Source organism: Cyrtonyx montezumae, unplaced genomic scaffold (assembly GCF_038088225.1).
Source record: "Cyrtonyx montezumae isolate F1298 unplaced genomic scaffold, pur_monq_1.0 scaffold_0, whole genome shotgun sequence".
In the NCBI taxonomy this organism is placed as follows: Eukaryota; Metazoa; Chordata; class Aves; order Galliformes; family Odontophoridae; genus Cyrtonyx; species Cyrtonyx montezumae.
Genome location: NW_027071824.1, coordinates 48,363,352 through 48,651,709, shown reverse-complemented (window position 1 = coordinate 48,651,709; position 288,358 = coordinate 48,363,352). Strand labels below are relative to the sequence as shown.

General features: G+C 39.9%; 6 protein-coding genes across 10 annotated transcripts; 4 read left to right on the top strand and 2 right to left on the bottom strand.

Annotated features, from left to right (window-relative positions):
• The first annotated feature begins 68,438 nt into the window (after positions 1-68,438).
• VGLL2 (vestigial like family member 2) lies at positions 68,439-74,139 on the top strand. 3 transcript variants are annotated; one of them, XM_065734507.1, is made up of 5 exons: positions 68,439-68,558; positions 70,136-70,427; positions 71,631-72,131; positions 72,293-72,345; positions 72,969-74,139. In XM_065734507.1, exons 1-5 carry the CDS (start codon positions 68,478-68,480, stop codon positions 73,050-73,052), a joined length of 1,011 nt encoding a protein of 336 aa, XP_065590579.1. In that variant the 5' UTR covers positions 68,439-68,477; the 3' UTR covers positions 73,053-74,139. The 3 variants fall into 3 exon arrangements, with proteins under 3 accessions (XP_065590579.1, XP_065590572.1, XP_065590563.1); XM_065734500.1 differs by lacking the exon at positions 72,293-72,345 and having other exon boundaries at positions 73,130-74,139; XM_065734491.1 differs by lacking the exon at positions 72,293-72,345.
• A 10,009-nt stretch (positions 74,140-84,148) lies between these two features.
• On the bottom strand, positions 84,149-154,908 carry ROS1 (ROS proto-oncogene 1, receptor tyrosine kinase). Its single transcript, XM_065734844.1, has 44 exons — positions 154,631-154,908; positions 152,863-152,916; positions 151,701-151,760; positions 151,133-151,159; positions 148,018-148,078; positions 147,201-147,349; positions 145,300-145,438; positions 143,609-143,810; positions 142,933-143,009; positions 140,866-140,988; positions 139,664-139,848; positions 138,436-138,533; positions 137,375-137,886; positions 136,327-136,539; positions 135,364-135,474; positions 134,712-134,893; positions 133,571-133,762; positions 128,901-129,001; positions 127,131-127,345; positions 126,639-126,802; positions 125,961-126,123; positions 124,865-125,127; positions 124,115-124,178; positions 123,239-123,441; positions 121,710-121,921; positions 120,928-121,214; positions 119,825-120,001; positions 117,234-117,451; positions 116,524-116,665; positions 112,689-112,921; positions 111,963-112,139; positions 110,790-110,964; positions 110,232-110,349; positions 108,018-108,205; positions 107,315-107,404; positions 106,439-106,574; positions 105,869-106,031; positions 105,554-105,618; positions 102,850-102,979; positions 101,825-101,922; positions 101,109-101,312; positions 99,842-99,976; positions 94,773-94,936; positions 84,149-85,584 (listed from the first exon to the last, which is right to left on the bottom strand). Exons 1-44 carry the CDS (start codon positions 154,751-154,753, stop codon positions 85,439-85,441), a joined length of 6,939 nt encoding a protein of 2,312 aa, XP_065590916.1. The 5' UTR covers positions 154,754-154,908; the 3' UTR covers positions 84,149-85,438.
• Positions 154,909-172,023: 17,115 nt separating this feature from the next.
• Positions 172,024-217,728, top strand: DCBLD1 (discoidin, CUB and LCCL domain containing 1). 2 transcript variants are annotated; one of them, XM_065734617.1, is made up of 15 exons: positions 172,024-172,375; positions 187,381-187,593; positions 196,803-196,940; positions 197,474-197,525; positions 198,249-198,321; positions 199,809-199,942; positions 204,965-205,005; positions 206,266-206,481; positions 206,920-207,050; positions 208,717-208,864; positions 208,954-209,070; positions 210,500-210,590; positions 211,583-211,632; positions 213,941-214,060; positions 216,257-217,728. In XM_065734617.1, exons 1-15 carry the CDS (start codon positions 172,024-172,026, stop codon positions 216,772-216,774), a joined length of 2,394 nt encoding a protein of 797 aa, XP_065590689.1. In that variant the 3' UTR covers positions 216,775-217,728. The 2 variants fall into 2 exon arrangements, with proteins under 2 accessions (XP_065590689.1, XP_065590698.1); XM_065734626.1 differs by lacking the exon at positions 210,500-210,590 and having other exon boundaries at positions 172,110-172,375; positions 216,257-216,344.
• A 10,261-nt stretch (positions 217,729-227,989) lies between these two features.
• On the bottom strand, positions 227,990-253,438 carry GOPC (golgi associated PDZ and coiled-coil motif containing). Its single transcript, XM_065734478.1, is given in 10 exon segments — positions 227,990-228,634; positions 229,139-229,319; positions 229,749-229,913; positions 230,360-230,455; positions 231,817-231,982; positions 233,592-233,767; positions 236,806-236,829; positions 239,324-239,488; positions 253,003-253,309; positions 253,311-253,438. Coding segments are annotated over 10 exon segments (1,527 nt in total). The 3' UTR covers positions 227,990-228,515.
• On the top strand, positions 253,437-271,013 carry LOC136048342 (nephrocan-like). Its single transcript, XM_065735981.1, has 5 exons — positions 253,437-253,626; positions 253,691-253,808; positions 261,480-261,624; positions 266,672-267,573; positions 270,566-271,013. The coding sequence occupies exons 1-5, from the start codon at positions 253,437-253,439 to the stop codon at positions 271,011-271,013; spliced, it is 1,803 nt and encodes a 600-aa protein (XP_065592053.1).
• A 1,669-nt stretch (positions 271,014-272,682) lies between these two features.
• On the top strand, positions 272,683-286,666 carry NUS1 (NUS1 dehydrodolichyl diphosphate synthase subunit). 2 transcript variants are annotated; one of them, XM_065734456.1, is made up of 5 exons: positions 272,698-273,228; positions 280,074-280,196; positions 281,578-281,730; positions 285,655-285,754; positions 286,434-286,666. In XM_065734456.1, exons 1-5 carry the CDS (start codon positions 272,856-272,858, stop codon positions 286,522-286,524), a joined length of 840 nt encoding a protein of 279 aa, XP_065590528.1. In that variant the 5' UTR covers positions 272,698-272,855; the 3' UTR covers positions 286,525-286,666. The 2 variants fall into 2 exon arrangements, with proteins under 2 accessions (XP_065590538.1, XP_065590528.1); XM_065734466.1 differs by lacking the exons at positions 285,655-285,754; positions 286,434-286,666 and adding an exon at positions 283,874-285,238 and having other exon boundaries at positions 272,683-273,228.
• The last annotated feature ends 1,692 nt before the right edge of the window (positions 286,667-288,358 follow it).

Sequence of the window (288,358 nt, the reverse complement as noted above, 5' to 3'; positions counted from 1 at the left end):
AAGTAAGACAGCATACAAAGAAGGTAATCCAGTAGTGTTTTAGAGATTCAAGAGTATTCAGCAATGCGTAGATTTTATTTATTAAAAAGTCCGTTCTGTGGTTTCATAACAAATCTACTCAACACACAACTGTTTTACTTATTTAAAAATTACAAACAGCAAGCCAAAGCCATGTATTCCAGCTGACCAGTCTTATGGGAAATTAATTCTAGGATCTAGTGCTAACAATACAGTAGTAGATGTCACTGCCAGAGGTTTCAGGTGACGGAGGCCTGCTAGAAACACTAAAGATGAAAAAAAATCTCTTAAAATTGCCTGTTTCCTTCCAACATTTTCTAGACTGTACTTGACTAGTGACTGGTCTATCTGAAATAACCCATTAGAAAGGTCTGACTGTGAAGGCTATTCCAGAGACTAACAGATGTACTTTTCCATAAACTTTATTTTTTCCAGTCAAGACTTTCCTGTGTTGGTTTTTTTTTTTGTTTGGTTGTTGGTTTTTTTTAGTTCCTCCAAACTATACCAAAATGCCAGAGAAAACAACAGCAGAAGCTCTGTACAATGTAGAAAGAAGGACTAAACAAATGGACACAGACAGAATGAAATCATACTGCATTGCACATGGGACTAAGTAAAGGAAAAGATTATTTGATGAAAGCAGCAGCAAAGTGTGCCATACTTACCTTTCTGTCACCTTTTCTCTGAGAGTCATGAGTTGTTTTCTTCCCAGAGCTTCATTTCATTTACTCAACAGTTAGAATGAGCACAATATCTGGGATACTTTGACTCCGAGAGCAGTGACAAGAGTTGAACAGCCTCACTGTGTCTTGTGTGCTTGAACACCAGTCCCAGGAAACAGCTTATTCTTATTCCAGATTCTTTATTTTTTTCAAAATTCATTTTAAGCCCTTAAAATTTTATAAGACTATGAACACAGAAGTAGCAAAGGCAGGACAAGTAATTTATTTATGTGCTACAATACCACAAATCACTTGGATGAGCTCAATGCATGGTGAGATGTTCTGTCAGTTGTGCTTATACCTACAGCTCACATACAATTATTTCAGGGCACTTTCTGATTCACTGTCTTCATTTTTAGCTCACTAAACAATCCTACCTATTGTTTATTGTTTATACAATGACTTCCAAAATGAGCAGTCAGGGCAAAAGCCTAAATATTGTGATAGAATATGTATAATTCCTTAGACTTAAAAAATTAGTACCAAAAGTGAATGAAATGATTGTGATCTGCAGGAAGTTGGCCTCACTACCTTGGCTGACAGGGTCTGAGTGTGATGAGAGTTTATGAGTTGCCTCCAAAACCATGAAATATAGCCCTGTCCGTGAATGAACTCAAAGGTGTATTTCAGCCTACAGTAAGCCAAGCTTCAAGCACCACTGTTCTTCAGGGTCTCTGTTCAGATCCAAAAGAGAAACTTTTCACCTTTTGACCCTACTGTTGAATTTCACCAGCATCTAAGTCTTCCCACTGTTCAGTTCTGAGCTTTCCCCAGCAAATTTACCAGCATACATATTTCCTTGGTGAAAAACGACGAGGAGAGAGAAAAGTAAATCCCTACATTGTTACAAACTCTCTCCTGAGAATTTGAAAGGGAATGACAGAGAATTCAGATTTTTGCAACCCCTCTTTTTCCTCTTTGAAATACCCACTATTTTGTTCAATCTGTTTTTCAAAATGACTAACAAAAGATAGATCTCTATGAGAAACAGGAAGTTGCAAAGCTAGAAGAGAGAAGAAAAAAACTGCTTAAATCTAGGAATCTCTGCATTCTTCAGAGAGTGAGAAAGCAAATCAGTGCTCTGAACGGAAAATAAAACGCATGGTCAGACTCTTTATTGGACATGAACAATTTAGAGATTAGCAGGGTATATGTGCAGATCTCTGCATCCACTTCAGACTCACTAACAGTAGATGGGGTTCAGTCTCCCTCTGCCCAGCAACTGCTCCTCGTTTCCTTAGTGAAGAATGCCAACTTTTCAGGAGGATCATCAAACAAGATGGTATGCAGTAAGGGTCTGTTTTCATCAGCAATGTAACTTCCATACTAAAATGGTGTCTAAGGGATTTTGTCAGTAAAAAAAAAAAAAAAAAAGCCAACAAATAAATATAGCCTGACAAGCGCACTGAGGCAAAATATCTTCTTATTGTTTTCTGCTCAAAAATAACTGTAATTCTTCCATTTGAACATTAATACGAACTTCTGGCTGGGTGTCTCTTTCATTCAGACACATCCCATATACCAAAGACACATGGATTCTCAGTGTGCTGAGGACAATGTATATGCTGGCTCTCCCCTAAAAGGACAGTTTTTTCTGTCTCTGATCCCCAGTCCGTATGTCTTGCCCTAACCCATGTGTCATTTTAGCTAGGCGCTTCACTTCATCTATTGACCACTTCACTCTTCTTCTGAGGACAATGTATATGCTGGCTCTCCCCTAAAAGGACAGTTTTTTCTGTCTCTGATCCCCAGTCCGTGTGTCTTGCCCTAACCCATGTGTCATTTTAGCTAGGCGCTTCACTTCATCTATTGACCACTTCACTCTTCTTCCCTACCGGTTTCTTGCTTGAGTGGCCAGTAGAGGTGATCTGGTAATGCAATAGTTAGGTAGTCAACAAAGGCAAGGGCACACAGCTTGGACCAGAGCAGAAGAGACTGTACAGTAACTGTACCTTGTAGAAAGCATTCTCAACAAGACTGACATATTTCCACATTTGAACATCATCAACACATTTGAAGATCTTGTGCACACTCACATCATAAACACAGTCGGTGTCAGTGCATTGAATGTGCAAGATTTACAGACTACACTCAAAATTTCATCCTGTCCATTTTTTAAAATGGGAAGTGGTGGCTGCATAAACACTGTAACTATATATTACAAAAACTGTCTCATCTTTGATATAACATGATTATAGTTCAGGTAGGTATAGTTAAGCTACGTATTGTGCACTAAGAAAGATCTTCCAAATCTTTCATTATTCAAAGATGACTAATATTTGAGACTGGCGAAGTATTGTTAATCACATACTTCTGTGTGTGTGTGAAGATACAGAATTAAATGCGATTTCTGTCCAACCATGTTTTGATATACAACACACAGATTGAACTTTCAGCCTTCAACTCAATCTTTTTCCCAATAGTCATCTGAAAAATGTGAAAGCATTGAACCTGGCCACCTTTGAACCACCAATGTTACTGTGGCAATTCAGGTTTTCCTTTGAAAATGCTGAAAGAAGATCACACCACAGCAGGAGAAAGATAGTACTCAGTATTTTTCCTGTCAGTCTTCTTAGCACTCTCATATTTGTTTCTGTATTGGTAGTGATTCATATCACAAATGCCTTTGTCCATTTTTCTCCTCCTGCTACAATAGCCCAAGTAATTAACTAAGTGAAGAGGCTGTCAATTAAATACTGATACTAATCTGGGCATAAAAGCTCCCTTAAGAAACACTGATTTGGAACATATTTTACAGCTTCACGACTGCCTTCATTCAGCTCACTTCTCAGACAATTAAGTGCTCCAAATGTCTGAGTGTCATCCAGGCAACATTAGGAGCATGAACGACCCGTGCTATAGATACAGTCCCTGCAAAGAATGCCTAGAGAATACAATGCCTATTGTGCCGACAAAGCTCATTTTGTCAAGCAAAGGATATTATATAGTTAATTAATGCCAAGATCTTTAATGATAAGATTGTCAAGGACAATTAAGAACATGATTATAAGTGTCCTTGGTAACAAGAATGCAATACTGATTTTAGCTTACTTTCACTAAGTGTGTCTCAAAGGTCAGTTTCTCTGAAGTGTGAATACTTAAGCATTCCTTGGATAGATGTCATTATACATTAATCTTGGCAGAAAAACACACTTTTGTAATCTATCCATGCAGTAAATGAACATTAATGTGAAACTCTTGCTAAGAAATTAAGGTAACATACTTAAATGAGAAACATCTAACCAGTTGAGATGAAGTCAATGGAAAGATGCTCTGACTTCAGCCTGCCTAGTTCATGACCTTGACCATGCAACTGGTGGTCAAACAGACCCTCCTAGATCAGCCCATCCATGCTTAGTAACTTTCCCATTTCTCACCCATCCAGTATTGGAAGCAGTTTTACTGTGTCTTTCACTATGCCTTGCTTCTGCATCAAAACTGAGCTCAAATAGCATTTAGTATAAATTACTTCTATGAAATGGACAAGCTCAGTCCACAGAGTCTTGGGTTTTCCCCACATATCTGAAACAGTATCAAATGTCCCATTGAGTTTAAAATGCTAGTTCAGTCTGAACAGGAAACCCATTCTGTTTGCAGAGAGACTGGTTTTGATGGGTTGGACTGTCTGGCCCTTACCATAACACAGAGCAGAATAAAACAGCAGCATGTGACTTTAAAAGCTGATTACATTCAACCTTTCTTGATCACTCCAGAAAAAGTAAAATCTATTTTAAAGCCTTTTCCAGAGGAATCAAGATCTGGCACTTCCTTTTGACATGAAAATGCATTTCATTTGTTTAGAAGACCTGGATAAAGAATGCATTTCTGCCGCGTAGTAATTTCACATAAAATATGTGTCATCTCACATCCAGTTTTCTCCACTTCATCTGAGAAAACTGCTTTCCAGAAATCTACACCATAAACACTTTCACTACAGCACACTTGTCAGTCCCTGAGCTGCTACATGCCATGATGTTGTTTCTGCACCTATTTTTATATTGCAGTGATGCCTTGTCACGTACTTGGAGCATCATGGAAGGAGAGAGCTCATCCTATTCTCCCCGGGCCTTTGCCAGCAATTCACACATCCCCATGCCTGCATCCCACGATTACAAGTTGGTTGCTTTTCAGAAGGATGTGAAAGGCTGGAATACACCAAAGTGCTCTGTACTTGCCACATCCTCCACTTCACTGTCTCCTTTTCCCACTTTTTCCTTTTACTCTCTCAGATAGCAGACTCACCTCACCCCTGTCAGGTCCTAAGCTGGGCAGGAAGCTGTGCTATAAAAATGTGTTTTAGATAAACTCTGTCTTGACACCTGGGGACAGAAACAGAACTATGAAGTGTTAGAAATCAAAATCAGGATCATAATGCTGCTACATACCCATCACAGTTGCCTCCACTTTTGTTTCCTTCTCCCCACTCCAGTCATCATTTCCATTTGTTCTGATCTTTTGTCTGCTCCTTACACTATCTACTTACCAGAAGCTATGTGTACATCTGCAGCTTCAGCACCCACCCTTCAATCTGCTCTGCACATTAGGAAAACAGGGTGGGTTTTTTTTTTTACACATAAAAATATTTTGAGGCAAGATCAGTAGAAGAAAAAGACTGCTGCTTTTCTCTATACAGAAATAAATATTTTGCAGGGAGTTGGATTACATATTTAAGGTAAAAAATAAGTGAACAAAGTAAAAATCATCAGGTTTCTGCACAGCACTTTTTAAATTCCAAATCCAAGTTATTTTGCTATCCAGGATATACTGACATATGCAGCAGCTGCTGTTCAGCAAATCTGTTACTCTTAGCTACCTCATATTTTTTTTCATGATTAATTAATCACATTTTATGCAAGGAAGTTGTGATTCTGATTGACCACCGACTCAGATGAGTTTTATTCACAGGCTGCCTTCTGTTAAGCAGTGGATTGCTTTTGCTGGCTCAGAAACTCGAACATGCAGCCTTTCTGATGCTGACAGATTCCATCTGCTCCCCTTTAATTAACATCTAATATGTAAACCATCTAATACATGTAACACTGAATAACAAGGGATTAAGAAATAGAAGGTAACCCTTCATCACAAAGCTGTATCATCCCTTAGGATCTCATTACCAATGCTAAATAGTACCAAAACTAAATGAGAACTGCACACGAGCACAAACAGCAACATGCAGGTGCTCTCACCATCACAAGTTAAAACATATATCGATATAGAGACAGAATCAAGTGGAAGCTGTAACAGCTTTCATCAATGGATTCACATAGATACTGCTCTAGCTCAGGCATCGGCTGATTTAATTCAATTACAGGCGAGCATAGAAATTGCTAATTTATGTTCCCAGATATTACTAGTTGGATAAGAAGCATTTTCTATAAGACTCTGTTGTAATCCATTAAACCCATTAAAAATGCTAATTAGCTAATACTTCACAAATGAAAGCATCTGGGTTGCACTCTCTTGTCCTGCAAACACCCCAAACTGGGGCTGACAATACACAAAGAACACTTTCCAGGAAAGCCTTGTAACCAAATTAAGACATCAAACGTAAGGGAGATAAAATGCCCTTCTGCATCACAGCAGCTGATGTAACAGGCATGAAATTTATGTGGCGGGGGGACAGGGTTTGCCACCATTCATGGTGAACTGAGCTATGTGAAAGGTCAAGGCTGCTATGTCTTTCTGATAACATCTAAGCAGAACACAAGCATTTGGAGAGTCTCATCCACACCTATACCCAGTGAGATAGTTAAAACTTATGCAGAACAGCTGCAATGCTCAACAAAGGGCAGAAAGATTAGAGACCAAAATAATAAGACATGAAAGTCCCTAATGGCAAAAGGAGAAAGGAAACTATGCCTGTTAACCCCCAGTAATGAGAAAAAATCATTTGAAACTTAGAAATGACTTACTGAGAGGAGTACGGAGAAAACAACAGTGTGTCAATACCTCCTGGAAGGGTTGGGCTTTGTTTCTCTGTAGAATGTGAGTTGTGGTCTTGTGGTACAAATCTTGAGTTGATAATATTGTTTTCAGTCATACCAATTGTTCTCCATGCACTCAAAGTGCATCTGGAAGAGTAGCCCACCTAAAGCACACTCATGTGTTACACACTGCTGGCAGAGCAACTCTCTGACAGCAGGGAGGAAGAACTGTTTGTGGGGCATATTTGCATTTATTTGCATTTCTCTCTTCCCTGCTTCCAGGAAGCACATAATCAAATGCCTCGCTCTGACCCTACAAGAGGCAGCACAGAACATATCATACAGGTTATCTTTGGCAGAACCTGGTCAAGGTCAAAAGCTTGAGAGGAGGAACAAGGTTCACAATGGGATCTATTCCATCCCAGGACTGATTTTTCAAAAAAAATATACTGTACTAAAGTCAGTGCAAATCCACATCCACTGATCATGTGTTTCCATTACTACACATATTTAAGAAGCAATTAAAAACTTCATAAAGATCACAGACAAATAGCAATGAACTGACTCACAAGAGATGTGTTAACACTACCAACCCTCCAGACTGCTATCTGTGATCCACACCCACTGCTAAAAGGAAGACACTGCAGTTTTAGCATGTAAGAAGCACTCAGTAAATAGCTCACAAAGGTCAAAAAGGTTTTCATCTTTGGTTTGTTGCCTGTCCACCTTCCTCAACTTTTCACTTTACACCACTCTATTTCTTGAATATGTACCTCTGTGAGGACTGTATGATCATGACATACTTGCTCTGTTCTCATCACTCCATGGTGGATGGTAATGTTTACACTGTCCCTGCTTGCTGTATGATAGCCTCCTTAATGAAACACTTATAGCAATCCTACAAAATAGCTCAGGTCTTGCATGCCTGAGTTATGTGATTGAGCTATCTGCAAGTTAGTTGAGAAGTTGAGAAGAAGCTTAAAGGGGAAGTATAAAATCTGGATGATATTCACTTCTTCGTTAAATGTTTGCTTTTGTTGTTGTTTTGCTTTGTTTGTTTATTTGTTTCCAGATAGATTATTTTCTGACTGTGGTTTCCTCTGGCTATTTTTGAAGAGAATTAATCTTTTAATCAATTAACTTGTGAGCTGGGATTTGCTTTGTATGTGTTTTAATATCAAACTTGTATTTCTTTTCTTTTTCTTTTATTTTTCACAGGCTAAATGCTTTAGACAGACACCTGATCATCCATTGGCCATTGAATCTTCATTTTGAGAGGAAACTCTGTAGTGAAAGTTTCATTCTTACTCCTCTGATGGGAAGCAGAGATAAGTAATGCAGTCCTGCTACAGTAATACTGCCTCAAAGCCTTCCACCACCACTGCCTTCTTCAGAAGAAAGGATATCCTTCTCTCTGCACTTGTGTGGCATGCCAAGATCCCACTAAACCAAGCACTGATTATCTGGCTAATCTCTGTGTTTGCTCTCCTGGGAGTAATAAGTCTTACACTAAGCAAGCTAGAGAGCAGATTTCCTATGACGAAACTTGTTTCAGGCAACATCCCTGACAAAACAGTGCAATTTCTGGGTTTAAAGACATGCTGTTTATAGGAGGAAGCCTTCATTTGCAGTCAGGATGCACCTCAGTAAGGCTGGGGAGGGCAGTAAAAGCTAAAGGAGGCCTTTCATACCAATGAACCCAGTGCAACAGCCTGATGCTACAGACTAGGTAGTTTTCTGACAATCTTGTAATTTGTCACCACTTTTCCTAGTACCCCGATTATAAGCCCTTGAAATCTCCCATACATTTGACTTACTCAGTTTCAAAGAGGCGTAACGGTAGATGCCAGCCTCACTTCAAGACAGAGCTCCAGGAGCAGGAAGCCAGCAGCTCCGTGCCTGGTAGCATGGGAAAGACTGCCTTGGGGCCACAGCTTGCCATGAACCATGCAGATGAATGAATATGCTTAGTGAGTATGGCGGCAATGGGTTGATAGTTGGACTAGGTGATCTTAGTGGCCTTTTCCAACTGTAACAATTCTATGAAGAGGAGAGAATCGATGGGAACAGCCTCCTGTGTTTCCTTTGGTCAGGCCAGCACATGAGTGGCACCCCATGAAGCGAGGACAACCATTAGAGTTCAGGAGTGTGAATATGTTGAGTACCTAATGTGAAACCCCACAGGTTAGAGGTTACCCAGTGATGTTGTGAAGTTTCTCTCTTCGAAGGTATTCAAAGCCTCTCTGGGCACAATTTTAGACTGCCAGAACTAGGTGATCATGACTTGAGCAGGGTGTTGGAATGGATGATCTTCAGATGGAACTTCCCACCTCAGCTGTCCTACAATTCTGTGAAAGACAATGAGGTTCTTGCAGAGTGCAGCTTGTAGCCATGTTACTTAGTGGCACCTGACATCTTCACCATCAGCAAGAGAAATGTTAGGAGAATCTTACTGTCCATGAGTTTTTAATAATTAACCAACTTTTTTTTTTTTACCATTAGATTCAACCTCATTAGAACGAAGGAAGTTATAGGAATAGGTTATTTCCATTGCATGTAGCTAAACTCATACCTCTAGCAATTTATTTTTTTTCTCTGAAGCTAGTGAAAAACTCTTCAGGCTTCTACCGTGCAACACTAGATCCTTCTCAAGCAGCTCACTTGGAACTGCCATGTATTAAATTAATAGAAAATTACTGACCAAATTTGCAAATCATTCTTTAGTCTAGTCCTCTCTTTTCAGAACTGTCATAGTTTTATGATTTTTTGTTATCAGTATTCCAAATCATAACATCATGTAGTGCACTGGGAGCTAAAGAGTTAATTCTCCAATTCCATGGAGCAATAGTCAATAGTTCCTGGTATACATGTCTCCGAAGTGAAGAAGAACTACATACTCCAGGGGACTGTTCACTGTTCTGATTCCATTTTCCATTCATGGAGAAAGATAAAACCATATAAATGTCATGAGCTGCCCCTTTTTCTCTTTCTGCTGGTTTGCAGTGTGTGCTCCATAGACATCTTGCTTTTAGCATTAGAGTAAGGCCTTCCATTTTCAGACATTCTCTCTCTCATTTTATTTGATTTATTAGCTTCTATTACAATTATATTGTGTTAACTTGCATTCCTGTATTATATTTAGTAAATTAGCTTTCCTCCTCAGATTGCTGCCACTGTTTTGTTTTTAGGCCTTATCCTTTCCCCCTTTCCAGAGTATGGGTCTGTGGGTCCCCCTGCTCCATTAGTCATGGAACAGAGATGAACCAGCTCGTAAACTGTTGACAAGAACAACAACAACAAAAAAAAATACTATTTAGCTGTTTTGACATTGACTATCCTGTTCAGACTTTCAGTATCATTTGGAAAACACTGCTAAGAAAACTACCAAAATATGCAGCGTATTTCTTAGAGCTGTTGTATTATAGACTCCATGCTGTTCGCTGTATCTTTTTATACCACGTTATAGTAAAGCCTCTCCTTTTTGTTACACGGATTTGTAGTCTCATTCTACCGTCATACAGAAACATTTAGTTTTCTATTCCTTTTGGATGTGGACTGAATAATGACACTTTTTGTTTACGAACATATATTTTGAATTTCAACGATAGAACACAAGGACAAACCCAATGAACAGCTCTATTATACTTCAGAAATTGAGTTTCTATTCATAAAGACCTGAGTAGCTCCTGTTAGATGGTCTGCCATACAAAAAACACTGAATACCTCCAAATGAGGCTGACTATATCAAAACACTAAAACATGAATAGCATTTATTCTCAAAGGAAAGAATGAATCAAAGTACAACTATACTGGTATATCTTCTAATACAGCTACTTACAATTTAAAAAGTACCTTTACCTTGGCTTAGAATCACTTTGATTTCCGCTATAATGTTTTTCTTATATACACTGTATTATGCAGAGGAAGGACTTCTATAAACAACATAAAAGACACATTTACAGACTAGTTCTTCTGAACAGAATATGATGTTCCCCCATGAAAAAATATACTTGTTATTTTTCAGCTATAGAACATCTCAACTTTGTGTTTATATTTTTAATTATTTGCTACTACTTTTGAAAACATGCACATGAACAAAAGCGACTGTTATCATCTTTGAGAAACATTTTTCAAAAGCCATTCAGGAAAAGAGAAAATCGTAATTCTATGGCTCAGTGACAAAAAACAATATCTTGAGTGGCAAATCTTAACAAAACAAGAGAAAATAAAAAGGAGCCCATATTTCACTTCAACTGCATAGAAGCTCTACACAACCTTTGTAAGTTGTGTATCAGGTAACAAATGAAGTCCTCGTAGAAATTTTCAGAGGCAGGCATGTGCAAGCATATATAACTGTATATACTATGTGGAAGATATTTTCCTGAAGAGAATTTTATCATTTGCAAGGAACACACAAAATAAGGTTTACATGGTAGTACTTAATATCCTTTCTGTTTAGTTTAAAATGCAATGCTGTGCACAGAAAAATGGAAGCCTCTTAGTCAGCAGTTGTAGCAAACCTTTGCTGAGGGTCAAGAAGGTATTCCTAGTTCATAGCTCTGTTCTGAGAGTCTCCTTACGCCCAAAAGGCAGGAAGCCACATCTGGCCTGATGTATCCAGAAATGGCAGAAAGACAGCTGATAATTCTCCTGAATTTTCCAAAAGCGAGGCCACATTAACCAATCCACTTAGAAACATCTGACAGAACACACACCAAAGAATGGGATCCCTACTTCAGTTTTAAGCATAAATGAGTGACGTATACTTCAGTGCAAAGTGAATAGAAGCCCAGAAGAAGGAACGAGATCCCTTTTCATCTCCAGCCTAAAGTCTAAATCATCTGTGATGCCACCAACATCTGAAAGTTTCTGCCTAAAATGTTTAAGTTCAAGGAGATGTTATTCTTATAATGTTGACTTGGGTTTTTGGTTGGTTTTTTTTTCCATTTTTCATGTTTTAAAAGATCTAAAACACTTAAGCACAGTGTCCATGTGTTTCAACAGGAAAGCCACTTAAAAACAGCAGCATTTCTGCTAATGGAAGCACAGTTCAAAGAAAGAACACTGGAACTAAGTTTTTGCTCATAGCCAGCATTTGATAGAAGTAAAGAGACATTGACCTCTGGCTTGTAGCAGATAAATGTTACATTACATTTAGTAAGCCCAAATCTAAAATGCTTTCTATGTTGCTTTTTAGTTAATGGCATCTTCTCTCTGTTCTGACAGAGGCTGTTTATTGTTCCTTCTACTCTAAAAACAAGTATTTTGATCACAAAACAGATTCAGAAAGTCTACTCACAGTGGAAGCATCCTACAGCGTATATCTGGGTGTCCAAATGTTTCGCCTCAGTAATGAGGGTTATCTTCACTTATGTAGATTATTTAAAGCAGTTTATTTGTGATGAAGCTGTACAAGCTATTGTTACAGAGTGGCTGTGATCAGTTACAGATAGATAGGAGGGGGGTTGTTACTTGCTGTTCAAAAGTGATGAGAAGTTGCCATTGACCCAGCAAGCCCTTGCTATGGTCTGCGTAAATTTTGCTTAGTACCCCTGTGGATTGCATTACCTTTGGTGTAATTCCTTCCCTATGCTTACTCTCCTTGGAAGAAAGGGCAGAGCAGGACTGGAGAGCTAGGTTTTGGCCGTGGGAGACCTTAAATTAGGCCCTTTACGTCAATTCTCACAGATGTTTCTTGAAGTCAGTATTGTAAGTTGATTACAGCCATAGAAGTGCAGTTCACATGCCCCATGAAACCCAGTTTGGTGGCTGAGAGCAGAAAAATGCCATGCTTATGAGCAAAGGCATCTATGAAATTCTGCTGCTGTATCTTGCTTAAGTGCTTTCTCACTGCCAGAACTTTCATTGCCTACCCCTTCTACCAGGAGGTAGCACTTTTTGGGTGGGATTTGATGACTTGCTCTCCAGAAAAACACCACATTGAGCTAGGGAATGAGAGGCCCTTAAGAAGGTTTGAACACTCCATATCTAGCCTGTGGACTCTGAAAGAGAGCATCTGGGCTCCACTATCCTTGAGGGACTGTGACACTGCTCAGCCTCCAACTTAACAGGTGAGCCAGACCAAGGTCATGCAGGCGGGATAGTGAATCCATAACCAAAGAAGTACATTCACTGAAGATCAAAGTAGAATAGGAGAGAAATCTGCTCTGACATACAGTTCCTACCATCGACACCTAATGAAAGTAAGATCTGCACTTCAAGGCCAGAGTACAGGGCCATCTCTACCTATGGAGGGACTCCCTGACCAGATTACTAGGCAAGAGCTTGTTTTTTCTCTGACCCCATTAACCTGATAGTCCTTACTGAACAGTGGCAGAGCCTCAGTGAGAATATGAAGAGTACTTCTGACCCCTTGGTCTCTCTGAGATGATGCTTAATGGCTTACTTTTCCTTCTCTCCAGGTGCTTTTATGGATCTGGGCTAGAATATTCACGTTATTCAGCTGTCCCTCTTATACTGAGAAAATAAGCATGCCAACATTACAAGCTGCACCATGAGAACCATAAAAATAGCAGGATAGCTGCAACATGTCCACTCAGCACAGAAAGCAGTTGTCAGCTGCATACATAAACATCAGGTCAAAAGACTCACAAAAGGAAAACAAGTCAAAGTTTTTACAAAAAGATAGATTTGTAATACAAATATATTTAACAAAGTCACGTCTCACTAAATAAAATGAAAACTGAAAAATGAAAAATAAAAAAGACTTCATTACTTGCTTCAGCACCTTCTAAGTTTTCACATTGACCTTATTAGTCATAATCCACATGGCTTAGTCCTAAAATTACTATGCTGAAATATTCAGAAAACTGCAGGCATAAGGTATAATTTGCACAAAGTAAACACCACTTCCACTTCCTACACACTTCCTAATACGAAGTAACATTTTCAAGCATGCATTTCTCAATCACAGGTGCAGCCATCGCTATGATGACATGATACAGATTTGTATTCCTCTCAGGATTCCCTAAATCAACATCAGTAAGCAATTCAAAATGTGATTTTACATGTACTTAAGCTGACTGAACCTGACATTCCTTCCAAGTAGAACCTAGAAACCCTGCAATTCACTCATCTAAAACTGATAAGGCATTCTAAGATATTGATAAAACAGAGATAACCAATATTTCAGTCTCTTCTAACTAACCTCAAATATTTTTAACAGGTCATGAAAAAATTACTCACCGACAGATGATCTCTGAACAGATAATGATACATAGGTCAGGTTAAAACAAGCGAACAGACGAAAAGCCCCCAACACCCTCTGCTTCTCTACTTCTGTGGCCAATTGGAAACAGCTGCTTCCAATTTCACTTAAACTGCCCTGAGCCATAAAAAGCATTTGCCATACATTGCTATTTGTTACTCTTTTGAAGCAGGTCTTTTCTCACTGACTATCCCACCCACTTAGAATTTTTTAAAAACAGTTTTCTGAAATGACAGAAGTTCACTAACGCACTACAGACCAGGCATGCTAAGATTCCAGAGTTTTCTACAAGACTGTATCTGTTCTGTTACTACCTAGCTTCGGTCTGCTTAGGTTTCTGTTGTGACAATAAGGCTGTTTTGTTCAGACTGCTGAAATTCATTGGCAGGCTGATTGTAAGTAAATAGAGAACTTGAACAATTTTGAAAGATAAACTGATGTAGACAGCCTAGTGCTGCAGGACCACTCGCCAATACAAACTTTAAAGGAAAATAGGAGGTCTTACAGGAGACATGCTCCTGAATGTGTGCTGATTTTAACTGCTTCATGTTAATTATACTTGAAATATTTCAGAGTTATCATATAAGTTAATGGTGGTTAATGGCTGACATTAACCAGGTCTTGAGTATTCCTTTGATTACAAGTGTCATTACTTCACAGAACTCTTAAATACACTCGGAGAAAAGAAACATACATGCTCATCCCAGTACGTACTGGTTAAGTACACTTGAGTAGATTCATGAATTTTCTCTTTTCTTTAGGAGAAAGAAATCCATCTCACCATCTAGCAAAGTACATGTTGTTACCCTGTGGTCCTCATCCATCTTTCACCCATTCCAGAGGGATATTATTTTCCCACTCACTCCCCAGCAGAGGGATCCAGGATGTTTCCTTACCACAGAGTAATCCTATAAGCCAGGAGATTTTAGCATTGAACTATTTACTTCTTTCTTACTCAACACTGCATTGGAAGGATTAGGGTGAATTTAAACACAAGTGCAAAGTGACAGAATGAGTCTCTAGTTTCTGAGATTGCAGCTCAGTCTCAGCACACACAGTGCAGTTCCTTGGTTGCTTTTTTTTTAATTTTTCATTTGCTGTTGTGATGGTGGTGCTGGTAGGTTTGTCTGCTTGTTCATTTTTTCTTCATTTGCACATAGTAAAGAATTTTGAGAAATCATAGAATGTCAACATCAGCACCTTTCATCCTTCCCATACAGGGAAGGATTTTCGAATCTCCCCTTCCTATTCTGCCTGGATTAGCCACAGGTCAACAAAAGCAATGGATTTTCATTAAGGTCTAACACACAGCCTAAAGCAGAGCTATGTGACATACAAGACAGGCCAGCTTAATATTTTGTCTACCAATGTCTTGCCAGTGATACAACCATATCTTCAAAAGCACTGTGTCATTCAGCTGTCCCTCAGAGGGCTCAGTGCTCCAAGAAATGCTGTATGGGTAGTTTTAAGTAAAAATAAGTCCATATTGACAAAGGCACTATTTGTTTCACAACGGCCTCATTCACCACTCTCTCCAATTCAAGGACACATTACTATTTTGTGCCATATGACTCTTTCCCCGGAAGCACTTCTCACAGACTTCCTTTGGAAACCTTTCTGTGTTCAGGTTCCATTCACCCTCCTCTGCAGAAGTGCATAATCACAGCTAGCAGCAACTTTTCCATATTGCATCTTTAGTTTAGCTGGGAATTGAACATACTCAAAAATATGCTAGAGCAACAGTTTACAGCCTCAGTGACCACTACAAATCAGTAATGAATTTCCAGCTCTCATTTATATTACAGCAAGCTGATCAGCTTTCATATTTTAATACAAATAACACAGGGCCTTTGGGTATTATCATGATTATTAGCAGTTGGCCTTCAGCTTGCATGTGTTCAGCAGCTTCTTCATAGATGCGTCAGGGCACAAGGGTTTGATCCAACAAGGAGAGCATGTGTGCCTCTGATTTCCAAAAGCTCAAACTAACTGTACCACTTGAAAATAATACCATAAAAGCTATGCTGAAGTCACAGAAACTGTCTTAGAGCTGAGAAATCACTCCTTGGCATGTCTGCAAGCTGCAGTCAAAACACAAAAGCATTTGTTTCAAGCAAATAGAATACTCTGGATGAGTTCAGAAGCAGATAGCATCGTGGGTAAATTATTTTGGAGAAATCAAACATGATGTTGGAAGCACTAGACTAGTGGAGTGTTTTCTGTATGCCTTGTACTGTTGGCATCTGCATGCGAATCCCTAGTAACACCAGACAAAAACTCCCAGCTTGTTTACTTTAAGACAGCATCCCAGAAGTGCTACTGCACGAAGATATCTGAGAACAGAATTTAGGACATTTAAGACAGCATTTTACTCCTTTATCCTTTACTTAACTTTCATATGAAGCAACCACTTTTAGGACAATTACACCAAAGTTTCTCTTAGCCAATTGCATTACATTTGTATCACATACCCTTTACCTCAGCTATCATGACCCACAGAAACAATGAGTAAGCCTTTGAAAAGATTTTAAATAAGAGCCATGTTTTTTCCTGTGGAAAACAGCATTACAATTGTCCAGTAAAATAGTTTTTCATTATGGTACAAAGGTAGGAAAAGAGAAAACATTATTTTACATACCAGATTAAATACACAGACAAACTCAGCACATAGTTATATCTGTGTGTGTATTTGCACAAGTTACAAACATAGAAATGCAGGAAAGCTTTAAAAATAGCAAGTACTTCAAAAGCAAAAGCAAAAGTGCATGAAAAATTTGTTTTTTCCATTTCATAGTTAAAACTCGTAAATGTATCCCCGTAAAACACCATTAATAATCATATTAGTAGGTAGTTAATAAGGCACACATTCTTTAAACTGAATGAAAAACTTTTTCCTCATTCCTAGAAGACTTTACATCAAGATGCTTAAATGGTGACTTATGTTAAGCTTCTGTCTTCTGATCAGCTGTATATGTGTGAATTATTACAATATGCGGAAGAACAAAACTGTGTTTGTCTGACTGCATCAACACAAGACATTTGGGAATGTGCTTTTTTTGCTTTTTGTTTGTCTAATTGACTATAAGCAAGAGTTTTGTAGCTTTTTAAGCACTTGGCCAGTGGAAGTTATGAAGTTTAGGAAACTACATCAGTAAAATACAGCAATGAAAGAGAGGGCTCATAAACATATCTTTGGAAATCTGTGAGTAATTGATTTCTAAGTTTTCTCCATGTAGAACATCTTCCAAATTTAGAGAATATCTGTACTATCAGCATATCAAGGTCTGTGCTCAGCAATCTGCCTTTGCAGGGGTCAGTCCTTTTGCAATAATGTTGAAGAAGGTATCCAAAAGAAGCAAGATTTTTAATTGACAATGCTAAGGGTAGAAACCAAGTCACTTCAGGTTGTGTGGATTGCAACATATTCTCCAAGACCCACCTCATTCAGGAGGGGAGGCATTTATCTTCACTTAGCTTGGTTTCACTTTACCATAAGCTGTAGCTCAGTGGTGACATAAACTAGAAAAATGTCTACATTTGTTGGTAGATGTCAGTTGATTGCAAATACAAATCACAATATGCCATATTTTATTGGATTGTGAACATGATTCAGAAAATCACAGGCCTGCTACTGTTATTATTATTATTATTATTTTTTTTTTGCAAAACTAATTCCTACAATGGTATTTTGTGAAACAGCTTTCCAACAAGCTAACTCTTGCTGTTAGTGCACCAGAGGCAGATTTGTTTTGATGTACGAATATTAGCCATCTGCTTAATCACACAGCTGTCAGAGACAGGTCACCAGACAAGGCAGATCTTGGTCTTCGCCAAGTATGGCTGATCAAACTTGCAGCAGTATTGAAAGGAACTCAGACATGAAACAACTTCCCCAAGTCACATGGCACGAAAACAAATAACATGAAGAAAGACAACTTATCCAATTGTTATTTGTGAGGGAGCAAGGAGCAGAGGAAAGAACCGTAACATGGAGAAGGGGCAAGTGAAAAGCCATTGCTTCCTTCAGGATGCACAGCAATGTTTTCTGTGGGGGCAGGAACCAAATTCTTCTTCTTATAATCAGCATAATCCACCAGAAATAATATATAATTCCTTGTAACTGAACGGCTGTCTCACAGATGGATGGTGTAATGTGTCCCCTGATTCCCTCACTCCCCCTCTTCCTTTCTTACCCTCTCTGGAAGTTCCTGTAATTGTCACTTTGTAATGTATATTCCAGCACATGGACATGCAGAATGAACACTGCGTGCTCATTTTGCACTATAAATGATGTGTACTGCCTTGTGTCACAAACAGTAAATCCTTTATACCAAAAGTCTGCTCATTTTCACACCATTCACTTGTTCAGTAACAGTTGTCCATATTTTTTAATTCAGCTTCTTACACTAATCCAGCAACTGCTGGTCTTAGACAGGTGCAGGGATCAAACAGGCTCAATAAACTGAAACATCTGGCCTGGAAATGATAATAGACCCTTTTACTCTCCAAAGCAGAAGAGGAATGCAAAGTTTTCAAATGTTAAATCATGTGATTAGCCCCTGTATTTATTTATTTTTTAATGAAAGAGTAGTGTTTTCTATTCAAGCTTTCATTCATTGCTTTGTTCTCTATTCTGATCTGTACTGAAGGAGATGAGAAAAGATGCAAATCATCATCTGAAAAAAGAAAACCTCACTTCCTTCACAATAGTAATTCTCAGGCATTCCATGAGACCTGGCTATGCATTAAGTTAAAAAATAATTCTGAAGAAAGTTTTGGGAGTGCTTATGCTCAGAAAGTGGGAAGTCCACAAAACAGTTTTGTGAAGCCAAGCCACCTTCAGACACAGGTGGCAGGGCTGAGCTAGTAGTAAATGGTCACCCAATTATCTGGATGACAAAAAGGAGAACTTGTTCTCACATTTCCTCCAGTGCACGGACTGGAGCCAGAAAAAGCATTTAAAGATCTGAAAATGGTTTGAGAAGTGTTTCTTCTTGTGGTTGCCGAGGTCTGGAGAAGCTTTCAGCACACTCGCTGTGCCTGCATTTGGTTAGGCTGAGCCCAGGGCTGGAGGCCTCATCATGCTCTCCTTTGGGCATTGCTACCAAGAGCTACTGCTCCTCACCCTGACTTCTGTGTGGCTGTCACTTCAGACCAAACTCAAGACCCTCTACAGAAAAGGAACACTGTCAGAAGATTTTATGCCTACAGCTAAAGGGATGTTGCATTCTGACAGTCCAAGTGCTAGTTCTAGTAGAAGGGACAGGTATGTTCCTATGACTGCATTAGAAATGAAGTTTCCATCTCTTATTCAGAAAGTTCTTCGTCCTGATGAAAATGTTTTAGCTTTAACTAAATAAATCCTGTTAAAAAAAACTTCAAACATGCTTCACCTTGACTACTGGCAGTCATTAAATCACATGAGAAGAGTTGATGTTTTTGTCCAGCATCCTTGCCAAACTAGAGTCTTGGTAAATCTGCATTGACCAAGTTTTCCTTTACGCTTGCAGCTGAACACAGCATGCTTCTCTTGAGTAAACAGGAATGTTCCTCTTGGGCCAGAGAAACCTGGAAATGAAGCTTGGATCCCACTCCAAACTTTGCCTCAAGTTTCCTGTGAGCCTGGTTACACTCTCCTTGTTACATCTGGGACCAGACTTCCAAAGGTATGCTCAGTTCTTCTTACTGACCATCCAGCCCAGAAACCTCTCTTTATGGACTGTATTCACCTCTGAATGGACTTCTCCTGAAAATAATATTTCTTACGATTTTAGCTTGAGAAAAATTGGAATTGTAACATTAGCAGCCCTGAGAAACAATGTCTCTTGGTCAGTGTCATGCACAGAGAAAGCAAAAGACATTACCTCTGAGCAGAGCTCTGAAATGCTAAGTTCTCCTTGCATAATTGTCCTTGCATTAAACAAAGGGATTCACTGGAGAGATAGAAGCGCCGTGCAAATTGGAGAAGTTCTGTATGCTCCTGGAAACATGCTGGACTTTACATAAAGTAGTTGGCATGTCTCTGTGCTATCTTTTCTCCTGGAAAACAAGAAAATCCTTATGATTTTTGAAGGAATTATGCAACTAAGAGCAAAAATCTGCTTTACTACTTATATAGATGATCTTTCAAAAGATTGTTAACTATAGATTTGCCAATTACATTTGTAATAGCTTCTGAAGTTGCATTCACATTTACGTTTGTAATGATTTGCTTCAGAAGGATACACAGATTAAGAAGTCAGGGTTGTGTATAGTTTTAATCTCATGATTTTTCATATTTCAGCTTTACAGGCAGGCAAAAAAAAATATTTAACTTGTGACAAACCAAGTCATTACTTTTATTACAGGGAAATGAAACTCCTCAACACATGTTGGTCTCTCAGATCAACTTGCAAGTCATATGCTTTCTTCAAATACGTTCAGTATTCAAAATCAACAACCTATGGCCAAATTTAAATTCTCTGTGAAGGAAATTTACATCTCAGTGATGTTAGTAGTGGAGATAAGGTCAAAGAAAAGTGCAGCAGAACAGTATGGAAGATGCCCGTACAAAAGCCTGTGTGAGAGGAAGAAATGCATTTTTTAAGTTATAGGTGAGAAAGTAGTTGCTCGGCTTCTCTATCTGGTTATTTGGAAATAGCAGGGTCAAGGAAATTTATCAAAGCTGTAACAGTGTTCAGACATTACTGACGAAGAGAGAGAAAGCAATCTCTGCAAACAAACACAAATAAAATCCTCTTTTTCTCCCAGAAAACAGATACCAGACCTTGATTCTCTAACATGTGGCTCCTTGGCAGGCACTACTAGCCCCACCCCCAGTCCCATAATCTGCAGCAGGAACAGGGCCTGCACACTGAAGAGTCAATTGACTTCACTCTATTTATCCACGAGTGCCAAAAGCCACTTGACATAACTTGAAAGTTCATGTCTGCATGTAATATTGACTACTAAGACTAGGTGAAAAACAAAATCAATCCAACGATGCTTTCTTACTATAGGGGAAAAAAAAGCCAAACAAACATAATTTTGTGTTCTCAGTATTCCTTTATATATCTTAGATACTCTAGTTTATTATCAAATCATGATGTCCTTACAAGTCTTCAGTTCAAATACTCACTGCTAGTACACTAAATCCATCCTATATGTCCGTTATAAATAGGTTACTGCACATACAGCAATTGCAGCCCTCACTATCCACCCTTGAATGATCACTTTAAATAGCACACATATTCTCATGCTATATTTAGTGTTACATCCACAGTAACATATCACCACATCATTACATACAAAATGGCTTCATAAAAACAAACGTCGGAGCAGAGAAACAAGTTTCTTTAGCCCACAATGAAGCCTGCCAAATAATAATTAAAAAAATCTTCCTGGCCTGAAAGTTTTATTTTATCTAGATTAATTCCATTAACATTAATTTTAAAGTCATAGTTTATAAAACTCCAAGGCAAATTCAAATCCCAGTATTTTTTAACTTAGCAGAGATGTCCTACTAGGTATTTTTTAGTACTTGGTTTACCAAGTTGTACCCAGATTTTTAAAACATTCCAGATTTCTTTGGGAACGTATGCATAAATGGACAAATATTCAAAAGCATTTGGAAAATCAGGCCATAAGCCACATCAAACATCATGGAAATGTTTTCAAAGACCTGGCTCCAGCTGCAGATATGGGACTTTTGGATATCATCTCCTGCATTCCTATTGAAAATCTGTCTCTCAGCTTCACCCATGGAACAGTGAAACTCCTGGTGTCTTCATGCATTTCCTCCTTTCTTTTTCTTTTTATTTTTTACATTTATTTTCACACTTTTGGACATAGCTTATAAGTTTTTGATTGTGACAAACAATGTTGTAATGAATGACATTTATGACATGTCCTCTAATGCTACTCCTACATTTTATTATAACATGAACAAGCATGAAATAATTCTTACTGATGCTTATTATCTTCTTTTTAGGACTATACCAATCAACGTGATGATAATTTGCATGCCCCATAGTTGCTAATATAAAGATGGAGTAGTTATTAAAGATAGAATAGTAGATTCCTTCCTTCTTTCCCATCTGCATGAGAAATCTGAACTGGGATGCTGCATTAGGTATTACAGCAAGATAAAAGTGTATTAAGCTATTAGCATGAGAAAGAATACAGTAAGACAGTGTTCACTGAGGCACCAGTCTACAGCCTGAGAGCACCAACTATTTGTTCTCTTTATTATTCTTTTCCTCGTGTAGGTATCAGTGCCCTAAGGAGTCTTGAGGGGTATTGGGGAGGATAATAGCTTAGATACATGGAAGCTTCCTGTCATTTGTAACTGCATGGGCAAGAGCATCTTGAAACAGCATATGATGGGAGATGGCAGTATGGCTCAAAAAGAGAATAAATTTGATATTTTGAGAGTGATTATGAATTGCTGAATAAGGATGAAAAAGATCAGGCAGAGCCCTGAGTATAAAGTATTTAATGCAGCAGAAAAAGGGAAAGATGATCAAGTATGCTTAGGGAAGGGCTGAGTGGAGCATGTTCCAAAACAGTATTTGCAGCAACACTGATATGATAGGATGGTGTTTCAAGACCAAAGGAGATAATTTTGCAGTAATAAAAGCTGCATGGTGAACAGGAAAAGCCACATTTTGGAGAAATTTTACAGAAAATGGTTCTTTTTTGTGCCTGTTTAACTCAACATATAGTCTATTCTTTTTCATATCAAATCCATGAAACTACACTACAGCTCATGAAACCTCACTGTGACGTTTTTCAGGAAACTGATCCAACCAAAAACTAAATCTTCCAAAAATACCAGGTTTGCCCTGAGGCAGCACAGCTCCCTGAACTGTCTCATATGCTCACACCAAAGCACAAAATTGTAAGAAAGGAAAGAATATGATGAAACAATGGTCAGAGTGTGCATGAAAGCCTGAGGAAGCTTAGGGTAAGATCCCCCACATGAATTTCTCTGCAAAAAGGTGGGAGGGATGTAAGGCCATGCACAATCCCAGCCACAGGATGATATTCTGGTACAGGGTAGGGAAAACAAAACATAGAAAGGGAAAACAAAGATTAATGTTTTAGCTAGATAAATCCTACAGTGATGATAAACATCTACAAGGTGTTATAGAAGAGAGAAGACTTGAACTTGAGAAGGAGGAGACAGTTTGGGAATTAAAAGGTATACTGGTAAAATATTGATGTTTTAAAATCCTGTTTAAAATAATTAATCTCCAAATGCGACTCTTTTTTTAACTGTTACAGTGAATCCAACAGTTAGAAAGATGGATCTCTTTGCTTCTACATGCAGTCCTTTGTCTTTATAGCCATGATATCATATTACTTCATGTACCATTACTAATATTTTCTTAAAAGCCTATTGCGAAGGACTGGTTGAAAACCCAAATTTCCTGTTATTATTGCTGTAATTTCTCACCTTTGGTTATTGCAAGAAGATTGTTTTTAAAATGTTTTCATCTGCTCCAAAACCAACCTATACTGGGCTTAAACTCATTCTTTCTGGTCATTAATTCCACTCAGAAGCTTCATCCAGTCAAGTTTTTCCTTAGCTACAAGGAGTTTTATTAGGCACCATTAGCTTTGTTGGCTCTATAAAAGCCTTGGTCCAGCTGAGAGTTTCCAAAATGCTTGAGATTTTTCATGGAGGCTGAGATGAGAGCTTTAAATTGGCTTCAGAAACAAGCGAGCAAGTAGTTTTGTGAAACAAGCACATACTGTGGTCCCACCAAGATGCCAAGTTGCTGACTGTGGTGCAGATCATTATTTTGAAAATAAAATCTCAAGTAACTCTCAAATTAATCTCCCCAAAACTAAAACCAGGTAAAGAAGAGAAGGCACGAAGAAGTGTAGCTATCAGATATAAGGAACATTGTCTTGAATTGTGTATGATTTAATCATGATAAATAATTTCCATAAACTACATTAAATTAAGATAAATGCATAGGCCTCAAGATATTCTTTCCACATTGTGGCCAAAAATGTTTTTGCAATCTTAAATTAAAGCAAGGAAAGAAAACAGAAGTTTTGTAAGTACAATACTGGGATGTATGCAGTTTACATATCAGTATAATGATTTAGAGAGGATAGGGATTTTTTTATAAGACAATAACTAATAGGAGAAATGAGTGGTTGGATACTGTGGGTAAGCAAAGTGTGGGTAAGCAAAGTGTTATCAAGGTACTTTTCAAATATTCTCCCTGATTCAAGACCAAATCCTATTCCTCTTGCTGTTTATGCAGTCCTTTAACAATGCAATCCCACTGATTTCCCAATTGGGGTTTTCATTTCTGCTTCTGCCTCATTATTGTTATCAGGATGTCCTTCATTCGGTGTGAAAAATTTCAGTCTCATTAATTCTACTTAATCATGTTGAATAGCTTTGTGTTTGTGAAAAACTAAGAAGTATCTCAAATAAAACATGAACTTCTGCACTGTCACAAGCTTTACTTGGAAGAAACCCATCCAGTTTATCTATGCATGAAGAACAACAGAGATATTGCTCAGTGAGTAAAGTGAGCCAAAGTTGTTCCTTAGAGAAGCAAATCTTCCTTTCACGTCACTCAGATGGTACTGCATGTTGTATAGGTTAGTGCAGCAGATGGATTTAGAAGTAGCTAACCCCTGGAAGGCTTTCTATAGACAGGACTGGAAGATGTAGTTTTATAGCTTCACAAGGTGCTTGAGTTGGGAACTGAGGCTTTTGATGGGATTTTTTTTACCCTGTTTTACAAGATACTTTACAAGTATTCTATAGGTGTGTAGTTAGAAATGACCACACTACAGATAAGGACAAAGTAATTGAGTCTTCAGCTGTAGCTCAAGGAAGCATTAAGTCCCAATCTGTGACTTAATGAATGTAAACTTGACAAAAGAAATGTAGCACATGGTGTTGCTACAAGCTCTGTGACTTTTCTTTTCACCAAGTCTTATTCTTTCTGGAAATGCAATGATACCCTATCATTTTACGGGCACAGTTTATAAAGTTTAAACAAGCAGCTTGATCCACTCTACCACATAACCTTGAGCCAGGAACTTGTTGAACTGTCAAGCATATTCAGTTCTTCTTTCTCCTCTCCTGCACGTAGAAAGCAAGTTAGCATACCTAAAGCATTCTACTACTACTATCTTTCAGGCAAGTGAGAAAAATGGGAGGTCATTAAAGAAGGGAGCTCTAGACTTTCTTCTCACATGCAGATTTTTCAATGCTCAACTGCATAACCTTACTCTGAGTAACCAACTCTTACAGGTTGCCCAGGAAAGTGGTGTAGTCACCATTCCTGGAGGTGTTTAAGGGAAGAATAGATGCAGTACTTAGGGATATGATTTAATGAGCAATATTGTTGGTAGCTGGATAATAGATTCATAGATACATTAGGTTGGAAAGGACCTACAAGATCATCTAGTCCAACCATCTTCCTATCACCATCTCTACCCACTGAACTACTAAATCAAATCCCTTAGCACCTCATCTAAATGCTTCTTGAACAGCGCTAGGGATGGTGCCTCAACCACCTCCCTAGGCAGGCCATTCCAGTGCCTGACCACTCTTCCAGAGAAAAAATGTTTCCTCAAATCTAATCTAAATCTTCCCCGGCTCAACTTGTGGCCATTCCCTCTCGTCCTGTCATTAGTTGTCTAGGAGAAGAGGCCAACTCCCTCCTTACCACAACCCCCCTTCAGGAAGTCTTAGAGGTCTTTTTTGACCTTAATGTTTCTATGATTCCATAATAAAAGCCACAAATACTGAATAAGGTGCTTTTCAAACTAACATTTCACAGTATATAATAGCAATAATTTATTGGTGATCTGTGCTGTGCATTCATTTTCAAAAGGTATTTTTCTTTTGAAGTGCTGTTTGATACTGCTTTGCCTTCTAACTGCTAAAAATTGCATTTATTTTAAATCTGACACTGGAGCTGTAACTAATCCCAGTAGGAGACTTTTGTTGGAATAATCCCTGATGCATATACAGACTGGGAGAAGAACTCCTTGAGAGTAGTAGTCCTTTGGAGGAGGACCAGGAGATCCTGGTGGATGAAAAAACAAACATGAGCTAATAGTGTGCTCAGAAAGCCAATGGTATCCTGGGCTCCATCAGAAGAGGGGTGGGCAGCAGGGACAGAGAGGTGATTGTCCCTCTCTACTCTGCCCTCATGAGGCCCAATCTTGAGTACTGTGTCCAGGTCTGGGGCCCCCAATACAGGAAATTGAGGTGTTCAATACTGGAGGTGTTCAAGACCAGGTTGGATGGTCTCGTACCAGATCTGGAGGTTGGTGGCCCTGCCTGTGGCAGAGGGGTTGGAACTCGATGATCCTTGGAGTTCCTTCCAACCAAACTATTCAGTGATTCTATGATTCTATGAGACAGGGTATTTAAATTATCCATTTTGCATGTACTGCCATAGCACCAATTATAGTGACATTATAGGCCAGTATAATAAAATAAGAGGCATTACATGTGGAGCAGCCCTGGTATTTCCACTGGGATATGGCAAAGGGATTGTGAAGAGCTGGGCAGTCAGGTCTATCTGCACATCTGACTGACTCTTCTCGGCTGGAAGAATACTTCTGCCTCTGCAATCTCTGCACTGGGATGTCTGAGGATAGCTGCAGCAACTTTGGTGAAGTCACTCTACCTGTATCCCTCAGTTGCCCCATCTACATAACTCATACCCCATCTACATAGAGCTACAAATGTAAGTCACTGTTAATTAAAGACAGATGATATTACAGATCTCCAGAAGGAAGGAGGTGAAGGATTCAAATCAGACTGTTATTACTGCAGAGTCAACATCTCATATTCAGTGATGAAAGCCTCTCAGAGGAGTAATGCAAACCTATTGCTGGAATTAACACTCCCGCTCAAATTTGATAGTGCCCTTTATACAGGATTTTCATTTGTATTCACAGAAAAACGTAAATAAGTGCTCAGACTGGCAATTCTATTTCCTCTGTAACTGGCAGCATTCACAGTCACTTTATTGTATGAAATAATGTCTTGTTTTTTCTTCCTTTATCTTGCTTGTGCCTGACCTTCCATTAAAAGTTGCCTGGAAACTGCTTAGAGAATAGTCAGCAGTTCTTCTTATTGATATCTTCCCTTTGTGGTTTCTTCGCTATTCTACCTTTTTTTATTCCTTTCCAGAAGCTTTTTAAGCTAGAAGAAGATGAAAAGAAACCAGAGAATCAAAGGCTAATATTTTTCTGTTTAAAAGGAACAGGAAAAACATCCTCCCTATATACACTGACATGTTATAGAAGAAAGAAATAATCTTCTAATAAATGCTCCAGCAGGTCTTTAATGTGTGTCATTATCAACTATTTTAGATACTCTCTTTAGCACCTTGGTAATTAAAAGCAAGAGATACAAAGTGAATTGTGTCCCTAAACACACTTCACTGTTGCTGTTGTATAGAAATGGTGGAAAATGGGCACTGCTGTGACACCCATGTTAACAGAGAGGCTTTGTCAGGCCAGTTTGTACCATATCCTCAGAGAAGGATGGAGAAATGGCTAAGAGTACAACAGTTATTATGGTGGAGAGCAAGAATTTATTTATGTAGTATAATGAACGATGAGATTATTTCTAGCTCCTCTGCTCTTCCGGGGTCATACATGGAGCTCTGTTAGGGTGCAGGGCACAGTGATATCTTCCCCTGGTGGACCTTGCAACCATGGCTGTCCTAACACCGAGACTAGGAGCAGGGCAGATGGGATCAGCCATGGAGTAGTCCCAGTCTTGGGCAGAGGGCATCTCCCGGGGGACAGGGAAAAAACATCACCCTGGCTATTCTGCTGTCCCCATCGTGCTGTCTGGCAGCACTTGCCTGCAGTACCCAGCAGGAAGCTGGCCCAGAGCCCCAGCTCTAGCCCCATCCACCCAGGAGGGAGGATGCACTCAAGTCCCTGACATCAATGTCCAGTTTTGCACCTATTTGTCATTGTAAAAGGATGTGTTCAGTCTGGGGTAAGTCTAGCAAAGGATCATCAAAATTGTGGGGAGTATCAAGAACACAGTATTAAAGGAGAGACTAAGGGACAAGGATTTGTCTGGCATACAGAAGAGAAATCAAGAAAATGAATCTAGGATTAGCCTTAAGATATCTACAGGGAAATACAGAGATGATAGAGCCAGAGATCTAAATGAATGGACAAGAAGCCATGGTCCAAAAAAAAAAAAAAAAAAAGTAGAACATGCAGAAAATAACTGTGGTTGAGCACTGAAACATATGTCAGAGAGCTGGAAAATCTCCATCCTTAAAAGGCTGTATTGGCAAAGCTCTGAGCAACTTTAAAGATAGAGCTTACCTGAGCAGGACAATCTTTACACAAATACAGTTCATTTCATGAAGCTATAGTTCTGTCGTTTGAGAGAAATATGTTTACTGTGATAAGTTAAATTCAGCTGCAGCTCTGAGTGGATGGTTTGTGGTGGGAAGACTACCAGGCATATCTTTAGAGTGACAGGTCAGGAGATTCATTTCATTTGAAGATATTTTATCCATATCAGTAGATCTTACTGAGTTTCAGCCTTCAGCTTTAGGTCATGTTCTTGCCCTACACTCCTGTTTTTGAATGCTAAAACTTCTCCACACAGACGTGAAGGCCTACATAGATCTCATCTACAAACATTTTGCCTTTATTCACACTGAACTACCTCACTACTCTAATTCAGTTTCCTCTTACGATTTATGAATGTTAAGAACAGTAGCTCTGTACTGGAGGCATAACTAAGGCTGTGTCTGGCTTTATTAACATTTATGGCAAAACATCATTTTTTGGCTCAACAAGACTGTACAAATTCCTTGTATAAATAATAGAGGCTCAGTAGAAAGGAAGAGACTAACAAAAATATCTAAGCTTTCAAATAAAGAGAAAGCACACATTCTTCAAACTTTGTTATAACTTTCTTTGAAAATGATGGTAATATGGTATATGGTAAATATATATTAGAGGTATATTTTACAAAACCACAGTCTTAAAATGTCTTTGATCCTGTCAATATTATCACTTTTTTTTTTTTATTTAATGCACTAAATATGTCATTTCCTAGGACAGCATGAAAAGTATGGCATATTTGTAAAGAAGACTAACATTTTTACATATTCATAATTCTTGAAAATGTAGGTGTTTCTTTCATGAAGGCTCATGACAAGTATATACATTTTAATATGAACTAATATGTAGAAATAAGACAGTAAACCTGATCAGGAAGTTCTTCTGTGAGAAAGTTTTGATCTATGAAGAACTGAAGTGCTTTTATTCATTTATTTGTTGGGGGTTTTTTCCTCAAATTTAATTCTTATTTTTGAGACCTGTTTTAAGTGCTTCTGAACATGATTCTTCACTGATCAGAGTCTGATCATCTTTCAAGCAAAAGGTCACATCAATTCACAGATGTCAACATGTAGCTCTTATCTGTTTCAATCCAGAAATTCCAGGAAATTATCACATGGAGTTTTTGGCATGCCCTCTCAGAGTACTATCTTTCAGGCTAATCTTTAATACATTTATTTAAGTGTTTATTTCTCAAGAGAGAAGTGCTTGACCCCTAGAAAATTAAATTTTATTTTATGAATTATTCTAGTTTTGCTCTCATGTTTTCCCAAATTTCTCTATAGCTTGCTGAATTAGTTCAGAATTATTTTAATGTATGGCCACATTGCTGCCAGAATTTCTTATGATCAAAAATGTGGTTCAACTCTGACTTGAGCCTGAAGGTTCAAAAAACTGCATGATACTGCTCTGAAAACACAAGCAGTAGTGCTTTACTGTTTGTATGTTTGCAGAATATCCTTTCACTTTTATAATAACTTCAAGCATTATTTACTGAATACGTCTTCTCAAGGAGATCCTAGATCTACTCTTCTGCACCCAACTGACCATCTTTTCTTTCTAATAAAAACAAAGAACTATTGTAAGTGAAGAGCACTGAGTGCTATGAGGAATGCATATTTTGATATTTATCTTAGGAAATGTAAACTTTGTTAACTTTTCATGCCTTGGAAATAAATAGTTTATTTATTTGTTTGTTTGCTTGTTTGTTTGTTTCCTGTCTTATATTTTACATCATTCCTAGGTGCATCTCACCTTGTTCACCACATTGGCTAATCTCAGATCACCACAGCTAGAGCAGGACTGACAGATAACATAGAGGAAAAGGAGCCACGTCAGCAGAAGCAATTGACCTTCTCCTTTCTGGGGCAAAAGTATGACAGGAAATTCAGATACAGGCTGATTTGTGCTGCCTAAGCCAACAAGGGCCTCACCAAGCCAAGGGAACAATCTCTGCTCCCTAGGCTTCTTTTTCTTGGCTTGTACAAGGTGTTTTTTGAACTTCAAATTTAGGCATCCCTCCTAATTAATGATCCTTTCACACTGCCTTCAAAAGCCATTCGGTTTTGATTAGCCAACAAACAAAGATGGCTTCATTTTCTTCTCTAGCCACATATTTCCCGTCTCCTTGACACTTAATTGAGTCGGTGAATAATAGTGCGTTCATTCTATCAGGCTGCATTGGAAGGGCAATACCAGCCTGGTCACCAAGAGAACTTCACCATCATTAAACACTTAGCTAATCTGATCACCAAAAGGGAGAGTGAAGCTGCATCAGTACATCCTGCACCATGGTACAGCTGGTGCCCTGACAGCATGGCATGCAGCCTTTCTTTGTGGTAGACATGTCAGCTTGCTCTTTCTCCGAGACCTGTAACAGGGAAACAATATGTTATTCTCTCACCTAACTAAAGGTAAAATATTCACCTTCTGAGACATTTTGGTCAACTCCACCAAAGATACGCTACTGGCTGCAGTGCAACTTCAGGACAGAAGTCTGTGAACTGATTAGATACCCTTCTTTTTATCATCTCTATGAAGATGTGTATTCCAACAGCACTCCAGAAAAAAAAACAAAGGCAGATATTCTGCTATTCTCAGTACAGTGGTTAGGGATGTGTGTAGAATCAGTGAATGAATATGTGAATCCCCTCATTGCACAGACCCGATAAAGTATAGCATGTGAAATCAACTAGGCGTTAAATATGTAATGAAGACATCAAGAGGAAGTGCTAAATAACCTTCAGAGCATCTTGATTGATATTACCGGCCCTTATTAAAATATTCCTAGGGTAGAAAACATACTGTTATGCTTTCTAATGAGGTGCTAAGTTCAGAGAAATAAGCTGAGGGAAGAAAAGCTTTCAACAAGTACTGCTTTTGAATTCTTTTGGCCTTGGAATGTACTAAAGCATTGTACGTCCTAAGTGTAAACAGATACACCTACATACAACAAAATTGACATCAAGAGGTGCTGAACTTGCTTCCACAGCACTTAAAGCAGCCCTTCAGCCTTCATAAGGATGAAAGGTGTTTTTATCACTAGCTTCAGGCAAGGTCTGAATACCAGACTCTTTGAACATGGTGGCTTAATGTCATTTCAAAGTTCATAGCAAAACCTGAACAGTTTTCAACCAAAAAAGTACACACATGTTCTCAAACACATTCTGTAATTTTATTTTTCAGTTCAGTTTGTTGAATTGTAACAGAAAATGTGTGAAGCTTCAGGGGAGCTCAGTGACTGGAAGATTGCTTTGTTGATGGTGACAGTTGCATATCACTTCAAATATATTAAAATACCAGTAACAAAATACTGTGACACATCTCTTCAGGAAGCTTAATGGTCTTGTATTATTTCTGTTAACATGTCCCACATTACTCTGTCTGCTTTCTTGCTCAGGAACATGAGTGAATGCCTGACATTGCTTTTCTATTGCCAGCAGAAGGACTGTTGGCAGGCTTCAGGAGAAGCCATGTATCTACTCACCATAAAATGATGTGCAGCATTAGATAATGCTGACTCTAAGAAGGTAATTACATAATAAAAATAAAACATAATAAGACATAATAAAAATAACAATTAGAATGAAAAAATAATATTTATAAAATAAAGCTTATGTATGGGTATCCTGACAGAAGTTGATTGATCTAATTTGTGACTGCTAAGAGAGTCAGAATAGTGATCAAAGAGATTCTGAAATGTTGTGTAGCCCCAGGGTAGAAAACAAAGTCAGTGACATTCACCTGCAGAGGAACAAGATAACTGATCTTTTATGTGTAGAACACTCCCTTAGATTTTTTCACATGCAAATATATGAATTGTCAGACTATAAATACAGACATTTTGAGTTCATTTCAGCACATTGTTTCATATTCACTGTGACAGGACAAGGAGGAATGGCTTTAATCTAAAAGACAGAAACTTTAGGAGAGAGCTAGGAGGTAATTCTTCACTCAGAAGGTGGTGGGGTGCTGGCACAGGCTGCCCAGAGAATCTGTGGATACCCCATTCCTGAAGGTACTCAAGGCCAGGTTAGATAGGGACTTGGGTAGCCTGATTTAGTGAGTGGCAGCCTTGCCCATGGCAGAAGGGTTGAAACTAGATGATCTTTAAGGTCCCTTCCAACTCCAGTAATTATTCTGTAATACAGTATGCTTGGGAAGATAAATTACAGGCAGGAACTGCAGAAGCCAAGTTAACAAACTTAGAGCAAATTATCTCTGAGCCTCACTCATCCACTTACTATTTAAGAACTAATTTGGGACCCCAAAAATGAGATATGCAGCCTTCACAAAACAAAACAAAAAAATCTGTTTTGCAGTCTACTTCCCATTCCCAGATCAGCATTTTCATGGGGAATCAATAGTCATAATATTCAGAAGCACAGCTGAAAGGAAGTACAGTTTGTTTTTACATGAATCTAAAGTCAAAAGTAAGGAAGAAAAGTGGTGCACGTTTACAGACAGCTCTCTTTGGCACCCACTCGACCTCCTCCCCAGTCATCAAAAGTAAGTTACAAGATGCACATTAGCTAGAAGAAATTGAGAATGTAGTCTCTGTTAAAGTAGAACTCTTGCATCATTTAAAAATGCGTTTTAAAAATAAATAAATCAAGATTTCAGTTTGTAGCAGTTTATTCAACCAGCTAAGCATCTCATACCAACAGGACAACAGATTTTATTTACATCTCTGGGGGCAGCATACAGGTGGGTTGAAAAGGATGCATACTCAGCCTTTACATAGTACAGTGCCTGTATTGCTTTTCCATGCCAGAAGCCTGTGTGCCAGGCATGCACAGCATGCCAGTCCATAAGAGATCACATTAGCAGTTGTGTCTGGTGCAAGCATCTAGGGATCTGGGAGAGGACTGCGGTGCTGCAGTGTAACAGGTGCTGCTAGCCATGGGTCTTAGGACAGAAAGGCAAGCACACATCTGGGGCATGAGCAGACAGATCAGGGCAGCAGTGTTGCAGTTGGTACTGAAGTTTGTCTGATTTAGTCATTGCACAGAGGGTGGAGGTAACCTGTATGCTGAGGACAGTGAGAACATGTTGAATTGACCAGCTGGGAAGGGACACAGGGACCACCCAGGTGCATTACTGAATTCAGACTTAAGGGCTACAATGGGCTGCAGAGTGTGTGTATACTGGCTGGGTGTCCACAGTACACACTAGAAGAAGGAAAATGTGTCACTGAGTGCTGTGGACAGTTATAACCCAGAGCTGTAACTGAAGAGCAGGAGGTGACAAAGGATAGTGAAAAGCTTGTGGAGAACTGCCCATTCAAACCTCCTCTGTGCCAGCACAGTTCACTGAGCACACATAAAAACCAGAGCAGTCCCTTGCTAGCTGCTTGGTCTCTCCCTCCTCTTCCACGGGGGATGATTGCTACCTGGGGAGGGCACAGGCACATGCCTGCTAGCACCACGTGTGCTGCCCGTGATGGGATTCAGGCTGCGGCATGGCAGGCCCCCCACTGCTGTGTCCTGCTGCCTTCTGCTCAGCTGTCTCATCCAGCAGCTCCAGGGCTAGGGTTACAGGACAGTTTCTAACTTTGTGCCTGTCCCAAGGCAGCAGGACAGAGGCACATGATTTGTAATTTATGAGGACACCCATAGAGCTGTCACTTGCAGGGCAGGTGTTGAGAAACTGGCAAGCAGCCCGAGCAAAGAAAAAGACTGACCTCACCCCGAAATAATGGTGGCCAACATGGTCACAGGACAGAGAGCATTGACATAAGTAGGCTTTAAAAATAACTAGGTCATCCTGCTAGACTAGCTCACTGTCTTATACAAAGAAGCCATGAGGTACCAATTTATAGTAGAAGCAGGATCGTAAACAGCTATTCAAGGGATTGACTAACGTGTAGCATTTTGAGTCATCATTTTATTTAGCTTTTTAGATTCTCTTATCCAAATCAAATTTTAGGTTGTATCACCAAGCATACCATTAGATTAAGAGGCAATCTTTCAGCGTCTGTGCTAAAAATGTAGCAAAGGCCACAAATGTGCAGAGGAAAGTTGCTGAATGTGTGTAATAGAGCCCAGACTTAGGAGAAAGAGGAGAGGAAATCCAGAAAGGAAATGACTATTTTTCTACCTAATCCAAACTTTGGAAAAAAATCTTAAAAGAGACTGTTCTCCATTCAGATCTAAGACAAGGCCGAGTGCTTTCAAACAAATGCTGTTTTACGAAAGATGCTTCATACCTCCTAACATCCAAATATTTTGCAGCAATTCATAAGAGGAGAGAAACAGGATTTGGCTTAGCCAGGAAAATCAAATATCTTCAATAGTCATGATAGTTATTAGAGGCCAATAATGACTTAAGTTGTGACATCCACATCCATCACATACCTATTCCTGGATTTATGGCACCTAGTCAGTTCCACACACAGTTCAATAGTACATACTGTTGATCCTATCTTCTTCAACTTGGTCTCTTTAGAAAGAGAAAAGGTGATTTTGCTATATAAATCTCTTAAAAAATAAGTCTTTCATACCATTTATATGTGCAGAGGGAAAGGATAAGAATCATAGAATCATAGAATGATAGAATTCTTAGAGTTGGAAGGGACTTTTAAAAGTTGTTTAGTCCAGCTCCCCTGGAATGAACAGGGACATACACATCCAGATGAAGTTGCCCAGGGCCTGATCCAGCCTCACTTTGGAAGTCTCCAGAAATGGGGCGTCCACCACACCTCTGGACAACCTGTTCCAGTGTCTCACCATCCTCATTGTTAAAAGACCTTTTCTTCATATCCAACTTGAATCTACCTTCTTTAAGCTTGAAGCCATTTTCCTTTGTTCTGTCACCACAGAACTTGCTGAAGACTCTGACCCCTTCTTTCCCCTCTACTTCCCCTTTTGATACTGAAAGGCTGCTACCACGTCACCTTGTAGCCTTCTCTTCTCCAGGCTGAGCAGCCCCAGCTTTCTCAGTCTGTACTCATAGGAGAGGTGTTCCAATCCTTGGATCATTTTTGTGGCCCTCCGCTGGACTACTTACTGGCTACTGCACTCTGTGCATGCTTAGGAATACAAGAATTAAATTCACATATTGGTTAACACTACTTTTTTTTTTTTTTTTAACTGTGTATGTTTACAGCAAAATCTTCAGTTTTTGCTTCCTAAGGAAAAATTGGCCCCAGCAAGAGAATACAGCACCCTTGCATTTTGTAGAAGGGCTTTTCACAGGCCAGAAAACAAATGCAAATAATCACAGAAAACACTTGCTTTTGCTTTCACCCAAAGTTTCTTTGAGGAAGTTGTTATTGTTTTGTCACACGGTGACTACTCCTCATCTGAGTAACTAGTGAATTACCACAAAAAATCCACTACTGCTTTCATTAAGTTGTTTGTCAAGCTTGTACAGCAGTTACCTAAACCAAGAAATCAAGTTACCATGGGTCAATAGCTTCCTACTTCATGCTTGCTTACTGCCATGCTGCCCTTAAAACATACTTACTAGTTGTACAGTTTTTAAGCTAATCCTCAATGATGTAAAAAAATGTTCCAGTGGGGAACCTATTCTGCTACTTCAGATTTTCAGTTTCAGAGAGCAACATCACAACCCATGTATTATGTTCAATTCGCATTTATTTTTTCCATTGCTACTTTCATAATGAGTTTAATGCCTACCCTTTTAGTTCTGGATGACTTCAGTAGTTCAATTCCTGGAGGCATTACAGTTAATAGCAAGAACATTTAAAACAAACTAGCAGAGTAACAATCAATATATACTATAATGCTTTCACAGTCAAAAATAAGAGAGAAATGTTTTCTCAATTTATTTTGTAAGCCACTGAAAACAGGCTGTAAGCAGTTTGCAGCATTTAAAGACAAATTGTAATTGACAGGCCAATTAAAGATGAAAAACCCTCACCAAAGCAGATTCTGTGAGCCCAAACATCTTATTAAAGTAACAGACCAACTAATTAGCTTCAAATGGAATTAGGAGCTTGCTCTCTCTTTCTTTTCCAGTAATATGTCCATCCTAGTTATCCATATCCTACTTTATTCATTTTGACTGTAAACACCCTTCCAAGGCAATAAATAGAACCCTTCTTAATCACTGTACTATGGAATACCTTTGTGGAAGCCATTTGTGGAAGTGTCTTTGCAGTTGTTCTAAGTTGGTTCAATGCCTGCAGCTGTTTTCCTTGCTACCAACTTGACTCAGAATTATAGTGACCAGCTTAATGAATCTGATTTTCAGAGAGATATCTAGGAAAAAAAATGACCCTGGCAAAATGTCTTACCCAGATGTGTCAAAGATTTACTGTAGGCTGCCATAGAACAATATCAAAGTTTTCAACTTTGATATTGGTACCCATATCAGCTATAAAATACCTGCAATTTGCCAATTTAGCCCAGTCATTACTTATTTTGCACAATATCTCTCCCCAAAAGACTTTTCTTTTAAATGGTTTTTGTCTTTGTTTTAGTTTCCTGTTCTGTGTATGTTACATTCAGAAAATTGAAACTAAGTGGATTTTGATTGCTCATTTGAATTAAGTCCAGGTGGTGTTGACCATGGGGCAAGAAACAAAATTAAACAAGACATACCAAGAATAGTACAAATGTGGTCGCATCTCTGTCTCCAAATTATTGACTTGTTTGGTGATTATGAGAGTTTAGGCACTGGAGGATCAAATCCTGTGCATACTTCCTACCAGTCCAATACTTCATGACAATCTTTTACCAGTCACAAATGACTTCACCAAGATACTATTCAACTGCCTGTTGAGCATCTACCTTGTCCAGTGTTACACTTAAAAATGTAAGATATAAGTAAAGTTGTGAATGGTTATTTTAAAATCTGATTATTGGGCTTACAGCTAGTAAGATGGAAGCACAAGTCTCCTTGACCTTCTCTAAACTGGTGCTTCTAAGTTATGTAGCATAAGATGAAACTCACTATTCAGAATCTTGTAAATACAGAATATTTGACATCTTGTTGAAAAATTACAAGGAAAGAGTCATTTAACTTGTCCTCACAAAACTGATCCATATCCTGGAAAACTATCCACAGATACCTCTTGGTACAGTAAACACACAGAGGAATCTCTCCAAGCATACCTCCTTACTTTACCAGTTGAGTTGTTAATCAGAACAGGACTGAACTCAGTGCTTCCAGTGCTCTGTGATCTGAGCCCTTGTTTATTGTGTGTCCAGAGAGTGAGATAGTGGAGGAGTGAGATTTGATTTGAACTACTTCCTTAAGTAGATTAAAATTAGTTCTGATTAGATTAACTAAAAAACAAAACAACAACAACAACATACAGATGGTAGCTCATTTCTGTGTAACTTTATCACAGTTGTTTATCAACAGTGAATTATCTAGCATCACATCTTGGAGTTCTTCATCAGAATAGATAAATATAAATAATATCCAATCAATAGCCAGAGTTGCTGGGAAGCTATATGAAGCGTTACAGATATCCTCATTATGTTACAGGTTAAGTAGGTTACATGTTTGAAGGTAACCTAACAGCAGATATCTTGATTAGATATTTTCAGGCTGACATCACCCATGCATTTCAGTTCTTGGTAACTAATTCCATGCAGCATGTGTATTATTGGCAACCCATAAAAGCTTTTCTTATGATCCTGACACCCTTCTTAAGATTGCACTAAATTTTGCACGAAAGAAGGGATTTCTCCTCTTTGTATTTTTAGAAATAACACGCATTTTCCACTCAAAGAGCAAGAGCTTTAATTTTGCAAGGGTACTGTGATTTCTAGCATATGTGCTTGAGGAAATAAGATATTGTTTGTTGGAAACACTAGTGTAATTTAATGACTATGTCAGGCAGAAGAATATCTGAATTATTTCATGGCTGTATGCCATTTTCTAACTATATACTGATATAATATTTGTATACTGTGGGAATATTGATTAATGCTTGTTGTACAAGAGCGAATATTTACAGTATATGATACTTACTCTTCTGCTCCATTTCTAATTTGCTGAGCTGGTTCATGGAGAGCCAAGAACAGTTCTACTTCTGATCTCAAGAAAATTCCCTTCTTGTTTTTTTTCAAGACCTTTTCTTGCTATAAATTTAGCCAATGAAATGCAAATGCTATTTTTTATCCAAATGTATTTTACAAGTGTTCTTAGCATGACAGCTACAAACGTCCAACCTTCCCAGCAGAGCACACAGTGCCCACAGTTTACAGATACAAATTCTGAGTGCAGTTAGTCCTCTAACTGCTCTTGTAATCACTGACACTGCTTAGCCACTAGTGAACAATCTTGTGGAAGTGCTTTTCATCAAGAAAATTCACCTGACAATCAATAATAGCTCTTTCCTACATTTTCTTTTTCCTTAATCCTTGCAATTGGAATTATTTTCAAGGTGCTGTACATCAAACTAGACCTAGGATATTTTTTCAGTACCACGTGAGCTGTCTTCCAGCCAGCTGGGTGGTCAAGAAAATAATAAATTTGATCCACATAGAGCAGTTGGCTTGCCATGCCTCATTACCCAGAGGCGCACACGGGATCCAATTGACTAAATCCTCCTGGCATTCCAGAAGACCACACTTTGCCTTCATCTTTATTCAGCAATGTCTGCACTTCATGGCTGCATCAATAGACTGACTTTTCTCCCTACTCCTTCTTCTTTCCCTCCACCATTCCAAAATGAAAAGATCTTCTTTATGCCAGCCAGGAGAATTTCTGCATCCTGTCTACTTTCTGAACTACTTTGTAGAAGTTTCCCCTTTCAGCATATTCACAGTTCTTTTTGTCCAGGTCTGCAGAGTACTCAGCAACCTGGATTAGGCTGTCACTGTTGCAGTAGGTGCTCATACTGTGCTCCAGGAAAAGTTACTCTGGTACTGGCAAGGTAATGAAGCATGTTTTTAATTATTAAAGATAGATGATTGCATCTGGCTTAAAATTTTAGTTTTGATTAGGAAGAATATGCTGAAGGACTCAATTTCTGCAATACATGAAATGTTCATTTGTTGGATTACCAGATTCATTATTTCATTGAAAGACTCATCAGCAATAATCCATATACTCTTCTACTATAGAGACCTCTGCCTACAATACCATTATTCTGCTAACACTTGCTATATCCCTAAGAATTGTGTAACGGTAAATTGCTACAAATTATAACAAAACAAATTTGTATTCTTAAAGCTCATTTAATTGAGGAAACATAAAAAAATGTGGTTTTGTTTTCTGTGATAATTAAATCACATTCAGAGGCCCATTCTTGTATGTTGAGTACAAGCACACAGGACTCAACATGCTACCTCAGAAATCCAGGAGCCTAAAGTACTCATGGAAACACTCTATTTGGAATGAAAATTTCTTGAGTTTCTGGAAATATCTTAAGAAAGAAATCACTGTGACACTGTTCATATTTATAAATATTCAAACTGATTTAAAGAAAGAGCCCAAATTCTCTGAGAAGTAAGGCCTGGGAGGAGAAAGTGGAATGGATATCTTTCCGTGGAGATCTTGCAGTCTCACGTTTCACAGTCCTGTCTGTCCCCATTAGTTCCAGTTACAAGAGGATTTTAATGTTCTTCCCATTAAATGTTACATTTAGCTCTTTCCCCCACACCTTTCACCCAAACCTGCTCCTTTAAGAACAAGTTGATCTGAAGCAAGTATGAACTGTGTAGATGAACATGATTTGGTATGTCCACATAAAGGATTTTTTGAGTTCTCTTGATGAGAACAAGAATCCACAAAATAAGACCATCCATAAGATAAATAAACAAACATGTAAACATTACTTAATTTGAATAATAAATATGATATATATTTTTAAACAAGAACGCTATATGGCTGTGAGATAGCATTTACTGGAATTACTTATTTCTATTAATGATAGAATAATTGACATTTTATTTAACAAAATGTATTTTAAGCATTAGGAGCACAAAGATATAAGTTTCTTGGCTTTGTGTACCATAGTCTCCATTACTAGAAGCATTTAATTGTTTAGATCCCCACTTATTCAAGAAAGTCCTTCCTTAGGTGGAGAAAAATATAGGGACACTTAAGTATGTGGTTAGGTACTACTCCTACTCTCAATTCCAATTTAATGTTTTAAACCTAAAAATCTGCACATTTTCCGCAGAAATAATTATCAGTCATCACTTCTCATGACCTAAAAAGCAGAGGAGGTGGAGTTTAGTTTGGTTTACCAAAAACAAATAAACAAAACCAGAAAAATCTATTGACAACGATCAAGTTGGCAAGGTCTGGTAAGTAATTAAAAGTTCTGTCTGAGCAATTCTCAGCAAGTCTTTCATCTGTAATTCCTTTATGTGAGCAAGGCCAGACTCCACAGCGCTCAGCAGTTGCTGCCTCTCGTGTCTGCAACCCAATAGGGAAAATGAGTTGGGGGTCTCAAACTAGGTAACTAGGTGTCTGTGCAAGGCAAAAATCCCTGGCAGTAAGTGACATCCGTGATGGTAGAAGCCATGACAAAAAGAACCAGGACCAAAATAAGCAGAGAAATACGTCAGTGAGCCCAGGATTCTACTTTCCTCTGAATGAGAGGTGAGAAGGGTAAGGTTTCTGGAGCAAGTTATACAGTTGAGTCTTTGTGGTAGGAATCCATGATGGTGTCCAGATTTGGACAGATAGAGGAGTCAACTTCACAAATTAAACCTTTTAAGATGAGGTAAAATTTTGCACAAAGAAGAAAGAAGCAGAACAACATATGCTATACAGGCAGACTAGAGGTATCAAAATGCCTAACTAATTCTGAGATAGTAGCTCCAAAAAAAAAAAATCATCCTGTATTCCCATGGGACAAATTCTCATTTACTAGCAACTTGACTTGCCCCTAAGTCAGCTAGAAATTATTCATCACAAATTAAAGCAAAATCTACAAAAACTTATTCTGTACCCCGTCCCATTTTCTTGCAGTCTTGTTAATGAAATGAAAAGTACAATAAAAATTATTTTTAAAAATCACTAGATGGAAAAGATGAAGAAGGAAGAGGAAGCAGCAATTTTCCCTTCCCCACCATCTAAGGAAAAACTGGACACAAAATTTTTATGGCTGATAATGCAAGGACAGTCAAAAAATGTGAAACATCAGCCGTTAGGTAACACTACAGCTCCTTTGATCTAGCTGAAGCACATAGCCTCACACTGTCTTCTGCACATTCTCAGGCACCACTGATTCATTACTTGCAGACTTGCTTGTTTTCCATAAAACTGACAGATGCTGGTACTATAACGGGGATCTGTCCAGATGAGTCCCACCACTGACCCAGCCTCTGCCTGGCCAGCTCTGTGAGAAGCTGGGAGGCATGATGAGTTAAGCCTAAGATTCTCAGGATTCCCCACAACATAACAGCAATGCTTAGGAGAGTTTCTGCAGCTTGTTATGGGGGATGCCACACATGGTTCCTAGAGTGTATATTTTCATTTAGTCTGAATACTTGGCACACTTGGACAGTAAACAGAAGCCTAGGTAGAAATAGATGGAATTATTTACTTACACTCACAGTGCTGAAAATGATTAGTCAATTAACTTCACTAATATACAGTATCTTGTGAGAAGATAAGATCTCAATAAGCAAAGCTCCAGCTTGTGTCAAAAAGAAGAAGCCTACTGGCATTTAGGCTGATTTATGGTGTACTATGACAAGTATGCAGATTATGAGAGTTCCCTTTTATGTTTACATTTGTGCATTTTTCTTTGTCTATTTCTGATGATAGGCAGATTAGTGTGGCTACTTATAATTCAATCTCATTGACAGAAATGCATTCGTCTTGGAAAGACTTTCTGCTTCCCCAACTTCCTATTACTATAACAGACTGTTGTACCGTGTTGGTAAATAGCTTCAAGGGGAAAATGGCAGCTAAAATTAGCCGTGATGATATTACAGGCATCACTGAAAAAAAGCCCAGATGAAAAAAGTTTATAACATGAGACAGGTTCAATTAGCTATTCAGTTCATTTAAGTAGTTCAGTTGGACAATTATAGACAGCTACCGATTCCATTACATAATCATAAAGCAATGTCCTCATGAACTTCTATTTGTGCATCACTGTATCCGTCCAGGATCTCTAAATCTCTTTGCAGTCCACTTGTCAAGTCTATAGCTCCTCTTGTGTAGGATTCCCTCATTCCTTGTCTGTAACCTAGCATATGTTACCCATGCTACATAGCACAATTTGTCCATTCCTCAAACAATGTAGGTGTTTCAGGCTTTCTTCAGATCATGTACCAAATGTGGTTCAATCATTGATGGCCTGGAACAGAGGTTTCCACTCATTTTATGTAAATATCACTTCATTCTCTGTGTACTTTCATTCTCATGGGAGACTTTTCTCTCCCTCTGCTCATCTGCTTCTCTGTTTTGAAGAGTGTGGAGAGCTGTAGCCTATGGTCAAGCAAAGGGGTTCAAACATGTGCTGTTCTGTAAGGTATCATTATCCACTTTTTTTTTCTTGTGTGTTGCATTTTAACCCACCAAAAATCTAAACACCACACAGATTTTTGCTCACATACTAGAACACATAGCTTGAGATACAAAAAAATGTTGACAATAAAGGAAAAGAAATATAACAGTAATCATAATGGTATATAGATATGTACTTATATACAAAACAAGAGATTCACAAAGCAATTGCTCACCACCCACAAACCAACCAGTCCTCAAGCAACAGCTGCCCGCCCCAGCCAACTCCCCTCAGTTTTATATTTCTTTCACATGATGTCATATGGTATGGAATATCCCTTTGGCCAGTTTAGGTCAGCAATCCTGGTTCTGCCCCCTCCCAGCTCCTTGTGCTCCCCAGTCCCCCCCCGGCAGAACAATATGAGAAGTGGAAGAGTCAAAATGTCCTTGGCTCTGTATAGCACTGCTCAGCAACAACTAAAACATTGGTGTTTTATCAACATTGTTTTCCTTGTAAAGCCAAAACAGCATCACACCAGATAATACGAAGAAAATCAACACTGTCACAGATGAAACCAGGGTATGGCAAAAGTTGGTAACCCTCTCCTTACCAAGATTTATAATAAACAAATAAATTAATAAAATTGGAGTTTATCTGTATAGTAGTTTGGTTGGGTATGAGCAAAATAGCTGTTGACTTGAAAGGTCATTGCATCAGGAGGAAATATTAAATTTTCCACTGCAAGTCCACATAAATTATTTGGAAGACCCTTTCTTGAAATTAAATAATGCTCAGCCTTACATCACTAACCACTGCTGTGATGTTCCTAAAAAAATGCTGAAAGACAGTTCAAAGGGCAGCCTACCCTTGTACCAACAGAAATGTCAAATTCAGTGTAACTTTCTCCAGCAAATATAATGTTCCAAGATGACCTACCAAACTGCACAGTCACCGGTGTTCCTAGATACCAGTCTGGGCTCATGGAGTTAGAAAATGCAAGATTGTCACAAGAAAGCACCCCAGCTCCTTCGTTTCCAGCCCCTTCCCATTCCTACTGAGATGACATGGGTTCTTCCTTCGGCTCTAGCCAACATCTGCAATGAAACCTGCCGGCAGCCCCAGAGGGTGCTTCCCTCTGACACAGTTTCCGCCCAGGGATGTTTCCAGCCCCTGCAGACCCACACCACCAAGCAAGAGCTGGACACTGGAAGTTTTCCAGGCAGTAAGCCAGGGAAAGGAGAGATGGGAAGTTCTCACCTACATTTGAGTTGCTGGAGGGGAATTTCAGCCCAAGGAAGAGGATGGGAGTCCCCAAGGGCACATATGGCCATCATTCATTCACTTATCTGCCAGATAGACTGCTTCAAAACACAAGGAACAGCCCAAGCCACTATGGCCACATATAATTAGTTGCCACAGGTCACCAAATGACAGCAAAGTCTTTGCTGGTGGACCCATGCCCTTTATCTCAGTCATTCATTCATGGGCAAGATGTTCATATATGTTCTTTTTGAACATGGGTTTTTCCCATTTAACAGAAAGATGCTACTACTAATTACAACTGTTAATAATATAGAGGAAAATTAAAACACCTCAACTTCGAGTTGTCAAGCAATGTTTTAGTAGTCAGCTCTTTGCAAAAGAATGTCCTGAGTAACAAGATTACTTAGATCCAGCCTGAACCTCTGGTATATCTCTAAAAATGTTAAAGGGAACATTTCCTATAGAAGAGAATGAAGTAGGACCAAATGGTGAGAGAACTTCTAGTGTATATTCTTAAAAGACATAACTCCTGAACATCAAGCAGTCAATTTTCCCTCCATAAACATTAAGACTTTCACAGAATGTTACTTCACTGAAAAGACTGCAGTTTTTTGTTACTAAAATTTCTCTGTTCTTCAGGTTAAATGACTAAATATTGTGAAGTGTTAACAGTACAAAAATATCTCCAAATACATTTTCATGGAGTAAAGAAGAATATTAGCTACTACCTCTTTACTATTCAAACCTGATGAATATATATATAAAATTCTTAGGAATGCATGGTGTATTTTACTGGGCAATCAGATAAAAGAGATTACTTCTCACAAGATTTGTACCCCTTCTGTTTGTAAATCACTCAGCACTGAGAACTAGTAGTAGTACCATTCTCAGTATATACATGCATATGTTTTTCTAACTAAACAGTAAAACTCATATTATTAAAGTTATCAACATTTAGTTTTGATAACAAGTACATTGCTCAAGCTGAATTTTCAAAGCTAAGTTACTAGAAAATAAAAGAAAACCTGAGAAATCCTGGGAACTCATGCATCTTCCTAGAGCTTCAAAACTTCCAGAAATTCTGCATTTCTACCTCTGACTAGAAGCCAGCAGAACTTATTTTTGGAATAAAAAATGCATTATGTATTGTTCTTAACACATAAACTCTTCTGAGCATTTGGTTGAATCATGTCATGGTTCAGTCTCACAATATTAGAACATATTTGATTCACACAGGAGAGGTATATGCCTGATGATATTAAGCATAAACTATTTCAGAAGTTGAAAGGAAAGGGGAATCAAATATTGATCCTATCATGAAAAAAATAAGGCACTGTCAGGATGATATAATTTACGTATCTCACTCTTTTTCTTAATAGAAAGATAGAGCACATGACCAAAATCACTGACAGTCCCTAGCTACCCTCATGATTCTCTACACAAGTCACTTCACGGCATTATGTCTGCAGGTCCCTGTGCCCCTGCGTTCCTACATCTTGTAAAACAAAAATCATATTAAATGAAAATGTGAGTTTGTCATAATGAACTTATCAGGCCCTAAGAAAGTAGCATGGAATGGGAGCAAAGGCTGGGAAGTATCCATCATTGATTACTGCTTAAAATGAATAGTCATGAGCTGTTTGCTTGACTTCATTTTATTTTTAACTTGCAGATGGCAGAATTGCATGAAGAGCAGCATTTTGTTAAGCTTTCAAAATACTTAGGTAATATCATTTGATTAAGCTGTCCATCAGTGTCTTTCTCTAAGACAACTTGTATGTAGAAGTTTCCCTAGCATGTTGTATCTGTTGCATATGTAGATAGATGGTCTGTGTAACATTTTGTCCTGCTCTTTGCTGCAGCACAGAAATGGATACTGATGAGGTGGTACAAGATACAGGCACACCTCAGAGCTCTGTGCTAAGGGTACATTTAGGAGGAATGTTGCTCAGAAAGAACTCATTTCCCTTATAATCCTGCCTGGTGAGGACACCATCAGCTTTCAAAGATGGCTTTTTATGTTTCAGTGTCAACTGGTTGAGTTTTAACCTCATTTCCACAGACCTAGCCAAAAACTCAGATAATTCTGCCTGCTCATCTACAGTAGCAATAATACTTGTAGCCATAGACATAAGACTCTGAGGACCTGCTGATTTTACTGTCTGTGCTAGGTTCTCAAGCACGTCTGAAACTCAGGTTGCTGAAGCAACAAACTCATAGCCTTTAAACCAAAACGGGGTCTAACTAAATGTCCTGTTCATAGCTTATCTATGCATAAGTTGAAATGAGGCAGACAGTCAGAACCTTCAAGAGTCAATAAGAGTTTTTTCTTAAAATCAGGCTATTGCTTTAAAAAAATAAGAGTTGAAATGTTTGGGGGAAGACCATGAAGCTCCAGGACTCAGCCTTTAAATACAGTAAGATTTTCAGCAATAAGAGGAGCTAGGTCTTCCACAGGAGCCTACTTGCACAACTGCAGAGCAACTTCACTCAGTAACCATGAACCAATGCCAAGTGACATACAGAAATAACTACTAATACACAGCCATTTCTTATATACTTGACCATTCAGTAGTACATCCCTCTGTGCATGCACACATGATTCTGAGTTATAAAAACAAAAGACATCAAAAGATTTCTGATGCATGTAACACTTTCGGAGGAGGATAACAGAAAACTACTGTGTGTTGTTAGTTACATCATACAAAGCAGTACTTTAAGATATCTGGGTAGTCTAATGATGAGCATAGTAAGTAAATAAATGGGGAGTAGAACCAAATTTTGCATAGTATCTGTGAACTGGAATTTGTGTATTCAAACTCTGTAAACCATGTCTAGACTTGCTTGCTGCTAATAATAGCACCAATCTGAACGTAAACTAGCTTAATTTCTGTGTGCACGTTAGTTGAGATGGTGTTCACTCTTGGCCTTCTGAAAGGAAATTTTCTTCATTGTAGATACAGCTTAGCAAAACATCTTTAAACACCTCTGAATAGGTGTTCGCTGAATCCAGGCCTGGCATGGTGAGTGCATGAAATGAGAGAGTTTCAGAAGCACAAGACAGACGTTCCTATAAGGCTGCAGTCTTGCAGGACAGCAACAGGCAGCTCTCCACTTACTCACACAGCTGCTGCAGAAATACTCCCTTGTTTACTGTCGGCAGTGAGAGCACAAGAAGCGTGACTCCATTCCCGCGCTGCAATTCAAAGGCACACGTAACAAGGGAGTGCGTGCCTGCTGAAACCTCCTGTCAGCAAATCTCCTCAGTTTTCGCCTCTTCTTCACTACTTTACAAACTCTCAGCTATTTTTTCCCAAGCTCTAAGACAGGGACTCGTGGGGATTGTTGCCATTCCCCCCCTGCCTGTCATACACCTTGTTTCCAAGTATGGTCACTATGAGGAGACTGTCGCTTGGAGCCTTTGTGGAAAATTAATGGCAGACAGGAAAGGGCAAAAAAGACAGGACAGATGGCTCTGTCACCACCAGCAGCCTGATGCCATGAGAGAGCTTCAGTGCCTTTGCAAATGCCACTCTGTTCCACAGACTTATTCTGAAGTTGATCCGATTGCACCCTTGGCAGCTGTCTTTCTTATTTTTCATAAGATATTTATTTGTCCTTCTGCTTACCTTCTGCTTATCCAAATGACAAATGCAAAAAGTCAGTTTTCAAGTCAGTGACCGGGCACTGATTACCTGAAATACTGTTTAACTGCAGGCATATGGAATCTTGCTAGAAGTGGTGTTGAACAGTGTTGTTAGTGGGACTTGTTTACTTGCTGGTTAAAATCCAGATCAGGTCAGCTGAGACATGAAGGGGAATGAGTAAACTTCTAATTTAGTAATCGAACAGAATGATGTCACCTCTCTTTATTCTTTGAACAGCATTCTGTCTAGTTTCACTTTCACAGGGAAACATTCACACATTTAATACATTGAGTGCACACTGGTAGCCTGAAGGGATGTGTTTTCTTGTGTGAGCAGAGCCAGACAAACAGTGACTCACTTTATGTTCACACTCATGTAAAAGTATTATTAGGATTTTAGGTGTTTAAAATACAATGAACTTCACTAGGGCTATTAAACTGTGGTGTGACACTCAACTGTGCAAACAGAGTCTACAATGAGAAAGCTAATACCCTGTCCTCAGAAGAAGTAGCACTATAATCTCTAGTTCTGTAGTTTCAGCCCATGCAATTGTAATTGTAGGAGAAGTTCTGCACTGCATACATCTCAGACTGCACAAGAAAGTTTGCAGTTAGGGAAAGAGTAAATTATGCTTGCAAAGGCTTTGATATTTGTAAAAACTTGATAATTTAATGCAAGATTGAATTTTTTCCATTTTCACCTCTTTTGATTTTGTAGAAATGCATTTCCAGGGCTGAACAAAATTATAAAGCTGGAGAAACAGACTGTTGTCCATAAGAGCTGATAACTGTGGTAAAATTTGGCAAGAATCTGTTTGTACAGATGTGAAAGTGTGTCACTATCTCAAGTCTACAGATAGGAGTTGACTGTGACCACTCCATCTGAAGAAATATCAGAGAACCTGCACATTCCTGAGTACATGAATGGGAATTCTGAGACAGAAGTATAACAGACTGTTCATCACTAGGAATTCTTGCAGTTTCTGACTCTCACCCACCTATAGCCTCTACTCAGTGTCATCTTTTCAAATGATGGCTTTGCAACAAACACCAACACTATGGAATACTGGAAAGCACTTTGCTGGAAATAGCTACAGATTGTTTGCAGAAAGACAGCTGACATCCCAGCTTTTAGAAGGGAAAGAACCTTTTCTATTGCTGTGAAGAGGGTTATTTTTGCTGTAATACCACCATATCACCAAGCAAATGATATCATTTCTTACAGAGAAGCCCTCTATTGCAGGTGCTCTAACAGGCTGTGTTTACCTAATCAAGCTGATTTTCAAGCTTAATTCAAAGAAAAGTTACAATATTCAAGTTCTAAAATCAGATGACTTAGGCAAAAAATGTTTGTCATGTAGTGATGAGTTCCAACTTTGCCAGATTAGGATAGGGTAGGATAGGGTAGGATAGGGTAGGATAGGGTAGGATAGGATGGGATAGGATGGGATAGGATAGTTCAGTCGGAAATGACCTTCAAAGATCATTCAGACCAACTGTCTGATCAATTCAGGGCTAAATAAATGTTAAAGGACATTATTGAGGACATTATGCATCCAGGCCTGGGACTTTCAGCATAAGAAAGATGTAGAGCTCTTGGAACAGGTCCAGAGGAGAGCCACTAATATGATCAGAGGGCTGAAGCACCTCTCCTATGAAGAAAGGTTGAGGGAACTGGGTTTGTTTAGCTTGGAGAAGAATAGGCTCTGGGGAGACCTCATTGTGGCCTTCCAGTACTTGAAGGGATTGTCTAAACAGGAGGGGGGACAAACTGTTAACATGGGTTGATAGTGACAGGACAAGGAGGAATGGTTTTAAACTAAGGCAGGAGATTTAGGTTAGATATTAGGAGGAAGTTTTTCACTCAGGGTGATGGTACTCAGAGGTTGTGGATGCCTCATCTATGGAGTCATTCAAGGCAGGGCTGTATGTGGCTTTGTGCAGCCTGGTCCAGTGACTGGCAACCCTGTCCACAGCAATGGTGTTGAAAGTAGATGATCATTAAGGTCCTTTTCAACCCAGGGCATTCTACATGTCTATGATTATAAAAACAACTTTTGAACACTGGCAGGCACTTGGCGTCAACTACCTCTCTAGAAAACCTGTTTAAGTATTTGACCACCTCCACAGTAAGTAATTTTTTCCTAATATCTAGTCTCTCCAAGAGAGGATCACTTGGTGATAATCTGCTGCAGGTATAATTTCTGAATTTGTGAGAATGGAAGCAGAGCAAACTTTGTAGCAAAAATTTTGGGAATATCCATGGTGCTTCCTATCACAAAGCATAATTTTGTGTTTGGGATTTATAGAGCAAGATGGTAAGAAGTGGCAGTGTCACTTACTAAGTTAAACAGGGAGAGATGTAAGCCTCCAGATGCTGATATATCTGCATAAGAAAATGGTGGCCTAACTTTTATTTGACCTCCACTGATATATCAGTACCCAGGTCATGAGCAATAAACACACAGCTCAGTTTCAAAGACTACTGTAGACATCACTGTTCAACCTACTGCAATCAAAACAAACACCCAGCGCGTCCAGGCCTGGAAATATCTGATTGCATATTTTTCACACTTTTGTAACTTTCTCTGGGGCTAAAAGCAAAAAAGAGAGATGAGAATGTTGTAAAAATTTAAATACAGTCTAATATCCATTCTTGTTACTGGGCAAGCTGTGTATGTGAGGTGCTGTGCTGCACTCCCTGTGTAGGAACTTTGATTGAACTGGTAGATGCAATTTTGGGTCTCAATTCCACAGACCACTTTCACACTCATTAAATTCAATCAAGTTCATTTTCTTTACATTTTCCAAGATGAACCATAAATATCAGCCTTCCTTTCCAGATATTTTTGCCTCATGATCTCCTTTCCTCTCCATTTTCATCTGTCTTGAAACTTTTCCTAACACATTACACTTATTCCCCCCATTAAACTGTATTTAGTATTCTGTTCTTTGCCCAGAGGGAAGACTTGGCTTTCTCAACCCTGACCTAGATGGGACATTACTTGTTGTCCTTGCAGAATATAAAAAATAAAGGGTTGTCAATAGAAGACAAGTACAGAACTTCTGTTTTTGCAGGTGGAAGATTTTGTTCATGTTTCCACCTGCTCGATATCACTTAGACGTATCAAAATGCGTCAGATAATTTCCTACTATTACATTTCATTGTCAACAAATGCTATAATCCCTGCAGGAAAGTTATGTCATGATGAATGGGAAGGAAGTGTTCCCCATAATCTCCACATAAGGACAGGTATTGCAGCACTCCTTCACTTTTCTGTCATATCACAGAGGCATAGCTGCCTTGGCTATGTCCAGCTCCTGTTCTGTGTCCCCACTTTATATGTCTCTAAGCATATGTCACTGCCATGAGATCTCCCTAGGATGGTTGCAGAGGGAGTTTAGGAATATCAGGTTCTTAGGCAATCCACAAAGCCTAACATGAGGTTACTTTTTCCAGGCTGCAAGCCTGAGTCAGGTGCTCAATGGAGAGTAACTAAATAATATCTGCCAGCTTAGAGCACATGTTTGAAAAACAAGGTGTTGTTAGAGTAAACTTGGAGTTATGTGTGCAACTTGAACTGTAATTCCTCTCCTTGGCAGTAAGCCCTGGTGCTTTCAAGAGTCTCCATGAGTCCCAATGAAGAAGCAGGGTTGAAGTCACAGTACTTGTGAGTTTAGTTACTGCATTTACCAGATAGATGAGGAAATAACATTTTTTCCAGAGTCTCAAAGAGGCTATATCACAAGATGGAATTGTCATGGTAAGTCCTCAGCAACCACGTACAGAGGATTAGCAAGACTTTTAGGAATGGGAAAACTCTCTGCAAATGGGGAGATGAAGGTCCACAACTTTGCAGGCTCAGAGGGAAACACCGGATGGGCACCCTGGATGGCAGGTAAGAAAAGAGTGTTGTCTGGAGGTGCAGACACAGTAGACCAAGAAAGGCTCCAAAAAATAGCTGTGGAAAGACACTTCATATCTCCCCATCAGCCACCTCTCCTATTTTCTCCTTTTTCCTGCCTCATTCAGCCTTTTGAAATAACAACTAAAGTGCTGCTGGTTTTGTTGCAAAAGAAAAGGAGGAGGAGTTTAACAAGCAGACAAAGTCTCTTCATATCTACTCCAAAAATTAAAAGCATTGCTGATGAGGTACTGTTAGATGCAGGAGAGATAGGTAATTCCTTCCTCCCACTTTTGTCTAACAAGAAGACTATTGATAAGCAATGATTAACAGTGTTCTTCCACTAAGTGCGGAAGTTCTGTGGACTAGAAGTGTTGTAGAGGCACTGACAGTCACATCACAGTGACAGTGGACCTATTTATGTCCATTTCTAAAAGACATAAAATTGCCTTCTATTCATTGCCATCTGGGGAATGCAGAAAGACACAAGTTACTCAAGATACTGTTTCCTGAGCTTCTTATCAGACTACATTGTGGGCCTGAGAATACAAAGGTCATGTGCCATGATTCAGGAGTCAGTGTCAATGTAAGCAATCAGTACAGAGGAGGGGGCAAGAATGGGAATGCTGCACGGGTCTGGTGGAGAAAACATTAGAAGTCAGGACTATATGAACGTGACATGCACATGGTCTTAGTTATACAGAATACGTAGAATGGACAGGATGCCTAGGAGGACACAAATAAGTTATTAAATGTCAATGAATAAAATTGTGACCTAAACTGTGTCAGGTGAGTGCTACTTAATTATGTATGTGTCAACAAGATGAGTAAGCACTTACAATTTATCTAAAAGAGTATATCTCTATCATCTGAACATTGAGGATAAGGGACGGCGTTTGCCCTACGTAGTGGTTGCCATGCCATTCCCTATGAGTGACAGACAAGTTAAAACACAGATACTATCACTGGAATTGTAGAATAGATCAGAATATTGACTTGTATGACTTCTGCAGCAGAGGAAAATGAATTAAAAAGTAAAGCTAACGTGAAATGTAGTGTATGTGGGTTCATGGGCAGTGAGTAACCTGAGGGACAAGAGTTGAAGAAACACTGTAAACCCTCATAGAAAATATAGCCATGGACATGATCTTCTCCAGTGCTAACCTTCCTACTTACCAGAATTTGGAACTTCCTTTTCTTCATTCATCTTCATTTTCTCTCTAGCATGCATTGCTCTACTATTCCTTGAGGAAGTCTATGTAACCCTGCTAAGATACTTCAAATCTCTTTCTCTATAAATGATTATTGTTTTCCCAAAAGATGGGGAAAGCCTTCCCCTCTGATGGGGAAGCCTGCTGGGCCTCTTTTTGTTTCATCAGTTCAGAAATACTTCCTAACTACCTATCTCTGAATTTGGTTTTGGAACAACTGAAGAATCAAAAAAGTGATGCTGAAAAGAGACTGGAAAAAGAACCAGAGAAGGGTTCACCAACAGATCACAGAGAGGAAACTCCTCTGGTGAAACTGAACTGGGAATAGTTTCTGGTTGAGTAGGCAAGGCAAGGATGGATTAGGAAGATCCAGCCTCCAAAAAGATTTAGACAGAATGTGAACTGTGGTAGCAACTCACAACAGTCTGAAAGATGCAAAATCAGGCCTCTTGATTTTATTTTCTCCCTTCCACCAGTTCTATCTGTTAGGAAGAGTGTAGTGAAGTGCTGTTTTCTGGGAGCAGTACTATCAGTGTGTACAGAAGCAAACGTAGCAAAAGAGCACATTTTGGGAACATTGTCTCCCTGATATGCGAAAAGGAAGCTCTATCAAACCAACAGAAATAGTTCTTTCATATTTCCAAGAGCCCTGGGAGTTCAAAGTGTCACTTAACCATCATTATTTCACCTGACTCTTAAAGTTTTGGCAATTAGTTGATATACACATTCAGAAACAACCATCAATAATGTCAGCCAAACTGATACGTGAGTAGCTTCTGTATATAGATGACATTTGTTACTACTGGGGAGACTGAGATGAATAGCTGTGTGTGACCAGGCACTGATCACAGGCTCTTCGTGTCTGAAAAAGATCTCCTTAATGACAATTCAGCCAGCTACACTAATATATATTTTTAAACTTTTTCAGAAAGTCGCAATCAACATGCTGTTTCCTTCACTGACATCAAAGGTGAGTTTAATACTCTCTTTATAGAAAAGGAAGAATAAGCAACTCAGAAGTGGCAGTTGGACCAACATTGCTCAGTTGGCAATAGCATGTGGGGAAGTTCAGAGTTCAAAGAAAATAAATGATAATGTGTGTTTCAAGGTACTCAAAGAACGGTTTAGACCCTGTAACTTTTAAATAAAGGTGTTACTAGTAAAGATGCATTTTTACACACTTTCTGAAACTCTGGATTCTGCTATTAAGGCATTTAATACAACTTTACTGAAAGATGTTAAACAGAAGATTTAAATCTTAAGGGTTAACATCTTGCTAATGAGGATGTACATATAATCATTAACTGGGTCTAAAATGGGCAGCTTCTCTCACCCCAATACCCTTGGTCACAGTCCTCTTGCCAGTTGGACAGGTCGGCTCTGCCTTGCCTGGAATTTTCTTGATCTTCTCTCTTGAGTGGCAGCTGCTGGCACTCTGTGACTACGGGGAATGTGCTGGCATATTGCAGGGCAGGCATAGCATATGACTGAACGCAGCAAAAAAAACAGCTGAGAGCCTGCTAGCAGGGGGCAAAAAGCACTGAAAGGAGGAAGGAAAAGGAGGAGTTTGTTGCACCAGATCTGATCTACTAGTGATTTTTTTGTTTGTTTCTGTCCAAACAACTACCAAGACCATGTGCTATTTTCTGCCTGCACTATATTGATAGACTTATTGGCAATGGCAGTGTGCTGACACCAATACATGCACATTTACACACGTGCCCCATGACTGACAGTTAGGGCTCAGAATGCTGTGCTGAAGCATTTGATGTCTGAGGATCTTCCTCAGCTTCTTCTGATCCAAGGGGCAGATACTGCATTTTGTTGCACCTGAGTTGGCACTTGGTGTTTCTCTGCTTCTGCAGCATCACGCACACCCACAAAGAGTTATCAGCCCACAAGTATCAGATGTATTTCCTTTGGCTTCAAAGCTTTCATTAGACTGGAAGCATTTAAAATACCAGACTGTTAATGCTGGCAGTCATTTACTAAAGCATATCATGCACATTTCTTATCACTCTTTTGTTTAGTAAGTGTAATTCTCATTAAATTCAAGAATGTTGCTTTGTACTGTAATTGAAGACTTCTTGGAAATTTCTGTTAGAACAACATATCTCAGGCTGCCTCCTTTGCAGGACTTCTCTGCAATGAATGTGCTGTTCCAGCCTATGTTACTTACCACATTTTTCTCTGTCTAAAACATAAGTTTTGTTTTTACCATGCATGTTTAGGCACCTTGTGGACTAGTGAGTTGTTTCTTTACATGATCAGCAGACATCAGGTGAGGCATTCCCTGTCTTTATCTCCCCTGATGCTGGAGGCCAGGAAAGCAATCCCAACCATTTGTGATTGGAGAGGTTCTTGTGCTACTCCTCACCAGCATAGCTGGCAGGAACCACGCTGCAACTCTCAGGATGTCAAGACAATTATAAAGTCTAAAGTTCACAAAGACGGGAGACAAGAGGATATACTAAAATCATACTCATTTTTATAAGGCTTTAAACTGTCATAAGGTTTAGGAGACTGACTGGAACAGGTGGTTGTGTGATGCAATAGCTCATGATAAGAGATCAGTTTGATCTTCACACCACCTCTCAGTTTAGAGTCATTAGTTATAACACACAGGTTAGTAGTGATAAGAAAGGGTGCAGAGTCTACATGGAAATGCATGTTCACTTCTTGAAGTTGTTGTAATTAAATAAAAGATCTACAAGAGTTAGCTTACCCAGCCTGATATTCTCTAGCTGATTTCTTAGGTAAATTTCAACATATAGAAAAGGCTTAGGAAAGGGTTTAAAGGACAGACAATGGTCTTTCATGACTAGATTCAAGGAGGGAATTTTAAGCTATTGAAGTATGATAAAGTCCAGAAAGCTGTGTGGAACTTTGCCATACAGACTGTCATGGCCCATGTCACTGGCCAAGCAAATGGAGGTAGATGTGATACAAGAGGAATGATACAAGTGCAGTCGCCAAAATGGTGCATCTAATAAACTAGTCTGTATGTCCACAGTTTGACTCATTTGGTTTTGATAAATGGAATTTTCTGATTACTAAGCGAACCAAAATGTCTACTTTCCAACCAGTTAGTCTGCTGCTGTTTACATTTTAAATAAACTTCCTCAGTTAAAGTACAGCCATGTAGAAACCAGATGTCCTGGTACTTCATGCTCAGGTCAGGAGAATTTGTCCATTATATGACTAAATCATGACAGGGTAAGAACCCAAGACAATGGATTTCTACCATGAAAAACCTAACGACATATCCTTGTCTTAGGCAATTATTATAGGAAATCTTCAGTCAGAAGAGAGGCAAAAAAGCTTGAAAAGTCCTTTCCATGAAGTGGATCAGCTGCTATTTGCATTATAGGAGTCCAAACTTGAATTATACACCATGCTGACATTAAATCTTGGTGCATCTTACTCTTTTTTGGTTTTAAATATGTCTACCCTCTGTTGGAGAGTCAGCATGTGTAGTCAGAGCTCGGCTGCCTAATTTTAACCACTAATGGGGCTTGCTTATCCCTAGGATCCAGATTTGGGCCAGAAATAGGAAGCCGAGTGATGGTCATGTGTTTGACAAGGAGCTAGGCATTGGGCCAAAACACATTTGAGCTGGATGGAATTTCTTGCCCCTGTGAAAATGCAGTGCTAAATCTTCCTCCCCCACTCGCCTCTTTACACACAAGTGGATGTCTCTAGTACAGTGAACTGTCACCCGAAACTAACAAGGAGGATGTGTCTCCCGGCAATCTGAGCTTCGGTCAAAAGTTCACCACTTGCCAGCCCTATGCCAACTTGGACCCAGATTTCTGGAATGGTTAGAAAAATATTTTAATGTAATTCACCTTGCTGTGCTATTTCATTAATAACCCCTAAAAATGCAAAGAGTGCGGCCTTAAAATTCCTTGACATCCTCAGCATATGACTAATAATAATGAAACTTTTTCACTGTCAGTGGAGCCACTCTATGAATACTCCGTTTTCCCTGGAGTTTCATGGAGTCTTAAGCAAATGCAGTACATTTGCCGTGTCCGTTTCTTACAGCCCAGTAACTTTTGTTCAGCCAAGCTCATATGAGCTGTCTCTTTGTCCACCCCACTCTATTGTGCTTTCCCTTTTCCCTGCACCATGCTATTTTTCTCACAAAATATTTTGTCCAGGCGTAATTTGGACGTGCGTGAAATACTCCTTTACACATTACATCTTCCGTATTTTCTCTATATTTGTTTTGAATCCAGACTCTCAATGTCTTCCAAAATATGTTGTCCACGAGAAGAATGGAGTTGTTACCAGTTGAGGATTGTGTGTTCTCTGTACTGTGTTGAGTGAAAAGGGCTCAGCCCTCGGATGGAGCCAGAGCATGTCTGACATGCCATTATATAACATGAAACCAATGTATACAAGATCACTTTTAAAAGAAGATTTTACAGAATCCCTATTTGTATATCTTGCTTTAAGCATTTCTTTTTAAAGTCTCTCTAAGTCTTTTGGGAGTCAATGGATGAGATTCTGATTGCTCAGTGTAAATCCAGCACCACAGAATTTTTTTTCCTTGCTGTCTGGATACAGACTGCTAGAACCGGGAGTTTATAAACCACTGGATAGTATCTGGGGTTAAATTAACAGTCTCAGTGGCAAAAAAACAACAAAGCAAATAGTCAAAATGTTTGGTTCTCAACACCTCCAAAACTTGACCACCACACTTTTTAGATAAAATTTAATTCACAACTGTCTTTTGACAAAGCTGGTAATAAAGAATTTCTCTCATCCTCAGGTTCTTTAAAGCATATTACAGTGCCTGGTTATGACCCACATCATGTACTTCCTGTCTTTGACATATCAAAGATCGGTCTCTCTCCACTACACACCCAAATCTAACGGGATCTGCATCTGACATGCAAATGCTAGCCATTATAGTTTGTTGGATCACACCATTTTTCAACCAAAGACTCCTTTGTGACTGGAAGATTTGCCAAAATGGAGGGGGCAATTTTCCCACCATAAGAAGTGCTTGAGATCAAATAAAAAATGTTACTATATATAAATCATGAGATTTTAACACAAAGATGCTCTCTCTAGTGAACATAGCCACTGGAACCTTTCTCTGAGGGTCATCCTATAGAGTGCATGAAACCCCATCTGCCCCATTTTGCAGTGGGGATCAGTTGATACAGGAAGATATAAACTGGAAGATCCAGAAGAGCATGGAAGGGGGAAATGGCTTTGAACTATTTTTATAACCCAAGGAGTATCCACTGCATTCATTCTAAATCATCTCTTTCCTAATTAAACACATTTTTCCTAACCATTCCCTGTCCCTGCCTCAACATACTTTTAGAATAAATTCTGATATCCATAAGTTATCTTATATGCACAATGAATGTTTTTCTGAGAACTTCACTCGCTAACACACGCAATTTAGTACAGGTGAGTTTTAGCAGTGAAAGAATTTTCCAGAGGTCAAACGAAGATGAAATATTTTTTCCAAAATATTTCCACGTTTGCTCAGTATTTTCCAGTATGTTCGCAAATTGCGCCCAAGGAAAAATCACAACATTCTAACCTGCTACAGAAGTAAGCTTACAGAAGTAAGCAAATACCAGGGGAAAAGAAACAAAAATTTATATAGTTTTATAATACATTGAAGTCCAGAATATCCACAGAACTGCAAACATTCTGAGCCCCAGTCCATGTGGATTTTTACTGTGGGTTTGAGAGTGTTGTTTTGGTGATATTGGCATTTGATTTACATAAAATGGAAACAAGCATTCCTCCAAAGTATGGACAATTTTTATTCTTATACCAAACATGGATATATGAATACTATTTTTTGTTGATTCTTTGTTGGCGTTCTTTTTTTTTTCACCACATGTTTGGCCAGTGTTTCCAGTAACCATTTATAAACCTGGGGTGCACGGTAATGCTTCTAAAGTGAGGGAGAAAGCAGCCTTTTGGAGAGAACCTCTGGAAAAAGGTTATTTCCATGATCTCCAGAAGGGATGTGTTTCTGGTCTGATTTCAGAGAAGCATCAGTTACTTGCCTGGCTATATGCTAGATGTTGAGCCAGTTCTTCAATTAGCTTTTGCTTTTTTTTTTTGCTTTTGCTTTTTTATTCCAAATAAAAGTTTTTTTCTTCCAGTTTTTTTCTTCCAGAACAATCTATTGTTGATAGTTTTAATCTCCAAACTTTCATTATGATTGCCAGAGAGTGGAAAGTAATGTGTAAATCTGTATTATATGTGTGTATATATGTGTATGTGTGCATATATATTTGCATGTGCATATATGCATAGACTTTTTAACCACTTTTACTATCTTATTCATAATAAACAATTCTATTCACTGTACATTTGTCACATTATGCTAGAATGTATTTTTCTGGGAGCACATCCCAAGTGACCAGTATATCAGTGGTGCTTCATTCTGAACAGTCATAAACTCCATTTAATTAGTAAAGCCGGACGTACATGTATTAATGTAAAGTAGAAACCAGCCAATGCATAGAAATTAACTGAGAAAATACTTTTTGGAAAAAGCTAGGTCTATAATATTTCCACAGGCTCAGTCTCACTACACTTACTGTTGCCCATATTGGCAATACTCAGCATGTTCCAGAAAACTTCTGTTCTTCCTCCACACCTTTTCTTTTCCCTTTCCTAAAGGCCTCACTTTTAGCAAGCCATTTTCTTGTTTATCCAGTTGTTGTTCACTCTAGGTCAGCAAGCAGGCGGAGCGGGAAAACCCAGTGCAGGAGGGAGTAGTCTATCAGGTGCATTTTTTGTACATCAACAAGATCTGCTCTGGGAAGGCTTACAGAGCAGAGTGTCAAGGAAAGCTGCAACAGCCAGCTGGCCATCCCCACTGGAAATGCTGCTTACACTGGCAGGGCTGATATGAGGATGCAAGTCTCAAGGAAAATGTCCCAGCACAAACCAGATCAATGAGGGGTGGACACTGACGGTACACACAGGAAGATCTCACCAAAAACTGATGGAACACTACTGGGTTCCATCAAGACAAAAGACTGGAGGTGAATCTTGCTGATGAATTTCCTAAACCCCGAGAAGCCAAAGTGCTCTTTACAACCATTGTTTTAGGAGTTCTCCTGTCATACATTTCTGATCTGAAGGATGGACTTCTAGATATTAAGAGGTCAGCCTTCAATTTCCATGAAATTCCTTTCAAATTGTCTTTACTTAAGTGTTTGATAATTTTAAGAATATTAGTATGATAGGCTATTAGGCAGATAAGAAGTTCAGTGGATAGATAGGTAGGTAAATAGGCAGATATTTAGGTAGGTAGATGACTATGTAGGTAAATAATATTGGTGGGAACGATTGAGCAGACGTGCAACCTACAACTTCCAGAACATCTGGTGCTCTTCAGTGTGAAAGAAAATGCGTAGTTTTTGTGTATGTTTTCACATCTATTATAAATAATTTGTATTCTCTCTGAAAAGCAAAAAGATTGACTCTATATTGACAAATTTAGAATTGATCTATATCTGGTACAGAAAAATGGCTGGTGAATACAAAGAAGCATTGCTGAAGAAAAAATGGATTGGCTTAAAAATAGTTGCTTTTCTACTAAATTAATGAGAACATATAATATTTTTTTTCTCCTTACTGCCTTTTGAATCTAGACTCAATTCAGCACCATGTAATTGCCTAAATGCAGAAGAAAGCACAGTTCTGACAAAAGCACATGTAACTACTCGGATGAAAACATGCCGTCTCAGGATGCCCTGAATACCCCTTGGAAAGTTTATTTTACCCCTGTGCCAGGTTTCTCTCATCTATGTAAAAGCCGTGAGGCAGCATCACTGATTTAGGAGATTAACACTGATACAATTCATGGAGTGAGAGTCATCTTGCTTTTCTCAAATAACAGAAGCATAGAATGGTGTCATGTGGCAGTCTGTTAGGATGCTGCTGGGAATGAAGGAAAAGTTTCAGAGAGCTTCAGGAGAAGTCCCAGAATAGGGCAAACTAGATAGTGCTGAATACATGAATGCTGCCCTGTTTTTATGAGGTGACACCCTGTCAGGTTAATGCACAAATGTAACATGAAAAAAGATTCACGGCCAACTTCTGAAACTCTGATGGAGAGCATGGGGGGATGTTCGTTTAGAAAGGAACACAGTACCCCTTAATCTGCACTAGGTTTTCCCTGAAGTGTGTCAGAAAGCTGTGCTCCCGACTGCAAGAGGTAAGAGCGGGGTGTCCAGTGCTGCGGGAATGTGAGGACTGTGGAGTTTGCATGGTGCTGGAAGGCGAGAGACTGAAGTATGGCTTGGCACGCACATGCTGGAAAGACACAGCATACTGAAAGACATGCTTCTGTCCTCGGGTGTGCAGGAGGCTGGAACGCAGCACAGGGCATGCGGGAAAGGAAGGAGATTCCTGGGACTCCTGCTCTTCCTCTCAAGAAGAGGATTGTGGAGCTGGTGGCAGACATTTCTCACCAGCTTTTTCTTGCCCATTTCTGATTTCTCTGGAAACCACCCCCTGCTGCCTTGTAGAGCATCCCCTCAGTGTGAAACAGCACCTCCCATGGTAATGGCAGTCTGGGAATAGAGTGACACACCAAGACAAGAGCCATGTCAATTGTAATATTTCTCCCCCGTGATCAAGAGTGTAACAAAAAGTAATGCCATAATGGAGGGCAAGCCAGTTTACCTAATGTAGCAGTTGTACTATCTTGACAGCCATGGATACAAATAGTTCAGAATTCGTTCTCTCCTGTACAGTATGCCATTCCTATCCAGTCAGTGAACTGTCTGTGAGTTATAAAAAACTTCTTAAAACACTGGTCAAAAAGTTATGTCAAATTCAGCGCCTAAACAAAGCTCTGCCTATCTGCTTCTTGTGAAGCAGGAACTCCAAGAATGTTATCCTGTGTGTTTGGCTCTTACCAGCTTATCCCAGCAGTTTTAAAAGATTTCCCAAACTGGAATAACTCTCTGAATTATCTGGTCTCTGTTTTTTATCTCTGTTATCCACTCTAAAAATAATTTTTTTTAGAGCTCTGTTTATAAACTGAATCTGCATCTCAAAAACTCAATTTGTGAGGATGCCATCTCCACAAGTTTCACTCTATGGACCAGAAGTATTTCAATCCATCTTCAGAGGATTTCAGAAGGAAGTATTATCACAAGGAAGCATAACCATTGGAGAAGTATGAAACAGCATAGAGTCTATAAATTGCTGGCTCTTACCTACTCTGCCAGCCCACTGGTTGAATTATGCATACTTGTAAAACACTTTGCAATTCAGGAAAGTGCCTACCTCAGCATAAGAGATGATCCTTTTTGAAAATGTATAGCCATTCCATGTAATCATCCTGGCACATGAAACCTGGTATGCACACTTCCTTTTGCTGGTGTGCAATAAATATTACTTGGGGTTTATAATTTTGTCCTTGTTCCAGAATTATTTTGTACAAGCAGGAAGATGAGGTACAAGCTATATATCTGGTAGATAATTACTTATTATAAATAATTTCTTCCATACTATTTTCTTATCCTTCCATATTAAGTGAGATAAATCTACATCAGTACAAATAGAAAATCATGGCACAGACTCCAGTTGGGCTACAAGATGCTTGCTTCCAGTTGGTTGGGCTTCAATAGTAGGTATTATTAAGAAAATCAAATAACATTTTATTTTGTCTCATTCCAGTCTCCCTCGTGTGGGCTGGGTGTATATCTGCTGTGGCAATACCTTCCCTTCTTACTGTCTTCCACACTCTTTCCTGTTTGCTTTTCCAAGTTTACTTCCAAAGATGGGATTATCTTTTGCAACCATTAGGATTAAGAACTTCATAAAGTGTGGTAATAAAAGAGTTTAAATGATGGTTTTGTTCGGTTTAAGAAAGTCATTATATTTTCCAGCTTCTGAAATCACACCTATCTGCACTCAGCCCAGGAGCTACATTATCTGGGGCAATTCCAGGGGATGAGAACACAATTCCCTGTACCATGGCTCCACCTCCAGTATTTTGCTGAGAATTTTCTTTTTACTCTTTTACACTTATTTTGTTTTTAAAATATTCTTAACATTCTTCCAGTGACATTTTCTCGAGGCTTAGCCAAATATACACTGAAGAAAACTGAAGTCAACCACTGAGCCCCTCCAGTACAATTGAGTGTTGCCCATTCTGAACCACAGATGATCTCACTCATTAGAGGCTTACTCATGGAAGAAGATGGTAATCTTTCTTTTTCCCATCCTAACTTTGTGTTGTCATTATTACGCAAAAGTCAGAGAAGACAAAAATAACCTGTTTATGCTCAACTAACAATCTGACAGTCTTCTTGTTTCCTTGCATTTAGCCACTAGCTTTCTCAAGCTGCAGTCTTTCTCTGCCACCTACCTCCCTCTGTCTGAAACTTTATCTACAAAGGTAAAAAGGAGAACATTTCTAAAATGAAAACAATTATAGAAATAAAGGTCTTCCCATTATAGCACTTATAAGCAAAACATGCAGGTGTATGTCTGTGTTCCATTAAAATAGCAGAGTATGGATATTGCAAAGCAGTTAAGTGGCTATATTGTGTTAATAAGTCTATGCTAAAGCAATTTCTATGAGGCTTGAACACTGCCTGTTGTTACTTCACAGAATCACATAATTTTAGGGGTTGGAAGGGACCTCTAGAGATCATCGAGTCCAACCCCCTGCCAAAACAGATTCCCTACACCAGGTGGCTTTTACCATATAGTAATGAAAATATGCATAACAAACCATAAAAAAATTCTTTTCTGTGATTGGGGATCATTGTTAATGAACATTTTCCCTGATATTGTCTCTGTGTCATGAGCACAGGTAAGAAAATTCTATGTATTATATATAATACATATATATACAAAAAAAAAAAAAACTACTAAAAGATCCTGGCGAATGCATATCAGAACAAGCCCGGTTTGGTGGCTTGGTGACTTGGGTGGTTTGGTGCCTATGAGGCAGAAGCATGCAGTGATTCAGCTCAGATCCCAGTGTGCTGAGGCACATGCATCACAAAAGATACCTGTGCCTTTGAGGACCAGACCGAGCCTGTTCCCATGCCAGTTCATTACAAAGCTTCCATGAGCCTTAACACTGCAAAAGCAAGCCCCACATTCAATGTGCCCAGTGTCTTCTCACACATGTTAATCTATTCCCTCATGACAGCTTCCCTTCCAGCCCAGCACAATGATCTCTTCATCTGCCACAATCAGCAGAGCAGAGACAGGTGATGCCACGGGCTGATGGGCAGAGAGGATTGGGCCAAAGGAATGAGTGACACACACCAGATGCAGACCCGGCCCCACTGCAGCTCCTTGAAATGCATCAGTGAGGGGAAATCGCACTTGCTCCAGCTGCTGTGGAACCCATGGCTGGAGCAGGCACATTAGACAAACCTTCACTCAGTAGTAGCTGTGCATGTGACGAAAAAACAACCACGAGTCAGTTTGGAGAGTGACAGGGAGGGGAAAAATAAATAAATAAAGGAAAAGAGAAAAGTGGAAAAAAAAGCACTCCTTCAAAGAAAGATCAAAATTAACTACAAAATGTTTTGAGATTGAAACTTAAATGTGAAACAAAACTGAGTTCCTCAAGACTGTGAAGGAGAAAATGTCAATGATACATGTCCTTACCATGCTGATGTTTATCTTTAAGCTTCATGAATTCAGTGCCCACAAATGCAATCAAACCAGCAATTTCTGAGCCTGAAATCTTCACCCACCTGGACTCAGGGACACATCACTGGGAAAACCATGGTAACAGTTGCCAAGTCCTAAGAAGAAACAAAGAGCTTTTAGGAAGACTGAACACAGGGACTACAAGGATAAGGAAGAAAAACAGAGGTGTTGATCTTCATTTATTTCAGCCAGATTTCACCAATGAAAACACACAAATCATGTGTCCAACTTCAAGTTAGGTATGTGCTGAATCCTTCAGGCATTTGAGAATAAAATAAGAGCACAGAAATGGGAAGCCTGTTGAAACCAAAATGGTTGTCTCATAGAGGAGGCACTGCACACAAAAATGAAGCACATACCAAATGGATAAAAACACACAGAACTGGGGCAGCAGAAAATGTTTATTATAGGAGTATTTATATTAGATATCCTGTGAACTGTTCAAGATACTCACTGAAAATTTTAAAATTGATATAAAACCTCACCAATAAATTGTGTAGGTAACGTACTGGCAAGAAGTACTGGTGAGTAGGATGGGAAATGGGACGTGTGGAAAGATCTGAGCCTGCTGGAAAGCTAGCGGGCACTTTCAAGCAAAGAGCGTGTGAACAGAGCCAGTAGCAGTGCTGCATGTCTAGGAACACAGCAGGTGGGCAGTGGAAAGGGTCCTGGAAAGAATGACTCTATGGGCAGCACGAGCAGGTGTCATATGATTGCACGGCATCGCCAAAGCTTTGAGTTGGTTTCATGCAGTCTCAGTCAGCTACATGACAGCTCAGAAGAAACATCAGAAATAGCCCCCTACCATCTGTCCTCATCACGATGTAGTCCATAGTTTGGACTCCTAATAGTGAAAATATGTAGAGCACTCAGTGGGAAAGCAGGAAAGTGTGCCCTCCTTGTCTTTAAAGAAGACAAGAAACAAATAAATACAGATTAAAAAAAAAGAAGGAAAAAAAAAAGAAGAAATATATGTAATCCTCAAGCATAAACAGAAGTTGCTAAGAAGGCACTGCACTTCATACATACCTCTAGCAAGAGAAGTGTTAAGAGCAGTAACAAGTTCTTGTTTCAACATTTTTAAACCATTGAAAAATTGTACCGAGTACAAGCAAAAAAAAAAGGTATAAAAAGTGTGCAGAAAATTAAGGAGCTGTATCTGTCTCTTCTTTAAGGAAATAAGAAAAAAAAAGATGGAATAAAAAAGGTTTCAGAAAATATTATGTCTGAAACGACACTTTAGCTACGTGCAATAAGTCACTACATGAAGCAACAGCTGGAAACTGGAGCCAGATCTACTCCAAGTGGAAGTGGGAAGCACTGAAGGCTGTTCAGCACAGTGACAAACTGCTAAGGTAGGGGCAGAACTCCCCATGCAGCCCGTGGTCAGTCAGCAGAATGTGCCTCTCTGGAGTCAGCAGAAGTTTCCTTGAGCTTCTTAAAAACATTATTATCAACTGTGTAAGATATACATTTGTGCTGATTCAAAACTAGGAGAATCTCTACTGACCAATAAATGCTTAATTGCAGAATCATCTGCTGGCTGGGCAGACTGCTGTGCACAGGATGCAGTGCTGGATGCAATGTTCACAGGGATGGTGAGCAGCACATGCCGTCAGCCCTGTCACATTTCCCTTGCCTTTTTGTCCCCATCTTTCTGAATGTTAATGCTTTGGTTGATGGGGTGTTTGCTTGTCCAGAGAACTGTTCACTGTAATACCCCATTCTTTTGTGAAAGATTACAGCTTAATTAGACGATAACTTTGAATTGTGTTACAGGAATGTGCCTAAGGCATGTTGCGAGGTCTGCAACTTGCTGTTTGTCAGATCCCACCGTTCTTCAGCCCTAGCAAGAAGCTGCAAAACAAGATTTCCTTTTCACGTTACTGCTGTGAGACATTACCAGTCTATGAACACAGGCTGAGGCCCATGCCAGTGTTTTAATGGTACATAGCCAGCTCTAATCCATATCCTTTCTAGAAGTGTTCCTCCCCTCATTGCTATCATTACTTTCTCTGTAGGATTACTCAGCTCGTTTTCTTTCAAGCCTTTGTTGTTCCTTATGTGAGTCAACTCACCTAAAGTCCTTTAGTTAGGACCAAGAAAAACCATTTATATATAATTATACTTAAGCAGTGAGGTCATTTTTGAATATAATGATGACCCAAGAGTTCCAGGATCATTTCCTATAGAGACTGATTTCAGAGAGTGCCAAAACAATGCCAACACTTTTTCATGAATGTTCACGCTGCTCTGCCTTAAAGTGCAACAGTTTGCTTGTGTCTTATATTAGATAGTTTTACAGTCGAATAGCTGTTATAAAAGAAGCTGTGTACACACCAAGCCACATCAGTGCCACTTCCAGTAACATGTACTTGGGGGTGAGGTAAACCCACTCAATTCAGCCCTCAGAGAGAGATTCTCCAGGGGACAAAGCCTGGACTCAGCCACGTTGTTGCACACAGTCACATGTGGCTGCTGAACTTTGCTTTTTCTCCTTGTGCAAAGCACATGCTCAGCCATGGCAAGAGTCGGGTGTTACCTTTGCTATTGGAGAAGAGCTTGTGCAACCAACAGGGATGTGTACTGTGCCTTCAGAGCACATGTTCCAAGTGTACTCACTTGTAAAAGTGTCAACCAGCAGACTGCTACCTTTGAGGCAAGCTCCGAGCTCCTCGGGATAGGGATGCTGCCTGCTGGGGACACCAGACGGGGAGTGAGGCCCCATGGTCCCAGTGAGGACCCTCAGGCTCCTGATGCAAGGAGCACTCCTCCACTGAGTGCAGCATTATAGATGCCAGCCATGGAGCGAGTCTTTCCCATTGCTGTGGATATTTGCTTCCTGAACAGGAGAAATGAAGCCAGAGAGTGTTAGATACATTTATTTTTTGGTACCTACAGTCCTTCCCCTTACCATCCCAGCCACGGGCACACAATTAATCTGGGTTGGAAGCATGGAGAGCAGTGCTGGAGTTGAGCTGTACAGCCAGGGCCCTGATTTGCAATGTACAGAAGTACAGAAGTACAGAAAACAAATTTACTGAATTAGGAGAGGGAGAGGAAAAAAAAAAAAGAGAGAGAGAGAGCAAAACAAATTAAACTTTTGCTCATTAAGCAATTACATAGAGTTTTTTGTTTGTTTGTTTGTTTGTTTTCCCCACAACGGATGAGCATTCACAACAGTTCCTAAAATCTGGATTATAAAAATTGTATTTTTGATAAACAAAATAGAGATAAATACAATTTTTTTTTAAATCAAGATTTTCCTCTAAAATGTGATTAAAGAATTCCAGGCCTTCAAAGTTCATTCTTTTCAGTTTTCCCCCGTATTTGTTGAAAATCAAGTAACATTCTTTCATTTTTTTTCCTCGTATTTTTGTCTTCATTTCAAAAGCTTTAAAACTAAGTTCAGTCAGGCCCCTTTCCTCAGTGGCTGTGAGCCGTGCCATGGATGCTTCAAGGGCTGGCACTGACGTGAGAGCTTCCATCACCGTGTTACACTCCGAGCTCTCCTGTGCACTGCTGTCGAAGCGCTCACCTGCCCTCGTACGTGCGCTCAGCGGGAAGCCGTGGAGTAAACCGCTTTGTCTTCCCGACAGGTTGTTTTTACCGCAGGAACCTTGCACAAGCATCCTCATTCATTCCCGGCATTTCCCATCGTACGTTTCTGGGAAGGTTCTTCCCGGCGAGATAACTTTTCTCCCGCTCCGACTGATCCCGGAGCTCCGGTGGCAGCGCTCCCAGGCGCATGCTGGGTCTGGGGGGGGCATTACCTTACCTGCAGGACGGACCCCGCTTCGTCCGGGGAAACCCGCCCCTGCACAGCGGACGGAAGGGAAGGGGCAGGAGCGAGCTGCGGCTGCAGGGGGCTCTACCCGCCCTGCCCTGGGCTGAGCCCCCGACCGCGGAGCCGCAGAGCGGTTGCGGTCGCCGGGAGGGAGCTGCGCTGCGTCGGGGGAAGGCAAAGCCGGGGGGGACCTCAGCGCGGCGCGGTCTCCCCCCCCAATCACTCCTCCCACAGTGAGCTGTGCCTCTTAACCCCCGGGATCCTCCCTCCCGCCGAGCACTGCTCCGCTCCGGAGAACGCGAGTTGATGACCGAAAAACGAATTAGCGGCAGCGGACAGCCATGAGCTGTCTGGATGTTATGTACCAAGTGTATGGTCCCCCCCAGCCGTACTTCGCCGCAGCCTACAGCCCCTACCCGCAGGTACGTGGGGTGGGAGGGGTGGAGTAGGGAGGGTGGCCCCCGGGCCTCACCAAAAGCAAAAAGGGAAAAGGAGAGAGTGAAGGGGGTGGGGTAGGGGAGAAGAGCCGGAGTCTGCGATGGTGAGCGAAGCGGGGCTGCATCCCACCCTGGTGCGGGGCTCGGCACGGTACGTACCGCCGGGTCTGAGAGACAGAACGGGGATTTCAGACCAGAGATGGCAATTAAGGGATTTTTTTTACCTTTTTTTGATTTTTTTTTCTTTCCTGGGACGAGCTCCATCCGAGCTCGGCTGCTGCGGGAAGCGATGCTACAGGGTTGCAGAGGGCGATCGGGGAGGGAGGGCTGCCCGGGGTGCGTCCCGTCCGCCGCCGTGGGAGAAGCAGTGCACCACTCCTCGCGGGGTTACCGGGGATGCTCCCGCTCCAGCCCCGCTCGGCGGCGGGACCCCGCGGGCCGCCCTCGGATTACGCGTGTGCCGCGTGGTGAGATCGGTAAGGGGATGTCTGTGCGTGTGCAGCCCGGGCTGTATGCTGAGCCCCGCGTTCCTGTCGCTGCGGCAGCACCTGCCGCCACCTCTGGGCTTCACGTGTTTCTTTGGAGGTGTTTTTCTTCCTTTTTTTTTTTTTTTAATTATTATTATTTTTCTCCCCTTATCCCTTCGGAATAGGAAAGCGGCATTCCCCAGCAAACGAAAAAAAGGAGTGGTAGAGGCGGAAGCGCCCCGGCCCGCGGGCGGCAGCAGCCCCGGGCGTGCGGGGTCGGGGCGGATGGGCACGGTCCGTTCCGCTCCCTCTCCGCGCAGTCCCGGCGTGGCGGCTCGCGGGACACCTCCAGCCCTGGCAGCGAGGCCGGCATACCTGTTACAAATAGCAAATGATGTCTTCCCCCACCTTGTCCCCCCCCCCTCCCCCCCTTTCCGCCCGTCCGCACGCGGGTGACATTATTTAGGGGTCTAATTATTAGCTCAATAGTTGGCCGAGCCGGCAGCCAAGTGGAAAGGCGGCAGTCACGGAGCGACGCTATTAAATAGTCCGCTCGGCTCGGCTGAGGGCTCCCGGTTCTTCCTCCGGCCCGGTCCGCGTCCCAGGCTCATCTTAAGGAACTCCCGGCGGCTGCGGGCACAGAGACCTCGAGAAACATCCGGCGAACTTCTGAGCGCCCTCTCTTTATTTCCCCCCGCGGGATCCAGTAAAAACAGTGCAGTCTTGTAGGAAATACCTGAGGCTTCCCGCTGCACTGAGACGTATTTGAGGCGGACAGGCTTTGATTTTTTTTTTCCCCTCTTCCTCCCGTTTTCTGCTTTATTTTGTAGGTCGCTCTTCTGCCTTTCCCCCGGTGCCGGGATCCGGCCCGCAAAGCCGGGACTTAGTGCCGGGAGCTAAGTCCCGTGCGTCACCCGCTCCCGTCCGTGCCCGGCTCGGGAGCCCCAGGGGTGCAGCTCCCGCATTCTCCCGCATGGAGCTCGGAGCGCGCCCGGGCGCTGCATCCCGCCTGGCACGGGGACGCAGAGCCGGGACGGGAGCCAGAGCGCCTCGTTGCTCTGTTTCCCGTCCTCCCTTTCTTCTGTCTCCCTCCAGAAACTCGCCTTGTACTCCAAAATGCAAGAAGCCCCGGAGAGCGGCAGCAGCTCCGGCGCCACCAGCTCCTTCCCCAGCCACGCCGCCGCCAGCATCAAGGAGGAGGAGTGCAGCCCCGAGAAGGAGAGGCCCCCCGAGGCCGAGTACATCAGCTCCCGGTGCGTCCTCTTCACCTACTTCCAGGGAGACATCAGCGCCGTAGTGGACGAGCACTTCAGCCGGGCGCTCAGCCAGCCCAGCAGCTTCTCGCTGGGCAGCGCCAAGGCGGCGCGGAACGCCGGCTCCTGGCGGGGTGAGCACCGAGGAGGGGTGCGGGTGTGCAAGGGGTGTGGGGGTGCAGGGCCAGGAGTCACGGCAGGGATCCCCCTCCCTTGGCTTTGAGTCTAGGACTGTGGTGAGCAAAGGTGGGAGCAATATGAGCCGTGGATGCAGGCACAAATCTGTTGTATCTGTGCACAATTTTACACCTCATAGGCTCATGGGGTACCCGGGGTGGCAGGGAACACCTGAACTCAGGCATTGCTATAGAGCAGCTTCAGGGACCATCCCTCATCCTCCACCCGCCTGACTGAGAGCTGATTGCTCACTCTCTCCTTGAACTCCCATCAGTGGTTTCTAAGAGTGAAATACTGGCTAAAGTATTTCACAAGTGGAAGATTCTCAGCACCAAAAGCTGGAAGATTTCTTAGCTCCTCGGGAACTGCTTCCCTTTCTCCTGAGTAACATCAGAAGGTGCAGAGCTGACAAACCTCCCTGGCAAACGTTTGTCTCAGCAACACTGTTCACAATCAGTAGTGCACAGCATCTACTTCTTCACTGTTAGTTATCTATATTCCACTTCACATCGGACAAGAAAAGCACAGAGTCCTTGTCCTTTGCCCTGTCAATCCTCAAAGAACTGCAGAATGCTTCCCAAACATTCTAACAAGAGCCCCAAGAAACAGGCACAAGTGCAGTGCAATAGATAGGGAAATTCCCCACAGATAGATTTATCACATTTAAGCTGATTGCACATCTCACACTGCTCCTGACTGCTGTGAAGCTACACTGAGGCAGCACTGCTTTCCTGTCAGGGTTGGGCATCCTCTAAGGTGTTAAGTCCTCTACTGTGTCAAGTAAATACGTGTTAAGTAAAAGAGGGAGATTAGTACAAAAAAAAAAAAAAAGAAAGAAATCCAACCTTGACAATTGCTGTTGTTCATAATGGTTCTGACTCTCCCTTCTAAGCCTACTCAGTTTCCAGACTGAGAGAAAAAGGTGTTTCCCTCACCTTAGATAACAATCTTTTCCCTAAAGAAGTACTAAGAGAAGCCTGGAGCAAATTACTCCAGCCTTGGGCTAATTGTACTGAATGATGGGCTCGGGAGGGCTGCTGGGGAGCAGTTTCATGTGCTTGGTGGTTGTTTGGAAGATAACTGCAGCAGGAGAGTGAAGCAGAGCCCTAGGGATTGATGCCAGGGCAGAGTGCTCATCCGCCTCTCCTTTCTGCATCTAGATGGCTCCTTCCCAATGAGCCAGCGCAGCTTCCCCCCGTCCTTCTGGAACAGCACCTACCAGCCCTCTTCGGTCCCCGTCACCCTCAGCAGCACCCTGGCCGCCCACAGTGAGCTACCCTTCACCGCTGCCGACCCTTATGCTCCAGCCTCCTCCCTGCACGGCCACCTGCACCAGGGCGGTCCTGAGGCCTGGCATCACGCCCACCACCACCACCATCACCATCCTTACCTCGGGACGCAGAGCACAGCCTACCCCCGCCCCACCGCCATGCACGAGGTCTACGGCCCTCACTTTGACCCTCGCTATGGCTCCCTGCTGGTGCCCACCGCCTCCGTCCGCCCACACCGCCTCACCCCTGCTGCCGTGCCCACACCGGTCAGTCCGCCCTGCGAGCTGGGCAAGGGTGAGGCGGGCCCTGCTGCTGCCTGGACGACGCCGGGACCCTTCCCTAATGCAGCGGGAGATGTGGCACAGAGTCTCGGCCTCAACGTGGACGCAGGTGAAGAGAGGCCCCTGGCCCCTCGGTTCTCCCCAGCTCAGGGCTATCCCTGCCCTGAGGTGGTGGGAGGGGAGGGTTCTGTGTGGAGGGCAGCTAGGGGAAACATACGGGTGTGTGAGCTCCCAACCCATTGTGTGTCCTTCTTTGCACTCCTTGGCCAGGCAAGCAAGGGCAGTGTGTCACCCACTCCACATTTCTGGCTTCCAAGACTGAGGTACTGCTTGCTTTGGGCTTTGCTCTGTGCTGGAAGCCTGATGGAGCCCCGAGGGCTGTGGCTGGGTCCTGCCACAAGGCAGTCACGCAACTCTGTGAATTTCTGCAGCTTTCTAAATGGATTCCTATGCTTATTTTCTTTTTTTCTCCCAATTTTCAAGAAATACTTTTGTATCTGCTGAGTGTGAAAGGGCAACAGTTATCCCTGTGACAAGGGAGGCTACTGCTGGGATGCCTGCCCTACCCCTGGTCAGGTGCTGGGATGTAGGGCTGCATGTCCTCAGTGGTGCTGCAGAGGGGACAGTCACGGCCAGCAGTGCAAGCTGCTTGGGTGGTGTCTGTGGATGCAAGGAAAGCCTCTCAGCTGCTTGGGTTCCTCGTGAAGGAGCCTGGTGACAGCAGTCACTGGTGGTGCAGCTTCACTTCAGGTTAAAAAGGGACGCGTGCCTGTCCTCGTTGCAGCTAGGGCTCTTCTCGCTTTACTGCCTACTTCTAGCCCTGGGGAGCCCAGACTTCAGGCTCAGCCTCTGATCTCATGTGGCAGAAATGGAGTTTGTCTTTCTCTTTCCTTAAATGCCTGTACCTATTTTTTCTTCTTCCCTTTTTTCTTCTCTCCATTCTCAGGTTTGCAGCCTCAGGACAAAAGCAAGGATCTGTACTGGTTTTAGAGCTGTCCTTCATTCTTCCTCCCCTGGCTCTCCCCTGTAGATCTCTGCCTCTAGGCGTGGTGGCATTCAGAGCTGAAGTCGGGTCAGTTTGTAACAGCTTCTGGTCTTGGTTTGCAGCTCGGCGTTACTCCTTCTGTGGCGGATCTCTTCTGAGCTGACGAGCTGACTCAGAGCCTCCCAGACCCCCCTTGCCCTTTTCCAAGCCTACCACAGCCCTGCAGCTCGAGGACAGACAACGGGACTTAAAATGACCTGGCTTTGCAAGGACGATCCTTTAGACTTATTTTGGAGAGGAAAACCCTTCTGTTGAGAGGAGAGCCAAAGACCATGAAATATTTAAACAAACTCCACAGCGAGAACTGCAGTTGGACTATTTTAATAGAGTCAAATGATGTCACAAATGGTGATGCAAAACCACTGGCTTTCTTACAAGGGACGAAGGAAATTGTGATTATTTCAGTGGTGTGAATATTTTTTTATCGCAGTGAAAATTATTTCTCGACTTCAACGTGGGAAGAACTATTATGCAGTTTTGAACTGGATTTTTACTTTACATTGAAGAAAAGTAAAAGGAGAAGAAACTGGAACTCACTAACATTTTTGGACTACTGAGGAGCTAGTCAGATTTTGCAGTATAGTGGTTATGAGTGGCAAGTGTCTAGCTTGGGCCACCTGCCTTGGGCTTACAGAAATGCAGCTGTTCCACAGACAACTGTTCAAACTCCAGAAATATGAAAACCAAGGTGGCACTTCTCAGAATTTGACATAACATTTGCATTGAGTATGTAATGGTTGTTTGTTTTCTTTCTTTCTTTTTTTTTTTTTTTTTTTTTTTTTTACAAGAAACATTTTATGGTGAAAAAAACCCTCTTAAAGAAGGGGGAGAAAGGAAACCCAGGATAAACTGCTGGCCCTCAACCTGATGGCCTTTAAGGGGAACACCAGAAGGCACACGTGGGACAATATGTCTGGGTTGCCTTTAACGCTTCCCTTTGTCTATACTTGTTGCTGTCATTTTGTCACTTTAATAATTGTCTTGTTTTGATTTGAAAAGGGGAATAAGGTATCTATTTAATAGGAGGAAAGCTGCATTAAAGGTATTCCTTCTTTCACCCTGTGTGCTTTTACAGGGAATCAAAACCGAAAAAGAGAAACGAGGCAGATTAGAATCTTCAGGATGTAAAAGGAAGAAATAAATACCTGTAGTGTGGCTGGAGTGAGTTATTTTATTAGTTTGCATTAAAGCTAACTAGAAATCCCAGCAGTTGAAAATATTTTCTTAATGAGTAGAAAATATGTTGAAATACAAAATGTAATGTGGGAGTGCTGCCGTTTAGTGTAGGGTGTCTCTGTAGGATGGGCTGCACCAAGGGTAGCACCCCATATTAAGAGATGTTTCTTCATAAAGTTGATAGAAGAGGGGACTATATTTTGCACTGTGCTATTTTGCACTGGTATATTAAAATGTTATTACAAAGGGTCGAATGACTAATTAAACAGTGCAGAAATAGCAAGTTCACCCTATGCTTGCAAGCTGATGCTTTTACAGGCAAAGCATCAGATCCCAACACTGAAAACAGTGTTTTGTTTTGTTCTGTCTTTTCTTAATGCAACATCTTCAAAGGTTGGCAAAGTTCAGTGCATGTGAGAGGAGAGTCCTGACATCACCCCTCTGGCATCATTCCCTCAGGAGAAGCGGTAGGAAACACTTTTGTGTTGTGATAGGAGATGTTACAATATGAGACTGGCAAAATGTTTGCTGTGCTGGAAATTGAGAACTTGTTGCTCCTCAGTTCCATCTCACCTAGAATTACTTTTACAGGAAAGAACAGGAACTTTAACAGCAAGAAAACAAAAAAGCAGTGAGAATAAATACTGTGAAAAGCTGGCAAGGAGATGTTTTGAAATAAAAGTGGGCAAAACAACCCTGGCCAGAGTGGGCAAAGGGCAGGAGGCGGCTTGTTGTGGTGCTTCAGTCAGACAAGCCCATAGGCATGTTGTCACAGCCCTTGGCTAGTTGGCAGCCTGGAAAGGGCAACCAAACAGCTCCAGATTTTGTAGCGCTCGTTGAGCTACAAATGTTCAAGTCTTCAGTCAAGGAGGAAGGCAGCAGCACTTTGCAGGAGAAAAAATAACTAAAAATTGCATTTAACTTTATTGCTGTAAAGGCTTGAAGACAACAAGGTCATTCTGTGAACAGTAGCCTGCATTTTCTTTAGGCAGTTTTTAAAGTTTTTTTTAATGTCCTTTTCTTCTTTATTTTTTAAGTTTAATTTGGCTCTAATGTTGATTGTGCTTCAGTGCAACTGTTTCCCTTTTCTTTCATTTTTCTCCCTCCTCTCTTAATGAGGAGGACTGGGCAATATAACCCAGATATGTCTGGATACATTCTTGTACTCAGTCATTTTCTGTACTGAAATTTACCACTCATTTTGAATGGGAGCATTTCCAACCATGAGGATTTATGCAATGATATATGCTATTGATATTTGCTCTCCAGATAATCTATTTTTATTGTTGTACTGCGGAAGTACCCAAACATGAAAGTCAAGGGTTTGGCTTACAGTGTTAGGTGCTATGCAAACAGGTTTTAAAAATGCTCCCACTTCAGGTGCTCTGAGGGTGTTTTGGTGAAACCCTGCAGCAGTGTTTTTCTCTGACTGGAGAGACTGCTCACAAGCACCACCTTTGAGGTTTGAGAGTGAAGCTGTGCAGGGCTGGGGCTGCAGTTCTTGTTGCCAGAGCAGAAACTTCATCCTGAGCATTAGGCCGCCCTGCTTAGGGTGGGTGGGTCTCATAATACAGAAGCAGTGTAAATAAAACCTCGGTGCTATTTCATAAATCTGTTTTATTCCTCTTTGCATCATAGCATACTTGCTTAATCAGGAATATGCACAAGAAATCTGTAAATGCAAAAGATATGCTTTCTCGACATTACATGCATCTTGCATGCCATACGCAGACCCCCAGACTCTCTCCTCTGACAGCATTTTTGTACTGACCACTATTGTGGTCATACCCAGGCAAAAAAGATTGTTTTGGTGGTGACATACAAACAGACGTAACTTGTGACAGTTCATACAGGCTCTGGGGGAGGACACAAAGGGCTCAGATTTGTTGAATAGCAGTGTTGAACAAGCCACATTGTCTGCTTAATTTTAACATGGACTTCTCTCTGATATAGCTGCAGTTGCAAGGATGAAGTTCAGGGCCCCCAGGGGAGGGGAAAGGAGGAGAGGAGGGGAGGAGAGAGCCTGAAATCTCCGTACCTTCCTTGGCCCCTGCCCTGCTCGTCCTCAGGGAAATGGATCTGCCTGTCTCCTTGGGTCAGAAGCAGTCCCTCCTCACTTTTCCTTTGATGTCCTATTAAGGTTCACAACAAGCTCTAGCAAGAGCTTAAAGGTTGGTCCCTTTCTAAAAGGGAAGCAAATGCTGTGGATGGCTTTAGATGCACCAAGGCCTCTGACTGGCAGTTCTCGTGCATCTTTTTCTAGGCCAGGGGTGTAATTAAGATGCCCTTTTGATTACAGAAAAGCGAGTCAGCTCCTTGGGGGGTTGTGGTGTCCTGGCTGGCTTCCCTGGCCTGCCACCCAGAGGAGCAGTTGCAGAAGGGGAAAGAGGGAGGCAAGGTGAGATTATTTGGAGCAGTGAGATGCTTGTTTTGGGGGCTAGGCAATGCTGTGTAAGGAAGTGGGAATGAAAGATGGGGAAAGAAGAGAAAAGGGAAAAAAAAGGGAAAAAGAAAAAGAAGGAGAAAGAAAAAAAAACTTTCATTTAAGATCTGGAGCTGCAACCCTGGGAACTGAGTTATTGTTTCCCTCCTACCACAGTCAGCTCACTTTCTGAACTGACCACCCTGAGGAGCAACTCAGACCAGAAGAGTCCCACTGTTTGTGTCTGTCTCTAATTATACCTAAGGAGTTAACTTTGCATCACACTTTCTACTGCTTCCATGACCGTGGACAACACATGAACGCTGGGCAGCAATCCTGTGGGCACTACCTGCAGTGATGAGGCCTGTGCCCTCTCCTCCTGCCTGAGCTCCCTGGGTGCAGTGCCACCTGACCACTGCATTCCTGTTTTGCCTGGCATGGTGAGGCTTCTAGGTGCCTCCTCAATCAGCTTCCCTATTTCTCCTTCTCTGGCTCCATCCACTGACCCCTGCCCCTAGTTCTCCCTGCTCACCCAACCCTTTCTCTACTGCACCTACCACCAGTCCCGTGCTGCAGCCTCAAGGAGCAAAAGGGTGCCTTGATGAGGCACATGAGCTTTGTCATTAGCACCTCTTGCCTGTGGTTGAAGCATCAGTATTTGTACAAGAATCATAACTGAACCAGAAGAGCCAGCACATTGATTTCCAGACCTGCACCCACTCAGGGTCTGAGTCCCTGTTCCAGTGAAATAAACTTTTTTTTCACAAGAAGAATCCTAAAGGGCTGTGACAGCCCCAGTTGCACACAGACACAAATGATTATTTTCTCTTGACAGACCTGCACAGCTCCCTCTGTGTATTTAACTGCGGTCACAGTGAGCTGGATCAGGAAAGGGACACTTGATATCTGCTGTTTCCGTGGTTGAAATATTTGTGAAGTTAGCGCATAATCTGAAAGCAGAAGCTAATAAATTATAGGGTGCTAATTGGGGCCGGAGTGGAGCTGTCAATCATATTATCCTAAACACACAGAGACCCTCATTACCTAAAAAGGCAAGAGAGGCTCCAGGAACAGCTCCCAGTTGTCACTAGCCATGACCTCCACTTCAGTGAGAGCACAGGGAGCCGAGGCAGAGAGTTTGTTCTGCTAAGAAAATGCAAATCCTACCGTCATGAGGGCACTTGTATGTGTTTTTGTTTACCTTCTACAGCAGTGCATTTCCCACGGCACTTGGTTATTTTGCTTTGCTGCCTAATGTGTTGCTCCCATGATTTAAAAAAACATGCATAACTGAAAAGAGTTTGCAATGCTTATATTCACATAGTCCTCAGAGTAACAGGAACAAACTTCTAGTCATGGCCCAACCCCACTGCATACAAGCCTGTCTTCTAGAAATTACTTTATTGCCCACATTTCCTTTTTCTGTTTCTCAGGCCCTGGAAGCATATATGCTTCTGGGAGGCTGTAGGAGCCTATGATCCGACTCAAAACACGACTGTGCAAACATAGCAATAGAGCACCTGCAGTCATTTTGTCACTTGTTTCTTGTTTTCATCAGGATCTATGTGCATAAAATTGAATCAAAGACTGATGAAGAGGATTTCCCACATCACGTTTCCCACAGAAGAATCATGCCTGTATTAGGACAAGAGGCATTTCAGAAAGGCTTGCACTGAGAAAGGGTCTTGAAAAAGATTAGAGGCAACCCAAAAGTGGGAAACCTTGTTTTAGTGATGGCATGACTGTTACACACACACCTGAGAACTGAGCTACAGTGAGGTCAAACCCTCTCCCTTCTTGATGACACCTCAGTGGTTGCCTGGGCTTACTGCTGCCACATCATTAAGCACACAGAGACTCTTAAAGGTTTTTCTAAACATGCCATTTTTTTCTACCATTTGTGATGCCTAACAATTATTTTTATGGTAACCCTGAATGCTGATAAGCATCAGAAATAGTGGCTCTTCATTTCTGCTGTGAAAGTACAGCCTCTAGACTGAAGCCAGGAGCCACCTCTGGGTGGGGTAGGTGAGGGATGTATTTTACCCTGGCTGGGATTCATCATGGACATCCCCTCCCTGTACAAAGCAAAACAGCAGGGCTGCTTGCATCAGGTTGTCATACAGTTGCAATAGAAAGCCCTAAAGAATGGTACTGTGAAAAGAACCCTTCATCTTCATGAAAGTAGTCCATGACCACCTGCAAAACCTGATCCGTTTCCTTCCCAATCAGTGGAAACGTAGTATGTCATGCTGACATCACGTCAAAAACTTCACATTTATGTACTGGAATGTTTTGTTTATGAATTAGAAGCACAAAACTATGTGCAACCCGAAGTGTAAATATGAAGAAATATTTTCTTTCTTTTTAATTTTGGAAATGAAATCAGTGGGTATATCAATACTTGTACAGCTGTTGCTGCTCTCCTCTCTCTTTTCGTAGAATCATAGAATCATTAAGATTGGAAAAGACCACCAAGATCATCTAGTCCAATCATCAACTCGTCACCATCATACCATAGTATGGCTATTTCTGTCAGGAGCTCACCCTGAGGATAAACATACTATTCTCCAAGATTTGCGCTGCTGATACAGAGAATCTTCTTTAAGCTTTCTCAAAATCAGCAAGACCTTTCTGCCTGCAAATGTAGGGTGGCATGCACAGAGTTTGTATACAGAGATCATGCCACTTGTTTGGTTTTAGTCAATTTAGGCAGAGGATAATTCTCTTATTACCTTAAGCAACAGACTCAGAAATTATGGAGTGATGTCATTGTTAAGATGGCTGGTGAGATCATAAGGCTGGACTGTTGGGTTGCTTTCCACTGCTGGGTGTGTGGTGAAGTCAGATTAAAGAGACAGGAAGACATGAGAGATGGTATTCTTATAAAAAGTTCTGTGACTCCCAGAGTTTCTGTAAGAGAAAGCTAAATATATTTGCAACTGGAAATTACTGAGAACTTATGCATTTTCATCCTGGAAAGGTGTGAAAATTGGATGCATAAATACAACAGATTAATCAGAGATCTTAGGTCTTGGTGTCATAACACGTCAACACTCCACTGAATTTCTTGTGGGATGGAGAAAAAAACATAGTTGCTTACCATACTGCACAAGAACACACATACTGAAAGAAAGTGTTTCAGTATCCTCACCTCCAATAATCACTGAATGACTTACACTGCCAGAAAGGTAGGAGGAAAGAAAAAAAGCAGCAAGAAGAAAAGCCAGATTTGTGAACAGTGTTGCAAAAGAGACAGGCATCCAAACAGAGAGTGACTATACAGCTCACTTCTTACTGTAAAAGATAGAAGGCAGTGATGAACATTCCCCAAGTGGGAAATGTCATCTGAAGAAGTTAACACATTATAAAAAAAATATTTTATTCAGTAGTATCATTCATGACTTTGGCAATAATGACAATATTTTGGCATCATCACTTGGCTTTGAAGCTCCAGGTTTCTGATTATTTATTAGAGTTTAAACATAATGTCAGGTAGAGGTGCCAAGTGTCATTATAAATAGAGCCATGATCACTTGAAAAATCCACCTGGTATGCAAGCTCCTGCAGCTCACTACAGCATGCATGTGAAAGAGAAAACTTTGATGAATCAATTAAAGAAATGAAGATGTATTAGAAATACCTTAATAGAGCCATTAGCGCTATTTTAATGACATTCTTCTGTATAATGACTATTTTCACAACTGTTGTAGACTAATTAAATCACCTTTGAGTAGAAAGAACTGAATTTGAATCTAGAAGAAAGGTTACCTTCTCAGTGATTCATGAAATGCATAATCCTAAATCACAAAGAACCAGTTTCACTTGATTTTACTCGGTAGAACCAAACCTGAGGACTGAAAATGTCATAAACATCATGTTACGGTTTAAAAGAAAATAAAAATGAGGCATAAGTTGATTCAAATAGATAGCAAAATTTTCTCTGTTGAAAACAGCTGGAGGGTATCATACAAATGTACATTGGCTCTGGTGTAAGTACTTTAATAAGAATCTTTTTGCCACTTATAAAAGTGGTGAGGAAATCAAGTTTTTAGGGACATAGTGATGCAGATGTTGTCAATCATCTCTGTTATCACTGAATTATAGAATGGCTTGGGTTGGAAGGCACCCCAAGGATCATCATGTTCCAACTCCCTACCACAGGCAAGGTTGCCAACTGGTAGATAAGTGCTAGATCAGGCTATCCAGGGCACCATCCAGCCTGACCTTAAACATATCTAGGGATGGATATCCATAACCTTTCTGAGCAACCTGTTCCAGCACCTCCCCACTCTCTCACTAAAAAACTTTCCCCTGACATCTAATCTAAATCTCTTCTCCTTTAGTTTAAAACCATTCCACCTTGTCCTGTCACCATTTACCCTTGTTAAAAATTGATTTCCCTCATGTTTATAAGCTCCCAGAAAAGCTGAGGAACCCCAACTCTTGATAAGGGCACTTTCACCTAACAGACTGATGGAGTTCTATGATCTGAACAATAAATATAAATGAGAAATATGCAGTTGATACTATCTATCTGTATTTCCAAAGGGCTTTCTTCAAGTCTTCTACAAAGCTTTCCATAGATTAAAGGATCCTCACCTTGATATGTATTGTTAAAATCTGATAGACAAATTATAGGAATAAGAATAAACAGTTCCTGGAGGGAAAGAAGCTCACAAAGGGAGCAATTTATTCTGGGATATGTATCATTTGTCATAGTCAGTAGGAACATGATGGAAAGGCAAGAGCAATTAAATCAGGATTGTAAGGAAGAGTCCCAGCTCTGAGAAGCTGCAAGGATCTCATGCACCTCAAAGACCAGACAGTAAAACAGCAGTTGAAATTCAAACATGAAGTGATTAAAATATGAAGTGAAATTCATAATGAAGCTTTAATAATAACTCCACAAGTAAGCAGATGGACTCCAAGGTGGCCATTATCACTTAGTGCAACATATGCAGAGTATGAAAGACAATCCCATGAAAATATCACCTCAATACTCAGAGTGGACAAAAAAAACCCAAGCAAACAAATAAAATGGCAAGAGTGATATAGAAAATAATAGAGAACAGGAAATGCTCTCATGAGCCTTGAATACTCTTTGTTTATGTTCTCTTGCTCTCAGAAAGGAGCTTGTAGAACTGAGAACAGTCTGGGGAAAAATGTGAGGGTGACCAAAAGGATGGAAGTAATCCTGCAGGAGAAATGACTCGACAGGCAAGGAGTCCTCAAAGTGGGGAACAGTTGCTGCCTATGAGTAAGTATGGGAGTGACAGAACTCTACAGAGCTGCAGTACCAAGAAACAGGAGGAGAGGGAGAAACCATTCTCTTCTTTCCTGTCTGTAAGAACAAGGTAGTCTAAACTAAACTCATTTTCTGGACTGTGTGATCAGTGAGATCGTTCCCTGCAAGGAGTGGCATTTGCCCAGACCTTGCTCCTCCAGAGTCCAACTAATTCTTCAGGACTAGTTCTTCATTTCCAATTCTTATCTGAGAAGGTACTTTTCAAGACCATTCAAGTAATACTTTCTAGAAGGTTGGTGATACTGAAGCAAAACTTTGCACTGCATTGAAATAATTAAAATTTTAATTATAGCAACTAAAGTAGTGCTCACGACAAAACCTGAGAAGCTGAAGATTGAAAGATACAGTTTCCCCACTGGTGTACATCAGCTTATCTTAATGTATTTTAACTGATGTACAGTGTGTGAAAACTGGGTCCATCTGCTTTTATACTCACCTGAGAATGCATTTTCTTAAGAAGCTGCCAGAAATGCCAGCAAGAATCTCTAGACATTTTTATTCAGATTCAAAACACCACATCCTAATTCCTCCAGATCTTGCAGAAAGAATCTTCACAGAAGTGATTTCTGCTCTTACTTAGGTAGCTTCTGCTGGTTTATAAGGGGATTCAGGAAGAATTGCTCTTACTACATTAGATACCACACCGTATATTCATAATCAATGTACACCTTAAACAAAGAAAGTAAAGATACACAATATTGGCTGTACACTTGAGGGTGAGTCTCTCAGCAGGATGTCAGGCACCTGTGGTCATAATGATCGCTTCATTTGTATCTCACATTTGATCTTTCTGATACATCAAGATTCTTTTCTCTGCTAAATACATATTTCCTTAAAAAGATATTCTCATCCTTAAGCCCATCTACATTTACTTAAAATACTGTAGACTTGAAAGTCAAGACACTTGTATTCAAAACTATCTCAAATCTTTCAGTTTATCTGCCACAAGAGAAATGAATACAGGCCAGGTGGTGCCCTTTTTGTTTCCTAAGAGGGAGTGCACTAAAAGAGTCTTTCATCCATGTCCATCCCTCCTACTGTCTCCAAAGGGAACTACAATAAGTGTTATCAGACATTGGCTGCTTGAAAGTGAGAAGTATCCTCCAGAGTGTAAGGAAAATTGATGAGTAAAATGAGAATAATCATGAAGAGGAGAGGCATAATGTCAGTGGGATAAAGAAGGTGAAATGATGTGTAGAGAAAAGTGTGATATGGAAGTATGAAAGATTAAAAGTTTTTCACAACTAATGTTATGAGTGGAAGCAGGTAAGGTAACTTCGAACTCCCAGTCAGTACAGTCTTTGTATATGTACTCCTCTAAGACAAGAAGGTGAGGGAGAATGGAATGATGGACAAGGTCAGACTCAGAGCTGAAAAATGGAATCACGAAGCACGCTTTGGATCACACTGTGTACATGAGAATGTTAAATACTGTGTCTTCCACTGACTCCAGCAAGTTATATTCGAGGATTCTTAGATATGTACTTAGAGACTTGTGTCTTATTCAATCAATTTTTCATACTATTGGGTGCAATAGTGGTCAATATCCTGAGTTTTGTTTGTTGGCAGTGCATTAAACTTGACACTTTGTTCTTCATCCTGCTCTAATAAACTCTCCATCAACACTAATTTTCCAAAATGTGAATAAAGCAACACCTACCTTCCTGTCTGTTTTTGTTGTATCTTCGGGTATTTCTGACTAGTTCGAGGTGTTATTGTTGCTGTTTGTCACTGTTACTTGCCTTCCAACTAACTTAATTTTCCCATGTTTTACAGGCTTTTGTATGATAATTTTTCAACTCAGATCTCTAGAAGACTAAACCAGTGTGGGTAATATCACAGATGTAGTAATGGGGCCTCTGAATGTTGCTGCCTAGATAAACTTCTTGGCAGGGTTGAAGGCTTCTCCTGCTAATATCATAATATCATGTGAAAAAGATATCATATGAAGTCATGTTGATTCTCAAACATTTGTTTGCAGCCTGCTGACTGAGCAGTCCTCCAGAGTTAAGTGGAATTACATGTGCATGTGAAGTCATCCTGGTACTGTGACCACAGAACAGAGATCTTACTGGTTTCCAGTTAGCACGTTACTGGTTAGTAAATGTTACTCATGTTTAAGTTATTGAAATGGAAGAAATAGCTCTACAGTTAAACAGAAACTGAGGAGTGAGAAAACATTATACAGCATTTATTTATCCATCACTAAAGTCCTAGTGAGTGTAAGTTAAGAAAAAATAGAAGTGTTTCAACTGTTGGTATTGGCAACTGTTGCTTGTATGTGTACAAGTGCGGCTAAACTGTAAATGGAAAAAATGACATACAATAACAGCCAATTTGAATTGCTTTGTTCTGTTTTTGCCAGATATGTTTAAAGAATACTAATTCAAAATACCTCAATTTTTATTAGATTTGAAGCAAGACCTTCAAATAGTCAAAAACCAAACATCTTGTTTATCTGTATTGGATCTCCATTTAAGAAACTTGGAGCTTGACATTAGTGAAGATGTGCCTTAAAAATATATACATTTTAGTATTAAACAATCCACTTTTACTACTCTCTGGTGTTTCTCACTATCAAGAGTTTACATAAAAGCAAGGCATGATTCTAGCTTCCCAACAGATGTCAATGAATATCTCTGCAAAATTTGCAAACTGCTATTCATGGTGAAGCTTTCCAAAGAGCTTGTTGCTTCCTTTTACTCATGAATTATTTATATATTGTTTTATTATATATTTTGATTTGATCTTCAAGGACACCAAGGAAGAACATTTACCTTTATCCGATCAATTAACAAATGAAAGGTGATCAACATTAAAAGGGGAAAGGAATGTGGATTCTAGATTCACAGATCAATCACAGTGCAACTTAACATTTGAGGTGATTGCAAACATATGTTTAAAGTAAATGATAAAATAGACCATCCCTGCAGCAAACAACCCAGCCACCTTCCTTCAATTGCTGACAGATTTGGAGATCAGAAAAATACAGCTAGCATTTTTTAGCTTTTAAATTTGTATAATCTCATGTGTGCTCAATGGAGCTGTACTTGAACTGTTTTTCTTTTCGTTATCAGCTTGTTCCCTTCTGTGAGACTGCATGTCAGTACTTCTCTTTTGGAAGGACTGTTTGTGTCCATGGTTTATGTGGCTGCACAAAGCCAATTGGGATCACAGTAAAATCATTTGCTGTCTGATGGCAAGTTTTATTTCCTTAAAATATTTCTTGTGAAATGCATGAACCATAGCACTTAGAGAATTATGAATATGAAAATGTTGTCTTATTGTACACAAGCTTCAGTACCTTGTGACATTCTCTGGGAGTTATGGTGTTTTAGAGTGTTAGTGTTTCTTTTAAGAAATCTCTGAATGTATAATAAAGTGCATAATATTTTCTTTGTCTTACATCTTCTTTGGTAGAGTTTTCTCTTCTGTCTTCAGAGGAGTAGACAGATGGAATTAGATTTAAGTAACTTCCACAGAGCTGATGCTACCTTGATCTTGGTTGCTTTCTTTGACGACAACCAAATAATTTAGGCCTTCCTGATCCCTTGCTTCCATTAGAGTGGTTGAAAGGATGCTGTCTGAATCTGCAGGCGGAACATCGATGTCTGCATTAAAAAAAAAAAAAAAAAAAAAAAAAAGTAACAACCCAGTGATATAAATGTAGTATTAGAAAAAGTACAAAGTCAGCTTGTAGAGAAAAGTCTGTCTAGTGACTGTGTAAAGAGTGACTGATGAGTCAAACCTATTTTCTGCTATTGCTTGTGTGGATTGTATCTACCACCAAACCACTTAAGGATGTTTGGTCAAGACCATTAATACCTTTGGAGAGGGCAATACATTTATGAATACATGATTTCTTTTGCTAGGAAAGATAGCCTGCATAAAGCTAAAATGGTTTTAATCTGTACCTTTTTGTAAACCTGATAATAATACAATAGTAGAGTCCTGTAACGTGGGCAGTTTTCTACCTACTAAATTGTAATATACTCCCTCGTTAGAAGAATTGTAATCTTCTGTCTTCCAGGAAGCTTAAACCAACAATACAATGTCTTCTATCCATTACTAAAAGCTTAATGTTTTTTTCTTGATTTGATGCTGTTTGCATATACATGGTTGTCAGGAATCAATTGCAGGTAGTACAACTTTTTTTTTTAAGTGATTAACTAAAAGTTCAAGTATAATTGTTGCTTTCTTGCTATTTTGTGTGTTTACTTCTAATAATAGTTTGTTTGTTGTTTTTTTTTAATTATACTACCCCCTTATTTTACTTCACAACTGGAAAATGAAACATGACATTCATGGTTATTGACATGAGAATCACAGGTGCTGTGCTGATGCAGCGGGGCAAAAAACAATTTATTATGTCACTATAATGATACACACACGTCAGCTGCAAACTTGAAAGTCTTCTCCACATACTAGACACCACTAGCAAATATTATGAGGAAAAGCATGAACAGGAGTTTTGAATTTAGAAACCTGTTAGCAAGGTGGAGACTGGGACAGAACAAACTGTCCTCCTATAACACAGTGACTGACAGATATGAAAAATCATTTGATACTCACTTTGTCACTTCAGGACTATTATGGTAATATTTAGCAATTCATTCCCAACCAAGCATTCACCAACCAGTACAGCTCTTCTTTGTACGTGTTTTTTGTTCAATAAATATTGTAACGGAAACACTCAGGCACAAGTTGCCTTGGAAAAGGCACGCTGGCAAATGCTGAGAGTATGTTTGCAGCAAACTCTTAAGAGAGAAACCTTAAAATAAGGACCCAAGTAAAACTCGGTATTTACAGGCCAGACATATGCTGGCTGACCTGCCTAAGTATAGAACACTAGAGGAGCATTCAGATTTGTTTCCTGTATAAGTATCTGGAACTGATGAGGTGATGTTTACACAAATGTGAGTATGAGGTCACTGAGATATTTTTACCAGATATATAGATACATTACTAATTCTTTCCCCAACAGGTCTGAAGAGCTACAGAGTATATAAAATATTATAATCCTTCTTTAGCCCATATGCTGCCGTATTTCTCATTGCAGAGAAAAAGAGCTAAAAAATCAGCACCTTAGCTTGGTTTTACTTTTTGAGATTTTGGGACAAAAGAAGCAAGAAAGACTTCTTTCGTGTGCGTGTACGTGGTGTGTTCACATCCGGTGAAAAGAAAGAGGAAGAAGATATCCTTTCTTCTATAACGTGACACACATAAGCTGCACAGAGATTGCCATAACAAAATTTTTGACTACACAAGTCCTTTCCTTCACCATTGCGTTGTCTTCTCTTAGCATAGTGTTCAGCGCCCATGAAAGCTTAGCACCATTCTGCTGCACAAGCCAAAAACTCTCTGCAAAGATGTCAGGTTATGCAGTGCAATGCTTGCCTCTCAAATAAGTCAGCAAACAAGCGGATAATTTTTGCTCATTGAGTTATATGACAGGCAGAGACGGAAGTCACTGAAAATGAACAGTTAAGAAAAAATCATTATCTGTTGTGAAATTCCCCCAGAAATGTGAGACCTAGAAGTGACCACCAGCATCCTGGGAAGCCATAAGATAATGTAGAGAAGTTCAAATAAAGTTAGGAAGCCCCTTCTGAAGAACATCAAGAATTTGAAGACAGATAAAAGCTGGAGAAGGGAGACAGGCTGGTATATTCATGAGATATCTCTCTTTTCTTTTCAATTTTAACTTTGCTAAAATTAGTTGATTGATGTATAGTCATGCTGGGTTATACGTGAGTAAATGCAGGATAAACCATGTGATTTGATCCCCTCAGATTTCACAAGCAGAGCCTGGCTGAGCCAACAAACGTACCGAGAGGAGGCGTCCAAGGAACATCTTAATAGAATCTGGAGTCGTGCTGGGAAGTCTGCTCTAAACACTTAAATCCTGTGGGCTTGTCCATACCGTGGACTGCTGCATAGTGTAGAGTTACCCATGTCCACTCTGAATAACCTACATCAGGGCATGAGATAGGCTGGCTCTGGCAGCACAGTAATCAATACAAGAGCTCTCCTGAGAAGTAGGTCCCCGCAATGCTCCATGCTCCCTCAGGTGGACTGCTTCCAATAATTAAAATGCTAGATTCAAAGCCCTGCACTGTAGCTGCATAGGTATCTATGTCAGTTCCTAAATACATGTCTTGGTGGGAAGTTTTCCCCAGTACTAGTAAGCATCTGAACTAAACTGCAGGTAAACTAATTACAACTCAACTCTCTATGAGTAGGCAGAACTTCGGCCTCACATTAAGTGACACAAGACACTGTGATGGCCTGACTCATACTCACAACAGATGGAGGTTGCTTGCTTAGGCTCCTCTGAGGAGGCCAGTCCTAACCTGATAAAATCTGTACTTCCCCCTCTAAATCCCAGCATCTCAATCAGCCGCTTCCTGCATCGGGCAGCGACCATGCGAGCAGGGTCACGTATCCCACCTTTCCAGCTCAGAGTCCCTTTCCCTGCCTTCATTGCAAGCTGTGCGGGCTCACAACATGTTTTGAAATCCTGCCTGGGAGGGCGCAAATTGTTGTGATGTCTCGATAAGCAGATGGTTTTGAGGTGTTTAATTTCAGAAGGTGACAATGAATAAGAGGAAAAAAAGTCCATAGAAAAGCAGATTGGTAGAGTCAGAACAAACCGGTCTAGAGATGTTGATCTTCTGTTATAGCTATTTCAAGGCCAGATCCTCAGCTAGCGCAAATTAGCAAAGCTCCATAGAAACAAATGGGACATTACTGATTTACACCAGCTAATTATCTAGCCTGAAACATAACTAATTCTGGGCAATGCAGTTGCATACAATGCTTAGCACCTTCAATGGGTTAATAACCACATGTTTAGAAGTACAGTCATATTGATTTGTTAAGAGAGAAAAAGGTGGCTACCTAACGGTGACTGCTTCATCTCAACTAAGTCAGTGAGCTCCAGAAGGTAGTTCCTGTGCTTGGAGAGTTTGGCTAATACCTGTCAGCCACCTGGAACTGGAGGTGCTGTGTTTCAGTTTCTGCACATTGCTAGTAAGAATATAAATAGAACAAATATATATCCGTTTTAATACTCTGCTCTGTATTATGTATCAGTGGAGATATATCTGTGTTTCCTGTCTAATGAAGCGTATGATCTCGCATGGCTTGAGGGTGACTCACCAACCTTGCTATTCTGTCAGACACTAAAGATGCTAAAAGCAAGGATTTTCTTCATTTTGCATTTTTACTGTGCTAAACTGCTTGAGGCATTGACTGCTTTTTTTTTCCTCCACATTTTGATAGATTTTTTTAGAGATTCATGGACTGAAATGCCAAGATGCTGTCTTGGGAAACACAGACAAACTTTTTTATTAACTAGTTTATTATCACACTTAATATAAGAGCACCAAAACCAGCCAGCACCACGCTTGTTTCAGTACAATATGTCTTGAAACATAAGCAGAGAAGCACCTCCATTCTCCAGGTCACAAAGTAGGATTAATTTCACCAAGTTTTAATTAGTCAGATGTGACATGCCTTGTTTAGGCTTTTTGCCCAGGCTCCCTCTACAGTCAATGGAGAGAGAAGAGGGGGATGTGTTTTTGTGGAGATACTCTTTACTTATATTGACCTTTACACAGTAACGTCCCCTGAATAGGTCTACAACTCTCTAGTGACTATCAAATGGCCTAGACAGGCACAGTACATAAGTTTTAGTTGGTTACTCACTCATACAACACAAATGTCATCTATAAAATAAGATGATCTGATGTTATAATGCTTTTTTTTCCCCCTCCCTGCAAGCTAAAGTTTCAGCATTACTTTCCTTGCAATGTCATACAGCTCATGTGCACTCTCTGGAATCAAAAAGCATTTGTCTAGGAAACACAAACAAAATGATCACCCCATCAAGCTTGCCTTTTCCTGCAGTGTTGTAAGCACTCACTGTTTTGGAAGAAGCCTTTTTGTTGACCTCTACTGGCTTTGGGTCAGGCACTCACTAAACTAAGTGGGGAAGAGGATTACTGAATTTCAGAAAAATACAAAGGAGGCTAGATACAAGGTTTAAAAAATGTCTCTTATCAACACATCTACTTCAGAGAAGCTTCCGTTTGTCCAAGTGATTACTTTAAGTCTGGAGAGGTGTGCAGAATAGTTTCTAAAGGCAGCAAGTTTCAGGAAAATAAGCTGGTGGCTTACATAGCAATCCAGTACTACTCAGTCAGCAGACATATAATTAACAATGAGAGCACTGATCCCAGATTTTAATACCAAATCCCCTCAATGAAAAGTTTTGCACTCAGTTTAAAAAAAAAGTGACATTTTAACAAGTGCCTTAATTGCTGAAAAAAACCTAAATACACTGAGTGTTTTAGCTTCCCACATTTTCCAAGAGGTATCTCCAGTTTAGGGATTAAAAAATAATCTTTTAAGGTGGAATGTTTTTCCTTAAAGTCTTAAAAAAAAAAAAAAAAGCTCCTGAACAAAACAAAATACAGGGGGCAAATGTAACCAACTGTTGAGAAGTTCTTGCTGTAGTTGCTGTTTTTCTCTAGTCATGTCAGAACTTCTCTCCTTGCATTTTTAGACACAATGAAAAAGATACGATCCACGTAGTTTAACCAAACTAAAATCACAAGATCAGCCTTTTAAAATGTTACTTTTTTAATCATCTCAGAGTAAATGTTGTCAACTGATAACTTTGATGGCAAAATTTGCTTCCTATTTACAAAATAACTACAAGGTAACTGTGGCAGTTGTCACAACTGTGGATTTCCTCAGGTTCCCTCAAACAGCCTGGTATCTGCTCTCCTTCCAGCACTAACAGTATCATGCTCTGACAAAGTTTTTGAGCAGTTTTACATTTCTTCCTTATAGGTCCAGAATGCACTACTGGGAGCAGCACCAATAGGAATAGTCCTCCTGTGTCATAAAGGCGAGGAACTTCTCCAGCTGCTTAATGCCCAGTTGTCTGATGTTGGCAAAGATGTTTGCCAAAACAAACAGGTGTTTCCATACCCATAAAGAGGAATGCTTGGGACCTGAAAAAACACAGTGCTGTCTTGAATGTACAAATGTAAAAAGTTGTTTCTGAAAATAGATGGACTGGTTAATTTTGCAGGACCATCCTTTTAGCATGCTGATTCATGATGCTTCATTTGCGCTTTTTGAAAAGGAGGGAAGAACAGCCTATTTTTCAGCTGTGAGTGGGGCTCCTGAAGCAATTCCAGTTTGATTCAAAACCATTAAGGTAGCCCACAAATATCACAGTGCTCCGGATGGAAAGCACTTCCCTCACTCAAAATGTTAACATTTCTTCAATGTCTTGAGAAAGCTTGTATGAGCAAGAAGAGTAAATGCTCAACTGATAGATATCAAGAGCCTTTAAAGTCTCCTGATACAGAGGCACTTGGAGCAAGTGCTGTGTCTGATATTGTGCTCATCTGCTGAAATGCAGCAGGAATGAGGTAAATGCAGATCTAGGTACATAACCCTTATTAATGCTACTTTCATTTGAAATGAGTGAGAGGTAGGTAAGGAAATACCCATAGAAATCCCACAAACATGCAGAAAACGTTTAGTGAAAGTGAGGCTTTATGTATATTAACTGCAGCACTTATTCTGTAGACTGCCATCCCAAAGGAGCAAACTCACGTTCTCCTACCTGTGACATTATTTTTCTGTAAGAATGTTATTGGCTTTGGGCCACCGCTGCCATGGCGTGAGAACTAATCTACACATCCCAGTGGGCTGCTGCCTAGTTGTTTGGTGCTGGAAGAGTTGCTTATAGCTACTCACCATCCTTTGGTCAAGGAAGCAAAGTCTGACTCTTGCTGAGATTCCTTTACTCCATTTTTAAACAGCAATGCCAGGAGCTGCTGGTGCTGCTTGGACATATTTATTGCTATTTGCTGTCTTCTTTATATGGGTAACTCTTGCAGTAGCAAAGATGATGTCTCTTCTGTCATCCTCTCACTTTCCTGTTAGTGTGCCCTCCAGACCACTAGCATACTTTTTATATTAGTTCACCCATACTTGCAATCTGCTTGACATATTGCATCCGTAATAATGTTGATAAGAAAATCTAACATTTTTTCAGCTCTTCTACCCATGAAACAGTGCTAAAGGCATGTACAGACTTGCTAAAGGTGTAGCTAACTATAAGCAGGTAAAGTTTTACAGAATTTGGAATATGTATATCCCCGTGTAAAGCTAAATATCATAGTTATTTTGAGTTCTGTTATTACACTTTGCTTGACATTTGGCTCTTTCTTTTGAAACCACATCTCCTGGTAAGAGCAAGCACTTCTTGGCAGCAGATTAATGACAGGAGTTTCATTACACACAAAGGCCAATGATCACGTACTGTTTTTGGAAAACCTTGCCCAGGACAGTCCATAATAATTTTGGATTATTTGTTCCAGCTGTCATCTTCCTACTACTACCACAAACACAAGTGCTCCATTTAGTTCTAGCTAAAAATGAATGCAAACTTAGAGCTACTTTAAAAATCACTACTTATACAGCATTTTATAAATCACAGACTGAGGCTGCCCCAAACTGTGTATGGCGGGATCACAAAGGAGAGTGCATTTTATTTTTGAATTTTGACTAGCATATGAATTGCCAGTTCTTGCATAAAACAACCACATTTCTGGAGCCAGCATTACTCTGAACTCCATTATAAAATGTTTACATTTCAGGCAGAAAAATGATTAAGTTCAAAGCTGGATATCTGCAGAAAACCTACAGGCATCGTTCCTTGATCAGATAATAGGGCAACATTAAAACATCACCAGGACTCTAGGCCTTCAGTCAAGCACACAGCGTACAGTTTGAGTGGTCTTGTAAATACTCTCTTGGAGAAAGAAGTAGATAACCAACAGATAAACTATGAAAATATGGGGGGAAAAGCTTGTGCATCACAGGGACATGTAAGGATCTCATCAAGCGTTTAGTAATTTAAAAGACACTTATATGAAAGAATGATATGTGAATGAATAAATTTCAAGATATACTGTTTTCTGATGAGCATTTTCTGTGTGAACATCATTACAAAGGACTGAGAAAAAGCCAAGGAGGAATTCTGACAACCAAAGCATGCCTAAAATTCTGGCCACAGAGATACCTTGTAGAGTGTCTGAGATGAGATTGCTAACTTCTAGACAGCTGCATTTGGGTGAGATAAAGTCCATTCAAAATGTAAGGCCTATTAGCTTGGGCAAGGTGCCTAATTAATTGGCTGTACTCATTTCCTGAGCTAATTCCAGGCTTAGATTTGTGCCAGATTAAATATCTTTTTCCTGAACACCATTATTCAGAGCAAAGATGCCCTTAAATAAACTAGGAAATTATATTACATGCATATGCATTAAGCATTTAATTATTGGGCAAGGGTGCAAAGTCAGCTGTTTAAATTAAAAGCAGGAAATGATAGACAGGTTATCAGTGCTAGCTAACTTTGGTTTCAAGTGCATCAGTGGTAAAATCTTTGGCCTTGTAAAGACATATGACCATGTCATACTGAGTGGATATGATACAGAGAGAAATTATGATGGGGAAGGGGAGGTTGACATTTGTAAAGCATCAAATGACAAAGAGTAGGAAAATACTGAATAGCCTATCATTAATTGAGAATTCGACAATGTCTGTCAATTGAGTGTAGGTAGAATATGTTGGAAAATTGCTACTTAATTGCATAATTGAATACTGCATCATTCTTTGAATTGATCACAATTTGTTTTAGGGTGGGGAAAATAACAAAATACCAATGTCTTAAAACTGTTTATGAGACAGAGTGAGTTCTCAGTTCAGAAACATTTTGTAGGGAAAAAAAAGCCTTTAGAAATTTTAGCAACGACTAGTTTTTGCTTTTTTGGATTGGGAAGCTCATCTTTTAGCAGAGTTTATTAGGAAAAGGAAAATAAGGAAACAGGTTAAATTAAAAGTAACTGTAAAATAGAAGTGAGATATTTCAAGAGATAATAATTTTCTTTTTGAAGACTTTCAAATCACACTGTTTTCCAAGACTTCACTTTTTTTTCCTAGATTTAGCCATTTGGGAATTACTGCAGGGTTAGAAAATCTTGTTCTGGCTTTGTCAGGCACAGGCATGCTGTGATTCCTGGCTGGATCTATCACAGTTCAGGCAAAGATAAAATCTGCCTTACTTAGGTACCTAATTTATGTTCTGTTTCAGACAACCACTGAACTAGTACTCCTAAAATAAGAGCCCAGGTGCCACCTTTAGATAATGGGGAAATTGAAGTTACATATGAATTGGATGTGTCTTGTGATGCTTGCTCAGTCTCAACTTCATAGGCTTTGCTTGGTAATCTTATGTGTGCTTTACCTAATGTATCATACCTAATGATGCCTAATACATCCCCATACAAATTCCTTAAGAGAGAGGTAAGTTGTGGCTTTCCAGTGCTTGAAGGGAGCTTATAAGCTGATAAGAGACTAAATTTTTACATGGGAAGATAGTGACAGGACAAGGGAGAATGACTTTAAACAAAAAGAAGGGAAGTTTAGGTTAGATGTTAGGGAAAAATTATTTGCTCAGAGGTGGTGAGGCATTGGCACATACTGCCCAGAAAACCTGTGGATACCTCATCCATCCCTGGAGGTGTTCAGGCCCAGCTTGGATGAGGACCTGAGCAGCCTGATCCGGCGGGTGACAGCCCTGTCCATGGTAGGAGCTGGAACTGAGTGGGCTTTAAAGTCTCTTCCAACCCAAGCCATTCTATGATTCTATCATTACACTGCTGCAGCTTTGGGCAGAAGCTGTGGGGATGGCAGTGGTGCCCAGGCTTACCCTCAAAAGCTTCGTTAATGAATCCAGCCACTGACTCTCTGTCTTCAAGGAACTGGCTGGAGCACACTGGAGAGTGCCTTATCTCTTGCAGCTTGTGCTGAATATAAAAGAAAGTAGGTCTGTTGTGAGGTTCTTGGGCCCAACATCGTGTCATTAAATCACACCTAGAGAAAAAAAAAAGTGTTAAAATGGAAATATTAAAGACAATAGAATAATCCATCTCATCATTTAATCATCTGACAAGTAAGATCAGTGCAGATTTTCAAATTCTGAAGACTTCATATACAGTGCAAAGATTACCTCCAGCTGCTGAGGGAAGAAAAGCAGATTAAGGGTCAGTTGTCAGGAATACAAACCATGAACGCTCTCAATTTTGCCAAAGATGGATATTTTTGAGATTGGGAGTAACTATAACATTGTAGGGACAAAACAAACAAACAAAAAAACAGTTCCTGCTCTCACCACTCTCATCATACTCACCTAAAAAGTGACCAATATTTTCTGAGAAAGCAGACAAGAAAATAATTCTATGACAGTAAAAAATTCACTAAAACAAAAAAATGAACTTGAAGCTATCAGCTTTTTTATCCTCCTTCAACTCATGCCACTTCAACTTCAGAGATGTTCAAAGCAAACCCTCCAGGACAGAGAAGGTTAATTTAGACTTCTGCCCCCAGACCAAAACAAATAAGAGTACATTTCCCCATCAAAGGCAAAAATGGTATCAGTTTCCACTGAGTGCAGGGATCCTAGCCTGCCCTGAAAAAAAACACTGCTATCATTCAGTGGAAAACTGCCTTTCCTGTTTGTCTAAAGGATAGGGCTGATTTACATTGCCTACTTGAGGGCATGAATTGTGGCAAGCCCCAGACACACAAAAACAAATCCTACAAAAGCCAGGGGGAGCCAGGATGAGAACCAAACTGCAGCCAACACCTGGATATGTTAAGTGTTGGGAGAGGGGTGTTAGGGTCTCAAAACCAGAATGCAACATTTGAGCAGACAGTGAAAGGATGATTCAGGAAGCTCTTGCAGGAATGCAGAGTATTCACCTCTAAGCCATAAGTTCAAATCCTCCCCTGACAAAAAGCCTCGGAGACTTGCTGCTGTGAGATCTGAGTTATGTGAAACGGTTTGGATTGCTCAGACCCTCAGTTGTCCATGTTAAAAAAGAGGCTTCTGTCATTCACCACAACTCAGTACTTTACAGAACTCCTGATGACAACTGAAGGACATCTCTCTAGTTCTGGTTTTCCCATGATATTTTTCATTAAAATACGGTGGATAGGTGAAAAACATCAGTAAAATTTTTTCAGAACAACTTTTCATCAACCTGTATCACACAGTTGCAGAGCTGATAGAGTGATACCAACTTCTCAAAATAATTCAATGAAATCTCAAGGATCTATAAAGTCATAGTAACCTCCTGAGTCACTTCTTCTCCTTACTTACTTTCAGGCGTACTGCTTATTGACGACACAAGAAATACAGACAGAAAAGTACTGAACTGGACTCAAAGAGAGCTCTAGTTTTCCTTCTTTTGGTATCAAAGTGTCTGTCACATTCAGTTCAAAAGCCATATAACCTACTTTCTGGTCATGCTGATTCGTAGTGTATACAAGAAGATGATCGGCACTCCAGGTTAGTACCTGGATTCTGATGGGCAGAGACTTGTGCACGGAAGTGTGCAGAGCTTAATGAGTGCACTGCTGTTCTTATGGAAAGGAGAAACAGACAGACAGAAACCAAGAGAGGAAGAAAGAAATAGGAAACGATACACAAGTCACTTCTGAAACAAGAACTTGACAAATGAAGATTCAGAACATTTTTGCATTCCTAAGGTTGTCTTTTCAAATAACTACTTTTTAATGGATGATTTGCTTCACAGAGTCATTCAGTGTTGTTACTGAGAGATAACATTCACTGTTGCAAATAATAGTGAGAATAATAATAACAATAGTAATAACTGGCATTATGTTTTAAATCCTTATTTCTTTAATCAACTTATTTGCTGGTTGGCGTAAAATATTAATACGGGATAGAATATATATTGTCTATAAACTATTTAATTCGGATTAGGTTTTGGTTTCTAATGACTGAAGCTTTCATACTATCAGAAAATATCTGTAAATTTTGCAGGGACAGCTACACATGGGTAAATACATTATTGATATCTAAGGAATGTTATGTTAAGTCACATGGCACAAATTTTCACAAGCCCAGAAATGCACCAGTATGACGTCAATCAAGAGGGTGAAAGTGAATCTAATAGTACATGAATTGTCATTCATGAACTTGAGCACATTCCTATATTTTCTTAGGTGACAAACATGGATTAGAAGACACTTTTTGAGGAAAGCCTTCCAAGAGGAAATGAAAAATAACAACCCAAACATATCATTAGATGAACTTTAACATTAGGTTTAGGAACTAGCATTTAGATGTACACACCTACATTTCACAACAGAGTCTTATGTGGGCTGAACAACATGTATACGTCCAATAGAAATGCATATGTGAAAAACTTCAGAGTCCAGAGTATCAAAGAAATACTACTAATAAGTAGTAGCTAATTTTGGAGGTTGAAATTGAACTGTTCCTGATTTTTTCATTGATAATGTCCTGTAGATTGTGTGAAATAATTTTCTCACGCGCAAAATGGAAAATACCACTGGTGTGAGGATTTTCCTAGAAAAGGAGAAAATCTGTTGGAATAGAGCCCTTGCCCACATTTTGAGGAGGCCTTCTTTACCACCCAACCTCAAATCCCCCAGGGGGATTTTCCTAGAATCAAACAGCAAAAGTCTTCAATTACCAAAATTCCTTCAGCAAACTCAGTTGTATAACTTTGTATGGGGACAATCATTTGGTGAAACAGCAGCTTCAGGTCGGCAAGTGGCACTGCCCTTGTACAAGTTCTCCTGATTGCAATGCACAGCCTTTCAGGATGGATGTTATATGTTCTGCCCAAACCTTGACATGCTCTTGCATGCAAAACTCACACCCTGGTGGCTGTACAGATGTGGGTCTCTGGCTGCACAGCTAGTGCCATTCATATATGTGATTCGTATTTCAATAAACACAGCTCATCTGCAGATCCCCAAGTCTCTTTTTCAGTTCATTACCAAGCTTTACGAATCTGCACTTCTCTTGAGGAAAGTAGAGGATTATCCTCTGGAGTAACATCTTGGGGAGGCCCAAGACAGAACTTATCTTCCACAGCCCCTGAAAAATAAAAACAATCCCACTTCCTAATGTGTTCACACCCAAGGTTTCTGTGTCAGCTCTTCTTGTCCTTGCAGTGCAAGCCTACCACAGATTCCTAAACACTTCTCAGCTGAAGTAGTTTGGCCTTTGAACTCTCTTTCTATCAGTGATGGTTTGTTTTGTCAAATGACAATCAGCAAGCCAAAGTGTTGGGAAGACAATCACTGACTGCTGATGTCCCGATGCAGGTTCAAAACCACACGGAGAGTAGCAAGAATGCCAAGAATCTCGGCATGCCATTAATGACTGAATGAAGTAGCAAAAATCTATTTAGGCTACTGACAGAAGCTGCACGCAGGTGCTGAGCGTTCACCAAATGAGATAAAAAAAACGATTCAAGAATCTAAGATCTCATTCAGCCCCTTGGCTTTCAAAAAAACAGGCTGCTGCTATTAGGTCCTGATGCCACAAGTTACAGCTGGTGGATGAGTGTTTAAGCTCTACCTGATACGCTGATTTGTGGGACCTACAGTCAACTTTTTCTTGATTCTTCTGAATATCCTGTCATTCACTTATAAACCTTTGTGTGAGCTTAAATATCAGAATATTATATGGGTATTCTTTATCTCCTATGCTTTTTTATTTGTGGTTCAGTTGTCAGGAATTTTTTAAGGAAACATTTTTTAGCAGAAAATATTGAAACTGAAGTTGCTTTTGGGCTCCGATTAGTGCTGTCATTTCACTTGCAGTTTGCACCCTGTTCTTAAAATAAAACCCTAATATCTTCAGTTCCTCCAAGTGGTAGTTCTTTCTCCCTCTTTTTTTTTTCTTTTTCTAATTGTTCATGCAATATTTTAGCTATATCCAGATAACGATCAGTAATAACTATTTGGAACTGAGAGCATGGTAATTGATGTGGGACCTATCACAGAGATCCAGGCTTGCCAATCACAGAATCAGTTTCAAACCATTTCCTCAGCCCCAGGAGTAAGAATTGTGCACGTTAAGTACCCTCCTCTTCCATTTGTAGGACCAGTTGTCGAGTGCATTTCTCTGAATTCTTATGCAGAATGATTGTGTAGACATGAAATTAGGCTATACTGAGTGATGATTGGGCTCAGGTTCAATTTCCTTATTTATTCACTGCTGGTAAGGGTTGGATCCATTATATATATTCACTTTTTTTTTTTCTTTTAATTATAGCTGAATGTTAATTACAGCTGAATGTTGTACTCAAGAAACAGTTTGGAATTGAAAGCTTTGTTTATCTGGCTCAGTTAAAGACTAACCAGAAGAGCAGACTTTCCTTTTTTGCTCTACTTCAGCTTATCTTGTTGTCTTTTTTCAGAGAGTATGATTCATTTTTTTTTATATATGACCTCACATTAGCCTATTTCCTGTAGCTATCAACAAGAAAGCCAGTTCTGTCTGCCACCAAAGGCACATGGTTTACAGGGACAGGTTAATGCTTGTTTACAGTCATACTAACTTCTAACCAATTCTGAACTGATTGATCAGGCATTCTCAGCCTGTTAGAACATTACTACTGGATTCATGTCCAAGGCTGAATTTACATTATCTCTAAAGCCCTGTTTAAAAGACCACTGTGTGTCTGCCATTAAAATTTAAGACTTTATTTTCAGTTCTCACTGAAGTTCATGCTCACAGGCTGCAGTTCTGGATGAGTCAGGTGCAAATGGGCAGCTACAAGAGCAAACTGTTTTGTCTAAACAAGAAAAAAAATATGGAGGATGTTGGATTTTTAGGGATATAAGTAGCTGTTCAAAATGATAGTTGCCTGGCAATAAAGCAATTGCTGTCTTATAAATATTATCAACAATATATAAACAAAATTAACCTACATGTCATCAGGACAGTTGTTTGGAGATTCCAGCCTTCCTCCTGATCGTACATGGAGTAAAACTTCTATATTGGAGAGACCTGGATATGGCTGTTGACCCAAAGTTAATGTTTCCCACACTAAGACTCCAAAAGCCCTAAGAAACACCAAAAATAAACTTTGATTACCATAGTGATGGTGAGCAATCTCCCTGCCATTGATGAATTAAAATGGCTCCAGTCTAAGAATAAGACTCAGTAAAATTAGGAGTAAGTTGTTTTAACTTTATGTAGAACACTGAACACGTCCTTAAGCCCGACTCTGGAAGTGCTAAAATAAATAGGTAGGAATGTCACACTTTCCTAGATACAGTGAGATGCAGTACAGCATCCCTAGGCACCACTCTCTATTTGAGCATGTCTTCACTTGAACAAGCATTTAGAAATCGCTGGAGGTGTCATTGGAAATGGAGAGAGTTCTCTTAAGTACCACTCATAAAGTAATCAGCACCTCATTGGATTTGTCACAGAGAACTAAGCAGGCTTTTTTAGATAAATGTAAGAGTGGCAATTAAATGGATAGGCTGCTGGGCCTGAAGACTTCATCAAGATTGATGGGCTGTAGCCCACCCATTATCACCCATGGCTATCCAATAAAAAAATGTATGAATCTCAGGTTTAATGGAACTGGATTGGCTTGCTTTTTTCCAGGTCTCCTGACAGTGACTCTCTTCTTTTTCACCATAAACCCAAGCCCACACAAATATACCTTGTAAGTAAATGACTGCAGCTAAGTACTATGACTTTCCTCTAGTGATGCTGAGAGATTTGGGCTTATAAAATAACAGGCACCACCACAGGGTGAAATGGTAAGGGGAAAGTATTTGCTTGTAGGAAGGAAATGGTAATTAACCTAATGGAAAACAAAATGGAAAGAACAGAATGTAGGCAGTCAATCCACCACTCAAACAGGCAAAAAAAAAAAAAAAACCACCCAAAACATTGGGCCTAGTACAAAACTGTTTGATTGAGCAACACTAGTTTTTCCCATCCAGAATCCAAGGGCTAGAGGCCAAAGCATTAAGTAAAGAAATACTTACAAGCAGATACAGTCATGGTGCCAAGTTTTTTACTAGCTCATGAAAACACCACATAGGAAGAAATCTACCTTAGTTTGTAAATTATTAGAGATGGAAATATTCAAGCTTGTCACTGCTGCAGTAGATCAATATTTCCTTGCTGTGGGATTTACTATTCTATTCATGGTGCTGTGTGCTCGCTATAGCTCACCAAACATCAGTGTGATTTGTAAAGACACCATCAATGAGGCTTTCAGGAGCCATCCATCTGACAGGGAGCAGGCCTTCTCCTCTTTTCCTATAGTAATCATTTTTATAGATATCTCTGGCAAGTCCAAAGTCACCAATCTTTACCACCCGGGAGCAGCTTCCGTATTTCTTCTCAGACACAAGGCAGTTGCGAGCAGCCAGGTCCCTGAATTGTAAGGTGGGAACAAGAGGATAGAGTTAGTTTTGCAGAGCAATTTGGTTCAGAAGAGATCTCTGGAGGTCAGATGGTTCAAACCCCTGTTCAGAACTGTGCCTCTCATCAGGTTAGGTCAAGTGGCTAGTGGTCTTATCCACTTAAATTTTACATATTTCCAAGGCTGGAGATGCCACAGCTTCCTTGTGCAACCAGTTCCAGTGATTGATCCTACTAATCGTGAACAATATATTCTAGTTTTCCTTACTTCTGTGGGATAAAATCTTAGAATAGCCCATCATTTTTTGGAACAGTCATAAGTAATTTTAACAGAAAAGTGTAACTTCATATTTTACTCCAATTCTCTTACCCTTCCTGTTATATTGTGACATCTTTCTCAGGCATTTTGTCCCAGGTAGGATAATAACAGAATTGTAGGGATTGGAAGGGACCTCGAGAGGTCATCACAATTAGTTCTGGTACTGTGGATAAAGCTTGAAAGTTGAAGAAAATAAGTTCTGTACCTGTGTATGAAATGCATTTTCTCTAAATAGACACAACCTTTGCAAATATCCAGGCATATATCCAAGAGGTCAGTCAGTGTCAGTAAGGGACTCTGGAACTACAAGAAACAAAGACTATGTTAGCCACATTTCCATGCTTTACAAACTCAGAATGACAGCCTCCCTATGCAAAGATGGTATAGTTTTCTCATCTGAAATTTATAGGATTTTTGCAAAACAGGTGCAAAGTATCTGTGTGCCAGTAGAGCAAATGCTAATTAGTCCCAGGGTAAACTGCTAAATCACTACACTGCAAGGCAGGGTAACACATCCTGTTCTTTGATTTGGGGCTAAGAATATCCTGGGACCTTCAGAATTACTTCTTTGCAGTAGAGGAAGAAATGGGACACCGAATATTTTCTCCTGTTATTATATCAGGTTTTCTTGCTGCTGTGTTAATTAGTAGAATATATTATTTCAGTAGAATACATTACGTACTTCTCAGTAGACTTCAACACTGATTGCAATAGACAACTGCTAAAATTCCAAAGACCCTAAGACATGAACTCCTACCATTAATTGTCTTAATCTTCATGCTAACTATTAAAATTAATTTACTTCTTAATTAAAGAGGTTTATTCTTTATTCTTTTTTCCTCTTTCCTCTAAAGACTTTTGGGATATAGCCACAAGGACAACATTTGTGAGGCCTAGTGGACCAGACACATGACCACTATTATGTATGATCACTCTTCAAAGGACTGTTCATAGTGTTCATAGAGAGGGACTCAACAGACATATAATGACAAAAAAAAAAAAACACTTTTAGTCAGTGATCTAATGATATTCAACATGACATTCAATCTTCTCCACAGCAACTCTGAATGCTTGGTACTCAATACTGAGGTCCCCAGGGAATTAGCCAGGCCAGGACAGAGCCTGCAGATGCAGAAGGAGCTGGACATCAGCACGGCCTTTAAGGAAGATTAAAACTGAGAAACTGTGGGCAGATACACGTTAAAAATAGAATCCTTGAGGTCATCCTACCTTTTGCTTTCTGGCTCCTCGTAAATAGCTAAGCAGATCCCCTCCTTCCATCAGCTCCAGTATAAGGTACTGAGGTTCATTTAACAGGCACACTCCGAGTAACTTCAGAATGTGGGGATGATCAAATTTACTAAGGAGAAGTAAATGACTGTAAGATTATATATGAAAAATTCAATTGCTTGACTATAATTTGTATATGCCTACAAGTAATGAGTGAGTTCATCCTTTACAATCCTACCTCAACCAACAATCATGATTTGGTAACTAAAATTGTCTTGACTTGCTTAGTCATGGGACAAATTCTGTGACATCCTTTCAAAGTATGAGCTTATACTGTGCTTTGACAGACAGGCACTCTAACACATGCATGCATGTTAAGGGCAAACTTCATCACATAAAACAAGATACCCAATGGTAATTTCATCTGGGAATAACGTGAATTGCCACCTGTACACTGGAAGTATCGCTACTGTTTTACTAGAGTATTTCTACTACAGTAGTCATAATAGATTTGGAGAAATGCATGCATAAGGTCCAACATCTTCTCACAAGCCAGAGGAGAACTGTTTTGGACAGTATATTTTCAAGAGAAACAATGTACACATGAGAAGAGCTTGCAGATACTTGTGTGTGTCCAAAATCTTGGGATTATCTGAGCGATCAGTCTTCTGAGATCTAGCAGTTTACAAACAACATGGGATATTCATTGACTCTGTCAGTGGCCTTGCTTTTATAACCACATTTACTGTGTTGGAAAATAGTTTTCTCTTTGCACTGCTGACTGAAATGACCTGCACCATAAGCCAGAAAAACTGAACCTTTTGGGGAAACTGACGGTGTCCAAAGTGCTGTCAAATGCACCAGAATAAATAAACAAATACAACAGGGGAACATTTTCCTTCTAATGCCTTTCAATTCACTTAATCTTAGGTGTGGGCAAAAGCTCTTCAGCAAAAAGTGTGATTTTGAATTTGGCAGTTCCCCCACAGCACATATCTCTCAATCAGTCACTCTCAGAAACGAAAACAGAAGAAGTAAGGAGCACCTGGCACTTTCTTTACAGTTCCTGCAGTCCTTCCTCTATTGAACTGTCATTCCTTATTTCCCAAGTGATGGGACACAGCCTGAAATTTGCTACATATATCTGTACACAGGTGACCCACCAATAACCAATATCAAATTACTGTTTGACATACAGGTAGCTCAAAGCTTTTCCCACTGCCACATAGCAATAATAGAATAAACTAATAGTCCTTGCTTAGCTGGGACAGCAGAACACTACTACTGAATGCACTTCCAGAAAGCAAGCAACATTTAAACAAGAACATCAGGGTTTGTAAACAACCTGATCCGCCTATGTAACCTTTATACTTTTCACTTAATTTGAGACATCATAGATGAACATCAAGAAAAGCCTCATTAAGAAAAGGGCTTACCTCCAAGAGGAAACTAAATCACTCTTTTTAACATTAAAACAATCTTTAAGCTTATAAAGCACATCTTTTTACTATTATTTAATAACTATTGGAAATAGGCAACATTGAAACTTTCGTATTCTCCTTGTCTCATAGAAATGGTACACATATAGGCTCATATTAGTGTTTAAATCTAATTCCAATAGCATAATTTTCCAGGATTTCCCAGTTTGGATTAGTAGCTAAAAACAAACAAACAGAAAACAACAAACAAACAAAAAAAGAAAAGAAAAAAAGAACTGGAGAAGCTCTGAGTATGTATAATTTCCATCCTAAGCAGAGAAGAGTCCTTAGGTGTGTATATGACTGCCTGGTAGACCTAAAAAGTTTGCACACAGCACTTACTCTTCATCATGAATCCACATCATTATTACATGATTTCATTTTACATTTTGTTAATCCTTTAACCTCAATCAGTGTACAGTGCTTGGTAAAAGTTAGACAAAGTAATGAAAGATATACAGATATATATTTTTTAACTGTAAATAAAAACAGGACACTGTAAAAATCAATTTCAAATTTAGTAACACTACATTTTCTGTGCAAGAGATAAAATATTTCATTTTTCAAAACGTTTCTAATCCCGCAAATATGAAATAGAAGTTAAAGAAATGCAGACCAGTGCATCTGAAAACCACATTGTACTTCAAAGTCAAACAAAACTTAATTTCAGTTTCTACTGGTCTCTGTGGAGCCTCCAGAGAAGTAGTCTTCGAACTGACACACAGACCTTTCCATGTGAATTTCTCACACTGCAGACATGTATCATTTTTTTCTGGGTGCATCTCAGTAGAATAGGTATGTGGCAGCCTCTAGTGGTAACTATGCACGTTTTTAAAAAACAATTTCCACATTAAATTGAAACTGCAAGGCATAAGCCTGTTTTGATATGTTTATTTTGATAAAATAGTGTCAGCCAAATGTTGCTATTTACCTTTAAAAACTTAGTTCTAGGGGAACAAAAATGCTGAAATATCTCAGTCTGAAACCCAATAAATTCATTCTATCGCTGTATCAAATTTGCAGCCCAAATCTTAAATTTTGCAGAAGAGCAAAAGAATAGCTTTCGATTCACAAAATTATTCAGTAGCAATGTAAGCTTTTTTTTCCAGAAGAAACAGGAGACTACTCCTAAATGCCATAGTTGAGAAAAACGTTGCTCTCATTCCTGTTGAAGTACACCACACTCATATGGGAGAAGCTTCGAAGAATGACAAAGCTCTTCCTACCTCATTAAGTGTGCCTCCTTCAAGAATTCACTCTTCTCTTGGTCTGTTGCACCCCTCTTCAAAGTCTACTCAACAGAAAGCACACAACACTTATGTCACCATCATCTTTAGCATATAGTGGTGATATAGTCACAGCCTTAAATACATGGTGTTTTTCAGCAGGAGTTACAGTGATATGCTCAGCTTTAAGTGACTTACAAGAAAACCTGTGAGGAAATATCTAAATCCCTCACTTCTTGTTTCAGTTGTATAACCTCTGAGCCAAATCTCTTCCCATTCCATTCTGTTTCCAACGTACTACACAGATGTGATTACCTTGACTGCTACTTTGGATTCTCCACTTCCATCTGCCATGATATCTAACGCAGTCCCTTCATACACCTCTCCAAATGCTCCACTTCCTAACAACTTGTGTAAGTTCAGTTTGTCCCGAGGGAAAGCTGGCAATGATTCGATCTCTGCTTGAGAAGGGAGAGTGCTGCAAAACAGCAATGTTAGTCACTTGTTAATGCTGGAAATGATATTAAAATTCTTCTTCATGCAAATCTGATGCTATTTGTCTCATCAACTACCTTTAAGGGGAGTTCAGGTAAAACCTGAATGTTTTGAAATCTCTTGGAAAACACCGTGTGTCCTTCCCTCCCCGTTCACTTGTGTTTCATGCCAAAGTGAGCACTCAGGGTGGGCTAGAAGAAATCCAGGCCAGGCTGTATACCAGGAAACCAGCTTGTCAGGGCATACTTCAGAGCAGACCTGCCATGCTGAGTAGGTGTGGCCCCCAACATCAGATCAAGTTGTCAGGAAAGAGCATACTGATAAAAAACAATCCAGGGAAGCCCTCTTCCATGTTTTCATCCTGAAAATGCATTTCCTCTAAGGACATACCTCACAGCATAACAAGCATTGGCTAGTCCCACTGTCTCAGCCAACCCCCTGAGTTGAGCTAATTCTTTATCTTCCTTGACAAGTACTATCTGCCCAGTTAAGGCTGGTTTTCTGGATTTCCATCTTTGGTGCCATACTGGAATAGAAAAGAAAAGCATAAGATATTTTACTCTGAGGGCATCACAGAAAGTGAGTAGGCTCTGAAAGGCTGCAAGTTTTTTCTGTCATTCTGTACAACATGATCTTCCAGCAGCTAGTGTAATCTAGGCATTTCATTTTGGCTACCACCTTTTCCCACAGAAGACAGAAAACTGAGAAATCAGGCAAACATCCACTTATGTATGTGTCAAGACCCAAATCCTAAGGGCTAGTGCAATATCATGAGGAGAACATGAGGAATGAGAGGATGGAACCGTCATATATAGATATCCATATTACAGATTAATCTTGCATCTTTCCTTCAGGAACAGAGTTGAAGGGGGAAAATGGGTTCTTTTGGTGAATAAATGCAATAACTAACTTGAGAATTACAAGTTTTCATAAGCATACAGAATCACAGAATTGTAGGGGTTAGAAGGGACCTCTAGAGATCATCTAGTCCAACATGGGAATGTCAGAGCTCCTTCAGCATTCCTATGCTGCCTCTACAAAGAATCCACAGCAATAAATGTCTTAAGACTGAGTGAACTGGTATCCTTTCCTAGACGTTGAAAAGGCCCAGACATCTCTAGAACTTCAAAGGATGAGAGCTCAGAAATTCCCTCCAGCGCCCACACTGCAGATTGTTCAGCATTTCCCCAGACCTAGAGGCCCATCGTCTCCTGCTATCTGAACTGCCTGGCAAGTCAAGGATATGAAAAAAAATCACCCACATACCAAAACCAAACAGTATGACTATAGTCAAGCCCAGTAGAACTGCTCCAATCACAGCAACAATAGCAATGATATTTGGAGAGGCCACAGTACCTTTAAATAAGAATGAGAAAATTGGTAAATAACTGTGTGTATGAACTGTATCAATCCAACAAAGCTGTGAAAACCTGAAAGATTTCTTGAGCTGTTGCTGCATAAGTGCATTTCTCTACACAAAATTCTTCTTGTAGGTTATATGGACACATCTATACTTGGTCAAATTAATTATCTTCCTCTAGGTCTGGACTATTCATGCACTGATAACCTACTGTTATATGTAAAGAGAATGTGCCAACTGCCTGAACACTCAAGATGGGATATTAAAAGAATAACAACAGTGTTCAGATCTAGCATTTTGGTTGACAGCAAGTAGCAATTCTCACATCTTTACCCAGCATGGAAGCTTGCATTTACTTCAAGGATCATACCATGATGCAAAGTGCAGGATCATGGAGAAAAAACAGTATAAACAAGTAGAATCCAAGTTCAGGCCCACTGTTCCATGCAAAGCAGTGGCAACTGGGGTCACCATGTAAATGCTACCAGTGATGGAGCCCACAGACATATTATTTGTGCAACATCATCATAAAATAGATCTCTCTTCAGAAATGTGCATATTTATTCTGAAAAATACTTGATTAACAAAGCATGAAAATGTAGGACATACCTTTAGACAACACAATATCTTTGCTGGTGTCACTGTATTCGCCAAGCCCCAGCATATTTGCAGCTGCTGCTCTGAACTGGAAAGTTCCTTCTAAGTTCTCGGCCTTCCATGTGCAAATACTCTCACAAGAACCATTGTAAGCCACCACCCACAGAGACTCCACTTTGTTGGTGTTGCCAATCTGCTTTCTACAACAGGTACAATGAAATAATCCAGGTATGTTATTAATGAGTGAGGGCTGTTCACTGCTTCTCCTCCATTCTTCTCTTTCACAGCTTTCTCAAAATCTCTCTGCCTTCATGAAAGCTCAATCTATTCATGGGGTTTTGGCTCTGGAGCAGAAAATTGTACCATGCCATTTCAGCAATGCCAGGAATCACACATCCTTAGTATGGCATTGGAAATGAAATACTAGAACACTATAGGTGCACAAAGCTGCAGCGTACTTTCATCCATTTCAGTACACACCTTACAACCAAGGTTTCATAATTTTCTTATTTGGCTTTCAGGAAAAAAAAAAAAAAGAAAAAAAAACAAGGAAAAACAGTGTTTATTTTGTGTACTGTTTGAAGTTTTTGCTTTCCTGTGCCTAGAGTAATTCAGTGGCTCTTGTGCATCGGGTTTCACAAGCTGAACAGGAAGCAAGTCATTGGCAGAGAAGTCACAATTCTTTAGCTAGCCAGGTTCCCATAGTATCTGCTGACTGCTGTGTATATTTCTTCCATTCCCCATTGGACTGAGATTGATTGCTCACAATAAATCCAGAGCTGATTATTCACCAACTAAAGGAGACCACATATTAAACTTGAAAGGCAATATGTGAAATATCATTTCATGTCACACAGGACTGTAATATTTCATGTGAGATGACCTTCATGAGTATGCCAATCACTCTCCCAACATGCCTCAATTCAGAAAAAAGGCCAAAATCTTCTAAACCAAAAGATAAGTAAAAACTAACTTTATGTTCATATCTCTACCATAAATGTATGAAAAAATGGTTATTTCAGAAGGCTATACAAACATTTTCTAGAATACTATGCGTCTGTCTTTACACTTTTCTGAAGGGCATAGAAATACCTTTTGGCTCAAAGTGCTATTAGGTCAAAAACCTCTGCATATGCACATTGAACCTGTCCATTCAGCCCTAATATTACTAGTGCAGGAGTGATTGTGAATTAGCATTCTGTGGAGCCTAGTAAGTGTGACTTCAAGTTATTTGTATTTGACAAATTACTATAAATATTATCTAATTGTCTCATATTGGTAAGGCATTATATGAGCTTTCCTTGTGCCCACTGAATGCTAAGATTTTTCTATGTCTAGTTTAGCTGAGAATATATGCTAAACATTTGAAAATTATGATCTGAAAGGTTTCCAAATCTTTTAATGAACAATATAAATCCAAATATATTCCTGTATTTCAAGGATTGGCCTGGAAATATTGTTAGTGTATATTTTCTTCATCATTTTCTAGGAATTAAAGACAAAAATGGCTACTTATTTTACGGAAGGATGAGATCCTACAAGAAGGGCCATTTGCATCACTGACATTTCATTATTCCCATATGAGATATACTGAAAGCCCAGAGATCTCAGGTCTGTGTTTCCCAAAATGATTAGCTTTATCATGCGTACTTCAAACTGTCCAGAATCTAAACACAGCCCTGATAATCTTCTGAAAATCAGAACAAATGAAAATGTCTCAATATGGATTTTAAAAATGGATAAAACAAAATTGCTAGTCAGTTCATGAATGTCATACTTTATGTCCTTAAACTTCCTTCACTAATCATGAGCCCACTTATCTTTTAATTACAATTGTAAAAGCAATCACAGAATAAGTAGAAGTTGCTCCTAGAAATCCCTCTTGAGATAGCGAAACACAATGCTGATTTATTCTCCTAGCCTACACAAAAGCCCAAGCAAAGACAATTTCAGAGACAAACAAATAATTCTTGTCATTTGCAAAAAATTCCACATTGTTTTGGGCTCAAAGGGCAGTTCAAAACCAACAGAGATGTTGGGGACAACCTATGGATGCATAGCACCTCGATGCTTCCTCAGAGGGAAGTGGTTGACTGTAGCACACTTGACACCATATTAGTCCACCTGTCCTTGTATCTGGAACAACCAGACAAAGCTGCTAAGAAAACCTGTCCCTGCACACCTAGGCTGCTCACTAGATAAAAAGTACCTTCACTCATCATTTACCTGCTTTCTAAGATGTTGTAGGTGACGTTGCTTCCATTGTCTTCAGCCTTTTCCCACTGTACAGAGTTTATAGAGTCTTCTGCTCTTTTTGGTGTTCCTGGCTTACTGGGAACACCAGCTTCGGCCAAACAGAGAAGATATAAAACACTTAAAGCATGTACAGCAAAACAAAAGTCTAACAGATCAGGAGCAAAATTTAGACTTGTACATGAGTGGACATACAAAAGGAGCAAGGATCAGGATTGATAATCCTCATGAAAAATGAGTTTTGGCCTTTTCTTTACGATGGACAGATTTCAGAATTTTCACTCACATGCAGCTTTTCGTGAGTAACTATGAGTTGATATGGATATAGGCATTTCATCTCAATTTCCCTTACTCTTTTCCCTATGTTCCACTTTAAGTGAATCTTAATTTCTTGGTACGTTGTTATTTCTTTTCCAAAATTATGAGGTCCTAGTGTAAGAAAATTGCCTGCTAAAGTTTACAAAATATGTTTTAATTATTCATTTCCTGAAAACAGTCCTAAAATCTTGTTATCTTATGCTGTGTGCTTACCTGTAGTTTTAAAGCTTGTTGAAGAGGAAGTGCTTTTCATTCCTGTAATATATACTACTGTTGCTCTTACAAGATAATTGGCAGAAGGTAGAGTTCCTGTGAGATTGCATGTGTAAACAGGGCCTATAGTGCACGTAGTGCTTGCAGGAGAAAACCAGCCACTTCTTGTTTGCCACTAGAAAAATAAAATATTATCATGATCAGTGGACTTACACTACTGAAAATGCAGTGCTATTTGTGGATATATAACCACCTCGCTACATTTTAATATCATAAAGGAGAGGTTATGCATGTGTTGTTCAAATCATAGAACTTTAGTTTGTTAGAGATCAAGGACACAAAGAACAGTTTTTTAATTTGCCTTCAGGGAACCTGCAAGTCTTGGCAACCACAAAGAAGAATAGATTAAGTGACCCCTTTGCACAGCCAAAAGGAGCCTTCCATTTGCTTAGCTCTGCAAAGTTTGTATATCTAGATCACTGTGACATGACCATGAGTTCAGTATGTCAATATGCAGTTGAAAGGAGATGGTTTAGTGGAGTTTGTACTGTGACACTTTTTCTTATGGCAAGTGGGAAACATCCGGTGTAGGCCTCATGGATCCGATTATCTATATCAAGGAATCTACGTGATCCAGTTTAGCACATGACATTTTCTGTCATTAAGAAGCTTCCATCCATGCTGCTGTCACTGTAGCACTTACCTCTGCAGTTTGCACTACCAGACCTGTCTTTCTGTCCAGCATTTTCTTTTAACTACTCTCACAGGAAAACAAAATTCAGGTAACAGGTTGTAGCCAACATTTAATGCCAAATATCCTTCTCTTTACTTTCTTTTCCAGATTGGACATACAGTTTACAGCTAACAGCCAGACTGGATGAGGGCAGTGAGGAAAGAGGGAGAGAACTATACTGAAACAAGAGACCCAGGAGGAATTCTGGTGGGGTCATCCAGGATGTCCTTTGGCAATGAGAAGTATTAAATGCTGCAGCTGTGCTCCTCCTTGTTCCTGGCAAACGCTGCCTCCATCCTTCTGAGTCACTAAGACTGACATCACCGTGCCCAAATTAACCACTGAGATTTTTCATATATGCTCTGCCATGCTGTCTTGCTCACCAGGACAGAACTGGGTTAAGTTTGACGGTATATGGAAAAAAAAAAAAGCATTCTTACCTCACGCAGCTCAAACCAAAAGCTGGTTCCATTGATGTACAGAGGAGCTCTCCATTCTAGCTGGAAACTGGTATTTCTGGGGATGATATTGGAAGGTGAAGGTGGAGTCTCAAAAGTTCTTGCAATAACAGGAGCACTTTCAGAAAACCATTTCTCATTCGGATGAAAAGCAAGAACCTAGTAAGGAAACAGATGAAACGTACAGTACAAGACCAGGTAGAAAAAGTGGCTTTAGACTAAGCCTACTATTCATATAATATAGAATTCCCTTTCACTAAAATTTTCAGAACTTTTGCTCCTAAGAAAAAACTTTATCTATTGGCTGGAACTCATTTCACTCATACAGCCCTGTTTATTTCACCACATTGAGTGCTTCACAAACAGATGGCCTACTTGGAGGATGGAGGCTTCCCATTTGTTGATCCTCTCTTAGCATGTATCAGGGTAGCCACAGCAGGACTGTAGTAGAAACTGCTATTTAGTGCTGATATCGATATGCTCCCCAAATAGAAAATATCTCAGTTAAACGATTTCATCTGAGAAACTCATATGGGAATAAACTGTGACATTTAATTTCCCTTCATCAGAAGACTAGAGGACTGAGAGAAATCTGCCAAGTTTTGAACTCATATTTTCAAAATAGGCATACAGATTTACAGAAGATCAGTCTAACAACTTACAGGTTGGTGAACAAACAGGTAGTGGTTATACTGCTTGTGATTATACCTTGAACAAAATGCTTGTTCCAGACTGGAGATCACTGACAGACCATGAAAGCGTCCCATTTGGAAATTCGCTTTTTCGCAAGGGAGTTTTTGGGAATGAAGACAACAGATTTACAGAGATTTGATAGCGGATGGATTCTAGAGGTCCATTTGGCTCCAGAGGTTCACTCCAAGATATGCTGATAGTAGTGTCAGACAAAACCACTGCCTTAACAGAATCAACTGCCCCTGGTACTGGAAGAGAAATTGAAATGAATCTAGTTTTGCTATGGATCTTACTGGGTTGGGGTTTTTTTTAATTTATTTTTAGAGAATTAGACAAATGTCTCTGAGGAAGGAAAAACAAGTTACAATTATGTGAATATGGTAGTATTTTTTGCTATTGTACTATGCAAGCAGGCAAAAACATAGCTGGTGTCCTATAATTTTACAGTCATAAAACAAAACTCCTGCTCTCTCTTATCCACTTCAGATTTGAGTTTAGTAAGATGCTAACTAGATGCACTAAAGAATACTATACTCTATTCCAATCGGAAATATGAAATCCTCAAACTTGACAACATATCGCAGTATTTGTTAAAAGATACATTCAAAGATAAAGTAAATTGTTCAGCTTGGTCTCTATGAATTGAGAAGTTCCAATACAATGTGGTTTTTCATCAGATCTAAAAGTTGGATTTTTTTGTAAAGTTCATTTGAAACACTTTCTACTTAAACTCTGGAAAAATGATGTTTCTGCATAGCTTCCATATATTCTCCTTTCTTTAAGAGAAATCATTAAACTCAGGATATCTCATATAATATACTAGGCTGACCTTTGACCTGAATTCGCCTAAGGTGTCCCTCTGCTAATTGTAAGCAAAGAGAAGATAGTTACTGACATAGTAAAATGTCACATACTCACCTTATGTGTTCAGCTTTCTAAACTTTGGAGATGTGCTACACCAATTTCCTGTGGTGAATAGAAATACTCTGTTCTGGATTACCAGTCAAATGGACCAGTAATTTAAAAAAGAAAAAAAATATCTGCAAACACATCATGTAAGCAAGAGGGAATTGAAAAGGTTGTTAGATAAAACACAAACCCCTCAAGCTCATTTTTCCATAAGTTCATATATTCTTCAGTTCTTCATTTCGTCCACTTCAGAACATCACAATTTAAGAGATTTATTTTTTGTTTACTTTGAGAGGTTCTTCTAGATTCTAAGAACAAAGTTAGATGTATTCACCAAGACAGCTTGTTATGTAGGTTCTGCAGATGATGAAGCTAGCAGAAAACTTGTGACTCCTAAACATTTCTTATTCAGATACTGGTATGTGGCATGACCCAACTCTGCATTAAAAGTTCTCTTTCTTACTGAACTGTCCAGATACGTAAAAAGTTTTAAGTCCGTACGCTATCTAGATTCCCAGCATATCAGAATGATGAGAACAAATTATCTAATTTATGTTTTAGTAGCAAGACTACAGGTTATTACAGTGAAATGTGCAGAAGCTAAGCTAGCAAGGAAGGCATATGCCCTGTTTCACTAGATAAAAGTTATGTGGAGAAAGAGTGACACTCTGTGGCAAGAGCAATGCATTTATTTTTCCAAGTTGGGTTTTTTTTTTCATTCCTCCTATTTTCCTATTCGTTAGAAAGCTTCTTTCATTTCATTGCAGAATTGAGGAAAAGACAGAGGGAATGTACACAGCTTCAGAGGTGTGAAATAGCATGCACACTTCAAGAGGCTCTAGTAGCATCTGATTACAATTTAAACCAGCAGTTACATTCATGAAATTGAGAACACAAGTGCTGGGACACAGACACATTCTATCCACAACTGGTTGGAAATTTTTCAACAAATTGTGAAAAGCACTGAGTGTTGATAAAAATACCTGTTAAACTGCTAAGGGTTTGGTTTTTTTTTTCATTATTATTATTATTTACTTTTTTTCTATTTTGTTTTCAGACTTCATTTGTTTTGGTCATACTATTTTGTTTTACCCAACTAGAGAAGTTTGTTTTGAGTTTCATGTTTCACTTGACCTGAGCCTGAAAAATTCCATTTCAGTGGAGCAAGCCAGTCTCCCATTTCATATTCAACATTTACGTTCCTCCACGGAAAGGGTGTACATTGCTGCAGGTTGGCTCAGTTTACCACACAAAGAAGCAAGAGTGTGAATTCCTGCCACATCCCAATAGTCTCTGATCTTACTCAATCAGTAAGTCATCTGAATTTTGCAGTACAGACATGGATTCCCATGCAAAGAATTGAAGTTGACTGCTTATAGCTCAGCTTTTCTTACCTTCTGCAACACTCTTTAGGAACATGCTCAAAATATTCAGATATCTACATAGGATGAGAGTCTATTTGCTTCAGACAGTAAGAAATCTGATTAAGTGCTAAAGAAAACAGCAGGGCAGACAAAACCCTTGTAGAGGTAAAGAGAGAGAAAGGGAAACCTTAGGATTCTTGCTATGGGGTACTCAGGTCTAGCTCCATGTCACAAGAATATTCCTGTAGTGTTCAGTTTGGGCAGCTATATGTCACCTATCACCAGCCCTGCTACAGAAGGGTTAAGTGAGCTAATGCTCAAGAACCAAGTACTGCTGTGCTTCTCCACTTCATTTACTTCCCCTCTCTCAGAGCAGAATGGCTCCAATCCTGTGGGACAGGATCCAAGTAGAAAAAGTAGTGAAAATGAGACTACAGCATGCCCATAACATGGTGAGTTCAGTAGCAAGCATCCCTAAACACTCTCTCCTAGTTTCTTTGAGTAAAATAGAGGTGGACTACCATCCAGGCTTGGCTATAACTCCACCTTTGTAACATGGACGTTATCAGAGCTGTCTGATAGGTCTTCAAGGGATGAGTTTTTGTGGGTCAAGCTCCATCTGGGCAGTGACACCAAGCATGATAAATGGAGCACAGCCACAGAGCCCCATATAAATAAATAAATAAAATGTATGTAATATGACTAAGTTATCTAAGAGAATGCTGAAGAGACAGATTTATTTATTTATTTATTTATTGCAGTTCGACTACAGAAAGGAAAACCTGCAAAACCACATGCCCAAAACAGAAAGTGGAAATATTAACCTGGAGACATTTCTTGAGCATCATCTGGTAACATGAACGCAAACATATTGATAAGAGATTAATACTGGCTTTATAAACCAGTCTAGCTACAGAAGCACAAGCGCAGCTCTGAAATCACAAAGAACCAGACTGAATAATAATAATAAGCTAACTCCTAACCAGTTATCTCTCTGCCTTAATTGACACAGTGAATGTTCAAGGCAAAAGCACTATTCCTAGCCTTCTTGTTCTAATATGAAAGGGACCCAGAAGGACATACCAAGTTTATTAAAATCAAAGAGAAAATATGCTATTGGTACTCAGACAAAGAAAAGTAAAAACTAAGTGCTGTCTCTTCAGCCTGATTTATAAATCATATCTACACTACCCTAACAAACAGTAATCATGAGAACACTATCAGGTCAAGGGAAGAAATCTTAACGTTGCACATATAATACACATTTAAACACATATAATCACATACACATGCTAACCCAGTTTATTACAAATGTGGTTCAAGGCAAAAACTGCAGCTGCTTAGTCATTTTTAAGCATAGTTTATCTTTCCTCAGGAAGCCAATGAGCAAAAACAGTAAAGAACATGCATATTTCTTATGACTCTTACAGATTCATCAGGTATGGTCATCAGACCCCTGTGAACATCTACACAGATTACATTCTGAGCAGAGAATTTCACTACTTTCTGATTTGCTACCCAAACATTTATTTGAGATGAGAGTTACGTTCAACACCAGAATAAAATGTGAAACAAACCTCCATATAGAGTGGTGGCGATTGTCTCCCTTCCTACAGTCAGCTGGTTTTGATCAGAATAGTAGTTTTTTACTGCAATTTGTATGGCATAACTTGAAAATGGCTTTAAGTTGTTTATGACAGCAATAGGTTCCTGAATTTCCTGTAATTTGAAATCAGGTAATAAACATTAATTCTTAGAAAGTACTCACATGTAATGCCAATCATCTGTCCATTAAATTAGTAATTAGGTGTAATTAACATGGCTACAATAATGTTCTCTTCAATGATTGGTGCTTGAATAGGAAATAGCAAAGTTTAAAAAAAAAAGTTTCAGAAAAAATTTTACCAAGGAAAGCACAGCTACCGGAAAATACACAAAGTCAAAACTTACTGTTGTTGAACATTCTGAAGATTTATTTAAACACTTAAAAGTATATTTATTTAATAACAACTTCAACTTCTCCTTTTTCAAGTAGAAACCAGAAACCCATTGCTAAAGGATTTTAGCAAGGACATGTTGAAACATAGATGAGTACTTGCACAAAGAAAAACTAAGGAATCCACCACTTAGCAAAATACCAATCACAAATGAGAATTACTGTGCGATTTGCAGAAGTAGAAAAACTCCCTGACAGAAAGTTACAGAATGGTTTATAAAATAATTAGAAGTAATATCACATTTCATTATATATGGTAGCACATGTGTTTTTGTTACAAAATAGCCTTACCAAAGTTTTTTGCTGTAGAGTAGAGAAATGGTAGGTCAAATTCTCATGGTTGTTAGTCATTTCTCTGAAAAATACCAGATATGTTGGTGTAGGCTGGGATAAGCTGGGGCATAGCTTCTCTGTTGTGACAGGTGGTAAGCTTAATGTAAAACTAGTGTTTGTTGTATAAAGGAAAGTAGGTTCCTCAGTTACTAGTAATGGAGTCAGGCACTTCTTATCTAGGAAAGACACCAACAAATGAAAAAAAAACCAGCAATTACCGTTGGACCAGTCCAAATATGCATGGCATTCTATCACTGTTCATATAAGAAAATAATAATCACAAAACATCTTCCACAAATAGAAACAGAAAACAATCCTACTTAAATATAGTATATTTGGTTAGTTTCACATATTAAAATAATAGCAGGAAATGAAGTAAAGGCTTGTTTATCTTTGATAAGATCAGAATTGCTAAAGTATTTTGATCTTTCTTTAGGTACCTAAATGCCTTGGAAATTCAGACCCTACTTGTATTACTGAGAGTAGCACACACTAACAAGTCCAAACTTGCTTGTCACAGGAAAGGCATATGCACAGAACAGAGACTAGCTTTCCCTAGCAATTAAATGTTATCTTTTTTCCAAACAGTTTTTCACTTGTAAAGTTCATGGTAACAACAGGGAATGGGGAGACAAGATTTGGAAGGGAAGAAGTAGTCTTTATGAAGAAAACAACAGAAGAATACCACCTAATTGTACACAAGAAGTAACAAAATAAAAAACATTGTCACTTGATGTACTTTCAAAAAAAACCTTTGAAATTTACTAAATGGACTTGGTGCCAGGAAGGAAATGATGGTGCAAGAACAGTTGTTTGCACTTAGGCATGAACAATTGACCTCAATGTCAAGATCTTTTCTCCCTACATGAACAACCCTGTCACTCCTACCAAAAGCAGGTTCATGCACATAAGGGAAGGAGAATAAGAAAGACTATTTGATAGAAATAAATGTAAGGTTCATTCTTTGACAGTGTACAGTTTCTTAGAGTAGTAAAACTCTCATGGGAAAAAATCCAAGGTGGAATAAAGAACTGAGTCATTTTCGTAACTGAAGTTTTTGTCAGGCAATTCCACAGAAACATGCTTCCCTGAGAAAGAAATCCTTTGCTATATATTCAGTCCCCTTCCTCCTAACCCTGAAGAGAAATCATTCTCTCACAGAATCTGTGACAGGACAATAATTTCCACTGAGTGCTTCTGATGTGTTAAATGATCAACTGACATCGTGTCTCTGGATGGCAATTAAATAGGTTAGAATGAAAGGAAACTAGCTTTACTACCTGCACACATCACTAAGGCAATAAAAAGCTTGTCAGTCAATCCAGATGGTCTTTGCAAACATCACTTATTCATTATCAAGGAGAAAATAAAATAGTTTTTCTTATTTTAAAATTTTGTTTTCCTTTGATCTTAAACTTGTGCAAATAATTCTATCCATTGTTTTTCTGTTGTTTTGTTTCATTTGCTTGTTCTCTCTATTAAATACCAAATCTTTTTATTCCACTAAATATATTTTCTGAAGCCACCATGAGCAGGAATAGCTCTGCGAAGATCTCTGGGTAGACGTGCACCAGCCAAGCATGGATTTCTTCAAATGAGTTGTACCTCTGGCTCAGTCTGTACAAGGCAGGGCCAAGGCAGGATCCTTCATCAGTGCCAAGTCCACACAGACTTCATAGGATTAAATTTCTCAAAGTACTAATAAGAATAGCTTGGGCTCTGGTTAGAGCAGCTGTGGTCGGGAGAAATTCTGCCGGGTACTCAAAAACATCATAAAATATTTTCGTTCCATACAAATCCATCCCATTAAAATATTCTATTGTATATTTGCTAAATGCTTATGTAAAAATTAAGAAATTAAGTATCTAATCAGAAATTAAGTATCTAATCATGCTAGTAGCCTAAACTGCACTTACAAATATAATCCTTATAGGTACCATGAATCCTGGTGCACTGAAAATCCTTGTATTAAAAATAATTTTTCCTTCGTTCATTGCTATTCTATTATTATTTCTTTAAAATAAAACAACAACAACAACAAAAAAGGAGTAGTAAGTGAAGCCTGAGTCTACTGGCATGTAAGCAGGACCTTCCTCTCAGGCATTATTTTAAAAAACACTTTAAAAAGCAGAGGTCTTATCTGTTCATCTTTGGAAGAACATACACATTTTTTTCAGCTTTGCATACTCGTGAACAGCAGCAGAATTCTGTTGCATAGCAAAGCTCATTACTAAACTTTTGCAGCATCTCATGACAACTGATAATCTTCAGGACTCAACAGTTGCTCTTTTTCAGTGTTTCAAGGTTCACCACCTTTTCCACATCTCCAGGTGCAACACAACTTTTAAAATAGGTATTTTTTCTTTCATTACTACCCTGAGCCATTAAGCCACAGGCAACATTCACCATCATGTCCTTCCATGCAACACTTAGTTAATACTCATTTCCATCTTTTTAAAAATATAAATACACATAGCATGATCTACATGTCAAATACATGCTCTGGAATAAACTTATTGCAGTTGTGGAACAATCCAAATTTTCACTACCTGGATACAATTGCATTGCTGAACTGTAGGCTAAGATTTTCAGCTCATGATTTGCTTTCCTCTGAAGAGAGCATCTTGTGCTTTCTTTATCTGCTAGATAAATTTCAGTGGATTCCTTTGTTTCAACAGTCCAATATATAAACTGGTTGTCTACAGTCAAGCTGCCAATTTTTGTACCTGTAGGAAAACATTGTAGAGTTAAGCTTCAGCATAACTCTGAGTGAACAGTTTCACAAGGGCAGATGAGTGTTCTTCACAGTCAATATGGGTCAGTATCTCAGCCACATCATATCTAGAGAGATTTTCTCTTGGAAAGAGATTTCTTATATTTTCTGACAGGGCTTTTGAAAAATTAGACACTTCATTATTTCACTTTGCAAAGGTGTATTGAGGACTTTTTATTATTTTTACTTATGAGAAACGCAATTCTCATACTGCACACCAAAGATAAAATGCAAGAGCAAAGATGAAAAGAAATTTTCATCATCTCTCCAAGATGAAAAGCATAGTGTTCTGCTACCTCCCAGGAGCAATCCAGGCAGCTCCCTTGATAAGAAGACAGCTTTACCAGTATTCTTCCAGTATTAAGCTGAAAACTGACCAACCAAGATTAAGTGTTATCTTTACAAGAGCAGAATGTAGGTAAGATTCCATACCTGTATGACGTACCCTTCCCACATCTAATATTGAAGTGTTCCATGCCACTTACAGGCACAAACTAAGATGGCATTGTGACTTTTCTTTGAGATGCTTTAATAGAAGTATCTAATATTAAACCCCAGCAATATAATGCACTAACACAATAACTGAAATCTACTGACAAGTAGAGTGTGAGGCTGTAGCATCTCCACTTACTGACATCTCACTAGAATATATATTTGCATTGGTAAATATCCTCAACACTGCCCTTTCTCCTGGTTCATATCAACAGGGTACACAACTGGAAGCATGAAACACGTAAGTTTTTTGTCCATCTTGCCCAAAGATGAATCAGTTTTATATATGAAGTACTACATGAATGCTATTTTGCTGAAATGCACATTGTTGATGTTAGACACAGATCTAATCACGAACTACCTAGAAATGTAACATAGCAATCAGACCTTGAAAACCTGGTATCTTGGTAATCCTCCAGCAGTGGCAAGCATCCATATCTGAGGCCCATATTTCATCTCTTCCTCTGATAAAGAGTAGATGGGGTTTCTTGATATCAGATACATCTATACTCATAGGTCTTCCTAGCTCTGCTTCTGCCACGTTACAGTTGCAGTAGTTCCTCATCTTTTCTTCTACTGATTCATATCCCAAAATGTGGTACATGGTGTTATTCATTATATCGTAATAAAACATGCGGCTGCCATAATCAAGTTCTTCAATCCAATACAAGCGACTATGAAATAAAATGCATTGCTTACAGCAGAAAAACTTCAATCTGAACAGAGTGCCTTAAATACAGCCTTGAAAGTGACTTCAGTCAGAAACCTCCCAAATATTTAAAACAAGTTAAGTAAAGCAGCATATTTCCAGAGAGATATTTTCTGAATAGAAGAGCACAGTGATAAAATACTCTGGACAAAATGTTTGCAGTGATGTTACAGTAATGTTTATGCAGTGTTGACTTCCACTTGCAACATTTGAACAGCAGAACCTATCAGGATTTAAATATTGTTTGAAACTTTTACTCAAACATAGACATACTTTTAAAATTAGATGTCCATGTTCACCTAGCATACAAGTAGAACAGCATCCCAAAATTTGTGAGACATACACAACACAAAAATCTCATTAAAAAAAAAAAGTCATTTTGGGTCCTCAAGAGTTAATGCTTCATGAAAATCATGTTACAAGTATACTTCAAAGAAATTTTTAGTAATATGTATCTTACCTTAAAAAAGGATATGACAGTAGAGATGATATAGCTGAATTATGTTTACCCAACTGTATGTTCAAGGCTTGTAAGGACTTTGTCTTGAGTTCCAGGTCAATAAAAAATATTTGAGTTTCATTCCATGTTGTTTTCAGGGCAACAAAGAGGTGTCTTGCAATCCAATCTACTGTGATGGCTGTGACATTGCGAAGAAATACATCTTCAAAAAACTTAAGAAAAAATAAAATAAAACTTTAAAAGCAGAACTTTTGATGCTAGGATGCTATGAACTCAGATTGGCTTCCCAAGTCATTTCTACTTGGAAAGCAGAAGTCAAACCATAAAGAGATGGGATGAAGTACCCAATATCTTAGTACAAACAAAAACTGTTGTCTCATTAATATTAATCATTGCTTCTGTGTTGATTCAGTTTACTTAAAATTAGGAAAAAAAAATCAAATGAAATTAAATTATGCTTGATTAAAAAAATGTAATAATAGTGTGAATTTAAATACTTGTCAAAATACTTTATGAACAAAGCAGATGACAGTAAAATCATATACGTTTAACAGGAAAATTTACCAGTGGCATAGTCGGGCCTGTTCCAATTGCTAAGGGTGACAAAAAAAATAAAATAAAATTGAAAGTTCCAATTTTGTTATATTAAACATATTCGTGTTGTATAACTAGAAAGGGCCAGTTGTATCACTTCCATAGAAGCAACTCATATGAACTGATAGCCAATAAGAAAGTTATGTCTTTCCATTTCAGCTTTCACCGCTGCATTTGCAGCCCAGGAGACCAACCCTGCCCTGACCTGCATTGTGAGAAGTGTGACCAGCAGGTTGAGAGAGGTGATTCTGCCCCTCTACTCTGCTCTCATGAGATCCCACCTGGAGTACTGCATCCAGTTCTGGGACCTCCAACACAAGGACATTGAGCTGATGAAGCAGGTCCAGAAGAGGGCCACAAAGATGGTCAGAGAGCTGGAGCACCTCCCAGGGGACAGGCTGAGAGAGTTGGGGCTCTTAATCCTGGAGAAATCTCCAGGAGCACCTTGTAACAGCCTTACAGTACCAGAAGGGGGCCTATAGGAAAGCTGGGGTGGGTCTTATAAAAAGGGCATGTAGTGACAGTATGAGGGGAAGTGGCTTTAAACTGGAAGAGGACAGATTTGGACTACATATTAAGAAGGAATTATTTTCTGTGAGTGTGGTGAGACACTGGAACAGGCTGCTTGGAGAAGCTGTGGAGGCATTCAAGGCCAGGCTGGATGGAGCATTGAGCAACCTGGTCTGGTAAGAGGTGTCCCTGCATACAGCAGGGTGGGGATGGAACTAGATGATCTACAAGGTACCTCCCAACCCAAACCATTCTATCATTCTACAGTGCTGCCAATAAATGTGATTTATTATCATGCCACCTTTTTTTTCTGTTTTCAGCATCATCTTTTGACTTCTTCAAAAACATGATTAAGCACAAAATAATGACAATAATGCCCAAATTTTCCTAGATTCTTTGAAGCAAGGGAAGGGACAAAGTAATACCTGAGACTCTGAAGTACTCTGTATATTCAGAAGAAAAAGAGAATCTTCTAGGATATAGTACACTTTCTCATCATTAGCAGTATAACATATGTCCTTTATATTTGTATTTGCCAAAACTTCCCATATGGTACGATTATTGTCTATATCAGTAAGAAACAACTTGTTGGCAGAAAAAGTTATGAGAGTTGGTACAGGGAAAAAATCTGGAAAGAAAAGGGCACAGTAGAATTTACGCCAAGCATTCTAGGTAACAGTAGTCAATCATAACATATAATATAAAGCAATACAAACTAATAATAATGAAAAAGAAGGCCCTGTCCAAGTTAGATTTTATCATATGGCATAGCAAATAAAATAATCAGATGCACAAATTGATGGTGCTTTTTTGTTATCACATGCAAACTTAGAAGGATTTTTCAATGGCATCGTGGATGCTTACCTAACAACTTTAAGCTGTATAAAAATAGATTTGCTCTCTTAATTAGTTTTCATAGCCCAATTAGAAATAATCCATGATCCATAATTCATCTCTAACTCTCTTGGCTACCATTCATAGCCCACTTACAAATGACCTTTATTACTGTAGCAGTATGCAGATAACAGACTGAAGACTGCTGCTGTTCCTTGCTATCCTGAAACGGCTTAGAATAATTAATCTAGCATGCTTCTGAGAAAAGATTTGAAATTCCCCAAATTTAAGCTAATGATAAGAATAATTTTCCATTAAAATCTGTATCCATCTCCTCTGCGGTGCCTAGCACAGTGTAGAACAAATGTCACCCCAGCTTAAGGGACTATTTATTACCAAAGACATGTATTGTTGAGTACACCAGCTATTACACATAAACCACAAACTGGCATCTAAGTTATCCATACCTGATGAATTCCTCTGTGCTACATCAGACATAGGTCCTGGGCCCACAGATGTGAAAGCTTGCACCTGTGAGACAGGAGATTGTCATGTATGTTAAAGAGGAGCATAAAATATTCCAGTATAGAGCCTACAGAGACAGGATTAATGACAAAAGGACAACCAAGGCTGCTCAGCTAAGAACACATGTAGGTGTTCTACTTGACAAAAGGCTGTGCTTGTCAAAGCCTCAGTGTAGCCTTTGAGCATGGCTATGAAGAAAATTTTAAGACATGGCCCAGAAGATAACAATTCATACTACATTTATCAGCTGGAATCAAGGAAAGTCAGTCTTGTCTCTTTCCTCAGGTTGGAGTACTTTCCTACTGTTGATAATGCAAACAACACAGCACTCTTCCCAATCTGTGGCCAGCCTATTACACACTTCCTTGTTTCTAACTTGTTTTTCAGGCAGACATTATGTTTTAAGCCTTTTATCATGACAGAAACATGACCTCCTAACAAGTTTTAATATGAAAATCTTTTATTAAAGATATCAAGCACATTCTCACATTTATAATGCAGTATTGCTTTCCACCTTTGTGGCTTTCTAACAAACACAACATATGAAAGGCTAAGCCAGCTGTCCGGGAGTGAGTCAGCAGTTTCAGAAGCAGAAACCACACATTCTTGCCCCAAGCCCTACACCATCTCATGGACAAATACGTCAAGATGCACTGATAACATCTGAGATAAGCTCAGTAATTTTTTCATACCTGAAACCTTACTGTGAGCCTAGGAAGCACATCTCTGATTGAAAAGAGAAACACAGTGGGTTTGACATTGCTCACATTCCACTCCGTAAGAGTGTCAGCAGCACCACTCTGGTACAACAGTTGATAGTAAACCCTGAATTGTGTTAATGCTCCATTGTCCCTTTCAGGTTTGTCCCATCTGAACTCCACAAGGACTTTCTCTTCACCTTCATGTATGTTATTATGTAACACATATATCCTAGGGTTTGTAGGTGCTGAAGGAACTGCATAAAAAGTAAAAACACAGTGAAGCACTTACATGAAAACACAATATGTACTTTGCAATTAACACTTTAATTTTGCACCTGAGCTTGACGACCTTAATGCTGACAGATATAGATAGCAAGTGGTGAAGTGTTAAGAGTATCTAAAACTTCACAGTAATTCCTTCCTGTCTTCCATTAACATTTATGTATCTGATTAAGATACATCTAAATACAGATTAAGACACACATAAATACAGATTAAGATACGCATAAATATGTTCCTGCCCTCAGATTGGGATTTATCTATTTAGTAAAATCCTGTGGGTTACTGTGGAGCAACAGGAATATCACGATACAGAAACACAGAATGAGTCCTATTCCCCCTCCTATCCTCTTCAAAATCTACGGCAGCTCCTAAGCTTTCTCAGTGCACCAGTCATTCAGCATTATATCTTAGCTGTATTAACTTTAACCTACATGAGAGCAAAATGTTACGCAACTAAATAGAGCATAACATTTATTAAAAACTTAATAAGTGGTTAATATATCACATGCAGCCTTCAGTGGTCATTATAATGGATCTCAATTTCTCTGTATTACTCATAGTCATAGGCAAATGGTGAGTACATCATCATGCTCTTGCTCTTCCAAATTCTTTTATGTAACAGTGTGCATTTATGTGTGCAACAGATAACTGCCAAAGATATTCAGGAATGTGTCCTTGCAACTCTGCCTACGTTTGACTAGCCCTGGAAGTTGCTCAATCCTCTCTAGACAGGGTTCCACATGCTGACACAGACCTGGTACCAGTACCCATTGCAGGTTACAACTTGGATTCGAAATGCACGTACCTCCTTCAGGGGCTTGAAGGAACACAGATGTTGTTGGTGCCTTCCCCCAGTATGTGTATGGGGTCACACTAAAATCAAAGAGTGCAAATGGTTCCAACCAATCGACTTTGTAGGATGGAACTGTCAGGTCATGCGGATGGAGGCACCGTTCACTCTCCAAAGACTGTGACCAAATAAAATAAAATAAAATAAAATAAATGAACAAAACTTAACTAAAAAGGCCTTCTGTTTTCTAAATTCTCCTCTCCAAGCTGGTCAACTAAACCAGGACAGATCTGCTCTTCCCGAGTAATCACTGTTTCATCAACTCTTCCATGATGCACAACAATCTGCTAGAGATCTTCCCTTTGAATTTAAAGTACAGCTTGCCAAACGTGCTAAAAAGCAGTGTGGATGAAGACTAGATTCAGTCAAAGGCTGCCCCACAGGTATCTCAGAGGACACTTCTGTCTTTAAGTTACTGTGAAAGTTTTTCTCGCACATCTTTCGGCCCTGGTAGTTCCTCGCCTGCCTCTTCACACCCGAGCAGAGCTACTGCTAAGCCCATGTGCCTCCAGTGCTCGCCTCAGGGGTAGAGAAACAGATGAAGAAAGAAACTGTGGGTCTGTTTAAAAGTAGACACATCAACAACTAGAGCAAGTAATACATGTAGATAATAAGGAGCGACTGCATGAATACCCTCACTTGTAGAGCATTTGATCCAACGCAGTAAAAGACAGTTCCCCATTGCACATCTGTGGAGGCACTCCAAATGATGTGAAAACTTGAAGAATTTCCTTTAACCATGAAAGAAGATTCTGGCACTGAATTTGGAATCACTTTTGGTGTGAAAGAAAATTTTTCTGCTCATGAAGAGAGGAAACAATAAAAGAAATTTAAAGAATATGAACAATAAGTAGAATTTTAAACCTGACTTAAAACTTTAAGGTATTACAAATAAACCCATAAATTGTCACTGAATAGAAACAATGGTCCATAAATAATAGCATTATGCATTCTTTCTAGCCATAGCCATCAGCTTTTCCCATTGCACATTATCCAGCTGTAGCCTGGTATACTTATTATCAAGTAGCTGTGGTTCTTCTCTTTGGCTAAAGGGATAATTTTTTAAGAGTTGGGAATGAGAGGGAACACTTTTATTAAGGAGTTTAGTTAAAGAAAATGGAGTACCTGGCAGAGGTTTAAGTGATGTGTGAACAAGGGTAAAGGCTGCAAACTCAGCTGGTTCTGAAAAGGGAATGTTAATGCTCTGGTTGACTTCCTGAGTTGTAATGAATTTAAGCTTATTAATCCAGAACAGACGACCACTGTAGTACTGCAGTGCAGTCTGAGATACTTCTGAAATACTCCATGCTGAAAATTCTGTCACTATGACATTACCACAACTGCAAAAACATATACGAAATCATCAAACACAGAGAGTAACGAGAACAGCAATTGTGAAAGTTTGATACATTAATAAATTTCTTATCATTCATATTTTTCATACTCATGTAGGAAGCAAGAAAGCAAATAAAAAACTTTTCAGGTTCCCTACATCAAAACACTTTCTAGAATAGCACATGGCATGGCCACCCCAAAAAAGTTGTCCCTCATTCCTTTGATTTCACTAAGAAACAATTCTACAATTGCTTTTATTCTGATATGTGAAACTATAAAATTGACTTTTTCAAAGAATCAGCCCACTTTTTCAAAGAATCAGCCCTCTCATCTATCCCACTAAAACCACTTCACAGCCTAAGATTCATTCCATTACATTAGAGCAGGTTCCTAGATGAATTTGACCCTGTTAATCTCCATGAAATTTTTCCATTATTTATTCAACTCTATTAACATTTCCCTCTATTGATATCACAGATAATTTAATTTGTCTAGTTACTTCTATGCCAAAACTTTTGATCCCAATTTATCTTTTCTGTTAGAGATTAAATATATTGTAGGAGGTGTCATTTTACCATCTTCGAAACGTCTCTCAACTTAAACATATGCTATCCAAAGCAAATTTGGAAAACTTTTAACACACCATCAGGTCTATTAGGATGGGTTACTTCTAATCTCTCTGCTCTGGCATGCCAGAGATGATGATTTAAGACTGCCAATTTGCTCCCAATGGAGCTGCATGTTCTAGTTAAAACTAATCAACAGATTTTGATTCCTTTAATGTTTATCATTAATCATAATGAGTATAAAAACAGTCAAAAATTTATCTCAAAGCCAGTTTTAAACATTCTGAACATATGTAAATACAGATACTGTTCAGTTAACTCTAAGAGGTACAATCTCATGCTTGTGAAAAGGAGCAAAAATGTGTGTTCATGAGCTACCACTAATCAACGCTGATAAATATTTTATTCATTATGTGGGTGGTATGTATATAATTATTTTTTTCCTCATCAGGATCTTTTCAGTGTACACTTTAGTTCACATATAAACACAGTTTTGTTCTATCTTGCTTTGTTTTGTTTTTTAATGGCCTCTTGGGAACAATGAAGTTGTTTCACATTCAGGATGATCAAGAGGAAAGCCTACTGCATACTGATTGCTCAGATAAGAAAGTATTGTCAATTCAAACCTTAAGCTCCATGCAAGATGAATAAGGTGGAGCTCTAGGTGCTTGAAAGCTATCAGGTGTTGTAAATACCAAGGTCAATCTGACCATTAACAGTGATTATTTCCTAAAGCTAAGTCTAAAAATCAATCGCATGACCTCACTTCAGCTGTCCATCCCTAGTGTGTTTCTCTTACTGTAAAAATGTGTTAACAACCATTTCAACATATAGTTTTCCATCACCTACATGTTATCATCAGCTCTTGTCATTATTTAATTAGAAACTAGTGCATTCAGCACTGGACGATCTTCTTTTAAAGAAAAAAAAAGAGAGAGAAAGAGATAAAAAATAAATAAAAATAAATTGTTTCTTACCTGTGCTATTCACTTACCTTTCTTTGCAAATAGAAATTCTGTACAGGTTTAGGTTTAGATTATCTTGCACAAGCCAGTAAAGAAAACCATAGGTGAGATCCAAAGCTAAACCAACCACCTGAGAAACAAGAAGTTCAAAGAGCAATTTGTACACACTTTCACTTCTGTGTTAGAAGTTCTTGGTCAACAGTGTTGTGCAGATAGTATGATGTGTGGCTCTTTGTTGACAAAAATAACATTATTACCATGAATATTTATTGTAATGTGAAAAGAGGTAACACTAGAAAACAATCACCTCCTTGGTGGGCACTTATTTATAGCAGCTGATGATTTCTAGATAGCATTTTATGAGCATCTGTCACAGCACTCATTCCTAGAGCATCTGAGTGCTTCAGATTTATGGCAATAGTGTATCAAGTGATTAGTGAAACAGCCTATCAACATTTCCAAAACACCTCTGGTATTTTAGTATTCTTTGTCTGAAACAGATGGTTGATAATCAGTCTGAGAATCAGAATCAGTTTTTGAAATAAGTGTTTTAGATCATCTGTCTTTGTTTTCTAGCTTTGATTTTATGCATAGAATATTTAATGTGTTGCACTCCTTCTGTGAAATACATGCATTTTTTAATTGATGTACTCAGTTAAACAGGAAAGTCAAATGTTTACATTTTAGTGAATCATGTATTATTAAATAAGATTCAGGGGAAAAATTAAGCAATTTTATTGTTGGTTATTTCATTATTTTAACCTTCATCTAAGCCAGGTGCAGGATTTTTTTATATCCTGTTTTAAATAGGACTTAATATTCAGAATAAAGCTTTCTCATTTTTGCAATAAAAAATAGACTCGATAATATGTGCAAAATAATAGAAATCAGACATCTAGTAATCTGTTCTGTAGGTGATGAAGGATTTGCTTCCACGAGTCCATCTGCTAAATCTTATCACGTTCAGCCCATGCCGTTCTATTAGCACAGCTTATAAGTGGTTAGAGACCTTTCTGAGCTTGTTTTCCCACAGCACCCAAACTTTGCATCCAAGAACTAGTTGTGGCTCTTCTTTTATAAGGTTAGATTTCCATTATGAATGTAAATGGAGCACCTTTTTTTTTTTTAACTCTTCATTAATAAACTGCAGAAGACGATGACAGGAAAGCAAATGCTCTATCACTTCGTTGACTGTTTGTCCTTATGTAATCACATTCTTGACATATTTCTGTTGACACTGTATGTCAAGAAATCAAGGTTTGAATGATTGCTCCTGTTGCTGTTAAAAATATCTCGCAGTATGTATGTGCCCTAGTCCATATTTAACCAAGAGCGTTATATTTTACAACATATACCTATTCTTCCATCTGTGTGCAACACTGCATTACATATTCCTGAATCTACCAGTTTTTGAAACATCTCAATCTTTTTTTTCTAGAACTATTAGATTTTCCCACAGGCGAGACCACGTTCCTTCTGCTGATCCCTGAATTGCCATTAATAAAAGGGAAATAAATATTTGTGCATACTATTCATATTCAGGGGTCAAGTGGTAATTTAACATCACCTTTCCCTTCTGCTTCTACTTTATCCATTTCATGGGAGTTATTTGGCACGATATGTAGTTGTGACTATGCAAAGTAATTTCACATCACAAGGTTTAAAACAATTGTAGCTATTAGTGATGCCCCTTGGCTAGCAACATTAAGAGCCAAGATCTAGAGGGTCCTGGCTCCTCATGTATACAGTGATTTTTGCTACTCCCTATAAATTTGTTTTGTCCCAGGCATATTGTGCAGTGTAAACTACTTAAGTGCTTTGAATATTCTGGGTCAGATCCTAAACTGTAACAAGCCAGAGTAGCTCTGCCAAGATTCGTCAGACTATACCGGTGTACACCAAATAAGCTTCACGTCTGATTGCAAAATAAAATTGTCACAAAGAGATTTGGTTCCTGCCAAAGAACTTTCAAAATCTGTTCCCATACTTGTTCAGGACATCTATTGTCACCATAATAGTGATCTTTTTGTCCCATTACTCACATTTTGTGCTAAAAGAGTTGCAGCTATATACTGACTGTCCTATACTGATCATTTGAAGAGTGATTCTTCATCAGAGAAGCAACAAGTAAGTTCCAGCAAGAAACATGCAGAAAGCATGCTCCAACAACTGCATAACAGCAGTTATCTAATACTCCTGTGTTTTAATATTAAGAAGGTACTCTTTTCATGATAAAGAGTTCCATTGCCTCAGGAAGATACATATCATTACTTGTAAAAACACATATTTATGTATTTATATGGGACAGTAACAACAAGCTCAGTAACTCCACCATTAAGCAATACTGTACTGCCTTTTTGCTTATTCTGGGTTTCATTTTAATAAATAATCACCCATCAGTTACAATTGGTCACTGCTCCCTTTGAATATTTTCACTTGGCATTTTTCCTGCATGCATCATGGCAGGAGGCTGAGTTGAGGAAGTCAGTGCACAGAGCAGGGGCAGCACAGAAGCAGGAGATATTTGTCTGTAGGAGGTGTGAATAAGTGGAGGGTTGAAGGCTGGTATCACTGACACAGAGAAAGGTGCCGAAAAAAATGACAGCAACAGACAGGCAGTCTTACTGCTGCCAAGGGTTCTGAAGTTGAGAACAAGAAATCTGAGGTTAGAATGTGGTGATTTAGAGAAACAGGTCATAAGTCAAAAGAGAAGGAGGGGAAGGTAACTTTTGTCACTTAGGCTAAAATACAAGTTGTCACAACAGGTCAGCCAGAAGATACAAGAGAAGTGCAGGTGTGATACTGAGGTTGTATGACATACACCTTCCCATAAAAACAGCCCATACTAGCCAGCCTCTGTGGAGAGGTGTGATCCTCTGCAGCACAAGCATCTTTCTCTTGTTGTGTGTTTAGATTTACATGTTTACCACGTGCCACACCAGAACCAGCCTTCCCTCTCCTCATCAAATTCCCTCTTAGCTCAAATGCAGAAGAGACCTGTGAGATCATGTGGCTTTTCCAAGCATTAATCACCTCTCAGAAGCTAAATCAGACCTGGGTATAGAACATTGTGGGTTTTTTGTTTTATACCTTCCTTGTTGTGGGTTTTTTTGTTTTTAGTTGCTTGGCTTTGTTTTTAAATCTAGGAAACACCAGTCTCTTCTCCTCTTAGAAGGTTGAAATGTTCTAGGGAATAACACAAAGCTAATCAGGAGACATAGATCTCCAAAGTTTCAGAAAGCTTTTTAATAGAGAATGTCTTGAGGTAAAAACAGAGACACAACTTGTGGAACAGATGGATTTTTTTTTAAGCTTCTTTAGCAAAAGATGTGTTATAAAGCTGTTGCAGCAATAATGGATCTGAGTAGATGTCTTCTGTAGCAATCAAGTTACACCTTACCCCTGTACCTGGGACAGAGTGAAACCCCATACTGCCTGTGGTTGGAAGATGAGATCATTCAGCTTTTCTTTGAGAGAGACTCCAAAGATTAAAAGAACTGCAATAGAGAGGATGATCACTCAGTCTGACTTCCTGGGAGAGGTTCAAATGTTCAGCAAGAGTTACACAAGCTTGACCAATTTTGCAGTTCCAATCATACTGACTCCCAGACTGCTTCTGTCCCCACTGTGGCAATAAAAGGATTTTCTACAAGGAAACTGGGTCATCTGTCACTTTCATCTCAGCTACATAAAGAAGAGAAGGAAGGGAGGGAATGAAAGGAAGGAAGTATATATATGTAAGTGTAAAGACTCTGGCAGAGCTTTTTATAAGGAAACATTCAGTCTGAGTCCCTTGGCTGTATTGGCAACTCTGAATCCCACAGTACAAGAATGAGGACAAGTCCCTGGCACGGCAAATCCTACCTGGTGGCAGTGTCAAGATGGGTTTAGAGAAAGCAAGGATGGTCTTTGAGGAGACAGGAGTGAATTAAGCCCTTAAATGTCTTCATACGACATCAGAGAAGGAAGACATGAAGAGGTCAATGGGGAAACTGTCATGGAAGAGCACAGAACCCTCTTAGAGCACATCAGGAGGTATCCAGATAAGAAAGGAGAGAGTTAACGGACACCCACAATTTGCAAGATCTATTCTGAGCTCAGAATATCTCTCCACCAGCTTATGCCTTCATGATATGCAGTATTCACCCTAATTCAGATAAACAGCAAAGTTTTCCTCACCCTTACATTAGTGTTTCTTACTCTTGAAAAAAGCCCTTTCCTTCCTCCCAGAAGAGTCACTCTCCTCTGCAGCAGCCTCTTCTCAGCAGCCTGGAGCTTCTCGAGAGGATGCAGCAAAGGGAGATCTGCCAAACTGAGGCCAGGTCTGCAGTTGACTGGGGCAAAAGGAGAAAGGGAAGACTAGGAAATGGAGGAGTGAATTGAGGATACAGGGTCCCCAAACCACAGGTCTTGTTCTTGTGGTCACGCAAGGAGCAGGAGCAGTCAGGATGGGGATTGCCAGCGTGAGATTTGCCATCTTCGCTGGCACAGCAGTAGCAGAAGCAACAGAACTGTGGTACAGGTATTACATGATATAATTTTTACCCCTCTCAAAATGACAAAACAGTACTGCAAGATAAGTGTACTTTCCTTCTGATTTTAACATGGTGGTTGTTACAATCACAAACACTGACTATACTCAAGGGTAATCACTAACTCACATTAAAAATAAAAAGAAATAAATAAAGCCAGCAGTCACCTGTTTGCCAGAAAATTGTAGATGCTGTTGTAACATAAGGTACTCCTCTCCATTCAGTCTTGCACTCTCCACTGTACATGTTGTGGCCCAATACAAATAGCCATTCACTGAATCCACCACTAGATCCTTCACTGCATATGCAACATGAGACACAACATCCATATGGCCTCCCAGCAGTGATTTTCTGTAGATCTAGGGACAAAATAATTGCTTTTATCATTACACCTACATTATCAGCCATGATCAATTCAGTGACTTTCCCACAGCCATTTATTACAAGTTTAAGCCAATCTAAGTCTTCAAAGTCTAAGTTATCGCAGTCAAAGTGCAAGAAGAGCAAGGCAAAATGATTAGATAATGTTTGCCAGAAACTAACAAAAGAAAAAACTGAAATATTTATACCCCTCAGCTTTCTGAGTTTCAGCAGCCTTCTGTCTGACAGAGTTTTCTCTCCCGCTTCTTATTCACTATTCACAAGTGTAAATGAGGGTGCAACACAGTGTGAAATCTGGCCTTCTAGCTCCACTTTTTAAAACAGCTTCTGACTTTGCACTTACATGAAATGAAAGGCATAATTTGACAGCACTGCATAAATTAGCACTACAATTTTGAAGTCAGCTACCTTTTAAATAATTCACATGTCAATGTTCCTGATATGAGAGTGTACAAAGTGCAATTGTAATTATTTTTTAACTGCAGTGTTCTGCAAAATATCACAGTACAGAAGCCTAACTTGAAAATTTTTGTGTAAACAAATCATGCTAAATTTGCTACATATATGAAGTTTAAAATTAAGTCCATCTTCTTCCTAGCTGGAATGGACTTGGCAGCATCCTTTTTCACTGTTTTCACTCATTTTTACAATGCTGAATCCTACAGAACTGTTGATAGCATATTTGATTCACTAATTTTGCACCAACAATTCAGTATCCTGCATTAGTCAGTAGTAGTGAACATTTTACCCCAAACATTTTATAACTCTGGAAAATCACGTAACAAAGGCCTCCTTATCATACATTAAAACAGCAAATACAACTCAGATTGCAAGAAGTGAAGATTGTCTACCTAAATATTGTTCTACGATTTTCATATTGACTTTTAATTTTTTATTTTTACTTTTTAAAGTGCAACTCTACCCTACCGTATTTGCTTTGCCAGCCCAATACAAGCATTGTCCCAGCCAATCATAGGCCAACATTCTTGCATTCTTGATGTCAGGTATGTATGTGTTCTCAGCAGCACCCTCTTTCTTATTCATCGACCAGGTCTCAACCTTCCCCATGGAATTAATCCAGTACAGAGTGTCATTATACCAGTCGAGGTCTTGAAGAAAAAAGGTAAGATGTTAAGAATTTCACCATCACGTTAAAAATATATATATACACAGATAGATAAAGTGAAACCAGATACTCCACTTTTTCAAAATGAATGTAAATGCACAGTTAGGCTCAGTTAACACAAAGAGAAATACTTTCTTGTAGGAATCACAAATTTTTGCACCTATTGCTAAGATGATTATAGAAGTATGACACCTATCAGGATGCTGGAGGCACAATCATTTGGTTCAGAGAGTTGATTTCAGCTCTGCTGTAACCACGATGACATCAGTTTCAGTGGAGACTAATTTGACCCACAAAGCAAAAGAAAGAGGACAGACTCAAGGGCTTGGCTCCAGTGAAGATGTTTTGCTGCACCCCTGCAATGAGAGCTCTTACATTTCAGTTATGTTGATTAAATTTATGAAGACCTTATAACTCTGGTGTGTAGCAGCACCCAATTAAGTTAGTACTTACCTGAAATATTTCTAATATCAGGATGGAGAAATTCCCCTGGCCCGTAGCTATCCAGCCTCTGCTTCCAGAGCCCTTCCTCCCCCACTGCCAATATATACGGCTCTTCTTCAGCTTGTAAAGAAAGAAAACTGAGGTTGCATACACCAATAAACAACCATTTTAGATGGTGTTCCTATTTCTGGAAAGTTACAGAAGCAAACAGTTAAAATTCTCTTCCTCTGTGGAATAATGGACAAAGAAGGCAGGCATGAAAATACAATAATTTGAGCAAGTCAGAGATTCAGGGCAGGTTTAGACCCAGAACAAGGTAATCTGAAACTCTATTAGATACTTAAGCACTACTGCAAGTTTGGATGCTTCTGACTAAAGTCAAGCAAAAATCATCCTAGATTTCAAGTGCCAACCTACTCCTTTAAGTTGAATTTTTTTCCTCTCAGACACAGCTTTTAAGGGGTGAGCCAGGTTTCAAAATACATTCCAGAAATATACTATCTCAGACATTATACATACATCCATTTCTCTCTTGTAGTTGACTAAAACCAGGAGTTCTCAGCTGTTAGTGAGCCTACACTTTCCCATAAACTGTCACTAATACCCAAATATCTGCTCAAATTACTTTAATATAGAGTGTTTTGCAGAGCACCCTTCATGTAACTGTTTTTGTCTTTCTTCCATGTATCAATAAGCATGTTCAACAGTATATTTGCATTAGAAAATACATGCTTATATATATATAAATATTAATGATAAATACATACTATATAATCCTCTTGAAGTTTGAGAATCTTGCTACTTTAACATAATGCAAATCTGATTATCCTAATAATCTTTAATGTCTTCAAGATGGATCCCTTTTGTGCCCCTCATTTGGTAGTCTTTGCCCAAAGCCAGAGCCTCCACCTTTCAGGTGGAAAGATGTATGGATAACTCATTCTTCATTCCGAGTGACAGTGAAATTCTCACCTTCTTCAAATGTCATGCCTCTAAATGGCTTTGACCATGGTCCTTCACCAGCAGGAGACACAGCTCTGACTGACATCTCATACTCTGTGAAGTTGACCAGCTCCTTCACAGTAAACCTGGTGTCAGTAATATTTGAGATGACCCATTCCTTCTCAGAAGGACTTTGCGATGACACTTTCACATCATAGGTCCAGTTCTGCCAAGCAGACAGACCTGTGAGATGCAAATATTCATGTTTATATTTACATCACAGAAAAGGTATGCAATTTTGAAACATCAGAAATTGCCAGTGTCAGAGTAATTAGGAAATGGATAAATTGAAAATTTATATTCTCCACTACATGAAAAAGATTAGTGGCTCAATTCTTCATGAACAATGAGTTGGAAGAACCAAAATTTTCCCAAAAAAAACCTGAAAAATCTGTGGAGAGTTGGCCAGGGGTGGCAATTTCTGCTTGGTAGACTCTGGGAATTGGTCAGTGATTAGAGACTAAATGCATTGCTTTTCACTTGTTTTATGTGTGTATATATATATGCATTATTGTTACTATTCCTTTATCTTCTTTTTCTGTCTTAATAAATAGTTTTATCTCAACCCACAAGTTCTACTTTGTTGTTTATTTCCCACTCACTGGAAGTGAGGGAGTGAGAGAATAGCTGTGCAGCACTGGGCTGCCTGCCAGATAAAACTATAGCACATAGTTTTAATGTATATAAACAAAGGACAGAGACTATAGCACTGATTAAAGCCAGGGCATCGCTTAATATCACCAACTAACATTACTGCCTCTCCATATCATACTTAATATAGAGCCTTGCTTAAAATCCCTTGCAAGTGAATGAATAATTATTCACCAATTTAAAATGTTATTAATTTATGCAGAGAATTCAGTTATTTTGTTGGTAAATGTTGAGTGAAATTCTTCAAAATGAGGTAAATCCACATTTACTGGCTTTTGAAATCACTGAAGTCCAACATCAAGAACAGGAAAACCAGGAAGTTTTTCCTCTAAAAAGAAAAGTATTGGACTTCCAGAACTGAACTTACTTGTTCCAGTAGTGTGTTCAGGTGGACTCCAGCTGATCACAGCTTGATGCAATCCAAATAGCACTGTGACAAGCCGAGGAAGAGTTGGTAAAGGAAAAGGCTGAGTTGACGTTGCATAGAAAATCAAATTGCCAAAGCCAAAATACTCTTGATATTCCAAACTGCAATCTACAACATACTCATTGAAGCTAGAACTTCCCACTTGAGAGATCTCCTCATGGAAAACTGCCCGGCCATCTGTGACAGTAAATATGTTATCCTCGTAAACAAAGCTCTCCATGTCATCAAATGGCACATGTGATCGCAGAGTGTGAAATTCTGAACCATCAAGAAAACCCGACACAAAGGCCTGTTCTGTTTTGTTGAAGAAAATAAGTCTCTTAGACAAGAAGTTGATAATGAAGTCTCTCAAAGTGCGGGATTTCACAACTAGTGAAGCTGTAGATGCAGTGTGAGGAAAAAGTGGAAGGTTTGCTCTGTATATACCATCCTCCTGGAGACAGAAAATATACCTGGCCATGGAGTAAAACAGACACAAATAACTACAGTGCAAGAGCTCTGAGATGAGCCACAAATATTTTAACAGCTTAGAGATGTGTCTCACTTTACATAGACAATAGCAATATACTTCTGGTGCTATATATATATATATATATATATATGTATATTCTGGGAGAATTAAGCACATCATATTTTACTTTCTGGGAATCTAGCTGGCAGACTACTAGAGAATATTGTTCCTTAATAACTCAAATATTAATCACGGACATTTAAGACACAAAGAGCTTTGCATTTGTAAATGCACTGAACATCTAAAAACCAATCTTATACTTGGGACATGCTTGAACTCTACTAACAACCTAGTGCAGAAAACGCAGAAGCAATATTGCACAGTGTCACTCTTGTTCTGAGAGTTTTCTAATTTGTTATTTGTTGTAATTGCACTTTCGTTTAGGTAAGGGAAGAGTTTGAAACAGGAACCAAATGTCTAACGAACTGAAGAAAATTAGAGCAGCTTTATAACACCTTTGACACCAAAGCACTCAAAGAAGGACTCTTACCCATTATAGGGATCAGCAATGATTTTCCTAGGAGATGTCACATAAAGAGGAGTGATGTCTTCAGCTGCTGTGCAATTCTCTAACTGACAAAAGTGTATCTGGGGAATGAGAAGAGAAATTGGTGATGCAGAGGGCATTCGCTAGTTAAGCAAGCAAGCTGACTGGAGATTCTTTCAGGTGAACTCATCAACACCACAGGCCTAGGTCCTTCTAAGCTCCTGTGTTGTCAGACATCAAGAATATTTACTGCTCAGTGTATCAAGTACAAAAGCACCCACAGCAGCTTACCCTGAGAACTGTCAGTCATATTCCTGAAGGGAAAAGCCTAAGTCTGGAGTACTAGAAAACTGTGCCTTGAAAATGATCCAGTAAGGAACAGAAAACAGGGAAAGGGAATAAAACACTTTTCCAATCCTAAGAGCAGGACTTCTGTAAACAGGGACTTCTCTAAGCTGCAGTGACTTCAGAAAGCTGTCAGTCTGTTGGACTGCAGCTGCATTTGTAACATTGTCCCACTACTGCCCTTCCAGTTCCCTGTTCCCTGAGCCCTAAGTCAAAGATTAGACAAATAAATAAACGAACAAATAAATTACCCCCACTAACCACTTAGGGCAGCTTTCTAGTCCTTAATGCATTACAGGAACACAAAGGTACATGTAAAGTCTGGTCATTAATGTAACTGATGCTTTACAAGTAGGGAATCAAGCGCAGGGCTGCCATCTACATTTCTGCTTCAGATTGAAGCAGTTGTTCTCAGCTGTCATCACTAGTATGAAATAGTTCCTCCCTTGAACTTAGCTTGCTATCTGTGAAGACATTATAATCACTGAGCAGTTACTACACACTGCCTTCCTGAGGAAGAGTTTGAAATGAACAAGGTAGATGGAGAAACAAATAACAGGGACAAAGTCATACATTTTGGGCACAAGCTGGGCATGAAGTCAGTCTCCAAAATAAAGCAGTTGAAATCAAAGCTTTTTCTGTTCTGAGGAGAAAAACTAGACAAGGAGTCAGAGTTCTGTGTAGCCTGCTTGCTTTAAGTAAGACCTGATTCCTCTTTCTCTTTTCTTTTTTTTTTTTAATATGTGAAATGTGCGGGTTGAAGTTAAAAATCTATTTCTATAACTATATATTGTGAATGATAAAATAAATCATAATTTCTCATTTTAAATAAATTATAGGATTGATTCCAATGAAACAAGAAAATAACAATGCCCTGGAGCACTACCTTTTCATTCATGACAAAGTATAACCTCTGGTAAAGCCAATCTACTGAGATCGATGTAATATTGCCCCAGCCAGTATAAAAGAGTGTTAGGTCAGATACGTCAGACATATTCACAACTCCTTTCACCCAGATGGAATTCCCTTCAGAAAAATAGACAACTTGCTGATAAACATTCACAGAAATTCCTAAAAATAGAAAGACACACATACACAAATTATGTAAGAAACATGTCTCAATTTTTCAGTTATTTTTTTCTTATCTGTCTGGGGAAAAAAAAAAAAGAAAAAAATAAAGGTACTTTTCAATCTGCAGCCCAACACCACTGGAGAAAAGTTAACTTTTTCTCTCCTTCACTCCTAGCCTTTGTTCTGACAAGGTACTTTGCTCCCTGCTATGTAAGTGATGTTATTGTAAGAAGTTGCCCTTCAGAAAGGACAAGAAGAGAATATATAAAAAGCAAACCAACTGACACTGATTCCTCCACTATAAGGCAAAGAGATGCAGTTTGTATCTGCTCACAGAGCACCGTACACTCTAAGGTAAGTTAAACGTTATCTGTTCCAGCTCGGTACTCAAAAAGTGTATTTAGTCTGGGACAACATTAATTCTCTGGAGTCTTTGTGGCTCCGTGACCTGCAAAAAATAAACTCAGATTTCCACACAGGCTCCACGGACCACATACACACCAATGTAGATAAGAGACAACACAGTGGCAAGTAATTTGAGATAATATGGTGGTCTGGTGACTTAGGCTACTTAAAAGCCTTGTTACAGAGCTCTGTGCCCCAGGTTTATTGATGCCCTAAGTTCAGCCAGTATCCTTTGCCAATTTATATTAATTCTTCAGTTTGAACCACTTTAGTTCCTCATATTCTTGTTGAGAAAACAAAGTTATTAATCATAGGGAAACACCTGCTTTGGTTTCATCTTACTTCAATTTATATACCTACTGTAGAAGTCCAGCTCCGAACTAGTTGCCTTAATTCAATGGAGAGGTAGCGCTGGGGAAAACAATTTATCTCATCCTAAAGTGTGTCACTTTTAATAGATCAAATCACATCTTGAAGGTTCCTATTTCTCCCCATTGTCTACACAAATGGAAGGTAATACTCTCTCAGGCTGGGTTAGGTTTGTTCTGCCCTTGGTGAACACAGGTATAAATTACACTTGAGAGAGAAAGAGAGTTCCTAATGAGATTTTACCTGTAATATTGTGGTATATTCTACCATTTTGCAGACAGTGGGCTGTTTCAAGAAAATGTTCCATGTACCTTTTCCTTAAAGACTGGTTTCTGGATAGAAAGAGCCATTTTGCTTTTTCCTTAACTAAGAAAAGGAGAAAATTAGAATTAAGATAGACAACTACTGCACAGAGTAATGTTGTTAACTCAGACACATTATTAACAGATATATATCTGTATATGCACATACATACACACACACACACACACACATTATGTTAACAATGATCGACTGAAACTTAGAGTGTTGAAAGGGGATGGAGTTATTCAGCATTACAAAAACATATTCTGACTGCTTGTGTAGGGTGTTAGTACATCACCTGAATTTCACAACATTGGTTCCTACAGCAGTAGAATCCCTAAAGAAAGAACTCTGGGGCAAAGGAAGCCCTGAAGATTTTGAAGGAAAAGAAGGCACTAAGACAACCACACTGCCCTGAAATCCAATGGAAGTGAAATATTCCACCACCAGATACACCACCACCAGACTTCTTTGAAAACTATATATTATCTCACATAGCTGGGAAAGAGCTAGTTTGTTTATTTCATGTAATTTGTTGGGCTGGCCAGTGATTTTTTTCAAGGAGAAAACGATTTTAACAAGTAAAGCATGATAATGGGACAATATTGTTTTCTTCAAAGTAGATTGCACATAAATATATGGCACATATGCAATATATTGTATATATTTTGCAGATATGTATATAAAGGTAAAGAAAGAGAGTTTGGGTCACATAAGCTGACTTCTTGTTTATACGGGCCAAAGTATCTTGCTGTGAAGATAAAAATCTCTGCAACAAACCTGTACCTTCTGTCTGGGCTATGTATAGCCCTGGAAAAGACAGCTAACCTTGCATCTAAATCTCAGGTCCCTGAAAGTTTAACACATCCCCTGCTAAACTGATTTACAAGGTAGTTGCCTTCATTTTAAGAAGTAGAGCATTACTTCAAACCAAGGTTCGGTTAATTTCAGTTTCACAATAAACCTTTCCTTATCTTTTTCCTTCCAGTTCAAAAAACCTTCCTGCTATTAGATACTGTTTCTTCATATAGTTATCACAACACTGTGATCAAATGCTGTGTTAATCCATTCCTGGATAATCTGAACAGATTGAGTTGTATGCATGTCTTATATGATATAGACACTATGAGTCATTTTGGTGATAGCCTCACTAGCAGAATGGAATAGTACAATTGAAAGGGACCTACAGAGACATACAGAGACTATTCAGCTTCAACTACCTGATCCTTTTAGGGCTAACCAAAAGATGAAACATGTTATTGAGGGCATTTTTCAAACACATCCTGAACGCATCAACATATGATGCTTGCCAGAGTTTGGTTAAGAGTTTCCAAGTATTTGACATCTGTATTTCTTCAGAAAGGGAAGAGTCTTATGTTGTTGTTGTTGTCATTTCTGAAGATGGATTTTCATAGCACTGAATTTCTTCTTATTTGTGGTTTGTTTGAATAGAAACTTTTCTCTGGCAACAACTTTTTTTTTCTTTGATTGATACCTACAGAGTATCATTACTGTAATTACTAATAGGTGAACATAGCAAAAGTAAACACAGAAATACAGCAATAAAAGCAACAAAAATATAGTATCCTTTCACATCTTTTGCAAGAGATAACTGTGAACATTTTGATAAGAGTATAATTACATAATAAAAAAATAAAATAAACATATTTGCTTGAAGAGCATTAAGATCTCATATAGAAAATGAAAGTATATCTTCTCAGTCAATGCCTCAGACCACTGATATATTTTCCACCTGTAATATAACTCAAGTTGAATTTGTATGACTCTATCATCATCTCAGGTTATTACTGGGCTGCGTAGCGCAGTGATGTTTACAGACAAAGAACAGGGCTGTCTGATGTACTGCTGCTTTCTCAGTGTACAACTCCTTGTCATGTATTATTTACAGTCTAAATATTGTTCTCTTCTAATGGGGACACAGCAACCCAGGAAATGTGATTTTATCCCAAGGAACAGATGGTGATAAGGACTCTGCTTCTACAGTACCTTTGGATTCCAGTGTTGTGATGTTGGCTTCTGCAGGGGGTCCAGCTCCGGCCTCATTAACAGCTACAATACTGAACCTTTGGTGAATCAAAGAGAGATTTTGGTTTGGAGGTTTCTTTTGAGAGACTGAGAAATATTTTATCAAGCAGAGCAGCTGTAACAGAAACACTTTCCTTACGGGAAAGATCCATTTATATAAAATACATAGGCTCAGAAGGGTAACTCAATTTCATTTCAAAGGAAGGTCTGTATTTACCAGTGCAAGAAGAATGTAGGCTCTTGTATTTAACAAAAATAGAGGAAACTTTGCAGATGTCTAAAGAAATAGAGAGGGCTGTTCTACCATTTCCTGAATATACTGAAAACATGCTGTGCAGACTTAATTAAACAAACAAACTAAATATACCACTAAGCAAATGCAGCCTATTGCCCTATATCAAACTGGTTTTCCTTCCTCCCCACCTGGCTTCCATATAACTATAAGAAAGATAAGTAGCCTATCCATCTGGAATGACTCAATTTCATCGAGGAAAATACCTGTGCTTTGGAGAAGAGAGTAAGTAAACTCTTAACAGTAAGCACAACTGTCCAGATATGGCATTTAGACACATCCTATTTTACTTGGTCAAAGTGGTATAGCACTCTTGGCCATGCTGGTTATCCTTTCTTTTTGTACCTGTAAGTACTGTTTGGGAAGGTAGAGTAGAACTGAAAGCTGTGCCCTCTTGACGCTCTCAACAGTTTGTGATTCTCACTGGTCAGGACCAAGTTGTATCCAACGATCAATCCATTTGGAAAAAGTGGTGGAGACCAACTAACTTCAACAGTGTTTGGGCTTGAACTCTGAATATCTTTAATGATGGGAGCTGTAGAAGGAACTGTAAAAGACAAAAATAATTTATTCTGGGATGGTATTTAAGAACTTTTTTTTTCATTTTTCACATATATTTTAGATTTCATATCTGTTAATACTGTCTTTAGTCATATTTATTAGTATAAATTAATTAATACATACTATACAAGCTGTTGAGAAATCAGATATTAGGATCAGGACAATTTCTGAAGGATAAATTTCTAAAGAATAAAAGCTGGCCTCACTTCACACTGCTGAAGAAAAGTAATTTCCTATTTTGTTTGTATAACCTTTCAGCTCTTCTTTCCCAGTGAAACCTTGTTTGCACCGAAGGTCATTTGTCATCTATACAGTCCTCTTGTTATAAAAAAAAAAAAGAAGCAGACCAAGCCTTAAAAGGTGACTTCTCACATAGTTGTGATCTTCATGACAGTATACTTGGAAATCCACTGAATGCTAAATCTCAGTTTTCATAGACCTTTCCCTGTCCTATATTCTCTAGTCAGAAGGATTTTTCACAAACCATAGAAAAGAAATCTTGAAGTTATACTTCCTTCTCTTCTACTTTATATACTGAGAGTTTGTTGGTTTTCTATATTTTTCTAAATAAGGAATGCAAGGTGAAAGTGAAGAAAAAATATATGTCATACAGGGACATGAACAAATGCTTTCAACATAGATCCTAAAGCAGCATTGTTTCAGCTGGAAAACAAAGTAACTTGAAATCATAAAAGCTATCTTTATTTATTTATTTATTTCCTGTGAGATTATGTGCACTATACCATGGGATGCAAACAGAAAGCCTATGGCACCTTCCCTGATGCCTTATTCAAGGGTATATATAGCTTTCAGTATGAAAATGTGCATATATCACAGAAAGAAAGGAACTGGTATCTATGCAAGGTTCCTGAAAGAAAAACATTTTTTATCTCAGTTCCATGAAACGCTGATAACATACCATTACATCACGCACTGTCTATAAGATAATAACGTACCAGGAAGTTATATTCAAACATTATAATGTTATCTGCCTTCTCATTTGAATGATATCTTAACTAAGGAACATTTTAAATGTAATTTCTATCTCAAAATAGCAGAGTGCAGGGAGATTCCATATTTCTACTGTAGATATACAGACTTTTTACACATAACCAAATTAACTGGAATGTTGTAATAACCATTTCTTTTCTTTAAATAATGTCCAGGGAAACGTGTACTTTGTTCAAAAATTTCTTGTACACAAAATTATCCTATATTTCCTTACAATTTTCATCATGCATTTTTCTTTGTGCATTTTTAACACCGAAAGCAGGAAACAGCCCTAAATCTGGTAGTTCAAATAAAAAGATTCTGTAGTATTTTTGTTCAGTCTTCTGCAGTTACCTAGCATAAAACATGCATACAATTCTTGAGGTTAAATGTCTTTTTTTTTTTTTTCATTAAAGTAGCAAGAAACAAGGAAAACTAATGGTTTTTAATTCCGTCCTGAAAGTTGGATAACTATAATTCATTACCTCCAGAAGCATGAGTTCGGTAACTGGGACTTGATGGAGAATGGAGCTGCAGCTGAGAGGTTATGATCCAAACTACTCGAAACTCATACTCTGTGAAGGCTTTAAGGTCCTTGACTGTATATGAAGTTTCAGATACTACCTATACCAATGCATAAATAGACAATTTTCATTCTTTCTCCACCTGAAGTTACTACAAAAAAGTCTGATAGAGCAGCATACTTATTTCAGAATATTGAATTGCAGTATCCTAAGTTTAAATGATAACAAATTCTGGGAGTTATTTGTGGCACAAAATTTTGTTTTTCTTCCTTTCAACAATTTTTACCTCCTCTTTTATTTAGAACACAATCAAATCTAAACAGTAAATGAGTGTGTGGAAGGATGGAAATAGTAAAATTGAAGCATAATGTTTAAAAAACTAAAATAGTAAGACACTATAGGCACTATATTTTAAATTTTTTATATATGCAAAAAAGATTTAAGATCCACTGCCTCCTAGATACCCTAAAGTATTTATGGTCTGAAGTAAGCACTCCCTGTTATCTATGATTAATTCTAAAGGTCTAAAATGATCAGAGGGATGGAGCACCTCTCTTATGAGGAAGGGTTGAGGGAACTGGGCTTGTTTAGCTTGGAGAAGAGAAGGCTTGGGGGAGACCTCATTGTGGCCTTTCAATACTTGAAGAGAGCATATAAACAGAAGGGAGAACAACTGTTTACATGGGTTGATAGTAATAGAACAAGGGGGAATTGTTTTAAACTAAGACAGGAAATTTAGGTTAGATGTTAGGAGGAAGTTTTTCACTTAGAGTGTGGTAACACACTGGAACAGGTTGCCCATAGAGGTTGTGGATGCCCCATCCCTTCAGGTATTCAAGGCAAGGTTGGATGTGGCTCTGGGCAGTCTGCTCTAGTGCTTGGTGACCCTAGCCACAGCAGGGGGTTGAAACTAGATGATCTTTGAGGTTGTTTTCAACCCAGGCCATTCTATGATTCTATGGCCTCCTGCTTTGTAAATGGTCATCATGCCTTTTTGTACTAACTTGCCATGCTCTTTAAATTGTTTCAAGAGAGATGACAGAAAGATAACAAGTGTGCAGTTGACGCAGAAGAACATAATACGAAAATGACCATACTGAATCAGAACAAAGATCTACCTAGCCAAATATTGTGCCTCTTACAAGAATCAACAAAATACCTCTAAGGAAAAGTACCTCGGGGAAAAAAAATAGAAAACTCTCAATATTTTTTCTCCAGAATAATCTTAGTCTTGTCATTTTTAAAGCTTTATGAGGAACAACAAGAAACAATGACAATATCAGTATTTAGTAGAACGACTTTTTTTCCACTGTTATTTTTTCAGTCATTTTTTTAACTCTATATAGTAATTTTTGTAGTTTTAACATTTAGTAATTTAACATCCACATGTGATCATCTTAATCACACATGCAGTGATGAAATCCCTTCACATGCTTGTTTTGAACTTGCAACCTGCTATTTTCCATCAAGATTTCTTTGTTGGAGGAAAAGGAATAATTGTTCACTTCTCAGTTTCTCACACTACTCATGATTCTGGAAACTTTTTCTTATGTGCCTAACGTATTATCTAAAATAAAGCAAAGAGCAGATTATATACATAACCTGTATCCTACAAGTACACTAAGAACCTTAGTATGTTTTACTGGTCTTAGCAAGTAGCTAGAAAACAATAAAGCAATCAGCTAATTCGACAGTAAATAACAGCCACTTCTGTCCCAAAATCTGGCTATTACTTTCTTTCCTCACATAGTTTTTGGTGTGATTACAATATTAATAAATAACCTTTTTTTATCCCAGTGAAGCAGGACTTAATTATAAATCCAAAGAAACCTTGCAAAGTAAAAGGAATTGCTTTTCTTTACCTCAGTGTATCTCCAGTCTCCAGGGAGCTGATGGAACTTCCACTGGATAATGTATTTAACCACAGAGATGTTAGCTGGTTTCCAACCCAATGTGATGTTGTGGCTTCCAATGGTAGATGCAAATGGTGCTCCAGGCTCATTCAAATGGTCTGAGGGGATAATACAACCTTAGAGTGAGAAAATTCCTTTCATGGCAACCTTTGGGTATATTATTCCACACACCTGACAACTATCAAATCAGTAGAAGTACAGAAAAAAAAATATTTTAAATATTGATGAATAAATCACAAGACAATTTAACATAGTTTGATAAATAAGCTTGAACTGGGCCAAATTCAATGAAAGCAAACATAAGTACAATTCTGCATGTAGATGCATTTGAATTATAGGTATCTGGTAAATGTCTGCTGAACCTAGAGAAGGTATGGGAGACTTCTGTAGAGAGGATTTTCAAGAAGTCTATTTCAGCAGTGCTGTATTAGCCTAACTGTTACCATGTAAATCACAGGAGCTTTTGGCAATTATTTCAACATAGAAATCACGTTAAGGATGAGTACTCTAGAGAGAACCATCTTGAATAGTTTAGACTGGATTCAAGAAGTCTCAGATCCATGAAAGGGAGGAGAAAAGAAGTGTCTCTATGAGACACTTCATTTTTATATGGAAAAAAAATAGAAGAAAATGGTAGTATTCTGACAAACCAAAAATAGACATCTCTATTTTTTCTGAAGAAATCCAGACTTGTGAAGCAAAGCAGTAATCTGAAAACTGCATTTATCAGAATGTGAATCAGATACAGGACTACACTCAGTCTTACTCTGTGCTTCAACACCATATGCATCCTCTGCACGACTGCAGCCAAACTTGCAGGAAACTGTCTGTGTGGGAATACAGAATTTACTGGTTATTTTTGTGGAAATACATACATTTCAAATAAGTACAAATCCTGTGGACATTTTGAGCACACAAAAATCTCGTGGAAATAATTACATGCTTAAAAAAAAAAAAATAGCTGAACCATAATCTCATTCCAAAGAGTTTTCTGAAAGCCATACTATGAATTTCACTGAGCACTGAATGAAGGCTTTCATTCTTACACACCATCCCTTTGTGGAAAACACAAATATGGAGCTGAATTAAACCTGGAAACAGAATTCAGTGACAACCATGGAGTTAGGAAATAAGATTTTTTGTTAGTAACATATTTTACATGGTGTATTTCACTCTTTCCTGCTTCATTTATCTCTCATGAATGAAGCACTTTCATACAAGGTATTTTCAAAATGGATGAAATAAATAATTTGTCAGATCAGCCCTGGCTAATTCACACTTCCTTGGTAGTATTTATGCCCTGGTTTTGGCTGGGGTCAAGATAGTTTTCTTACTAATGTCTGCTATGGTGCTGTGTTTTGGATTCGCTATGGAAATAATGTTAACACATGATGTTTTAGTTGTTTCTGATCAGTGTTAACATTAAGCTTCTGCTAGTGTCCAGCCTGTGAGGAGCTGGGGGTGCACAAGTTGCTGGGAGGGGACAGAACCAAGACATCATGCAGCATCATGCAGAACTATAAAACTGGGAGAGCTGATTGTGGGTCTGTCTGGGCACTGGTCAGTGTGTGGTGAGCAATTTATGTTGTGCATCACTTGTTTCAGATATTCTTTAATCTTCATTATTAATATTATTTTCCCTTCTTTTTGTGGCTTATTAAACTATCTGTACTTCAAGTTTTATCCTTTTTCCAGTTCTCTCCCACATCCCAATGAGGAGATGAGTGAGCACACAGCTGCACAGTGCTGAGCTGTCTGATGAGTTAAACCACAACCAGTTACTACCCCTGCTACAGTTGCGTCCACAAAGCTGCAATCATAGCATTACCCTGGGCCAGTGAGTTCATCACACTCATATCTTAAAAATACAAAACTCCTAAGAAGTTTCAATTTAGGTAGGGAATCTAGTTATAGTGTCACCATGCTATATAGGTAGACAACTTAAAAAGAGATAGTAATGTTTTCCAGTGCATCTCAGTAGATTAAAAATGACTTATAACATAGAGCCTCTGGAAAATTCAGAACTTTTGAGAAGTGATGAGTTTCATTTTTCCAGATAGGCATTGTGTTTGGACTCATTTGATTCTGTGAGTTTACTTAGGCTACGAATCTTGAAGTCTGTTTCATACGGCAGCCATTTTTCTAACATTTAGATCGTTCAGAGGTAATTTCTATGATCCCTTGATATCCACTTCTTGTAGCCTACAGGCACTGATAAAGCATGTAATTTCAGACAACTCACAATTACAGCTGAGATGGATATAAAGGTTTGTTAAGCAGTGTATCCCTACATACGTTCTCTCACATCTAGACAGTACATGCCATGTGCAAGCATTTAAAAAGTTTTCCTGAGGTTTTCATGTTCAGAAAAAAAAATATTTCCATGTGAATTATGATGATTATTAGCAGGCAAAGGTCTGGGTAATAGCAGACATTAGTTATCAACCGTAAGTTGCAACTTTACAACCAAGTACTGCCCAGTTTGTAGGGGATCGTGCCATCAGTTTTACAAGCTGATTCATGGCACTTTCAACTTCACTTATCACAGACATTTTCAACCATTTGTGTTTTGTATTGTTTTCCTTTCTTTTTCTGATCTTTGTCAGCACCATAAATCCAATTTTTGCTTGATGTAAGAGGATTACTGAAGCTCTGTCTCTTAGAAATTTTGAGGGAAATTTGCCATCTGCTCTGCCTGAAAGCAAGAATTTATTCTCTACCCATAGCAACTGCCCCTTCCTGCGCATATTCCCACTGAATTCAGTGCCATTCTTCTCTTCCTAGGTGAGAATTAATATTCAACAGGAATAAAACTGCAATTAGTAATGCCAGAATTTGGACTTCAGTCTCAAGGCGTAATCACTTGACAGAGCTGAGTCTATGCCAAAGTCTCACTATTATCCCTCCTCCTTTCCTGCAGACTGCAGTGGTCTGATCCCCTGCATGCAGTACATGGTGTTTGCTTTAGTACGTAAAGGAGTCAAATCAGCCAGCTGATCCAGCAGAAAGATCATTCTGAAAAGCCCTTGCAGTTTGTGAATTTAACTGGCCTACTGTGTCCCAGACAAGCAAAAGCATACAAATAAACAAATCAAAAACACCCCATGCTGATTCTGTGTTTCTACAGAAGTTGATTACTTACTACACTGTTCCTATGCTCCAAAAGCATCTTATTTGTAAACCACTGTAATGTTTGCAATTTCACAGATTAAAAAGCACATCACTACCCCCCAGAAAACTTGTCCTTCCAATTGTATTTCCAGCCTTTGAGAAGGCTTATTCTGCAGCTCCTCCACTGCCTTCTTGCCTCTATCTGGGTACAGCAACTCAACTATCACAACTGCAGTCCTTCAGTTATCAGTGTCCCATCCCACACTCTAAAGAGCACTTTCTTGAACTACATTTTATTTAATTCATGCCCTCTATCCACTAAGGAATGTATTTTGCCCATTCTTTCTCGTCAAGCCTCCCCTTCTATCCAAGCTGGTGTCATTGAGGCTTTAGTGAGCATTCTCACTGGTTCATCCTTGGAAGTTATCAGTGAAGAACTGAATAGAAAAAACTCATGTGGGACACTATTTCTAGTGGCTTAAGTAGGTCTGTACTATGCCTCATGCTGGTGGGATCAGACTGCTTTCTTCAAAGCAATATTCCTTGTTACAGAGCAGCCTTCAATGCAAACGTCCTCAGCAAATATGCTGCAAAGAAGGATTCTGTATTCAAATACATAACTCATTCATCAGCTTTAGGGAACACAGAACAATTACAATTGGATAGATAGATATGTTTGTGTATTTACACTATATTTCTTAGAACTGTATGAACATTGTAGGAGCTGAAATTATGATTATTTTAAGTCAATCTGATAGCATTTAACTTACCTCACATTCTCTGGTATATGTCTCATTCTGACAAGAAGCAAAGTGAAACACAGGATTAGCATAAATATGATTACAGAGTATTTTTAATAGATACCAACTAATCAGAAACTTCTTACAGTGAAAGTACACTACAAAGTCTCAAAAAAAAACCCCACAAACTAGTGAAGACATGTTCTACTTTCATATCTGCATGTAACAATGAGATAGGCCCCAGCAAAGTAAAATCCTTAAAAGCACTAATTCTTTCTCAGTGTTTTAAAACCTAGGAAAATGGCTGAGCTTGATGAGTTATAAAGTGTTCCAAAATTTTTACAAACACAATTTAACTTTAGATTTTACAGGTAACTCCTATGCCAATAATTATTATTGATCATACTGGGTCTCTTCCAACTTGCAATACTCTTCAATTTGTTTTCTAACAGAGAAATTACAAATGCACTGAAGAAAACATGGACTTTAAATCTTTTTATAGAAATACTGCTCTGATTAGGTTTTCCACACCTGCTATCATCTGTATTTGATGAGCAGGAGACAAGTGTCATAGAACCAATGCTAAGGCAATACTCACACATTTCAGTGGGCAACTGACTTGCACCGTTGCATTCCAAAACTGACATCCCTGTGTGCACTGCAAAGATAGATGGTGGCTATAAGAAGGACTTTGAAATCACATTTTTAAAGAGAAGGAAAACTCCAGTGCTAAGGAGAAAAATGGCTCAGAGCCACTTGTTCATGGGGAAGAAGTAACAGATAAGCATTATGCAACAAGCCAAGCTCAGTGGTCTGCAACTCAATAAAAGCCTCCTGCTCTCCAACAGGAAAGGCACAGTCTTTGAAACAGTATGTTTTCAAAGGTGTAATAAATAGCATGTGGTTTGAATTTGTTGGACTTGTTTATTCTCCCCCATCCACATCTTAATAGTTGTGTACATCTTCCTTTTTAAAGGGAAGCTGGAAGGGAATTACTTTAGAAGCAGGATCCTCTTACATCATGTACAAAAAAGCCTCATGAAAAAAAAAATATCAAGACCTGATAACAATGAGCAAATAATCAAGTCAATTTTGCTATGTATTGTCATGACAACACAGCCTTTTATTATCACAGTATCATAAATGATCCAGCCTTGCTAGACACCAGGTGCTGAGAGACTGCTTCTCACTAATCTCTGCAGAAAATATTGATGACTGAATTTTCCATAGCTCTTCTAAGAATATATATAAAACTGCTATCATGAATTATGTTTGAAATTGGAACATCAACTTACAAGAATGCTTCTACAGAAACTTCATACTAAGCTAAAGAATCTCCTGGTATCAGTACAAATCTTTGAACTCATACAGAACTCTAATTTTTTCTAAAACTATTGTTTTACATTTTCTCTTGCAAAACCAGTGAGAAAACAAAATAAGCAAAATTGAACTGTACAAAGCTAGCTGATTAAAAGCCTTTCATGACTCACATTTTTGAGATAACTCTGATTTTGCCCCACTTACTAAAGAATTACTGGTTATGAATCAGTGTGATTATGAATTTTCTAGACAAAATCTAGACACACAGAGCCAGGCTCTATACAGAGTTTTCTTTAAGCAAAAAAACTGATAGTTCTCGCTTTAATCTAAGTACACAACTTATTCACACGTGATCTTTGACAATATGGTCATTGTACTCGTGTTATTCAAAAAGCAGTAATGCAAACTGTCAGTAATTAACAAAGCAAACCATTACTCACTGCCACATTGATGTCACTAACACTGCAAAGGTTAGTAATTCCAAGTTCTCCTTCCTACAAGAGGAAAAAATACATACATTTTTACAGAGTCAAAATGTTCCCCCCAAATTATTTCATTAAATTAAAACTTAGGTTTCTTGTGGAAAAGAATTTCTAGAACTCATATTTAGTCATATGAATAAATTCATTGCTGACACACAGGTAGCTTCCCATTTTAGACCAATTTAAGAGCACCACAAGAAAGATTTGGCAGAATCAGGTAGTGTTAATTTAATTCTCTAAGGTAGGAATTTGGCCTTCATCCCCTCATTCTGGTTTATTGAGTCAACACATGCTTCATAAGTAAATAGGGCTTAAATGACAAAGCTAAGTGTCTTTGACCTCTGGAGGGCAGAAAAACCTTCCTCTAAGCTAACTGCCTTTTGTCTGTCCTCCTTCTGACAGACTTTATGCAGCCAAATTGTGACCAGCCTTCCTCTTTGGTCAGAAGTGTTTCCAAGCCTGTTTTTTCCACGTAACTCCAAGTGTATAAAACCAGCCACCATTTATGAAGTACAAATGATTTGGGAGGGTATCTAAGAGCCTTTGAAAAGCCAAATACCAAGTCTTCAGTTTGGTCCTGTGAGCAAGTAAGATCATTCTTCATAAAACAACCCTCAGGAAGAGATTTTCAGCACACTGGGACACAGATAACGTGACAGTAAGTAGAACTCCAGACCCACGCAAAGCTGTCACAAAGCAAATGTGAACACAACAAGTAGACTTAAGAAGAAAAATAAGATTCACAGCTCTCAGGCTCATCTGAATCCCTAACACAATACATTCACTGAACATGAATGTGATTTTCCTGTCTTTCAAAGCTGATAGGAAGAGCTACTCATTTCTTATTCTGAATTAATTTAAGCTTAAATCAAAGGATCCCCATTAAAGTTATCATTGCATGCTAGGCTTCCATCAGGGAAAACAATTAACTCTTTCACCAGTGCTAGAGTTAAGAAATAGTTCTAAAGAAGCCATCAGGAAACAGACGTTTCAAGTTTGTATGAAACAAAATGGAGCAGGTGGTAACCTCCTGCAGTAGGTTTACACAGTCAATTAGCCCAGAGGCACAAAATGTACTTTTTACAGAGCAAAGGTACATGGTCTTCTAAACACATCAACGTTTCAAGCAAATAGAAACAAGTAGGTAATTCCTGAGAGCCTGAGGTAGAATTATTGTTTGGATTTGCGAGTTTCAGCTTATCTTTGTTGTGCATCAGTAGAAGGAAAAATACTAAATTCCTCTTGACTCAAAAGAATATTAGAAGGATCTACCCACTTTCTTAACTTCATAAAGGAATACCTATTAAAAAAGTAATTTTAAAAAGAAACTGAAACAAATTCAGGATAGTTGTGGAAGCAACTGGGTATTTACAGTTTCTCTAGGATTATACAAGAAAAATGACAGACTAGGCAGAAAACAATAAGTAAAGTGAATAAACTGAATGGAAAAAGTTTCTCTCCTCCACCCTTCAGGGTCTTTAGAATTTATAGTAATCTTGGGATCTCCTGAAACAAAAGCATAACGTGAAAACTTATACAGTCTGGCTAATGGTATCTTTTTCATACCAGGTTTTGCAAACTCAAACGCAAAATACTAGTTCTCCTAGTTTGCTTTTACTTTAATATACTATTAAAAAATCAAAAACTTGATCTGTAACCAAAAATTCTTACAGTGCTAACAATCAGATGTGCTTCAAAAGATTAAGTATAGTTTTTCAGAACTTACCAGGTTACTTGTACATAGGTCTTGACAATTTTTTGAGAAAGAACAGTATGCAGCAGAAATCCAAATGAAATAAAAAGTACCAAGACTGTTCAGCAGCAGATTCCATGGGCAAGTGTTCCTCATAACTTGAGCAATTTCATCTGGTAGTCTGATTCTTTCCTTGTCTTTGCCATACGAACTCCTTCAAATCTTGGTGAAAAAGACACGACTGTGAAATTTCTACTTTTCAGATTATTTAATGTTTTTATTTCTTTGTTTACAATCTATTCCTTGTACGACCTTTCTGCTTCCCAGAGCAGTTGTCTTGAAATTGCACAACTTCAATTTCATAGTTTCTTATTAAACCACTGAAACAAAAGGGGTGACCAATGAAAGTCAGCGTATCTCCTTACATAAATATCATTAACGTCAAGAGGAAACTAAGCACAATGCATTCAGTCAGGTGCTGCAAACAACACGGAAATGGAAAGACAGAGAAAAGTACCCTAATCTTAATTTCTACTGTGATCAAGCTACTGCTATGCCTTTTCAAATGCTTACGACTAAGTGCATTTGTTCATGATTATGAGTTGTTAGAACACTACAGATTATATCAGTCAGTATAAAAATATTAATTCTATTCAACATATTTGTGCCTATATTATGGATGAAAACTGAATGGGATAGAAAAATCATATATCTCACTTAAACACAGGTAAATTGTTCTACACCAAGTTGGAAACCAGTATTAAAAAGTCAGTGGAAATTCAGGCTTGAGATACTTGCAGCTTCCAGCCTGTACATATCTCTATTGTATTAGCAGAGCTATCCACAAAATAATTGTGAACTGGAATAAGAAATCAATCCAGCTTGTGCATTTGTATGTATAAATAGATGCTATGTTATTTTTGTACATGTGTTCTGTGTAGTTCTGTGTACATGTATACACAAGCACAAAAGTAACAGCATATTAAAGACCAGTTTAAACTGTCAGATCCCATCACTGTGACCATCCCCTCAAACTCAAATGCTCCTCCACTTTCCCACACCCAACTCATTTGCCAAGCAAATGCAATGGACTAGGCTGAGAATCTGGTTAACACTAACCCAGCAACAACAGAAACAAATCGATTAGCATTAACCTAAAGTCACTATCTCTGAGCTGAGTCACAGCACAGTCCCATGTGCTGCTGTGCTCATATGTGCTGGGTGAAAGGAGCCAACAGCACAGAGGCAGGAGTAAGGGATAAGCCAGGCTGGAGGGATCCGAGGGATATTGCCAAGCACATGGCCTGAGGAAGAAAGGGCTTTGTGAAACAGGATCCTTCCTTCTCATCCATTTGTCCTAGAAAGCATTGAGGGGCCTTCTCACCACTGCCCAAGGAAACTGCTTGCTGATGGCAAGACTATAGAGTTCCAGCTATGACAGTGGAGGGGAGTCAGTGCCTCAACATTCCACTACTTCTCCACTCCAGACAGCTACTACCCCCCTCTAACCCACCGGCAAAGCTGCTCAAGAGGAAACTCCTTAGCTCCAGCTGAAATAAACCAGGTCAGTCTGATTGCTTAAAGAGTAGCTCTTTGCTAATCCAGCTCAGCCTGGTTGAAGAAGCTTTGTCAGTGCTCACAAGAACAGCATGTCTGAGGAGGGAGTTGGCAACAGGCAGCTGTAGACTGTGATATCTTCCACAGGCAGAGAAGAATGTTTTGGGTAGAACTTCAGGAGATCCTAGGACTCTCAAGACTTGGTCTTTAAGGCTAGTAGGTCTGTATGAGTAAATTAAATATATCCATGCCAGTATTCTATCATCCAGATCAGATATCATGGGATAACTTATTCATGTCTTAAAAGTCTGTCACATTCCAGAAGAGGAGTTGCTAAGACATCTATGTAGAATAGCCCCTAACCTTTACTAAGTCCTAAACTACCCCTGGAATATGTGATCACAAGGATTGTCCATGCTACTGCTTCCCAGACTTTTCTAACTCCATTTACTCCATTTTCTGGGACTGGAAAAATGCACACCCTTTAACCTTATGCTGGGTTCCCACAAAGACAGATGGTGAACATGCTTTTGAATTTCCAAGGGCTGGAGGATCATACTGTCCCCATGACAGCCCCACTGATCTTAGGCCTCCATTCTGTAACCTGATAGATACAGCAAGTTGGCAAGGCACAGATCACACAATGTGGGAGCTGAAGACATCCTACAGGACAAGCTATAGCTCCTACTACCCTGCTGGAAGGACAAGACAGCAAAGTTTTGACACCTCAAGCTCTTCAGAGATTTGAGGTTCTTGATGTCCAGGATATCAGGGGCCTGGAGTGGGTGCAGGCAAAGCTGGGCAGTGAGTGTGGTGGAGGTTCGGCTGATAGGAAGAACTAGTTTGGGGCACTAGAGGATTTGTCTTTGGTCTTGTTTGGGGCTGTATAATGAGGAGCAGTGCAAGATAGAAGAAAGGTTCAAGTTAAGATCCTGATTGGGAATGAAGGACAGGTGCATCTGAAAAAAAAAAAAAAAGACAAGTTGGCAGCCATATAAAATGCTGGCATTTGACTCTCAGGGCAAGGAAATTTAATTATTATCAATTGTCTGTGATGCTTTCCTTGTAACTAAAAATATTTGTGCTTACTAATGCTTATAGTTCTTGTAAGTGAGCATTTGCACATCATTATGTGTATATGCATACCCTGAACAAACGGGCTCCAACCATTACTGCCATATAGTTAATAAAATTGAAATTATATACCTTGCAAATTATCTGCTAATTTTAAGAACCGGATTTTTCTTAGACTTACAATTCTTTTCCACCAGGTGTCACTGTAACATGCCATAAACAAAGACCACACGGTGGAAAAAAAATAGCACTGAAATTTCTCCTTTCTTGTTTACTTTCAGTCTAACACACTGATCGAATACTAGTAGCCGTCTGAGCCTCCGTATTTTTCACTTAAATATCAAGACACTGTCTCCAGTGAGAGAGCATTTATGGGCTTTAGAAGCCAAGACTTAAAATGAAGGTTTACAAAATCTTTAAATGATGGAATATTAAGTGTTATTTTTTTAAGTGTAACTCTTCCATAAATCTGCATCCTGGCACAGAATGAGAGATCCAAAATCTGTGAGAATACGTTAAATTCATCAATTTTCATTCTAGATCCACTTACAGTACACCGTTTCCTTTACCTCAAATACCAGAAAAGGGAAAAGTTCTACATCTACAAAAGAGAGCAGTATGAATAAGCAGTGAAATAAGTGTGGCAAATAAAACTCTCATTATGATTCCACATTTGTACAGAAGTAAATATATCAGAGTACCTCTCAAACTGAGGATTCAACTTTTAAACTCCTTAGAGAATTATAGAAATACATGCAGATGAGTGATCAGCCTTGACATAATAATTAAGGACTTGAGAATAATACATATTATTATTGCCAAACAGAAAGAGAAAAAACATCTTTATACTTGGAATGGCCATGATAAGACAAATCCCTCCTGCATGTGAGCATGAACATTTTGTTCTTTTGTATACATAGATGGTATAGTCACAGAATTGTAAGGGTTGGAAGGGACCTTTAGAGATCGAGTCCAATTCCCCTGCCAAAGCAGCTCCCTACACCAGGTTGCACAGGTAGGTATCCAAGCGGGTCTTGCACATCTTCAGAGGAGACTCCACCACCATTCTGTGCAGCTGTAACAGTGCTCCGTCACTGCACTGGGAAGAAGTTCCCATGCACATTTGTGCAGAAAGTTCTATGCTTTAGCTAGTGGCCATTTCCCCTTGTCCTATCACCACACACTGTTGAGAAGAGTCCAGCCTCGTCCCTTTGCCCCTCACACTTTAGATATTTATAGATGTGGATCAGATCCCCTCTCAGTCTACTTTATTCAAGGCTGAACAGACCCAGGTCTCTCAGCCTTTCCGCATAAGAGAGGTGTTCCATGCTCTTTATCATCTTTGTAGCCCTCCACTGGATTCTTTCCAGGAAATCCCTGTCTTTTCTGTACCAGGGGACCCAGAATGGGAAGCAGTATTCCAGATGAGGCCTCACCAGGGCAGAGTAGAGGGGGAGGATCACCTCCCTTGACCTGCTGGCCACACTCTTTTTAATGTACCCCAGAATGCCATTGGCCTTCTTGGCCATGAGGGCACACCTGTGCCATGGCCAACCTGTCATCCACCAGGACACCCATGTCCCTCTCCTCCAAGCTCCTCTCCAGCAGGTCATCTCCCAACCTGCACTGGTGCATTGGTCATTCCTCCCTGGGTGCAAGACTACACTTGCTCTTATTAATCCACATCTGGTTCCTTTCTGCCCAACTCTCCAGCCTGTCCAGGTCTCACTGAATGGCAGCACAGTCTTCCAGCATGTCAGCCATTCCTCCCAGCTTTGTATCATCAGCGAACTTGCCAAGGGTAGACTCATCCCCTCATCAAGATCATTGATAAAGATGTTGAACTGGACTGGACCCAGCACCAACCCCTGAGGAACATCACTAAGTACAGGCCTCCAACTGTATTCCTAGCCACTGATCACAACCCTCTGAGCTCTGCCAGTCATCCAGTTCTCAACACATAATATATTCAGGGTAGCAAGCTAAGAGTTTTTGGGATCCCATATACTTACAAGAAGACTTACAGAAGACTGAAATGGTTTGCTTCAGTTGTGTTGGCAGCCTCCCCTATTCTAACTCCCATGTAACAAGGTGTTACCCTCACAGTCAGGGCAGTCAGTTGGGAAGTATCTCACTTAATATCAAAGCCCAGTACATTAACAAAAGCTGATGCCATATTCAGATTGTTGTAATACTCCAGAGTATTAAACACAGGAGTCATTCCATCACCCCTGTCCTGGTGGCAGTGACCTCCATTAAAAAGGCAGGGTAGCCAGCTCAAGGTAATACCTACTGCAGAGATCTAATTGTAATCTGCACCCACATACGAGGCAGGCACCTAAAATCTCTCCAAAGGAAACAGATAGCCAAGACCACCGTTTAAATGTGCCTACACTTGGTTTCACTACAGTGAACTACAGTGCACAGCAGCAATTGCAAGGAACACGAAAACAGAAAAAGGTTTGGCTGGGGAGGCACTTCAAAACCCCCAAACATCTGTTACAAATCTGGACTGCTGGTGCCCAAGTACATAACAATAAAAATTCCCATACACTGGGATCACGTTCATAGGTCGGGTCTTGGTGAGGAGGTGGGATGGGAGAGTTGAGAGAGGAAAGACTATCATTCCCACAGCCCATTGGCTTACAGGGCAGAGAAATAAAAAGAAAATCTCGGTTTTACTTATCAGTGTCTAACCCCTTTGTCTGTTGGGAATAGCCTTGAAAAGATAAAAGCCCTCACTAATGGTGACTGATTTTCACTCTCTTCAAAATATTGCAGATTATTCTCAGTTTCCCCCCAGCAATGGGACCTCGTTAGCATTTGAATTTCTCTGCAAAGTAAGTGAACAAGGATCTTAAGGGCAAAGAACTCCCTCCACTTCCCCTGCCCTCCTGCTCTTCTGGTTGTTAGTGCAACTGCTCAGGCAGCTGTTTGTCTGGCAGTCACAGACAGTCCTTTGCACAAACAGAAGGAAAATCATGCAGGAGAAGCCCCTTGGAGTCTGGCTCAAGATTTATATCTGTCTCTGCAGATTAGGGAAGGGGGGGTAAGGAAAAAAAAGAAAGGCAGACTGTTAAACTGGATCAAATTGGAAAGACAGTCACGCGTGAGATACTTACCTAAACCAGTCAGGAGACAGGGATTTGTTTCTATTGATCTGCAGTAATGATGACTGGAGAAACGTCTCATTAAACGAAGCACAATAATGTATTTCAGTCTAGGCAAGTTTGAGCCATGGGGATTAACTATTGCAAGAGATCTGAAAGCTAGGCCAGGGCAGAAAATATAAGGAATGCTGAAGAATAACATGGATCTATGACAAAATCATTACAGTTAATCACAAACAAAATCAGCCTTAAAAAAAATTCTTGCTCAAACATATATATGTATCAAAGCTTACTAAGATGAGTTTGTGTAATAACTCCAAAAACATTAGAGAGAAATAGAGCTAACACAAAGTGACAATTAAAACCTTGCTGTTAAGTAGATAAAAAGTGCATTCAGTATTCATTCAGTATTGCTTTGAGTAGAATAGGCTGGCAAAGTATTTGTAGAACTCTTCTGTGATTTGTTCAGCTGTATTATCTCTTAGGTACCTTCTGATCATTTGTTATTATTTTGAAATGTGGAGACAATTAAATTTCAACACACACAAGCAGCACATGGGGCAGCAGGGCAAGTGTAAGATGTCTATACGCAGCATGTTTGCGGGTGTCTGCGTGGAAAAGATTTACAAAGTTTTTTAGAGAAGAACAGAAGGAAAAGAAGATTGTGTACTACAGAGGGAGCGACTTACTACTCTGAGCGAGATCAGTACATGAGAAGGTATAAAGCCAAGATTAGAAGAAAAAGGCAGAAGGAACAGCAGCAGTAGTATGGATTACATGACCTTTGTACAGATTCTTGGAACAATCTTCACAAACATCTTCCACAGAAGGCTTTACCTCAAGTACTGACTGGCTTCTATGGTGTTACAGAATACCTGAACATTTCAGCTCCCAGTAGTTTCATGAAAAGAAACTTCTCTTCCAGGAATCTAGAAATAAGCGTGGAGGCTGTGACAGTCTGAGAAACAGAAGAACCCACTTAGGGGAAATGAGCGGGGCTGGGTGCAGCCATCACTCTCACTTGCCTGTGGAAGGGTCTGGATGCACTACTACTAACCTGTCCATATAGGGTTTCAAACTAAATGTACTGTGGGTGAAATGCAATTGGGAAAACTTCCTGGACCTACTAACTTGAGGAACCGCTGGGGATGGTAATGCAGGACATAAGTTTGAAAGACATCAGCAGGTCAAGAAAGAAATGCTTTGGGAAAGCTACAATTTTGCCTTGACTTGCTAACATGTGCTAACACCACAGACAGCCAAGTCAACTCTTAATCCTCTAAAGCCCATCTGGAGGAATAGCAGCTGCCATGCTGAAGAGGCTCCATCTCCTCATGAGAAAACTATTGCAATCCCGGTGATTGGCGCCCCGGTCCACCTGCAGAGAGAAAGGAATGAGTGCAACTCTGGCAGCTGCAGACTTGAGTCAATGCTGAGAGATAGCTCCACAGTATCAGTGCCAGCACCCACTGGTGCACAATGTCCCTGTCCAGGCAGTGGGGACTGAGGCAGAAGCCCACAGAGATTCTGCTCACCCTTAAGCAGCTGCTGGGGCTTGGCTTCATCACAGAATCATATAAACACAGAATCACTAATGTTGGAAGAAACATGCAGGATCATCCAGTCCAACCGTTCACCTATCACCAATAGTTCTCTCTAAACCATGTCCATCAGCATAACATCTAAATGTTCCTTGAACACCTCCAGGGTCAGTGACTTCACCAGCCCCCTGGGCAGCCCATTCCAGCACCTGACCACTGTTTCAGAAAAAAAGTATTTCCTAACATCCAATCTAAATCTCCTCTGGCACAACTTGAAGCCATTCCCTCTAGTCCTATCACTAGTTACAAGAGAGAAGAGGCCAACCCCCAGCTCACTACAACCTCCCTTCAGGTAGTTACAGAGAGCAATAAGGTCTCTTCTGAGCTTCTTCTCCAGACTCAACAATCCCAGCTCCCTCAGCTGCTCCTCATACAACCTGTGCTCCAAATCCTTCATCAGCTTTGTTGTCCTTCTCTGGACATACTCCAGGGCCTTGATATCTTTCTTGCACTGTATACAATACTCAAGTTGTGGCTTCACCAGTGCTGAGTACAGGGGTAAATCACTTCTGTGCTCCTGCTAGCAACACTATTTCTGACACAAGCCAGAATGCCATTGTCCTTATTGGCTACCTGGGCACACTGCTGGCTCATGTTCAGCCGAGTATCAAACAATACCCCCAGGTCCATTTCCTCTACATAGCCTTCCAGTCTCTCTGCCCCAGGCCTGTAGCATTGCCTGAGGTTGTTGTGGCCAAACTGAAGGACCTGGCACTTGGTGTTGTTTAAACTCGTCCCATTGGCTTCAGCCCAGCTATTCAGCCTGTCCAGACCCCTCTGTAGGGCCTTGCTATCCCTAGGTAGATTGACACTTCCAGCCAACTTGGTGTCATCTGCAAACTTACTGAAGGTGCACTCAATGCCCTCCTCCAGGTCATCAATAAAGGTTTTGAAGAGGACAGGGCCCAGTACCATCCCCTGGAGATCACTACTCACGACCAGACACCATCTGGATTTAACTCCATTCACCACCACTCTCTGGCCCCAGCCCTCCAGCTAATTCCTTACCCAGCCAAGTGTACCTGTCCAAGCCATGGGCTGCTAGTTTCTGAGGAGAATGCTGTGGGAGACAGTGTCAAAGGCTTTGCTGAAGTCCAGGCAGGCTACATCAACAGCCTTTTCCTCATGCATCAGGTGGGTTACTAGATCATAGAAGGAGATCATGTTGGTCAAGCAGGACCTGCCCTTCATGAACCCATGCTGGCTGGGCCTTATCCCCTGGTTGTCCCACACATGCCACATGATCTTCCTCAAGACAATCTGCTCCATAACCTTCCCTGGCATCGAGGTAAGGCTAATAGGCCTGTAGTTCCCTAGATCCTCCTTGCAACCATTATTGTAGGGATTTGATTTAGTAGTTCAGTGGGTAGGGATGGTGATAGGAGGATGGTTGGACTGATGATCTTGTAGGTCCTTTCCAACCTAATGAACCTATGAACCTATGAATCACACTGGCAAGCCTCCAGTCTTCTGGGACCTCACCATTCAACCAAGAGTGCTGAAAGATGATGGAATGCAGCTCAGCTATCACCTCTGCCAGTTCCCTCAGCTCTCTTGGGTGAGTCTCATCCAGTCCCATGGACTTGCAGCAGTCCAGTTAGTAGGTCTCTGACTGTTCCCTCCTTAATTGTGGGGGGTTTATTCTGCTCCTCAACCAAGACTTCTAGGTCAGAGAGTGGAGTACCCTGAGGATAACTGGTCTGACTTTTAAAGACAGACATAAAGAAGTCATTGAGAACCTCAGTCTTTTCCTTATCCTCAGTGGTCACTTTCCCAGCTTAATCCAGTAAAGAATGGAGATACTCCTTAGTCTTCCTCTTATTGTTGATATATTTGCAGAAGAGTTTCTTGTTCCCTTTTACCCCAGCAGCCAGGCTGAGTTCAAGCTAGGCTTTTTCCTTTCTGATTTTCTCTCTGCACATCAGGTCCCTGGAGAGACCCAGAGCTGCACTCAGAGCTGGGGCACCATGCTCTGGGACTCCCCCACTGCAGGGTCTGACAGCCCTAGACTATCTAGGGACAGGGAGACACCAAGGCCATGGAGTCCTGCTGTGGCCTCACTGGGACAGAGGCTGATGACCTGATGATACAAGGGCTGATACAAGGTCTGAATCTTGAGCACATGGAGGGGAGCCCCAGGGGATGGGCAGGGACAGATCGGGGTATGTCCTGGGTTCCAGGCAAGTTGCTGTCACCCCACATCAAGGCCAGGGCCAGGCACACAAAGATGAAAACTAAAGATGAGGATACTTGCTGAGGTTGAGGTAATTTATAGCTCTGTGAAAGAGAGTAGCCCTGCTTCTCAAGTTTCCTCACCCCACTTCTACTCAACCACGTTCCCAAATTTCACTTGCCCGGCCCTAGCTTACACCTTACACCACCTCTGTTTTTTTGTTTTTGTTTTTGTTTTTTTTTGATCCTATACTGAGATAATTCATCCTCCTGGTACAGCAAAAAGCCATTCACCTTGTTGTCAAGAAAAAATTCTGCAATTCAGCAAGTTGAATTGACTCAACACAAATGAGTGAGTACCAGGAAGAAGGGAAGTAAGGCCAAGAAAGGGACACTTTGACCCTGCTGGCTTGAACCTTCATTATAACAGTTGCTATTGTTAACTAAATTTAAATCTAAAACTACATCATTGTTCATTAATAGAGAGAAGCCTGGGGAGCAGGGTCTGCTGCTTATGATGTGTTCGAATGTGAACTTGCACAATAGAGCTTTGACTCCCTCTTTGCACTACGCTAATACAAATTGTAAGGACTGGCATTTAAATGTAAGCACATCTGGACTCCCAAATGATTTGCAAAACAATGACATGCATAAGCTGTAATGAAAAATATTGTGTCAAAGTAAAGCAGGATAAGAGAGAGGAAGCATTAAACAAGGGATGCCACACCTGTTCATAAGTTAATGCTCCTAAGACTAGAGAGATAAACTGTGAAGAGTATTTTATTTTTCCAGTAATACATGCACAAACACATGTGCTCACACATTCCTCTCTTAATGCTGAAAAGAGTCAAAGAAGAAAGTAGTACACGACCCAGAGAATATCTCCAGATCATGTCAGACATAACATCATTTCTTACTTTACACCAAGTGATACTGCAATAACTACTTCTAAGAAGATTCTACCTCATTTTTTGTCTTTTCTAGCAATGTGTAGGATATGGGCTAAATTGCAAATCAGAGAAGGACTATTCTGTTCAAAAAAATATTGCATCCTGTGGAAATCTACAGTAGAGTCTGCTGAAGAATACATCTTAGGCCTCCAGAGCCACTGGTGCTCACAGTCCTGCTGCTGCACACCTACCCTAACAGCAATTTAAGTGAATGTCAAATAAGTGAGGTGCAGGTATGTGTTCTCCTCTGCTGTCCTGCAAATCAAAATCTGAGCAGAGCAGAGCAATATGGGCACAGTAATATATGAGCCACTATACCAAGAGACATCAGAACCCAAAAAAGTGAGGGACTCAAAGAGCTCGTGTTGCTGATGTCAGCATAGACTTCCTGGTGTCTTCAGGATGCTTTGGATTAGGATCAAAAACTAAGGTGAAGGTAGAGACTCTGCCAAGGAATGATTCTGATGGAGTGATGCTTCCTCTGGTGAGTTTCCAGGTCCAGAAAGAGTATTGAGCACATACTGCTTTTTTTTTTTTTTTTTTTTTTGCACATGATTTTCAGATAAAGATAATGCAGATGAGAAATAATCTATGTGTGTATTTCTATAAAACCAGTAGAATAAAATAGCTTTACATTTTTTTCTTGTGTAGTAACAAGTAAACCTTCACCTGGTAAAGCAATTGTCTGCAAATACTATCACTATTTTCTGATTGTGGTATCTCTGACATGATGTTTTTCTTTCTTTTGCTTCAGTGTTTGCCATTTTATTGCATTACTGTAGTTCCACAAATCAAAATAAAGAAATCTCCAAGACAAGGAACATTAAGGAATTTTTAGGAAGCAAGGAAGTAAGTGAAAGTTCATGGTCACCAAAGCCAGCCTCTGCATCCAGAGGAAACCAGTGTGGGATGACCTACCAATAGTGGTTTATAGCTAAGGAGAAGCTGAGGAGCAGCCTGGCTCCCTATTCCTGCATACTGAGAGGTAAAAAGGATATTTGACCATTCATTTTACTGGCTTTGTCTCAGACTTAATACCTAACAATGATGGCATATCAGTGGGACTGTGGGAGAGGGACAAGCTTGCACCATGAGAATGAATCAGTATCCATCCGATCTCTCTCTTTTCTAAGTAAAACCTTGGATTCTGTCTGACTGAGTAAAAACCTGGACCTTGCCCTAACTCTGCCATTAGTGCAGGTGGGCAGCCTATGGGAGGGAAATTCCCAGGTTGAATCCATACGAGGCAGTGGGACTTTACCCATCACCATGCAACTAAAATCTTGGTGGACAACTGCTACAGTGGATATAGAGCAAACTGCAGGTCGAATTCAAGCATAGGAAGCCAGTCTAACTGGGTCACATCTTCAGATATCACATTCTGAAATCTATCACATCCTTCAAGACCAGTAGAGAACCCCGGGGCCAAAACAACCATCAGTACTCATGTCTTGAATAACTAAGAGTACAGTATCCTTAATGAAAAGGAGACAAAAGAATGCTCAAAGTTCTTACTTTGAGAAGACCTACTTGAGAAAAGATAATGTCCACATAAAGCTAACTTCACATCATAAAAATTCTCAAATTATTTATAATTTATTATTCTATGAGGAATTAAGGTTTAAAATTGATCTGAGTTTTGACAACCCTGCTAGTTTTCCATTGTGTAGATATCTCCATTGAGGAAACCAGCAGAGGCTCTCTCTTTCACTTTTTTTTTTTTTTCCAGAGTCACAGTAATACATTTAATACTGTAATTAAAATGTCCCAAATCCCTACTTTTTAAAATTATTTTTGAAAATGACACAAAACCTTTACAATGACAAATGACATTTGATTTTCTTTTTTTTAACATCTAATAAATAGCCTGGCCTTAAAGGCAATTGACAGTGAACCCATAAACTATATATACAGTTGTAATTCACTGCTCTGGCAGTTGAGAATTACAAGAATTTGACCTTGTTATTCATTGGTGTAACATCCCAATGCTATGTGGAAAAGTTGCACAAGAAGCTTTTTCTCCTCACATAATGATTATTGCAGATTTATGACCCATGCCTCCACTATGCAGAACTGGCTTACTTCTGTGAAGCTCCTGAAGAATGCTGACTTCCATAGGATCTGAAGTCAGCATGAGGAGGGAACACAGTCCCACCCACTGCTAATTAGTGAATTAATCCCTGTCTCCTCAGAGAAATAAAATGCATGAAAAGAAGGGGGTCTCTGGACTTAACTTTTCAACCTCTGAGACTTTCTGCTCAAGTTTATAGCACACCTTGGAAGAAAAGAAAAAAAAAAGAAAAAAATCCCAATGTATCATGAAAATTTGAAATAAGGAAGCAGGGTTAGATCTGGTGTAAAACAACTAATTTTGGCCAAATTAGTTAATCATTTAGGTCACACTTGTGTTTGCCTTCAGGTCTCTAAACTCTGACTTGTATAGCTGAAGGTATGGTGGTCAATAAAACAGAATATAAACTGCCCTCTCTGGAATGTGTGAGAGTAAGTGCTGTGCACACAGCATCAGGAATCAATCCTGCTTCCTTGCACTTACTTTCCAATACTCCACGCTTTTGTTTGGAACAATGTAACTAGACTAATTACTGTCTTTATTAATAAAAAAGCATGTGACTCAGACACAATTGGTTATTCCAGTAAGCGACCATTGGATTGCTTCATGTTTTGCAAAAGCAATACCTTAGTCCTCACTTTGTTGCAGCTTCATAAAGATGAGCAGCAGATTAAGACTGTTTGTTTTTCATGAAAAAAAAAAAATGCAATGTGCTAATCCAGCTGTGAACTCCCCACCTCAAAATCATGGAACAGTTAAAAATTACATATTATCTATGGATTAAAAGAGAAAATTTGTATTTATTTATTTTTTATTTTTTAATGTGTGAGATCTACTACCTAATAGAAATAGGAAAAGTTTTTAAAACATCTATAAAAAGCAACAAGAGCTTTGTCACTGACAAATTGATCAAGGATATTGCCAGCTAGCAAGTTATAAAATAGTAGGCTCTGTTTTGACAAAGAATGTCATGAATCTTTAGATCAAAATATTTTTCAAGGCAACCCTAAAACAATATGCTTAAGCGAAAAGGAACATTCTGCCCCGTATTTCTTGACAGAATTAAAAACGACAGCATGGCACGTTTGGTTGATTATCTTCAAAACCAAGATGATTAGAAACTTGATTTCATTCCATGTGGAAGTATGAAAAATGATGACACAAGGCTACCCAGCAGCTGGGAGAAAATGCAGAATGTGTGGCAGTGGGACAAGCTATCAGTCTTGAGCTGGATCACATAATGACACCATAAAAGGTGACACGATTGGATAGGTTACAGTAATTAATGTGATGAAGGATGCTCATTCATCCCCTACGTGCCTCCCAGTGGAGTCACACCCAAGTGCTGTTGCAATGAATGAGAGGCCACGTGTGCTCTTCTATGTCAGGAAGCCCCGTGCTTGTCCCGTGCTGGTGCTGCCAAGGGCTCTGTTGCTCCACTCACCCAGATGAGGTCTCTGCAGCTGCAAATAAGGGCAGAAGCCTCAACGCCTGCTGGAGGCTGTTGCCTGCGCTTATTGCCCACCATTTATCTCTTCTTATGTCTTCTGACTGTCAAAGAATGTTTGTGCTCATCCCCGGAGGAGGAACGAAGTTCCCACTGTCCTTGCACGGTGCCACAGCCAGGGTGTCAGACTGGCCAGGGCATGGGCAGAGCCTGAGTGGTTGAGCTGTTTCTTTTCACTGAATTTTTTGTCTATTTTATTTTTACATCATGTTTCCCTTCAAGTAATGAAACACGTCATCTGAAGTTATTGCATCCTCTGAGTTACTTGCTCAAAAACACCTGAAAAGAGGAAATGTATTCTAAATGTCCCAGCTCCTGCTCAGGTGTGCATTTTCACACGTGGAAAGGGCTGCTTGTAGTAAGCAAGAAGGGGATTCCAGCGTGAGTTTCAGATGAACAAAGGCTTGGTCAGTCCCAATTTCTGCCACAGATGAGACTTCCCTTTTTGTGAATTCCCAGAAGCCCCTAGGAGCCCTGGAAGTCAGTTCATCTCCACCTGGTTCATTGGTATGCAGACATTAATAGAAGATGGTGTTGTACAGGCTGAAATGTCTTTGTGCAGTATACTGTGCCCATTAAGTGCTCTACATGTTCAGAATAATCCAATTGTGCCTCAGGGAGCTTGCTGGACTTCCTAAGCCAAGCCGTAGCTATGCAGTAGCATTGACTGTAGCCTAATTTTTAACAAGGAAGGCTCCCCATGTGTTACACTCAGTGACTGAATCCAGCCACATCTCAGGCTTCTACTCTGTCTCCTTTTCTGATGTTGTATGCAGCCATCAGGTAACTTTCTGGCAGAAGGCAGCACCTGGATGCACAGGAATCTTTACCCAGCTTATCTTGCTCTCAGTTTTATCCTGCACTTCTATGATGCTATGTGCCTCACACCAGTGCAAATGCAAAGAATGCGCCCTATATACAAAGTCTGCTGGGAGGGTGCTGCATCTGCAAGCCATCCTTCTGCTAAATTATGAGATTAACATACCTCTCAAAGTCTACAATTGTTCTTGTGCTTTGTGACCCCAGGTCCTCACCCCTTCACTCTGCAGCACGCTGCAGCATACTGACCAGCCACTTTCTGGGTGTTTAGAGCTGATTTTCTCTTGAAGTCCCATCTTGTGATTCATCTTGAGGCTGGACATCTGAGGATGCTCAGTTGCGGGTGACCATACATCGAAGCTGTACAGACCATGAGTGAATTACACTATACAGTGTAGGTAACTCAGGTAATATGATTTGTAATAATAACCAAAAATACTCATACACTCAGAAAAGTAAATGGAAAGGCATGTACTCATGCTAATAAGTAATCTGGCTACATCACTGTGTGACTCTCTCCCAAATTAACTCAGTGTTAATGATCAAAAGAAGCTTCACTAAGTAGTCAGATATGACCTGCCAGAGAGTTTTCATCTTGTGAAACACTGTTGAGTAGCATCCTTACAAGTCAGATAGGCTTTACTTTTGTCTTCTTTCTGAATAATTGGGGAGTTACTCCTCCCAGGTGTAGGACTTGCTGTTGCTGAACCTCATCAAGTTTCTCTTTGCCCAACTCTCCAGCCTTCTGGTGTGTCAGCCACTCCTCCTAGCTTTGTATCAGCAAATTTGCCAAGGGTGGACTCTAACCCCTCATCCAGGTCATTGCTAAAGATGTTGTTTATTTAAAAGCTGGTCTTGATTCTCCTTCTTACAAAGGAAGATTTGAAAAAGTATACATAAACCAATAGTTTAGTAGTGTGATGGGAGTTACACAAGCCCTTGAATAATAGCTTTGAGAGCTGTGGACCACTTCATTCATCTTAATGATTATTTAATCTTGGGAGCTGACAGTAAGTTCCTTGCCTATAGCACACGGAGAACTGACAGAGAGAGGGCACGACAAAGTAATGTGAATTTAATAGCAAAATAAATAATACAGAAGCTTCTGCTATGATTGCATAATTCATTATCCTCTTGAAGTTGATAGGAAGCTCATACTTCCAACACCTTCTGGAAGGGGTGGAGAGTTTCCACCTGAGCACTTTACCCACTCGCTGCAGGCACCATGTGCCCATGGAGCCCAGGGCAATGAGAAGACCGAGCAGACTGGCTGCATTGCCACAGCATGGCAGTCTCCTTTCTCAGTCATGAAAGGAAAGCAAACATCTCTCCCAGGTATCTTACAACCCCACATGGCTTATTGTTCTACTTGAAACTGCTGGAATAAAAATCGTCATGAAACAAATTGTCCCTGGCTGTCATTTCCAGAAGGTACTGTAGGCCTCCCACTCGCTGGTGCCTCCCTGGGAGCCTCTTTAGCCTTCCAAAGGGGGCTCCCCCAATTCCCCCAGCTCTACTGAGAGATCAGCACCAGCACTTTTATCTGCAAGCACCGTGGCAGAGGTTTGTGCCTGGTAAAATTGCACAAAACCACCACACACAGCATCAAACTGCAGTGCCGTGTCCAGAAGGTGACTGGCATTGGCCTGTAGGACTTCTTTGGCTGATATTTATTGTGGTCTTTATCAAATACAATCACAACAAAACGTAGATGTACATACAATTAAAGAATATGTTCCAGTCCTCAGCCTGTCAGTGCAAATGGTGTGATTCTAACTGCCAGCCCATGCGGGGCTGTGTGGTACCCCCCGCACTGATACAAAACAGCCATTATAATACTACATCACTTTCCAACAACCACAGCTCCCTCAAAAGCAACCTATCTATTGTGTGTGCCCTTTCTTTTCCTCAAGCTTTTGTGACCATGGATCTCGTTTGTAGGTTCTGAAAGGACATTTACTGTTGGGGGATGTACTTTCTAGGACTGCCAGTTTTATTATTATTATTATTATTAAATTATTTATTTAATTTAACGATTCTTTTCATCACTGTGGGTCTCGTTTGTAGGTTCTGAAAGGGCATTTGCTGTTGGGGGATGTATTTTCTAGGACCGCCGGTTTTATTATTATTATTATTCATTTATTTAATTTAACGATTCTGCGTTGTCTTTACAATTCAGCCTAGAAGCTGGGTATGACTTTCTCACCCCTTCCTTCTCCGCCACCACTCGGCGCGTACAGACCCATTCCTGACGGTTCTTCGAGGCTCTCCCAGGGACGGGCATCCAGAAACGCCGCCCAATAACCACGGCCCGTCTCCGGGACTCACGAGTTAATCACGCGCTCTGGTTTAGCACACCACTGACCCACCAGCGCTGTGCATCCCCGGGGCCCGCGGCACAGAGCCCGCGTAAACCCGGGCGAGCCGACTCGTAGCGCTGGCAGCCCTCGGCTCACGGCTCCCCTCACAAACGCTGCCCCAACCCCGAGGCTCGGCGGCGCTGAGGAGGGAGCGGCGGGCCGGGAGGGGGTGGCGGGAGGAGGAGGCGCCGGGCGCGGCAGCCCAATGGGAGCAGCGGCGCTTCCAGTCCTCCCGCTTCCTCTCCCCACCCCCGGGCCGGGCGGGATGCAACGCTGCAGCCGGCGGGCAGAGCGCGGCCCCTTCTCCGCCTCCGCGGCAACACCTGCGGGGAGGGGGATGCCGTTGGGCGGCCGCCCCCCTGGGCGGGCAAGCGGGCCGGGGCCGCCCCTCCGAGGACGAGAGGAAGAGAAGAGAGCGGGAGGGAAGCGGGGAAGTTGTGGCTCTCCGGGAGCCGGAGCCATGAGCCCCGCCGGGGGGGCGCGGGCCGCCCCCTCGCTGCTGCTCTCGCTGCTCTTGGCGGCCTCAGCCCCGCTCTGGCTGCGGGCGGAGAAGATGGGTGAGTGCGGGTCGAGCGGACGGGAGGCTTGTTGGGGGGGGGGGTCCCCGTGACCGCGGCTCGGAGCCCGAGCTGCTCCGGGGCTGCGTGGAGCCGACCTGGCTAATCCCCGCCGGGTTTATCCGCGTGTCTGAGTAGCTACGGGATTACGGCGGTACCCAGCCTTACGGTGAGCGTATCCCACTGCTTTCTTAATCTGTAGTTAATTAGGGCGGTGGGGTTTCTTGGTTGGTTTGAAGTCACGTAAGTGGAGGAAAGTCCCCAGCAAGTTGTAGGCACGGGGCTGGAAGCGCCTCCTGCCGACACCTGGGCGCCCTCTGCCGCCCCGGATCCGTTCCGCTCCGCCTCGCCCCGGCCGGCACAGCGGGGCCGCGGGGTGCCCGGGCCGGTCGCCCCTTCCCGCAGCTGGAAGCGCTGAGAGCAGAATCCCGCTCCGGCCGGGACAAAGCTGCGTGGGAGTTTCGGGGGGACGTTGCTGTCTGTTGCGATGCTGCAGGTTGGGTGAAAGAGGGTCTGGGCGGTGTGCTGCTTGCCCTGTGTTTTCACGAGTCTCGCTGTTAAGCTTCTCGTGTGAATTTCTGCTGACTTCTGCTGAGGAGTTGCGACCTCGCGGCCGTGGAATTGTGCGGCTTAATGCGTCCGTCCTAGAGGAGTTCACGGACAGCTCCTGCTGATGTAGTGCTGGAAGTTGGGCACCGCGGTGGTCTTGATCGTGCCTTTCAGGCCAACGTATCCGTGTTCCAGCTGGAACGTTCCCAGTTTTGAGGCTCCGATTTGATGAGCTCCATGAAACAGCTTCCTTCAAATCCCCTCTTTCCATCAATGTTTGTTTATTTTGTCACTTTTTTTCCCACCAATGTTTTGTCATCATAAGCTCACAGACAAAGTCCTTGGAAGAGTCAGGTGGAAGTAGTGACTGCACAGGGATTTTTGTCAGTTATAGTGCATGCTGTGGTGCTAAACGGTAGTTAAACATAACTCCAATTCCTTGTCTATGTTCCAAAACAGAGTGGTAAGGGCACTTACATTCTACCTGCGTTCTTCCATCAAACAACAGCACAGAAGCACAAAGAAATATATTTTCCCTGCTTGTCTTTGAGACAGATTCACAGGAAAGTCAGTCCAGCATCTAGAAAGGGGAAGACTCGGTTGAAATCTCTTCCCTTCCTCTCCAGGGGGTGGTTATTCTGTTTGTTTATTCATACTGCCCTATAATTTTGGGGCTAAGTGTCCTGCAGGGACATCAGTGGAGGAAGGAGGTGAGGATAAGTAGATAAAAACTTCCTGTTGCACAAACTTCTTGGCTTAAAAGTTGTGATGGAACAAGAAGTGATGGAGTGAATTGGGCGCAATCTGCAGCTAATTCTGAGTCTTGTCACCACTGGCATGTCCCACCAGCTGGCTGACAGAAAGATGCACAGGTTTAAATATACTGATTTAAAAATACTTTTTTTTTTTTTTATATAAAATAGTGTGTCTTTCTGTCTTCTTACGAGCTGGCTGTGCAATCTGCTCTTCTCATGTCCAGCTTGCCTCCCTTTTCAGCCTATCCCGAGGGATGCTACAGAGCAAGGATGAGGCTCCCATTGTGTGTTCTATTAAATCAGAGAAAGATCATTTTTCCACTGTGCCATTTGTTGAGTCATAGCGTGGCTCGTATTGAGGTGGCTGTGCAGAGCCTGGGTAACAGCTCTTGAAAGTCTGTTGAAGATGTGTTGTCTGAGGACATCTATGAAACGAGGCATTTGGTCACTCATTGAATGATGACAAGGAAGGCCTGGGGAACTGATTTAGATAAAAATGTATCATAAGCTTTGTGATTTCACCTAGGGACAAATACCACACCTGTGACTGTGCCTTAAGTGATAAATGACTTCGAGGTGTATACTAAAAGGGAGAAGAACCTTCTAGTTGTGCTACGTTCTTTATTCCTCTTGCAGTTTCAGTGGCCAGTTCTTGTCTGACCACTGCAGCACAGGCCTTGTCCCACACCTGCCCAGTCTCACACAGCCTTGCCTGAGCTGGTGGTCTTTCCCAAGGTCCCCTTCCAGCAGGTCAAGGCCAAGGCAGACCTGAATGAATCACATTTGCCTTTCCCCATTCTCCAGTTCTAGTGTTGCTGAGCAATATAATTTTGGGTGGTGGATATCTAAATCAGAATTGAATCTGAGTTTATCTTTGGGGCTTTGATAACTCTTCCATTCCTTTTTTTAACCAGATTCTGGCCAGTAGGACTTCAGTCTGTGTGTTGGTTATTTGTAGGAAGGTACATGAGGAACGGGGACTCCAACCTATTAAGTGGCAAATTCTGTCTTGTACTCTTGCTATAACCCATTTTCTTTTCACTTCAAATAGAGCACAGCAGTGAAACAAATTAGATTTGCAGATCAGTTTCCAAATGTGGAGTTTGTCTGCGTTACATCTGGGTCTGGTGACAGTTGCACCCAACGCCCAGATTTTTCTCTTATGTTGGAAGAATTTATAAGCAGTAGACCCTTAAACATTTTGGGGCAAGGCTGTTGTTCAGTGTGATAAGAGCACATGCAGTAATTTTGAGAGAATGTGCCTGTTCTCAGGGGCTTGAACAGAACACATACTGGGGAATATTGGTGCGATAATGCTAATCCAGCCTGTGTACCCATTCCCAGCAGTTTGCAGTGCAGATAGAGATGAATCTTGCACACATACTGCATCCTCCACAGTTTCTGAATATAACCAATCGGTAGTTTTTTCAGTTTGTTTGCATTTTGTCCTTATGTCTGCTTCCTTCCTTGGCTCCCTCAGTGTTGTGTTGTGAATGCTGACTGGAATTGCTGAAGACAGAGGCAACAGTTTTCCAGTTGCACTTGATAAGCACAGTGTATACCCACCACATGAGAACTGCCATGTTTTCAGTTGCACAGGCTTTGCTATAAATAGCTCTAAGCCCTTTATATGTACTTCTCTTTAGGTTAGCAGAGGACATATTTCAAATAAAATCAGTGACAGAGAGGCTGCTGGGAGCCTCACTGACAAAGGAGGGAAAAAAAGGATGCCTTTTGCTGTTCCCTGAGTTATCTGCACATGCATGTAACGTGAATGTTTCAGACAAATAATTTGTTGACTTGCTTATGTAAAAATGCATTCACTTACATTTGACAAAAGCTTGTCACCCCTAGTCCACTGGGAATACACATTGAGAGGGTGTTTTAGGTATTTCTAAGGTCTGTTTTGGGTACTGAAAGTGCTACAGCTTAGAAGGCCGATCTGAGACACCCCACTGTGCAAAAAAGTGTGATCCTGAGCAGTGTTGTGCACTGAGCTTCTCAGCACAGACAGAGCTGAGGTGTGGGGCTGGCTGTACTGTATCCGATGCATGCTCCTGTGGCATGTACTCATCAACACATGGGCTTGCACCATCTGTTAAGAATAAAACAAGCCAGACAAAATCAAAATAAAATCCTTCTGACTGGATTTGGTGGAGTTGTGTTGTATCCCAACTATCTGTAGTTTAAAAATAAAATAAAATAAAGTGAATATCAGTGCATAGGAGCAACCACAGAGCTTCCCCACGAGGTTTAATTAGAGTTACCACAGCGATTAGGGAACTCTAAACTGGGGCAATCTACTGGTGAAGTTAAATAAATAATAATAAGGAAAACAGTGAACTGACTAGTTTTAAGAGTATATAGGTATCTCTGGTTTAACTTTCAGAATAAATTGTGAACTAATTGAATTTCATTTTGTCTGTGAAAATTTTGTGAGAGCCGAAGCTGCATTGCTGAAGTTGGCTGAATGTAGGAAGGCTGTTGCTAGTTATGGATTTCTTTTTTACACTGTCTAATTAAGCCTGGGGGCTGAGAACATTATACGAAGGAAATATTTTGGTCCTTTGCTCCCTCTCTGCCCATCAGTTCTTTGGGCACAACCAGGACCTGTCTCTCTGGAGTTTTCCTCCAAGAAGTGGAGGCTCAGTTTGGTGATGGTGGGGCTTTTGCCCTGAGCAGCATTTCCAGCCCCAGAGAGTCCTTGCTCATAATTTCGATTTCCTAGTGGGGCACAGTTGCTGCCAGTGCAGCCCATGCTGTCTCGTAGTGTGGAAGGGAAAGGACGATTGCATTCAGCCCATTCTCTCTGCTTCTCTCCATGGGGCCCCAGTAAAGGTGTTTTCGAACCTGAAGAAAGACAGGAGAATAAATGGAGAAGGCAGAGGAGGGCAAGGCAAGAAACATAGATCCATGGCATCCTCCATAAGCAGGATCTTTATTCTGGTATGTCCTGTGATGTTTGGGCTCGAACTGCTACTACAGTTGCAGTGATTTCATCAGGCAGTTACAGGTTTGTTGTGTTATTCCTCCACCTCAGGTTTGGTAGAGCTGCAAGCCATTGTTTCTTCCCTCAGCTGCTGTAGAAACTTTGTTTCCATCACAGCTTCAATCTGTGATGTTCAAATTTCTGGCGCTCCCACCACAAATGTTCAACAGTATTGGATTTCAGTCTAACACTTTGACATTAAAGCTGAAGTCACATTGATGTCATCTTCCAGATGTTCATGTCTTCTGAATTAAAGTTGTTTGTTTTATTTCATATTGCAAAAACACATGGGAAATTCTGGATGCGATCCCTCTTGCCATACAAAGGCCCATGTGTCCTGCAAGAAATCAAATAACCCTTTTCTTCATGGTGCCCCGTGAGGAGAGGCCTAAAAACACTGGAAACATAGGTGGGCTTCTTCACCTCTCCAAACAGAATGGCTTTGTTATACAGCTGAGCCTTGTTGTTGCAGCTGGGGTAGCTGCGTGGAGTAGGGACATGCAACCTCTCCTCGAAACAGCTTACATCTATTTTATCCCCCTTTCTGTGTTGGTGGATTGCTTTCACTTAACAGTCAGCTATGCTTGCTCTGCAGAATGAGCTTGGTATGTGAGTAAGTCCACTGTCTCCTCCAACTATGGGAAAATGTATTTTAAACTGTAAAGTATATTCAAAGATCTTGAGATTCCCCCTCTCCTGGGAGGACTTGACAGCAAGGTCTGTGGCTAACACCAAGTCTTTGGCCTCCCTGTCATCTCAGCTTGCTTCCAAAGCCAGGGTTTTGTTTTATCCTAGGTTTCCTGTGTCAGGGAAGGGGAAATTGCAGTTGAAATGCTTGGGAGACAAAGGCTTTGTGCTCGGTCTGAAGGCTTTAAAACAGAATTTCAGTAGATAAGCTGTAACACAAAGTGTTGTGTCACATGCAATGAGAACCTGGGTGGTAATAACGTTTTTCCAGCCTGAGTGAGTAGTCAGCACTTGCTGAACAATTAGCATTTTATCACGGTGGAAAAAGCATAGTTAAACGTGTATCTGAGAACATTCTGGTTTTCAAGAAGTGCTAATGCCTGTGCTTTAAAAGTAAATCTCCTGGTTTTCAGGAGAAATTCAGTCCCTGCATCCTCGGGGTGGGTTGTATCAAAATAAATTGGTAGCTGAGTAGTAGCTGCTAGCTGCGCTGAAGATGAGTGGAAAAACTGCAGACCTTTCTACCATACCGTTTCAAAATGTGAGAACAAGATTGCTACTAATAAAAAATGCAGTAAAATAAAAGGAAAATGTGGGTTTGCAGTATAAGTAGTGTACACAGGGTGGTATGTATGCATTGCTTTTCACTTCTATTTGCAAATACATTTTACACAGACTCATCACAGGAGATATGAAAGAGGCAGAAACAGTGCTGTGGTTCATACCCAGTGTCACAACCAATCACGTAGTACTTAAGTTAAATTGTGGCTGATTACATTTTTATTTTTTGATTTGAAATATCCCTCCCACTAGCTGCATGTAACCCACAACAAACCACAGCAACCACAATATTTCATGTTTTTGTGAGCCTGTATATGTACCTGTGTGGTCAGTGCTGTGGTAATGAGTACCAGGCAAGCTGATGGTATGGGAATACTGAAGGAAGACATTTCTTTACCCTCAGTGCTCCAGGTCAGAAGCCTGCTGGTGTGCATATTTGACAGCATGGGTATCTCTTACTTCATATTTTCTTCCATTGCTACTGGAGGCAGAGAGAACTGCTTGTTGTTAAGACTGCAGTATTTATGATAGAAAGAGCTGACTTCCTAAAAGTTAGGTTGACTGAGTTAAAAAGCAGAACAGAAAATTGAGTCTTGTGAATTAATGGCAATTGGTGTTTCCTTCACAAACCAATTGATTTCCTCATGTGATAGTTACCTTATGGCTAATGTAGGGCTTGCACAATTTACCTTGACAAAAACGGTGTTTTCTGTTGTCCTTTCGATCACATCTCACAGTAAATTGCATACTCAATCCAGTCATACAGGGAGGGAAAAAAAAAAAGCAAATGTGTGACTTGCTGGTAAGCCAGAACAGATTTGATTTCAAGAGAAGAGACCAGCCTTAACCATTGGTAATTGACAGTCTTTCCTGGCTTGTACCACACTAACGAGGGAATTACATGGTAAAAACACAAGGCAAGGAGGTTCATCCTATCATGTTCAGAGATTTCCTCTTACCCAAATTAAGGCTGTTTTGAAATCTTGCCTTCCCACCTGCTACCTTAACAGGAACTGCTTCAGCCTCTCCTTATCTTAACTCTCCAAATTTCCTGTCCCTGTGGGTTTGCCAGTCCTTTCCATGGTTGTGAATGTTCCCATTCCTGTGCCATCCAATAGTTGAGTTTGGCCCTGAGCTTGCAGCATATGTTTCCCACGCAGTCCTGGTTCAGTGCAATATACTGTAAGTTAATCTCCAGTAAAGCATAGTGAATAGAAAACCTGGGTTAAAAAAAAAAAAACAGATGGAGAAAGTAGAGCAAGCAATTTGCATATATATGATATGTCTCTCAGTTAAGATTAGCATTTCCTACTTTGCCTGAAAAGCTCTTGATAGAAATCTCACTACATGTTTGTCTCAAATTATGGGAACCACTGGAGGCGCCCTAATAGAATGAGCCATCAAGCCCACAAGCCTGCCTGTGCAACCTGTTCTAGGGAGCCTGCTTTGGCAGCAGGGTTGGACTCAATGATCTCTAGAGGTCCCTTCCAACCTCTACAATTCTGTGATTTCACATTGTTGAGATGCTGTGGGCAGAGGGACAGGAGACTCCTGCCATCACCTTTACGGCACTGGAGCTCCACCAAGGCCTTCCTAGTTGCATGACCCTCTTCCCCTTACTAACTGCCCTCCAAGGTTTCTCCCAGGGGTGCAGATGCAGCCAAAGAGACAAGTGTTCATGCATTCTCAGTGCCTTCTCAACACCTCTGCAATGGAGGATGTGCATGTGGATTTGAAAGGAGGCAGATATCTGATGGGGAAAAAAAATCAGCCTCCATTTTTGCAAACTTATAATTTACACTTACAATTCTTCTGGAACGTCCATGAATACATAAATCCATTATCACATCTGTTCCTGAAACCGTGCAGGCTAATAAAATGTTGAGGTGGCAAGTCACAGCAATATGTCACATTGTAGAAGAATGGCATTGATAAATATTAAATGCAGCTACACAGTGAATAAATAAATAAGTAAATTCTTTATTGTTGTAGCAGTTAGAAAGGCATAGAGAAGTTTTCTCACACCCACAGCCTCAAGATTGCTGTATTTAGAATGCTGAAAAGCAAATTCCAGTGCTGAAGCTCGCTTCTCTGTAGGACTACATTTGGATATTCTGCCTGAGTCCTGGAAGCAGTGCCTCAAGCCTGCTTATTTTTGACATGTACTCCAGTGCTGTCTGTCTTTCACAGATTGTGATGGAACCAGATAGCTATCATGAAAAGAAAAGACAAACTTAGTTTGCTACTACTTCTGAGTATTCAACAGAAGCAAAGTGAGAGAACTGTGCGATGCTATTTAAAGTCTTGTGTAAGCCTTGCTCCTTACGTGTTGCAGGATTTTGTTCTTTCCAGAATTCAGTAACTCCTTAATTCTGTGCCCTCATAAAAATTCAGAGGAAAGGGACTACCAAGGCTGTACCTACTGTTCTCTCTTTCTGGCACTGTGATTTCTGTGACAGTCTAAATGGTATTGTCACTTGTTCCCATTCATTGATCTGCACAGGTGTTGCTAAGCTTCGTTGTGACACCAGTTCCCAAGATGTGTATACAGAGGAGATCATCTTCAGAAGGTTAAATGATGACGTGGAAAAATTAATGAAATCTTTATGGACACAGAAACTGGAAAAGTTTCGGTGTGTGATGTTCTGGTTTGTATTTGTGCCACTTTAGCCAAGACTTATTCCACTCCTTGTTAAGTCTCTAAGCCTGAATGCAGAGAAAGTTGACCTTTCACTGAAACATGGCTTCCCGTTGGTGGAAGAAGTTGCTCATTGGGAGATTACTGCTTTCTTTTTTACATTTTAGTTGTTAAATAAATGAGAGCTCAGATCTTAGGAGATAACTCATTTTTGCAAACTTCAGCAAGAGTGCAGTAAAGGCTTCCAAGGTTGTTTGTGGCAGTTCAGTGATGTAACAGCCTTTGAGGTCAGTGTAGTTCTAAGAATTTCCCTAGCTGCTGCTGTATATGTGCATCTCCTAAGTTTTTTGCTAAAACCTTGTTGATTTTGAAAAATGGTAATGTGGTTGGAAGCTTCTTTGCTAGATAAAATACGTAAAAAATGATTGTGTTTTTATATATATATATATTTATCAAGTGTGTGTATATATATATATATACTTGATGGTGGAAATCCTACTGCTTGCTACGGTGACTTCCTACATGCTCAAGGGAGAGGGCATCCCTAGAGGTTGTTGCAGGCAAGACCTGGGAAAAGCCAAGCCACAGCCTTGCTAGATGGCTGGAGAGGTGGTCACAGCTGAGCATCGGGTAGGAATCTGTGATTTATAGAATCTCTGTGGAACCAGTTTGAGATTATTTGCTGCGTTCTCATTACTACTTTGAGAGGCGTTACAGTAAATAATGTCTATGAGGAGGAGGAGGAAAAAACACATTGTTTAGCCTCCTACTCCTTTCGCATCCCTTTGAAGTTGGTAAGTAAATAATTTGGGCTACGAAATCAGCACTCTACAATGTCCCTTTGTTTCTTTCACTGCTCTACCTTCCCTTCTTGCCCTCTGCCCCCTCCCAGCACTCTCCACCTCCTGCCTGTTTGACTTTGGGAGCAAATCAGGTGTTACGGGGGACAGCTGCAGTGCAGGGGTTAAAATCTTTCCTGGGGACCCTATGGAGTCAAACAAATGGGAATTCAATTCAGAGAAAAAGTTTACACAATAATTATTATTTTTTGTGTGTTTGTTTGTTTGCAGTAGGGCATACTGGAAAGTGGGAGATTTGCTTCCTTGAAAATGTATTAATTTAGAGGCCCTGAAAGAATGCAGTCGTAGATTTTGTTTTGTTTTGTTTTTTTTGTAGTTTGAATTATGGACTTGCATTAATTTCTAGTAGCTTCATCACTGGAAAATACTCTTTGCAGTCTCCACAAAATGTTGTCAATAATCTAAAGATGAACATCTGAAAAACACAGATGGGTTTGTATACTTTCTTACACAAAGGGCCTGGCCAGCTGCTCAGCTGATGTGAATGGCATCTGGGCACCAAAACCATCAGGAAGATGGTGTGGAGGACTGGCGTGACACTGTCCTTCATTCTTATTAGACACTTGAGCCCATTGCCAGGCAAAGCAAAGAGGTCTGAGATTTTGACAAGTTCTGGAAAAAGTGACAGTTTTAGGTCCTGATTGCTTGATGAGTTCTCTCTTTCATCACAATTGTGCAGCAAAGACCTGACCAGCTCCTGACCAGGTTAGTTGGTAGAGAGGTTAGAGGTGAGCTGCTGAACTCTGGGTTTTAATCACTCGCTAAGCAGTGGAAGCACAAACCCACTTAGTGTGCAGCATGCATTCTTCTGTTGGTGACAAAGGTCATAGAAACTGTAGGAAAACCTGAATTTAGAGTTGTCAGACTGCATCAGTGGATTTGTATGGAACCTGGAAAAAACATCTTGGTTTTCCCCAGATCTTTCCTCCTATCCCATGTGATGAAGGAGGGCACAGGTCTGATTGGAAAAGTAATTTCTTTTTTAGACACTCACCTGTTTTTAATGCATAACCCTTCTTTCAGAAGTGGGTGCAGAGCCCTTTTGCAACAGCTATTGCTGTACCTTTGAATGAGCTGGAGTTAACTACTTTTGGGAAGAGACATGGATGATGAGGTGAATTCATGTCTTTTTGCAGGGATTATCAGCAAAACTTTTTGCTTAATCCAGTGGGATTGAGGTGGATGGTTGGACTGGATGATCTTGTAGGTCTTTTTCACCTTTGGTGATTTTATGATTCTGTGATTTTCTTTGCTCTGTCCACATCCTGCAGCTGTAGCTCTTCAGAAAACACCGACTTTTGGCTGAATCCAGAATATAGGATCTGGCAGACAAGCTCTGTGTGTTCAGAAGCAGGAAAGCAGGCTGGCAGCTCTCTGCTCAGGCTTCTGGGCAGGCAGAAATGTGGGGGGATGGTGGTCACCTTGTCCAAGGTGCCTCCATGAAGGTGGGCTGGCATTCAGACAGGAGGGATAGGGCAGAGAGGGAAATAAGGTGCTGGGGGTCTTCACGGTTTGGGAATGCAGTCGTGGCCAAGGGCGGAGTGGCAGTGGGAGCTGGTAACCAGCCGATAAATGCTCACATCTAGAGGGTGGTGGAGTGTGCAGGACCAGCCATGTGCCTGAGCAGGCTTTGGTATAGCATGTATTTAGCACTGGAGTGAGGCCAAGCCTGTTATTAATTGCTTAGTGAACGTGAGTCAGAAGGATGAAAAAGGCAGCTGCTTGCTGCCAGGATATTGTAGCAGTGCTTTTGAAAACGCACTTTGATATCGTGCCTTGTAACCATTTTGTAGTTGGCAATATAAACATTGTTCAGTAAAAGCTGCAGTACGTGAGAGATTCCATAGCAGTTATGTGAGAACAGCCTCTTCCCTAAGGCAGAGCACTCTGCTGTGTAGCCAGGGGTGGGCAAGCCTAGGGGTGCAAGGCTCAGCATGTGAGCTGGCTGCGGGAGGAGGTAGGAGCAATGAGGCAGCCAGCTAGGTAATACTGGATGGCAGGAGGGCACTGTGAGGAGGTGGAGCTGTTTTCAGGGAGGTCCAGCTCTGCTACTTCTGAAACCACCACTGTTTTGTCAAAGTTGTCCCCTTCTGAGCCACAATGTGTGGGGGGGTTATCCCTGTGGGCAGCTCATGTGCTTATTTGTGGATACTGTTTTTATCACCTATGTCCTGCCCTGTGCCAGCCCAGACATAGCTGCCCAGGGAAACTTCCTTTATGTTGCTCTGTACACATCAACCACATCCTAGTAGTGGTAATGGGACCACCCACCGGAATGTGCCCTCACCCTTGCCACAGGGTCAGTTGGCATGGTCCATGCCCTGATGTCCTGTGGTGAGACACAGGCTGGGCATTACACATGCACATTGCTCTCGGCAAAGACAAGGGGCAAGCAGGGAGTCAGCTTCTGCAGCAGAAGGAGCTGGTTGTGGGTTAGTTCAGATATTTCCACCCTCTCCCACAAGAGACTATTTTTATCTTCGTGGTAAACAATTCCAGTGTTGCATGATCTCCCATACAACCTGAGTATAGGCCAATGGGCCCTCAATATGCAGTGGCTGCAATCTTGATCTTCATTTAAATGCCCATGAGATTGCAGTTTGCAAAGCATGTTTGATGTGCTCTTAGTAACTCCTGGTGCTGAGGGGAGATTTTATGAAATCTAAGCATGTTTTGGCTTTCTGGGTGGTGAACACCTTCTGCTTAAATATTTTCCTTAGCTTCAGTCCAGTGGGAAGCCATGAAACTGGGATGTCTGTGGCGAAGCCATTAACTGCTTCCCAAATAGGGTGATAGAAAGCAGCTCCTAAAAGCCGTGCTAAATGAAAACTTAGTGTTAACAAGAAACTTTGCATTGAATTGATTGGTTAAATACACCTATTTCCATTCACAAGAGCTGCGCCTATAGGAAAGAATGTGATATGAGGAACTTAAACCATTGCATTTAAGACTTTGTATTTGAGGCTTGGTCAATTCATTTCTGTTGGAAAACAAATTTTCATGTAGGAAATAACATTAAAACCTAAATTAATAATAGATTTGTTCATATTTTGTATTTGAAAAGATGAAGGATATATTTTCAATTCCTTTCAAATTTCCTCATTTTTTGAGCCTTTGGTGAACAGTAAGTTAGATTTATAATTTTTTTCTACATGTAGTCATTAAATGTCTTTGAATGAATTATCTGAATCAGAGTTTTATTCTGCCTTCCCTCTGTGCCTTCAGACTCCTTCCCTAGGGTGCATTTTCAAGCATATTTCAGTGTAACATTTTTCTTTGCTCTGGTAATCCTGCTGAGAAAGTAAAAATGTAGAGCTAGAGACAGAAGTGATAGTTACTAGGGCTTGGCCTGACTTGGGCGTTTCTTCAGCTCCTGAGGCAGGTGCACTATTGCCATGACTTTTCCTTTGAGGCAGCCAGGCAGAGCAGGGGCAGCGAAGGACTTCGCGGGTACAGGACAGTGCTGTGCTTGACTCTCATCAGCTGTAGTGCGTGAATGATTGTCCTGTCGACATTACACAAGTGAAAAGCTGGAACATAGCATTTACGATATCTTATTTCTAAAGATGTTCTGATCTTATTACTTTTCAGTACTGCCTCAAAGGCAGATTTTTAAAAAAGGAGTTTCCCTGGGGACAAGACCTTGTATAACCTGCAAAGAGGAGGATGATGGGCTGAGGTCTCTGTAGTTTTCCTTTCCTTTCTGCAGAAAGGAATGTAGTGCTCTGTGACCTGTATGGTTGTCAGCATCTCACTATGATAGCTATGTCTTTTCAGCACTGTGAAAATAGTTGTACCACAGAGAATCCTTGAGGTTTTCCTGAGGTGGCACAGGCCAGAACAAACCCACTGAGATGAAAGCCAGGCAAACACTAGAATTTTGGTTTTAAGGAGGTCTTTATCCCCATGATGTCTTGTTGTGGCTATATAACTTTTCCCTTTATTTTCCGTTTTCCCTCTCCACTGAAGACAAGTTGCCAACCAAGCTCCATATTGTGGTCACTTTGTTTTCAGCAGCCCAACTAAAAGAAATGCTTACTGGTAGAAAGATGAGAATTAAATAAGGATCACGGGTAGCTCTTTTTAATTACACAGACCACAGGATTGTCCCACATCTTGCTGGAAGTGGCTTCACACTGCCTTCACCTCCCTGGGTTAAGAAAGTTGACAGCGTATGTATTGTATCTCTCCTTCAATTCCCACAGAAGAATGTTTCCATTAAAAAGGATGATTTTCTCAAGATACCGCTTTGCTTCTTGTTTTTAGCATTTTCCTATGCATTCTAAACTCAAAGGAGCTAGGAAGATAACCTTTAACAACAGGTATTTTTAAAAATACATCAACAAAGAGATCTGAGAAACCATTTTTAGTGTGTTTCTTGGAGATGCAGTTTTGGATCTGTGTCTGTTATTCACCTCTGTTCCAAGCACGAACCTGTGACAGAGTTAAATAACAGGCAACAAAGCCAGAAATAATAACGCTTCAAAATAAACGCTGTTGCCTGTGAATAAGCAATTGAATGAGATTCATGAAATGGCAGTGTAATTATACAGTTGCAAGGCAACGTTTGATACCTTGAATCTTCCCTTTGCACAGCATGCCACCTTCACCCCAGCTCCCAGAATGGTACACTTCTTATCAACAACTCTTTTCTAGCTTTTCATCTTTCAACAATCTTATCAAATCTGAAGATTGTTGTTCTGAGTGATTGTGAAAGAAAACTCAGGTAGTAATTAGAGCAGCCAGAACAAAACAATTTAACCAAAACATCCCCAAAAGTGAGATTCTAAGTAAATGTGAATTCCCAGCTCTTCAGTATTCTGTTTTATGAATGCCTCTAGAATTAGTTTTGATTTTTGTAGTGTTAAAGGGCAACAGTATGCAAGACCTCTCTAGAAAGTCTCTGTGTTTCATCTGACCTAAATCTGAGGGCTGCTACACACACACACACACGCACACACACACACAGATGCAGCAGTTTCACTGATGTAATAGTTTACATTTTTTCCAAGATTCAGCATAATGAAATGAGTTAAGCTCTAACACATAAATTTTACATAACTGGTACACTTTTAAATAGTTCACTAAGAATTTCTTCCTCTAGTAGTCAAGGTCTCCTATCTGTCACCTGCTTCCTTCCCCTCTGTGGATGCATCCTGTTTTCCATGTCAGTCCCCACATCCCCCCTGTATTTCCATGGACTTTTTCCTGTTGTCCTATGCTTCTGCAGCTGCTCCAAACTTGAGCTCACTCCTTGCCATGAAAATTCTCTTCGCTGCAGTCCCAACTCTCTGCCCACACAGGGGAAGGTGTTGTCGAACACCTATCTTCTCCCTGCTAGCAGTGACAAGCAGTGTTGACTGATCTGGGAACGCTGCCGTGAAGTAGCCTGCACGTTTTGCTGAGGACCCCACCGTTTGTGTTTACCATGTCCCTAGTGCTTTTTGTACTGTGCAAGCAGAGCAAGAAAACCAACAGGAAAGTAAGATGAGTCAGGGCTGTGACAGTATGTGGCTAGGTCATGTCTGTGCTTCCATGCGTGATTCAGTTGCTCTCTCCCTGGTGGCTCCTTACACAGAAATGAAGTGTGGAATGATGATTGGGAGAAAACTGTTTGAGGAAGGATCCTACCTATTACATGTGAAATTACATCCTTAAGGTTTCAGTAGGGTTTGGCTGTAAATCAAAACCAGAGTCTGTGTTTATAAAGAACTGTCAAATACTCTTTAATTCATGAGCGTTTCCAACACTTTTTGCTACTGCTTTGCAAGATAAATATGACTCCATTTATTTTAATTACCTGTTTTCCAACAACTGCAAAACTGAGGCGGAGAATTACAAAGTACTTTTTAAGAAGGTGGAATGCATTTGAGATGGTTTTGTGGTCAGCGTTTTCTTACTTTAAAATTTATTATTTATTGAGGAATATATTTTGTTTTCCTTCCTTGATTCTCCTTCTACTGCAGGAGATGGATGTGGGCATGTGGTGATGTATCAGGACAGCGGGACCCTGGCTTCCAAAAACTATCCCGGGACATATCCGAACTACACTCTCTGTGACAAGAAAATCCAAGTACCTCAGGGAAAACGCCTGATCTTAAAAATTGGAGACCTGGATATTGAATCACAGAAGTGTGAATCCAGCTACCTTACCATACTGAGTTCTTCAACGCTGCATGGTAAGTCAAGGCGAGTCATCTCTCCTGCATCTATTTCATAATTAGTCCAGGTCTCGGATGAGATAACCTCTGATATTGCTACCTGTTTGTCACTGATAACCTTTCCTAACATACAGTCTTTAATACTTACATATTAAATGTGTGCAGCCAGGCTGTACTTGATTAAGCAATTTACACAAGAGGATAAGCATATAAACATGCTATAACTGTATAACAATACAACAGAGTCCTCCCAGGAGGACCTGAGGCCTCCCTCAAATCAGTTTTCCCAGCCAGCTGCTGCTGGGGCTTTTGATCTGCTCTGTGAAGGAGTCAAACTGATGTTCAGGTCAGTGAGCCCCTCTTCTGAAGTCAGATTGAAATCCAGGCAAAGATGTGGAGCTGCAAGGAGTCCCATAACAACGGAAGAAATTCCTGAATTGCAAGTCCATAAGATTTTGCCAGCTGGGAGCACATTATAGCCCTTCAGGCAGCTGAGGTTGAATGTGCTATGCTGGACGTTACAGACAAAACAGATTCAGAGGAAAAAGAAAACGAAGAGGCGAGCTACACCAAGCTGTCAAGGTGACCCAAGGTGATGAGCTCATTGCTCGTCTCAGTGCAGCATGTCGTTCTCCTAAGCTCAGGTCTCCTAATAGTAAAAAGAGATGATTGCCTTTAATTCGTGAACATGGTAGGCCTTTAACTCATCTGGTAAGGTAATATCAGGTGAAGTATTAAAACCTTTCTCACAAATGAAGGTAAAGGTAATTACTACTCATCACAAGGGTTGTATTGCATGTTGAACAGCCTTCAACAAGAGTGAACACTGACGTTCATGTCTAAGCCTTGCATATCTGAGAGGTAAGGCATGTTTCTGTTTGTGCACTCGGATTTATTTATTTATGTTTATGTTCTTATACCTGTAAGAAAGGAATTCTGTTCACTTGAAGCACACTGTACTTGGCAGTAAGCGATATGGGTTTAGTAGTGCATTATCATAACTTTGAATGATTCTTATTGATATTACGTACCTTAACATTTCAAATCAAAGGCTTATCTAAGAAACAAGGATAAATTAATATATTGTTTTTTGAAGTAAGAAATGAAACTTGAATTCTAACTCAAATTTTGGCTCCTTACACAACAGCCCCAAGGCATCTTCACATCATTCAGTCTTGCAGCTATTCAGCCTACAGAGTGCTGGTGTATTATGCAATCAAACCCATGTAATGAATTTCTTTAAAGAGTTCCCACACCCATTTCCCTACCTGATTAGTAATGTCTGATGCACGTGGACTTTGATTTGCATCCTCTGTAACGAACTGCACAATTAGCAGATTTTGCTTCTATCTGATTAAACAGGTTTTACAGCTTTAGCAGACATGCTATCTGTAATGGTTTTTGTGGTTTACAGCTTGCCATAGACTTTCCTGCATGGAGTCCCTTCTTTATGTTCCATTAGATCCATGTAGTGAGGAAATAGCACTATATGCAAAAATACATGGTATCCATGCTGCCACTTGTGTTTTAAAAGACAGGAATTCACAGATTAGATCAAGACTTCTCTTAAGTGTGTTGTTTCAACTGTTTCACTATAGTTCTAGAGTTTAATGTGTTTACGTGAGCAAAAGGAGCCCTTTGAGTGGGCATTGCTAAGCACCTTCAGTCCTGTGAGGTGTCCCCTCAGGTGGCTGCTTCTCAGCCCAGGTTTCTTCTCTGCAGCTCTCTTCCATGAAGCAGGTTGGTATCTTCATTCAGGAGGACACTGACCTTTGCCACTGAATTTTTTTAATAGGGTGATAGAGATTTGAAAATACTTTGCGGGCATTGGAACTTCCGAGCAGTTAAAAATTAATGTTTCACTGTTTGGGGATATCTGTACCTGACCTGGGCTTTAAAAGGAAAATCTAAAGAGCGAAGTGTCAAAGCTGGCAGTGTGAACATTACTCATACTCCAAATTAGCCAGACAGCTTCTACTCTTTGAGGTATGCAATTATCAGGAAATAAGGTCTAAAGGGAAATAATTTTTAAATACTACTCTGATCTCTTCAATTCCACTGAATACAAGACAGGCAATATCAGTATGCATGCAACATTTTATTGAGGAGTACATCTGAGGCCGAGAAAATTGGTCAGAGGCAAAGCACCACACCATGTGCATGTAAATACATTAGTGTAAGCAAGTCTTCTGATGACAGAGTGTTCTGTCCTTTCACGTTTGTCCCACGTCTTTATATATAACTGTGATTCATTCATTGTAATAACCTCCTGCTGGGATTCATGAAATACACAAGGAGTAATGTAGTTCATGTCTGGGATATTTGTGTCCCATGCACCAAAGGGAAACTGTTGCAAACAAACAAGTGGATTTATGTTAGCCAGGTGACTTCTTTGCTTCAGCAACCCTGTGACTACAGATCAGGCAAAAGAATACCGATGTGTGAGATTTATTTTAAGTTCGGGGTATTCATCCCTCCTTGTACACTCTCTCAGGAATACTCTGGATTTAATTCCTTCCTACAATAATGTGTAGCAGTGAGTACGCTGATCTACTAACCCTCCCCACTCAGATGGAACACAAACTTTACACTACAGATCTCACTTTTGATACTTCTCAGCTTTGATGAACCTATGGAGCCAGCCATTGCATTTACATTTCCATGATATTGCCATCAAAAGATGGTCATTAAATAATCTTAATGAAGCTCTAAAACTGGAGCCATAAAGTGGCTGAACACTCTATCTCAGGGTTATTATTCTTCCCACTTCTTTTTTTTTTTTCAAGGTTAACTGGAGGAACGATGCTGTAGTAAGCCTTTTCTTTCCAGCTGCCGGCTTTCCATCCAGACTTAGATGCGAAAACATTAATCATCAGTCAGTAGAGGTAGAGCAACTCCAGTTTTGGTGAAACTGAGTCACCTTTGTCTGACAAATCTTTAAATGTTAACACAACTCTGCACATGTTGTCACTGGGAGAAATAAATACAGTGTTCCTTTTCAAAGGCACAGCTTTGCACTGAATAAAAATAGGGTGGTTTCTTTCTGTTTGTTTCTTCTGTTTTCCCCACAGAAGGGATCTAGAATAGAAAATAACATAAAGCACGTTTCATAGCGTGGTTGGGGTGCAGCCTTCTCTGAAATGCTTTTCTTCTAGAGTTAATTGCATTAGCTGAGCATATTAAAAATACCGAGCTCTGAAAAGAGCTGCTGATTTTTTAATTAGTTAAAGGGATATGTGAAAACAAGATTAACCATGTGGTCCCTGTAGTTCTCAGGAACACAACAGCCATTGCTACACCACTTTTGAGCATATTAACAGAAATGTTTTTAAGGCTTGACAGGAATGGCTCTTGCTCAGCTTCTTTTCATGACTACCAATTTTTGTATCTTTTTTGACCCTTTTTGTTTGCCTTTTTCACTCTTTCCTCAACTAATGGCTTAGGTTTTTTTTCCCCTTAATTTTTGTGAGATGATCACAAGTCTTTGACTGGAGGGAGATTAAAGAACAGGTAAGTGCCTACTTCCATTCACTTGGAGTCAGTAGGAGGTTGATGTGTTCCTCTGGGGTGGATGTCAGATCTGCTGAGTGACTAGTAATAATTTGGAGAGTTAAGGCAGTTAAATTCTTGCATAATTTTCACTCAGTAACTAGTGTGAAATAGCAAGAGAAATCACTGGAAATGCTTTTTTCTCCCCACAGCCAGTCACTGATGTGTGAGGAAAATTGAGCATTCACTGATGTGTAAGTGTCTGGTGGCTGCTGAGAGTGAGTGAGTGAGTGTGTGTGTGTGTGTGTGCAGGAGAACCAAATGCCTTCCAGTGCCTCACATCTGTCATCATGGCATCATTCACATTCATTGAACCACCCTTTCTCACTATAGATTGTAATAAGCATCTTTCTTTAGCAGAGGGTGTGCCCAGGTTTCTTTTTCACTCCTCAAAGGAAACTTGTTATTGCAGTATTGTTTCTGGTATTTCAGGAAATCAGTGAAATGCCCAGACAAGTTCTCACTGAAGATGAAGTTGAGTGGTTTCTTAACAGTCAGAACTCTGTTAACAGTTGGGTTTTGCTTGAATGGTTACAGCAGCTTTCAAAAGATTGAGCTGTAAAACAACGACTTTGCCTTTCTTTTATCAAATGACCTCATATTCATTTTAGATGCATAAACTGTACTGTGCACTTTTCTGTTTTTTGTTAAACAGTTACATCTCTTTGCTAAAGATTCCTAACTGTGCCTGGGCTTCTGTCCTTGGGTTTAGATAACACCACAGGCATGATGATGTTAGGTGAGGTCAGGCAGGCAGACTTACAGTCTGGAGAGCAGGTGGCCCTAGCTATCCATTCTTAAACTAATTAATTACTACTTCTACCTGACTGCTTGGCAGCCTTTTTCTCTCCTTCATCATCATTTTTGGTAACCTTTTGGAAAGATTAACTGTGAAAGTTTAATTTGTTTTTCCTAAAAGAAATAACTCATAGATTCATTCTGAGGTCAGACTATGTTGCGCAGAGTTAAATGCTGAATAACCAGACTGTCTCAGCCTGAGTAACCGGTGTGACTTCCCTGGCAACTCATATCTACTGAGCATTAAACACTACTTCATCGTGTCCTGCACAGAGGAAGCTTTTCTTCTCCTCTCATTCTTGGGAGCAGGAAAAGAAGAGTTACTGGCTATGCGCAGTCATTGATTACGAAAGTGAAGCATTTGTGTGAATGTGGGATGGAGACGAATCTCAAAAGTGCACATTTTCATACAAGAGATCCTTGCGGTTTTTGTGAGCTGTTGTGTAAATCTTTTACGCGCTGGCCGAGTTTTTAGCTCTGAAACGATGCAGGCATAATCCATGTTCGTTACATCCCCTGTCCTTCCCCAGCTGTTGAGGTACTTCAGAAATTACAGAAACAAGCAGTGTGTAGGCCTTGCTGCTTGGTGTGAGAGGAGTGAGCCCTCTGGCAGAGCACTTCTTAAGGAAAGTAGAAAGAATAAAGGAACACAGCTTTACAAAATGACCTCAGGAAATGTTCCAGTCTGGCTGACAGCAGAAGTAAACTATACTTCATAAAAACAGACAATGCTGTAAAGATCATCAGCTTTGCAAAACAATGCTACTATCAAAAAGACAAAAGTGGTAGACTATTGCTAACGTTCTAAAAACAAACAAAGCATAAAATAACTTCTTTGATCTCCAGAGGAGGCAGCCAAAGGATATACATGAGGCCATTTACCATGTATTTCCCAGGACACTAATAGTGCTTGGGGACAGTTTCAAAATAAGAGTATTCCACTCAAGCTACCTGAACCATACCAACAGATCAGGAGTTCTGAAAGAAAGGCATTAAATGTTAGTTTAATCATAGAGAATATTAAATTAGGAACATTCAAAATCCATAAGCCCCTAATAGCTTTCCTGCAGAATTTAAAAAATACATTTCTATTAATGAATCTGGAGTGAACAGACGGAACCACAGTTGTGTCAGCTCTTCATCAAGACACCAAAAAAAGAAAGGCCCTGATACATAGATATACTAATACTGAAGTGTGGAGGACACCTACTCCATTTCATGAGAAGCACATCTGTTTATTAAATCGAAATCTTACCTTTGTTCTTAGTAAACAAACCTAACAACCCTGCCTCCTCCTTACCCCAGCAGACATCCAGGAGAGTCACTGAAATAGGAAACAAGGAGAGAGATCAGCATTCATGACTTGTTTTTCAAGCTGAATATGCAAAGCAACCCACCTCACAACTAACATTAGAAGATGAAAAACTGATAACGTGATCTGGCAGTTTTCAAAAGGAATCTTAAAAACTTCTGGCATAGTCCCAAGTTTAGAAATTAAATGCTTATCCAGAGTCAGGTCCAAATGCTCCAGTGAAGATTAAGTAGGCCTTTAAATGAATTTTTCCTTTTTAAACTGGGCACAAACCAAAGTTTTCTCCTTCATCCCTCTTCTCCACTGAGGTTGTTCAGTATTCATGTAGACAGCTTGGGGAAGTCAACAGACTTTATATGGCATAGATAAAGAAGGGAGAAAGCATGTGTGAGTCTTAGAGGTAAATGATAAAGCCATATTTTTGATCTATGATCTTGTCACCTCAATTGTAAAGGGAAAATAGTTCCTAGGAAATACAGTTTTCAGTTTAGAATTGCTACAGGTGCTGATGGGTTTTAATCCACTAACATCTATAAAATCTGCTAATGTGTATATTCAAATTGACACTGGGTATGTCAATGGAGAGCAAACATGCTGGGCACTACTGTGTGTAAAGTGTACCTCACTCAGCACTCAGGCACATCATGAACCAAAATGTGAGAGGTCTGGGAGAGTATGATTTCTCTGGCTTTACGATATTCAAACACATAGAGAGCTGCTGTGCTGAAAGTGCACAGGAAGGAGTACATGTGGTTAAAAACAACCTCATTATTTTTCTGAAGGAAATTAGAAAACTGGTGAAGGCGTAAAATTATATGATCAGTTAAGACTGAGCTTAAAGAACCATCTTTACCCTGATTCAGTTTTATTTATTAAGAATTACCATGTGGGGAATTTCTTGAAATGAATTGATTGTGGGGAAAATGAGAATCAAAGGTCAAAAGGTCACAACAAAAACTAGGCAAAATTGAGAGGTTAGCTGCTAAACAGAAAACTATGCTCTTGAGTAAATCAGTTGTGCTTGCACTGGTCACTAGTAAACACTGAAGAGTGAGGAATGACACGTTTTCAGAAAGCTGGCTGTATGTTTGTAGTTCTTTCACAGAGTAAAGCCAAAACAGTGTCTCAAAGGACAGCAGTAGGAATGTGAGGTGGTGCTTGTGTACTTTTCTAAACTGTAGTTCTCAGTGCTAAACTGTATTTGATGGGATACAATTAAGCTTTGCTGGATCTCATGGAAGTATGATGGATGATATGGCTGTGTGTTGCTGATAACACCTGAGCTTTTGGGAAGAGCTGTGTTGAAACATGTTGCAAGGCTTTTATCTGTTTGCAGTGAGAGAACAAGTGAATATTTTCTGGTATTAATATCTACCTCTTTTTATTTAATCTATGTAAATAGGTAATTGATAAACTTTTGGAAGGTATTAATTTCTTCAGTGGTTACTGTTTCTTTCTTTTATATCTTTTATCCAAGATCTCCTTAGTTTATCATCTTTGATACACCCAAACTGCCTTTGACAGAACTAGGAGATAACCATAGATTTGTAATCCTTATTGGATTTATTACTTAACAGTATAAACTTGTCTTCAGGCATTGCATGCTGATTTCTTAATCTGATTGTTTCTGAATTATTGGCTTTCATATTGTACAGCTCTATGAGTCCAGACTTTCTTATTTTATTTTATCATTTTACTTATGACATGTGATTTGTTTGTAAAATTACCTGGAACACATGTAGACTTGCTACTGGAGGAGACAGCTAATCCTGACCCAGCCAGTGTGTGGTTGAATGAGTCAGCCATCAAAATTATACCTACAGAGTACATATGTCACTGCTAATCACTGTCAGGGAAAAAGCAAAAGAGCATTGGTGAGAAAATATGCAGTCAGCCCCTGAGACAAGAAAAGGACTAATGCTTTCTCAGGTGTTTCATTTCATCACGAAGAAGCACAATGCCTTTCTGTCTCCTCCCCTTTCTCTCTTTCTCTTTTCCTCTACTTTGGAAGAAAAAGAAGTTCTAAGTTAGCAGTTCTTCCACTGCATTCTGACACAAAAGACCTTCTCAAATAAACCACTCGTGCAGTTGTCTGGTATGACACAGTGTCAAATGCTGTCTTTTTGATAAGTTCATTTCCTAAGCAATTTGTTTAACCCTTTTTATAGATATTGTTTTCTCTAAGTCACAAGTCATTTTCAACACAGGAGTACTCCAGGGAAATGTCACAATTGTCACTTGTTTCTCTGCCTGCCTGGCTTTGCCTTATAATTTTACAAGCCAAAAGACATAATCTGTCCTTTAATTTGTGCCCTTCTGCTGAAAGCTGGCTGTCTTTGCCTTTGACTGGGCTACTCTACGGGATAATCTCCTATCTGATTGTTTGGTACTTCCCAAGAGTATCAAACAAAATGAAGACACTTCTAGATGCCTGTTCAGAAGGCTCATCAAATTTGTGCTGTACTTTGATTGTAATTTCTTGTAATCTCAGTTCCAAGGCACGATAAAATATCCACCACCAAGAAAATGAGATTGTCCTGGAAAAAATCAGAGGGATCGTTTTCCATCCCAAGGTCTCGCTTTAGTATACAAAAGCTGCTATGCTTCTCAACAGAATAGATAGTCTGAGGGCTTCTAAGGAGAATATTTGCCATTTTACAAGATGTCTTATTAGCAGTTTATATTGTAAACATCCCCTTAAATTCAAAGTATATCCAAACTGCTTTTGATTTCCCACATCCTCTGTGCTTGAGGACAGCCAGAGACAAGTGCTTGCACCCAGGTGTGGTGATGGAAGGCAAGACTATGGCAATTTCAAAAGAAAGCTCCTCACAGGAAGTGACTTCTGAAGAAGTAAATGTAATTGTGGGAGTCCCGGACACGCCTGCTGCGATAAGAAAGGAGAGTCCTGAGGAGTGCTCCTAGGTAGCTATAAAACCATTATCTAATTCAGTGTAGGCACAAGACTCGTGCCTCCTTTTCCTGCTCCTTTCCTGTCCCTCTTTGTCTTAAACTCAGGAAATTTGAACTATATATTTCAGTGGTCTGGTGATTTTTTTAAAAGGCAAATAAATGAAGAAATTTTCTGAGCGAAGTAGCTCTTGCTGATAAACCTGGCACGTAGCACATGCATCCTTTAAGACCAAGTGTGCTGTTTGTGATCGTAAGCTTTTCAGAATAGCTGCTATGCTGAGGCAGCTATAGCAGACACTGTGTAGATCCCTTGGATTGCCTTTCAGTGTTCATTCCACTCTTTTCTCTCCTGAGTTACTGCTGTCTTTAAGAACACTACTTCAAAGTTGGAAGAATATTAATCATTTTCTTGAGCCTTATGTGATGGGAGATGTTAATGCTAGAATTTACGCCGTGAAGGGACAATCAGATTCTTGCTATTCTTTGTCAAGGTAACTTCGGAGCTTGTACCTATAAAGGACTGAATGAACCCTTTTGTCAACGTTTGGATTGGTACTGAAGGAGAATGAGCATGTTATGAAATTCCTTGTTTGTTATGAGAATATTCCAGCCTAACTATCTCACCTAAACTCTAAAATCTTCATTCTGTCTGTAGGACCCTACTGTGGTAATATGATGCCCGTCCCCAAAGAAATCATTCTGGACAGCAACGAAGCAACTATCCACTTTGAGAGTGGATCCCATGTATCAGGACGAGGCTTTCTGTTGTCTTACGCCAGCAGTGACCACCCAGGTAAAGCACTGTTTCTAAAGGATAAGCGGAATAGTCCTCCCTAACTCCCTGTCTTCTCTACACGTAGACTTTGGCTCATATGCTTGGTCCTAAATATTTTCAGGTGCCTTATTAGCAGGAAATATCATCTTTCTGATAGCATGTATACGAGAAGCAATTGTAACATTAAGCAGATATAATAGCTGCTGAAATCTTACCTAGATAATTTGCAGAACAGGCCCAGTGAAACAGAAAATGAGAACTCTCTGTATTAAGGGCTTTTACTGCACAGTGATAGGATGAAGAGATCAAAGAGGTGAAGAGACAAAATCTACATTTAATATTCTAGGGGGTGTTCCTATGCATCTTTGTTGAAGGTATGCAAAATATGAGTAGAAGAGGGAGATGAAAAGAATGAGGGAAAACCATAGCTGTTGTTTTATCTCTTAAGTATTATACAGAGAAGCCTTCAAATGCAATTTTATGTTTAGCCAAACATTTTTCTGTATTTCTATGTCTTGCAACTTGGACTGACATTTGTAAACTTTCCACAGATCTAATCACATGTTTGGAACGAGCAAACCACTACACAAAGACTGAATACAGGTAAAGTAGGTCTTCATCTCTTCACTGTTGCTTACTTTTCTATGTCACCTGGTCCAATCACTGTAAAATGTCACATAAGGCATGTACAGTCTTAGTTTACTGGGAAAGTGAATGTTTTTGAGCTACGATGCTGCAGTAGTGTCAGGCCTCATTGTGTGAAGCACTAGTGAAGAATGGAAATCTGCAGCCCAGGAAAACAAGAGAGTATTGTTACAGAGCTCTCAGCAGTCCTCATTTGGGAATACATGCATATGGTATACGTAAAAAGAATTTCCACTTTGAAATTCAAAGTAGCCTTGAATACCATGGCATCTCCTGAGAGCAGATCATGCCTCAGCTGATAAAAGATCATCTGAGGACAAGCTATAATTTCTGGGCTCCTTGATAGGATTTGAAATGGTAATTAATTGTACTTTGCTGGTTACTTGCCTGGATGTGCATGCAGACTTCTTGTCTGGGATGAAAGCTTGAGTAATAACATTCTTAGAACTTCAGGACTGAACAAAATGCACTTGAAGAATGCTGTTGTAGTTCTCTGTGTGCTGCTATGTGCAGCCCACTCAAGGGCACTTCTATTTACCTTGCATAATCACTAATGAACAATCAACCAGAACATACTGCTGAAGTATCTATGGGTCTGAGAGCATTTCTTTTGGATGGGTTTGTTTCTGTGCAGCATCATGACAGTCCGGGTTTTAAACAAGGCCTATTCTTTTACTACAGCAGATACTGTCCTGCTGGCTGCAGAGACATAGCAGGTGACGTTTCTGGGAATATAGAAGAAGGATACAGAGATGTAAGTACCCAAATAAAGACAGGAAATTAATAAAAGCAGAAAGGACAATCCCTTGCTGTGTTCCATAGCACAGTTTGGTTTCAGTTTTTGCTGCTCTGCTTTTGTAAATAGTTCTTCCCAGCTGTGTTACGTTTTACTATCAGTTTATTACTATGTTATCAGTGTGCACTGAGCAGGTACTGAAGGACTTTTCAAACAATTGCGTGAGAACAAAGTTCACCGATTGTCAAATAAACCTACTAACTCCAGGTTTCTGGTCTTTCAGATGCATAGGGTATTTCCTTGAGGCAGTGCTCTTTCATGTACTAAATATTCCTATGAATTCATCTTATACTTGTTAAAAATCTATGCACATTTCTTTTATATGTTATCTCTCATAGGAATAAAATACATTTCTGTTACTTTTTCTTTAAGATTCTGCCTTCAGTATTGCAGGAACATGCTCTGAGATGAAATTAATATTTAGTATGCACTGTCCAATCACATTCATTTCCAATAATAGAATACCTCTTGGATCAGTTTTTATTAACTGTTCACTCTTTAAAACAAATCTGCCTGAGTAGTTAAATTTATCCACGGTCCTATCACACACTGCTCTGCCTTTCCTGTGCCCCTCACCTTGGTCTCACCTCCCTTCATGCCTCTGAAATCTTGACATCTTAAAGAGTGGAGTTAAGATTAATCTTACCGCTGAAGTCACCATATCACAAACAAAACAGTTGCTGAGTCTTCAGAAAGTCCACGTGTAACCTGTTCATCCAGTTACTCAAGCAACCACCCCATCCAGGAGAATGGGAGGGCTGAAAAAAACAAAGAAATGCCACATTGTGTTTTAATGAGCTAGAGTTATTCCTGCTGTCTGGGGTGATTGGGAAAGAAAAGCAGCACATGACATGACCTCATGCAGATGTTATCTAGGCGGAGAAATTTTTTAAGGAAATCTTCTCTCCACCATTCAGCTTTTCTGATGGGAAAGACCTCCAGGACTCCCTGGAGCCCTGCTTACCCCTGTGTCCCTGCATACCTGGCCTTCTAGGGAGGGACAGGCACACAGCCCTGCTTGCCAGGTGCTGGAGGTGCCAAAGCTGTCCCCATGTGAATGACATGCAGACACGTTCCCCAGTGCATGCCATGCCTCAAATCCTAAGTCACTATGCAGTGAAAGATATGTGTGGCTTCAGGTAGGTCCACAAAGCTATTATTGTTTTCTCTTTGCAAAGAAGAGTGGTTGCTTTGCCTTTGACTTTGTTTTCCTGAGGTGGGCCCAATTTTCCTAGATGTTTACCTTCTTCATTTGAGAAAAACTGGAAGCATGTATTCCTTTCAAAAATTACTGTTCTGTCTCTTTCAATCTCTCCCTATTCTCATGCCTTTGTAAGACTTTATGAGCTCTAACACTTGTGTAGCGGCAGCTTGGAAGTGAGAGCACTACCACTTTGTCAGATTCACGCTCTCAGTTTGGGGTTTTGATGGCTTTTACCTTTCAGACCTCCCTGCTGTGCAAGTCGGCGATACATGCAGGTGTCATTGCAGATGAACTGGGAGGTCAGATCAGTGTCACCCAGCAGAAGGGCATCAGCCGCTATGAAGGCGTCGTCGCCAATGGTATCCCCTCACATGAGTGAGTACCACTGGGGCACAGGGAGCTGGGAAGGAACTTACCCACCCACGGCTCTGGGAGCAGTCCCCGAGCCTGGGGTACTGGCCAGGTCATCAAAGGGAGGTGAGACACCAAACCAGTGCTTTTTGGGGAAAGAGATGTCAGCTGCTGGTTTGGGGGCTTTGTGGGTTTGTCTCTATGGCTTTATTAACATGGTGTTGGCAGAGATTGTAGGAAAGTGGTCCAAGTTTACGTGGCTTTATAAAGCTTAGGGCTGTATCTTCTCTCTTTTCTTCTTCTTTTCCTTCCAAAATACATCTGCAGATTAGTTTTTTAGCAGGTATGTGAAAATGCGATGTTCTGCAACAAACATCCTTAATAGATGTACCAATAAATCATGCTAAATTCATGTTAAAGTGGAAAAAAAAAAAAACACAACATGAATAAATAAAAAGTGCCGTTGAGCCACAGGGGATTTAGTGAATACTTTCTTAAACACTGAGCTTTTGACATGTTCAGAATTTTTCTCTTTTAGAATATTTATAGCAAGGGTGTTATATTTACCACTTATCTTCTGACTTTTAATTGTGCTGTTGTTGAAGTAGAAATAAATCCTCTAATCTCTATCCAGTGCAGTAAGCCCTTCCAGCAACTGCCTCTGTCATTTCTGTTGGTTCATATTTTGAATTTTTAAATGTTATCTGGGTTTTGCAAGAAGCGTTTTTTTTTTTTTTTCTTATGGGTAGGGAAATCTCCTCAGTCCCATAGACTGTAAGAGCCAAGGGAATATAACTTTTCAATTTTTTTTCCTGTTTCCCCTCATGTTCGGTGCCGTATCAGCCATTCTGTGAACATTTGGCTTCTCCCTTCTCTCAGTGAAGCAGAGCAAGCAGACCAATAATGAAATCACTGTGAGACGTGCTGGTACTGAAATCAAAGCTAATTTAAAGCTATCTGTATACGCATTTCACTCCTGCAGGTGATAAGCAAATTATGTAATCAGATGTTTAATTTTTAAGCCTTGTTCCCTGTGACCATGGCCACATTCACTTTGTGAATCCAACAGAACACACGGGCATTCATCAGGTCTATTGCTGTGCTTAACCTCAGGTACAAGCAGAAAGTCTTTGTATATTGGTGCTGTGGGTAGCTGAATACAAAATGAGTAGCATGTAGACAGCTAGCAGAAGGCCTCTAAAGCCTGAATGTTTTCTATTTTTCTTAAGTGTGTTGCTTCGCAGCTAAAATGTATAGAAAAATGATATGATCTTGTCTCAAGGAAAGCAGGACTGAGGGCTCAGCTCAGCACTGAGCCTTTCCATAAAGCGAGCAATAAAAATTATTTCCTTCACACGTGCCAGCTTCATGAAGACCTAAGAAATTAAATATTTTGTGCCTTAACTACAGAGGTTGTAGAACTGTTTACATGCATTTGTATGCGTGCAATCCTTGAAAATCCCGGGAGTAACTCAGGCAATAGCACATAAAATGTTATAATGAAAGACAGCTGGGATTCCCACTTGTATTTTCTCACAGTACAAGAGTTAGTGAGCAACGAATGAAGCGTAAAAGACAGCAAATGTAGATGTGCTGGGGGAAAACACTGTTTGCCTAATTAACCCATGAACTTCATTGCCAAGCATCCTTCTATTGTTGCTACTCAAAATGAGTTATCCACTTCATGTGAGTAATGAAAGTGTACACAGAGGTGGAAACAACCATTACACCGAGTGACAGAACTGCCCCTGAATCGATCAAGAGCCGAGATGGGTACTCCTGTGCTGAAACAGGCCTCCTGGCTTGGATTCATCCCAGCTAGTGCGAGGCCCACCAGAGAGCACCCCGATGAGGAGTGCCATTACCTCCTGCATGCTGGGGCAGACAGAGGCACTCCTTGAGGACAATGCTCTCCCAAAGGGATTGGTTTGCCCAGAGGGACTGACCAATGCCTTCTTCAGATCATACAGAGAGACAGAAGTACACAGGCTCCTAGCTTGTCAGATGCCTACAAGCAAGATGTGTGATTTGTAGAAACATAGGATGGTGAGAACAGCAATTCTTGGGATGCTTCTGCTGCCCCTGGTGGCTGGGACAGTCCCAGGAGCAGACGAACCACTGCTGTGAACCCATCGTTCCAGAGGAGGATGAGGGAGATCATTTTATTTCAAAACATGGAAGTGTGTTCCTGGAAGCAGATAGCCTACTTACTATGAAAATGAACCAGTGCACATCATGCTTTAAAGAAGTATTTATAACATGTATTCCCAAAGCTGCCCAGCTTCCCTGTCCTTGGGACAACTCCGCACTGCAATAGATTCTCTTGAATGTTTTTTCCTTGGCAGCACCAGCAAGGAAAAACTAGTGCTAGGATAGCAGTGTTGTACCAGCTTTTTGTCCTCCCTTCAGTGAAAGCTTACTCGAGTTTTTACAAATCTCATTTATAGCGGATTTCAGTAGTAAAGATTTAAATTATATAGTGACTTGAGCTGAAACTGACCTCGTCAAAGCTGCTGCTTGTGTGCACCGAGCTGTTAAATATCTGTATTATAAAGTAGCAGCAGAGTTATGAATCGCTCACTTGCCAGCCCTTAAGACCTGACCTTGGCCTCCCTGATTCCATTTTTTCATCGAGCTTGTTATGCTCTGTTATCTATGAGATTTCCAACTCTCACGCCCCGTGTGCAGACCTGAGCCCACAGATGATATAATGAATATCAAGTGCAGGATTTATTGAGCATTTCTGCTACCTGAGGACAAATATATGGGGTTTAACTTCGTAACGTGAGCTGCCTGTGGAGGCCTGTAACTGTACATCTGCACATGTGAAGTCATTTGCCTGTGAAAGTGGAAGAGCCCAAGTGCCTGTGAACAATGAATATGAGATTTGGGTTAACCTCAGATGCTTATAAAAAGCTTTCTTGGGACAGATGGCTGGAATAAGGGACTTGAGGCTCACATAATTTTATAATGTGAAGCAGCATTCCTTTTGTTTTTCTCAGAGACACCAGCACAGGTCTGCCATGTAGTCCTGACAGCGTTGCTACTGGTTAAGCAGGAAAACAAAGGAGCATGGGATGATGCCATCCCTTAAAGGACAATGTGAAATTTGTATGACAAATGCCACCTGTCACGTTACTAAACTGATGAATTGCCTCTTACTGAATTAGTTTGTCTTCTTCAGTGACTCGCAGAATTGTAGCAGAAGTATTTCAGCTCGTTTTTATAGCTTTATAGGTCTTAGGAGTGCTAACTCCCTCCCTTTGGTCACTAAACTTGCAGTCCTGTAGTTTGAAAGGGAGTTCAGTGATTATTTATTACAGAGGGAAAGCACACAAATACGTATTTGAGAAGTGCTATGATTTCTGTTTTGGGTAGGTTTTACTGATTGCAATCAGTTTTTCTTTTCTTCTCTTGAACTGGATTGCTTTGTGTTCCCTAAGAAAGCAAAAATGGTTTTGGCTGCGGTTCTGAGCTGGATGGAAGCAAGCAGAGCACATCTGATGGCCTGTGAGGATCGCCTGGGGGAGGATGTGGGAGGGAGGGGTTGAATTTCTCATCCCAGCAACTCTACCTCCTAAACAGATCTCCCTCCCAGCACTCTCTCCCACCCCAAAGGGCCCCATTTGCCTGCAGGCATTGGCTTTCCCTCAGTGACAAAAAGAAGCAGCGTTCTTACTGACCTTGATACCAGACCGCTTTCCACTTCCTGATTTGCAGCACTTAAAAGCCATGCGTCTATGTGCACCGCTGTCAGGATGTAGGCCACTAGACTCCGTAGGTAACCTCTGAGAAAATCATAGCCTTATTTGAGTTGGAAGGGACCCTAAAAGGCCGTCTAGTCCAGCTCCCCTGCAGTGAACAGGGACACCTACAGCTGGATCAGGCTGCTCAGAGCTTTAGCCAGCCTGGCCTTGAATGTCTCCAGGGCACCTCTCTGAGCAACCTGAAATGTTCCTCACTGGCTGCAGAGGGCAGCCTGATGGAGCTGGCTCAATGCTGGAGGGCACGAGGCCACATGGAGAAGCACAGGAAGGCCCAGATGTTCAGGAAATCTGAATTTCATGTTGGAACCCAAGCTTTTATTTTTACTGTGCAGACAGTCAAGGGAATCATTCTGGAATCTCAGTGAGAATCAGAAGGGAAAGTGGCTCCATGGGAAAGCTGAGGAGAGCACAGTTTTCCATGCTGTTGTCACTGGGTGATGTGTGTTGTGCAGGGTGGCCCAAGAAATGGCTTTTCTCCAAAAGTAAAGCAGCCCATGGTACAGGGAGGGGGAAAAGGGAAACCATGGACGTTCTTATAGAGCAAAAAGAACGACTCCTAAGAAGAGCTGTTGAATGTGGTTATGACAGAACCAAAATGTTAATCTGAATGTAATCTGGTTAATCTGAGCCAGATTAAAGCAATGGGCAGTTTTCATTGGCTGGCTGAGGCACATTCAGCCAAAGGGAATGGCTGGAGCTGATGTACATTAGTCATAGTCATGCATAACTGTTTCACTGGTTCTAAGGCAATCTTCTTACACCAGTGTGGATTTACACCAGTGTGGACGTACACCAATAGAAATTCATTGATTTCAGTAAAGTTTCTCTAATCTAAATTGATGTGAGAAGAGAATCCAGCCTCACGCTGGAGCAGTGCTTTCCTTTTTTTTTTTCCTTTCCTTCTTTTTCCTTCTTTTTCTTAGGCATCCTTTGATTTTGCTAGTCCGAGGAGCAGTAGGGGGAAGATCTTGCAGCAGTGTTTAAGACCCTGTGCACATGAGTGAAGCAGAAGTGCACAGAAAGAGTAACAGGGCGGGGAGGTGGGCAGCCAACCCAGAGCAGAGCAAACACTGAAAGCTGCTGAAACTGTGCTGGATTCTGTCACAGCATGGGATGCACGAGAGTGCTCTGAAGGGGTACACTGTCAAGAGCACTGCAGGTACCTGGCCAGAGATACTCTGCTGGATAAAAAGTTACTCTGTACAGCCCCCAAGCCACCCACTTCTTAGCATTCCTGTGGCTGTGTCCTCAAAGGCTGAGTTACCTTTTTCTCTTACAGTGGTTCGCTGTCAGATAAGCGGTTTATGTTTACTTCAAATGGTAAGAATAATGGCCTTATTTTTACCTTTTTATTTAAGTTTTTCCTCAAAAGTTTTGCAGAGCAATCAGGAGAATGTTAGGCTGTGTCTAGAAATGATATTTTAGGACAATTGTTTTTATTTTTAAATTGTCAAGTTGAATAAAAAATAGGAGGGAAGTGAAGTGAGCTGGAAAAAAAAAAGAATAGGAATAGGTCATCTGCACATAGATGAGAAACAGGAATAGCATTCTGATGTTATGTTTCTGGTGGTAGCATATGAAAAATGGCAATGAGATAATTCCATTTTTATGTACTTCAGGTGGCAGAAAATGAAAGCAGTTTTTCTTCAGACGCTCATAAGTTCCATCTTCATTATAGAAGAACTAAAACATATAGAGGGTTGGAAATATATTTACATTGAACTTACGTAGAACTAGCCTATGTTTATGACTTTCAAAGATGCAAAATATCTGTAATCTGTCGAGCTGTTAATTTGCATAAAACACAGAAAAGCAGGGGGAAAAGTTCGTGCTCGTTCATTTGAATTATATTTCAGTCATCTTAGATAAAATCATTTACTATTTCAGTGAAAACTGCAGAACATGTATAGGCCTTCGTAATTGTCAGGAAATTATTTTTAACTCATTGAAACCATATTGCACCGGCCTGTTCTCTCTGAAGAACCTTGATGTGCAGATATTTTGTGAGTTCTCTGTTGGATTTTGTAATGCTTACTTGCAGCTATTACCTTCATGATATCACCTCTTGGCAGCAGTATCAAGGAGCTTCATTAATGAGGAACTTTCCTGGCCCTAATTGCAGGTGAAAAACCTGAAATATTTACAGTAAAGCGTTCCTTTCAATACAGCACCTCCATTTTAGAAATGTTTCGTACAGCAAAATTAGTTAATGCCAAACTCTAAGCATAAGTGTTATGATTCAGAAGGAAAAAAATAAATTGTAAAAAGTCTTTCCATACACAAAACAAAACTGCAGAGATTAAAAACCAAAAAACCAAAGAAAAAATAACAGATTCAGTAGTCAGAAAGTGTGTACGTAGGAGCCAACTGGTAAAGGAGAGGGACTGCAGCATTCTGGTACTGGATTTTCCACTATAAATTGTCTGGCAAACACTAATGGATAGCATCAGGTTAGCATCAGATTAGACCGTGTCTGTCTTGGCTGTTGTGACTGGTCTTCATATGTTGTTAGCCTAATAGGAAAATAAACTGTGAAAATGCAAAATAACTGCTTCTGCCTGTCTGTGTTGGGACTCCTAGGCTGCAATAAGTCTCTCAGTCTGGAAGAGGGATTCTTCTCCAAGAGCCAGGTCACTGCGTCTTCCTACTGGGAGGAGACCAATGAATTTGGACAGCTATTCCAGTGGTCTCCTGACAAGGTGTGGCTTCAAGTCCTGGGGCTGGCTTGGGCCTCTAACCACAGCAGTAGTCGTGAATGGCTGGAGATAGACTTGGGAGAGAAGAAGAGAATAACAGGTAGATTGTTCTGATTATTAGCAGCTGGGTTCTCCACTGGGGAAAGAAACCAAATGTGGTTGAAAAGTTAATAATGCACTAATTGAATCTTTCTTTTGTTGAATTTAAGTAAATACCCTGTATCCAGAAATGTTATTTTCATATACTTTCAGACTGCGGATATGGACCATGATATTAAAAAGCAATTACCTTTTCTGGAGTAATTGGGCTCTGCTTAAAGCTCCACTGCTTGAAATTCACAGCGTAATGCTGATTCCTATTCCTGACCCAACCTTTAAACTCAGTGGCCACTCTTGAATTCCAAACACGGTTTGAAAAATAAATTAAGGCTTCAAACACAAAGATCTCTGAATTGGCTGTGCATGTGTGTTTGCATTTGAAAATCTTGCGTTGAAAAAGAAACCTAACCTGAAAATATATTCTACGTTTCATTCAAAGGGATCAAAACCACTGGTTCTGGATCCACTATGCAGAATTTTAATTTCTATGTAAAGACATATATATTGAACTACAGAAATAACAACTCAAAATGGAGAACTTACAGAGGAATTCTAAGCAATGAAGAAAAGGTAAGAGAAAGTGGGAGCGGTAGCAAAGCACAGAGGAAAAAAGCTATATGCTGCCTTGACACTGAAGGACAGACTTTCACTGATGAGAAATATCAGGAGCTTCAGACTTGTCCAGACTTGGGTCGACTTCACCAGCGTAATTTACAGCTGTGGAGTAGATAGCAAGCTTGTTGAAACAGGGAGCTATCCAGGGCTTTCTGAAGTTGTGAGATATACATACAGAGGCTTGTGTGTGTGCATATACTATTTGTATTTAAAAGGGTGATTCAAGCTCTACAAGAGGCTATTTGGAAAAGTATTTAGCTCAGCTAAATATCAGTGCTTTTTATCTATGCTTGCAGACTGAGCTCCTCTTTGGACACTGTTCTAGGAACTGCACCACTTCCAACCCCACATTGGCATGACTCTTCTGTCAGCCCAAGACTGTTAGGAAGCTATGTACCTGCACTTAAAGTAAATGCTCTTAAACAAAAGAAACTCCACAACTGTCTGCACAACAGCTGTCACAGTCTCTGAATGAATTCAACAACGATCTGATTGAGCCAGCTCCTGCAGGCAAAGGGCGTGCTGCACATTTTTCCAGGAAAAACTCACATCTCCTTTGAAACAAAAATTAAAAAGCCCTTCTGCTCCCACAGTATTCATAGTCAGATCATCTTCACTAATCCTTTACGAGAGGGCTTGGTAACAGTGCTCAGTCATGAGTGTGGTTTTAGAAACTTGTTAGACCTGTGGAGAGGTTTCCTACTAGCTGCGATTTCTTCAGCTTGTACAGAAAGGAATTTCACTGCGCAGTGTTAATTGCTTTAAGACGTTTTAAACATTAAATACAGGGGATGTTGGCCGAAAAAGTAAAAAATCAACCTCATAATGGGTAAATACTGTGGAGGCTATCTATTTAAAATCTTCTGCAGTTTTCCACAGTTATTTGTTATTTACAAATAATCCCATGAAAATATTATTAGTTATAATGTTTCAACCAACAAACATGATAAAACTTGTCCTGACTGAACCCTGTGTGGCCTGGTGTCTTATCTCAGATATAATGAGCTCCCTTCCCTATCCGATTGGGCTCACACGTTCTCCTAGGCCTTGCTGAAGCATCTCCAAGAACTAATACTGCAAAGGTTGCTTGTTCTGTACATAGGCTGAAGTGATCCTGGGAAATAAGTATAGAACAAAGGAGATTCAGCTACAGGGTTAATGGTCATTTTTTGGTCTCAGTACAGAAAGCTGATGAATTTACTTAAATGCTTGGAAATATTTCACTTTAAAAGAATAAGTAAGTAAGTACTTTGGTTGAGTTGTTTTTATTTTTATACTTGTACTCACTGTGGCACAAGTTAAGGGCCCTGCAATGCGCACGAAGAAATTATTAAGTCAAAAATGTTGCATTATACCTGTGTACGTTAACTAGGAATTATGGAGAATGGAAACAGAGTCATAATCTTAATCTCTAAGCTAACAGTGAAAGGTGATCGTCTGCCAGAATTAACCGGACCCTTTTTTTCCAGAGCTCCCATTTCCAAAAATCCTGTGGCTGTGTCCCATGTGATCGATGCATTAGCTTTAGGATAATAAAAACATTTGGAGTTGGAAGTCAGGAGCATTTTTGAGAAGCAGATCTTTGCAACCCTGCAAATAACACGCTCACATTCTGTTGCAGGTATTCCAAGGCAACTCTGATTCTGGTGACATTGTACGTAATAATTTCATCCCCCCGATTGTGGCCCGCTATGTGCGGATTATTCCTCAGACTTGGAACCAACGGATAGCATTGAAGCTAGAGCTGATTGGTTGTCGAATAATGCAAGGTATGGGGTAAGCAGTGCTTCCAAGGCACAGTGCTCCAAAGGAGTGCTGTGTTACCACAGAGTAACTCATTCCTTGCTCTCTTTTGCAGTGAATAGTTCATTTACGCATTCAATGTGGCAAAAAACAAGTCAGAGCACAGAAACCTCCCTTGGAAAAGAAGACAGAACTGTTACAGAGCCCATCCCATCAGAAGAAACCAAATTAGGTAACGCTGCCCGTCACTATTTTTTTTCTATGATACATCATGTCTTCACCCCAGCCTGAGTAAACTTTAGACTTTCTCACAAATCAAAACTTTTGTTTTCTCTTCAGACATTTTTAAAGGTTAACTACAGAGAGAGGAGGGAGGAGCTTGGCTTCTTTGTCTTGAGGCACAGAAAGAAACTGAAAGCCTTTATTTTTCTTGATGTGTGTAACACCAGGCTTTCTCTTCCAGAAATACTGGTTATTTGCCATGCTTCATGGGTGCCTATAACAGACGTCCCCGAGCATCAGTAGCATTTTTGTAGGAGCTTTTGTCTTCCTCACCCTCTCCATTTTCTAATTTTGCTAATACATGGAGCAGTGGTCTCACAAATATATTATCTTCCTCACGGAGCAGATCCCCAGCACAAAGCAACATACTGTAGTGCAGGGTTGTGTAATTAAACGTGTATTTCATAATGCTTATGTTCATGGGGGTTCAGACAACCTTAATCCTCACACCTCTCCCTCAGTGCCTTAATTTGCAATCTTCATCCTTTATGTGGAGGTCACTTCTTAAAAAATAAAATTTGTTGTATATACTGGCTGACTGGTGGATCCATAGCCAGGCAGGACTAATGGACCCACCACCCTAAACACAGCTACCGGTTGGGTAGCTGATAGCTGTAGCACTGTCTCTGTGAACAAGGAATCTGTAAGAAGTGATCATTATTAAAAAAACAAAACAAAACAAAAAACTCTTCTGACACTGCATTGCTCTTGCCAAGAGCAAACTCAGTTCATCTGTGCAGTGGTATGGGTAAATTGCTTCCATCTTCTCTGAAAATGAAATCTTCTGAAATGTTATCTGCTAAATTGTAAATATCCCATGGACATATGCACTACCTTACTCTCAGAGTGTCTGCAGGAATAGTGAAATTCATGCTTCTGACACAAAAGCCACCTCGTGGCTAATTTCCAAATCCCTGCTCTAAATCATTTCTAACACAGGCAAAACATATTTCCCTAGCTCAAATCTTGGAAATCTTCAAATTATTTTGACTGAAATGTTTCAGCCAGATCAGCAGGAGCCAGATACTCAGCATGGAAAATAGCAGCTTCATTTAGCAGCTTTAAAAGTAACTGAAAACAGCGTTGCTGTAAGTGGCTTTTTATAAAAAGTTACTCAGTATGCAATAAGAAAACTGCTCAGTGTAAAGATGCTTACAGGTCGTGTGCCAAGTGTCAGCCTTGAGACAAAAGTTCAGTCAGTTTCTCAACTCTGTTCCACTCGTGTACATAGCAGGCAGCTACGTATGACTGAGGAGCAGTTCTGCTGTTCTGCAGTTTTACACTTACACGCTCTCCTGCAAGATTATTTGTAGGAACAGATACCCATCTTCAGAGTAATTTGCCTTTTTAACTTGTATCCATTTATTTTTTCCATGCAGGCTTAAAGCTTACAGCTATAATCGTCCCCGTCCTCATAGTGCTGTGTCTGTTCCTGTTCTCTGGAATTTGTATCTGTGCAGCCCTACGGAAGTAAGATACTGTCTTTTGTCATGGGAGATATCTGTGACATCTTAGCTGGCACAAGCAAACATGTGCCCTCTTTCCAGAGTCTCGTTACCAGGAAACTGGAAATAGATTTATTTAAGTCTTCCTTCCAAATAGAACTCATGCTGTTGTAAACTGTCTTTCTTAATCATCCCCCAGTCAGAGGGAAACAAGGATGAAGGAGGTTCAGAACCACTCACCCCGATGCAACCGGCTGCTCTGTTCAGCCTACGTATACCCACAAATGTGAAGATGTAGTGCAGTTTGCACACCAAAGCTGAGCAAAAATTAGGGGGAGGAAAGAGTTGAGCTCTCTGAAGCATTTTAATTTATTTCCCTCCTGTTGTCTTTCTGCTTCCTCACCACTTAGGGCAATTAATGATGCGGGCCAAAGTCACAGCTGATCTATAAGGAGTTGCACACATACATTGTTAAGAAGCTAAAACTAAGCCACTCTATTTCACAAGTCAGAGGACTGGAAGAAGCATTGCTAACTTTGGGTGCCAGTAGGTGTCCATTCCTGTGAGCATACCCTTGAATGCAGAACAGGAAAACACATCTATCAGCATCCAGGGACTTGGAAGCATAAGCAAAGCTCTAGTGATCTTGTTTCATCACCAGCAGTACTTGGCTCTGCCTTGGATTTCCAGTAAAATCCATAAACGTTCAGACGAACAGACCCAAAACATTACCTAGAGTGACATATAACGACATGCACACATCAAGCCCATGAAGGAATTCCTTCAGACAGAAGGAATTTGCACAGCGGCACTGAGAACATGCACACAGATGGGGAAACAACCGAGTGTGGAAATACAGGTTTGCGTGCCATGCAGTCTGATAAATGCATCCTCCAGGAACTAAAACAGAACAGTTGTTTTCAGCTGCTAAACACACAGACTCTGCTAAAGTGAAGGAGCGAAGAAGATGAAATGCTATGAGTGCAGAAGTTTATAACTGCTTTCCTCTCCTCACAGGCAAGAAGCCAAAGGACTTTCTTACGGATTATCCAACGCTCAGAAATCAGGTGAGTGGGAATGGTGGGCTTTGTCCTGTCCTGTCCTGTCACCTGGGCTAATGGGAAGGATTTTATGCACTATGTGTGAAATGCTTATGAAAGGGCAGCCATGTTTCCTCATTCAAAGTCGCTATTTCATACAAGGGAAATGGCAAATGATAGTCCCACTTGTGTCATCCCAGCACAGTGCCCAGAGAAACAAAGTAATTTGGCTTCTATGACAGAAAGGCAATTAGCAGAAGATCTATTACACAAAACTCATAAATGATCATGGAGGAGCGCTCCCAGCTGCCTTTCCTTTCCCTCCCTCCTCCAAAACACCTTATTTTGCAGAAAATTGCTACTTTCTTTTTTTCCCCACAGCAGAGGGGATTGCCATTCTCCAAGACCGCAAGTGCTAACTATTTTTTATGGTTGCAGTGTTTCCATTTTGAGACTGTATTAATGAAGCCTAACAAAACTGAATTGTACTTCATATGTAAAATGAGAATAGAGGATTGTCTTGAGGTCTCTGCTGCAGAAGATGCCTGCAAACCCTGGTGCAATAACATACCTTGTTGTGTTTAATTATGTCTCTCCTCTCAGCCTGGAAGTTGGAGCTCAGCTGCTTTTTCCTGGCTTGCTAACTCTACAGAGGAATATCCTTCTGAAACTCAGCTTTCTATTAAAAAGAAATCACTAATTCACGTCACTTGCAACAGCTCAGCTCCAAAATTTCATCCCTCAGCACGTGCTGGCATCAGGGAAAGGAACTTTGTTACCCATTTCAGCTCACCCTCATTAGAAAATTAATTTATACTTAGCATCATATTTGCTAATATCGTTTTTCAAGGTCACATCAAAGTCCTTTCTCACTTGCTAATGAGGACAAATCCCATGAAACTGGAGATAGCCTCTTATCCACTCAGTTCATTTGTAGTGGGTGCGCTTCACAAATTAAGCTCCTCAACTCTGTGAACCCTCAGTAAGTAAGTTTACAGATGACACCAAGTTTGGAAGAAGTGTTATCTGCTTCAGAGTAGGAAGGCCCTACAGAGAGGTCTGCACAGACTGGATCGATGGGTAGAGGCCAATTGTATGAGCTTCTGTGAGACCAAGTGCCGGGTCCTGCACAAAAACCCCATGACATGCTACATGCTTGGGACAGTGGCTGGGAGCTGCACAAGGGAAAAGGACCTGGGGCTGTTAGTTGCCAGCCAGATGAAAATGAGCCAGCAGTGTACCCAGGTGGCTAAGAAGGCCACTGACATCCTGGCTTGTATCAGAAATAGTGCAGCCAGCAGTAGCAGGGAGGTAGTTGTCCCTGTGTACTCAGCTTTGGTGAGGCTACACCTTGAGTAGCGTATTTAGTTTTGGGCCCCTCCCTACCTGGAAGATGCTGAGACCCTGAAGTGTTCAGAGAAGGGCAACAAACCTGGTAAGCAGACTGGAACACCTAAGGAGCAGTTAAGGGAATGATTCTTAGTCTGGAGGAGGCTCAGAGGAGACCTTATCATTCTCTACCATTACCTGGAAGAAGGCTATAGTGAGGTGGAGACCTCTCTCCCAGGTAACAGTGATAAGGCGAGAAGGAATGGCCTCAAGTTGCACCAGGGGCAGTTCAGTTTGGATATCAGGAACAATTTCTTCTCAGAAAGAGTGGTGGGGCATTGGAACAGACTGCCCAGGGACGTGGTGGCGTCACTGTCCCTGGAGGAGTTCAAGAAACGTGCAGATATAGCTTTTAGGGACATGTCAGTGGGCATGGTGGAGATGGGCTCACAGGTGGACTACGTGATCTTAGTAGTCTCTTCCATCCTTAATGATTCTCAATCTAACCAGGTTTGGGATGTAATAAGCTGGGATTTGAACCCATCTTTCAACAGACCTCATATTACAGGTGCCGGACAAGGAACTGATATTTCTCTGTCTCACAGGGACTTTGTGAGAACAAATAAGAGCAGGGGCTCTGATATCAAAGAAATGGAAGCTATACTCAGCTACTGAAAGAAAAACTAAAAAAAGAAATCTCAAGCATTATTATTTCTACATAAATGCTGACAAAATATTTTGGTGACTTAAAGCTTGTATTTTACCGATAGACCTTAAGATATACCTTGAGCCATTCTTGCCAAGAAAATCCTCTCTATGACTTAGTTTCTACTTTGGGAATCTCAGAGGTTGTTTTTGTTTTTACACTGCCTATCTTAATCTTGCTTTATGAGTAGTTATGTGTACTGAGAGCAATCAGTACACTAATAATTTAACATTCTGACCAGCCTTTTAATTTCAAGCATTTAACTTTCTGACATCTTCTTTTCCTATTTATTTATCATAGGCTGTTGGAAACAGATCAAGCAGCCCTTCACCAGACATCAGTCAACTGAATTTACCATTAGCTATAATAATGAGAAGGAGACACCACAAAAACTAGATCTGGTCACAAGCGACATGGCAGGTAACGATTGCCCCCACTGTGATGCATTCATTTTATTCTGCACAAGAAGTAGTTAGCAGGAGGAAGGACAGGGCAGCAATATTAGAAGCTCCAACTCTTGTGAAAGCTCAGGCCCAAGGACAGATTAATCTGTGTTCATCCTAAGGTACCTAAGGTATTGCTGACACATTTTTGTATTTCTATTTAAATTCAAATGTCTCTGGCACTGGAACAGAATATAACGTCCCTTGCTGCTGATCAAATAGAAAAAATGCTCATTCAGTTTGTGGTTGGATTCCATGCCCAGTGGAAGTCACGCTGAGATCTGTGTGCTGTACTCCTGGTGCCTGAACAGGAGACCTCATCTCCAAAACAGAAGTGACAGATGAGGGAAAAGAATAAAAAACACCTCAGTGCATCTCTCCTGTGCCATCCTGGCTTCAGGTCACTGTCTGGAGAGAACAAATCCCTGCATCAGTACTGCTTGTATTCCAAAGGGATGTTTTTTTTTTTTAATTCATCCTCTTAGCGCACCTTATCCCTGCCTGGCTTTCTCTGTCTGGAAAGGCCAGACAGAGAAGCCATTTTATGGGATCAGCGATCAGCAGCCTTCCAGAAGTAGTAGTTTACCCTTTCCAGGCTTCAAACCTTAGAGAAATACACTTTAAAAGTCAGTCAGAGATGGCTTCAGTGCTTTACAAAACATTCAGTATAAAACTACAGTTTCTCATTATAGAGCATGTTATTTCACAAAGGAAAGAGAGCGAGCGTAGGTTCCTTATCGCTGTGGTTACCCCGCTACCTGGGCTGTGCGCAGGGGCCCCAGCTCTGCCCATCCTCTCATCCTGGATTGTATGAGAACTTACACCTCTCATCCTGGCCCGACAGCTCCCGAAGTTTTGTGTTTCACCTGCAGTCTCCTTAGAAATAAGAAAGACGAAATAAAAACTGTGACTGCAGCCAAGAAACATACAGCAAATGGCATGACATAATCAAATGGTGGGGGGCACGCAACTTGCATATAGGTTACCACACCACATGAAATTCTTCCCCTTCAAATTCCACGCTACTTGCTGGTTCTCACGGCAGCCCCCGGAGCAAGTGGAGAGACTTCTTTCTGAGCAAGTGAGATTCCTCAGTGTAGCAGCAACAGTGCTGGTGAGAGCTGCATCACTTATGACATGTCATAACACCTTCACCCTACACGCTACATTCGGGAAGCAGCCAGGAACTGCCAGAAAGATTCACAGGACATATGGGATTGAATTCCAAGCTCATGTCAGATGAACCACAATGCCAAAACAGCATCTGAGCTAACTTCTTCACGCCTGCGCCAAAATGCAGTATTTTATCAGTGTCATCTACTGGAGCTGTTGGGGTCACCGTGCATCTCAGTAAGCACGCTGCTTTTCTGTAACGTCTGAAAACCCCGTTAGTTCACATTGCCTTCTGATACAGCTGCCTGCCATCCTCTCTCACTAGAGCTGCAAACATCCACTTGGTGAGGCTGTGTCCCCTGGATCTTCCCCTGTGCTCTTGCTGGGGCCATTTCTCCATTCCCAATTCAGCCCCTGCCCCCTCCTCATCGGGGTGAGCCGCTCTCCAGCAGCTCCTGCTGCTCGCCTTATGGCTCGTCCCCCTCGCGCTCACGCTTCAGTTGGAAGCTGACTTCACACATCTCACACTTCCCTTGACTCTCTTGGCTGCCTTTCCGCCTAACTTTATCCTTCCTGTCAGTCAGCCTTTGAGATTCCTTTTAAATAGAGCTGGCACTTGGGCTCGTTAAGAATCCTCCAGGCATTTTAATTATTGCAAAAGTGGAACACTTGTTTTGAGAACTTTTTTCCTGTGTGGAACTTCACACTAAGTCCCCTCTCAGGTTATTGCTAATATTTTGTTGTCCTCCCTCTTTTTTTTTTTTTTAATAGGGTTTTAGGGGTATTCTTCAGAAATGACGTCAGTGCATTTAGGTGTGTAGGTGGGGAAAGACAGGGAGGGAGGAAAGGGGCGACAGATTGAAGCTCCTCTGCAGAGAGCAGCTCTGCCAAGCTCTGAGGCACCTGAGCGATGAAGGGGGATATGGAATTGGAGCAGGGGCGACGTTTCCTGACATGCTTGATTACCTGGGGTTTGATATAACAGGCAAATCGTTTTCTGCCACTTACTACATGAAATAACGTTGCTACGTGTTGTTGAGCAGTTCGTACTTCCTTTTAGATTACCAGCAGCCTCTCATGATTGGGACTGGGACAGTAACACGGAAAGGATCTACTTTCAGACCCATGGACACAGAAGAAGAGGGAAGAAGAGGGAGCGTGGAGTTTGAAAAGCACTACCACTGCCCGCACAGAGCCAACCGGCACGAGTACGCTCTGCCCCTGACCAGCCAGGAGCCCGAATATGCCACCCCCATCATCGAGCGGCACATCACCAGAGAAAGCAACCTGCCCTCTGAAAACGGCTACAACGTTCCTGTAACCTCCTCACAGAAGCATTCCCTTTCTGCCGGCAGTTTCTCTGGCTCATGCAAGACTGATGCCAGGAACGGAGGCTATCAGACACCCCAGAGCGTGATAAACTATGACAAACCTAAAGCTAACGGTATTCTGACCTCTGCGAGCTATAGCACGGACTACCAGAAACCTCAGGCAAATGCTTTAGGGAGCGAGGGTTACTCCACACCCAGAGACTGCCTGAACCCAATCAGCCAGACAGCAATGACAGCTCTCTTGTGATCCACTGAGCAAGAGAGACGTGACGCACAGGAATGTCACTGCGCAGCTTCCAAAGTGAAAACAGAGTTTTAAAGGATTCTGCCGCCGAAGGCAGAAGGCAAACAAACCCTGTGTACATAATATTGCAGTCTTGCTGGGTTCTGACATCTGAAGAAAGCATATGCTGTTTATCACTGTTTATATCAAAAGAGATGTTATCAGTGAAGACTGTATATCTTATTTTCTGTAACTGATCTCAGTGCTCCGTTTGCAACGTGTGCAATTTGTACATAGCTTTTATTTAAGGCGAACTTCTTAAGTTTCCTTTTCACCTGTGGAACTGAAAGGAGAAAAAAAAACACCAACCACAGCTTCTGCAGAAGTAGCTCTCTCTCTATTCCGCCTGCTGTTGTACTGCAGCTGTAAATTGTGCATCTTACAGCTGTAGTGGATCGGTTCCTTTCCTATGAGAACTGAAGACCATCACTGCAGTTCTTCTTGGGAGGGTAGAAGTAAAACTACTTGAAGTGCACAAGAGAAGGCAGCCGAACATTTAAAGACCACGCTCCATCTCCCCTGCCCAGCTGCCTTCCAGCAGCAATCTGTAGATGCTTGAATTTAACCTGGTGTACGAGCTGAGCCTAACCTGCTATTTGTAACAAGTACAGGTAGAAAAGGTGGAATAAGCTTCAGATTCAAGCCATAGCGATCACCTTGCAGACACATCTCCAATAGAAATATGCCAATCTGCTTTTTTCACTGAACGTGTGCGGAACCAAAATGTGAATTTACAGCTAAGAATTGAATCCTCTTCAGGCCCTACCTGATGCTGCTAACCTGTAAGGAAATTTGTTCCTTAACACAAAGCAGCTCTTCATTGCTCCAGTGGGTACTTTCCTGTCTGACTAGATATTTCGAATGGAAATATTACACTAAATTTGTAAAACTAGAAGACATCATGGGTCAGCATGGTTGTGCTCAGTTTTGCAGCAGATGTTACTCAATTCTATTCTTGGACAAACTTGAAAAAGCTGAGGGCTGGCTGCAGTGCACAGCAGCTGGCTTCTCCTTCAGCAGAGGTGTCATTGAAGCTACGCAGCTTCTAGTTGGGACTGGAAACATCCTTTGCCCTGCTACGTTCAGCACTTGGCAACTTACCTTGAATTCAAAAGTGTGTCCCAGAATATGATATGCTTCCGAGAGGGAAGAATGGTGCTACATTTAAGACACGAGGTTGGGAAATTAGACTGGTAAGATGGGAGCTCTTGGCAAGTCAGTATTCAAGGCCTTGTGTGCTTCCTTGTGCGTAAGCTGGGGGTCATCTGCAAAGGATGCAGCAAAGATTTCCTGTTGGTTCACAAAGTGCTTTCGGATCCTGGGGTGGAAAGTGCTTTAAGAGAACAGAACAGCTGTAGTGATACCAGGCACAAATATTGCTACGATGAGCCATATCTGACCTTAAGAACAGCTCTTAGTGGGTTCTTTGCCTTTGCTTGTTTCGTGGCCTCAGTGGTGCACTTCTGTCACGCCAATGCACAGTGCATGCAACTTCCACGCAAGGAAGAAAGAGCTGAGCTAACCTTGTAGTCCTCCTGTGTTTGCTGTCAATGCAGTTTCTGTGAATTGTATAGAGCACCTCAGGTTCTGAAGCGAAGCAGCAGTGGCCTGTTTGTTAGACCGAGCTGGGTGGTGTTGTTTACCTTCTGTTGTTTACATGTCTATGTAAATAAAGAACACTGGTATTTGTAAATCAGCCACACAGGCCTGGTACTTAACTTTGTGACTTCATCATCGCTGCGCACCCACGCTTGTCACATATCCCGCAGAGTGAGAAGTAACTGTTCCTTATTCTGTGCAAAAGTGCCAGTTGCGTGGCTGCAGTTTACACTCTCTGTATGACAGGCTAAAAAAAGCTTATCCCGCTGCCCCACTTAGCCTGGCTTCCATGCCCATAAATCTCTAGAGAAGAAGCGCCCACGAACAAACTTCTGGCCCAGCCCTGCTGCTGGATGCACATAATGGAGGGGAGGATGAGCCTACCCCCCCTGGTGAGACTGAAACCTATACTCCGCCCACACAGCTAATTAGCTTGACTTGTCGCTTTGCAAACAAGCAGAGCTCGGTAATCAGAGCTATTCCCCACAAAGATAATGCAGCCCTGCAACAGCAGCAGGCAGCTGATGACATGGCTGGTGTCCTAGCAGCCTTTTGGCATGCCTCAGCCACATGCTTTCTGCGCTGCAGTGTCAAACTGTTCTTCACTGCACATCGCCGTGTTTTGCTGCCATTCAGACTCATCTCAGCACAGCTATTTTAGCTTAAAAAATAAAAATATTTTTCACAAGCTGCTCTAATTTGTCTGCATCAGTCTAGTTTCCACAGGCAAAAACCAGCTGCCAAAAGAGAAGAGATTAAGGTTAGGAGGAAATTCTTAGAGACAGTAATGCCCTGGCACAGCTGCGCAGAGAAGCTGTGCTGCCCCATCCCTGGAGGTGCTCACAGCCAGGTAGGATGGGGCCCTGGGCAGCCGAGCTGGGGGTGGCAGCCCTGCCCACAGCGTGGGGTTGGGGCCACAGGAGCTTTAAGATGTCTGCCAACCCAAACTGTTCAGCAGTTCTACAATTAGTACTCCTTGACCTTAAAACAGTAGCACTGCACTGCAGCAACGCCTTCAGAACTGTGCATACAGAGTCACCACTGAGGTGGCTAGGGAACCGTAAACAAAATGCAGTTATTTGTCTGTGCCTCAGCTCTTCCCAAGGCTAGGCATTTCATTTTATTTTTTTCTTTTGCCAAAGCCAATTATTTTTCTCCAGGCAGTTCCAATTCACTTCACGAGGGTAAGTAACAAAAAGCAATTAGCTACAAACAGGAGTTCTGTGACCTCTATGAGACCACTGATTCATTTCTTCAAAGTCAGGCACTCTCTGAAAATAAACCTTGTAAAAATCTGTCAGCATTCTTTCGTACACTCTCCTCTACACCAGGTTCAGTTCGCCCAGTGTGCATGTGTCTTAAGGGTTCCTGTTAGCCTGCAATCAGCCTGGCCTCTAGGAGTGACAAGGTTACATCACCACGTTCCTTTTCTCTTTATTATTTTCCATAATAGAAGTTCCATACGGGTCTCTTCTTTCCAATGTCAGTGATGATGTAAAGCCTGTGCTGACCTCCAACCTTCCCTGAGGTAAACAAGCAGAATTTATCTTTTCCTCTGAATCTCATCAGTGTTGTTGAACATAATACGCATACTGAAAATTATCCATAGCTGTGTGGGGCTAACAAGACTAACAACATTATAAGGGAACAGCAGCAGTGCCTATCAATTACTGAAGACTGAGTAGGTCTCAAAGAACACGATCACTTTGGAACTCCAAATAGAAACCTCTCCAGATAAAGTATCTCTAAACTAGATAAAAACAAGAGGGAAGACATCCTTAGTTGGGAGAAACTCATGTTATAAAAGATAAGGAGGACACCTAACATCTGCTGTTCTATGTTATCTCATTGTATAGTCTGGACACTATGATTTGGAGGCTTTTTCACTCGAACTTCACCATATTTGTTTAGGCTTGGCCTCGTGTTATGCAGCTGGCAGGCCTGAAAAACGTTTGCCACCTACTGTATGCAGAGGTTATTCAATAAGTCAGTGTCTCAAGCAGGGTCAACCATTATTTCTTTACAAACAGTCACAGAGCAGCCATGCAACATCTGTGAGATTATCAACCCATTCACCTTTTTTTCACAGTCATCATTTCAGGAGGAGAAATACAGGAAGGAGACAACTCGATAAAGTGCAACATCCATTTTTCAGCCTAGCAAAAAAATACAAGCCAATTCACACGACACTACTGTAACATCCTGAACTGAACTCAGAAATCTGTAATTTGGGGTAGACACAAAATTAACAGACCTGATTCAAAAAGCAGCCTTAAAGATCCACATTATATCCTCGCCTGAAGAGGAACAGTAACTCGGACTATCCAGCACTTCCTCTCATGAGTCAGAGCCAGTAAAAGGAGTGAGAAAACTTGCAAAATAACACATTCAAAACTGCAAGGTCCTCAGATCAGGTAACAACAGACAGTAAGAGGCCTTAAAAAATACACACATTGTTTAGAAGGCAGCCAAAAATTAACGCCAACATTTTAGCCTTCAAAGAAACACCCGAAATAATTTAACACAAACAATACAGAAACAAACAGCAGTGGCCAAAGCCTGACATGGTTCAGGGAGCTTATCAGAAGCTTCCCGAAGAGCCACATGAGGAGTGACAGGAGGCAGAGATGATGGTGATAGTGGCCATGAAGGAAGGGGAGCACATACTGCATAAAGACAGTAAGTTGCATTCACTTCTACTGAGCCATCAGTTTGAATGACTCGTTGCCTCGAGCGTGCAAGAGAAGCCACGGCCTTTACAAACGTATTTTACCTGTCTTAACTTCTGTGGCCCAGGGAACCATTTCACAGATGGACAAACTGAGAGAAAAGCTGTCATTTGACCACAGTTGTTTTGACAAGTCAAAGCCACCCAAAAATGCAAAGGCCTTTGAAAACATCAGTCACAGACCCGTGAAAAATTTCTGTCACGCAGAGAGAAAAGACATAGGTGATAAAGACCAAGATGTGCTAGCAGACCTTACTTGAAGAGGCAGGTTTTCTTCACATCTATGGCTAAGCTTTTTATCCTTAAGTGACACCATCTGTTCTGACAGACAGTTTTATAAAATTTGAATAAGGTGACCTCAATAGAGGATGCTTGTGATGTGGAAGAATGAGAGTCATGCGTGGATGTGAAAAGGTTGTGGACTACTCATGCAATTTCTCTTCCTGCGTGTACAGTGCTGTCAAAAAGACAGAACCCATCTCTTTCAACACTCACAACACACAGCCACCCATGATTTCTGTAACAATGCTGCCATAACTTTTCTACTTGCTTATAAATACCTGACATATGGCGTTTAGAAACATGCCCCTTTGGAGTCTGTAGTTCATTTATAAAGTTAACGTCCTGATAGATTAACACACACTATTCCTTCTGATCACAGCACAGTCACATGGCTGTATGAGGATCAGCATCAAGGACATGAATGTTTTATGCAACAGAACGTTTGGCTGCTGAGTTCACTATCACCTGGTAAATGACAACAGACACCATTTGGCAGTCACTGGAAACAACAGCATCAGGGAGAGGACTACAAAGGGTCAGTGTGAGCTGATCTTCCTCTTTCCCCTGACCAAAAGCCTTCAGCATGAAGCCGGACAAGAACAAAATGTTGTTTATCACCCTTCTTTCTTTCTTTATTTTTGCTACTCCTCACCATCAAATCTCAGCTCAGTGGGATGCAACTGGCAGCCTCTGTCCAGCAAAAATGTCAGGAACGTGACAAGGCCGGTTGTACAGCATGGTTGGGGGGCACTCGCAAAACAGGGGAGCCTGCAAACCTACCCAGTGACTCATCTGGTGTCTTATCGGTGCTCTTGGCCCATGCTTTCAGAAGCACTTAATCCGCCCACAGAGATCAAGGCTTGCACCTTGAGCATGTAAGAGAACACTCACGTTTTAAAGTCATTGGTGGAGAAATTAAAGCATTCCTTAACAAGCCACGATTCCTACGCTGCACAGATACAGTGTTTGGTTTAAGTTATTTCACCAGAAAACTACTTGCTTCAGGACACTAACTACACCAGATGTTTGTTCTTTTAAGAGCAGAAAATGAACTAGAAACAGTTTTAAAGAACAAAGCGTTTCTATTCTTTAAAGGTGTTTCTTTTTTAACACAAACACACAAAGCCAGCAACAGCAAGAATCTACGAAGCAGCAAAGAAGAGGGCCTTCCTCCGTCCAGTTAATGCCGAAGATTTGAAGGAAGCTGCTGCCCCCTTTCGGCTCTAAATACAAATGCAAATACCGTGCACTAAAAATTTAGGATTCTGATTACAAAATGGATTCACCAAGAAACAGACGAGTTTTGGGTTCTTAAGCAGCATAAAACTGAGGTAGTACATATTAATTTTACTCCTTAATAAGGTCACACAAGACAACTACTTTAACTTACTATAATACCAATGCTACTGAGATCTCATAAATGCAAAAGGAGAAATAGCCAGCCAAAATAAAGAACATCAACAAATTCATCACATACATCGTAGTCTAATGGCTCTTGAGTAGTATCCCCTAAGGGATCCTGCCATGAAAGAAGCGATTCCCGTGCCCTCCCACGTCCCAGCTTGTTCACTCAAGAGATCTCACCTTTGTCAGCCACCTGAATTCAGTCTGTGACCACCAGGCAGAGCAGGAAGAACCCGGTATGAAGCCCAGGGGAACACAAAATCTCCAACTGCCCCTTAGCAAAGGAAAGGTTAACAGCAGCACTCACCACAGGTTGGTCCCAGAGGGAGTGAACTGTGACATCCCACTTCTCATTGGAAGGAAAAGCATCCAGGGCAAATACATGGGATATGGAACAGCTCTGGTCCAGCAGCGTGAACATCAATGCTTCCATTTCCCTAAATAAATTACAACAAATACTTGGACAATAACAAATAGCAGTAGACAAAATTATTATCATGTCATTCTGTTTTACTTCATTTTACAGAAGCATTACTCATTCAGGCAATGAGACAGTTAATAGGAAAACTGAGATTTAATCAACAGATAAATTCTATTTAACAATTAGACAACTTAACATTTAACTGAAAAGTTACCAGATGCCTACCAAGCACCCTTGACTTATGACATTTTCTTACTGATAATCAAAACACATCTGTTAATGCCTCTCATTTAGCTTTGCTTGTTTTTAAATCTGAAAGTGAAAAGCAAACAAATGAACAAGAAATCCCACCCTTAAACAAAACCTCACATTTTAACCATCTTTCCTGGATTATTGTTTAGGGATCAACACACTCCTAATACAGCTCCCAAGGGAGACAAGGACAGCAGCACCCTGCTGAAGAGCTTTCAGAACACCAGCAGCACTACTGCTCCTCTTCAGCAGAGCTGTGTAAAACAAGTCACAGGGCACTAGGCAGAAAGGTGACAGACAGGCACCAAACAGTAAGTGTGTGGAGAGAAAAAATGACTCAGGTGACTTAAGTTTCCCATTAAAAAGGGAAAATCCTTGAAAAATATTCCTCAGCCTTATTCAGCCATTTGGCCTCAAAGTCCAGTTCATGACCAGCACACCACAGCTGTGGGCATTGGGAACAGACATCAAACTGCAGCAGGGTATGCAAGCAAATATAGGTAAGGCAAGGCTACTCTTCAGCATATGGGACAACTGCCTTGGTGGGAAGAAAAAAATTGTTCTTCCTTCAAACTTTTCCACTTTTTAATGCTTGGAGCCCACTCAAACCATGAACCACCTAGCTTCGAAAGAGCTGGAAATAACATGGCTTTGGAGAAGATACATTGTGGACAACAGGCAAGTAGGCAGGTAATATGCTCTTCAAGTCACTGGGCTGATGTTCTACACAGCAAAATTGACTTCACAGCTGCCTCCAGTGTCAGAATGAGGTTCCCTTCTGCTACATACCGATCTCTGGTCAAAAATACACAGAAACTATTCAGTGACCACAGGCCCTGGCAGCAGCCTCTGAAGCCATTCAGCTGGGCACCATGAAAGTCTGCACAATCCCTCCTGACCGTAGCTGGTATAGTTATTTTACTCCTTTTTTTACCATCCGTTTCCATCTTCGCTCTCAGTTCCCGCCATTTCTCTGACCGTTTTATTCCACCTCAGCCACATGCAAGGTTTCTCCCCTTATTCTATTTCATCTACACGTCACCCATGTATAAACCTTTCTAAAAATTACAGAGGTATGGAATAAATATCACAGTTCTAGCCTTCACCAACTGAACAATATACATTTTTTCATCCAACACGACTCAGCCTTCACACAGCTCCTACACCTACAACCACTGTACCTATGCACTCTCAAGAAATCCCTGAGCATGACCATTATTAAACAAAATTACTTACCACAATTACTATACCATTACCTTTTATCCGAGCTCTCTGTATGGTGTCCAGTTCTGGGTGAACTTACTGCCCTAGGGTGGGAAAAGCACTTAAATACACGTGAGAGATATGGGTTTTTTTAAGCACACAGTGTTAATCTGAACAAACAAAACAAAGGAGTTTCCTCAATTTTACGCTATGGAATATTTATGGTATTATTATACAGCCAGAAAGACATGGCCAATTTTGTCCTTTTTACTTCTACTGAAATAAACTCTGCAGGAAATCACAGATTTGCAGAAAGATACCTGAGACATTTTCTTTACGAATGCAATTTGTTTGGCCAAATCAACCACTGCTGGCCAAGACCAGATTATCATCAAACTTCACACTATGCAGTTTTGTTTTTCCTCATAATCATCAGCTTATTACCTGGGTGCTGGTTACATGTTTAACAAAAAGATCACACACGGGAGTAGGTATCTATATTTTATATATAAAAACAGAAGAAAACGAAATATCAGCCTGAATTAGGTACAGAAATCACTGAAATACAGAAGAGTATTTACAGGATAATAAAAATATATTCAGCTTAACTAGATATAATACATTTGTTGCAAGATGTTATACCTCCTGTAGGAATGACTTTATAGATGTTTGGACACATACAATAAATACTTGGATTTCATTTGATATAATGGTCAATTAACATATATTGAGATGGATACAAACCATCTTCACTGCCACAAATACACGTCTACAAAGGAAATACTACATACAGTCTTTGATCAGAGTTAAATTTATTGCCATTTAGCACTTTCCTTAACTAACATGCTCTTAATTAACATTGGTCCCAGATCCAACAAGCACTGTCTACTTTTAGCTTAAAATACAGTTGTCTAAATGAAGTTGGGATTTTTTGTTTTGATTTTTTAATAGGCAAGGAATTATGTACTAAAAAAAATGCACAGTTTTCTTCAGAATACTATTTTATTTTTGAAGTAAAAATATATATACACACCAGTAAATGGTTTTACACTTTAAAAAATAAAAATGAAGTCTGAATACTGCCTTTCCTTGGAAATTTTTCCAAGTCTTATTTCATTCAACCTCTGGGGATCAGCAGGACTGAGTCTTCCAGTTACTGACAAAGGGAAAAATACACATTTATGCACTGAATCTGGAAATCTCAACTTGCAAAATTTTCCTCAATTTAAATATTAATCTCAAAGCATCTCAGTATGACTACAGCACACGAGTATGTTAAATCAGCTGGTAGTAAGTATGGAGTACAGCCACGCTGCAGTGACTGAGCAAATTCCTCTCATTCAGGGCTTTCTACGTGAAGATTATAAAGACCGCAGGGAAAAAAAACAGCGATGATTTACTGATACCTGATTTCTCTGCTCCCAGTCATTTTCCTCAGCAACTGTTCCTTTTGCTGATCTCATTCATAGTTAAAAATAGACAACATAACAGAGAAAGGGTCCAGCAACTTCCAGACAAAGTGTACAGCTTCATAAGAAACAGGTGGACAAGGAACATCAGGAAAATAACTCCAGAAATATTCTCCCATCTCAGGCTGAAATGGATCAATGGACTAAATGGAAAATGAGCTACGCCAGAAAGGAAGGAAGATCAAATACATTAAAAATGTCATCTTTCCCTCAGATACAGGGAAACTGTGCAGGCAAATTCATGTGCTTTTAAAAAGTTATCACACTAGCTGGACCAGCCTCATTTCTTACAACTGCAGCAAAAATTCATACAGCTATGATTTTCAAAGACAGTAAAATTACTACTTGGCTTTAAATTACACTCTCCACCAGAGAGGAAAGTGTTCTAGGCCACTGACCATTTCAGAGTGCACTCTACTTTACTAATTGGGGGGGGGGTGGGGAAGAAAACAAAAACAAACACCAGAAATCTGAATGTGAAGTTATAGCAGTGGGTTTATCTGGTAATTTTTAGCCAGCATGTCCTGTAATTTGTGATGCATCAGAAAAAGAAACATGTCTGGTGACCTGTTTCTTTACACAGATTCATTTTTAAATACTAGTGTCTGTGTGGTGAAAACTGTACAACTGTGACTACTCTAACAGCCTTCAACAGTATGCCATATGACAAGGACTATTAAAAAAATGAACCGATTGATGTAATTTCACTAGGTGAATGGAACCCATGCATACAAGCACACACACAAAACCATCTTGTAAATAGCAAAGTTAAGGGATTTATAAATAGAAAAATCTTTGAATAAAGTATGTACATTTGTAGGATTTTTCTATTAACATATATATAGTGCTCCTGGGAGAAACAAGCAACCGTGTTCTACATCACAATTTTGAAGGTAAAGTTAATTGATGTTACTCTAAAGGCCACCCAGGCTTTTTCTTAGGTACGTAATATCCTACGTACTAACACTTGCAAAAATACCTTTTCACATTAGTTCCACTGTCAAATAATAAATTTTTTCACATTACAGTCCAACAGCTTTCAAAGCAGTGAATAGGAAAGCTATCATAGCAGGCTGAAATAATAAAAGTAGAGTTCGTGTACGGAAAAAAATGTATTTCACCTGAAGATCTACAGTGGTCAGTCCTTGTATACCTGCAGTTATACAAGAAACTGGCCAAGAAGCCACCAGCAATATTTCCATTTGCAACCATGCCACGGGCCTTTAGTGCACACCAATTAAAAGCTAGTTTAAGATACACTGCTTTTACAAAAAGAATATCTTTTCCTCTTTCAACAGTAAGACAATTACAGGTTAATACAACTGCCCAAAAGTAACAGATAGGGCCAGACACTGTACAATTCTGAGCACCTCCTATAAAGTACTGTGCGCTTTATTTTCACTTCTTTAAAGATTATTTCAATCTGAAATATGTTCAGTACCTATTGAGAGTACTCAGTTCAAGGTAATAATGACCAACTCAGACAACTCCACACGGGTAGTAACCACATCCATTCAAGAAAGCATGCTGAACTGATGCTGTTCAGAAAAAAATACCAAAGGGCACACATAACTGTGAATGTCTTTTTAAACTGATTTTGTTCATAAAACCCCATAATACCCTGTTTAAATACTTCTGGAGCAAGTTTTGCATGGAACAATTAGCAATGAATTAATTAAAAGAATAATATCAAAAACCTCACCCATAAAATTATTATGGGTTACAACTAGCAAGCATCCCGTTGCTGTATTTGGGTTTTGATGGCCTTGCTTAAGTAAAATGATTTCACTATTCTGAGAAAACAAACAAACAAACAAACAAAAATAAAACAATGTTATTTTTGAAAAGTTAGAAATCAAAATCTCCAAGTGGAAAATTCAGGTATGCAACAGTCCAATTCCCCCTCACCTTCCAGAGTCAAAGCTTGTCTCACAACAAGCTGAACACTGGTTGTCCCTTTAAAACATCGAGGGGTTAAAATGAAGCTGGTCATATTCTCTTTCCTTGTGGATAGAAATGAAATTAAAAGCTGAAGGTATTGAGGTTATCATGTTTTAGAAATCCCATGCTTTGGTGCTTATTATTAAAAGGAAATTCATTTCACATGCTATGTGTTAAGTAGCCATTGTGTGTCACGCAAAAGACAGTTTTCCACACTTAGAATTGCTCACAATGAAGCCCTGAGGTAACTGCCTTTTTTTTCCAGGCAACAGAAACAGTTCCCTTTGACTTTTAATTACCATCTTATGACCTACATTTATATATACGCAAACCTGGAGCAGACAATATTGATTATTGATTGTTCCCAAAGATGGGATCTGTCAGTTGGTTTTTTTGTTTGTTTTTTTTAAGATAAAGACTCAGCAGAGCGGGTTAATTTGGGTGCAGCATCTTCTAATGAAGCTTCAACTGAATTCCCCAGGTCTCCATTTTCATGTCCATCAATACTTGGTTTCTTATCAAACACTGCAAGTTGAAAAGAAGTTTTATTTAAGGAAGAGATGCCATCTTGGGAATTGTAGGTCAGTGAGATTTATTTCATAAACTAGAAAACGCCCTGAAAAGGCTGCTAAAATACAAGCTAACATATTTGCAGTAAAATACGAGCACGGGAAAACGTGAACTCCTTCCTCACACCTCTAATATATATAAATGAAAAAAAAATAGAATAAAATAAAATAATAATGACTTACAGAGAATTAATGATGCCTAGTCAGGAAAAAATAATTGGGAAAAAGTGATCAAGAAAAAAATCAATACAAAACCCACACAAATTAATCCAGTTAGTTCTGTTCTAAGTAAACCAGGGCAACAAGTAAGCAACCAACCAGAAGAACAGACAACTTACCAGTAGGTTAACTGAACTAACAGAAGATGAACGTTATGATTAATGCAAGAACAGTGCTCTCCAGAAACTGGTTTGCACACTGAGACTTCAGAATTAAACACAACACTTGTTAGAAAGTTTACCTTGTGAGGGTTTGACGTCCACATTTACTTCTTTCCTATTGGAACCTGAATTTGCACCTTCTTCCAATTCATCAAGATATAAACGATAACGGTGTCCACTCTCATCCTCATATTCTACGTTTTCATCATCTGAATCAACTTCTGGAGCAACATACACTACTTCAAATTCAATCTCACCTCTCTAGAATAAAACCGAAATGACAAATAAATTCAAATGCACTTATTGTCTGAAGATGAGAAGCCGTGCAGCAACAAGATTCTAGACCACAAAACATATAAGAAACATTGTTTAGCTGGAGCTGTACACTCATAAAGGAATAGAACAGGCATCACCAAACAATTATTTCTATTGGAAGATTTAAGCCTTCCACCAGCCTTACTAAAGAATCATTGACCAAGACATAGGTTTAACTGAATGGGTATTGACCCAGCCTTTTTCTCATAAATGCTAGGACACAAGAGGATTCAGCATAAAGTGATAGAGCTTCAGGAATTATCATGGCTTAGAATAATATCCTGTCTGACTGAAAACATTAAAATTCAAGGTAATTCAGTAGGTAGAATAAAGGAAGAGCATAAATATGCCTGTGGATAACAGGTTTCCACTGACCTGCTGGGAGAGGATAGTTACAGCTTCTTTATGTTTGGCATCTCTAAGATTAACTCCATTTACTGCCAGAATAGCATCACCAACATGTAGCCCTCCACATCGATCAGCAGGCTGCCCAGGATGAATTTCTGAGATCAGTATTGGAACACCGTGCTCCTTCCCACCCTATAGAAAACGAGAATTTTAATTAGCTGAAATGTGCATTGGCAGAAAAATCAGCATTCTAGTAGCTGCTCTTAATGTGCTTATTTCAACTTTTATTACAGAAAATAAGAAAGAATGCTTTGGACAAAAAGAATACTTTAGTAGATGGCATGAGATGTTTCACTTAATTCTTCTCCCTGGAGAAGAAAGGCCAAATGCCAAATTTAGGGCCCAAGCCCAAGATAAAAATTGAAATCATAAATTTTACATAAATTTAAGGATTACATAATCTATCAAAATGAGTTGGATTCTTTTAAGTCATACAACTAACGTTACAAATTTACATTGTGTAACCTTATGCTTTTTTTTTTGTTGTGTTCTAACAATATATTCATTGTTCAATACTTTATGAAGTACAAATTTAAACTGCCTCTACTTCATAATGGAAAATAAATGCAAGCATTTACTGTGATTGAAATTCCAAGTCCTTCGTGGTCTTCTTTAACTAGCAAAACTTTCCTGATTGGACCAACACCTTGACTCTTCTTTAAGGCATCTGGATCCTAGTTCGATATAAAAAACAAAACAAAACACATAAAAACTCAAAGTGTAGATACAAACACATGAACTAAAAAGTGATGAATTCCTGATTTTTTTTTAATTACTTCCAGGAAGACACTGTATCAGCAACAGACCAGCACAGGGCAAGACAAACCTGAGTGCCCCCTTAGAGAGAGGCTATGAAATAAAAAAGGTTTCTCACTACGCCCTTCTGACAAGAACAATTATTTCAGTTATTTCAGTGATGAGTGAAGCATAATATACATAACTTCCAAAAGCAGCCATATATTAAAAAATATAAAGGGACTACATAAAGGAATGCTGATCACTGTTGAAATGTTGTATGACAAACTGTAAATTAAAGCTAATGAAACAAAAGATGTAATACAGTGCCATGAGAGGGTTTGCTTGCTTAATTTTATTTTTGTTATACTAAAAACAAACTACGTCATAAGCCATTCAACTCAAGGCTAGAAAAGAAGATAAATAAATCCAGTTATCTATTTTGCTGTTGCTGTTATGCATACCCTTAAAATCACACACACATACAAATACATATTTTACATGCCATTAAGAACATTAGCAGTAAGACCCAGCTAAACAACTAAGACATTTAGAACAGAACAATCAAAGTAATGTCCTTTCCTGAAAGTGCTTGGTTTCGTTCACTGAATGAAGAGATTATCAGTTCATGTGCTAGGCTAGATAAAACAATGTCTACCAAGGCTACACACAGTGAAATGCCTTACAGAAAGTACCTTTTGGAGGAAAACCAACAAACAATTATTTGACAGAATGTAAGATTATCTGGCCTTAAAAGGAAAAAAAAAAGAGAATTTTGGTTCAATCTGATCCTAAAAACATTACTCTTCGTGGTTTCTCTAAGTAAGTCAGGCCATTATTTTGAAAATATGTTAAATACTACACACACACAGCAGAGACTCAATTTTCAAAAGTACTGAGTATTCCTCAGCAAGGCAGTAGAACTGTCTTTCATGGCAATTTATGGAAGCATGCTATTCAGGATGGATCTGTCCTTTAAGACATCCAGCTCTGGGTTCTCCAGAATAAGAGTGGGTCAAAAAGAGGGCCACAAAAATTATAAGAGCTGAAATACCTCTCCTGTGAAGAAGGGCTGAAAGCATTGGGGTTATTCAGACTGGAGAAAATAAACGGGTATGGGAACAGATGGTCTGTACCAATCTCTTCTAACTCAAACCATTCTATGACATAAAATAATTACATAAATATAAAAGTGATAGTTAAAAGAACTCAAATTCAAAATAAAAACAAACAAAAATGAAGTAATTTTTTTCTACAAACGTCAGAAATTCTGAAGAAATGAGCTGCCCTTTCAACTTACATGTCCTGGTGGTGCTTGCATTGGTCGTTTCAGATCATTCCGACCTCGACAAGCTCTAATAACAGTTTTATGACGGTGAAGGTGTATTTCTGCTTCAAGCTGATTCCAGAGCTTGTCATGAGCAGGTCCCTTCATATCTCGGCCCAGTAACTGAATCTGTTGAACTCTACAAACAGCAAAGAGAATAAACAACACAATACGGTGTAAATTAAAATCAGTGCACTGTACAACTCACACTCCATCAGGCTCCAGCATGCAGTGATTAATGCAAGTGCTGTGCAAAGAATTGTGACAGTGCTGAGCATGCTAAACAGCTGGCTTGTAAACAGCTCCTCTAATCCACAAAATCTAAAAAACTCAAAAGGAAAAAAAAAGTATATGGCTCCTCTTTTTAATGTGAAGGATGTTTAGTTTCTTCCCCTAAATATGAGACTTTTCCTCATCTCTGGACCTGCTTCTGGGGATGTAAAGGAAGAGAACAAAAGGAGTTGCAGAAATGACCATTTGTGTGACTGACAGAACGTGTCAGACACAAAGTACACACAAAGTTGCAAATAACAGAAGTAAATGGATGGGCTTCCCCCATTACCAGACCTACTGAAGACTGTCCTCAGAAGCATTATGCAGCCTTCTTGTTTTTCATTAAAAAAAAATCATAATAGATGGGAGTAAGTAATGTAAATTCTAAAGAGGAAATTTAAAAGTAATTATAATGGCAGCAAGGTTCTCGGACCCTCAAACAAAGCCTCAAACTGCCAATTCGGTACAATGTATTTAATAGTGCTTACGGCAAGACAAGAACTTATTCATTGCTGAACTGCTACACAAATATAACTAGCAAATTAATGGGCAATTAGATGGACAATACAAGAATATAACAGTTAAGACAGATGCTGAACTGAGCATAATAGTATCTCCAGCCCACCCCAACACACAGGCCTGGGCACACGCAGCCCTAAGTATGAGCTCCCTGCTGTGTGAGGATCCTTGCAGACTTCAGTGGGTCTGGAGAGCTCAGGAATCTGAGCATAATTGTAACACTGTGCTGTTAACGCTGATGAGGATCGTGTGCAGCTAAGTTTATTACAGTTATCTACTGCCAGTTATCACAGTTATGTTGTAGAAATATCACACTCATATGCGGCCAAATTTAAACCAGTGTAACTGACATTACTTTAACAGGATTGCCACGCTTGAGCTATCACAGTTATATGTTGCAGTTTCTAGAGGCCACTACATGTATACTTTAGATACACGTCATAGAATCTTCTCTTGCTAGACCATACCTCTACATACTTCTCTTTCTTGCTAACAATTACAGAATGAAACAAGGTTTACAAATAAACAGTATAACTAATTCTTAAAAATGTAGTAATGAAGGCTTTTTCACTAAATAACAGTTATTTACTAAGAAAAGAAAAACTAAATCTTTCAAATGTTTTTTTTTGACTGGCTTCATTATTGTCACTATTATATTAATAGTGGAGTTATGAACATGGTCTAAAACAACAAATGCTATTAGAAGACACTTAACTGGTTGCAGTGAAGAAGACAGTGAACAAGTAAAAGCCTGATTCAAGAAACCTATGGCATTTATTTATGTCTCTCTAACCCTTAAAAAATGTAACTTCAATATCTATTTGTTGATACTGTCACGGTGTTAAGAAATGCCAGCCACAGAACAAGACTCACTGTGCTAAATGCTCTCCAGTATTAAACAAGTCATAAAACACCAACTAAAACTCATGCTAAGGACAGAGACTGATTTTACATGCCTTCCAGCTAGTTCCTTATCTAAGTACTTGGCTGCCAATCTTGCTCCATAAACCTCAGCCTGAAGAACAGCAATGTGTCGACGAAGAGCTTCATTCTCCTTCCTCAGCAACTTCACCTCAGCTTCCAACTGAGCTTCCTTCACTTTCTCCTTCTTGTTAGCTTCAAGTTCTCTCTCCTTAAAAAATAAAAATAATAAAGTTACAAAATTATTACCAACTTGGATAAAAGAAGAGCACTTACTGTTTCTGCACACCAGGGTGTGTGAAGTAATTCTCCTTCTAGGACATGAAGGAACAAAAGTGACTGCCACTGCAGCTACCTCTGAGGAGAGGTGGCCTTGAACTCAACACTGTGCTCCAAACATTATTTTTATCCTGCTTATAACTCCTGCACAATATGCATATACATGCTTAAAGTCCAGAGACTAAAATAAGCAACAGTGTTTCCCCTTGCCACAAGTAGGTGGCAAAATGTAGAGAGTATCATTACTGCTTTTTCTTGTGTTAAGGTAGGAGATTCATCCAATGAGAGGGAACAGAGTACTTTTAAAATAAATTAGTACAAAAACACACAATATTTTAATTTGATAATATTATATTTACATATTTTAATGTGCTTTTAATATGGTTAAATCTTCTGTACGTTCTCAAAATGACCACTATTATCATGCAAACAACCAAGAAATGCCCAGCCAAGGATATTTCCAAGTTAGGACTCACAAGACCACAAAAACAAAGCCAGAGATTTTACATACGATGGTACCTACCCTGACAAAATTAAAAGAGATGTAAGTACAAATTCATTACAACAACAACAACAATAATGATGATAAGGAAAAGAAATCTACCGTCCCTCATTACTTTTGCCCCTCTCCATGAAAAAATAGTTACGAAAATAAGAATTACTTCCATAAGTGCTCCATCACAAACATACAGATAATGCATGGTTGTCATCTTTTCTAAAACCCAGATCACTGGAACTAAAAAGCATTAGCATGTTCAACTCAATATTATCGCATTAAATCAGCTACAGGAAGAGTGCATATGATTACTTGTATCTTTTGTATCTTGCTTTCTCACTCTTTTACAAAGCAACAAGAAAAAAAACTCAGCAAACTAGAAAAACAGTAGGGACAGAGGATTTATTACTGTTCCCTTTTAACTATGGCTGCCAACAGAAAAATGCAGTAAGAACTAAGTACACTACAATGCATTTTTACAGACATTTAAAGTACCTAAAAGGTGTTCTTGGCACTTAAATCAACTACACTATTAAACGAATAAAACCATGAGGTGCTCCCAAAGAAGCAACAGGACACAAAATTTTACAGAACTGGCAAGAGAAATCTGTTAAGAAAGGTAAATATACTTATTCACTACTCCAAATGTGGATAACAGAACAACAGATACAGATCGTGTTACCACAATTTGAACAATTAAACGAGGTTGTTAAATAGGAACTGAAAAGAGTCATTTCCACAACAGGTATGTCAGCTTTTGTAGCTCTTTGCCAGAAAGACAACTGTGGATCTGATTGACTCTCTCTCATCTGTTAAACACCTGTATCTGGTTAGATGAATTGAGTACATTACACATATGTATGTATGAGCCAAGAATTGCCCAGCACACTGCTCAGAAACTGTGAAACAAAGATTGCCTGAAAGTGATTTTCATACTGACCCAGTTTCACATCCAGCTTGACTTGATACATACATTAGAAAACCTGCCACACAAAGACACATGTGGTCTCTGTCTTGGGTTTGGAGCTGTCTTGTGAGATGACCCCAACTATTTCCAACAAATCTCTTTATGACCTGCAGAATACACTCATAAATCAAGAATTCTGGCTAATCTACATTTTAAAAACAATAGTTTCTAAAACTATCCTAATTCTCCCTGCTGTAATGATGGTTCTGGGCTATGTTAGTGTACATCTATCTACTGCTAGTAGCTAGAGGGCAATTACAAGAATTCACAAGTGCCAAAACACTGTGCTGCATCTGACACATACTTAAGCTATAAGAATTGTCCCAGTTCAGACCCAATACTAATGTTACAGTAGCTGAAGAGTCTGTCTACAGCTGGCATTTTTTTCAGTTATATACGTATTGCCAGAACTGCATCCAGATGCTGGAACCATAGAGGCCCACTGTCTGCAGAAGCACTCTCTTTTAGGACTCCTGAAAATTTGAAAAAGGACTAGAATTTGAAGCAGACATATTAACGTACGTTATTCACACACAACACTTTCTAATTAGGTATTATGAAGTAGTCAGTTTAAGAACTCACTGAGTTTTTCCAGTAATATTCCCTGAAACTTAATTAAATTTAACAGAAAATTGTATGTTATTTTCCTATGCAGAGTAAGGCATTTTAAATGGTGCATCTAAGATGCAAGGAACAACATGATCCCCAAAAGTTTTCTTCCTATTTTCTCCATTACTGTGACTGCTGTTCTGTGACCCAGAAGACACTGGACTCTCTCCAATTGATCACTACATGAAGAAAAGCCTATGGTTTGCAGCTGATAGTATTGAAGAGGTTTTGGTAAATAGAAAGAACTGTATTTTCTGCTGGTGATACAAGAAGAAAACAAAAATACAACTGCCACGCTGACGATCAAAGCTTACAGCTAGCAGATGCCCTGTGGCTTTCCAAAAAAACCAAGCAAGGAGTAATGATAGTGAGGTTGAGGTACCCAATGTAATAAAAGGGGAAAGGCAGGTTAACTTTGCATCACTTCTCTCTATCTACAAGATGTTAAACAGCTAAGTATATGACGTATATTAAATCACACCCATAAAAAGAACTGAAGAAAGAGAAAATAAAGAACTACTAGAATTTTTCTTTTAAATATAGTATATAAAACACAGTCCATCACATGGTGCCTCATGCTTTGCTTCAGAAATTGTGTAACACCTTAAAGACTGTTGGATAAGTTGCAAAAATCATTTGTCAGAATACCACATTGTTAGATTATCACCTTATATTACCTGTGAAATAATAAATATATACATACAGAAATTGGCACCAAAGTTAGAAAAGACAAACAAAAACTGCAAAGAGAGCTCTTTACATAGCATTTTGCCAACTGACAGGAAGATGGAACAAAACAGAACTGCTTCACCAGTTTCTGAGGCCAACATATATAAGCTGTTGCACAAAACAAAAGCACTCATTTAAAAAATGGGGAGGGGGCAATCAGTATACTTACCATTTCATCCACAGAAAGGACAGACTTAAGACAGAAGAAAAGAGTTCCATAATTAGAGAAACAAGTAATTAGAACTTGAAGAAAATGCATTAGTGTAAATGACCTACTTCAAAAGAAATTTACCAGCAGACTGTGCATTTCATTACAGGGAATTAAAAAAAAGCAACAGATTGCTGTAATTGTACTTAGTAGTAATTTTCATATTTTGTTGTGACTGTCATTAAAAACACCCTATATTTATTATAGTATTGAAAACAATACTTTCTCCTAAAGTACTAAGAATTATAACGAACAGCACAATAACGCGAGAAGTGCTGTAATATTTGACTGAGAGGACAGTAGTTCACTGCTGGGCTATTGTGAAGTTTAAGCCATTCAACTGATAGGTGGATAAGCTATACAGCAGTTTTCTGAAAGAATCATAGAAAAATATATCTTCTATAATATAGTACTTGATACTGACCATGGATTTTTTCCTTTCAGAAAGTGTAACAAAATACATTTTTCAACAGTAACTTACATGATGATGAGAGATAACAAAAAAGATGCATGAACTGCTAAACATGGGAAAATAAAGCTATTATGCAAAGTCATTCTCATACTAAAAAACTTACTGTGCTCAGACTAAGCAAACACACCACAAGCTACAAGCCTATAGTAGTATATAGTAGTGCCTATATTCATACTAAGAGTCCACACACAAAAGAAAAGTGGTTGTAGTTTAAATAAAGAAAGCAGTAAATTAACTGCTAGAGAACTTTACTCTCCCATTGCATACATGGTTGACACAGTCCCTCTTTGGCCTGGAGGCTTCTGACTGCCTGAAGGTCAGCATGACAGTTTTTCTTTATCCAGAACTCAGACTTCTCATTTTGATTGTCATTTAAGAAAGTTCAATTTTGCTTGCTCAAGCTACACCTTTTACAAACTTCTACAAGTTTTATAGTTTTCTGTATCTACAACAGTTTAAAAGTGAGCTTCTCTCCATTAAAACTATAAAAAAATGGCAAAGTAAAAAAACCTCAAAAGATCAGCCCCCTTTTTAGGTTTATAAAAAAAAAAAAAAAAGGAACTACGTGGAAATAAGGAGACTATACCAGCCTGGGCTGTTAGAAAATTCAGCTTCAACTTGGATAAAATCTGAAGCAATACAAGAAAAATGTACTTATTGTTAGCTGTTTGAAACAGACTGAGGTCACCTGCACAGAGATTGAATGTATCTTTAGAAACTGCTTCTAACAAAATAAATAAATACGTTACAAGTATGACTGTGTCAATCAGAAGTTAAGTTTCACTAATAAAATTTGGGAATGAAAATCACTATTAGTTTGGGTTGGCTAAGAATTTTGCTTTGTGTAAAAGTAAAGCCTAACACATAGAACACGTGGGTAGTATTTAACAAATTCTTATTTACATGTCCAAATAATAATGGCTCTAAAGAAGCTTTATCACACATAAGTTATAATTCAATACAGAATAAATTATGTGTAGACAATCCAGAAAATATCATTCTTTATACCAAGCAAATACGTAGACATAAGAATATACCTGTAATTCAATTACAGCCTTTGGATCTGAAACCGAAACAATCTGGGACTGACTTATTTAGTGAACAGCCTAGATGGCCTCTGAGCTTGACAGCCTATTACTGTGTTTTATTTTACATTAATTAACAGGACAAAATAGCAGAGACTAATTTAACATTTCACAGATGGTGAGACTTGTTATTTGGAAGCAACTTGTGAAGCAATTTTAAAAACAGCTAGATGAGTAATCTTTGAATTATGCCAAGAGTTAGAAACCAGAACCTAGACAGCATTACCCCACTTCCTAATTTTAAAAGCACCAGTATTAGAGTACGAATCCGTGCTGTGGATGGTAACAAGGTATGCTATACTCTGGATATCATTCGTTCCACACTTAAGTTATTGTTATTTTCCAGTACATGTTTGAAAGGTCTAAGTTTCTCAGAATGATCAGTGGTCTACTGGTCTTTTATGACAGTATGTTGAATGTAACAATGGACAGCATCTGTAGCACTCTGAATAAAAAAAAGTACAACAGAGGGAGAACTGTGATGCCATCTACCATCTCTTTGCATGGCAAAACAACTCCATTCCTGCTCTTATCAGAGTACAGCTACAGCATGAAGATTTTTCCCTCTAGACCTTTTTATAACGTGAAAATTTGGTGTTGTTTTTACATTAGAATCTATAGTCTTTTGCAACTTCTGCTGCCATAAAAAGCATTACAATCCATCACAGTATTTTCTTACTTTGCTTTAATCAACTGCCCAGGAAAAAAATTATGTAAAAATAACTTATATTCTTACTTATTATTCTCACTTATTATTTTTAATAGTCCCTAACCACTAACAATAAATTTTCTTCAGCAAAAGAGTTAACTCTTTCCAACATCTTCAGTGTGAAAATGCATAATCAGCTTACTCATAACTCACAAGGAAGTGCTTCAGGCAGGAGAAGTGAGTACAAACCTCCATTCAAACCACCATACTCACCAGTTTTGCCTTAATAGCTCCAGAATCAACATTCTGACCAGTTTTGGCATGTAACTGAAGCTGAACAGCATGAAGCTGCAAAAGCTGATCATGGACTTCCTTTTCCAATACTGCCTTCTCCGCCTGGGTTTCTGTCAGTTCAGACTTGAGATCAACTAACTGTGCCTGGAAGATATAAAACATTACAGTAATTAGAATAATGATTAAATCAGAACTGTCATACATGAATATATCATTTGCTGGCACGTTTTACAGCTAAATGCCATAATACAAATAAGAGTACATGCTGTCACAGGTTCTTCTGTGGCCCTACTTGAACACTGCATCATTCACAGGCTTTTTTCCCCTCCAGTTTTTACTGCATCCATTCATCCACTGACCAAGCATCAAACCACTGCACTTCTGAAAATAACAGGAGCTGCATTTTCTGGCAGAGGCCACGGCATCTAATGCTGATGTCCACTGACACAGAGCATTGTCATTAAAACTACAATAGGATTTACAATCATAACAACATAAGCACTGTTCACACTTCTTTTCTGGTAAGATACAGTTGTATTAAATATGTATTGTCCAAAGTATTAATGCAATTATTAAATCAGAACTAAAATCAAAGAACCCAAGATCTATTATCAACAGCTTAACAGAAACAGCCAATTAAGTAGGCAAACCAGAAGCCATGATTTAATATGTCCCTAAAGCCTTTGTAGAAAATCATTCCAACATAAAAAAAGAAAACTTTGAAACATTTAAATACAGTTTACACGCACATTTGTAACAAGAACAACAGAACAAATACACATTTTTACCAGGCTACTTGCTAACCTTAAGGTCAAGTAGATTTGTACAAGATAACCTACATTTTTATAAGCTTGAAAGCTATTATTTACCCACAAAAACACAGCAGATGTCAGGGGAGAGGAATTTTGATCATGCTTTGTAATTGAAAGGCAAATTCACAGATTCCATTTTCACTTACAAGAATTTGGAACTTAAAAGCAAAATTGAAAAGTCACAGATTCTTCAAAAAAAAAATCTCACATTAATGCAAAGTTTTTTAGATATTTATTAACAGTATCCTGATGTTCAGATTCACACTGAATACTAAATTGCAAGTCAACACTAATCCCATTCAATTACATAAGTCACTGCTTTAAAAGGTCTGTATTGGTCTTAAAAAGCAGTACTTGCTGGGTCTAACTTGAGGTACCTAATTTAGATGGACAGCCCCCTTCAGCTTCCAGTATAATTATCAGATATAAGTAGGCTCTTCAGAGGTGATTCTGAGCACCTCAATCACAGTGCAATTTGATGAGACAGGTCACACCAACCTCCAGACTGCCGCTGTCAAGAACAATGTCCCTGGCTATTGTGCCTCACCCAGCGCCTTGGCAACAGGAGGGGTGGGAGAAGCTCTGTCAGTGAGCTCTGCTGACTTCTGATTGAACTCCCCAGAACAGTGCAAAAGCACTCTCTCTGACCACTTCCACGGAGTCCCTGCAGATCAGGTTAGCATTTACTTCTGTGTTGAAGAAACTGACCACACACTTTTTCACTTTCTAACCTTTGGAATGACAAGAAACCTGAATACTCTATAAACCTTCACAGAAATCTAAAGCAGAAACTGCCTCCTACACTGAGATAATATCTGAAACACTATAAGCCCATATCACCTTACAGAAATGGATTACTTACGAAATCTTACTGTTCTCTGCAATTACCAGCTACGCCTGAAGTCTCTCTGCTACAAAGTATCTACCAATGCATCCAAAAGCAAACACACGCCTGAATGATAGCAGCAAAAGGACGTCACCAGCATAAGAGGTGATGATAAAACAGCAGATAACCTGGGGTGCATCAAAAGAGATGTGGCCAGCAGGAAGACAGCAGGGATTGTCCCCTTTTACTCCACTTTCCTGGTGGCAGGAAGGTTGGAATTAGATGATCTTTGAGGTGCTTTCCAACCCAAGCCATCCTGTGACTCTATGATAACCAACACCTCAATAATAAAGGCACAGAATGACTAAGTTACAGTTTCACATAATATATATCAAATATTATTATTTTTTGTATGTAATGTATAACAATATTCTTATCTATGAATTTATTTAAAGACATTCCTTCCACATAGATACAAACAGCTAACATAAATTTTATTACATTAAATTATACAAATATAAAATTACACAGGTTAATGCAATCTAATTCAAAATGCACAGATAAACAGAAAGGATTTCTGCATATTTCTAGGATTTAAAGTCATACCCTGCTGTTTTAATAAAGAAAGCAAAATAGGAAATGGTATTAGTGTGCCTGGAAGAAATAATCTATTAACACATTAAAGGAGGTCATAAACCTATTCCAGGAACAGAGGCAGATAGAAGAGTCGCACCCAAAAGGAAATACAGAAAGCTCCTTTCAAACTCTGCAATCTACTTCTATGTAGTAGTCTATCTGATAAAACTTTACATAACTTCAAGGAAGTTCTGCCTCCCTCAGCTTGGCCAGCTCATCTAATTCTGCAGATCAACTTCATACAATCTACAGATAAATGTATTCCTGATTCTGGAATGACAGGCCTTCAATATAACTCTTGCTAGCACATGTTTTTAATCCTCACTTCCCTCAATTTATGTTATAAACGAAAGCCCACTGGAAAACCAGCGATTCCACATTCACCTTTTGGAAGATGCTGAATAAAACAGGAGAGGAGTCAGAGACAGAAGATAAAGCAAGGAACACAAACAAGAATCACTGATAAAGATACTCATTCTGAGACCACTGCTCACTGCATGAGGTCGGGGTTCTGTACAGAAGGACAATATCAGACACTACAAAGATTGTGTTTCAACCTGTACAAGCAATTGCACCAATCCTTTCCTTGAGACCTTTTTAGGTCTGCTCTCCAACGAGACTGCTGAAGGCAAAACGTCATATATCTCCAACACAGGCTCAATGTATCTATAAATGTACTGTGCACACAGCAGGTCACAGGTGATCACTCTAGCACTTGCTGAGAAGCCAGTTGGGGGCCAAAGTAACAGACACTCGCCCAAAGAAGAGCATTTAGCTTCATGGTTAGGAGCATTTCGAAGTCACCAAGCATTAAACACAGAACAGAAACTTTAATTCGTGAACAATAATGGACAGGGTTTGAAGGAAGGATGGTATGTTTAACATCCTTACATCCTTTAACACTAACCTTTTTCGGTCAGAAGAGGAAATGGGGGAACAAAGCTTCTGAACAGATGGACATTCCTTTTAACTTTCAAATATTTACTTTACTTGACATGCAAACCTAGGAGAACTAAACTAAAGTATGGTTACTGTCATTTTACACACCCAAAATACCATAAGCAGCTGTAGCTACCTCAAATTTATATAAAGCCCTCAATCCATAACTAAGGATTATTGCTAAAACAATGTTTGGTAAGTTCTAAAATCTACTTTGCTGTTCATTTTCTATCCACATTAGTAACAGAATAACTGCTTTTGTTGCTAAAATATTTCTAGACTGACACGGGGAGCCAACATGGTTCTTCCTCTAATGTCAACATTACACATCCTCAAACAAGAGAATTTTCACAAAGCTAGCAATATAAAATAATCTAAATGTGAATATCTAGACAAAGACAGAAAGTACATTATTTACACTAAAAACAAACAAAAACAGCAACAAAAAACAACACAGCAAAGATGATGCATCATCATCAATCTTGCATGTGACCATACAAAGTATATATCCCTAACAGTTAATAAATGCATCACTGTAATCCTCAACAAGTTAACTTGAGGACACAAAAATTATTACATGGGACTTATTTTCATATGTTCTAAAATGTTACATGAATTTTATTCAAGATCATATACTGTTATTGCTAGAAGGTCCCAAGGCAGAAGCAAGAAGCTTAATTCAGAAGCACAAAAACTTACAAGTCTTTGATGTAGCAAAATTATTACATTTCTAATATTATACATAAAATGTTAAGTTTTACTCCCATTTTAACTAGAAGAGATGCTGGAGTCCTCTACCACTAATCCAAATGAATATATGTACATAGTAAATATACACCATCTTCTGAGTCCCACGGATACTAAAGGAGAGGACAAACAAAGAATTAATCTGCAGCAGACAAGGTATCAAAAACTGCAGTGACTGACCTTATTTATGGGCAGGAAATTTATCCTAATTTATCCTCTTCCAACAAGGCACAAAATCCTCTTCATTTAACTGGGCATACACCTGTGCTGATCAGCAATTATTACACGGTATTATACTGACAGCAAAATAACACTTTAGTTTCCCTGCTAACTCATTTGTGAGTGCATACAGTAGGCAAATTACAGCTAGCAGTAGGACTGAACTACAGCTCATGGCAGTAGTATTCCACCAAGGAAACATTCGTACAGCACTATAGCTCAGAGAGAAGAGAGCTGGACACAAAAGACACCATAATGGCACAGCTCTTTTGTCCTTTCATTCTCACAGGTGCTGGCAAGGTGCCCTTTGAGATATTTTTATTTCTGTTTCTGAGTTGCTGAAGTCTTGGATTCCAAAGCTGGAATTAAGTACCAGTGGCAATAAAAAATGCCTGAGTTTGGGCCTTAAAACACAATCCAAAACTTACTAAAGTCAATTAAAAAAAAAACTAAAATTCTTCAATATTAAAGAACAACAGTCCATTTGTTTCAATACTTCACTTTTTCCAATAATTTTGTCTGTGGACAACGTATATCCATTTTTTGGAATGTTCAGAGATCCATAAATGTATCAGCACAGTAATGACTTCTAACCAAAAACCACTGAGAAGCTACATGAATTGAGTGGTATGGAAAAGATTTGAAGTACAATCTCAAGTATGATCTCCTCAATAAATACTACAGATACCCCGGTAAATCCTCTGTATTCACTGTTTCAAACACAAACCGTTCCACTCATTCACATCAATTACAATGCCAGTTTTACAAGATCTACTCCTTGGTTTCTTATTTTCTCCTCACTGGTGAAAATTAAATGTAAATCCACACCTGTTTTTTTGTTTTGTTCTAAGTCAAAGTACCAGAAAACACAAGCTATTTTGGAAAGAGCAATTTAATCAGTCAACCTTTAAACTTTCAGATGTAAGTTTGTGATTCAAGTAAATTGCAGATTTTGGTCAAAGAAATATACTACTTTACTGTTTAATTAATCTTCCAAACAATCTAAAACTCACAGATTATAATCACATTTTGTACTCCACTGGAATCTGACATCTATGAGAACTGAAACCGACTATAAAGTGAAATGAGAACTCAAGATTTTATAAATTACTTTTTTTCTTTTCCCCCCCACGGGAAATAAAATAAGTCATGGCACTAAGCAACAAACAAATATTTATTCCACAGATCATTTAAAAATACTACTGAAAAAAATTAAAACAAAAGCAAACCTCTCAATAAAACATTATATATATAATGACCTTCTATTTTTTTTACAGTTCACATTTCTCGTTCAAATATTAAAAAGTTATGGTCGTTTATGTTGCTGTCAACATAGCTGCTTATTCTAAATGTAGGGAAGAAGACTCAAACATGGATCAGATTCTCCATAAATATCTAAGGAGCAGGAGGCAAAAGGATGAGGCCGGACTATTCTCAGCAGTGTGTGGTGATAGGATGAGGAGAAATGGCCACAAACTGAAGAGTAGGAAGTTCCACACAAATGTGTGTGGGAACTCCTTCCCAGTGCAGTGACGGAGCAGTGGCACAGCTGCACAGAGAGGTGGTGGAGACTCCTTCTCTGGAGACGTTCCAGACCCGCCTGGACGCCTACCTGTGCAACCTGGGCTAGGGAGCTGCTGTGGCAGGGGGTTGGACTCCATGATCTCTGGAGGTCCCTTCCAACTCCTGCAATTCTGTGATTCCACAACTGCCTGCAGTGCCTGAGTTGTTTACGTCCTTACCTGGCATTTTCATTAGGAGGGAGAGGACAATCTTAAAATAAGTATCTCTGAGGTCTCGTTGTTTTATACCATACCTCGTAATTTCTTTGTGTGTTGATCAGAAAAGAAAAAAAATGACAACTCATCTACTTGTACTTTTTTCTTTAAAGGAAAGTGTTTGAATAATTAACTCAAATTCAATTATTTATTTCTGTGAGATCTCAGAACTATATTCAAAAAGCTTTTGAACATAAAGGAATAAAAATGTGGACCTTGCCCTGGACAACATACAAAGCAAATATAAGAAGGAAACGATGAATAAATTTAACATGAAAGGAAAGTACAGAAACATTTGTGTATAGAACAGCACAACAGGAAGCAGACAGATGGCATGCTAAAACCACAAGTTAGCATTTTTAACCATCAGCAGTGCTTGAATGAGGAATTAGAAGATGGCAATATCATGGGCTCCTAGACCAAAGGCTTCAGGATTACAAAATGGTAGATAGTGGGACGATGGCAACTAATGTCTCATGTCAACAAGAGGTGATCCACCTCTCACTTCAGAGAGGGAAAGAGCTGCAGAAGGGGGCAGACAGAGAGTTGACAGAAAAAAAAAAAACCTAACAGTTTTAGTTCTGGTTAAATGCCTTTCACTGTCTGAGCTATTACTCTAATAGCCTTTGCAGAATAAGCAACAGCTGCGTTTGATTTAACAGATACAAAAAAAATAACACTTTTGCCACTGCACGCCATGGCATGGGAACACAAACCAGAATGTAGCTGAATTGGAAACCAAGCTCACAGGTCTTAATGTTATTTGTGCAAAGAAATGGCATTACTCACCACAATCAACAGAAACAACAGAAAAAACTGACTTCTCTCTAATTTAAAGTGTAAGAAGTTCTACCTCATATTAAGAACCTTTTAAGTACCGCACAAATGATGTGGCATTGCAAACACATTAAGAAAACACAGATTTCCAGCAGCAAAGGAAAGCTAGGTACATTAAAAACAAAAAAACATCAAAAAACTTCTGCTGTAGTAATATCGTCAGCGGGTAAAAGAACTCATTAAAAGCCTTTAATGTAACCAACATTCTTTAAAGACTTTTTTAACTTGCCTTTAATTGAAGGCCTAGCAAAAAGGAAGACAAAACCAGGATCATTTCTGTTTTAGCCCCCTACACAAGGCAGCCATTTGTAACCATTTTATCTGCATGACTGTGTCTTTCTATTTCACCTTCCTTCCCTGCTGATTTGAGTGGAGTCACTGCTTGAATTTCAAACAAACTCATTACAGGGGTAAAGTCACGTACAAGCTGGTAACCCTGCTGCTTAACTCTGGTCCAGCCTACCAACCAAAACCATGCATAGGCAGAAAGACAAAGCACATCCTGGCATGAAACATCACAGGAGAAAAGCACAGGTGGCCAAATGGATGGTCTTAATGACGTAGAAAGGTGTTCAATATTTACATTAGAAAAAACAAGCAAACAAAAAAAAACTTTCCTGACAAATGAGTCGGAAGTGAGATTTCACTAGATCCATTGATCCTGTTACTAATAAAACACCCTGTGTGTGCAACTTTCACAACAGCTGAGATTACAAGAAAGGTCCCTGTCAGTGAATCCTGCTGTGGGAACAAACCAAAACTCACAGACAGATAAATCCAATGAGGTACTTTTATTTTGTCACCAGCGTGTGCTCATTTGCTTTACACCAGACTCCAGAAAGTTTACCAACAATTGGATTTATGTATTTAACATTTTCTACCGATCAGGATCATGAAGCAAACACCGCACCTACTCTTTGCACTCCGCTTCAGTACACGCACCACAACAGCAATAAGAGTATCAAGAAATAATGCTCACACCCTCTGTGGGCATTTTTTAAAAGAGAAAAATGCTGCTAAAAGGCAAAAATAGATTAAAAATAAACTGATAATATTATACAAACAGCGAAATCATAATTCCTAAGTGTTCCCATAACATTACGGAACCGTGGGACTGAAAACAAATTTCCAAGAGCTGACAGATTCAAGCACTGCAGCCCAATGCCCAAAGACACGTGGATGCAGACACACGTACGATGCAGGTTTGGCAGCAGCAGAGACAGGGAGCACACTCATCTGTGTCACTTCACCACTGAACCACACACAGCAGGCTACAGCTCCCCCAAGGGCAGGACCATTCCACTCCTCCCTCAGCCCTGACTTCTCTGCTCCCTCCTGTGGACTGAGGGATGCTTGCTGAAACTTTTGAACACAACTCTGTGAATTTTGTAGGACTTGTTTAAAATAGAAACCATGACGCAGCTTCACTCACCTCACTGAGCTCTTTGCTAAGCTGAAGCAACAGCACTGTACAAAATACACATTTCTGGGTAAATCGGACACCTTGGAATGATAAACCTGGATGATTAAAATAAAACCTGACTACAACAAAAGCACAGAAAGCTTACCACTTACCAGGGACAAAAATGAGCAGCCTGCTTCAAATTATTTCCAAGTAATCTCATTACAAAATTTGTATTTCGTTATCTTCGAGACCTCAAAAAAGGACATGCAACTTTAACTTAAAATTAACTAAAAGCTCTTCCTCATATGGCTAAAAAGAATGCAAACAAATAACAACATAATAACATTTTAAAACACCTTGTAAATGTAACATTTGTTTTTCATTTCTACATGGATTGATGCATTATCTCCCATTTACCAGTGCCAGACCCTCATCTTTTCCATCTCTTCCATTAGAATAGCTGGTACCACAGCAACATATTATTTCATACTATTACTTTGTTTTTCCTTGACGTTAAGCACACATTTTTTGCCACTTATTTTATTTTTAATATTACTGTAGCATTCTATTTGTACTTACTTAGAGGTGCACAAACCACAACTTTTTGGTAATCACTGGCAGTACATTGCTGCCAGCATCAAATTCCCTACTGCCTCATAAATGCTCTTAGTTCTTCCAGGTTGCCCGTGCTTCTAATTGTTTATAAAGAATATAGAAATTAGTTTTCAGAAGTCATATTGGTAGTTTAATCATTGCCACTATTTTGGAGGCCAGACGAGCTATGCAGCATAATTCATGACATAAAAGTTACAAACTAAAATACCATATCCCTGTTGCTTAGAATTTGGCAACTCTCAATACATGAGAGAAAAAGAAAATAATAGTTTAGCATTTTACTACACACTGACTGAGATTAAGGGGGGCAAATTAAACACATATACAATTCCACGACTTCTGACACGGGAAAATATGAATTAAATGCAGGCCATCTATGTAGAAAGGCAAATATTGTTCTTCTATTGCCTGAACACCTGCAAACTAATCTAATTCTAGGATATGAGATGAGCTGTATCACATCTCATTCCAGACAGACCACATTCCATCCAGTACCAACAGTTTTCAATTCTAAAAGAGAAAAATAGATTCAGAGGTAGAAGTGTAAATAATGAAATGACACCTCAGTAAAACATGGACATTTTAATAACATTTGAAAAACTACATCAACTTCCTTTTCTTACTAAATTATTAGAACTATGTTCCCAGTGTTAAATGCACATCTGTCACAGGGCAAAGAAATATCTTGGTTGTACGTAGGTGCATTTCACGTTATAAGTCAAACAAGAGAAGGGAGAAAAAACAAACCAAAGGGCCCTCACAATAAGGTGCATGGCCCAATCTTGGTTAAAAGTACTCCTAATTAACAAAGCAGTTCTGCAGCACACTCTGCAAGATGGACTCCAATTGTGTGAAAAAACACCACATATATAAAGCCACCTACGGTTGGGCTTTCTGAATATTGAGTTGCTTTCTTTTTCTTTTTTTTAAATAAGGATCTTCATAATACCCACACACACTACACATGCTTTAGCTAATATAGTCTAAGTTACATAAAGAAATAAAAATGTAGCTTAAAGGAACTTGTTCTTCTAAATCCCTTAACTGACTCCCAGTTCATCAGAGACAAAACTACATAGGCAAATAACCTCCTGAACACTTGCTTAAACGCTTTCCTAAACTCCAGCCTGCACACTGGCCTACCCCATCTGCCAAGACATAGGGCGTGCTCTACCAGACATTCCATTCCAGTTTGTTCATTTAAAATTACAGAATTAGGCTGGCAATCAAAGTGGCAGAGTCAAGCTCAGTTTTCACCAGCACATTAACCTACGACTTTCATTTCCACTGAATTTTTGTTTCTTTAAAATGAACATTTAGCAGTGTCAGACGGCATCATATAACTTTTTTCAGCTCAAATAATATCTGAATGAGAAAAATAAATCCTATGAACCTCCTCTCAATTAGAAATCTGGTATCTCACACAGTGATTGTCAGCCTGCATCTGCTGACTGCAATGCTGAGGGAGCCCAAGGAAAATCTTTTAAAATGGCTGTCATCTCCTTTTGTTCTGACACTGTCCTCCATTAACATACATTCCTTCACTTGTTTAGCCACATGGTATGCTACATCAGTCAAGTCAAGCTGATCTCAGAACAATGGCTTCCATCACCAAACAATTTTTTCCTCTTTGATAAGCTACTAAATTCAACTCTGTCCCACTGTGACCAGCAGGAAAAATAAGAAAACAAATCCTCCTTCCCTTTAGTTTAATTTAGGGCCATAAATGTTATTAATATTAGTATAATCACAACTTTTCATTACTCTAAATCCCCAGTAAATTTGCCTGCAGACATCCACTGTGCATCTGCATACCTTCAGGCTCCCCCTGAAGATAACTAACATCTTAAGTGACTGCATACCCTTCCTGCTGCAGAAACTACAGTCATCCTTGAATACTTTTTTCACTGTTCTGAAATATCCCTCACATAATGTCTTACCTAAATTCATCTCTGGCAGTAGGTATACACCAATTGTGCCAAAATGCTAGAGCACATTCTGAACTGTATTTCTCTTTTCTTGTCTGTTAAACTGTGACAAGGGCAAACAATTCTTCTCAAGGAAATAAAATCAGCAATTAACAGAATGATATTCCTAATTTTTATCATTAATTTGCGTTCGTACCTACATAAAATAATAACATTTATGAACACGAAGAAAACTCCAAATGAAAGTGCACAAGCACTGTACAATTAAAACTTCGAGCTGCTAGAGAAACAACTCCAGTTTTAAACGTCATGAAATACATCATAACTTGTACTGTTAAAGAAAGAGTAAAGCCACTGATCACATCCTACGCTTCGGTATTAATATCATCGAGTTCTTTCAAAATATGTAACCGTGTCCTTCATTTGGACACCGACAATTCTGACTAGACAAAAAGACAAGCCATTCCTCCTCAACAGAGCAGCTCCATCTTTCAGAGAATTTAAAGGGCACTTCTCAGTTCAAGTTTATACTCTAATAATCATGAGATCCTAACATTAACACCTGTCAAGACAATACTATAACATTCTCAAGGTCTATTTCAGATAAAATATCTTTTATAGACATAGGTACAAACCCTAACACTATTATCAGTAATAAAAAATATTTCACAAAATAAAATGTTATTTTATTCACTAGCTCTAGATTTTTAGTATCAGTTTGTTCTCACCCTTACACACTATTATATGATTAAAACTACAAACTGTGCTCCTTTGCTCTTCAACTCATACAAGATTCAAGCACAGACTGTCATTATTTAGGTGTCCAAGCCCCTGATTATTTTAATAAGACACCAAAATACAAGGGCTGCTTCGAAAGTAATACCTCCTACTTTAACATGTTGGCCCATGACATCAGGGGCCGACGTTGGCGGTATGGCAGTAGAGGTTGAACCTTCCTACCAATATTCCATTGCATTTTGTCACTGTGTGACAGATGGCAGCAGAGGGGCAGTGTAACAGAACAGCATGTGACACGGAAGTGCAGATGCAGCAAAGGTGTGAATTTCTCCATACAGAAAAAATGGCAACCAATGACATTCATTGACACTTACTGAACTGTGATGGAGACCAAACAGTGGATGTGAGCGCAGTGAGGTGGTGGGTGGTGCATTTCAGCAGCAGAGACAGTGGGTCACCTTCACTGGTGAGCATTTTTACAAGGTCTGGCATGCAGGCTCTGGCAAAAACACCCAGCTAATGGTGGTGAACATGCTGAAAAACAGCATTCTGTAGATGAAAATTTGCTCTATTAGAAAGCGTTACTGTGCTCTTTGTATCTTGTTAGTTCCCAGAAATAAATAGGAGGCATAACTTTCAGAGCAACCTACACGTCTTTCAGGGTCTAAGTTTTAAAATTTCCTTTCAAAATATTTAAGCATGAAACAACTTTTCAGGGAAATATTTACCAAGCATTAACTTATTCCCTTAAAGTGATCAGAAAACTCATCTGTTTTACAAGTCTGTACACAACACCCACCAGCCTTGCACAATATGCAATAAATGCTGATTGCCTACTATAAATTCATAAATCTTATTTTATTATGCCTACACAATTAAGCATACTGTAAAGCTTGACAGCATGCATGCAAACTGTGTACTGAAATGTATTTGAGTCTATAGCAACATAAATACAAAGAATACTGCAAACATCACTACAGTGAGCACTGTGAAAGACTACAAAGAGCAAAACTTGCTCAATAATGTATTTATTCTACCATGAAATAACCCAATTCTCAGTTAAGCTCTACATATTTTGAATAACAAAGTTTTCATACCAGGAAGAGACCTGGTTAAAACCAAAGCCAATTTACTTACTTCATTTCCTACTGCAAGTAAGCCCTTCAGAAGCCCTTCAGAAGAGCAGGTTACTGTCAGAAGGCTCTTCAATTCCTTCATTGCAATAAGCAAAATACAATGAACTGAAAAAACTGACACCTCTGGCCTGTCTACTAAAGCTCTTGCAAAGTACTTACCTACAAGCTTTTAAGAAGCTCTCCTCTTTGTTCCCATACACTCCAAAGCTACTGGAACAAACAATAAAAGTCTAAAAAGTATGGTCCACAAGAGATACTGAAGAAGCTGGAGATTTCTAGCCTAGGGAAAAGATAACCGAGTGAAGACTTCTCAGCAGTCCTGCAGCATTAAGACCAGTCTTGTCAGAGAAAGACAAGAGGGCAGCTAACCTCCAGACCCTTTAAGGATAGGTCAAATGACATCCAAATACACTACAAACAGAAGCCCCAAGTTGGACTGCAGGTATACATAAAAAAAAATTCATAGGTTCATTAGGTTGGAAAGGACCTACAAGATCATCTAGTCCAACCATCCTCCTATCACTATCCCTACCCAACTACTAAATCAAATCCCTTAGCACCTCATCTAAATGCTTCTTGAACAGCGCTAGGGATGGTGCCTAGCTCCACTGGTCACTCCAGCTGTCGCACAAACCACAGGACTCGCAGCCCTACCTCTTGAGTAACATCAGCACCAGCCAACTCAGCTCCAGCAGACACTTCTTCCCTTTCCACTCTTACTGAAATGCTGGTTTAGACACAGAGAAATCTCTCCAGCAGTAACAACAGTTATTCTCACAATGCAGATATCGCAGTCTGTGAACAGTTCAACGAGATCGAGTTCAGCAGGGGGCTGTTTGATCTGCCTAGGAGTAGGAAGAGGGGACAAGATGACCTGTCAAGCCTGCCTCCGATCCATTTTTGTGCTCCATTTGCTTGCAGACAGGAGTAGCATTCTAAGTGCCGGGGGACACACACAGCTCGGGGCCTGCCCGCAGCAGGCCTCATCCTGCCGGGGTCGGACCCCCCCATCCCTGGCGGCCCCTCGGCACCCCACCCTCACCTCCAGCTTGTGGTTGATCTGGGACACGGTCTGCGCTTTGTGGCAGAGCTGCGCGAAGCAGGAGCTCAGGCTGGTCATCTTCTGCCTCCCCTCGTAGGTGATGTCGGCCTGGTCGGGGTCGATCTCGCCCAGCAGCAGGTCCACGTCCACGAAGGCCTTGTCGAACTCCTTCTCCAGTACCTCCAGCCAGCGGAACATGGACACCCCGCCGCCCGGAGCCGAGGCCGCGCCGCCCACCCCTCCGCCGCAGGCCGCTCCGCCCGGCCCGCAGGAGCCAACGCCGCCCGCCGCCGACATCCCGCCGCCCCGCCTGGCCTGGTCTCGCACCGGGCCCGGCTCGCGCTCCCGCCTCAGCCCTCACCCTGCGCCCTCGCTGCGGGCCCGGCTCTCCCGGGGCAGCCACGCAGCCAGGCGAGCGGAGCGTGTCCGCGCGCATGCGCGACGCCGCTGACAGGCGGCCTCGGGGGCGGCTGGCGCTGCCTGCCACAACTCCGGGCGGCTCCCAGGCAGCAACGGCCGAGCACCGAGACCGCGATCGCGGCCGCTGCCGCGGGTTGGAAGCCAGCCCACGTGTTCTGGTGGAAATGGGGCGGGAGGTGCGCTTCGACGTGGCAGCTGCCTCCGGTGCAGCCTACTTTTTTTTTTTTCTACTGAAAATTAATAATATGCAGCGTTTTCTATTTCTCAGCTTTTAGGAAAACCAGCATCCAGCTCTTCAGGGAGCTGGTCAACAAAACTACCCAGGAAACTGCCCTCAAGGACAAGGGAGCGGAGCAGAGCTGGCAGATCGAGTGCAGCATCCACAAGTTTGCAATGACACCAAGCCGTGCGGTGCATGCACACACCAGGGGACAGGATGCCAGCCACGGACCCGGACAGCTTCAAGCAGTGGGCACAGGAAACCCATAAGGTTCAGTAAATCCGCTAGCAAGATTTTGCCCCTGGGTGGTGGCAACCCCCACTACCAGTACAGACTAGTGGACATAAGTCACAGCCCTGCCAAAAGGGACTTGTGGGTATGGGTGGGCAGTCATCAAGTACAACCATTAAGCTATAGCACTACCACACCTATGACAAAAGCACGTCTCTAAGCACAAAATCTACGTGTCTTTAAGTACCACCAGGGATGGTGACTCATTTCTTGTCTGATCCAATGTTTCACAAAATTCCACAACCCCCTCAGTGAAGAATTTTTCCTAATATCCAAACTAAACCTCTCCTGGTGCAATTTAAGGCCCTTTCCTATTGTCCTGTCACTTGCTGCTTGGAAGAAGAGTGTAATTCCACCTCATTTCAACTTCTTTTGAAGTAGTTGAAGAGAACAATAAGGTCTTCTCCAAGCTATTTTTTTTTTCTCTAGGCTAAATGTAGATTCATAGAATCATTTAGGTTGAAAAAGGTGTCTAAGATTATCGTTCCTTTAGTCCTTTGGGAGGAGGAAAAGGAATTCTTTCTTTACTGCTGTACTGACAAACGCTATGTGTGCCAGCACAGCACAGGGAGCATAGGGCCCTAGAGATAGCACAGCAGCAGGACTACCCCCACCAGCAGCAAATAGCAAGAAGATGGCACCTGCATGCCCTGCCCCTGGGCTGCAAGGTGTCCTGCGACGAGTTTCTCTCATGGCTCTGCTACACATAAATAAGTAATTGGGATAGAGAGAGACAATTTGCAGCTCAATGGTTAGACCACTCACCTGGAATGTGAAGAGAGCTGTTAAAGCAGGAAACGATTGCACTGCCATCAGTTTGCGCTTTCAAGAGAGAAGGGTAAAAGCAAACTTCACCACTAGCAGTAGTTTCATGTCTCCTCTGGGAGCTGATATCACAGACTTGACAAGAATCTTACAGATTGTTATTACAAACCTCTTCTTTTGCCCTTTACTGTTCAGATTGTCTGCACTGTTATTTGAAACAGGTAGTAACAACCTGGAAACATAACAGTTTTACTGCTAAAGCCTTCCACAATGCATACAAAAGCTTCAAATATTTTAACATGGGCCCACAGAAAGAAATCTGGCTCGGTAAAGTGGGGCATCCTGATAGTGTCTGAGCAAAGGGTATAAGTTCAACAGTTGCACAAATGCTTCTAAATGAGCCAAGTTTAGCAGAGCAATTGTTCAAGCTTGTTTGTTCTCCACGGCCATTATACCAGCAAGGTCTGATGAGGGAATCAAAGTATTTTCTGTATCCAAAGCTAAAATAACATTATTGTTTAAAGTAGTTCTCTTGAACATCAAGCTTGTTTGTTCTCCACGGCCATTATACCAGCAAGGTCTGATGAGGGAATCAAAGTATTTTCTGTATCCAAAGCTAAAATAACGTTGTTTAAAGTAGTTCTGTTGAACAATAATTTGTTTCAGGATTATCAGTTTTATTTGCTTACTTTGATTTTTATTCTGGCAGGTATTACACTGGTGAAACACAGAGTTATATATTTTTTTCTTTTTTTTCTTAAGGAACAGTAATCTAACTTACAGCTAAGCATTGCAATTTTCTGCTAATGTATCTCAATCATGTGCTTAAATGGCATTTCCTTCCTTGAGAAGGAAATGTCCCGTAGTTACTACATAATGTACCAAACACTACCTTCAAAAATTGTATTTGATGTGATTTATGTAAAGCTGCCTTTTTTAAATAATTAAAAAAAAAAGAAGGTATGTGATTATTTTTTAGGTTTTTTTTTATTTATTCTTCTCATCTTAGGGGTTGGTCCTATCTTAAATTGTATTTATCTACAATGGTATCAGAGTTTTGTGGTCATTAATTTAACTTCCATTCCTCATCAATGCTACCATTGTTTTGCAAGTTCTTACATTTCACAAGTCAAACAAGGGTTTGTCTCTGCTTCTTCCACTCAAAGATTAGCTTCTCAAATACAATTTCTTTAGAAATCTCCCTGCAGGATAATACCTATCTAATACTTGCTGGACTAGGTAAAAATGAGAAAGAATACTATATATTATTAAGAAAATCTGCAGTTCTGGCTTGAAATCATAGTAAATGTAGCATTTCCTCACCAAAAATACTAGGTTAAAAAGTTAACAGTAGTTATTATTAATTAAAATAGTTGGTCGCATTGAAATTAAAAGTAGACACACTGGCATAGGGGTGTACACAAGAACAATCTAATTATCTCAAAACTCTACTAAGAAGAGCCCTAGAAAATTCTGATCAATTCCAGGTACCTGCCCAAAGCAGCGCAGTCAATATACAATCAAACCTAACAAAGCTTAATAGTTTTGGTCTTCAATTAGCCTAAAGTGATTTTAAGTAAGCTGCAGTGTATTCCACCCTGATAACATAAACAAATAATTAAAGAATATTCAAAAAGAGAGACAGTTGGAGTAAAATGCTCTAGCGGAATCTGTTACGTGTGGACATAGTGCTGCTACACACAAGGGACACTTCTAAGTAACAAACAGTTGCAGAATATTATCTCAAGAAAAAAATAACTGAATATTTTTAATGTCCAAAGGACTTATCTGACAGAGAAGTCTGCTCATTTGACCATTCCTATTTTCTTTACATATCATTTATGCACATCATATCTACCATTACTGTGTAGAGAATATGAAGCAGCTGTGCTTCTCTACTGTTACATACCTTTGAGTATATACCGTTTTCATAAACTTAAACCTATATATTTTGACTGATCACTAGAGTACCTAATTAACTACCTGGAGAATTACTTTGTGCTAAAAGAGGAAATGAGCTGAACTGTGGGGAAGACGCATCTTCATGCAGAACAGAACGATATAATACCCTAATCAAAAGGAAAAAAAAATACTCTTGCTAACATCTTTCTTGCTATATATTTGATACCTAGTACCCATGCCAAGGCTTGGAAATGGTTGTGTGTGATACACTACAAAGCCTGAATTAGACCTATCTCCTTAGCAAAGAATTTACAACATAAACACGTGTGTTTGCACATGAGGGTCAGCTCACCTGTGAACCTCTGTAATTGCAGCTGCCCAGCTGTGCACGCTATGTGCACATGTCAAGGCCATCTTTTGTCTGGATGAGTGGTTTCATTGTCCAGCTGGGTGTACAGCCACGGACAGAGGCAGCAAAGGGGAAACACAGAATGTTTTGCAGTACTAAAGAATGGGAGAAATTTTGAGATGAAGCAAGAATTTCATGTCCTAAAATGGAGCTGTAGATTATTGAAACACGCTTTTGAAAGCATGCTGAAGAGGAGGAAGTTATCTGCTCCCACCTCAGATTTTTAGTTGTCATTACAGACAATTTCTGCTAACAAAATGAAACCTTTTATATGTTTATATTATAGATTATTCCTTCTTTGCAGGCTCAGGGATGCTGTCTTTTACAGTCAGCACAGGGACTCCATGGGAGCAATGAATTGTTCACCCCTATCCTAAGGGAGCGTTCATTCCTTAGTGATCTCTTTACACAAGGCAACTTCTTCAAGTTACTTGTTTGGATCATTTTTTCTTTTTTACTGCTCTTAATGCAGTCTTCTTCCCATGTTTATTTCTACGTATCCACTTAATCTCATTATGATTTTATTTATTTATTTATTTTAAATCGGTAAAGCATGTCCTAAAAATATTTGGCTCTTATAGCATGGCAGGATGAAAACATCTTTTTGTGCATGTGGTGGGTATAATTTGGGAAACTGCTGCTTCAGACTCCTCCATGCCTCACAGTTTCAAGAGCAGCTGATTTTTATATAATTTAAGCTCTGTTCATATCCTATTTGGTCATCAGTTCTAGCAGACTCTTCTTAATGGTTAAAGATAGCAATAGGAACTGCAAAAGCCAGTGCTAACTCACCTCTTACAGGCCCTCTGAAAAGCCCTCGCAGATTACAATTGTTAACTACTGATCTGAGTCAGTTTTGTATGAGCAAAGCTCTTGGAAAATATCATCTGTTGTCACAGTATTGGTTGCATGATCCATCCCTGCCACCTTATTTTTAGGCACAGCCTCAAATAAGGTAACTAAAGATCTATACCAAAGACCGGTGTGTCCAAATTCTAGGTTGAGAATAAATTCAACCATTTTATTTGCCCTCTTTATCCTCCACTCTTCATTCCACTTGGGACTGTCTTAATTTTTTTCGATCATTATTGGTAAAAACAACAAAATCTAAAAAGCTTTCATCATACCAACCTGTGCTTTTGTTCATGCGTGTGACATTATTTAAACTGATCTCCTCCAGGTGTCTGCCTCAGCCACATTTCATCTTGGATGGCATTCCTCAGCACTATCATAAAACTGGCAGGGTCTAAAACTCTTTGATATGTGGATTCTTGTTTAACAGAGTTTTGTTTCTTTTCAATAGGCTTTACTGTGCTAGTTCCTCGGGAATGCACAGTTGCCACAGACAGGTGAAATGTGAGAAATTCAAAGGGGGCTATCACTTTCATCTCTTCTGTGTAGCCAGCTACCTACTTACTTTGTGGAGGAAAAACCTGCTTTAAGACATTCAGCAGCTATTCCCAGTGTATGAAGATGAACTTGCCTGGAGTTAGAAAGTATGTTCTCCACATACTATGAAAGCAGGTAATATATTTCCACAAAGTTCTTGGCCTACAGAGAAGATTGAGACATCATTTTCAGACAAGCCTACCATTGTCTTTGTGAAACTCTACTTGCAGATTTATTTTGTATGAATAAAACACAAAATTACTATTGATACATTTATAATCTTCATATTTATTAGATATAACTAAATTCCCTGGAATGTGTCTTAATTCAGTGTAATGCTCTGAGGCTCTTTGTTTAAGAAACATTTCTGAAAAGCGGTTGAAATTAATTCAACACATGATTAAAGGAAACACAATGTTTTTAAAAACAGTGTTATGATTATTTCCCTTAGCAGGTCTATCCAGGCTAGAGAGAAGAGACTGATTGGAGGTAATCTTTGTGGTAGACAAACACCATTTGTTGTATCTGTGAAAAACTATTCCAAATCTAAGTTAAAAAGCTCCAGTAAAAAATACTTATAAATTCACACGTACTCCATAGGAGGCACTTGATAGCATATGGCAGCTAAATATGCCAAGGATTCTTTCAAGCATACGCCACCGCTCAGCAGCTCCCAGCTGCCAAACTACTTGTGTATGGTATCCCTCAGTGACCCAGCTGCTACCCATGCTCTCTGCAGCTCACAATCCAGTCTTTTCTTGCAGTATCTCCTTTCCAGAGACAAAGACCATGCTAACTGAGTGAGCTTTGCTTCCCCATGTGTAGTTCACATATTCCTGTTAGGCTTTCACTCACACTATCGTGTGATTCTCATCAGTTCTCTTACCAGCAGGTTGCTCAGAATCACTAAAAAAACACAGCACATAGTTTTGTGCAAAAGCAAACGCATTGGTTCTGCTGGACTCGTATCAGCATTTGCACAAGGCAAAAGGAATAGGTTCATCTTTCATAGCTCTCCCTTTAAAATACCAAGCTGCTCGAAGCAGACATGTTTCAAAAAATAATGGATCCCTAATATTATTCCTGTTTAAATCATTGTTGTTAATATCACATATCTAAGGTAGAAAATCAATGAATGTTCCTTCAGTTATTTTGAAAAAATAAGACCAAGAATACAGCTACTGCTCAAAAATGTGCAAAGCCAACAGTATGGCACCGTCCTGTGGTGCTACCTTGTAACTACAGCTGCAAATTCCAACATCAGTTGAGTTACTTCAAATATACAGAATACCGAAGAATGCAATATATCGATCTTATTTAAAGGCATTTTCAGATTGACTCTGCAGTACTCTAAACTGTAAAGAATACATTTTGATCTGACTTACTTTTCGATGACGTTTCTGAGGAACACAAATATCTCTGTAAGATTCCAAACATTACTGTCTCAGTGACTTCTACTTACACTCAAGTCAACAGACAAAACAGGAGCAAAGTCTGTTCCAGGTCATGCTAAAATATACCACAAGTAATGCAGAATGCAGAAAGGTTTTAAATTCTGTCTGGGTACTTTGTCTCTCTTAGAACAAAAACAGCTATCAAACACATTGAGATATGTTAAAATGCTTGCTTTAAAACACCATTGCAAGTCCTGCTCACCCACTCATTTTTTGCAGCTGACCGAGATGGCATAAGTTAGGCAGGATTTTTCTCCACAGACTGTTAAACTTGCCAGTTCAGCACGTTGCTTTAGGAATGAGTTTTCTGCTCTTGCTGCTTGGTTTTGCAGATGCTAGGTTGAAGTTCTGTACTTGCAGCATACGGGATAAAGGAGACAGAAAGATCTTTAGTATGGAATATGGCAGTTGTCCAGAATAAAACCAACTGCATCAAATAGGCATTCCTATACAAGACTGTCTCCAGTTCAGTTACCCATTTGTCAAATCAACTTGACATCATTTTCTGTTGGAAAAATGACCACCCTCATTCTGAATTCAAGGACTAGGATTAGCTACTTCTGAAAATATGGAGAGGATGATAGGAAACAGATAACAATACAAAGCACTGTGATGAGAGATGAGTTTCCTAAGTGCACTTTCTTCATATGTTATAAATTGATTAATAATAAGAAGAAAAAGAAACAAAAATGCATTGAAGACTCCTGAAAGTATCAGATGCCAAAATGTCACCTTTCCAAACTGTGCATCTCTGGCTGGCACAGCTAATAGATACATAAAAAAGCTCTCAGAGTAGAGAAAAAACCACAAGGAGAACCTCAGTGTTTTCCATCTGCCATGGGATGCATGAGTCTTACTGCCCACTGCTTGTTTCAACTGTTTCACGTGTTTTTTCAAATACAACAGCAATTAAACTTTAATTAACAACTCAGGAAACCTAGATTTTATACAATCTTACGAAAATGTATACCAATCAACAGCACTCAGCTGTATGGCAAATATGCAGAAAGCTAATAGAATGTTTTAGTTTTAAAACAACAGCCACCTGGGTTTGGACTTTGTTTTTTGGTTTTTGGGTTTTTTTTGGTAGGTTGGTTGTTTTGTTTTGTTTTGTCTTTTGTCTTAACAGTGCATAGAGAGGAGGAAAAAAGCTTCAGTGTTGGTTGTAGTTATTTTTTACAGTTTCTAATGCTGGGTCACAGAAGATACAAAGGTTTTACAGCCCCACTATAAAACAGCTCTTTATCTTTTCCCCACTAATTCTGTGGTGGCACATTTAACAAAACTAGGAAAGTGGAGATAATATGGATGTTTGCAGATTAAATGTCAGGTAATAAATAACACTAATTTCACATACCTGCAAATGTAAAGACACCTTATCACTGTTTTAGTTTCTCACTCTTTGTAATGCCTGCCAACATTTTAACCCAGGCAAATTACGGTATTGTTTTTGCTGTTTTTTCACTGGGATAAAATACACAGTCATAATATCCTTTTATCAGATTTCATGCTATAAAAAGGACTTTGGTGCTTAATTCACATTATATGTTGCTGAGACAATTTCAGACCTCCTGTTTTGGAAGATGCATTTATCCTACCTTTTAGTCTTTTTGTTTTCTTCTCACAGTAGTGTGAGTACTGCTTGCCCAAGAAGATGCAGCTGTGACCATACCCAGTCAGTGCAGTGCTACAGAGCTACAGAGATCCCCAGAGAGATTCCTTTCACTACTAGGAGGCTCTACATCAGCCACAGCAAAATTAAGCAACTCCAGGTAGGAAAAATCCAGTGGAAATACTACATACGATGTGCTGTATCTGTAAATCATTTTTCTCAGGTGGTGGACTTAGAAGGGAAAGGAGAATCTTATTCCAGGTTCTAAAAGCTGGTAAAATGGTGACAGATTTGTTTTTGGTTTTAACCACTTGTGAAATACATGTAAATATCTACCCATGTTCTTTTTCATATGCAGCTCAAGAAACAGTCACTCACACAAGGAGCCAAATGTTAACTTGTTTTTAAAGGATCAAACCATTTTTAAATAATCAAATAACTGACTTCAAGAGTTATTTTTTAATTTGTTGAAAGCTTTTTCTGCTTTTGATGCAATGTAATACTTTTCCACAGCAAATGGTTTTACGTAGCTAGAATGAAATCGATTCTTTTTCCTCTCCTTTATCCTTTTTCAGATAAAAATGCTATTAGAAATTACAGTGGGAGTTAGTAATTAAGGCTTGATCACACACTGTTAGAGACCAAGGCAGTGTGAGTTGATAAAAGCAATACTAGGTCTACCTAGTATTGCCATCTACCCAGAGCCATAAAAACAACTGTTTTTTCTAATTGAGGCATCGCTGAATCATTATTAAAGTCATTATCAGTGCACGTTATCCATCTGCACTGGAGGTGGGAGCTGCACTTTTCTCTTTTCCATCCTAAAACATATTTAATAAATATAACTTCTAAAGGTAGACACAAGGGAACTATAACCACCTGTATTGTACACTTGCCCTATTATGCATATTTCTTATGTGTCACTTTATTACCAATAGTAAGAAATGCACATTTTGGGAGAAATACTTTTACTTGTAAGTATACTTGTTCTCTTACAAAGAATGCTTCCTTAACTGCATCTTTGATTTTGTTCTCAGGGCTGAGCAAAATGGGCTAAAAGGCAGCCTAAGGCAACAGCTGAGATACCTGATGCCCACTCAGAAACAGCCTGAATCATTTTACGGTTTAACTCAGTGGAGTAGTTTACTTTTCTTTTAGCTGTTACTGTTGTCCATGATTTTCTTATTGTAGTTAACATACCTACACGAGTCAAAGTTTATTCATATGATATAGCTATATCAACGTGCTATGTGCAAGTGTGTAAAACTAATGAACTCTTCAATGAATTCTTATGAGGAAATAGATCTTCTGTACAAAAGAATTGTTGTCTTTATTTATTTATTTATTGAAAAATAATGAAGATGAGCTATTTTTCTTTTCCTAGGCTATTTGTCCATACCTGTCAGCTATTCCTAAGTTACCCTGTACTCACAACTCAAGTACTGTGTCCAGTTTTGGGCATCTCATTACAGGAAATACCTTCTGTGTCTGCCCAGAGAAGGGCAATGAAGCTTGTGAGGGGTCTGCACAAGCTTGTGAGCACAAGTCTTATGGGGGAACTGGGATTGTTTAGCCTGGAGGAGGCTTACAGGAGACATTATTGCGCTCTGCAGCTACCTGAAAGGAGGTTGTGCAAGGTGGGGGTCAGCCCTTTTCTCCTGTGTAAACAGCAATAGGATCAGAGGGAAAGGCTTGAAGTTGCACAAGGAGAGATTCAGGTTGAATATCAGGAAAAGTTTTTTCTCTGAAAGAGTGGTCAGGCACTGGAATGGTCTGCTCAGGAAGGTGGTGGAGTCAGCATCCCTGGATAAGATACTGTACTAAGGGACGCAGTTTAGTGGGGAAATATTGGTGGTGGGTAGACAGTTAGACTAGATGATCCTGGAGGTCTTGTGCAACCTCAGTAACTCTACTAGTAAAGCAGCCTTAGGTTCTGGCTAGAGAAAAAGGCAGGTATTTGTTATAAAGCATTCTAACATTGGTTATAAGTGAATAGAGCAGTAGAATAAATGTTTTGTGACTGTTCAGGGCCAACAAATGGTGCATAACACCATCTAAGGAAAGAATTTTTCACTTTATATATTAATTTCACTGAGCAATCAGTGTGTCTTACTTCTACTACGAGCTTTACTCTGAAAGAAAATAAGCCCTTTTATGCTATTTGCCTGTAATTATGTAAATTCTATACTTAAGATTAAATGGGGTTTGTGAATAGATTTTTTTCAATCTTCTCTGACAAATCATGCTTTTGATTTCCTGACATTGTAAATACATATGCTTCATTTAACACAGATGAACAATTCCATTTGGCATATATAATAGTGTTTATAGAAACAGGTTTTGATTTCTGCTTGTAAACTACATATCTAGAAGTGCTAGGGGAACTCGATAGTTCTTTGGATTTTTGTCCTATTTGGGTTTTTCTTTTGTGTGTATGTGTGTGTATGTTTGATTGTTTTGTTCTTCCTTTCTTTTTAATTGCTTCATTTGCAATCTTAGAAAAAAGAAAACATTTTCAAAAAGAAGTTGAATCTAAGCCTAGACTTTTCACAGGTGACTTCCATCAGGCTCTTATATGCAATTATTCACATATAATAAATATGGTTTGGAAACTAGTAGCCTCAGAAGAATAAGCAAATATTCTCTCAAACTGAGCAGTAATTACTTCTGGACTTAACGATGGTTAGTATTAAAAATAAAGAAATTGAAAATAAGCTTCTATGCTAAATATAGTATGTTTTGAAGAAAAGGAAGAAAAAAGCAAATCTGTTTTGTTCACATCCATTTTGTACTTTTTCTTGACAGGGATGGTCACCATTACAAGACTAGTTGGGTTTTTTGCTTTTGGTATTTTTACAAAAAAGGGGTTGCTACAAACAGAGCTTGTAGTAACAAAACTGGACTGCTTTTAGTATCTTTTTTCAACAATTTCCAAATCCTTCATTTGAAGAACAACTATAAACTTTTTACTCTCACTTTAACATTTAGTTTACTTCTAGCTATATTAATACATGTTTTTTATCTGTTAAAAGAAAGTTGCTTCTTTGGCCTATACGATAAGCAGCTGTTTTAAGGAACTGCTTAAAACAAACCCCAGTTCACAAAGCCTGATGAAGCCTACCGAATAGGTGGGAAATAGAAACTAAAGCAATCCACATTAAGAAGCCTAAGATTCTTCAACACATCTGTATGTCTGTACATGGACCTTCACATAACTCTCTGCCACTTAATGAGACAAAACTAAGCCTCTTAGAAACATACAGCAATCAACTCAGGGAAAACAGGAAATATTCCTTTTGAACTTACAAGAGAAAATGTGTTTAATTTATAAAGATTTATGTTTGTTTTCATTTCCTTAGTTGTGTTTTATCACTTACATGTGACTATTCCTTTCTGCCTTTGAGCAATGAAGTTCATTTCTATGGGGCTTCTTGTGACAAACCTTTGCAAGATTGGCCTCCTAATCATGACCAAAACAGGACATACAATTCTACAACTGTTATTTAGAAAATTGATGAATATACATGTATCTCTAAACTGCAATTACAGAAAAACAGACAATGGCCAGCTTTCTCCATTTACTCCTGAGATTTTTTTTTTCCCCAGTGGAAGTAAATTCCCTCATTGAAATCAAGCATAACTGATGGAGAAACCTGAATCAATAGAGGTTCCATACCTATAATTTTCTGCTAACTACATCAAATATTGCAGTGTTCAGGAATGACTTTGCAAGATGAAGTAAAAGACAACTGAGAATACCAAAGCAGAATGAAAATTGATTTGTTTTACATAGCTATATAGGCTCTAATTTTAACAGAAATTAAAATGAGGAGTCTGTGGATAAACTAAAGAGATACAACTCAGAAACATATAAAAATTGGATTAATGAAGCAGGAAGGAATCTTTTATTTCACCTTCCTGAGCTGATTAAAGATACACACATATGACAGTCAAATGTGTACAATCAGGATCATAAAACAAAACTACTCTGCGGAACATAAGCTGCAAAATGATTTATATTGTCCTCCATGCACATTTGTCACGGATTACACAAGCTTTGTAGTGTTACTCAGTGAGTCTAAAACATGCTGGCAGCTAATGAGCTCAAGGAAAATACCATGCAGACTATAACGTTAGTTTAGCATTTGCTGCTGCTAAGTACTGATGATGCTTACCAGACACCTGAAGGAAGAATAGAAGAACATACATTCCTGCCTCTTCTATGCAGAACACCTAATCATCTTGCTCTGAGATTTCTGTGATTCCCTTATGAACAAATTTTTAGAAAACAAGCACGTAGGCCAATGGGCAGCATCTTTCAAAGAAGTGCTGTGTAAGTAACTCGTGTCCTGACAACTCCCAGATTCACTCTCATTCCATCCTTCCTCATTTCTTGGCTTAGAGTAACTGCCAGTTACATTCATTTATTAACCTGAGACACAAGATGGCATGCTTGATAAGCAAGCAGGTTCCAACAGAACAGAAGAAAATAAAAAGAAACAATTAATATACCCCTATATATAATGGTCACACTCAACATCTAAGTTTCATTTAACACTCCAAAGCATCTCTTTATTACAAAATAACAAAAAACTAAATTGTTGTAAAAGCAATTTGTTCCACACACAAGATTTTCAGACCAAACTGATCTCATACTTTTGGATTGGTCATCTCAATATGGCGAGGTTTACACTTCAAAGAAGAGATAGTGGAGAGGATGAAGAAATACAGGTTTAGTTTCCTGTCAAAAATTCATAGCAGGGAGGAGAGGAGATGGCCATATATCTGGGGAAGTAATGCTGCAGTAACAATGTATAGAAATGGCTGTATGATAAACACAAAACCTGCATATATAACATTCACCTACTCACTGCAAGGATTTCTGCCCCTGGTGACAATAGCTATCTATTTTACGTAGCCTTCATTCCAGACAGAAATAAAAGGAATACTCCTTCTTTGAACTTGTGTCTTCGCTCAAAACCAGACACAATCTGGACTTAACATAATTCTAGAAACATAAGTAAATACAGGCAAACTGAAGGTACCTATAGACACCTCTTTTCTTACTGGTCCATTTCTCTTCATATCTTATTCTATAAGAACACATGGTAGCAATGGTCAGAGCATCCAGAACAAGTAATCTGTGGGGTGTCTTATAAATACTGCATACTGTCACATGAATTATTTTTATCTTTTATCTCTTTAAGATTACTGACTTCAGAAGAATGTCGGCCCTTGAAGAGCTAGTCCTGTCATGCAGTGGCACAGAATCAATAGAAAACAACACTTTTAAAACTCTGAGCACCTTGAAGTCCCTGGAACTCTACAAAAATCAGCTAAAGCAAATACCCATCTTCCTCCCATCTGGCCTTGAAATTTTAAAACTCGCCGATAATTCCATCAACACTTTGCACGCGACTGATTTTGAAGGTTTGGTAAAACTAAGAGTGCTTGATATCAGGAACAATTTGATTGCAAGTCTGCCTTCGAGTGCATTTTCTTCCCTTTGCAATTTACAGAGTCTCATTCTGGATGGCAACAACATGGAATCTGTGTCTGCACCACTTCAGCTTCCAAGGCTGAAATATCTGAGCATGGCTGACAATAAACTGAACTCTCTCCCAGCCAGCTTCTTTGCATCTTTTGAAAATCTACAGTTTCTCAGTTTAAGTGGAAACTTTCTGACAAAAGTGCCCCTTGATCTACCCAAGTCCTTGCTGTCACTAAAACTAGAGAAAAATCAACTTAAAACAGTAAGACTTCGAGATATGAAACATCTAGAAAACTTGTCTGAGTTCTTCCTTTCAGAAAATCAGCTGACATCAGTAGATGGTGCCCAGCTCCTTCCTAACTTAACAACACTGGAGCTCTCTAAGAACCAGCTCCAGGCTCTGCCGCTCAGGCTGCCAGGCAGACTGCAGAAACTTGACTGCAGCAATAACCTGATTCAGAGAGTGACAGTGCAAGACTTCCAAGGACTACAGGATCTGAAACACTTGTTTCTTGACAACAACGCCGTCAGCATATTTGAGGCAGGAGCTCTTCAGCACTGTGCGCAGCTTTCTAACCTAGCACTGGAACAGAATCTCCTCATTTCTATCCCACTGAGGCAAGTGATGCCATCTCTCCATCCTTAGATTATGAGAATGAGGGCCAAAGTGAAGAAAATTGCATTCAGAACTGGTCATAGTGGAAGTCTATCCATACCATAAACCATCTGCCATTACTGGAACTAATTAGCACTGATTAGCTGTTTTCGTTATATCTGCGGTCCCTGGTGATCCTTCTCCTTTCATATTTCTCTGCCAGTAAGGCTGTTTTATTTAATTAATACATGAATAAGAGGAATCTGCTAGGAGAGTGCAACAGTGATAGAGAAGTTATACTGCAGCTTGTATTTATCTTCTCCCATTACACAAAATTAATAAAGCATTCAATAAAAAAAAAGATAACATGTTTAAAGCTGAAGTTTCCGCCAATCACACCATTTATTATTGATAAAATATTAAGATTTCAGGAGCTGAGTCTGGTCGAAAAGAATGTGTTTTTCAGTGGATATTATCATTCCTAACTTCATTAAATTCACACATTATAAAGTTCTTGGATTGCTTATAAAGTCTCCTGCTTCAGGCTCTAAGCAAAATTCCAGCCAAAGGAGCATTTTCGTTGGGCACACGCTATTCCTTAAAGCCTTGCTCACAGTGTTGGTCCTGGCCATTATCAGAGGTGATGTGTTAAACCAAATGGAGGCTGGCCTGATATAAAATGGCAATTTTGTTATTTCAAAAAGCTGTGCAACAAGATGGCATACAAATAATTATGTAATTCCCTTAACATCAACTTCTCTAACACAACTGCACTATTAAGCTCTGTTTTCACGGTTGTGGACAAGTCTAACTGCCCAAATAAATAATGCAATAAAATTTAAATTCATTTACCATGAGATACTTTAGCATTTGAATCTATTTGGTTGAAGCTTTACAATCAGAAAGTGATTTAGTGGTGTATAAATATTTGATTTCAGTCTGGCTTGACAGGAATGCTTAATGCTTTCAAGTTACATTAGTACTGTCTAATCCATCTTATTTTACAACCCTCCTAGTCAAGAGAATTAACAGGAAGGAGTTCTCTATTAGCCACTGAGAAGTACAGCTGTTAGGGAAATATTGGGTCTTATTTTCAAAATACACAAATCTCAAGGAGAGGCTGTGAACATAGAGTAGGAAAGAAATGTGGAGAAGTAAAATGTATGTATTTTGTGTGCATCCATGTACCTAATCTACTTGTGTGTGTCCATACAACTATCTGTTGAGCACCAGTTAGTTACATGGACACAGATATAAAAGTATTACTACTGACAGAACTATCACAGGTTAAAGACTATAGTTAATGTGGCATAATTAATGGGACATTAAACAAAGAATGCAAATAGTGAAATTTTCTTTAGAAAATCACAAGTCACAAGACCAAGTATTTTCAGGACTCATAGAGTAGAGCTCAAACTCCAGAAAATCTTGCAGGGAATGTCCAGAGTGCAGGAAGAAGACTGGCAACAGCCTCTGGAGCAGCAGCAGTATGGTTCTCATGGTCAGCTCCTGAATGTCCATGGCTCCTCTGCCAGCAGCAGGATCACACAGCACATACCTGAATGCATTTACTTCCTCAAGACCAACAGAACTTGAAGTCAAATACAGCTGCAAAGCCAAACATTGGTACAGTCAGACTGTACAGGCTTTAGACTGTAATCTGGATAAATATCCCAGGTGATATCCTATTGCCTTTGACATCATTGGCTCTGGGATTTTACCTCAGAGAACACCTTTCTCATCATGGTGTCATACTGGAAAATTATTATCAACTGTAGTTAGGTTTCAAAATCAACACACAGCAGCTAAAAGCACTGGTAAAACCTGTGGAATGACTCACCACTTCAACACACAAAATCCTCATCTCACCCAGGGAATACAGCACAGTAGAGAACTCCCTTACTCTTGAAATATTCCCACCGAAGTTGTGGGGTCTGTGTAAAAACGGAAACCACCCTTCAGCGCAAGGGGCCAAATTCAGCTTCACAAAAAACAGCCAGTGAGGATCATAGTGTGCCATCTTACTAATTCTCACAGCTATCTCAAATCATTTCATTGAGACAAAGCCAGATCAGCCTTTATGGATCGTGGGACACTGCTGCTCAAGTCTAAAAAGTTCTTGGTATTATTATTTATAGTTTGTCGGAGAGTTTTCCTGAACAACTTTCCTTACAATCTCTAACCAAGTTCATAATCTCATCATCTTGCATACCAAAGGAGTAAAATGATTTTAAGTTATTTTCAAATTCATTTTCTTAAAAGCACAAATGAACTGGCTTTTCTATCAAACAGTTTTCACTGACAGGAGCAGAAGAAGATTATAAATAAGCTAGACTTCTGAAATAGAAGTCTTATCACACAAATTACAAGGCACGATATTCATCAGCCAGTATCGTATCTTGAGATCACTGGCTTTTTTTATTCTTTTAAATATGATCAGTTATAATTCTCTATAGTACTATTTCAAAAGACCATGAAAAGCAGTTATATTTTCCTTGTTAATGATGTTTTAAGAAGTATGAAGTCTATTATCAGATGGACTACTTTCAAGTTTAAGTTTTGAATCTGCTGGCAGCAAGAGAACAAGAAATAAGGAAAAAAGAAGAAAAATTATTCTAGTAAAGATTTAGTTATGAACTAAAAGACTTTTTGAAACAAATCATACACAGAAGTACTTGAGGGAGTAGAGTTGATATCCTTTTCAAAACTAATGGTCTTTCATGCTGCTATCATTTGATCATTGGCACACTTATGGCATTAAATAAAAAAGAAAAAACATTTTTAAGCTTACTTGGCACTAAACTGAATATGCAGCTTACTACGTAGTAAAGCAGGTTAGTATAGGTTAGAACTGCAATAATTTGGGGAAACCATTCAACCATGCATAGACAGTATTCCAACAATTTCAAATATATAAAAAAAAGCACATGAACATTTCAGGACCAGATATGCCTGGGCACAAGCAGAATCAGTACAGTGAATATAACACACCTGTGTTGTTTTATTTTTATTCAGGCTTCCAGATACCCTTGCTAGATTGGATCTAAAGGGAAATGACATAGAAGATGTTGGAGAACAAGAACTGAAGGACTTGAAACAGCTTCAGGTTTTAAATTTAAGGAACAACAAGATATCTGCCTTGGATCGCAAAGTCTTAGAGTATTTACCTCGTCTCCGGCATCTCTATTTAGATGGAAACCCTTGGAATTGCACCTGTGACCTTCTGAGAACCAGAGGTGTGTTGGTGGCCAAAGGAACGGATGTCAGGGGAGGGCAGTGTGCAGCACCAGCAGAAAGCCGAGGAGAAAGCTGGATGTCTTCCAAAAAGATCCTGCAGCAGTGTGAAGAAAATCTGTCTTCCACAGAAAAAGGCAAGGAGGACAGAAAGAAAATGAAACCCAATGAGCCCTCCAGTGTTGCAGTAAATACAGATGATGATTACTATGATTATGAACTAGATTAATCCCATGGCTAATCTATCACGAATGTTAAAGCTGTCTAGAGTTGCCTACCACCACCAGTATCTTTACTGACAACCACCTTGCTGGGATGACGTTATATTTTCCTCTTTAATTTGTACTATAAACTTTGATAGCTGGTGACAGAAGGGCTAGAATAAGGATGCCATTGTAAACTGAAATTTGTAAAAATAACATCCGTTTTTCTTTTCTATTAGTACTATGTAGCTTGAGGGAAATAAGAGTACAATTACAATCTCTTAGAAAACCACTCTGTAACTCTGTACAGTCTTTTTAGTAGTAAAGCATTCTTATAGTTGCATTTAAAAATAAAATATAAAACAGAAACAAAATCCTGCAATGCTGCCAGGTATCATTACCTGTAGTGTGGTGTTCAACATACTTAAACTCACTTCAGGATGGAGAGTTAGATCAATATGGTCAATTCCTTATGACTACTTGGAGGTTTTTCCTTTTGAAACATTAATTTCAATTTTCCAGAAATATTAGCCTCTTTTATTTATATTAGGCAATTTTAAATGATACCAGACTAAATTAATTGAGCTCCAGGCAAAACACAGGGGGCTCACCTTCATCATGGCAAATACAACAAACAGAAGAATTAGTGTCCTGGTTAATGAGATTTAATGTTTGTTCCAAAGTTAATTAGTGAATGAAAACACTGGGGGTCAATTTTTGACACAAGCTTAATATTTTAAACAAAAGAAGGGAAATTCTCAGGAAGACATTTTATACCTCTGCCTAGCACTAGGGTAAGGCCCAGTGTCATTGCAAGAATTTATTTTGGTAGCCATAAAATGAATTGACCACCATACAGCTCGATAGCTTTGGGTTCACATGAAAATTCACACCATTTAGTGCCCATATTGATGGCGGGAACTTTCTAGGCTTTTGCAACACAAAAGGACTTCCTGGCATATGCATCAAATTTGATATATGTGCAAATTTTATCAGGCAGTTCCCAAAGAGCTTGAAAATTAAACAAAATTGGAATACCCAGACCACTAAAAATAGCTAATTACAAACAGTAATCTGAGGGGCTTCCTGGCAGTTCATAAATCTCAGCTGATAAGTGAGGAGCAAGCACACCAGCAAATTACTTTCCAAAGCAAACAGTTCTATTATTATTTATCTTCTGCTGGCATTCTCTAGCTGAATAATCACTCACATTCGCAACGCCTGTTTTGTCAGGTGTCAGAGCGCGGCTATGGGGCTACGGCACCTCTGCAAAACCCACTGACGCTTGAGCTTCTTAACACATTAGGCAACGTAGGTTAGAAAGAGAGGCTTAATTCTTCTTGGATGTCTAGCAGTTGGCTAATAATGGCTTGCTCAGGGATATCTCGATATTATCACGCTACAATGCATTTCATTCAGTTGTGTACTGATGGCACACCGTCCCTCGTCACTTCTGTGGCGGCACAGAACCAAGCCTGTGGAACGTGCACCTCCACATCCTTATGCCCGCGCGCTGCCGCAGGCTGACACGGAAAGCCGCAGCTTCCCCAGCCTGGCCGGCTCACAGGAAGGGGGCGGAGACGCACAAGCGACAACGGAGCCGCCCTACCGTCCCCGCCTCTTTCCTTAGGGCCACGTCATTTCGCTCGCCGTGGTCGGATGTGACGTGTGCTCTCCGGGCGGCCAACGGGCGGGGTGAGAGGTGAAAGATCAGGCAGGGCGGCGGGAAGATGGCGGCGCGGAGGGCGGCGGGCGCCGGGCGGGAGACGTGGACTCAGTGAGGCGCGCGCGCGAAGCGATGTCGCGGCGTGCTGCGCGCTGCGGCTGAGGGCGGCCGTCCGTCGCGGGCCGTGCGCGGAGCGCTCCCCATGAGCGCGGTGGGGGGCTTGGCGTGGCGCGCGCTGCACGCCCTGCTGCGCGCATTGCTCTGCTTGCAGCGCGCCTTGCTGGCCGCGCCCCGCGCCTGGCTCCGGCGCCGCGCCGCCGCCTCCTGCGCCTTGCTGGGCCCCGCCGCCAGGGCGCTCGCTTTCCCCGGTGCGGTCCGAGCGGGGCGGCGGCCCGGTAGGAGGCGGCCAGGGCTGGGAGCGAGGGGCCGCGCGGACGGACGGGCCCTGCAGAAGCTGCCGTTGCACGTGGGGCTGGTGGTGACCGAGGAGGAGCCGAGCTACGCGGACATGGCCAGCTTGGTGGTGTGGTGCATGGCGGTGGGCATCTCCTACGTCAGCGTCTACGACCACAACGGTGAGCAGCGGGAGGGGAGGCAGCCCCGGGGTATGCCGCGGGGATATCTTACAGGCACAGTGCTCTGTCACTGCAGGTGCTCGAGGCCAGGTTGTGTGAGGCAGCTGAGCTGGGGCTGGCAGCCCTGCCCATGGCACGGATTGAGCCTAGGTAGGCTTTGAGGTCCATTTCTCCTCTCCCCCCCCCGCAAACCACTGTTGTGCTCGGTGCTTTCCCGTTGAGGAGAGAGAGTGAGCTGCGTGATAATCTCATCTGATGGATAATCCGTGAGACACAGCTTGGCTAATCGCATCCACAGCGCTTGGAGGGTGCAGTGCCTCCTGAAAAGTGTGTTCATGTCTTTGCTCCCAGCTCCTGAAGTTTGCAGACAGGTGAAATGCTGGAGAGCAAGCGTTGCTGCTGTGCAAAAAGTTCCCTTGTGGCCTAAAGAGGAGCACTTGATTGTACAGTCTTTGTATATTCTGTCAAACCTAACGTAAATCATCTACAGTGTTGCCTAACATTGTGTACATATATTTTCTTTTTAGATCCCCATCTTGTGCTGCATAAATATTTGCCTAAACTGAATTGAGGAACAGATTCACCTGAGATTTGTATTTGTTGTTGCCTTTGGTTTTCAGATTTTAATGGTTGCAGGGTAAACAACCCTGTGGAGGAGCAGGTCATCACAGATACTGAAGTCCTGTCTGGAAGGGTGAAACCAGTATTCAGTTCATCTGTTTCCACTAATAGCAGAGTTACTTCTGCTTCTCTAGAACATGTGCTGAGACCCAGTCAGACCTGGGACTGACTGGTACAAGGCTGTGCATGTGGTGACAGGAAATGAGGCTGTCCTCTAAAGAGCTGTGCAGATACAAAGTAACCCTGCAGAGGGATTGTCAGCTGTTCAGAAAAACTATTTTGAGTGGAGATTAGCGTGACTAACTAACATATGGAAACAGGCAGAGTTGAGTGCTAATAAGCTTTAATACCTGTAAGCTTGGAAATAGAACGTGACTTTAAGATGAAGAAATAATGTTTTTTTCCATATCTGATTTTGTTTGTTCTTAGATATCAGAATATACGAGTTTAATTACCAGCTTGAATTCCTATTTGTTGGCTTGTAATTGATGAAGGCAAGTCTTAATCCACAGCAACTAAGCTGTTAGCTATTGCCTGACTTCATACTTGAGGAGACAAGCTGACCATTGCACATCTGTTCTTTACAGATACTCAGTGCATTTTCTGGGATGCCAGCCATGTCTGCTTTCTGTACAGAGCCTTTTAAATTTGTGTCAGTGAGCTCTGAGTGAGCAGTCACTCAAATGGCTTGAGTTTATGCATTTCTGGTAGTAGCAGATGCATTGCCTTTTTCCTGGCACTGAGCTCCTTACCACATCTGGATTGAGCATAGAGCACGTCCAAATAGGCCTGTAGCTGGGTAGGACATTGTAGTACCTTGGGTTGTTGTTGCTGAACCATAGTGATGTCTGGAACCCTCAGCAGTAGTGTTAATAAGTAAAGGTGAAAAAAATACAGGTACAGCGTGCCCTTATCAGCAGCAGAGGGTGAACTTTAATTATGCTTTGCTTGTTGTTTTCTTAGGTGAGAGTTATGGTTTGGTATGTTGAGCTGCTTCACTGAGGTCCTGTGTCAGTACAGTTGTACTTGCTATTGAATTAGCAGAGATGTGTTGTCGCTGCTGCTGCTGGTAAAAGGAAACAAGGCCATGAGTACTCTGCTTCTTTATTAGATGTAGTGGAGTACGCTTGGGTTCCTCTTCCTTTACTGCTTTCTTCTAGTAGTGAGATTCTGCTCATTAAACAGAAGGCTTTGGTTACAGGGACGTTCTTCCATGTTTGTGCTTCCTGGAAAGAAATGTCCACTTCAGTTTCTTGCAGGAAGCTCGTGTTAAACTGTGACCTTAATTGGACTGCCTACAGGAAAAAGGGAGAGGTGTGACAGTCTTCCAAGAAGAAGAAATTCCAGATAAACTCTTTGTTTATAGGAGTGAAATTCTTAGGTTTTCACAAACTAATTGAAGAGAAGATTGGTTCTGTATTCTTAGTTCTTTGAAATGAGTAACTCACCCCAGCTGAGCCAGGCATACTGCAGCAACTGTACTAGTAACTTCAAAGGCAGCTTGGCTGGCGTTAGATATTCTCATGGGCAGCTATCAGAAAACTCGGTGCGTTACAAATGCATTGAACAATAATTGTAGAATCTCATCAGATACTTGGCTATATTCTGTGAATCTGAAGGTCAGTAGTCTAAAAGGTGAAGTAAGAGCATGCATAATGCAAGAGGACATCAAGATAAGTAACTGTCTTGCACTGTAAGAAACGTGTTGTGATATGACTTGCAGTACTCGGGCACTTTTCCCATGCTGGGCCTGCAGTGGCATTTTTGTGGTGTCTCTGATGGTTAGGGGCCTTTTTCTTTCTCCCACATCTCTTGATGTTTTCCAAATATTCTGCAAGACTCAAACCACTAATGAGGTTCATGCTACTGTGTGTGCTTTAGTTATCAAACTTAGATTTGCTGAACTTTAAATCCTTGAGCAAAAACTATATTTAAATATTTTTGTAGGCTTCTGTATTTCCAGTCGTATTCCTCAGTAGCGATCAAGCCATGCTAGCAGAGATTATCTCCAAGGAAATAATTCAGCCTTCTCACGTTTAGACTACAATTGCAACTGCTTTCTTTTCACCAGTGTTCGATGCTTTAAACTTCTTCTGTTATTTTGCCAGTCATGTGACATTGAGTATTACTTCTGTTCATCAGTGAAGCTTTCCTGAAGTGGGGAGGGTAGAGCAATTTCAGGAGGCTTGCAGTCTCTTGGCATCTGAGTACTCTTGAGTTCTTGAAGAGATGCCAGGTTGGAGCCTTGATAAAAGCCTCTAGTACTACTGTGTTGAATTTGAGTTTCTTTGTCTTGGGTTTAGCTTTCTGATGAGCTGTTTTACTTCTGAACAATTTTTTTAGGAATTCTTTGAAATAATAAAGTACAGTAATGACCGAAAGAGGTTGTTTAATGAGCTGCAAGCTAGGCTTTCTTCTGGGTTATTTGGTAATATAGTTGATCTGATCGATTTACAAAACCAAATATTGTGTGCATTTTCATCAAGAGGGAGTTACAATGTAACTTTGTGTCACTGGAGCACATTTGTGTCACACTGCATCTTCTGTGAGTCTTCTAATGCTATGAAACTTCACATACAACAGTTGTTCTGGTGTTCATTAGGTGGAGTCTCTACATCATCTGTTCAGTGTGGGCTAAAGCCAATCTGTACATGATAGCCTTCTTATAGGGATAGGTAGTATGGAAGTAGTAGTGCTTTTTCTCTTATTACTGGTGAGTTCTTGCAGGGACATTCTGTACTAGAACAAGAGCTGTAGGAGGAGTGGTTGCTGAATTCTAATTTTGAATTCTTCCTGTTGTGTTAGCTATCGTTTCAGTGGCTCTAACTGGGATGAAATATAAGTGACTTCATCTGTTTTCAAATTTGTTTTTTATATGTTTTTTTCAAGACTTCTGGAATAGGTGATATTTTCTAGTGCTCGGTGTCCTGTATGGTCCAGTGTAATAACACAAACCTCACTCGTTTACATTAAACTATACTGTGTTCAGTTTTGGGCCCCTTGCTATACAAAAGACGTGGAGGTCCTGGAGCATGTCCAGACAAGGGCAGTGAAGCTGTGGGGGGTCTGGAGCACAGGCCTTATGAGGGTTAGCTGAGGGAGCTGGGATTGTTTCTTCTGGAGAAGTGGAGGCTCATGGGAGGCAGAATTTCTCTCTACTACTACATGAAGGGATGTTGCTGCGAGGTGGGAATTGGCCTCTTCCTTTGTAACTAGTGATAGGACTAAGGGAATAGCCTCAAGTTGTGCCAGGGAGGTTCAAGTTGTATGTTAGGGAAAATTTCTTCTCTCAAAGAGAGGCTGGTTGCTCAAACAAGCTGCCCAGGGAGGTGATGGAGTCATCATACCTGGAGGTGTTAAGAAATGTTTAGATGTTGTACTAAGGGACATGACCCAGTGGGGAGATACTGGTGATAGGTGTACGGTTGGACTGGATGATCTTGGAGGTCTTTTCCAACCTTGTTGACTCCATGATTTTTAAACTGCATCCAATATGAGGATGCAGGTTTTCACATGTTAAAACAGTTTCTTGGATGTACCTTATCTGAACTGAGTTACGAGTTGATATTTCTCAAGCTGATGGTAGTCACAACAAAACTGTTGTAAGTAAACTTACTATCTCACTGGAAGAGAGTTAAGAAAGCAAATAACTGGAATGCTGTGGAAATGCATTCTTTCCTAGGCTGAGGTTTAGTAAGATCTCCTCTTGTGAGGAAGAGACAATTTTTCTCCTGTGATTGTGTTTTAAAAGCAGGGCTGGTGAGAGTACTGAGGAGCAGGATGCTGCCAAGCCTTTGGCAGGTGTTGGTTGTGGCAGTCTGACACCACCTGGTGTTCTGTGCGATGGTGGTTTCTATGATTTGACTTGTCTGAACTGATTTGGGTGCACCTGTGGACTTCTGCTTACTCACTGCATTGTCAGTCTCTAACCTTTGAATGCTGTAATACCACATTTGGCTTCAAATGGGCATGTCTTTTAACTATTCCAAAGCAGGGCAAAAGGTGTGAAATAAAAAATTATCGTGTAATGGAGAACTAATGCAGAAAGCTGACTGCTCTGATTTGCCTCAGCTAATGATAGTAGTGAACTTATACCTCTTCTTTTCACAACACAAGCTACACTTAAATAGGTAACACATTCTCTGGTATTTTTTTTTTTTAATAAACTCTTCCTTGCATAACAGCGAACTGCTGTTGTATTACTTAATGTGTGACAAGGCATCTAATATCATTGTTATAAAAAAGTCAATTTTAGGGACTCGCTTTCAACTTGTAGAAGAGTAAATAAAATAGGAAGGTGGTGTTAAATTAAAACTTACGTTGGTGCTTTGGATCACTTGAGTTTTCTTATGGAATTGCTATATTACACAGTTATTCTGCACTGCATCTTTCATGCATAAGTTAGCAGCGTCTTCAGAACTAGCTTGAATGTATTCTCAAACTTCATAAAACCATACCTTGCAGACAATTTGATATTTGAGATCTTCCTATATAAGAGTATGTGTCTGAGCCACAGCCATATAAAGTCATTTTTCAAGTCAATTGAGTGCTTGGTCCTTGTGTGCTGCTTTCTTTCTGCTATCCAGTGCAGTGATAAGGGCAAGTCTCTTGTGCATTAAGTGGGAAATAATGCTCAGGGTGAAGTTCTTAAATATCTCATTAGAAAAGCATTTAACTACCTTCTGATGTGCTTCAGGATCATCTCCTTAGGAGAAATGCAGGTGCGTGAAGGTTACTGGATCACTTGGAATTCTGATCTTGGAGGTCTTCCTTGGGAAGTTGTCCTAGAAATGCACAGTGCACCTACAGTAGCTTAGTTAAACTGCTGTTCCTAGAACAAAATAGGATCCAGTGATCTGTGAGGGTTTCACTTCTACTCTCATTTAGCTCACTTGCTTCCTTCAGCTGTTCAAGTTCTCTAGTGCTTCTGTCTATGAAGCTTTCTGCCTTAATGTTTGTTCACCTGTCAATGTGAAGTCAGTTAGAAGCATAATTAACGTATATCATGAAGTTATTTTTTGCAGTTGTTAAGGAGGAAAAGAAAAACAGATGAATTTATCACCCATTAAAACATTTAAGTCTATATAAAACACTAAGTCTCTAGTATAGTAAATGCATTGCATGTTTTCATATAGGAGTGGGGAGAAAAACCCTAATGTATTGTAACCTAATATGTCTATAATTATTCAGACTCTGCTGATGTGGAAGCTGGTGTTTATAGCAGTTTCTAATCCCAGAATCAGATTGAAGTGATAAATTGGAAACATGACTGGGAAGTTGTATGCAAGTTCAGTGATTTTTTGAGTAGTAAGCTGATCGTGTGGACGGTTTTTAGACCGGTCTGCAGAAGTCCTTGCCATGGGATCTCTGAATGAAACTTAAGCTCTTGGTAACGGCCCCTGAAATGCCAAGTGATAAAAGCATTATCAGTTCCTATGCAAATATGCATAGCTGTACTCTTTCATTGTAAATATATATTCTTGAATGCTTAATTTTACTGTGATTTTTTAATTAGAAGTAGTATGGTGTAACTGAAAGCTAGAGTTTTAGAACAGCAATTCAAGCATGTTTGCTTAAGCAAGTTTTTGTAGGCTTCTGGACTTAAAATGCATCTGTGGTAAGCATGTGAGTGTGAAGAACTTGGGGAACTGCGTCAATTCATCACGTGATGTAGGTTGTGAAATTCTCTTATTAGGAAATTCTTGACATTGGCAATGGCATGAGTGGACAGTTACTGTAACCGGATGCACTGAGTTAGTTTAATCTTCTGGCTCACTTTATAGTGAACTGCTGTGTTAGATTGTAACCTTACTAGTATGTATGTGGTAAGTGAAAGCAGGTGTCAGCAGCAAATCCACAGCAGCGTGGGTCAGTAAAACAGCCGAGGTTTTATGGTGACTTGATGGTCCTGCCTTGTTTAGGGCATTACTGTCTCAAGCAATTGCTCAGCATACTAAGGACAGCAGTCAGTCTTAAAGCATCTCTTTTGCACTTGTGAATTGCTGCTTAAATCGGTCTGAGTAAAAGTGGAACAGAAGCTTGTGAGAGATGTCTCCCTGTATATGCTTTTGCAAGGTCATTGGAGTTAGTCATGTGCAGTAGCATTTGCTTTTGATTCTTATCATACTTGTGCGTTCCTGTTTGAAACCAGTACTGACTGTGATTTTCTTCCCCTCGCATAGTATCAGATTTCTTTTTATAGTTGACATAACTTTTTTTTTAAGGTATTTTCAAGAGGAATAATTCAAGACTGATGGATGAAATTTTAAAACAGGAGCAAGAACTCTTAGGATTAGACTGTTCCAAATACACCGTGGAATTTGCAAATCAAGACAAAACTGATCAAGGTAAGGTGAATTGAGAATGGGCAGAGACTAGTGTGACTTCAGTTGCATGTGAATTATGATTCTGCTTAAATACGTTTCTATGTACTATGACCTTTTCCTTCATTAACCACTTATTATAGAACACATACAACCTTCCTGGGCTAATGTTGAGCTTTTAATATAATTGTGTTTGTAACTAATAGTGAGGTCTTGCTCTTTCTTTTGCCCAGGAACCATTACTGGGTTGTCCAGTCTTTCCATTAGCAAAACTCTTGTGCCAGTGCAGTGCATCAGTGTAGCTCAACTTTTCTCTGCTTGAGTGAAATTAATTGTTTTGCAGAGAGATTTGAAAGAGGAAGGGAACTAATGTTAGGTTAACAGCGCATACAATTCTTTCTCCAAACTTGTGCTTGGCTTTAGAGTTGGAAGGACATGGAAGAGCAGAACTGTTGGTTATAAGGTTGATGTGTAACAAGGACAGTAAAGGGCATATGAAATACTAACCTGTCCATACTGGTATATCATATTTTAAAGACTGTTTATCTATATGACAAATTAGACAGGTATTCTCAGGACATTTTTTTTTGTTGTGGTGACCTTTTATAGACTGTCTATACAAAATACAGTTCTGAGTTATTAGTTCCATTACTGAGGCAAGTTGTGTATTTTAGTGTGCTTTGTATTTAACCCAGTTACTTCAAGCTGGGTTTATTACACCAGTTATTTGTAGCCTTTAGCTTCCTTGGTAAGTTTGCCTGTTAGGTACTTTATCTTGCCTCACAATAAATAGCATAGGCACTGATAAGATTGTGCCTGTGATTTAAGAAGCTATATTACAACAATTGCAGATCAATGGGTAAATTCTGGTGATGTTACACAGTTCCTACCTTCTCTGTAGTAATCTTAGATCAGTGTTGCAGCATCACTTTTGAAGTGCCGTGAGAGTTCTTTAATCATATTTGAGGAGAGCCCCAGCTTAATCCTATTGTCAAATGAGTGTTCAAAGTAGTTGAGAAAGCACCTTCTTGTATAGGATAGGAATGAAATCTTTGTGTTTCTTGCCACACCCAAATCAGTGATTCAGTGCCCTGTTCTTAGCCCTCTTCATGACAGTGTTAGGAACCTGTGCAAATTTCTCTGGTACAATCTCCGTTTGAAGATTGGCTTTAATTAAGCTACTATTCACAGGACTCATCAAAATAACTCCTTTAGGCTTGCTTTTTAGCAGTAGCAAATCCAGAAGTTTACTAATTTCTTTAACAGCTGAGTGATGTATACTTAGGACTAGTTATACAACATGTGAAGTGAACTAAGTTACTTTCAGTCATACCCTGTGAATACTTAAAGCACGTTCAAAGCAACTCTATTTCTGTTACTTTTAAACTATGTTTTGTACTTTCAGTTTTAAATTGCCAATCTACATTGAAGGTGCTGTCTCCAGAAGATGGAAAAGCAGACATAATAAAAGCTGCTCAGAACTTTTGTCAGATGGTAGCACAACAGCAAAGAACGTATACAGACCTGGATGTGAATGTGTTAGACAACTTGTTAAGTAGTAAGTATGATATCTTCCCTCAGGAGGCAGGAAAGATTATGCAATTTGTAACTAATTTGACTTATGTATATATTGGTAACTCATATGTATCTTTGTATGTAGTCTATCAGGTTAAGTCACACTGAGTGCCTTCAGACTTATGCTGAAAATTCTTGCTGTTTTGACACTTAGATCTGCTTAAAGAAAAAGCTTCAAGGGAAACCCTAAGCTAAGTTGGAGAGTCTCACTTTCACAGAATTTACAATTTCTGTGGGATGTTCTGGGAGAAAATACTTATGGAATAAGATGAAACTAGCCTTACAAGTAAGATTAACTTCTTGCAAGGTAGCATGCTGCAAGCCTAGGTGTGAGTGGGGAAGTCTTTACCAGTTTAGTTCCAGGAATTAAAGCTATTAGAACTGCCTAACTGTTGGTCCTGAGTTGAGTGCAAATAACAGGCTACTTGCTGATCCTTTGCTGCTGTGTAACCCATGTCAGTTATCTCCATTACTAATTCCTGCAGATTACTGACTGCGCTGGGATTGCATGGCTACTTGCAATAGCTGTGAAAGAGCCAGGGCTGCCCCCATTGCTGTGAGGGAGGAACAGCACTGAGCTGGGGAGCTGGAGTACTTGTTCAACTTCTCTAGGTGATCAATATCAATGCATATTAAGTGCAATTGGGTTCAGGTTTCAGCACAGTTCAATTTGGATGTCTGCAGGTATGCTTGTGTGCCTGGTACACAGTTACAGTGTGGCTTCCATTAATTGGAGGCTAGAGGGATTTCTCTTCTCCCTTCTTCATCCCCCAAGCAAGTGATGAGTTGAGCTGTGGAGCAGATCCACTGCAGTGCAGTGGGAGTTTAGACACTTTAATCTTAACCCAACTAAATTGTCCCTTTTATTTTTTTTTCCTAAGTGTATGGTATGTTATCTTAAAGCAGTAGAGTTATTAAATGGATGCTTAATACAACCCCTGAGGAAGTAAAGGTCTAGCCTGTTACACTGCAAGGCAATTTAAGAAGTGGATAACGGCTTCTGTAGAACAGATCTTGAAGATCTGGTGCCAGTGATACTCATATGTATTTTGGCCAGTGATGCTGAAGTAGAGCTTTATAAAAACTTGGTTCTCATCTGCTATCCTTGCGTTTGTCTGTTGTTCAAATAATGCGTGATAGCTGAGCACAGAAAAAGAAATCTAGAGTTCTAGTCTGTCAAAACTGTAAACTTTCAAAATAGATTAGTTTGTGTGGCTTGTAACTGAAGATATCTATAACAAGTCCTGCTTATTAATCTGCTTGTTTTTAATATCTAAGACAGTTGGAAGAACTAGTTTTCCATGACTGATTTAGTTCATGAAACTGCTCATTTTAGCTATGTTTAGTTTCAGTATATTCTCAATTGCAAGCTATTGAACATAAATGCCTGAGTTGCTGATTTAAATTCAGAAAGAATTCTGAAAAACAGTATTGCTATTTAAGTAATCCTATGGTTTTCATTCATGGGAGTTCTGTAAGCTTCTGAACTTTTTGCATCTTGATTTAAGTACTTGATAATATAGCTTTTATAACTTCCTCATGTAGAATGTGCTTGTTGAAATCTGGCTCTAAAATGGTGGGGTTCTAACTTGCGTGGCTTTTTAGGTTCTTCATTCTTTCTCTGATTCTTTCAGCTTGTTTTCTTCAGTGTAGGTGTACTTTGTTCTGAGCAGTGCCTCAGCAAGCTTTCTTTTAGAAAAGTAGGTGCCAGTTGCATTGTAATACCTCTACTTGATGTCTCTATTTCCAGTAATGAATATGATGGCAACACTGTTCAAGTTGGCCTAGTTAATCCATGTGGAGAAGTGGTAATATCAGCTGTACAAATTCATTCATGTTTCCCTCTTAAAACTCCTGGCTTAAAAGGGGTGTTGTAAGGTTTCTTTTCCTTGGGTGTCTGAGTCTTTTGACCTCTTCGTGGATTCTGCTCCTGAGTCCTTTTGTCTTTTGTATGCTGAACTTTTAAGGGTGCTTTCCTTTTGCTCTGAGGGAGTTTCCACATGCAAAGTATCTGTAGTGTTGATGCATTTAGGTAGAGAAATGGATGTAGGGTAGAAAGCACAGTACTGTATTTAAATAGGCTGTTCTGACAATAATACTACACTCTGTTCATTTTCCTTCTTCAGATAGGAGCCAGAAGGAAATATTAGAATTAACTGGGCTCTGTGAAGGTCTTTTCCTGTTTGAGAAAGTCATTGCAGTGTTGGAAGATCCTGTGCTGAACTGACCAGCTGAGGAGTACTCAGCTTCTGAATCAGCTGATGAGTAAAGCTGTCCACTTCCACCAGAATTCCCTTTAAGTATTCACTGCTTCCCTGCAAAGCTGTTTCCTACTAACATGCTAGCTTCCCAATAAAAAAGTGGCTTCGGCTTTGTACTTCTGTTCTCTTTGAGATAAGCTCTAAACTATGGCTTTGTTAGAAGTGCTTCGGCTTGGGAAAATAGCTTATTTGTCTCTGTTGAAAAGTTTGCTGTTGTGGTGATTCAGTGAGGAGGGAAGATGTGAACTTCTTTGACATCTTCAGCTTCAATTTTAGAACTGGGGCAGGGGAGGCAGAAATCATATGGGACCTTAGTTTTGTTTTGCTCTTCCTGATGTTAAGTACCTCTACTAAGTTTAAGCTAGTATAAGGTTCTTGATTGTTTTAAAAAAAATCTGTAGCTTGGAGCAAGTAGGCAGCATTGAATTTTTTTCCATCTACTAAAGGTAAGAATTATGCAGTGTAAGCACTCGTGCAGTCCACTTGTGGAATTAGTAGACAGTAGGAAGGGCAACAAGAAATATCAAGGAGTAATTGTTGCTTGTAGCAGCCTTACAGCAAAGTAGGGTTATGGTTACTGAAATGCGTTTACAGGTGAGCTGGGCAAGTGTGTGAAGAACAGCTTACCTTTTCTGTCTCCTTTTGATACAATCCTGTTTTCCGCATGTCACCTTAATGGATTTGCTGGAATTAACAGGGAAAGCTGGTCTAAGACTGACAGGCAATATGCTTAGGGTGAACAGTTCCAGTCTGTAGTACCTCAGGTATGACAAATCATATGGAAGGGGCCACTAATTGTCTTATTTCTTTGGAAGGTCAGTATGAACCTTTCATGGTGAACAAGACAGCAAGCTACTAAAGATTTGATTAGCTTTTCTGAGCATAGGGAAAACTCAGAGTACATAAAACTTGGTCTTCCACTTTTTGGGGAGTGAGAACACCCCAAAAACACTACTTTGAACAGCTGTTTATATGCCCTGGTGTATAGTTCCAGAGACTGTGTATAGATAATGAAATCAGAGTGCAGATTTGACTAGTTGAACAATAGTGACTGGGATTTTACAGTATGGGCAGTAAGAATGTGGGTGCTTAATGAACTGTGTCATCTAGTTGTGCACTGGGTGGATCATGTCTGCTTACTAACAAGAGGAATAAAGCAATTGTTTTTGCTCATTCTAACCAGAAAGATGTCACCTGCAACAGTTTATCTGAAACTCTGTAGTAAAAAAACTATTCTGAGCAATCAGACAATTAAACTGTCAGTACTTTTTTTTTTTAAAGATGTTGTCTTGCTAGTCAGTGATACCAGATTTATTTTTTAATTAAACTTTCATAAGGTTTTTTGATAGTGGCTTTCTTACTGCACTTGACAGTAAATCCACACAGTTAAGAGTACAGTAAGTATGAGCTGGGATGTAATATGTTCTGCTCTATTAAAATCAAGTTTGCCAAGGCAAAGCTAGAATTAGTCAGTTTTAACAGCACTGTTATGGTTTGCTGTTCTTTAAAACAATCTAACTGTTCCCATCACTGTCTTACCAAGTATTGGAAAACTAAAAGCATTCAATTATGAAGCAGATGCCTTGAGACTTAAAAACAAATTTTCTGGGGAGTTTGACGAAGCCTAATTTAATTTGTTCTTACAGGTACAAGTGGATTTCCAGATCCTGATTTAGTCTTGAAGTTTGGTCCTGTGGACAGCACGTTAGGGTTTCTTCCCTGGCACATCAGACTAACAGAGATCATGTGAGTTGTCTGTAACTCCTGTGGAAACAGATTGAAATAATAGCCAGCTGAATAAGACTGTGTGACCTGCCTAACAGGAAAAACTGCAAGAAGCAGCATGTTTAGATGAAAATGTCTGGAACTTGATGTCAGGGTTTAGGAGTTATTAAATGAGAACTTGTCAAACACTTTCTGCACTGTTGCTGCTTCAGTTATGGTGAGGCAGCAGCAAGCTTTACTTCTGCTACCTTCTATTCTCAGTAATCTGATCCAAGTTGAGTTGGTGTTTCTAGTACCTTATATGTAACAATCTAAAGGACGTAGAAATGTTATCCCATCACAGAAATAGGACGATGATGCCTCTAGACTGCTTTTCATCTTTAATAGTTAAACTGATTGTAGTTGCTTTTTTAAGTTTGAGAGCCTTTATAAGGGCACTGAAGAACACGTTTGGACGGAACTGTTTTTCACTGTTTGCATAATGTGAAAGTGCCTTCTGTAATTTAATGGGCTGGCTTCAGTTGAAAGAGTGATAGAATACTGACAGCTAACTTAATTACTGTGGAGTTGCGTGAGGGCTATGCTATTGAGAAACTCTACCATGTTACAAAGACAGTAGCTTGCTTTCAGCAGCCTGGCTGGCCATGTCAATCGTGATATTTATAAAAGCTTATTAATGTTTTTTATCTTGCTTTCTCAGTTCTTTGCCTTCCCACCAGAACATCAGCTATGAAGACTTTTTCTCTGCCCTCCATCGTTATGCAGCCTGTGAGCAACGCTGGGGAAAGTGACTCTTGGCTGAGCACACTGAGTCGTGCTTTCCATGGAAAGGAATTAATGTCTGTTTACAACCACCTGTCACCCATAAGTCTGATTCATAGTCCTTTCTTAATTTATCAACAAATTCAATAAAGTGTCTTACCTTTCTAAAGAGTCTGTGTGAATGTGTGAGAATCAATGGGGAAGGGGAAATCCACAGGTTTGCTTTATCATGAGGCATTTATTGCAAGCAGAACTCTTCAAACCTGAATTACCCTCACATTTATGTCACCAAAAGAGCATGCAAGAGTTTGTTGTGTGAAATTCACAAGGCATTGTGGGTAAGAATGTCATCCCTTGAAGGTTCTTAAATCTATAGAACTGTCATGTCCCTCAGTTTTATTTCTTTTTTGATTCGTCATGGTCAGAATTTCAGAGCTAATCACCTGATTATTTTCTATTTACTATGTGATGTTTGAGTTTTAGAAGTCTGTATTGGTTCTGTTATCAGAATAGACTGCTACTTAGCTGTCAGGGCTAAGTCAGCAGTAGCTCCAGAAGTGTGAAAGGGTTCCATTAAAGAAGAATGGAAGCTTCTGTGGTAAGTGGGTTAGACAATATGCTTAATGCTCACACTATGCTTTTTTTTAAAGGTGAAAGTGAAGAAGCAAAATACTCTTGCAGCCTTGAGTGGTACTTGTACCATCAGGCCTGTTTTCTATGGGGAAGAAGAATAAATGTAATTCCACATGGAATTCTAGGCTGAAGTGACATGCTGGCTAAGGCTCTGGCATCACCTGTGGGGAAAAGAACTGAAAATGTGCTAGGTCAACTACTGCAGTTGCTGCCACTTGCTTGTTGTGCTCAAGTACCCAGCAGAGGAGTGCTTAAGCCTTCTGTTAGGTTTATTCTGAGCTGTTAGTTAGAAGCTTGGATGGTGTTTCACAGCAAATGAGCAGAAGGTCACATGAAGGTGCACTAACTAACAGTACCTCAAATCTGAGAACATAATTAGAAACGCTGGCTAAGGAGTCACCGTCATTGTATGTCTCATTCTAGTTGGACTTTGTGTGCTGAAAGTACTTTGAAATTAAGTCTTCGTAGCAGCATTTGGATGAAACAGTATCTTCAGAGCTGAATTATTTGGAGACAAACGAATAGTTCAACCTTCTGGCCTGCAGGCTAAGCTGTAGGTTCAGGTTTGATTTTGTCATGCTAAGATTAGCTTTCAGTTATAAGAGAGGGCTGTTGTCTATTTTATTTGATGAAAGAAAAAGATGTTTAATCAGCTAATGCTTTTCAGCATAATGTGACATCCCGTTAGAGTTGGAATATTACAGTTTGATTGCTGATGTTTGCTGGTTATTACATCTCAGTGAAGATGAGCAGTCGTGCAATGTTTCCTGGGCTCTACCTTTGCAACAGGAGAGGTTTCTCACTGGAAGTTAGCTTTAACTTTTTTGTTTCTGAATGGGTAGCATGCTGGAGGGGAATCCTGACTATTGAAGTTTAACTGCGTTTTCAATTTGATTTTATCAGAATGAAAGGTTGTGTATAAATTACTGTATATGCACGCTGATATGTTGCTGAGGCAGTTCTAGTGCTGGCAAGGGTGGGAAAAACGGGAATAGCTGAGTTCTCAAAACAAATTTTTGTCTTCATGTTCAGCTGCCACAAAATACTTATTTTACCTGAGCTGCTATTGGTCCTCTGACTCCTTCATATTTCATCTAAGCTTGCTTTTTTTATTGTAAACTGATCTCAAAGTCTAGAACTTGTCTACGGAGAGATGTCTAATGAAACAAAAATGATCGGTTCAGCTGCATTTGATCTGGCTTAATCAAATCTCCTCGATGGCCAGTTTAA

Excerpts from the sequence above, each read along its gene's own strand:
- VGLL2 (XM_065734507.1), top strand. The coding sequence starts at position 68,478 with ATGAGCTGTCTGGATGTTATGTACCAAGTGTATGGTCCCCCCCAGCCG. Across the intron at positions 68,559-70,135 it reads CCTACAGCCCCTACCCGCAG|AAACTCGCCTTGTACTCCAA; the intron begins GTACGTGGGGTG and ends GTCTCCCTCCAG. Across the intron at positions 72,132-72,292 it reads CGGCCTCAACGTGGACGCAG|GCAAGCAAGGGCAGTGTGTC; the intron begins GTGAAGAGAGGC and ends CTCCTTGGCCAG.
- ROS1 (XM_065734844.1), bottom strand. The coding sequence starts at position 154,753 with ATGAGGAACACTTGCCCATGGAATCTGCTGCTGAACAGTCTTGGTACT. Across the intron at positions 151,160-151,700 it reads TCAGTTGCCCACTGAAATGT|AATGAGACATATACCAGAGA; the intron begins GTGAGTATTGCC and ends GCTTCTTGTCAG. Across the intron at positions 148,079-151,132 it reads CATATACCAGAGAATGTGAG|ACAGTTTCCTGCAAGTTTGG; the intron begins GTAAGTTAAATG and ends ATTCCCACACAG.
- DCBLD1 (XM_065734617.1), top strand. The coding sequence starts at position 172,024 with ATGGGAGCAGCGGCGCTTCCAGTCCTCCCGCTTCCTCTCCCCACCCCC. Across the intron at positions 187,594-196,802 it reads GAGTTCTTCAACGCTGCATG|GACCCTACTGTGGTAATATG; the intron begins GTAAGTCAAGGC and ends TTCTGTCTGTAG. Across the intron at positions 209,071-210,499 it reads ATCAGAAGAAACCAAATTAG|GCTTAAAGCTTACAGCTATA; the intron begins GTAACGCTGCCC and ends TTTTCCATGCAG.
- LOC136048342 (XM_065735981.1), top strand. The coding sequence starts at position 253,437 with ATGCGCGACGCCGCTGACAGGCGGCCTCGGGGGCGGCTGGCGCTGCCT. Across the intron at positions 253,809-261,479 it reads ATCGAGTGCAGCATCCACAA|TAGTGTGAGTACTGCTTGCC; the intron begins GTTTGCAATGAC and ends TTCTTCTCACAG. Across the intron at positions 267,574-270,565 it reads CTCATTTCTATCCCACTGAG|GCTTCCAGATACCCTTGCTA; the intron begins GCAAGTGATGCC and ends ATTTTTATTCAG.
- NUS1 (XM_065734456.1), top strand. The coding sequence starts at position 272,856 with ATGAGCGCGGTGGGGGGCTTGGCGTGGCGCGCGCTGCACGCCCTGCTG. Across the intron at positions 281,731-285,654 it reads GTTAGACAACTTGTTAAGTA|GTACAAGTGGATTTCCAGAT; the intron begins GTAAGTATGATA and ends TTGTTCTTACAG. Across the intron at positions 285,755-286,433 it reads ATCAGACTAACAGAGATCAT|TTCTTTGCCTTCCCACCAGA; the intron begins GTGAGTTGTCTG and ends TTGCTTTCTCAG.